Genomic DNA, 288,358 nt, shown 5'->3' with positions numbered 1-288,358 from the left:
ATCTATTCTCAGTGGAAAGAAATGAGGACAATAATAAAACTACACCCTCCTAGAACGAATGCTAAACATAGAGATAGCCGTGACTTTGGTTATGACCATATGATCAGGGTCAGGCCAAGTAGGGTGACCTCAAAGTCTTTGTGGTTGAGACTCAAGAAGAACCAAAATAATGTGTTAAATAGCTGAGTTCTTTTCTTTAAAAAAAAAAAAAAGAGAAATTTCAAATATGTGCCAAGGTAGACAAAATAGTAAAATCAACTGGACTTCAGCAATTATCAGCCTAAGACTAATTTTGACTCATTTATACATCTGCTCTCCTCTCGCTTAGGTTATTTTGAAAAAAATCCAAAATGTTGTATCATTTCATGCATAAATATTTCCCTGAGTTCTTAGACCGTCCCAGTCAGCTGAAAGAATTTGGTTTAATATTTCAGGGACATAATTAATCACACTCATCAATGAAAGACAGATCCTGTCTTCTAGGTGTTTATCACCCACAAAACTTCTCAAGAGTATACTGCACAGAACTTATAAGCATGAGTGCTTTCAAAATGGCAATAGCAAAGCAATTTTATGAAACTGTTACCAGCAGCCGAACGTCTACCCAGAGTCCTGGTGTATTAATTTACTAGGACTAACAAAACAAAGTACCACAGAGTGGATGGTTTAAACAATAGAAATCCATATTCCCACAGCTCTGGAGGCCAGAAGCCTGAGATCAAGGTGTGGGCAGGGCTGGTTTGCCCTGAAGCCTCTCTTCTTGGCGTGTAGACTCCTTCTTCTCCCTGTGTCCTCACATGGTCATCCCTTTGTGGGAGTCTGTGTCCTAATTTCCCCTTTTTTATAAGGACACCAATCATACAGGATTAGCCCACCCCAATGACCTCAGACTTCCTTGAGACTGGACCTGCAACGCCAACTCTTCCCTGGTCTCCAGCCCACCCTGCAGATTTCAGATTTGCCAGCCCCACAATCATGTGAGCCAATTTCTTAACATGAATCTCTCTCTTTATACATGCTGTTGGTTCTGTTTCTCTGGAGAATCCTGATTGATAAAACCTGGAATCAGCATTCTCTCTTTTCTCTTTCACCCCTAGTTGTAAACGAGCCAAGTTCTTTTCTAAGCTTATCTTTTTATTTATTTATTTTTGGTAAAACCTTATTGGACGCAGCTAACAACATCCACTCATGCTATTAACACTCTATCAAAACAGGCAATGGTATCACTACACAACGACAAATGCTGGTTTCCAGCCTCTGTGAAGTTTCCTGCCATATGAGGTGGGGACCACTTTCCCTGCTCACCATTTCTTCTGTGATAGTGTTGCATAAAGACAGCCTCGGTGACTTTCAGCAGCAAGCTCCAGGGCTGCTGGGCACCGTGGCTGCTGGCTCCAGCTTGCAGTTTCCACTCACTTGTTCTCTTTCTGGGCTCAGGAAGCAGCTCCTCTCTGGTCTGTGCAGGTCTCGGGGTGCAAGATAGAGGTGCAAGGCTGGTGGTAACTCATTGCACCAGAGGCCCTTGCTCTGGAAGTGGGCACCATCCCTTCTAACCTGCCATCGCCCAGTGAGGGCCCATGATGTGCTAACTTCCTGAGGTTACCCTGACAAACTACCACAATTGGGGAGCTTACCACAGGAATTTACTCTCCCAGTTCTGGAGGCCAGAAGTCTGAGAGCAAGGTTTCAGCAGGGCCTCACTCCCTCCAGAAACTCTAAGTGTGGGTCTTCCTGCCTCTCTCAGCTCCTGGTGGCTCTAGAAATCCCTTGGCTTGTGGCTGAATCACTCGAGTTTGTGCCACCATTGTCATCTTCTCCTTGTGTGTGTCAGTGCTCCCTCTGCTTCTCTCCTATAAAGAGACATTTAGGGCCCACTGGAATAATCCAGGATAAGCTCCTTCTCTCAAGATCCTTGATTTATTCATATCTTTTCCACACAAGGTAATATTTACAGGTTCTGGGATGAGAAAGAGAATATTTCATTGAGTGGCCAGTTTTTGAGTCACATGTGGCTGCACCCAAGGTCATGGGACAGGGCAGTTCACCCCTGGGAGTGAGGAGTGGGGCACATGATTGGGGAACATTTGCTGAACTCAAACTAACACAAGCAGATTTAGTGCAAGGCAAACCCACCTACTATCATGACCAGAAACTAAAAGAAGGAAAAAGTACATTGATGTCCCTTCTTAAATTTGTGTTGCTAAATGGAGTAATTTGGATGGAAAAAAAAATGCATGTAACCCAGCTGGCTATGCCAAAGAGAAAGACCATATAAGAGTTATGTGGAAGGAACTTCTCTGGTGGCACAGTGGTTAAGAATCCACCTGCCAATGCAGGGCACAGGAGTTCGAGCCCTGGTCCGGGAAGATCCCACATGCCGTAGAGCACCTAAGCCCGTGTGCCACAACTGCGCTCTAGAGCCCGCGAGCCACAACTACTGAAGCCCGCACACCTAGAGCTGGTGCTCCGCAACAAGAGAAGCCACCGCAGTGAGAAACCCGCGCACCGCAACAAAGAGTAACCCCCGCTCGCTGCAACTTGAGAAAACCTGCGCGCAGCAACAGGGACCCAACGCAGCCATAAATAAATAAATAATAAATAAAAAATAAATAAGAGCTAATGTGGAAGAAAGGAATGCCCTTATCATCAGTGGTGACACCAAAACCCACTGCCAGTTCATGTTGGGCAAAACCGCATGGATGGCAGAAAAACTGCCAAAGTTGCAGTGGTTTTCATGAAATAATGCTAATGTATTCTCTCCCTTGAATCATTTCTTATTCACGTGTGGAACAGTCGCCAGAACCACTAGGCAGAGTCAAGTTCATGCTTTTAGAAATATTTCTCCTTTGTTTCTACAATGTCCTCACTGAGACAATCAAAGGCCTGGAAATTATGGAGGACTGCCAGTGATCACAACGACTCTGAAGATCAGTCTATCTCCACAGGATGGACACCTACATAACCACTGAAAGAGAGAACAGTGAACAAGAGAAACAAGATGGCTGAGTCCCAGCTCTCCACACACAGATAGATATCACAGACAAAATAGAAGCAGCATTTACTCCCTTCCCCTACAGCCAACAACGTGTGTGTGCCCAGCTCTTCAGTTCCGACCATAGTACTAATTTTCATGAAAAGCAAAACAAATTATCTATGGCTTGAGCACAAAGAACAAAAACAAAATAGTTGAATTCATGTCTTAAGTCAAAAAAACCCCCAAAATCCAATGTGTGTTTGCTAAGGTCACCAAGTAGTTCTCCAGTTCTCAGAGGACACTGAGTGTCCCACAGATTTAACTCAATTCTAACATCATCTACCTGGAGATAGTGTCAGACCTCACAGATTAAGGACTCAGATAAAAAAAATTAATCAACAGTCAATGTAAGAAAGAAATAGAGAATTTTGTTTGAACCAACCTGAGGATTATAACCCAGAAGACAGTCTCTCGGAAAGGTCTGAGGACTGTGCCACCCATTAGAGGTCAAAGCACAATTATATAAGTTTTTGAGACAAAGTGTTATACGTTAAAGAGTTATACATCAAAGTAATACATTGACACTTCACACAGTTCAACAAGGCAAGTGGTGGGTCATTGTGACCCCTTACAGGATTACGGAAGGAATGTTACCTCCTAAGGTGTTACCTTGCTGGCACCAGGAGGAAATTGTTTTTGTTGCTGTTGTTTGTTTGTTTTGGTGAGTAAGCATTCATGTGTTAAGGGGATCTAGTTAATGTATAATGCAGATGCATAACGCACACTAAAGGGGAGAGAACAGTGGCTCAAATGGCAGAGAAATTTTTATGTTAAGTTTTTCTTGTCCTGTCTCAAAATAATTTTGTTTCATCACTGCCCTCACTTCAGAAGCCAGTCGCAAGTCCAGGATGTCACCTGTGCTTCTCTGACTGACTGGTTATAGAGCAGAGGTTCCAATATCCCTCTTTCGGGGTTTGATTAATTTGCAAGAGCAGCTCACAGGACTCAGAGAAACACCTTATTTACTAGATTACTGGTTTATTATTAAAGGATATAACTCAGAACAGCCAGATGGAAGAGATGCACAGGGCAAGGCATGTGGGAAGAAGCACTGAGCTTCCATACCTTCTCTGGGCACACCACTGTCCCCAAGCCTCCATGTATTTACCAACCTGGAAGCTCTCTGAACTCATCCTCTTGTGTTTTTATGGAGGCTCCAGTACTAGTCATGATTGAGTAACTCCTTGGCCACTGGAAATTGAGTCAACCTCCAGGCCCTCTCCCCTCCTGGAGGTGGGGGTGTGGTGGGGGGACTGAAAATTCCAAACCTCTAATCACTTGCTTGGTTCTACTGGCAACCAGCCCCCATCCTCAACGAGTTTCCAAAAGTCACCTCATTAATGTAACCAAAGACACCTGTATGGTTTTCATCACAGGAAATTCTAAGTATTTTAGGAGCTCTGTGCCAGGAACAGGGGACAAAGACCAAATATTTAATTTCTTATGTCACGATATCACACAAAAGAAATGTTCCTTGATGGATCTGAATTCCTTGATGGATCTGAAATAACTGGCTGCTGTCAGAAAGCAAAGATGCTTTCAACAATATCAGGGGCTACCCTTAAAGACAAAATAGCCGTTTTATTCGAAAAGGTCTCCCCTGGGCCACAGTTGAGAATTTGAGAATCACACAACGATAATAATGGTTAATTAGATTATGTTTAGTTTATAAAAGAAGAAAAGTTAATATATGTAATTACAAGCATACGAAAATTAAAAGACGTAAACAATATTGTGTGGAATTTTTATGGATTTTGGTTAAAGAAGAAAGCCGTTGACATATACGGGTATTTGGTCTTAGGCATATGTCTGTTAGTAACGTTTAGATGTGGACGTGTGTGTATCCCTTTAAGCAAGAAAGAGCGAACAGAAATCTAAGACACGGTCGAGAACAGAGATCGCTTGGGGGCCGAACAGCGGGGAGGCGGAGATAAATGCCCTTGGGGTAGCGCGAGAGGAGAGCAGGCTTTGATGACGGTGCTGAGGGGGTACTTGGGGTGGTCCACTCCAGCGCGCACGGGAACAGCGGCGTCAAGTAAACCGTCACCAGACAAGGGAGAATAGGCCGTAGGCTTTCTGTCTCGGGAATGAGAGACCCTGCGAGAAATCGGTGACATCAAGTGTGCAAAATCCGGAGAGTGTCCGAGATTCTGAGCCCGGGGAAGGATTGGAGAGGCGGGGTTCTCGGGGCGCAGGTCAGTGGCCGCAGCCGGAGGACAAGAGGTTGGATGCGTGACCAATGCCGTCAGCCCGGCGGTCTTTGAACTCACCAACCGGAAAACGTTCCCAAGTGCAAACAAGGGCAGCAAAGGCTTTGCTGTTTCATGTAGCGAGTCCTGACCACAGCACGCAGGAGCCAGAGCCTCCAAACCCACCATCCTCCCCACCGCGGGCACCAGAAGCGGCCAGCGACTGTTCCCAGCACCCTCCACTTCACGCACCGCGGTATCTCTACCCCTCCTCCCGCATACTCTTGCACCCCTGTATCCCCGCCCCCCGTAACCTGCACTCCTGCATCCCCAGCCCCTATAATCCCCTCCTCAGTACCCCGCACCACCCCCGCATCCCCGAGCCCCTATATCACCTCCCCCGTACCCCCGCACCCCTGCATCTCCGCGCCCAGGTAATCCCCGTCCTCCGTCCCGTACCGCCGCTTCCCTGCACCCCCATGCTCCAGTATCCCGCACTCCTTTATCTCTGTACCTCTGCACTTCTGCGCGCCAGTATCCCCGGCACCCTTGCATCCCTGTACCCCTGCACCCTTACCTCTGAACTCGTGCGCACACGCACCTTTTCATCTCCACCGCTCCTCTCCCCGGCCCCGCCCCCCTCCCGCACACACCCCCCCGGAGTCGGCCGAATCTCCCTCTCGCGCTCTGCCCTCCCAGGGCCAGCAGCATGCCATCACCTAGGACCCAAAGACCGAGCCCCGCTGCAATGGCGCCGCTGGAGAGGCTCTGCAGAAACCTGGCACGTGCGCCTCCCTGCCCGGCGCGTCCACTTTGCGCCCAAGGACCCACAGCTCACGCGCCGCATCCTCCGGGAACTGGCCGGAAATGGCGACCCGAGCTCCCCAAAGACATCAAGTCCACGTCCCTTTTTACGTTTCAACAAAAACAGCTCTCTCCCGGGATGGTCTCTGAAGAAGCCGCGGCTTCAAAATCCCTGCGGGAGTGTGACCCTCATCCTTGGGTTCCTAATTTTCTTTTCTTGGTAACTTCCAGCCATCCAAACCCGAAGTCGGCTCAATGACTGTTGTGGAAAAGGACACCCGGCAGCGGGTGGCGCCCAGAGGTGGGATGGCACACTTTCTCCCTGCTCTTTGGCCGTGTGACTTTTGGAGCTCAATTTCATTCTTTCTCTGATAGAGGGAGAATCACTCCTTTGGTTTTCTTTTTTCCTTTCATTCATCATATATTCATTTAGCACCTACTATGTGCCTGGCATAGCTCTGAGAACTTGGGAGTAAAGTGCCTTCCTGGAGTTATATCTAGTTGGGGAGGTGATGACCAGTAGAGGGGAGATAGTGTCATAGAGGTTAACACACTGAGCAGAAATAGAGCACCATTGGCTTGGGGCGTGTTGCCCAGGACAGTGAAGACTTGAGAGGAAACTTGGAAGCCTTCGGAGTGGGAACCCGCTGCTCTGGGGATGGTGGGACGCCTGGGTTTGGAGGGACAGAGACTAGCTGAGGGAAGGAGGAGCTGGCACGGGGAAGGAGGCGTGGTCAGAGGTAAATGGAAGAGCGGCTCCTGCTGTGCCCTGAAAGATTGGGGCTGTTACTTGGAGGGCACCGCGCAGCCGCTGCAGGGCCTGCTAGAAGTGACTGCCTTCAAGGGCTTTGCGCCCCTTGAATTAAGGCCTCTCAGGCCACACATGTGACGTTTTAAAGTGGAATTTCTACAAATAGGAGGGTGATGAGTGTATCACACACAGCGTTCATTCGTCATCAGACTTGGTGTTCAGCACACCTGTATGGGCACTGGCTAGGCTGCTCCATTCATAGTGTGCAGGTGTCCTTGGGAATCAGGCCAGCCACGGTTTTCCTGCCCTCCAGGAGCTCGGCTTGAATGTCACCCCCCAATACCCAGCAGTGAGAGGAAGCAACCGAGCTGTTCCGTGGAAGGTAACCTGTCTGTCTCACCTGCCTGGGGGTAGCCTCCTACAGCTCTCAGGTGGAGGTACTAGAGGACATACCCTCCAAGGTCACTACAGGTCATGGTGCAGAAGGGCTTACAGGCCACATTAGAAAGCTCAAACTACGTGGTTTATTAAATTAATTTAAAACAGGCCACAAGAAGTAAGGGGGAAGAGATGGGGTGAGCTGACAAACATAGGTGTCAGTGAGGAGGAAAGCCGTGCCACCTGATCCTGGGCACACGTGGACATGTGTGTGTCCTGTTCTCCCTGCCACCTAGCCTCCCTGCTGATGGTGAGGTTATGAGGAACAGGGTCCAGGAGACACCAGGGGTCCTGGGCCAATGCATACAGGTGCAGCCACACAGGGACAGGCTCTCCTATGGAAAGTCCCAGCACTGGCTGCTTAAGATCTGTGAAAACTGAGTGCCTCAGGGGTTCTGAATGCTTAGTAGCTATTGTATACTTAGTGATCATGAATCTTTAATGCCTCTTGTATACTTAATGATCACAAATATTTAGTGACCAGATGCCTCACATTTACTTACCTTTGTCTTGGTGTTTCCATCCCATCCATCAATTTGTGGATTAGTGGCATCTTTGCTATGTTGAGTTTTCCAATCCAGGAACACTGTATGTCATTTATTTAGATCATCTTTCATTTCTTTCATCATCATTTTGTAATTTTCAGCAGCAAGTCCTGTACATGTTTTGTTAGATTTATACCTGTGTTTCATTTTTTGGGGAGTGATTTTACATGGCAATGTGTTTTTAATTTTGGTTTTCACATGCTCAGTGTTTATATACAGAAATGAAATTGATCTTTGTGTTGATCTTGCATCCTGAGACTTTACTGAATTCAGCTATCAGTTTTGGGGGTTGTTTGATAGATTTCTTGGGATTTTCTGTGTAGACAATCATGTCATCTGCAAATAGTTTTATTTTTTCTGTTCCAATCTGTATGCCTCATCTTCCTTCCTTCCATTCCTCCCTCCCTCCCCCCTTCTCTATTTCTTTTCTTTCCTTTTGTCTTCTGGTCTTTTCTCTCCTTTCTCTTTCTCTTTCTTCCTTCCTTCCTCCCTCCTCTCTCTCTTTTTCTCTTTCTTTTCTTTCTCGCTTATTGCACCAGCTAGAACTTCCAACATTACACTGCATGAGTGGTTAGGCGGACATCCTTTCCTTGTTCCTGATCTTAGAGGGAAAGCATCTAGTCTTTCACCATTAACTATATTGTTATCTGTCAATACTTTTTCTATGCTTTTTCTGCATCAATGGAGATGATTACATGATTTTTCTCCTCCTCCTTCTTTTTTCCCTACCTGTTGATGTGGCGGATTCCCTTGAGTGACTTTTGGTAGATTTTATTCCCAAGGAGGGAAATTGAATTTTTGAGAATCTCACTTACGCTGTAGTGTTGGTAGCAGGAGATTAGTACAGAGGCAACTGAAGCAGTTCAGGTAAGAAATGATGGTGTACAAGGTTCCTGTGGCTGCTGTAACAAACTACCACAAGCTGAGGTGGGGAGGGGGTGCTAAAACAACAGAAATATTTTTCCTCCCAGTTCTGGAGGCCAGAGGTCCAGGTGTGGGCAGGGCTGTGCTCCCTCTGGAAGAGGCAGAAAGGGGAGGATCCTTCCTGCTTCTTCCAGCTCCTGGCACATCAGGTGCCCCTTGGCTTGTGGCCACTTCACCCCAATCTCTTCCTCTGTAGTCATATGGCCATCTCCTTGTATCTCTGTGTCTTCTCCTCTTCTGTCTCTTGTAAGAATAGTTGTCATTGAATTTAGGGCCCATCCTAATCCAGGATGACCTTCTCATCTCAAGATACTTGATTTAATTACACTTGCAAAGACTTTTTCCAAATAAGGTCACGGTGGCCGGCTCCAGGCCTTAGGACGTGGACGTATCTATTTTGGGGGGGAGGGGGGGAGCAACCTTCAGCCCACTACAGGTGGAATCCAGGACTAGGGTGGTAGCAGCTGACATAGACAGAAAGATCTGTCTTCCTGATGTTTACCAACTTGCTATTGGTCTCCATGTGAGCAACCATGGAAAAGAACAAACGAAAGGCAGATCTGTTGGTGTATTTAGTTTACCTGAGTCGCTGGAGAATGGCAGGACCATCTACCTGACTGGGGAATAATGGGAAGGTGGTAGTGTGGGGTGGGTGTCAGGCTCAGAGTGCAGTCCAGCCATAACGAGTGGGTGGAAATCCCCAGCAGGAGCATTAAACCTGGCACTCTGGGAAGACATCTGCCATTGACAATGTTTGGGCGTCACTGAAGCCCATCTCATCCATGACCTGGATGAGACTGTGAGAAAGAGGAAGGCTCTGGTCAAACCACAGAACCTGTGGTGGATGGCAACATGACCAATTGCCATTCCTAGCATTGAGAGTGGAGGCTACTGGTCCACACATAGGGTCCAGTGGGCCTTGTGATTCGCCGAATCCCAGTTTGGGGCCTGAGCGCAGTGTGCAGGCCAAGCCTCAGGGGTCCTGAGCATTTTTTGTCTTCTTGGGACTGTATAAGGAAGCTTGAATTAGCCATGGGGAGAGATGGTGAGAAGAACCAAAGTGTTCAGATATGCGAGAGAGGCTGCCAGACCAGCACCTTCCCAGGGACAACCCCACCGCCAATGACCCATGACTGATCCACCAACTGACCCCCCAGCTAGCCCCAAATGCCTATGAGCCAGCCTTCAGCATGTTCACTAACTACCAGCTTTCTTGGGGGTCCAGCTCAAACTGCTGGCCTAAAGGCCCTCTAGGACATTTGGGGCTGATCTGCCATCCTGTAGGAGAGAACAGGAAGGACATGACCCAAAGAGGGCTGCAGGTGACCGGGAGTGAGCTGAAGATAAGGCAGTGGGAGATAGAGGTGGCCTGGAGGCTCAAGGGCAATGCTCACAGGAGGAGCTGCTGGGTCCAAAGTTGAGAGGGAGGTGAGAAGCACCAGGACCTGGTGTCCCCAGAGACCTGTGCAGGAAGCAGTAGAACTGAGCTGACCAGAAGGTGGGAGGGAGGGGAATGGGCAGAGAAAACGATGAAGTTTTAGAGCTTTTGCTGGGCATGCATTGGAGAAAATCAAAGCCTTCATGAAGTTTTGTGAGCAACGCATGGAAACAAGACCCTGGCTATGGGTAGGAGAGTCGGGGGGCACTAGGCAGATTCTGATGACCAGGGCTGGGGCAGTTATGTAACAGGGTGACATAGGGGGAGAAGAGCTCAGTTCAGCCCAGATCTGATGGCACTGGGAGCCGGGTGACCCAGTTCTCCAAGTTCTAATCCAGGGTCTGGGGGAGCACAGAAACTCGGGGAGCGGGGAGAAGTCCATTTGCCTTTTCACTTGGGAGATTCGTGAATATGTTGGTGAACATATGGGAACTGATACAGTAGGGAGAAGAGATTAGATGTGCAGCAGGGGCTGGGTGCAGGCCACGCCCAGGAGAGAGGTGTGGTGGGCTGTTTGACTTGGGCCAGGCTAAGCTGAAAATTCCAGAAACTGAGGACTCTTTATCTGCAGTGGGCATGGATGTTTCTGAGGCTTCCTAGGCTGCATTCTTCCTCTGGGATCTCCCACCTCCTTTCTCCATCTTTCACAGGGACATGGGGAATATGACCAAGATAATTCTGGTGAAGGGAATGTGTGACATGTGGCAGTGGGCTGGAGAAAGGGCTTGAAGTTCCATAGAGGCAGGCAGATGGAAAGGCTGTGGCCACCCAAAGGGACACCATGCCCCTCTTCCCACATGGTCTCTAAGGGATGCTACTGTGCAGCCAGGCCAGACCCTGTCCATCCCACACTCCACCTACTGGATAGAATCGATGGGAGACACCCAGTCTCCTCCTCTTCTTTTTAGTGCATATGCATGTATTAGTTTCACATTTCTTTTTAAATCAAGGTGAAATTCACATAAACATAAACCATTCTAAAGTGAGCAATTCAGTGACATTTAGTACATTCACAATCACCTCTTTCTAGCTCTGAAACATTTTCATCACCCTAAAAGTGAACACTCTGTATTCCTCCCTCTACCCACCAGCCACTGGCAACCACTAATCTACTTTCTGTCTCTATGGATTTGCCTGTTACAGATGTTTCATATAAATGGGATCACGCAATATGTGACTTTTTGTGTCTGGCTTCTTTAACTTGGCACAGTGTGTTTTGAGGCTCATCCATGTTGTATGCACCATTCCTTTTTATGGCTGAACAGTATTCCACTATATGGATAGACCACATTTTTGTTTATCCATTCATCTGTTATGGAAATTTGGGCTATTTCCACCTTTGGGATGTTACAAATAATGCTGCTCTGAATGTGACATGGTTGTATGGGTATCTGAGTCCTTGTGTGTATCTGGGGGTGGAATTGCTGGGCCATGTGGTGCTTTCTTCTTTAAGCATGAGTCTGATGAGCTTTCTCTACCAAGGCAGGCAGCTCTGCATACTTTATGTTTCTGAACCTGATAACCCTGAGAGATGATCAGATTTTAGACCAGAAGTACCCAACAGAACTTTCTGTAATGATGGAGACCTTCTATATCTGTTCTGTCCAATGTGGTAGCCGCTAGCCATGTGTGGCTAGGGTGACTGAGAAACTGCACCTTTGTATTTAATTTTAATTAACTGAAAATTAAGTGACAAAAGAAGGACTGACTGCCCCTTAGAGCACCTCCCACCTCACGCTTTTAAAAAATAATTAATTAATTTATTTATTGGCTGCATTGGTCTTCCTTGCTGCCCGCGGGCTTTCTCTAGTTGCAGCAAGCAGGGGCTGCTCCACACTGCGGTGTGCAGGCTTCTCATTGTGGTGGCTTCTCTTGTTGCGGAGCACAGGCTCTAGGTGCACGGGTTTCAGTAGTTGCAGCACGCAGGCTCAGTAGTTGTAGCACAGGGGCTTAGTTGTCTTGTCCCGTGGCATGTGGGATCTTCCTGGACCTGGGCTTGAACCCGTGTCCCCTGCACTGGCAGGCGGATTCTTAACCACTGTGCCACCAGGAAGGTCCTCATGCCTCCATCTTAACACTCCACTTGAGGAATTGAAAATCTGGAGCTCCATAATGATACTTGGAAAACCCAAGCTCCCTGCTCCTGAGAAACCTTTCTTTCTTAAATACCGCGGAAGGGGTTGAAGATACACAATGACCTACATGAATATCAATGCAAAAATCAAATTTAAGCTAGAATTGAAGGCTGTCACTGGAAACATAATGTATACCTCTCCAGAAGGCTCTATAATCTCTTCCATAATTCCTTGCAATTTGTTTCACTGAAATGGGTCCCACTGGGTAATGTGGGTCCTGTTATCTCTACCTACACTGCAGGGGAGTCTGGTGTTTTTTCCATCCACACTGATAGTTCCTATCAATTTTTGGTGCGAATAGTCTCATAGTGCTAGGATATTTTCTAAAGAGTAGCAGATACGTGGTTAGCTCCAGATAGTGTCTAGGGAGCCCTGGTTTGAGTACATCTAATTTTAGTAAGATAACTATTTATTGTATAATATTCCTAAATTATTTTACTGGCCTGTATTTATTGTTATAATAAAAAAATTAATGGCATCACTAAGGATAATGACAGCAGGAATAGACACTTGCTGAGCTCTTACACTGTGCTAGGGATCTTTAAACAAGGGGATTAGTATAGATTGACTCATTTAATCCCTTCACCCCATGAAGTAGGTGCCATTAACATTCTCATTTCTCAGTTGATTTTGCAGGAGCACCTCTGGGATACTACAACCCCTATTTATAACAGAATGTGGAATTCAGGAAGTCATCTTCTGGAATATCCACATATATATTACTTAATCTGGTCCTAACAATGTTCACTTTAAATTTACTATATTCACAAACGTAATTTTCCTCATCAAACTCAAGGTACAAATTATTTTATTGACTTCAGCGATCAGTTTAAGGGGATCTCTAACTTTTGGCCAACCCAAATTTAACAATTTAAATTCTTTAAAATAATTATTCTATTTACCATATTTCCTTTAAAAACTTACACCTACTTTCGAAATATAATTTGACATTTTCAAATGCTGACAAACCCTTCCCAAGACCTTAGAATTCCCAGTACATTATACAATTCTGATCCCATGTTCTCTAAAAATCTAAGTCATGCATTCATACATTTTAAAATGGAAATCATGTTTACCTATCAGAACCTCAAATGCTAAAGTTTCTTTCAAGATTAAACACTTTCAATACCAGATCTACCAGATTTTCCCTGGGATAAAACAACTACGTATTTGGTGTCTAACTCTCAGTGACGACACTTTCCGGAACCAAAGTAGCTTGTGACCGGTAATAACAAAGACACCTTCAGGATGAGTGGGATTGAAACCCCATGAACTTGATGCTGGCAAAACTCAAAACGGCCGCGTGTCAGACGGCATTCCCCGCACAAAATTAACACTGAGCCGCACCCAAATCATGCCTCGGGGTCGGTTTCCCGCGAGCCCTGCCTGGCGCAGATTCGCACAGGAACGCGCTCAAAAGGACACAGCCCTCGACCAGTGCGGCTCTTTTCTAGAATATATGGGTGGCTCTGAAAAGAGCCTTTGGTGTCACGGGGCCCCTGGGGCGCACGGCCGTTTCCGGCCCGCCTCCGCGGCCTCACTTGCCCTTGGCCTTGTGGTGGCTCTCCGTCTTCTTGGGCAGCAACACGGCCTGGATGTTGGGCAGGACGCCGCCCTGCGCGATGGTCACGCGGCCCAACAGCTTGTTGAGCTCTTCGTCGTTGCGGATAGCCAACTGCAGGTGGCGCGGGATAATACGAGTCTTCTTGTTGTCACGCGCCGCGTTACCCGCCAGCTCCAGGATCTCAGCCGTCAGGTACTCCAGCACGGCTGCTAAATACACAGGCGCACCAGCACCCACACGCTCAGAATAGTTACCTTTCCGGAGCAGCCGGTGCACTCGGCCGACAGGAAACTGCAGGCCCGCGCGCGACGAGCGCGACTTCGCTTTCGCGCGCGCCTTGCCTCCCTGTTTGCCTCGGCCGGACATCTCCCAATCAGGCGCGGAGAAAGAAGAAAGCCGAGAAACAGAACCGCAGGCAGCGAAGCCGCAATGCTCAGGGAGTCCTTATATATGGTCTTGAGGTAGTGGAGCCGGAGTCTTCCGATTGGGTAGCGAGAGTGACCAATCAGAAAAGGAAGCCGCCATCCCCTAATTTGCATGCGCCTTTTCCAGTGATGACGTTGAGCTGCGCTTGATCCTATCAGAAACTAGATGCTCTTGATTCCTCATTTGAATACAGGACGTATAAGTTGAGTTGCTGGAGCTGTCTCCTTTTTTTTCTGTTTGGAAAGATCTGCCGTAATGCCTGATCCGTCCAAATCAGCTCCGGCACCCAAGAAGGGTTCTAAGAAGGCCGTCACGAAGGCGCAGAAAAAGGATGGCAAAAAGCGTAAGCGCAGTCGGAAGGAGAGTTATTCCATCTACGTGTACAAGGTGTTAAAGCAGGTGCACCCGGACACCGGTATTTCTTCCAAGGCTATGGGTATCATGAACTCGTTCGTCAACGACATCTTCGAGCGTATTGCTAGCGAGGCCTCTCGTTTGGCGCACTACAACAAGCGGTCTACCATCACGTCCCGGGAGGTGCAGACGGCCGTGCGCCTGCTGTTGCCCGGTGAGCTAGCCAAACACGCTGTGTCCGAAGGTACCAAAGCCGTCACGAAGTATACCAGCTCCAAGTGAGGCACTCCCCGGCTCCCGGGAACCCAAAGGCTCTTTTCAGAGCCACCCACAAGATCGAGAAAGGGTTTCGAACACGTGAAAGGTTGTTATGTAAACGCATCCGATGTGTGCTCCTTAGCGGTTCCTTGGTTACTGGGAGGACGTTCTCGTTCTCCCCGCTCTCTGTAGACGTGTGTGCGCGTGTGTATGGGAGCGGCATGGGAGAATACCTGCTTTTTACAGAGGTCGGGTATGGAATGGCAACCCAAAATATAACAATGTGGGAGGCAATCAGAAACCGGGTGTCCACCCTCGCCTTCGCTCAAGGTTATTGACGCTTCACTAAACAAAGTAGGAACCCTGAACTCAAGTGTCCTTAGTGTGTGGAGAGTGCCATTTCCGGGGCTTGCGGGCATGGACTCCATGTCTAGTTTTGTGTTCGTGTGGTGTGAGCCTGTGGGTGAGGAACGCAGGTCACCTACCCCCAGTGGGACCTCGTGCCAGTCTCTCCACCGCCGTGTCCCTGATGGGTGAACCCGAAGGACGCACTTGGTGAGGCCCTGGGGATTGTCGCGCAGCTCTGGCGGTGGCCCCTGGCGCTGCATCCCCGCCTAGACCAGACACCTTTATCCTAAGGCAATGAACATTTCCGGGAGGATGTTTGCATGTCTGCATCCTTCAACCGCAGGGTATTTGACAACCGAAAGAAAAACGGAAGCGTGGTGGAACGCAGCGCTCCTTGCGCAGGAGCCGGATGTAAAAAAGCCGACTCCTGCTGCAGGTAGCTTTAAGGGGGGTAGGGGGGTAGGGGGGTAGGGGGGTGGGGAGGAGGGCAATTTAAGAGGAAAAACAACGTTTTTCGAAGCAAATGTAGTTTTCCCACTTCAGCCACGTTATTTTGTGACGCACTAGTAACGCATAACTTTCCCTTTTCTTTGAATTCATGGCATTCATTTGCAAAGTGTCATCTTAGTTCAAGGGAAAGCGCTTTGGCATGAAGAGTCTTCACTCTGAAGAAGACATCGCCTACCTTTTTTCTTGCCTTGTTTTTTCTCATTTGTAAGAAGGAGATTTCAAATAATCACTTCCTTGAGCCGTTTTGAGAATTAGATTGAAAACTCGTGTCATCATCTCAGGCAAGGAACCAGACGTTCAGTTAAAGGCTAATAATCGTGCTTTTTGTGAATTATCTCCAAAGGAAGCGGGTTGCATGCCTGGTCCGGCTGGGCGGGCGGAGCTGGGGAGGAAACGTCGCCACCCCCACCGAGTGTCCTCAGCCACGGCTGCTGGAAGCCCATCGCCCCCCACCCCGCCCCATTCCTTTTCCTACGTGGGTCCACTCTAAAAGAATTTCCAAAACCCCACACATTTTAAAGTTGGCGTCCAAAATATTTTATGGCTAGTTCAAATAATTGCAAGGATGCAAATCCCAAGGGTAGGACGTTTTACAAAACAAAATGTTCTCACATCAATCTTTTAAAGGTATCTATTGAAACAGCAATTCGATACCATAACCATAGCAACTCATAAAATACACTATTAAATTACTTGTTAACACTGAGCGATTTTAGATAATTTTTTCACCTTGAACTCATATTTCCATTCAATTTCTGTCTCAGAATTTCATCCTAATGTAAGATATATATATAATATATATAATATTATAATATATATATTATTATATATATATATATATATATATATATATTTTTTTTTTTTTTTTTTTTTTTTTTTGCCGTACGCGGGCCCCTCACTGCTGTGGCCTCTCCCGCTGCGGAGCACAGGCTCCGGACGCACAGGCTCAGCGGCCATGGCTCACGGGCCCAGCTGCTCCGCGGCATGTGGGATCCTCCCGGACCGGGGCACGAACCCGTGTCCCCCTGCATCGGCAGGCTGACTCTCAACCACTGCGCCACCAGAGAAGCCCAAGATATATATTTTTTACACTGTTCTATCTATCTCCTTTCTCTACAAAAAAGGATATTGAAATTTTAAAATACTTGTAGGTGACCAGAAGTCAGTGTTTAAAAATTACCGGCACAGTACACAATTGTTTAAACATAAATAAGTTTTGATAGGTATATGTAAAACCGAAAATAAAACTTAAGTGACACCTGCCTCATTTAAAGAGGTGGATAGTAGTCCCGCCCTCCCTCCCTCTCCCTACTTTCCTTTCCGCCTCAATTAGTCTGTGCATCCATGGGCACATATAGTATTATTATGGGTACAATGATAGCAGTGTGCAGCAGCATTTCTTTTCCTTTGTTCTCTTTTATAGATACGCGTTCTCAAACAGCATTAACAAAAAGAAATACCTCGGAATGGGAGTTTTGTCAGAGCAGTTTAACTCATTTCTTTGCCTTCCTAGCTGTAATACAGAAATTAAACAGCGGGGCTTCCCTGGTGGCACAGTGGTTGGGAATCCGCCTGCCAGTGCTGGGGACGAGGGTTCGGGCCCTGGTCCGGGAGGATCCCACATGCCGCGGAGCAACTCAGCCCGTGCACCACAACTACTGAGCCTGTGCTCTAGAGCCCATGAGCCACAACTACTGAAGCCCACGTGACAGCTGCTGAAGCCCGCGCCTGGAGCCCGCGCTCCACAACTGGAGAGGACACCGCAGGGTGAGGCTCGTGCACCTCAGCGAGGAGTGGCACCCTGCTCACCGCAACAGGAGGGAGACTGCATGCAGCAGCGAAGACCCAACGCAGCCAAAGAATAAATAAGTAAATAGATAAGTAAAATAAATCTATTTAAAAAAATTAAACAGCGATCTGTCATCAACAAGTCCACACCTTTAATTTTCTCAGTAGATATCTGATTCATATTAGAAACTGCAAAATTCAGTCCTCCACTTTGAAATGGGGACCTGCTGACTGGGTCCAAGCCCTCAGCCTCCTACCAAAGTAGATTGGGAGTCAGTATCTTAATGAAAACTTATAGTCACATGAAGGTAGTCTCACAGATTCACGTGATTCTTTACCTTAATGAGCTTAAACCATAGGTCTAATAAATGAAAATTGTCTTCAGCAGAGAATGTGATATATAGTGCTAGCAGTAGGCAAAAGCACTGCTTAGTACCAAAAACAAAAGCAAAATGAAGATTTTACAATAATTTGCAAATACAATTCTTTAAAAAATAAAATTTTCTGCGAATAATGCAAAATATCAATTTCTCAGTACTGTTGACTCCTTTGTCACACAGAATTAGCTTGAAGTTAAAGAAAGCCTGCCTCTATTTGCTGAACAGTCCAGTGGAGGTTGTACACACAGCCTCAGGTGCAGACTGGGCTTGATTTAGCCCTCTCCTAGGAGGGGAATCTGTTGAAGAAGAGGCAAGGTGATACAGAGCCCCTGCTATTGAGATTTTATGATTGAAAAAACTGAGAGAAATTGTATACAGAAACCATGTCTATCATATTGTTACAACAAAGAAATACATGTTCTGTTAAGTTGAAAGTTAAAATAAGGCAGTTAACCAAGTACTTGAGAATACATAGAGAGGCAAGGAGAACTAGGACTCGGCACAATGGAATCATTCTCTGGATCTGAAATAACCAAGGTAAATGCTTAAACTAAGGACCTGGAAGGAACTGGAGGAATTCTGCAGGTATACAATCTGAAATGTATCAAGGAGACTCCTTTTTCATATCAGAAATTTCAAGTCAAATTTATTATTATGGAGTAAAGAAAGTATTTTGGAGGGGAAAAAACTGTCCTTTTAATAAGAAATTACAAATGCAAAACAGTATTTACTGTATAGGAGGTTAAATATTGACTAATGAGTGGCAGGCCCTAGAAATGATGTGTGTGAGTTCCTGAGGGAGGAGTCACACGGCCATTGTCCACCTGAGGGAACACATCTGTGAATCCAAATCTCACCTAGCATTTTGGCTCTTGGAGACTGGGTTGTTCTCTGAACGTGTTCTTCATGGTTTGGGAGTCACCAGCCCTATGAGATTTTTTTTTTTTTTTTTTTTTTTTTTGCGGTACGCGGGCCTCTCACTGTTGTGGCCTCTCCCATTGCGGAGCACAGGCTCTGGACGCGCAGCCTCAGCGGCGATGGCTCACGGGCCCAGCTGCTCCGCGGCGTGTGGGATCTTCCCGGACCGGGGCACGAACCCGTGTCCCCTGCATCGGCAGGCGGACTCCCAACTACTGCGCCACCAGGGAAGCCCACTATGAGATATTTTTTAGAGTGAGAACAGCATGGGCCCAGTAAGGCCTTGCATACCTTAGTTGTTATTAAATGTGTCATGTATTTTGCATATGGTTAACTGAATTTTTTTTAAGTGCTACGTTTGTTTTATTGAAAAGCTTCTTAAAAGGAGCATAAAGGAGAAGTTACAACAGACATCACAGAATGACAAAGGATCATAAAAGATTACTGTGAACAATTATACACCAATAAAATGAAAAACCTAGAAGAAATGGATGAATTTCTAGAAATATACAATCTTCCAAGACTGAGTCAGGAAGAAATAGAAAATATGAATAGACCAATCACCAGGATTGAAACTGGATAAGTAAAAAAACAAACAAAGCCTCCCAACAAACAAAAGCCCAGGACCAGACATTTTCACAGGTGAATTCTACCAAACATTTAGAGAAGAGCTAACACCTATCCTTTTCAAACTATCCCCAAAAATTACAGAGTAAGAAATACTTCTGAACTCATTCTGAGACCAGCAACACCCTGACACTAAAACCAAAGATATCACAACAAAAGAAAATTACAGGCCAATATCACTGATGAACATAGATACAAAAATTCCCAACAAAATATTAACAAACTGAATTCAACAAGACATTAAAAAGATCATACACTATGATCAAGTGGGATTTATCCCAGAAATGAAAGGTTGGTTCAATATCTGCAGATCAATCAATGTGATACACCATATTAACAAACTGAAGAATAAAAATCATATGATCATCTCAATAGATGCAGAAAAAGCTTTTGACAAAATTCAGCATCCATTTATGATAAAAAACTCCCAATAAAGTGTAGGTATAGAGGGAACATACCTCAACAGAATAAAGGCCACAAGCTCACAGCTAACAAACATACTCAGCAGTGAAAAGCTGAAAGCATTTCTTCTAAGATCAGGAACAAGACAAGGATGTCCACTCTCACCTAGCATTGGAAGTCCTAGTGACAGCAATCAGATAAGAAAAACAAATGAAAGGAGTCCAAATTACAAAGGAAGTAGTAAAAATGTCACTGTTTGCAGATGACATGATACTATACATAGAAAATCCTAAAGACACCACTAAAAAAATTACTTGAACTTATCAACGAATTCAGTAAAGTTGCAGGACACAAAATTAATATATAGAAATCTGTTGCATTTCTATACACTAACAACAAACTAGCAGAAAAAGAAATTAAAAGAATCCCATTCACAATTGCCTCAAAAAGAATAAAATACCTGGAATAACTCTAACCAAGGAGGTAAAAGATCTGTACTTGGAAAACTATAAAACACTGATGAAAGAAATTGAAGATGACACAAACATATGGAAAGATATACTGTGTTCATGGATTGGAAGAATTAATATTGTTAAAATGACCAAACTATCCAAGGCAATCTACAGATTCAATGCAATCCCTATCAAAATACCAAACGGCATTTTTTTCACAGGACTAGAATAAATAATTCTAAAATTTGTATAGAAAGTCAAAAGACCCAGAGAATCCAAAGCTCTGTTGAAAAAAAAGAACAAAGCTGGAGGTATCATACTCCCTGACTTCAGTTTATGGTACAAAGCTACAGTAATCAAAAAAGCATGGTACTGGCACAAAAGCAGGCACATAGGTCAATGGAACTGAATGAATAGAGAGCCCAGAAATGAACCCACATTTATATGAGCAATTAATCTATGACAAAAGAGGCAAGAATATGCATTGGGGAAAAGATATCTCACACCATATACTAAAATTCAAAATGGATTAAAGACTTAAATGGATTAAGACCTGACACCATAAAACATCTAGAAGAAAACATAGGTAGTACACTCTTTGACATCAGTCTTAGCAGTATTTTTTTGAATATGTCTCCTCAGGCAAGGGCAACAAAAGCAAAAATAAAGAAATGGGACTACATCAAACTAAAAAGCTTTTGAACAGTTAAGGAAACTATCAACAAAATGAAAAGACTGCCTACTGAATGGAAGAAGATGTTTGTAAACAATATATCTGCAAGGGATTAATATCCAAAGTATACAAAAAATTCATACAACTCAACATAACCCCCCCCAACAACAACAACCCAATTAAAAAATGGGCAGAGGGCTCTAGAGCCCGTAAGCCACAGCTACTGAAGCCCGTGTGCCTAGAGCCTGTGCTCCGCAACAAGAGAAGCCACCGTAATGAGAAGCCCACGCACCGCAATGAAGAGTAGCCCCTGCTCGCCACAACTAGAGAAAGCCCATGTGCAGCAACAAAGACCCAATGCGGCCAAAAATGGAATAAACTAAGTAATTAAAAAAAAAAAAACAAGGTCTTACTGTATAGCACAGGGAACTATATTCAATATCTTGTGATAAACCCATAATGGAAAAGAATATGAAAAAGAATGTATATATGTATATATATGTAAAACTTTGCTGTACAGCAGAAATTAACACAACATTGTAAATCAACTATACTTCAACAAAATAAATTAAAAAGAAAAAAGAAAAAAAAATGGGCAGAGGACCTGAATAGATTGTTTTTCCAAAGAAGACATAAAGATGGCCAACAGGCACATGAAAAGATGCTCAACATCACTAATCATCAGGGATATGCAAATTGAAACGACAATGAGATATCACCTCAAGCTGTCAGAATTGCTATTATCAAAAAGACAACAAATAACAAGTGTTGATGAGGCTGTGGAGAACATGGAACCCTCGTACACTCTTGGTAGGAATATAAATTGGTGCAACCACTATGGAAAACAGAATGGAGTTTCCTCAAAAGATTTTAAAATATCAATAGAACTGCCATGTAATACAGCAATTCCACTTATGAGTATTTAACCGAAGAAAACAAAAACATAAATTCAAAAACACCCTGATTTTCATTTCAGCCTTATTTACAACAGCCACGATATGGAGGCAACCTAAGTGCTCATCAGTGGATGAATGGATAAACAAGATGTGGTTTATATATACAATGGAGTATTAGCCATAAAAAAGAATGAAATCTTACCATTCGCAACAACATGGATGGACCTAGAGGGTATTATGCTAAGTGAAATAAGTCAGACAGAGAAAGACAAATAGTATTTCACTTATATGTGGTATGTAGAAAACAAACCAAATGAACAAACATAACCAAATAGAAACGGAGTCATAGATACAGAGAACAAACAGGTGGTTTCCAGGGGGAAGGAGGGTTGGAGGAGGAGAGAAATAGGTGAGGGAGATTAAGAGGTACAAGCTCTTAGTTACAAAATAAATGAGTCACAGATATGAAATGTACAGCATGGGGAATATAGTCAGTCAATAATTATATAATATGTTTGTATACTGACAGATTACAACTAGATTATCATGGTGATCATTTTCAAATGTTTAGAAATATGGAAGCACTGTGTTGTGTACCAGGAATTAACATAGTGTTGTAGGTCAATTACACTTCAAAAACAAGCAAACATGCTCATAGAAAAACATCAGATTTGTGGTTACCAGAGGCAGGGGTGGGGAGGAGATGGGGAATTGGATGAAGGCAGTCAAAAGGTACAAACGTCCAGTTCCTTAAACTTGTACAATGCTGTATGTCAATTATACCTCAGTAAGACTGAGGAGAAAAAAGCTCTTAAACCGTTTATGAGGCATATGTTAAAAAAGTATACACGTTTTTTCGGATAAAAGAATACCAATCTAGTTTGAAGGATTATAGCTGAGTATGAGGGTCTAGACCAGTACCTGTCTTCCTGCCGTTTTGATATTTCAAACAGGAATAGCGTTAGCGCTTATAAGGAGCTGCTCAAACTCAATGCTGCTTAAATGTTTTGAGCAAAAGCTCACGATGGCCTGCCTTGCAAACGCGGGAAGGACGGCCCCCAAAGTCGCTGCCTAGTCTGTGTTACAACACCCTGAGCCTCATCCAGTGTCATGTCAAGCACACCCCGGCCCGACCCACGAGGGGGTATGGGTGGAGGAAGAGGTTGGCATTAAGCCTTCTTGGAGGTGATCCGTGCCCCTCACTCGCAGGTCTCTCGCCACACGCAGACAGAAAGGCCTGGACTGGGTTCAACGGCTCAAGCGTCAGGGCTATACCCTCTCAGGCTTCTGGCTGGGGCCTAGACGAACACAGCAGGTCTCTTTTTGGTGAATATGCCATTAAGAAAGGAAGCTTAGCTTTAGTTCAGGAGCGCACTCCATCTCTCCCATAATCCCAACTGAACAAGCACTTCACGACCACAACAGGTGGCACGCTCTTTTTCTTTTTTTTTTTTCCGGTACGCAGGCCTCTCACTGTTGTGGCCTCTCCCGTTGTGGAGCACAGGCTCCAAACACGCAGGCTCAGCGGCCATGGCTCACGGGCCCAGCCGCTCCACGGCATGTGGGATCTTCCCGGACCGGGGCACGAACCCGCGTCCCCTGAATCAGCAGGCGGACCCCCAAACACTGCGCCACCAGGGAAGCCCGGCACGCTCTTTTTCTAAGCACAGAGTCGGCGGTGAAAAGAGCCTTTGGTTTCTGGAGCACAGTGGCCCGCCTCACTTGGAGCTGGTGTATTTGCCAGTCTTGATACTTTCTGGCACGGCACGCTGCTCATGGGGCTGCAGCAGGTGTGCAACCCTCTGCGCCTCCCTGGACCTACAAGAGCGCTTGTAGCGCGCCAGGCAGCAGGCCTCGCTGAAGCGTGAGCTGTGAAGTGTCCTTGATCCACGAGTTCATGATACCCATGGCCTTAGAAGAGATATCTGTGTTGGGAAACACCTGCTACAGCACCTTACAGGCGTAGATGGACTTAGCTCTCCTCGCGGCCGCGCTTATTCTTTTGGCAGTCCTAAGCCTCCCTGACTGCCTCCCAGGAGCTCTCCTCGGGCTGCGCCTCTGGCACAAGTGAGGCGGCGGACATCACTATTTATTTTCCCCATATTCAAATGAAGGCTCCAAATCTCTAGAAGCGGATTGGACGGCCCGCCCCTCTCTGCCTGGTCCACAAAGAATGTATGTAAATGGGAGATGCCGGATCTTCTTTCCTATTGGACAATAGCCCAACCAATCCGAAGGCGCGTCTGCTGTGCTCACGGAGTCAGGTTGAGCATTTTTGTTCAAGCCCTTTGTTGTAACGGGAGAGGGGTCTTTTGTTTAGTTGCCGGTCTGGACCTGGGCAAAAAAATAAAGAAGGTAATAAAAACCCGTTTTAATCCCGTGTCTCCATTTTTTCTGGATGGGAGACAAACGCAAGGGGCCATTTCTTCCTTAGCCAAATAGCTAGGGATGGGAAGCTTGTGCTTATTCAGCAGAGGGGTATGGCAGCTTCCAAGTGCCATTCCAAACATTTATTTCCTATCATTCCCCGCCACCCCCCCCCAATGGCCAAGGAGATATTTCCTTTCAGAATTCAAGAGTAAATGCGAACGGTTCTTTCGGAAGTACAGAAAATAGTACTGAAAACACACTAAGGTATACTTACATTGGAAGCAACAGGGCAGATTTTTAACTGGAGGGAGGAAATGAATGAGTTTCAAAGGAAACACTAGTCCTTCATATTGTTGTTATTGTTAATACTGACTAGACAGATCCGTTTGAAGTGACAGCTATATGCTAAGTGTTTGATATGTATGATCTCATGTGGTCTCCTAATAACTCCAAGGGTAAGATACTATTATTGTTCTCTACTTACCCATCAGAACGTAGGTTATGGAACCGTTAAAGGATAAACTGAGGTATATTAAAATTTTAAAGAGTTTGAGCAAAAATCGATTAGAATTGGGCAGCATCCAGTCTAGCTAATAGAAAGGAGCTCAGAGGGGCTGTACAAAATGAAAGACTTTTATAGCCAGAGGGAGCAGGAACAAGGAAAATACACTAGGCAAAAAAGCAGGTGTTACTCCAAGGTTACTTCTCTGAAGGGGATGGCAGGGGTCTATGAGGCCGATTATCTAACTAGTGCTGATCACGCGATTCCTACTGACCCGTTTAAGATGTTATTTCTAGGAAATAAGTCAAGGCTTGGTTTGGTGATGGGGAGCTTAGCATAAGAGACTCCATTTGGGGCCTGTCTTGTTTTTAACTGAAGTCACCAGTCCACAAGTTTACTCCTTATTAAATTAATTCCTGTATACACAAGTATGAATTCACATTTCTCACTTGTTTCAGCACAGGAATACCTGGGGAAGCCCATTAGAAATGCAGACGCTTGGGCTCCACCCCAAATGTATTGAGTCCGAATCAGCATTTTAAACAGATTCCTATGCACATCATAGTTTTTGAAGCAAGGTTGTGGAGTTCATTTACCTGGCAACTTTTTTTTTGTTTTCATCCAGAGCATTATCCAAACAGGCTAGGAAACTTAATGGCACCCACAAAAGGCGAAGTGGCTCACTATGTTCAGAGAAGTTAACAAGGTGCTTTCAAGATACCTACACAGGCATAAGTTTGAAGAAGCCCAAATGGGATCCTATTTGCCTTAGGAGGTTTGAGTGTGAAGAAAGTGGAGGAGAGATGCCACGGGGACACTCTTTAGATAGCCTGTGCTTAGCTCCCTACCTGGGGCTAATAATTCACCTTCTCTGCCGCTCTACTTCCTCATCTATAAAGTGAGGATAGGGCTTCCCTGGTGGTGCAGCGGTTGAGAGTCTGCCTGCTAATGCAGGGGACGCGGGTTCGAGCCCTGGTCTGGGAAGATCCCACATGCCACGGAGCGACTGGACCCGTGAGCCACAACTGCTGAGCCTGTGCATCTGGAGCCTGTGCTCCGCAACAGGAGAGGCCACAACACTGAGAGAGAGAGGCCTGCACACTGCGATGAAGAGTGGACCCCACTCACCACAACTAGAGAAAGCCCTCACACAGAAACAAAGACCCAACACAGCCGAAGATAATAAATAAAATGTGACACCTTTATAAAAAAAAAAAAAAAAAAAAAAGTGAGGATATATCAGTGCCTACCTAATAGGATTGCTGTGAGTGAATGTGTGTCAGGCAGATGGCGAGGTGTGGGCATATATTTAGTGCTCGAGTTCTCCTGGCTCCATTTCACCCTTTCCTTCTCAGAAGAGACCCAGCCACAGCCGGGGCTGCCTCAGCTGAGCTCCCTCTGAGCCATGGGCAGCTCCATCACATAAATATGGAGCATAAGGCTTTCTCTTGCCCACTAGAACATGGACTAAGCTGTCATCGCCAGGGCAAGAGATGTGTCTTTCACTTCTAAATCTCCAAGGTGGAACATAGAACTTGGCACATAGCAGAGATACAATCAGTGTTTGTTGAGTGAATAAGTGTTTGTTGAATGAATAAGCCCTGTGAGCTGAGGCAGTGGCCCCTGCTTGCAAATCTGTCCTCTGAGGTCCATGGGACATCTTGAGATTGTGTGTCCCCTGAGCTGCTTTGGGTATGCTCAGTATTAACTATTTTATCTGTTTACCTTAAAAATATATAGTTGATTTAACAAACGTTTCTAGAGACCTCATTATGATCTAGGTAACCACTTAATGAATACTCAGTTCAATTTAGTGCTCATAACATCCCTTCCACGTATACACTATAATTAACTTCATTTTGCAGATGGGTGGCAAAAGGCAGAAAAAAATACGTCTCAAGTGAAACAGCTGATGAGGTGGGGAACTGGCCCTGGAAATCAGGCCAGTGTTACCAAGCTCTGCACTATCCACACCTAGATATTTTTGGTTTTGGATATTGAATTTCATTTTGAAGAGGGATGTGATGTGTAGGGAAAAATATTATCAAAATCAAGATGCATTGCTCTGTGTTTAAATGTAAGTTTCTAGGGAAAAACACCAGTCAGATATCTTAAAATTTCTACTGCAGTAGAAAGTTGAAAGTACTGCAGATGAAATTTCACTAAATTCCACAATCTCCAAATCAATTTTTTAAAAATAGTCTTTGAATACAAGGCACCTTAATAACAACTGTGTGCTTCTGGATCATTTATTCAAACTGTTTTTGTAACCATTATTTTTTTATACCAGAGACTTAATGACCAATGTATATAAATGATTGGTCTCACCCTGACCCCCAGCACCATTAGAAGAGGTCTGAAGCTTGATCTTGCACAGGAGATACACTCAAAGCAAACATCTCTTTCCTTTTGCCTGTAGATCTAGTTGGCACAGACTTCTCTGACTGCAAGCTGCCTTTTATTCTTAAAACTCAGTTAAGGCTCATTGGTGGTAGTTATTGAAGCTGTTAACACGTTTGTAATGTTATGGAGAAAAGACTTTCCTTCCACCCTCTTGGGTTCAATAGATGGGTCTATGAAGTAAACTGACAACAGGCAGAGTAACAGGAGAAAAGTTATACAGATTTATTCATTTTTACATATTATGTGCATGGGGGCATTGCAGGGGAAAAAAGTGAATACCCCAAAAAGCAATGAGATTTGAGACCTTATATACCATCTTAATAGGAAAAGGGGAGAAGTAGTCATCTTAGAGGAGAGTAAATGATATTAGGAAAGATGACTGGGCCCTTAGGAGACTAGACAGGAGATATGATATCAATAGTTTGTGACAAAGTCTGTCTGGGTGTGGCATTGACTTCTAGTCTCCTCTCCTGTGATGAATCAATCTTCCTCTGCTGATGAAACTCTCAGGAGGGAATTAATGGCAGTTGAATTCATTTTGAAGAAACTGTTTTTAGGCAGATAAGGGGAGTTCAGAGAAAGTTTTTCCCAGCATTTTCTGTTTTTCAAGTGACTTCAGCCCAAAATAATCAATATGCCAAATGCGGCATATTTGGGGGTGGTATGTCCGGAACCCCTTCAGTAGCAAAAGTATTTATCCCAGGCATCTGGCATAGAAAATCTGTGACTTGAGGTTTGAGTAGGATATGATTTGGGTATTTTGCGGAAACAACAGCATGATTTCCAGGGCCTAGAGGAAAATGAAAATGTGGGTGCCTTGTCAAAAAACTATTAAGAGTTTCAAGATGGACTCAACAAAGCACTGAACCAAGCACACAGTGCTGCTCAGGGCTGCTCTAGTGTCAGCCCAGGTCACTGGACCATGAAGCTGTCTCTGGATGGCCCTTGGCCTGCAGGCCATGCAGCAATTTGTATAACCCACAGTCCCCTCACCTCGTCTGGTTGCTGCCAGCCCCTGGAAAGCTGGTCCTTACACTGGGTCCTGGTGAGGTTTCTTGGCTTCCTTTCGGCATAGGAAGGCTTGGAAGAAAACTTGACGTGGGATAGGAAATGAGCATTTCTTCGAAGGGGTTTGGGTAAGAAGTTGTCTTTCCACGTAGGTGCTAAGGTTTGGAAACTGCTATTCTCCCACATAGAGGCTGGTTAATGCCAGGAAATCAGAACCAGAATCTCATGGAATGAATATTTGTGTTCCCCCCGAATTCATATGTTGAATGAGAGCAGAGCCCCCATGAATGGGATTGGTGCCATTATGAAAGAGACAGGAGAGAGCTTTCTTCCCCTCCTCCTCCACCTCCCATTCTCCTCCTCCTGCTTTCCTTCTCCTGCCTCTTCATCTCCCCCTCCCCTTCCTCCTCCCCCACCCCTCCTTCTGCAATGTAGAAGATGGCCCTCACCAGAAACCACCCACACTGGCACCCTGACCTCTCTATTCCCAGCTTTCAGAACTATGAGAACTAAAAGTCTGTTGTTTAAGCTCCCCCAGTCTATGGTATTCTATCATAGTAGCCCGAATGGACAAGGGACAGTCCTCTGGATCAAGAGCAACATTTTGTATTGACAGATGGAATACTATAATGCAGGCTTGAGGTTTTCCAGAAATAAGGAAAGAAAGAGAGAAAGAAAGAAAGAGAAAGAAAGAAAGAAAGGAAGGAAGGAAGGAAGGAAGGGTGAAAAAGTGACTGAAGGAAGAAAAGAGAGGGAAGGAGTGGTGGTGGGGAGGGGAGAGGAAGACAAAGAAAGAACAGAAAAAGAAAGAAAAGCAAAGAAACAGGATCTCCAGCTTAACAATCAGGGACAGACAGTGCTTGCGCATAATAGCCTGGAAGAGTAATTTAAAAAGGGGTTTGGATGATTTTTAAAAACCCCAAAATAAACACCTTTTTTTCCCCTTGTTATTATTTCTAGAGTACAGTGCCTAGATTCCATATATACATTGAATAAATTGTTGCATGCATGATGCCAAAATCTTAGCTCTCTGTGCACTGATGCCAAAAAGAAATATGGAGACAGAGTTTTGGAGGAATGAGAAAAATGGCTTTAATTTTTGCCTGGCAAAGGGGATAACACAGCAGGCTAGCGCCTCAAGAACTGTGCCCCCCTCGCTGGGGAATAGGGAAAGGTTATATAGCCTGGGCCTCATGGTCTGGGGTAGGTGATAAGGCTCAAAGTAATGAAGGTCTTGCATTCCTTTTCTTCTGCAAATTCATGGCCAAAGCTGGCGTCAGGCGTCAGGCAGCAACTGGGTCTGGTGTCCCTGAAGTTATCGGCCCGTAACCTTCTTTCTGAAATGAAGAGTTCTTCAAGGGAGTGTAGGGGGAGAAGAAATGCCAGGTGCAAAGGGGAATTCTTATGGAGTCAGAGAGTCATCAGCTTTGTGAAGGACAAGGCTAGCTACAAGTGTTCATTAGTAGTAACAGCTAAAGAATAACCAAGATTGCTTAGCTCTTTCAGGCCTGTGTATGTTGTTTCCCAGCCTGTTCATTGTTTCCTTACTTTCCTTGTTTATCAGAAAAGTTTCATTTCTATTTTTGCTGCAACAAATTCCCCACTGCTAGTACATTCCCTCCATATTAATGGAGGAAGGGAAACGGGCTTCGTTCTCGTCTGGCTGAGGACAAAACTTCAGTTTTGCTCCATTTGACAAACACCAGCTCTTTGGCCCAGGGGCCCATCTGTTTCCTACTTCATGCATGAAATGAGCGCGTTTTATCATCCTGGATTTTTGTGATGCATGAACGAAGCCATTCTTTTCTCCTAGGGGAACGTGCAGTAAGCTCTCTCCTCATTCAGGCAAGAAGTCAAATCACTTTAAAATTCTCACAAACAAGCATTTCATATCACTGAAACATTGCAATGGCAAACACATAGTTCCCCCCCGCCAATAGAATGTTGATTCTTTCCATATCGGAATTTTAACACTTGCTATATACAGAGCCTGCTGGGAGGGAGGGAGGAATCTGCCTGGAGACAGTACCCCGCAGGTCCAGAAAAGACAACACGGAGGCTTATTGAAGAAGAGTTTTCATTCTTTAGGGTTGAGCGCTGCAGGAAAGTGAGTAGTTGAAATTACAGGGCGTGCCGTGGAGCTCTGCAGAGAAAAAGTAAACCTCACAGAATGCAAGATTGCGAAGAAGGAAAAGACGGTTTAGGCAGCCTTTGTCCTTCAGCACAGCTTCCAGCGGACACCCTGAGGACAAAAGCCCTCCTCCTGCCACCACCGAGGGATGCCCCGCGTGGGCTGGGGATCCCAGTCTCCAATGCCTTGCCCTCCGATGCGCTGGCATCCAGGGCCCTTCCGGCCGCGCGCGCGCAGGACGCAAGATAGGCAGATGCTGGCCCGCATCCTGCGCTAGATAACTGAGTGGTCTTTTCCAAACACTCATGCTGGCCAAATGACTTCTTTGCCCATTTTATTTCAGCAAATTAGAAAAGAGTAGGGGGCAATCTAATCCCAGAGCCAGGTGTGAATGAAGGACAGGCGACCACAACTGCAGAAGTGAGATAGGACCGCGAAACGAAATCTGAGAAGCAGCAATGGACGCACAGCTTGCGGACTATGTCATTTCCATCTCAGCGCCCACGCAGACACACAGAGGCAGGGCACGCTCGCCCATCGGCTTCTGAGCTGAGACAGTCACACCCGGATAGACCGTGGGGACGCAGAAGGCGTGAGAGGCAAGGCTGGGGTCAGTGGGCACAGAAGGCACCCAAGCCCCTCCCCACCGCCAGCTCGAAGCTGCACCGGTACATGGGCGGTTCTAATTGTTTGTTCTTCCAGGGGAATGTCACCCCTCCCCATGCATACACCGTGTTTTTCTCCTACTTCCTATCTAACTACATTAATTAAAAGATCTTAAGGGGTGTTGAAAGTGAATCTAGCAACTTCCAGCAGTATTGAGAAAATACAGAAAACACAGACGAGATTTTACGACAATAATTTTTTTTTATTGCTATATTTTATATTTTTGGTATTTTCAGGAGACCTAGTCTGGACCTGGGAAGGGAGAGCTAGGGTATGGGGGAGGAGGACTGTGGAGCGGGGCGTTGGGGGCTGCAGGGAGAGGTGTCAGGAGGAGGCCAGGAGCTGGGCAGGAGGAGGGATGGGAATGGTGGGTTTTACAGAAAGGAAAGCTGGGCGATGAGGGGTGTAGGGAGGGTTCTGGGAGATGGACGGGGTGGGGGAGAAGGGAAGGTGACTGGGGGATGGGTGGGTAGACGGCCTCACCCCTGACACACACAGGGGACATCCCAGGGCTGGTCTGGGTGGTTTTGTCCAGCCCCTCCCCCCCGACCCCTCCAGCCCCCGCCCAAAAGCAGGAGCATTTCTGTGTTACGAGCGTGTCAGGAAATCACGTTAATATCCAAAGACATGGGTGAAAACATTAAGGCACAAATGTGCATAAAATACAGGAAATTGCAAACTCACACGCCAAATTGAAGGACGCCGCAGAGGTGGTGGAATAATAGAAAGCCTTGGAAAGCTCGAGGAGGCGCCTTAGCCAATAGGTTTGTCGTGAGGGGCGGGCAAGATTGAGTTTGAACCAATCCAGATGAGCCCTTTCGGATAAATACCGGAGGCCGCCGCTCTTTCTGCTCCTGCGCGGGCAGTCCCCAGACTGTAGGCGGGAGCGGGTTCTTCAGGGAAGGTTCCTCTCCACCTGCACAACCCTCCCCCGCATCTGCGTCTTTGCACGGTGTGTGCCGCTTCCCATCCCTTTGCGTCCTGGCACTGCGGCACTCCTACGCCCTTGAGCTCCTCTATCTAGCACCCTTGAAATCCTGTGTCCGCGCGTCCCTGTATCCCGCACCCTTGCACTGCTGCAGCCCCTGAGCCCCAGCGCCCTCCCGCGCGCTACTCTTTCTGTGTCCGGGGAGCCCCGTCGCGCAGGATCCCAAGCGCCAGGACGGCCTGGGTGGGTGGGGGCTCTGCGGTCACCCTCCTGTGCACCATCCCCGCCCGTCGCGCCGGGTCATGCCCAAGGACCCTCATCGCGCGCGCTGCATCCGGGTCCTTGGGCGTGAAATGGAGACACTAGCAAAGCGACTGGCTGTTCTGAGGCCACCCGCGCGCGGTGTCAAGTGACTTGTGGGGGTTTTCCGAGTGCCCTTGGCTCTTCTTTCGTTGTCTTGGCGGGGAGGGGGGCTGTCCAGAATTTTGGGAGGCACGGAGCTTTCCCCACACTTTAGGGGGGAAAGCTGGGGGGTGGGGAGCAGAGTGGGGATGATGGGTTCGAGTTTGGAACTCTTCAGTCACAGGCCTGGATATGGTAATGAGCTCACCACCAGGTCTCCCTTAGAGACTCCTTCGAGTCAGGACCCGAGACCCCTGGCTCATCTTCCTTTGGTGTTGTCTGCAGCCTTAGATTCTGTGTACAGCATCCTTCCCAGACTCCTATGCTGGAACACCAAATAAGTCCTCATACCTAAGCGCAAACTTTCTTTTCTAGAGAAGCAATAACTTCCTGTAATATTTTCCAATGTGGAATGGGCTCGAAAAATGATTTTCCAGGCAGGCTGGGAGTACAGTGTCCAGTGGCTGTGTTGGGTGGTGCCTTTGGTTGGCTACTTTAAACTCCTATTCCAGGTACCCACACCTGCATGGGTTTATCAAAGGGCATATGCTACAACCTGCCTGTCTGTCCCCCTGCTTCTCATTCCACTTCCCTTCCCCAAGTAGAGTAACAACTTTCCATGAATTCTTCCTTATTAGATATACAGGTATTGTTTTTGTGTAATTGTTTCACAATATGTGATTTTGATATGCATAGATTTACCTAGTCTTTCTTAAGGCCTCCCTTCAGATTTTCCGGGAAAGCTCTAAATCTTTTCCATGACTGCATAACTCCTGGCTGCCCAGCATACATTCTATTGAACTCAACCTTTCCCCTGTAGATTGATACTCACTTTATTTACGTGGCTTTGTTTCTCCACAACCAAGAATTGGTTTTGCCTTAGAAGTAAGCAGTTTTAATGCTTTTTGCAACTTCCTCAGATTCTAGAAAGGGGCTGGGTGCTATTGCTCCTGGAAAAATGACAGATAAACTTACTCTTAGCCTCCCTTACAACCCAACATCTGAGCATTGGGATATTACGGAACCTGGTCACATTCTCCTTCTGTGTAAGCCCTGGCTCTGCCCACAGCCACTGATGTCCACCCATAATTAGGAATTTGTCTCCCAGCCATACCCACTGCTGCCTCTTGCTCTTGGCTTTGTCTCACTTTAAAAATACAGCCAATTAAAAAACGTATTACTGTTGTTATTCAGGTATGGTGAGGCCAACAGATCAAGACATGACTGCCATTGAAAAGATAGCTGTTATACTCACAGTTCCCAAGAGGAAGGGCACAACACAACTCACAGGGCCACACTGAGAAACACCAGGGTCTGCTAGGAAGCACGGGGAGTGAGGGGAAAACCTGAGAAAGACCCTTGTTTTTTCTACAGGAAAGACAAGATAAGGTAGGGCAAGCAGACTCAGGATTGCCTGGTTTGAGTAATTTCAGCTGGCTTGGGGCATAGGGCCTGTCCCTAGTTGTGTGGTACCTGCCCTGGGGTGATGCGGGCAGATGGACAGTGGCCTGCCCATGAATGTGAGAGGAGATGCTTAGGGTGTGGGCTCTGGATTGGTGAGCTCACATATGAAAGGCGTGGTGCTCCTTGGTGAATTGTTTCTGATCTCTAGGAAACACTTCCTCCAGTACCCTTTCATTCCCTTCAGAGCCCTGGGAAAGAAACTCCTATTTGCTTGGGTTGGGATGATGGAATAACTTTATATGAGTTGTATACAGTGACTCAAGCCCCTAGAAATATTCTTAATATTGCTTTAAGCTTAGAAATATCATTGGGATATTTGGAATTTTTAAGACATTGAATTATTTAAAAGTTTTGACTAAAATATCTAAAAAAGTTAGCACTATATTTACAATTAAAACATTAAATTGAATCATTAGTTTTTTGGTTTTTTTTTTCCGGTATGTGGGCCTCTCTCTGTTGTGGCCTCTCCCGTTGCGGAGCACAGGCTCCGGAAGCGCAGGCTCAGTGGCCATGGCTCACAGGCCCAGCCGCTCTGCAGCATGTGGGATCTTCCCGGACCGGGGCACGAACCCATATCCCCTGCATCGGCAGGCGGACTCTCAACCACTGCGCCACCAGGGAAACCCAAGTCATTAGTTTTGACATGATTTTTGAGTTGAAAAAGTTAAAACGTTGTCCAAAGTTTGTTTTTAATACTGGAACATTAAAAGAAACTTAACATTTGCTATCTGTAAGTTTAATCATTAATTTTACAAAAGTTATTCCCTTCTCCTGGAGGGTGGAGGTTGTAGCTAGCACGTTCTCCAGGAGCATCCTGGCAGTGATATGGGCTCTGGTCCTGGCTCTGGGTATGGATAGTGGTCTCTCCTCACCTGGGTTATCTCCTGGAGTTGTGAGGTCATCTCCAAGCCCGTCAACTCCCCAGCCTAGCAGGTGACTTCGTAGGCCTTCCAGTGTTCTCTTACTCATCTCCTCTCTTTCTTCCCTTGGCCTCCTGGCTAATATGTGGCTCCGTGTGGTCAGGGCTTGCCCAGAATTTACTGCCTTTCTCTGGCTGGTGCTGGTCCCAGCCCTGAACCGGAGGTTTGATCGCTCCGACCCTTTCCCTGGTCATGGCGACAATCTCAGTGACCAGCATGACACCAACTCTAAGCGTTGGTTGAGGCATTTGGAAGAGAGGGACTCTTGTTTACAAAAGGATTCTGACTCCAATTCCAACGTGGGGTGGAATTGGTTCTCCATACCACCAAGCAATTCTGCAACACCAGCTGGGTGTCTTACAATTCAACTCAATTCTGACACCATCTACCTGGAGATAGCATCAGATCCCACAGATTAAGGGCTCAGTCCTACAAGACTGCTCCCCACCACACACAATTCAAATGCCAGTGACAAGTCCAGTTGTCTTCTGTGCTTCTGTCCCACCGAATCAGAGGTTCCCATGACCCCCTCCTTGGGTTTGATTAATTTGCTAGAGCAGCTCACAGAATGCAGAGAAGCATTTCATTTCCTAGATCACTGGTTTATTATTAGAGGATGTAACTCAGGAACAGCCAGGTGGAAGAGATGCACAGGGCAAGGCCCGGGGAAAGGGCTCCAGCTTCCATGCCCTCTCTGCTTGTGGCACTCTCCCCAAATTTCTACCGGCCCAGAAGCTCCCTGGAACCAGTCCTTCTGTGTGTTTTGGAGCCTCCATTACATAGGCATAATTGATTAAATTATTGGATATTGGCAGCTGATTCAACCTCCAGCCCCTCTTCACTCCCTGGAGGTCAGGGGGTGGTACTGAAAGTTCCAACCCCCTGATTACATGATTGGTTCCCCTGGCAACCGGCTCCCATCCTTAGGGCCTTTCCAAAAGTCACCTCATTAAGAGAACAAATGACACCTTTATTGCTTTTATTATAGGAAATTCCAGTGGTTTCAGGAGCTCTGTACAAGGAGAAGGAGGAAGACCAAATATATATTTCTTATTATAGATCACAATAGCACAGTTTGCTAGGCTCAGATTGATTTTAGTAGAAGCTGAAGGCTGCCAATAGGAGACACCTGCCTGGGGACTCCACCAGAAGGAAGAGCTTGGAGAGAAGATGTGGCATATAACCTGAAGACATTCGGCCATTAGAGCTCTGCTGGATGAGAGCTGGATGGCACAACACCCTTTCAGGAGTGTTGTGGTGTGAATAGCACTCCTGCCAAAATTCATGTTGAAATCCCAGGGTGATAGTGTTAGGAGGTGGGGCCTTTGGGAGGTAATTAGGTCATGAGGGTGGTGCCCTCAGGAATGGGATTACTGCCCTTATAAAAGAGAGCTCCCTTGCCCCTTCTATTATCTGAGGACACAGTGAGAATGGATCCATCAATGAATGAATTCATTGATGAATCATCAACGAATCAGGAAGTGGGCTCTCTCCAGAACCCAAATTTGCAAGCACCTTGACACTGAACTCCCAGCCTCCAGAATTATGAGAAATAAGTGTCTGTTGCTTTTAATCCACCCAGTCTATAGTATGATAGCAACCCGAGTGGACCGAGATGAGGAGCCAAGGAAGGTACCTCCTGCATTTTCAGTTCTATGGTTCAAATTAGTTTCTGTCACTTTTGGTCCTGATGCATCAAGATGAAATGGATTTCACTTCCTAGAAAATTTACTTGTGCCATTTTATTAAAGTATTACACTGGTATTTACTTGAGCTGATGCAAACTGGCCCATTTTTTTCATCCTAGATTTGAGAACCCCGTGAGATAGGCAGTAGTCATTCATTTGACTTATTTTAGTTAAGCAAGAACAGGCTTGAACAATGCAATTGAGATTTTTAAAAATCCAGGAAGAAATTCCAATTTTTATTTATTTATTTTATTTTGGTAAAAAAACACATGAAATTACCCTCTCAAAAGATTTTAAGTGTATAGTACAATATTCAATTATTATTTATATTTTTCTATTTGTACAGTGATTGAGTTACTAATCATACTTCACAGCTCAAGGCTCATTACCATCATTGGTCTGTGTAACGATCATCTCTTGTTTATTTACACATATTCCCGAATATCTTCCCTGTTATGCCCATTTTCCTTGCTTGCCTGCTTTCCAGTGCACTTTTTACAAAAGTCTAATGAAGTACTGGAAATATTTTGAAGGTGTGATATTGTGATGTATAATAAGAAATATATATTTGGTCTTTCTCCCTATTCATAGCACAGAGCTCCTAAAACCCTTGGAATTTCCTAAGTGATGCAAATCATAAAGGTATCTTGATATTCAAAATGAACCTCTGTCGATGACACCAGACTGTGTTAATGAGGTGACTTTTGGAAAGTCCTTGAGGATGGGGGCAGGTTGCCAGGGGAACCAACCTAGTGAGATGGGGTTGGAAGTTTCAGTCCCACCCTGACCTCCCAGGAGGGGAGAGGGGCTAGAGGTTGAATCCATTATCAATGGCCAATGATTTAATGAATCATGACTATGTAATGAAGTCTCCATAAAAACTCAAAAGGATGGGGTTTGGAGAGCTTCCAGGTCAGTGAACACCTGGAGATTTGGAGAGAGTGGTTTGCTCAGAGAGGGCATGAAAGCTCTGTACCCTTTCCCCATATCTTGCCCTATTCACCTCTTCCACCTGGCTGTTCCCAAGTTATATGCTTTTATGATAAACCGGCGATGTAGTAGGTAAAATGTTTCTCTGTATTCTGTGAGCCACTCTAGCAAATTAATGGAACCCAAGGAGGAGGGTATGAAAACCTCTGATCTATAGTCGGTGGCTCGGAAGCATAGATGACAACCTGGACTTGGGGAGGAACTAAAGGTTCTTGACTTTTTGTTTTATGGCTAAACTATTATTTTGCCTTGCTTAACTGTTTTCCTTTGTTTCTGCATTTTCTCATTTCTCTGATTAAATTTGTTCTTTGAAACTCAGGGGAGGACTAGGAGGCTAAAGCTTTTTTTACAAACAAGAGGCAGGGGACACAGGGGTCAGCTGGTGTTTGTCTCTGGGAAGGCCCCGCAGAGTCCTGCTGGGTTTCCTAAATAGAGTTTGGAGACCAGAAGAGGGAGCTCTCATGTGCTGCAATGACAGCAGAGCCCAATAGGAAGAAGAAAGAACGTTCCTCTTTTCTGGCAAGGACTCAGCCAATGAAGACAAGAACTCTTTGTTTACTGTGGCCCTCCCAACTTTCTTTTCCTCTCTATAAAAGTGTTCTCCTTCCCTTGCCATGTGGGGATTTGCATGAGGCTCACCATGGTTGCAGACTCCAAGCTGCAATTCTCTGCTGATCCCGAATAAACTCATCTTTGCTGGAGAAATACTGACAGTCTATTTGTTTCAGCTTAACAGACTTCAACACTTCTTTCCATCTTTTTGCTGGACTCAATTCAATCCCTAACAAATGGTTAGTTCCTCTCCCCAGCCTCCACCCCCATAAATGAGTTTAAAGAAACACTTCCTTTAAGTATGGCTTATTTGGGTCCCACGCATTTTGATGTAGTAACTTCAATATAAATGATTTCTAGGTATTTCTGATATTTCTCATTTTCTACCATGTTTATATCTTAGGATCTAAAAAAAGTATAATTTGAGGTAAAAATGATCATAAATGACAAAGATGGACATTACATTCTGATACAGTGAACACTAGATCAAGTCAACATAATCATCTTAAGCATAAATGCACTTCATATCACTTCAAACTACCAGCTAATTGCAATCCATGTGGAAATGGGTAAATCACCATTGTCAGAGATTTTTAACACCTATCACACACAGACACTGAGAAATCAAATACAAACTAAGCAGTGATATATATTTTTAAATTAATTAATTAATTAATTTTTTGGCTGTGTTGGGTATTTGTTGCTGCAGGCAGGCTTTCTCTAGTTGCAGCAGGAGGGGGCTGATCTTCGTTGTGATACGTGGGCTTCTCATTGCGGTGGCTTCTCTTGTTGCAGAGCATGGGCTCTAGGCACACGGGCTCAGCACTTGTGGCTCGTGGGCTCTAGAGCGCAGGCTCAGTAGTTGTGGCGTATGGGTCTAGTTGCTCTGCAGTATGTGGGATCTTCCTGGACCAGGGCTCGAACCCGTGTCCCCTGCATTCGCAGGTGGATTTTTAACCACTACGTCCTCAGGGAAGCCCACTAAGCAGTGATATTGAAGAGCTCAATAATACAATTAATAACCTCAAGATTTTGGAACTATAACCAGCAAGCAGAGGACCCACTTTCCTTTTGAGCACACAGGGACCATTTGCAAAAATAACCCATCCATTCAGTCATAGAGGAGAGCTCATTAAATTCCAAACTGTTGTGTTCTACATCTGTAGTGTAGTAAAGTATAAATTATTAACCAAATTGTAGTTACAAATTCTGTATATTTGGAAACTAAATAATATATAGCTAGATAATATCTGGGTTAAAAAAGAGATCATATGGGGAATTAAAAATATTTAGATCCTAATAAAAAGAAATACCATCTAAAAGAATATATGTGATAGAGCTTAGCTGTACTTAAGAGTGGATACAGCTTTAAATGTATCAGGAATAAATGCAGGTTTAGAAACAAGTTTTCAAGCATATTATTATGAAAATCTAGAAAAGTCTGGAAAATTATTCTCACAGATAATACCATAATTACAATTTATATTTGCCACTCACTGTTTTTCTTTCAATACGTTTAATTTGTTGGAAACCAACAAATACCCCATCCTGATTTTTTTCCCTCTTCAGTTCTAAAATGAGACAATAATTTTCTTTGAAGCAGAAAAATACAAATGAAAATATGAAAGAGTCCTTATTTAAGGCAGTCTGGTAGTTTTGTGGAGGTACCACTCTGATGTGTGTGGCTTTCAGCCTCTTTATGTCAGACATGGGATGGACTGAACCATCCTGAGCACCAATCTCAGCTTTAACACTCTGTGATTCTTTTTTTTTTTTATTAAAACATGGAAAATTTGGAGGAATATCATTCCAAATCTGACACCAATTCTGATGTTTGTGTTTTTCTCACAGACAGTTAACTCAATTCTGTCACTACCTAACTGAAGATAGCATCAAGTCTCACAGGTTAAGGGCTGAGTTCTACAAGCCTGTCCCCAATTCAGACTCCAATCGGAAGTTCAGGTTGTCACCTGTGCTTCTGACTGACCCCACTATCGATCAGAGGTTTCTTTGACTTCCTCCTTGGGTTTGATTACTTTGCTAGAGCGGTTCACAGAACTCTGAGAAACATGTTACTTACTAATCACCAGTTTATCATAAAAGGATATAACTTGGGAACAGCCAGGTAGAAGAGATTCACAGGGCAAGGTATGGGGAAAAGGCACAGAGCTTCCATGCCCTCTTTGGGCATGCCACTCTCTCCAAATCTCCAGGTGTTCATCGACTGGAAGCTCCCCAAACCCCATCCTTCTGGGTTTTTATGGAGGGTGGGACTAAAACTTCCAACCCTCTCTTACTAGGTTGGTTCCCCTGGCAACCTGCTCCCATCCTCAAGAACTTTCCAAAAGTTACATCATTAACACAAACCCTGATGTCACTGACAGAGGTTCGTTTTGAATATCAAGACAACTTTATGATTCTCATCACTTAGGAAATTCCCAGGGCTTTAGGAGCTCTGTGCTAGGAATAGGGAGGAAGGCCAAATATATATTTCTTATTATACATCACAATATCATAACTATAACGACTTCAAATTTACCTCCTAGTAAGTTGTATTTCTTAGTCCTATTTCTGTCTTTTCTGAGAAAAAAAATTGCTTTCTATTCCTTTTCCACATGCCAGACATGAAATTTCCACAGAGTTCTATCTTCTTAATCTCAACACCCTCAGCTCTTCAATCATTTCTCCTACACACATAGTTGAAGATCTCTTTACCATCCCCTTTTGTTTGGTTTGTGAAAACAGAACTTAAAATGGGTAACTCGAAATGCAATAAAACACACATCAAATCATTAGGTTGATGTACGATTACAACTTCCTGTAATGAAAACTTAAGAGGAGAAAAACTTGTCTCTCTTCTCATCTTAGTTTCATTGGCTGAGGCCCCATAAATTAGACTGACAAAAAAAAAAAAAAAACCAACCCATCAGATCAACAAGAGAAAAATAGTTTATTAATGCATGTGGTGCACATCACGTGGGAGAAATCTCAATGATGAGTAACTCAAAGGATTGGTTAGAACTTGGGCTGATATAGCATCTTACCAACTAAAGCTGTAGAGAAGTGACAAGAGAAAGGAAAAGGGTCTTCGGCTTCCAGGGGTGTCAAGCTATGGGAAGGTAAATATTTGGGGGGAAACCAATGGAAGACAAGTCTTATTAGTGCACGTCCATCTTGGCCCTGACTTTCCATCATCTTCACAGCCAGAAGACTTCCCCAGAGAGGGCACTTATGGCGGTTTTCATTTTTCAGAAGTTTCTGCTTTGAGTCAGTTAAGGAAACTCTGGGAAGGCATCTTTCTGCAACTGTTGATCCTCATTTGCCTCCAGCTCAAAATAATTATGCCAAAGTGACACATTTGGGGATGGTATATTCTGCTACCCTTAGAATCCTTTATTTCTCTTCTAGTGGTCTATTTTTTTGTTAGCTTAAAAAAAAAACTACTTTGTCACACTTATAGAAAATATTCAGATTTTTTCATTGTTACTAATTTAATCTCAAAATTTTATACTAATCTATTTAAAATACAATATTGAGAAATATGGAATATGGTTCAGAATCAGCAAAACTGGGAATTCTGCCCTTTCGTGGTGAGACATTCTCTTATTTAGTTTTTTCTTTTTTTAAATAAAGCTTTGGGGTTTTTTTTTGTTTTTTTAATTAATTAATTAATTAATTAATTTACTTTTGGCTGCGTTGGGTCTTCGTTGCTGCATGACGGCTTCCTCTAGTTGCGGCAAGCAGGGGCTACACTTCCTTGCAGAGCACGGGCTCTAGGCGCGTGGGCTTCAGTAGTTGTGGCACAGGGGCTGTGTAGTTGTGGCTCATGGGCTCTAGAGCACAGGCCCAGTAGTTGTGGCGCACAGGCTTAGTTGCTCCATAGCATGTGGGATCTTCCCGGACCAGGGATTGAACCCATGTCCACTGCATTGGCAGGCGGATTCTTAACCACTGTGCCACCAGGGAAGTCCTTTATTTAGTTCTTTGATGTCTTTGATGTCAGCATCAAGATGCTCAGAGCCTGCCAAGTGTCCTACTGTATCGGTGGTATTTATGAAATGTTATTCTGAGCAATAATTCAGACCATCACCCACTCTTATTCTGCCTCTGACCTGAAAGTGGGAGTCTTCAGTTCTCTGGATGGTTCAAGAAGCAGATGAGGGAGAGACTGTACATCTCTTCTTTGCCCTCTCTTCTCCCATTCCTGGTCTCTCATCTGGAGGGTACAAAGGAAGCTGGAGGGAAAAATGCCAGTTTGACTCTGTCTTGGAAAATGGGAATTCTGCACAACACAATTTTGATTCTGCTGGTCCTAACGAAGGATAGTGTGATACTGTGATGAGACCCTCTGGTCTATAGACATTTGTGATACTATGGTATCACAGGTGATGCTTAGACTTGTGATTGGCAACTGAAGTTGCAGGGGGGCAGTCTTGTAGCACTGAGCCCTTAACCTGTGGGGTTTGATACTATCTCCAGGAGTGTCAAAATTAAGTTAAATTGTAAACACAGAGAATTGCCTGGTGTGGGGAAAAATCCACACATTGGAGTTGGGAGCAGGTCATGGATGGGTTCTAACAATGTTTGCCATTCCTCATTTCCAAAAATCTTTCTTGCACACATCTTCAAATTGATGGCTACTATAATTTGCTGAGTCATTCCCCTATTATTGAACTTTAAGCTTCCCCCCCTCCCAAATAGTGATATGACAAACATTTCTCCAAACCAAACAAAATGACGATTTATTTCCACTTTGGGTTATTTTTATAGAACATATTTTGAGAAAAGGAATTCCAAAAGTTATGAAAAATCTGAAGATTCTTAACACATACTGCTACATTGTCTCCCAGAAGCAGTATCTGCAAAATCAGGGGTTTTTTGGCTGAAACCCAGCAGGAGGCAACTCCCAGGTACAAAAGCCCCTCCATATCCCCCATTCCTTGTTTGTAGAAAAAGGCATTCGTGTCCTAGGCCTTCCCCGAGTTTGGAGGAGCAGACTCAGGCTCTAATTAGGGAAGTGATGGAATGCAGAAACAAAGGAAAAGCATTAAGCAAGAGAGCTTGAAAAATAGTTCAGCAATAAAACAGAGTCCTATTTCCTCCTCAAGGGACATAATAATCTGATGCAAATCCTTGAGTTGTTCTGCAGAAACTAAGACCCCCACCCAGGTGGAGGATGGTGACTACATGCTGACAAGCAGGTAGACCCACGACTGGTTGGAACCAGTGTTGGAACCAGATGTTTAGGATTCCTGAAACATCACCTTGTTATCTCATCACCAGCCAGTCAGAAGAAAGTCCACCAGCTGCTTACCCCAAATGCTGCCTTTAAAAACCTTTCCCTAAAATCCACTGGGGAGTTTGGGCTTTTTGAGCATGAGCTGCCCGTTCTCCTTGCTTGGCACCCTGCATACTTTCCTTCACCACAACTCAGTGTCAGTAGACTGACTGGCTTTGCTGCGACATGGATGAATGGACCCAGGTTTGGTTTAGTAACAAGGTCTGCCAACTTAATAGTGAAAAAATAATGTCTCACTTTATGTTTCTATTTCTTGGTAACTGGTTAGAGTGTATATTTTTTCTCATGTCTATTCAGCATTTGCGTTTTCTCTGTGAGCTGACAAATTCCATGGGGCAGAGGGTATTTTTCCGCTGTAGTTTTCTGTTCCAAATTTTATGAACTCTTTGTATATTTGTGGCTGACATTTTCCTAGTTTGGTTATTTGCCTTTAACGGTTGTGCCTGATTATTTTTCACACTCACTGGATTATCATGGCCTTTGCTCATTGATTTTTTTTTCTTCTTTTTCCCCACTTTTCTCTCCACTGTGTTCCTAGTCTACCCAACAAATCAGCTAGGCTCGGCCTGAAGTGCCTTCCTCCTTCTAACCATTGCTCCACAGAACTAACCTCAGTTTTCCAGTCACAATTCCGACTGCTCATTTAGTGCATTTCAAGTCTATGCCAGTGTAAACAAAGAGAATAAAGAGTGTCACTCATCACCCTGTTATAGAAAGAGGTAAGTTGCAACCCACTACAGTTGCCCACTGACAGTGTGCCCTGAGGGGAATTCAAGATGGGGGGAAAAATGATGAAACATTCTGCACTTTGGACTTACCAGGCCCCCAGACAGTTAAAATGCATATCTAAGGAATAATTTCAATGACCCCATATTCTTGTATCTTCCCATAGATAGAAAAGCACTAAAATCAGTAACTTGAGATATCTGTTCCTTGTGATTAGCAGTAATCTTTTATCAAGATGTATGCTTGACTACAAGTATTTCCCAGCCAAAACAATTCTTATATATACTGGCTCCTCCACTACCTCTTTGGACCAGTCCCTTCATAGGTAAGGAGAGGCTGGGTGGATAAAGACAACCAGCTTGCCTTATCAGTAAACAAAGGATGTTGTGCCACCACAGCCACCCCAACTGTGCACCCTGAGGGGATTCAGAAAGGAGAAAAACAGGGTACTGGCCCTAGATGGTTAAGGTCCCTATCAAAGGAATGATTCCAATAAGTCCAGACTATTGCATCTTCCCATACATAAAAAAAGCACTAAATTCATTAATTTAAGGTATCTGGTTTTCTTTAACAGTAATCTTTTGTTGTTCCAAACCTGGTTTTTGTTGCCAAAACTCCTATATACCTGGCTCCTGAGAGGCTCTCTTCCTGGCTTAGGTCCTTAGCAAGTCTGCCAAATAAAATATAACTCTCAACGTTTAGGTTGTGCACTTTCTTCAGTCAACAGCTATTTCCTGGCTACAGGCCTCAGTAAGGTCCCTGAATAAAACTTAACTTTTACATGTTTTTTGTTAAGTCAACATCAGATTTTAAAAAAAACCCCAAAACCCCCCACAAAACCAAAGAGCAATACCTAGAAAGATTTTGCACTTCTGCGGAATAACAGATTCACTTTAAAAAAATTAAAAGTTGCATTTTTTTTAAAACCACGTGCTTGGTTGTTTAAAACAACAAAAACAAACCACCAGACCGCTCCTTCCCTAAACCTTTTTTGTTTGTCTTTTCTAAAGAAATGCTAACGAATTTCCTGGTATGGGCCTGGAGACTGGTAGCCCTGGGTCTTATCACAAGTCTTCACTCTAAATCAAAGAGTTTCCTCGCCGCTGGATTCCCCGTGCCTGAGGCTCAGGGGAGAACTGGGGACCTAAAGCCTGGGCTCCAGGTAGGACGTTGGCCACCCACGTGGGGTGGCCCTCACAAGACGTGTTCCTCTGAGAGTCCACGCCGGATCTACGCACGCGGGTAAGGCCCACGCGGTTCGGTGCATGCAGAACGATTTCACGTGAGATGGTGCACAGGAGGGGTCCCAGGCAGGCCGTATTCCAGTCCAGTCCCCACCCCGCGGGGGCGTTGCGCCCGGAGGAGGTGCTTGCAGCTCAGGTCCTAGCAGCTTACAAAAAAGACGTTTAAAAATGGACTTTTCAAATAAAACTGTTTCCCTTTCGCACATGAGTCACTTATGGGAGAAGTGACAATCCCTGTAAGATTTCAGCGTGCAAGGACGTGGGTCGGCCCGCGGGCGGGAGACTGAAGCGCGCCACTGTTAGCTGGGCGGGGGTGGAGTGTACATCGCTGCCAGGACCCAGGCGGAGTGTAGCGGCCGGTCAGGACCCGAGAGGCTGGAGTACACCGCTGCCGGGACCTTGCGTGGAGCACACCGCTGCCAGGACCCTGCGTGGTGGAGCACACCCCTGCCAGGACCCTGCGCCGGGCGCCCAGCCATCCCAGTCGCCATTCTTGTCCTTCGTCCCTGCTCTCCATCCTCGTCCGCGCATCCCCGTCCCCGGCTCTCCGGCCGCGCTTTTCCTGCATCCCGGTCCCCGGCTTTCCCCCGTGTCTCCGGCCTCGCCAGCCCAGCCACCTGTGCTCCCCGGTCTGCGTCCCTGTCTGCGCCCTCCTCGAGGGCCCCGCCGCCGCTGCCCTGGCGCTACCCGCGGGCCCAGCCGAGGCCGCCTGCGCCCTGTGCCAGCGCGCGCCCCGCGAGCCGGTGCGCGCCGACTGCGGCCATCGATTCTGCCGGGCGTGCGTGGTGCGATTCTGGGCGGAGGAGGACGGGCCCTTCCCGTGTCCCGAGTGCGCCGACGACTGCTGGCAGCGCGCTGTGGAGCCCGGCCGCCCGCCGCTCAGCCGCCGCCTGCTGGCGCTCGAGGAGGCTGCCGCGGCGCCCGCGCGCGACGGCCCGGCCTCTGAGGCGGCGCTGCAGCTGCTGTGCCGAGCCGACGGGGGCCCGCTGTGCGCCGCTTGCCGCATGGCCGCGGGGCCCGAGCCGCCCGAGTGGGAGCCCCGCTGGAGGAAGGCGCTGCGCGGCAAGGTGCGCGCGGGCGGCGTCCCATGCGCTGCCCTTCCCCGGAGGGCGCCCTGTCCCCCTTCCCATCCCCAGACTGCGCCCTGTCCCCCCTCCGTATTATCCGGATGGCGCCCTGGTCCCCAATCTCCATCTTTTGGACGGTACTCTGACCGCCCCCCCCCATACCCCAGTTGTTGTCCTGTCCCTTTTGCTTCCTCTGTACGGTGCCCAGTACCCTTTCTCCCATCCCTGGACGGTGCCTTGTTCCCCCATTCCCTACCCCCAGAGGTTGCTTCCTCTCTACTCCCCTACCTTCGGAAGGTATCCAGTCCCCCTTTCCCCATCCCTGGACAGTGCCCTTTCTCCCCATCATCCCCTGCTTCCCCCCAGGATGCCCCTGCCGCCTTCTCAGTGTTGTACTGCCCTGCCCCACCCCCCAGGGGCAGACAGTCCTGCTGTGGGCCCCGCCCCCATGCCTTGCCCCTTTTGTGTTACTGCCCTGCCCCTGGCATGACGTCACGCTATGGTAGCCCTGCCCCCACGAGCAAAGTCCCCTCATAGGGGACGGGGCCTGAGGCTAAAGGCCCCTCTGGGGTTCTGTGCATCCCCCTCCCATTCCGTCTTCTCCGGAGTCCCTTAACCTACTTTGTTCTGGAATCTTTATCACTGTGCTTTCAGCCGTTACATGTGGCACTTGATTCTGGGTCAGAACCCGCCATTGGACAGTTTGGTCACAGCTGGGGTCTGGGGATCCCAGGGACCCGCTGTGTGTGTGGGGGGCTCAACTTTATTTCTTAGGGAATAAAGACAGCCAGGCCCCTGGAGTGGAAACAGTGTGGTCCCTGCCCACCAGAGGGGAGAGAGTAGCACGTTTGAGGGTACATGTGTCAGGGGTTGGGTCCTGGGGTCTCCTGGGTAAACAGTGGAGTGTAGCATCCAGGGGCTTGCTTGGGGCTAGAGCATGTGGCCAGGGGACTGGAGTTGATCTTTCCTCCTGGTGAAGGACCCCACCTATCCAGTCAGTGCATGCAGCTGGGCAGGCCCTGGGTGTGGCCATCCTCACCCCAAAGAGCCCACCCTCCATCCCTGCGCTGGGGACAGTAACACTAGGGACCCCAATGGATGGTCTCGTGTACAGTTACCCTGTTGGATTCTTAGCACAAATATTTCAGACTGGAGAGAGCATAGTGGGTCACTAAGACCCCCCTCTCTGGTGCCTGCAGGGTTTTGAGGTGTCTGGTGGGCCAAGACCATGAACTGAGGCTTCTGGACCGTCGGACAGGGGATTCTGGTGGTGCAATGTCCCTCTGGACTGGGCTTAGGTGGGCCCCAGACCTTCAGAAGTGGCCACACACCCCATAACCAGCACCTCTTTCCAGGAGAACAAGGGATCTGTGGAGATCATGAGGAAAGATCTGAACGATGCTCGGGACCTGCATGGCCAGGCTGAGTCCGCCGCTGCTGTGTGGAAGGCAAGTGGGGTGAGGTTGGAGTCCATGTGAAGAAGGAAACGTGGCTGTGTACCCTGACCCTATTTGGCAGGGCCTTGGACCACAGCTGAGCACTGTACAGTCAGACGGTCAGGGGACTCTCCTCCCTTGAGGTGGTCGGTGGTGGGGCGGGGGGAGGGGGTCTCGGGGTAGCCCGAGAACACGGGTATCCTTCCCTGCCACCCACCCATCCTGTAGGGACATGTGATGGACCGGAGGAAGAAGGCCCTGACTGACTACAAGAAGCTTCGGGCCTTCTTTGCCGAGGAGGAGGGGCGCTTCCTGCAGGAAGCAGAGAAAGAGGAAGGGTCCCTGGACGACGAGGATGAGGACCCAGCGGAGAGGTTCGGGTCCCTGCTGCAGGCTGTGTCGGAGCTGGAGCGGAGGCACCGCAACCTGGGCCTCAGTATGCTGCTCCAGGTGGGCACCCTGTCCTGGTGGCCAGGGAAGCGCAGAGGGGGCACAGATTCGAGAATTAGCAAGGTGGTAGCTTACCAAGAGAGAAGCCTTAAGACCGCTGCCTGGCTTCCATCTGGGGCTGAATTTCAGGAATGAGTAATCCAGGAGACTCCAGCTTCCATGTGGGGAGGAACATTTGCAGAGAGGGGGGACTTGCATCCCAATATTGAAGCACTGGGCCCCTGCCCTGTCCTGGGGCTTTACAGGTAGGAGCTGGCTGTGAGGTCAGGAGAGGCAGGGATCCTGGCGAGGATGGTGGTTGCCATGCCCTCATCCTGAATGTCCTCCTTTACACTGTGCCCTGAGGCTTTGCCTAAACCTGGAGATTCTGGGCTCTTTGCAACCCTGAGTCGGAGCCAGGAGCCAGCAGCCTCTGTCTTCCCTCCTCTGAGCTGAGAGGTGTCATTTCACTTCTGGCAATACTGGTTAATCAGCTCCAAGTGGGTGGTGATGTGGGTGAGGAGACGTGTGGGTCTGGTGGGGCTGGGTTCTCTAGTCACCTGGCTTCCAGGATAGAAGCTCCCTCACTCCTTCCCTCTCTTCCCATGCAGTGATGTGCTGCTTGTCCAGGCACCAGGCAGAGGAAGCTCGTTCCATCCCTGGCCTGAAGCAGCTCCTCCGTCCGCCTCCTTCTGGACCCCCCTGTCATCCTTCAAGACACCCCAACCCTGAGTGTCTTCTCCTAGGTGTAGATGTGGGCTGCGGACTCAAAGTGCCCACCTTGAGTTGTTGAAGACAGTGCTCCTCAGCAGAGTGTTTGTGTTCCCTTTTCCTCTAGGTGTTCATGTTTCTAGGCTATAAACATTTCACTGTAGAGATCTGTATTGGGGGTAAGTTAACCTAAGTGTATCCCAACTCCATAAAGTTCTTTTCGCTGCCCCAAGTCTTGTCAGATTTGCCGGGGTCTCCATGAGCTGTGGTCGTCATCTCCAGGAGGCCTGGGCTGTCCAGACCTGACACGTGCCCCATTTAAATGCAGCCTGTAACGGGCTGGACATGCACACCCAGGCCCACAGACCCCAACCCATGCACTGAGCATAGCAGTTAAGGTCAAATTTGGGGTGAGGTCAAGGGAAAGGAGTGTTCAGGGTGCCTGGGTGGGGAGGGCGGGCAGATCAGACCTGTCACCTCTGCTTGCGGTCCTCCAACAGCGTATGTTGCACAAGCCTACACCTCCAGCTTGAGGTCTGTCCACAGAAGCATGAGAACCGTGAGGTCCTCGTGGAGTCTGTGTGTCGGGGGCAGTGCGGATCCTTGCTGGCCGTGTCCTCCAGGCTCTGTCCCTGCTCTGCTTCCGAGGGTGTCTGCTCAGCCGGCTCTCATTTCTCTTCTCCATCTTCCACCCCTTGGATGCCAGTGGTTTCCCAGGAGCCTGCCTTAGCATCACCCTCTATTTGCCCTGTCCGCCTGCCTGTCCCTCACTGACCCAGGAGTTTTTCCTGGGGCAGGAGGAGCAGTCTCAGGCTCAGGCCATCGCCAGGCCTCACCTTGGTGTTTCATTTCCCTGTACCTCTGGCTTCTCTTCATATTTCCTCTGCTGGAAAAATTTAGCAAAACCTCTTCGTAGTAGTGTCATTGTGTAGATTCCTCCAAAAGACAAAACTGCAGCGCAGAGTGACAAGGTCAAGGGGTCCAAGACAGGCGTTAAGGATGGTGATTGGGGCTGTGAGCCGTTCCCAAAAGTGCAGCTTTATGATTGATGGCCCGTTTCTGGACGAAGCCTCTTAGACTTGGGAGTCACTGGCCTTTGGTGCTGCTGGCCTCTTGTGTTTCTGTGAGCTTGGGGGCGGCCTGCCTGGCTGGTAGCCGGCGCTTACAGAGCCCACTAAAGAGGGCTCGCTTCAACCAGCTTGCTTGGCATCCCTCCTCCCATCTATCTTCTCTCCATGCCCTGGCTGGTCTCTGAGGAGGCGCTGTGTCTGTACTGCCTCATGGCAGGGGTCTGTGGGTTGGACTTCTCCCTGATGAGCCCTCCACCTCCTGCTTCTGCCGAGTGAAATTGGGGAGCTGCCCCAGTTTCCCACAGCTGGAGATCCAGCTACCCGCTTTCCTCCTCTGCAGAGATCTGCTGGGAGGCCTGTCCGTTTTGCTCTCAGTTGGCTGCATGGAGACTGATGTGCTACACAGGGCTGGGGTGCAGGCCAGAAAGGTGGTACCCCTCTGGGTGCCCAGTGCTGGGGAGAGATGGGAGGTTCTGATACCAGCATGGAGTTGCTTGCTTTCTGCCGGTATGTGGATAGAATTCTCAGCACATGAGCTGTCTCTCCCTTTCTCTGACATACTCTCTACATAAGAATGACAAGCAGAGGATGGGAAAAGCTGCCTGGTTGTGTATGGGAGAGTGGTGGGTTCATCCTCTTGGCAAGCTGTAGGACCTTGGCCAAGTAACGCTAATAAATAATCCTGCCTCCTCAGATCAGGGGTAACACTAGGGGTGCCTCTGGCCCCCTCCCTGCCTCCAGTTTGAGATGCAGTGGGGACACAGGAGGGAGCTGCTGGCCTGTGTCCAGCAGGCCAGGAATGTCTCCAGCATGGATGGCCTTTGATTCCAGTAAGATTTGGCTTCTCACTTAGCAGCTCATCTGAATGTCCAGTGGTGAAAGTTCTGTGTTGCCTGGTGGGCTGTACAACCAATCCCTGCCATTTCCTCACTGAAGTCAGCTCCCACCCTCTGCTCCCTGCTGACTGGTCACTGTGGGCCCCTGTTCTCTGTGGAATAATGTTCCTCTTCCGGACACCAACGTATTCCATGGCCCCAGGCACACAGATCCTTCTATCAGGGAGGGCTCAGAGGTCACTTCCAGTAGTTGACTAGACAGTACATTGTGTGCTACAATATGACATGGCAATTCCAGCCCTGGGTTGGCGTGCCAAGGGGGATGCCAGCATGGTTCCATGAGGTAATGTGCACAGGACGGCTACTGAATCTTGTCTGCAGCATCAAGAAGCTGGAGGTGACCCAGGTCCCTGTTACTGAGGTAGCAGAAGGGTGGATATGGGGGATACCAGCATGGGGAGCAGTGCAGTAGAACTGTTTCTGCCAACATGACATGGGCACAGGGCTGCCCCAACCTGATTTTCATGTCCAAGAGGTGCAGAGAACTCCAGGGAAGCTGGCCTGCTGACGGCGTCCGTGATGCAGATGTAGCTTTTTCCCAGGGTATGACCTGCTGGGGAGGGTGGGGCAGACCTCACGGCTATGGCCAGTCCTGAGGCTGAGCTCTGTGCAGACCTGTGGATTGATGCCCATTCTCTTGCCGTTGTTGGTAGGATGTCCCCCTAGCGCTGCCCTGCCATGCGGGGGGGGGGGGGTCAAGGAACATAAGAACTACACCCACAGCGGTTTGATGAGAATGCTGCCATTCCTTTTCTGCCACCAGCTGACAGGCTGAGGGCTATCTGGTGTTGGGAATGGTTTTCTCAGGTGAGATGGTTGGGCTTATAAAAATGCCTTCTCTGCTCAACCAAGTGTCCCATGGCCAGAGAACACAGATAGGTGGAGCAGTAGATGTCTGCAGTGCCCAGACCAACGTGGTTCGTACCGAAACTGCAAGGAGCTCCTGCAAATGGTGAAGAGCCAAGAGTGACTGGAGTAACATAACACGGCAGAGGTGTGGACGAGCAAGTGCGTAAGAGGAACCAGAGGGCTCAGAAACCCGGGAGGAGGTGCTCAAGCTCCTTAGTTTTGGGAGCAATCACATGTCCATAAAAGTAATGACTCACACTGTTGGGCTGATGGAGATGGGAACGCTGCCACCATCTGTCCCGTGCACTGCTGCTGGGTTCTGCAGCACTGCTGCCAGGTGTCTTCAGATTTAGGGCATGATGACCCTGGACCCAGTGACCCACTCACAGGTGTTCCTTAGTCCTCTCCAGGCCCACAGGGGGATGCACCCTCGGGCATCCTCGGCACCGTTGTCTTGGGTGTGGGGAAGACAAGCGCCAGTGCCCCTCAACGGGGGAGGTGGAAGGTCAAACGGGGGATGGAGGCTATAGAGTATGCTGAAGCCCAGAGATACAGAGGAGCTTGGCACATAGAGACATAGTGGAGCTTAGCGCACAGAGCTGTGGCACCATGCTGCAAACAAAGTGAAGTATAAAACAGCACGGTTTACCCAAACTTAGTGTGTGCACATAGAACACTTCATGGAAGAATGCTTCAAACTAATAAATGGAACCCATTAGGGTAGTTTCCCACTGGAGTGGGGAATCCTATTGGAGTAGGGAATAGCAACAAACAAAAGGTAAAGAACCAAGGTGACACACAGCACTGTGGGGTGGAAAATGGGAAGGGGAGATTCTTTGGTCATCCTGAGACCACCCTAACTCAGGACGTGACGTTAGGGAAGGAAGTTAGATACCAGGGTACTTCAAGTCACTTTGGGGTTTCTATAGTAGCTAGCTAGTTCTGTAACTAGCTCCCTATCAAATCTGGGTGCCTGGGTGTGTGTGAAAGGAGCCTTAGAAATTTGGGAACGTTAAGGTGGTATGCATGCTGGAAAAAGTTGGAGGCCCCGATATATGACCAAAGAATAATTTTCTTATTTTAATGTGCAAGCACGTTGGTTCGATCTTACAGACTCGGTGGGTGTCTGGCCATCCACCTCATTCACATTTCAGGGGACCTTCCTCCAGATTCTCATTCTGAGACTTCCGGAGGCTGTGCCCTCCCACCTTGGAGTGTCTTCATTTCTTTGTACTTGTTTATCGAGCTCCAGTGATGGCACCTTCGAAGCCCTCTGCCCTGGACCTGTGCGCTTCATTCTCCCTCAGGTGTGGGAGGAGTGGAGTCAACTGTTCTCACCCTGTTCAAAAACGGCCTCAGTGCATACCTAGTGTTTTCTCAAGGGAAGGCTGGTGCCTGGGAGGGGATGAAATGCCACAGACTAGGTAACAGCTGAACTTACTCAGAAAGTGAGGTTCCCACAGGTATCATGCTGGGCAGAGGGAAGCACTCTGGGGGTGCCGCAGAGGCACCCTGACTCCTCTTCAAGTCAGGTGGTACAAAGTTGAGGTGCTTCAATTCCTAATTGAATCTTAGTCAATTTGGAGATGGATAATTTAAATGAGACAAAAATCCTTACGGCTTTTTTTTTTTTTTTTTAAAAGATAACCTTTTGGACTCTAAGGGTTAATTAAACCTTCGTTCCCGAAGAAGGATGTGCTAATGAGCCACTTCTACTAGACAAGTCTTCAAGTATTTGTAAAACTATTTAGAAATGAAAAAATGTGCATTAAACATTGTCATCAATACAATGATCGAGTAAGTCAATCAGTCAGAATTAAACTTTCACAGGCCACGGTAACAGTTAAGGAAGAAAGGAGTCTGCGGAAAAGGCAGCCAAGAGAGGTTGCTCGGGTTGTTTTGTGAAAAACAATAGAGTAGGCAGATTTGAAACGAAGTCAACAGAAAACCGAACACATTGGTCATAGATACAAAGTCTCCTCACGTCTCCTATCTGTCAGTACAAGACTCTCCTTTTGTAAAATTTCTCAATCCCACATCTTGGATCAACCACTGATTTCGTTCAGTGACCGAGAATGGTGTCTCTTCCTCCGCACGAGCAACCTCTCCTGGTTGCTTTTGCCACACACTCCTTTCTTCGTTAATTGTAAAGATTTCATCCTCACGCTTAGGCTGCCGGACACCACTCGTCTGCCTCTGGAGAGCGAGCAGGTCTGCGGGGGCTTCCCCGGCACCTTGACCCGGGGCTAGGCTGAGCTCAGGGCTGACCGCGCCTCTGCGGAGATCTGGCCATCCACGCGTTCCGCCACCTCCCGGGGTCTGGCGCCCACCAGTAAGGCGACATCTTGGGCAAGACCAGCTTGTCGTGGGTTCGGTGTTTCTGCGGCTCCTGGAAGGCCACTCTAGGCCGCAGCCCGGCGGGGCATCTCGCGCTCCCCCTGTCCCGTAGGGGCCACCAGCATCGGAGGAAACCGGAGCGTGAATGGGGATCTGAGGAGTGTGGCCTAGCCAAAACGCCCATTCCACTGCCTTCCAGCCGGCAGAGGCAACCGGGCAGCCCTCGGGCACCCGTAAACAGTATTGTAGACAACGAAGCGCGTACGTGAGCTCACAACGCACAACACCCTGGCTCCCGGGCCACATGCAAATGAAGTGACTTTTCAGGTCTCGTCTGATTGGACAAGCCACAGGGCTGGTAACGGAGGAGCCAGTGGGGCTGCGAAACTGCAGAGCGCCTTCATCCTATTGGTGGTCGCAGCATGCGGCAGTGTACTCCCCGAGTATAAAACCTACCGGCCTACGCTTGACTCAGAGAAGTCTGGTTGTCAAAGCAGGTATGTGCGCGCCACCTGTTGTTGGCCGTCCGCAGCGGCCAGGAGCTCAACAAGCTGCTAGGCCACGAGCCCATCGAGCAGGATAGTGTCCTGCCCAGTATCTAGGCCATCCTGCTGCAACACCAAAGGCTATTTTCAGAGCCACTCACGTAGCCAGGAGAAGAGCTATGATATATCATTTCCTCTTTCTTCTGCCCTTATCCTTTCTTGCCTCTGTGCAACTGAAGTCTGAGAGTCAAGGTTGGTGCACGAGCTGGCAATGGCCCTGGCCCTTAAGTAGGAAAGGTGCCTATCACAATTGGCCACAGCAGGCACCTTGGACCTGGCCATGGAAGCACGTTTTGTGCCTTAGTCCTCTGCGAGAATGCTGTGTGGGGTCGGAGGCACACATGGATATGCTGTATCAGGGATATGGAACAGGTTTCCTGGGGGCCCCGTCTGAGGGATACCTTCTGTGGCCCAGGACCCTCTGATCTGCAGCAGGCACCGAGCACCTGGGCAGAAGTCATCCCTGGGAAAGAGCTTGACTCAATGTGGCCTCCACCCTCCTACTGCTTCACACAGACCTTTACCGTCAATGCTTCTTTTAATGACCCGATCTAGGACATAAAACTTTCTGTTAGCTTGTGACGGGGTTCAGGACACACTACAGCTGAACATGGCGCCTTGGCATATTGAATATCTTAAGCTGAGGAGTTTGAGAAAATGGCAGAAGAAGGAAGGTCACTCTGACCTCCCCCCACCTCCCCCTTCTCCCATAGGCCATAAATCCTCACTTGAGACGTGCCCTCCCAATACCCAGAGGAAAGGAGCATCCTTATCTCCAAAGACAAAGGGACCCTGACAAGAATCTGAACAAACAGGCCTTGCTAAGTTTCCTGCAGTTCACTACACTTACCTCGTCTTCCTTACCTGTCATATTTACCCACAACTATCTACTCTTCATCAAACTCAGCATAAAATACTCAGGTCTAAGGAAAACCTTTCCCTCCTCTTTCACTCACTTGCCTTCTTTTCCCTATCACGTTGTAAATTATACAACTAAGACCCCTAACTAGGTAGAGCTGGTCCTTCAAAGTGGCCATGGCCTGAAGGAAGTATGGCACAAATGACCCCAGAGGTGAGACCTAGTCCAGTCTCCTGGAGTCTTGGCCCAGTACTGCCTGTGGAGTCCATGTGCCCTGTTGGGATGAGGGAGGCAAATCAAGGGGAGAGAAAGGTAAGGCCAGAAAATGTGTGAGCTAACAAGATGGTCTTTTGTGCAGAAGGGCCACAGTTGTTTCTACTAGGATGCAGAAACTGCCGTCCAGGCAACCTTCCTCTGTTCTGCTGATTTCCAGTCCCTGGTCACACAAGTGTCTGAGCTCTTCCAGAATCTTCCCCTCACTTGGGATGTGTGTTGGCTGATTCTGAATTTCTGCAGAGCCTGAGAAGTTTGTAGGTGCCTGTTGCTAGCTTCTTTCCTAGCTAAGAAATCTAGGAACACAAGGCAACTCACCAGCCTGTGCAAATGGAGGCTTTTAAAAAAACAAAAGACATGAAGATTCATGGCAAATTGGTCATCCTGTAAATGTCCCCAAGCTGACCTCTGGAGTACGGGATTGTTGTAATGTTTGTGTGTGTGTGTATGACACCTAATTCACGTAACGTAAAGTTAGCCATTTAAAAGTGAACAAATCAGTGGCATTTAGCACATTCACAATGTTGTGCAACCACCACCTCAATCTAGTTCCAAAACATTTTCATCACCCCAAAAGAAGCAGTCACACCCCACTCCCCTCTCAAGACTGAGATACATGGGAAGGTTGGAACTCAATAACTCTTTCTTTCCTGGAGATGTTCTGAGGAGCTCGAATCACGCAGAAGGGAGAGCACTGGACAGAAAACCCAGAGCTTCCCAGTATGATCCTGAGGGTCTCAGACAGTGATGCTCATTCTGCTCAGCTGTATTCTTAACGGGGAGATTTCAGGCCTCAGCTTATTGCCTTCTTCAACCTGAGCTGTCTGCCCTGTGTCAACTTTGCATGCCTGTCCAGACACAAGTCACTTCCCTGGGAATCTCTTAGGTTTGCGAATAATCCTGGCTCTAGGAAACACTAGGCTGTTCTGAATTCTGGAAATGTCCCGAGTGCAGGAACTTCTGTCCCCATAGAATTTGGGGTGCACCTACCTCCTGGCATGGCATGTGGATGTGCTCACTGATGAAATAAATTCATACTTCGTGGAAGACAAGAGAAATTTAAACATAAAATTTGTTCTCTGCCCCTTTGGGCCTCCTCCGTCCCATTTAGTGTGTATTGTGCACCTGCATTAACCAGACTTTCTTAGAGGATAACATTCCTTCTTAATCTCGTAAGGGGTCATGATGAGCCACTACTTGCTTTGTACCTGCAGATCTGGATTGTGTAAACTGTTAATATGTCATTTGACATATAACCTTTTGTCTCAAAAGCTGTGCTTTGACTGCTAACGGGAAGAACTGTCCTCAGAGCTTTCTGAGAGACTGTTTCTTGGGTTATAATCCTCAGGTTGGCTTGAATAAAGTTGACTATTTTTTCATTAACATCACTATCCTGGAAGCTCTCTGAACCCTCTCTTTTGGGCTTTTATGAAGGCATCATTACATAGGTATGATTGATTAAATCATTGGCCTTTGGTGATTGATTCAACCTCGAGCCCCTCTCCCCTTAGGTCAAGGGTGCAGCTAAAAGTTCCAATCGCATGGTTGGTTCCCCTGGCAACCGGACTCTCTCCTTAGGTGCTTTCCAAAAGTCACCTCATTAAACACCTTTACCCCTGTCATTACAGAAGGTCTCAGGGTTTTAGGAGCTCTGTGCCAAAACCTGAGGGGCAGAGACCAATATATATTTCTTATTATGTCACACTTCTCTTTGCAACTTTAGTGTGCTCTTTTAGGAAAAAAAAATTTTTAAACATAAACAATTCTGCTGCGTCAATTCTATTATGAGTCTGCCCTCCTATAGACACAGTTGGGGCCTGCATCCCTTCTCCCTGGACCCCTAGAATAGGCTCCTGCATCGCTCTCGTGCTCCTTTCTCCATAGGGCCAATAGAGCATCCCACTCCCCACCAGCCCTTCCACAGTCTCCTGATGCTTCAGGAGAACCTTCAAAGGCCTTTCTGGGCCCCCCTCCCAGCACTTTCTCCACCACACCCTCACTCTCCCCACAGTTGCTCAGGGATCCCCAGCTCCAGGTTCTTGCTGTCCTCTCTGCTCTGGGAGTGTCCGCTGCACACACTTCTCTTGCCTCCCCTCAGTCTGGAACTCCTACCTTCCCTCCCTAAGGACCTACAGGCTGATAGGCATTGAGAGTCCGCAGGTCATTCCCTGCCTTGCACTTGGTTTATCCTTTAGAAGCACTCAGCCCTTGGAGGTACCTGAACTTTGCATGCAGTGAAGTTCATTCGTGGACAGACCTGTTCCCCTTGCTGATCTAAGGGACCAGCAGTGGTCTCCCACAGCATCTGGCCATTACTTAGTATACTTGGTTTGGATTAGGAGGGGGCCCAGGCTTTTACACACAGTGGAATGTCATTCGTCTTTGAAAGGAAGGAAATTTTGACACATGCTAGAAGTGAACCTTGAGAACAGTATGTTGAGTTGAATAAGCCAGTCACAAAAGGACAAATACTGTGTAATTCCATGTGTATGAATGAGGTCCCTAGAGCAGTCAAAGTCATAGACACAGAAAGATCCAGGTGCTCAGGGAAGGATGGGAGTCATTTTTAAATGGATGTAGAGTTTCAGTTTGGGAAGATGAAAGTGTTCTGAAGATGGATGGAGTGATGGTTGTACAACAACGTAAATGTACTTAATGCCGCTGAGCTGTATACTTAAAATGGTTATAGTGGTAAATGTTATGTATATTTTATCTCAGTAAAATAAAGGTGGCACAATGCACTTTGCCACAAGACTGGCTTTTCAAGATTCTTCTCCTTGACCCATGTCTTGGGTTTCCCCTGGGAAGCTGATTCTGCAGTCCATGCATGTGGTTCCCCCAGGGACACTGTGGGCACAGCGTGGTGGGGATGGGGATCAGGCTGGAAGCATCCCCATATCTCCTCTGAGCTCTGGGGCTGGGCAGCCCTGTAGAACTGTCCCAAATGGAGGAAGCTACTATAGTCCAGTCCATGCATGAAAAGTTCCTGTAGCATCATCTCATTTCTGTGTTTGAAACATCTTGTTTTCTATTCTATTCCATTTAGAAAACTGTTGATCACTATCCACTAAATGGATTTGAGAAGCCTCTAATGAGCTGTCACCTACATCTGGGAAATTCTGCATGAGGGGAGTGGGTAAGGAGGGACACTTCGGGAGGTCCGGAACACTCAGTCTCATCTCATTCTGTGGTTGGTTTTAATGGCTTATGTGCCAGAAGCAACATGTGGCTCAACAGGACAGGAAGGAGATTGGGAGGGGGCATGTCAGGTAGAGAGATGGTGCTCCCTCAGAGATTGCACGGGAGGATCCTTCCTGACTCTTCCAGCTTCTGATGGCCCCAGTATTCCCAGACTGTGGCCCAGTCACCCTAAACTTTGCTTCTGTCATCAAGTGGCCATCTCCATGTGTCTCCTCTCTTTTCTCATAAGGAAATGACAAGGACACTTGTCACTGGATTCAAGGCCCTCCCTAATCCAGGGCCATCTCATCTCAAGATCCTCATCTAATTATATCTGCAAAGACACTTATTCTAAATAAAGTCATCTTCCCAGACTCATGGATGTGTCATTTTGGGGAGTCACCATTCAACCCACTAAACAGGGTATATTAGCACCAATCCTCTTGGCCATCTTTTGAGGAGGGCATATATACCTAACACCCCCATTTCACAGATGAGGAGACCAAGACAACGCTGACACACACAGCTACTCTGCTCCTGCATGTTTGTTTCTTCTGTTCCTTCCATCTGAAATGCCTTTCCCTGGCTCCTCTGACTTTGTATACACACTGTCCCCAAATCAAGCCTTATGACACTATACCCTTAGTAAATACCGTGGGGACCATGGTTGGATAGAGGAAGCTGATTAACCATGAATAGCAGTCCCCGCCATAAATACTGCAGGCATCAGAGATACCAGGGCTGTGCCCTCCCTGAGGGAGCTTTCTGGACAAAGGGACCTCCAGCCCTGGCTCTGAAACACACCTCACGTTACTGGGATTGCCCTCATTCTCGGAATCATAGGTTCATTGAGGGTGTCCCCAGTCCAGGTTTCATTTTCATAATTCATTCCTTCCTCTGTATTCCACATGTTGGGGGGTGTCAATAAACATTGTTGAGTGAGCAGGTGACCCCACATGCTCATCCTGGCAGGTGATGGCAGCATCTTTCTCCTCACCCCTCAGAGTAGATTTTAACCTTTCAGGTGCATGAGAAGCAGTCTGAGAACTGTTATGGGCTGACTGTGTCCCCCCAAATCCACGTGTTGAAGCCCCAATCCCTAGGACCTCAGAATATGACTACACTTGGATATGGGGCCTTTAAAGCATGATTAAGGTGAAATGAGGTAATATGGGTAGAGGCCCTGATCTACTATGACTCCTGTTCTTATAATAAGAGGAGATTAAGACACTGACACACACAGAGGGACAACTGTTGGAGGACACAGGGAGAAGATGGCCCTCTACAAGCCAAGGAAAGAGGCCTCAGGAGAAACCTGCTTTCCCACACCTTGATCTCAAACTTTCAGCCTCCAGGACTGTGAAATAATAAATGCCTGTTGCTTAAACCATCCAATCTTTAATATGTGTTTTGCAGCCCAAGCTGACTGATATAAGCATTTATTAAAAATGAAAATTCCTGCCCCCTCCCATGGAACTGATCTTGTAGGTCTGTAGTGGGACCCAGGTTCTGAATCGCCTCATGCAGGTCCCCGGAATCCACTCTGAGAAACACTGCATTCCAGCTTCAACTCACAGGGGAAAAGAAGTAATAGGATAAGGTGGTGCTTCTCAGTCTTTATTTCATCTTCGCCCCCCAAGACTTTTTAGACATTATATTTTTTCTAACTGCCCCCATCTCCATGAAATGTTCACACCACAGATACACTGGGTATCTGTTTATGTGCTGGGCCTTTGGAGGGCCACAAACCACTGTGTATCTGATTTCAGCCCCAAGAATCAATTTTTGCCCCCATGGGAGGGATATTGCCCTCACTGAGAATGCATGGAACGGAAGAAGAATTGCCATAATTTTTGCATGAGGAAAGATGAAAACATCTCACCTGTGGGATTGGGAGCTCCATCGCATACCACTTATGCATTTGCAGAAGTACCAGGATGCATTTTGGCATCACATAGAGCAGCATGGCCAGTGGTGGGTGGGTGCTCAGAGCTGAAGTAAATAGATTTGAGGTCGAGTGTTCTGGCTCTAGAGCTAGACTGTCATGAAGCCCAGCTCTCTTGGGTTCTTTATCTGTACAAGCGAGACCCTGATGCTTACATGCAAAGTTGTTGAGAGGTTAGAATGCATGCTGCAAAGGGCTCAGTGTTCCACCTACATACTCCAGGTGGTGGTATTTTCCCCATTCTGGTTTCATCCGAATCAGGAGAGATCCAAGTTTGACTTGGTCTCAGACACTGAGTGTCCTCAGGTGGTGTTTTCATTATATCTGACATGAAACCATTAGATCTGCTTGTTAGGTCATTTGGGGAACCCTAGATTCCATCTGCCTATACAGTAATGGAAACCTGCTTTGGATTTGTGTGACAAGAAATTTGCTTCCTTCTGGCTCACAGGAAGGAGATCAGTGTCTGCTTGGGAAACAGTTCCTCACATCTGCTGTCCATGGGCACAGGAATCCCTTAGGCGGCTGCTCACTCAAGGCCCTCACCATCTTTAAGGACTTGCTGGCAACTGGCCTTAGGTGTCCTGCCTTCTGTGGAGCAAACTAGCCTAATCTGCCTGCAACAAATAGGGCAGGTGCAGCTCAGGGCGACAGCAGAGAGGCCCTTGTGTGTTTGGATGTGAGTGCATCAGCCTGTTCAACTTAACCATGAATAAGGCAGATTTCTCTTGAAATTCCCACTAGATTTTATACACACACACACACACACACACACACATACACATATATATGTATAAAGAGAAAGAATTTATATATATATAATTTACATATGTATATATATATAGAGAGATAATTTACATATATATAGAGAGAATTTATATATATAGAATTTTACATATATATAGAAATTATATATATAAAATTTATATAGAGAGGGAATTTTTAAATATATATACAGGGAATTTATTTATACATGTGCATAGAGAGAATTTATATATATATATATAGAGAGAGAGGAAAAATGTATATATAGAGAGAATTTATATATGTATATATGCATAGAATTTATATATATATAGAGAGAATTTATATAGAGATAATTTACATATAAAATACATATTGAGAATATTATAAAATATTTATATATGTAAATTGAGGTACTGGTCTACATATAAATAAAACGAGAAATATATATAAATATATATATTTATGTATTGTCTTAGTCCACCTGGGCTGCTATAACAAAAATACCACAGACTATGCAGCTTATAAATAAAAGACATTTACTTCTCACAGTTCTGGAGGCTGGTAGTCCAATGTCAACTTGCTGGCAGGTTTGGGTTCTAGAGAGCGACAACTTCCATTGATGGCTGTCTATTTGCTGTGTTCTCATGTGGTGGAGGGGTGACAGAGCTTGGTGAGGTGCTCTTTAATAAGGGCACTAACCCCATTCATGAGGGCTCCACCCCATGACCTAGGCACCTCCCAAAGGTCCCTTCTACAAACACCATCACGCTGGGGGTTAGGATTTCAACATAAGATTTTTAGGGACACACACTGTCTCACAAGATTGCTCCTACTTTAGATGCCATTTACAAATAATAAGGCCCCCACATTACCCACAACTTCTGTCTGTCTTGGCTGTAAATCAGAGGTTCCCATTCAAACCTTTGCTAGAACAGCTTATAGAACTCAGGAAACACTTATATTTACTTTTTTATTATATAATAAAGGATGTGATAAAGGATACAGATGAAGAGGTACATGGGGCAAGGTCCAGCAGGGTCCCAAGAGCAGGAGCTTCTATTCCCATAGAGCTGGAACGTACCACCCTCCCGGTACTTGGATGTGTTCACCAATCCAGAAGCTTCCCAACCTCTACTATTGGGATTTTAATGGAGGCTTTGCCATGTAAGCATGATAGATCATTAACTCCATTTTCAGCCCCTCTCCCCTCTCTGGAGAATGGGGCGTGGGACTGAAAGCTCCAAGTTTCTAATGATGATTTTGTCTTTCTGGTGACCAGCCCCCATCCAGGAGCCCACCCAGAGTAGGCTCATTAGAACAAAAGATACTCCTATCACCCAGGAAATTCCAAGGGATTTAGGAGTTCTGTGTCAGGAACTTGGGTCAAAGACTAAATGTTAGAACAAAAAGTTCTCCTAGCACCTCTATTTACAGGGGTCAGGAATGTGGAGCAAAGACCAATATATATATTTCTTTTTTTAATATAAATTTATTTATTTTATGTATTTATTTATTTTTGGCTGCACTGGGTCTTCTTTGTTGCACGCGGGCTTTCTCTAATTGTGGCAAGTGGGGGCTACGCTTTGTTGCGGTGCACAGGCTTCTCACTGCGGTGGCTTCTCTTGTTGCGGAGCACAGGCTCTAGGCGCACGGGCTTCAGTAGCTGCGGAGAGCGGGTTCAGTAGTTGCAGTGTGGGCTCTAGAGTGCAGGCTCAGTGGTTGTGTCGCACGGGCTTAGTTGCTCCACAGCATGTGAGATCTTCCCGGTTCAGGGATCGAACCCATGTCCCCTGCATTGGCAGGCGGATTCTTAACCACTGCGCCACCAGGGAAGCCCAATATATGTATTTCTTATTATTTTACAGCAGGGAAGAAAGGAAGAGGGAAGGTCCCAGAAACAATGCCATTGAGGGAAAGTCTAGCCTGCTTGTGGATCTCCAGGACAAGCCCCTGAACTTGGCATAAAAATCCTGGAGTGTTGTACCAGGCTGAAGGTTAATGGCTGTAGTGAAAGATGCACAGGCTGGCACTACAAGACAAGGATGGGGAGACATTTTAATTTTATTTGTGTGACTATTGCATGTCACTATGCCAGGGGCTCTCCAGGCCTCGTGGAGCTTAGGATTAGAGCAATGGACAGACACAGAAGCAAGGGCTGGGGACCAACATCAACCAGGCTGTCACAGGTCACCTGAGACCACAGGAGTGGAGGGGGAACGTTGCCCAGGGCCCCTAGAGACAGCGCACTAACACTTTGATTATACATTTCTCAATCAAGCATTTTGGCTGTAAACTGGTTTTTAATTTCCAAATCCCAATGGACTTAAAACCCTGCTCTGATGGCTGAGTGATGTGGACCTGACTGGAAAAGAAAAAAATGACCAAGAGTGTGTGTGTGTGTGTGTGTGTGTGTGTAGAGAGAGAGAGAGACAGAGAGACAGAGAGACAGAGAGACAGAGTTATTTTAAGGAAATGACTCGTTTGATTGTGGGTGTGTTAAGTCTGAAATCTACAGGGTAAACCAGTAGGCTGGAGACCCAGGGACGAGTACAAGTCCAAAGGCCATCTGGAGGCAGAATGCTCTCTTCCCTGGGGAACCTTAGTCTTTGTTCTTAAGGCCTTCAACTGAGTGGATGAAGCCCATCCACATTATGGAGAGTCATCTGCTTTACTCAAAGTCTGCTGATTTAAATGTCAATCATATCTTAAAAAAAATGCCTTCATAGCAAATCTAAACCGGTATTTGACCAAATGTCTGGGCACCATGGCAAATTGACAGATAAAATTAACCATCACAAGGAGTGAAATGTCAGCAGGTCAAAAGGCCTCAGGATTCAGAAAGCTGGGAACAGGTGAGGAGACAAGAAGCTAGACTCCAGGGCTCTTTGTCAAAGCTTCCACTGTTGCCATGCTCCATTGTTTCCTCGTTAAAGTGAAATAGAAAAGTTAAAAGCAATTAATCAATCAATTTTAAAAAAAAAGAAAACAACAAGACTTAGAATCTGAGAGATTCCACACGACAGACTTATTCTGGAGCAGAAGTCCAGACACCGGACTGAATGCGGGCTCTACCATTTGGCTACCAGTCCTTCGAGCATTCCTGGAGGGGGCTGGCCCAAGGAGAGAGGTGCAGGAGCCTCTTCCAGGCTCCCATCTCATGCCCTCAGGTCTACCAGACCCTGCTATGCCTAGCCAGGTGGGGAGGGCCAGATCCTGAGCTGGAATTGTAGTGGTGGTTGGTCAAGCTTCCATGGAGAAGCCCTGAGGTCCACAAGGAATTCTGAATACCTTTGTCCTGGATGTGGCTCTCTGCTTCCCCTACTCTACAAGGACCTGATAGGATCATCCTTGGCTGTGGATTCCTGTCGACATGCACCATGAAACGCAAAGCCTCCCTGGTCTTCACTACAGTCCAGACACCTTCCATCCCAGCCACTGACCCCCATCCCTTCATCTTGAGCCTTACCCCACCTCACTCCAGTGATCTCAACAGGAACCCATCTGCACCCAGTCCCCGCCACACAGGACACCACCCCTTGAACCCTCCACCCACTGGCCACTGTGGACCTGATCTCCAGAGAGAGGTCAGCCCCCCACCCCTGGCCCTGGCCTCTGTGACCCTTAGCCCACTACCCACCATGCTCACCATGCCATCATCCTGGGCATAAGCTTTCAAGCAGAGATTGGGACTGCCCCTGTCCTGGCACAGCTGACCCTGTCTGCCCTCAGACATTTCATTTTATTTATGATATTTTACTTATGAACTTACACATTCAGACCTCCCATTCTCTGGACCAGGGATGCAGGGGAGACCGGGGAGCTGAGATGTGGGTGCTGCACACCTGCAAAGAAGTACAGAAAGACTAAGGGTTGGGGAATGAAGGAAGGTGGGGAGACACATATGCAACCTCCTTGGAGGCCTGGCTCCACTGAACATCCCTGCCCAGGCAGAGGGGACAGCCCTGGTGAGGGGACCTCCCAGTCTGAGACTTAGGTTTACACTGGGGTATTTCGTTCCTTCATCCACGAAGCCTGCCTGATTTGCCAGGGACAACAAGAATGTCAGGCCAGCCTGCAAGATTCAACAAGGGTTAATTAGGCTGATGAGATGACAAGGCAGTGGGGACAAGTGAGGCTTTGTCAGAGCCTTGGGGACCAGGAGCAGCTCCTATTGGGCCAGCCTTAGATCCTATGGAATCCCAAGTCCTCTTCTGCTCTAGATCCTTCTGGCAGACTTTGGGGTCACTTCCTTCAGATGTGTGCCCAGGTGCCATCAGTAAGGCTTTCCATGACCTTCCCACTGAAACTCCTGCCTTCCTTGTTTTCCATCTCCTTCCCTTCTGTGCATTTTCACAGCACTTAACACCACCTGATATTTTACTTATGAACAAACTTAATTCAATTATTGAAGTTCCCATCTATAGGATAAGATCAGGGCTTTATAAAAAATTATTTTTTTTGGCATGTTTTGTTTGCTGCTCTGTCCCTGGTGCCTGCCACATCAAAGAGGCTTAAATGAATAAATGAAATGTCAGAGCCTAAGGTGATATTCACAAAATCCACTTAGTTTATAGATGAGGAAGCAAAGACTCAGAAGGTTGGAAGGCCTTGAAGTCACATACTCAAAGTCAGCTTGGTACTCATATTTGATGAACTCTTAGCTGCCATGATGAAATAGGGAGCTACTGTATATGTGTGGAGGAGAGCCGTTCTTGGTAGGAGACCCAGGCTTCATTTCTTTGGCCACACACAGGGCCTGGAACACAGGCCTTCAAGATTGGGTTCTCTCTGCCCATGGTCCACTCACCCCCTTCCCCTCTCCTCCAAACTTCTAGGTCTTGGTAAAAGTGGGGATAATATTACCAACTTTATTGGGTTGTATGTGAAGCTGCTTTGTAACAATCCGAGTATGATTTTGCATGTTGAGGATTTAGACCAGGCTCCCTTGAGGCATCTAAACATCCAACAGCTAGAACACTAGAGGTTGGAATCCCCACATCTTCTATTTATAGGAGGGACTGGAGATGGAGTGAAAGGCCGAAATATGACAAGAGAAAACCATGAAATTTGTTAGTTTCCTGGCTGAGAAAGACAGGCTACCTGCATATATGGGATTCACACCAAATATGAGCTCACTTTCTGGCACACTGTCAAGAAGTTCATGGACAATACTTAGTGTCAAGGAAAACAAAATTCTCCCAAAACTATGAAATGAGCAAACTGTCGTTTGTAACTTGGTTTGAAGCTTGAGAGGAATCAGAGGCAGCGGCTTGGAAGCCAAACTTGCACCTGTTGGCTTAGCTGCTCCTGTCTATCAGGGGCTCCTGCCTGGTCAGCTGCTCCTGCCTGCAGACAGCCTGCATTCTCCCAAGGCATACTGGGCTGAAAACCAGCAAAGGGTGGGTTGACAGCCTCAGAGGCAATCTGATCATTAACACACACACACACGTTTATTTTGACATTTAGTTACTTTCTTGGTTAAGAGCCAAAATTCCTGGCTTCTCAGAACATCTTGCTCCATATTTCCTCCTAGTAATTGATAAGAACAAGCTATTTTTATCTTGCCTTAGACAACAAAACTGCCATCTTCATCTGATTTGCTGCTTCCTCTTTCTTTTTTCAGTGGGCCACTTTTGTGAACATTGTTTGCCAACTCTATCACCCCTCCATTTCATGCCCTCTCTACACTTCCACACACATTTCAACTTTTCTTTTTGCCTTGCTTGCTTAGCAGTCTCTTTTCCATGGACTAACGGTTGATTTTGCTAATTTAACGTTAGCAAATAGCAGTGCCACACAGTCACAGGAAATGCAGTATTATTTAACGTTACAACTCTTGTCCTGTGGGTGTACAATTTGCATTATGATTATGCCAATAACAATAAAGTAGAAAAATTGGTGCATATTCTACTATGTGTTTGAGAGATCAAGAAATGGTAGGAAGGTAGAAACTTTATCAATTAATATATTTGTTCCAGGGCTCTGCTCTAAGGAACTGGAGAAGGGTTTTTTTTTTTCCTGCCTAGAGATAGGAATAACCATGCAAACTAGGACTCCAACAAACTAAATGGCCAGGAATACCCTGCATTGCTCAGTGAATTGACTTGTTAGTCTTTAAAAGCAGAGAAGTGCTGACATGACCCTTGGCGGCTCGTTGGATTCCTGTACAGGGCATAGAGTGAGACGGGCCAGGAAAGGTCCAAGTGCTCTCTGGTCGTACCTGTCCGGGCTCACTCCAAACAACTGCAGGGGCTCCCTGTTCTTTGCCTGTCAGGGTGTTCAGCATGGTGGGTGAGAAACACAGACGTATAAATGACAATTTGCGTTGCGCTAATCTCACAGTCCAATGGGAGGGTGGGGTGTGAATGGTCGCTCAGCAGAAGGAAGAGTTTGAAAGCACTTACTTCTCCACTGCATGGTCCCCAGGGGAGCGTGGAACTTCCAGTGTTCAGAAGAGGCTGCTGCTTCCTGTCTAGAAATGTCAGGAAAAATTCCAATGGGGAATAAACAGAGCTGTGTGTTGAGAAAAGGGAAAGGCAAGGCAAGGATGTTCCTGGAGTCAGGAACAGCATGGGCACATTCCCTAGTGTTTGTTTCATAAATTATATTAACCCACTCGAATCCACCCTCCAGGCGCCAGGTGAGTCCTACTCCAGCTGTGAATCTCTTGCTAGTAACACAAACCCTCCAATCACCTTCATTCCTGGTGGCCAAGAAATGTCGGCACAACTCACATTTGAAGTGTCATCAAGGTTATGCATTACTGTTTTCCCTACAGTTTCTTCCTGGCTTCTAATCTGGAGCATGGTGGTACCCTCAACTATGTCTGTTAGGAAAGCTTAGTACAAAACAACCGCCATGCCCCCCCCCGACCACCCACTGTTGCTGTCCCCCAGATTTCCTAGGAAGGGTTCATTGTAACCAGGGAAACCACCACCAGGCCAGAGAGATGGCATAGATGCATCCGCAGAGGGAAATGTAACAGTAACTCCTTTTTCTTTCCCATGCTTGGTTACGGTTGGATACAGACAGAGCCAAGCCCAGCCATCCCCCAGCTCACAGGTTGGCCTGCAGGTGGCTTCTCCGCCCCTTCTGCTTGCTGGCAGCTGGAGGAGAAATGACAGCATTTGCTTTGATGGGCCAATAAATCCCATGCCTTGGCTGCTGGGTCTCACATCTTCCTCTCTGCAGAACATATACATCTGACCTAGACAAAGAAGTTTATTTTGAATGGAGTCAGGGTTAGCCCACACCTGGAGTTCTTTCCGGCCTGTATCTGGGGGACAATTGTCCCAATGTCCACAATAAGTTCTGATCATTAGTGACTTTAGTTACTTTTCTTCACTAGCACATCAGTGATTTGTCAGCCCAAGTGATTTGACTTCCCGGATTCAAACCAAGGCACCTAGTTATTGGAATGCAAAATGTGTCATGGTGTTGATACAGTAAGTTACTAACTGGTTCTTTTACTATTTTCTTTCTCACAGAATATAGCTGCTGTATGCATGCCCAACCATATGCATACTCCGCCTGAGTCTTGCACCCTCAGATCCCCTCCTTCACATAGTCACTACATATCATTGACATAGCGCCAAAATCTTCACCAGACCTTTCAGGAGGCTGGATTTCAACAGGACCTTTAAAAAGCCAAATTCCCCTGCTTATATATAAAACCTATCCCAGGCGACTTTTTGTGTGCAAAATTCCTAATTTGAAATGTAAAAATAGCTCTAAACACAGTCCTTGGCTGTGTCTTCTGCTTCTGACTGTTTTGTTTTTCACTGGCTTCACCCACAGTGAACAGTAGCTGGGGTGGCGCCTCCAGTTTTCAGCGACTGTCACGGTGAAGCCAGCCGGCCCAAGACCCCAGTCTCGATTTCCCGGCTTCCGGATCGACAGATTGAATAGGCTGCTTTTGCCTTTGGTGGATAAACATCATTTTCAAATCCCACTTCCACTTTCATAAATTTCATTAAGATTATAAAAATCCTAGATTGATCCAGCCACTGCTAGATCACCACTGCAGCCCTCCCCTGGCCTGTGCATTCACACTGGCAGCCCGCCGTCGGGTCAGAAGCCCCTTAGACGACGCGTGCGGATCGCAGGGGACGCTAGTCCCTAGCAGACAAAGCCTAGATGCAAAAGTAGTCCCGACTTAGCCGAAAATACAAATTAGCCAGCACGAACCGCAGTCTAGGTTCAGTTACGTTATTTTGTGTTGTGAACTGAAGGCGACCTACTCAACTGAGAATGAATTAACTCCCAGAACATAAGCCACTAAACATGCGTACATTTCCAAACCCTAACGTGCTTGTCTTTAAACAAAAAACGTTTTGCTGCAACTCTTATCACGTTAAGCACACCCAGGGTGCTTCAACGCGGGGTTCCTCCTCTCCCCTTGCAGTTTGACCAATGGCGGCCCTGCTATGGATAAGCCCTCAGGTAGACGCTCCAGCCAGGGCAGCCGGCCGGGCAGCCAGGAAAACGTGCTCCCACTGACCAAACGTGGATACAACCTCCGTGTCGGCCACGCGGCCGCCACAGTTCATACTCAAGGGCTGACGTCCGACCGTGTTCGCTGGAGAGTGGCACACCGCGCGACCACTTAGGAACACCCAGGTTTCCTCTAAGATACCACCAACCCACAAAATCAACGCCTACCCCTATACTCCAAACGCGGAAATACTAAAAACCACATACTTACCACCTTACTTTATAAGCAGCCATCGGACCAGATTGAAAACCACAAACTCAAGGTCCAATTTCCTCGCCAAATGCAGTCCTTTAGATTTGGCGCCCTCTTGGTTAACATTATGGACAGTTAGAAAGGAAAATGACGTAAGTCAGTTTCATATTTTAACTTTACATTTCAGTTAAAAAATAAAGTAATACTCTTCTTTCAGTTAGACATCTTTTATTAACTGATTAATTTCTAAAGCTCAGCCAGAGGATGGATTTTGGGGAAGAGGTCAGCAAGTGACACATCCTGCCTTCCTTATAGGCGCACCTGGCCCGATGAAGGCCAACACTTTTTTTTTTTTTTTTTTTTCAGCTGTGGTGAGCTCTTCGTTTTTAAGAAAGGGAGAGCCAAATGCCATTACCTCGTTCAAAGCTTGCCTGCAATGATTGACTTCCACAAAAGTGGTTGAGACATAGAAAGACACCATAAACATCTTCTATCTTGTTGAAGAAGAAAAAAAAAGGCTTATTTAGGGTCTTAAGAATTGCAATTTGGGAGACACAGATTTGGTAAAACCAAAAGACTGTTCTGGGGAAGAGAAAGTCAGGGGCTTATAAAGACAAAAGTCACAGATTGTTAAAGTTGCTTGACAAGAGCAAGTCAGGATGTATTTGTCCCTAAGGAATCATGAGTTATTTTAGGGTAAGGGTCTGATGAGTACCTTGAGTTTCTGGTAGATGTTCTGGATGCCTTTGTTAGGACAATAAGTGGTCAAAAGATCAGATTCTATCCAGGTTGAGATGTGCATAAGTCATACTTCCTCAGTGGATTCCTGGCTCTATTTTAGAGAGCTGTCTTAGTGATACTCCATTTTGATCTTCCTTCCACAGTCTCCTGAAGAAGTTGACAAGAAATCTTTTTGGTAGAATGCTGCCTGGGGCAAGGAGCTCACATCCTCACAAATCAGCCCTTTCATCATTAGGTGGTTCCACAAGTTAGAAAGGTCTTCCCTGTCTGTCTTAGGTCCCAGATACTCACCCATTCCACCAAGAGAAGAATTGCACATTGTCAATTCAAAGTGTCGGGTGCTCTTTCAACCTTGTCACTTAGATGAGCTCATTTCACCCTCTCAACAACTCTACAGAACACACGATTGCTGATTATAACTCTTACAGATGAGGAATCTAAAGCACATAAGAGATTAAAGATTTATCCCAAGCCACAAAATTTATAAACGACTCCTGGGCAGTCTGGCTTCAGGCAATCTTCCTAGTCTGCATTGGGTGAATACTCAGGCAATGGGAGGACTTGTGGCTGGATCTGTATCCGAGTGCCAATTACAGTGTTTGTCTGCCTTTCTCCCAGTCAGACCATCTGGGTTTGTTTTCCTCCTTTGGGTCAAAAGCAAAAGTGACAGTCCTAACCAGTGTCAGTTAAACATGAGAAGATGTGTCAGTTTTAATTATGAAGATGCATCTAGCATTGGGAATCGTGCAGGTAAAGAAAAGCCTTACCTTCTTGGGATGTTTGTGTCCCAGATAGGGACCCAAAAGACAATTTTAGATGTATTGTAAAAATGTAAAAGAAAACTTGCACTCAATTAGTTAAACAGGCAAGGAAAACTTAATTCAAGACTATTGTAGTAGGTGAGAGGGATCGAACCCGACACTGAATATAAGTGGGGGGTTACAGCCAACAGGTGGGTGGGGTGAGGGAGACAATGGAAAATTACTAAGAGGACCTTGGTTAGGGATCAAAGGTAGGGGGATTATTGATAAACTGGCTTAGCTGAATTCTTGCTAAAAATGGACTGGCAGGCCAAGGACATGGTCTAGTTGAGAACAGGGCTCAGAGGATCCTGACTAAAGTTTGGTTTCCTCAAAAGAGACAGCTCAGGTTGGGCTATCCCTGACTGTAGAGATTCAAAACAAGAATTTTTCACGAGGTCAGACATACAGGTCATATACTTGGTGAAGCTGGCACTCAGGCCAGTGTCAGAAGATCCCCTCAGGTCGGCCTCACACAGATCACTTGCTTGCAAGGACCAGTGATCCAAGCTGGGTCTCACATCTTCCTGCTTACGGGTCTGACCTAGAGAAAGATTATTGATCCCTCAGGCACGTGACAGGGGTCTGTGGGTCTGACCTGAGGGCCTACTCTGACACTGGCCTGTGCACCAACCCTGCCAAGCATGTTACCATCATGCCCCAGGACCCCCAGCTAGGGATCCACAGCCATGGGGAGCAAGCCTTATTTTGATACTCCTGTTTCACCATCCACAAAGCTCTTTACAGAAGAAAAAGAGCTGTGAAAATGGAGACGTCTTCTTAGTTCTGCAGGTCATCATCCACAGAGCAGGAGTTGTTAATAGTTGTCACCACACAGAGCCCTTGCTCATTCTTGGCTCTGTCCTATGTCATTTACTGTGTCTATTCAGTTGTCTTCCTCTGTGTTCATTTTATAGAATGAGGGAGTGGAAGTGCTGCTTCTTTCTCTTTGGAGAATGTGTGCCACATGAGGTTTCTCCAGAGAAATAGAACCAATAGGACATGTGTAGTTATAGATATCTACACCTACAACTACATCTACATCTATATGAGATTTATTTTAAGGAAGTGGTTCATGAGATTATGGAAGCTTGGTGAGTCCAAAGTCTGAAGAAGAAGGCTTGCCAGTTGGAGACTCAGGAAGGAGTTGCAGTTCGAGTCCAAAGATCTTGTGTTGTAGAATCAGGAAGAGCTGACACTGTGCATGGATTCTGAAGACAGTCTGCTGGAGAATTCTCCCTTTCTTGGAGGAAGTCAACCTTTATATTCTATTCAGGACTTCAACTGATTGGACAAGTCCTACTTGCACTGGGGAGAGTAATCTGCTTTACTCAAAGTTTACTGATTCGATTGTTAATCTCATCTAAAAGCACCTTCACAGAAACATCCAAAATGATATTGGACCAAATATCTGAGCACCGTGCCCAGACAAGTTAACAACTAAAATTAACCATCACACATGCTATAAAGATACAGTTTCTGGTTCCCTGGTGGTGCAATGGTTAAGAATCTGCCTGCCAATGCAGGGAACATGGGTTCAATCCCTGACCCGGGAAGATCCCACATGCCGTGGAGCAACTAAGCCCGTGCACTACAACTACTGAGCCTGCTCTCTAGAGCCCACGAGCCACAACTACTGAGCCCGCATGCCACAACTACTGAAGCCTGTGCACCTAGAGCCCGTGCTCTGCAACAAGAAAAGCCACGACAATGAGAAGCCTGCGCACCACAACGAAGAGTAGCCCCCACTCGCCGCAACTAGAGGAAGTCCGTGCACAGCAACGAAGACCCAACACAGCTAAAAATAAAAACAAAACAAACAAACAAAAGATACAGTTTCCTAAAGCACAGCTGTTCAATGTGTGGCAACTTCCCCTTCACTCCCTCTTGGCTCAGCATCCCTCAGGCACCATCTCATTTGGGGAAATTTTGATCCCGCTGTAATGTAATACCCTTTTGAATTTCCTGTCCTTGATTTAGCCCTCATCCAATTAATCCACACAGCAGAGAAGGGATTTTCAAAAATGCAAGTCTTATGGAATGAAGTTTGTTTCTTTGGCATACAGTGTCCCCTGTCCTTTCCCTACAGCCTGTCTCTGAGGCTGTCCAACTGGTTTGATCTCTGGCCACATTTGGGATGTGCGTGCCTCCCTTTCATGCCCCCACACCTGATTCACATGCTGCCTTTTTTACATAGATGGCCCAACGTTTGCTTGTCAGAATGACATATTACTAAACCTCCCTGCTGTGGTCTGAATGTTTGTGTCTCCCCAAAACACATATGTTGCAACCTTAACACCCAAGGTGATGATGTTAGGAGTGGGGTCTTTGAGAGGTGACTAGATCATGAGGGCAGAGTCCTCATGAATGGGATTAGTGCCATTATAATAAAGGGTCTAGAGAGATCCCTTGTAGCTTCCACCATGTGAAGACACAGTGAAAAGTCAACTATCTGCATCTCAGAAGAGAGTCCTCACCAGAACCCAACCATGCTGAACTTCCAGCCTCCAAAACTGTGAGAAATGAAAAATGAATGTCTGTTGTTTATAAGCTATGCAGGCTGTAGTTTTTTTTATTATAGCAACCTGAATGGACTAAGACTATTCCCCCAGTTTTAGCTCAAAATCTCTGACTCAGTCAGGCCTTCCTTCACGGCCCCAATCAGACTTGGATGTCCTTCTGTTACTGTTAGTACTTCATACACTTCCAGGAAGCTGTGGTGTTCTTTGCTCTGTATCTCTGTTGGAAGAGATCACCCTTTTGTCCTCAAACACCCAGCACCTACAATATGACAGGCTTGGTCTGGGTGTTGGATGTTCAAAGATGAAGAAGAAAGAACAGGTTGTCCCAACCCCCAAGGCTGTCCTGAAATAAAGGACAAGGTTGACAAAGTGATTATTAGAACACATTTTTTGTGTGCAGCAGCAGGGGGTATGTGACAGGATATCATGGGGACAGAGAAGTACTGCTCTGTTCCAGGTGGGGAAGAGGGTCCAGGAACACTCTCTGCAATAGAAAGTCCCTGTTCTAGAGAGAACCAGGTGAGCAAAGGTGGGGGATTATGGCTACCAGGTGGAGTCATGCGGGCTCCCGTCCATCTGTGTGATGGACCCTTTGGCATTGAGATGAAGCCCATAGACCCCTTTCCAAAAAAGTGCCTAAAGTGCTTAAAGGCATTTAAGTGCCTAAAATAAAATACATGATATTTTAAGAGAAACCAGTTGCACTGAGGTACATTCTCACCAGCAATACATTGTCAAAGCTTTTGTAATATCATAATATATGGGCTTTTGGTTAACTCATTAAACAACAAGGTGATACATTTAATATATAGGCAATTTAAAATTCATATTTTAAAAGACTGTGAAGACAGTTGCTGCTTAGTTTGAAGAAGAACATTAAGCTGTGTGTGGGAAGGTCATTTTGGCAATCCATGCTCATGTCATGTTGGCTATCCATCATGTTCATATTTTGATTTGATGGTTACAAATGTTGAACCAGTAGCAGTAAGAATTCTGTCCTGAGATTGAGGAGTTTATCTCTGACTCCATCAACATCATCAGTACTGTGTGATAAAGAAAAGCATGGCAGGTTCATGGCACAATGTTGATGCCGTCAAGACAGAAATAACTTTTCAGAGTCCTGAGGTGTTTCCAAGTATTTACAAAACTCTGTTTTCAAATATGTGGACAAAGAACTTTGTAGATGGGGGACATCAGACAGCATAGACTTGCCATGCAATTGAGAACATGGAACTTCACATCTGGTGGGCACAGCTCTGCCCTGGCTGGCCTGCTGTGTTGCATGTGCTCCCAAAGACAGAAAGACTCAGTCATGGGCAGTGAATTTCAGGCCTGACTGTCACCATGATTTGCAGCAGAAATATGTGTGAATGATATTTTTAGATACCAGTAGGAACTATATTTTAAATCATGAATGAAAATGTCTATGGTTTCTGTGGGTGACAAAGTCACAGGTATTGCTAACCTTATTGCAGTTTGTTGCTGACAACCGTAACCAAAGAAATGCTAGATTTTATTACAGGTTAGTGAACTTGAAAAGTTTACTTTTTTTCTCCTCAAGTTCATCGACCCATGGAATTGAGAGCCCTGCAGTGAATTGTGATGAAGGAAGTGGCTGCGGATGTGCCCAGAGCTGCAAGGAAGGTTCTTAGGGCCAGGGACCTTAACTCCTTTGTGGTCAATGACATGTGATTGAATCATGTCAGTGAGGAAGTTGTGTCTCAGATTTGTGTTTTAGATTCTGTGGAAGGTGGATTTGAAGGGGATAAAGCCAGGGTCAGGGAGGTGATCAGGGAGACTTTAAGAAGTTCAGCTGAGAAAAGATAGGACTTGAACTGGGGTAGTAACAGAGGAAGGAGAATTTGAATATGTAATTTATGCATTTAAACAGTATGTTTACATGTGTCTATATTGATTTATAAGTTGTGCATTTAATATTTATATATACCCATATACTTTGGAGATAAAGTGAGTGGGGTTGGTTGTTTACTTGATGTTGTAAATGAATGAAGGACAGAAATGTGGCAAGAGTGACTTCATCCTTTTTAGCTTGAGTGACTAGGTGGGTGGTGATGACCCCAAATAGAAGATACAAAATGATGCAATTGATTTGAGGCATGTTGGGCTTGGTGAAGGAACCTATCATATACTCCAAAAGTAAAAACATATCAGATGATGCAGAAATGATTGAACAAAGTAAACAATGGGTAGAATGAAATTGCATAGAAGAATCCATAGGTTAAGAAAAGTGTAAGCCAGGTGGCAAAATAGATAATGCATGAACAGGATGTGGAGAAGGCTGGCAATTGAGAGTAATAAGGAGCTGAACATGGAAAGCAGAAAAACAGAATGTCATGGGCCTCAAAGAAATAGAGTTCCCTGCCCAGGCATATATGTTGGGTTATTTCATGGGGATGGGAGCCATACTGGAGTTTGGAATGAGGGGGACACCGTTGCCATATGATGGTCATGGATAGACACACAGGGCATGAGAAAAGAGAAGCCACATCCTTATGATTTGCAAAATTTTAACTCACATTTCCCCTGAGTATCAGATTTTCCCTTGTTTTTTTTTTTTTTTTTTTTTTTTTGCGATACGCGGGCCTGTCAATGCTGTGGCCTCTCCCGTTGCGGAGCACAGGCTCTGGACACACAGGTTCAGCGGCCACGGCTCACGGGCTCAGCCGCTCCGCGGCATGTGGGATCTTCCCGGACCGGGGTACGAACCCGTGTCCCCTGCATCGGCAGGCGGACTCTCAACCACTGCGCCACCAGGGAAGCCCCATGAGTATCAGATTTATATACCCAATAGATGGGGATGTCACCCCCTTGGGTGATCTTAAAGTCATAATAATTTGTAGTGATTGAATTCTTACTATGTTTCATGCACAGTTTTACTCAGATTATCTTATTTGATCCTACAACTGCCCAATAAGCAATTTCTAATTTTTCTTTCCTTTTTATGGATGAAGGTGCTAAGGCTCAGAGAGGTTCCATCACTTGTCCAGTATCACACAGTTAGTTACTAAGGCAGTTGACCTTAGAGGCTGCTCCATTGACCACCATAATCAAAATGTCGCCAATAGACCTCCTCATCCTTCCTTTTTTTTCCTGTCATGAATGTCACCACCAGATCTGACTCTCCCTTCTCAGCTGACTGTATGAGCTTTTTAGTAATTCTGCCAAGATGTGTGTTCTTCAAGCACTGTCCTTCATTTCACTGTTCAAGAAACTAAAAGGCTCTTTGTTGCATGAGACCATGTTTCCCATGGGAAGATTCTGAGAAAACCAGGTTCAGGAGATATTTATTAGGTATTACATGAAGAAAGGATCCTGTGGTCAAATACATTCCACCCCTGAGCTTTACTGAGGTATAACTGATATACAAAAACTGCACATAATTAATGTATACGATTTGGTGAGTTTGGACATATGCCTACACCCATGAAGCCATCACCACAGTCAAGGTAATAGACATATCCATCACAACCAAAAGTTTCCTACTGTCCCTTTGTTGTGTGTGTGTGTTTAAAATTGTGGTAAGAACAAATACCATGAGATCTACACTCTTAATAGATTTTAAGGTGCACAGTTAAGTATATTGTTTGTACTGTTAATGGTAGGCACTATGTTGGACGGCAGATTTCCGGAATTACTCATCTTCTGTAACTGAAACTTTATAGCTATTGAAGAGCAACTTCCCGTTTCCCTGTCCCCCATCACCTCATAGCCATCATTCTATTGTTTACTGCTATATGTTTGACTGTTTTAGATGTCTCATATAAGAAGGATCATGGAATATTTGTCCTTCCATGTTTGGCTTATTTCACTTAGCATAATGTCCTCCAGGTCCATCCATATTGCCACAAATGGCAGGATTTCCTTTTTTTTTGTGGTACGCGGGCCTCTCACTGCTGTGGCCTCTCCCGTTGCGGAGCACAGGCTCCGGATGCGCAGGCTCAGCGGCCATGGCTCACGGGCCCAGCCGCTCCGCGGCATGTGGGATCTTCCCGGACCGGGGCACGAACCCGTGTCCCCTGCATCGGCAGGCGGACTCCCAACCACTGCGCCACCAGGGAAGCCCTTCCTTCTTTTTAAAGGCTGATAAAACAACTCAGTAGCGGGTTTCCCTGGTGGCACAGTGGTTGAGAGTCCGCCTGCCGATGCAGGGGACACGGGTTTGTGCCCCGGTCCTGGAGGATCCCACATGCCACGGAGCGGCTGGGCCCGTGAGCCATGGCCGTTGGGCCTGCATGTCTGGAGCCTATGCTCTGCAACAGGAGAGGCCACAACAGTGAGAGGCCCGCGTACCGCAAAAAAAAAAAAAAAAAAAAAAGTGTGTGAGGGAACTGAATAGATATTTTTCCAAAGACATAAAAATGGCCTACAGGTATATGAAAAGGAATACAGCATTGGTAATCATCAGAGAAATGCAAATCAAAACCACAATGAGGAATCCTCTCATACCTGTTAGAATAACTATCATAGAAAGACAAGAGATAACAAGTGCTAGTGAAGGTGTGAAAAAAAGGGAACCCATGTGTACTGTTGGTGGGGTTATAAATTAGTGCAGCTAGTATGGAAACCAGTATAGAGGTTCCTCAAAATATTAAAAATAGAACTGCCATGTCATCCAGAAATTCCACTTCTGAGAATATATCCTAAGGAAATGAAAACACTATGTTGGAGAGAGATTTGTATCCCCATGTTCATAACAGCCTTATTTACAATAGTCAAGACATGGAGACCACATGTCTGTCAGTGGGTGAATGAATAAAGAAGTGGTGTATATATTTACAAAGGCCTGTCCCTGTCTTCATCCACATTCTGCCTGACACAAAGTGGTGATGGATGCTGTAGATTTCAGTTGTTGCTGAATTCAAGGAAGCGTACCACAACCCCTGCCTCTCCACTGGCTGCAATTGTTTTTTTTTATCAGCACGACCCACCTGGGGGATCCCATGCCAGATGCAGTTAACTGGGTTCCCAGGGGTGAAAGGGAGGAGGTGCAAACCTGGAGAAGTGTCTGGGTGCTTAAGTGGGACTCTTCACCCTGGCACCTGACCTGCTGGGGAGTGTCCAGCTGGGCTTACTTCTTTTGGCCTCTGCCTACCCACCCAACCCCCCTCCCTGATCTTTCCATTGGGGGAGGTCTGCCATTCTCCCCTTTTTGACTCAAATCCCTACACTACTAGGAGGGGCAGAATGCCAAGCTATCCACCTGCAGCCAGGAATGGCCCCTGCCATGGTCATCTCAAGCACCCAACCAGCATCTGCCCAAAAGTCAAATTCTAGCCTGATGGTCACTTTCTGTAAAGACTCCTGCAAGTTAAAACAGGTCTGGACATGAGTTTGCTCGTCTACAGAATGGCTGTTGTTATTGACTGAATTGTGGTCCCTCAAATTCATATGTCGGAGTTCCAACCCCCAAGACCTCAGAGTGTGACTCTATTTGGAGACAGGGTCTTTAAAGAGGTGATTAAGTTGGAATAAGGTCATTGGCGTAGGCCTTGAACTTGCACGACTGATGTCCTTATAAGAAGAGGAGATTAGGACACAGACACATAAAAGGTTGACCATATGAAGACATAGAGACAAGATGGTCATCTACAGGCCAAGGAGAGAGGCCTCAGGAGAAGCCAGCTGTGCCTACACCTTGACCTTAGAGTTCTAGTCTCCAGGACTGTGAGAGAATAAATGTCTGTTGTTTAAACTGCCCAGTCTGTGGTATTTGTTATGGAGCCTGAGCTGACTGACACAGCAGTCATGATAGTTCTTACCTGAGAGCAGAGTAGGTGTGTTGTACATGTGAGTATAATATACAAAACTGGCAATGGCAGGTCTTGTGTTTGCCATCACCATCCCTCCACTATTAATTGTTTCAAACACTTATCAGAGGCCTGATGACCAGCATCTTTCCTGCTCTGACCGCCTCATGCTCACAGCTGACCCAGAAGATGTGAGTCTTCACTTTCATGCATGCTTTATGCATGGAGAAACTGAGGCATAAGGAGAGTGCACGAGTTGCCCAAGCTTAAGAGCAAGAAGCTGGAGAATCCCAGGTCTGAGTTGAAGCTTTCTCTATTCCCCCCTTCCAGTGAGCTGGCTCCTCCACCGAGCCTCAGTACACATACTCACCTCCTTTCATATGTTATGTGGGCTTTCACTACCGTTGTCACCATTTTACTGAGGTGTGACTGACTACAGTAAACTGCACATTTGAAATACACTTTCTGACAACATACGTATATACCTGTGAAACTGTCACCACAGTTAAGATACTGAAGGTATTTACCATTCTCAAGTTTCTTCTTGCCCCTTCATTATCCCTCCCTTTAGACTCCCTACGACGTGTGTGTTTTCCAAAACCACCAAGCAATTAACTCAATTCCTACACTATCTACTTGGAGGTAGTATCAGACCTCACAGGTTAAGGGCTCAGTCCTAAAAGACTGCCCCCTAACTTCAGGTGCCAATTGCAAGTCTAGATTGTCACCTGTGCTTCTCACCAGTGGGCTGTAGATCAGAGGTTCCCACGAACCCCTCCTTGGGTTTGATTAATTTGCTAGAGTGGCTCACAGAACTCAGAGAAACATTTTACTTAGTAGATTACTAGTTTATTGTTAAAGGATGTAACTCAGGAACAGCCAGATGGAAGAGATGCATAGGGCGTGGTTTGTGGGAAGAGGCATGGAGCTCCCATGCCCTCTCCAGGCCTGCCACTCTCCCCAAATCTCCACACTTTCACTGACCTGGAAGCTCTTCAAACCCAGTACTTTTGGGTTTTTATGGAGGCTTTATTACATAGGTATGGTTGATTAAGTCACAGGCCTTTGGTGAGTGATTCACCCTCCAGTCTCTCTCTGGAAATCAGGGGGTGGGACTGAGAGTTCCAACTGTCTAATCATGGGTTGTTTCCTCTGGCAACCAGCCCACATCCTTAGGGGTTTTCCAAAAGTCATCTCATTAACATAAACTCAAGTGTGGGGTTGGCAGGGACTTGTTGCCAGCAACAAAATACACCTTTATGGCCCTCATTACGACAATTCCAAGGATTTTAGGAGCTCTGTGTGAGGAATGAGGATGAAGACTGAATATATATTTATTAGCAACCACAATGTCACCCCCTGCCCCCCAATCTCCAGGCCTCCCTAAGGAATAACTGATCTGCTTTTTCCCCCCATATTGATTAGTTTGCATTTTCTAAATTTCTTTATAAATAAAATCCTTCTGTGCATACAAGTTTTAGTCGGCTTTCTTTTACTCAGATGATTGCTCCAAGATTCATCCATGTTGCAGCGTCTATCAGAAGTTTAATGCCTTTTACTGCTATTGTGGATACCAAGGTTTGTTTATCCATTCACCTGTGGACAGACATTTGGGTTGTTTCCAAGTGTTAGGCTATTACAAATATAGCTGCTATAAATGTTTGTGAGTCTTTGTGTATACCTATGCTTTCCTTTCTCTAGGATGAATTCCAAAGGAGTGGAATGCCTGGGATTTCTGTTAGGCATATGTTTAACTTTTAAAGAAACTATCAGTGTTTTCAAAAGTGGTTGAAACATTTTACATTCTGACCTGCAGTGTATGAGTGTTCTGGTAACTTCACATCTTGCCACCACTGGTAGGGCCTGTCTTCTACATTTTAGGCATTCTAATAGTGGTGGCATGTTGCTGCATTGTGGTTTTCATTTCCACTTCCTGAATAACTAACCATGAGTCTCTTGTCATGTGCCTCTTTGTCTCATATTTGGAGTGTGTCTGTTTAAATCTTTTGCTAATTTAAAAAATTGGGTGTTTGTTTTCTTATAGAGTTTTGAATGTTCTATACTTTATAGTTCTAGGCTTGACATTAGTTTTATGATATGTTTTGAGTTAAATTTTGCATGTGATGTGAATTATAGATTCAAAGTTTGGGAGGATATATTTTATCCAATTATTCCAGCACATTTTCCTGGGAGGACTATCCTTTCTCCTATGTCAAGGATCAGTTGACTATATATATGTGGGTCTATTTCTAGATTCTCTATTCTATTCCATTGATTTTTAAGGTTATCTATATACCAATATCATACTTTCTTGATTATTATAGCTTTATAATAAATTTTGGAGTCAGATAAATTTGGACCTCCTTTTATAAGTTGTTTTGTGTGTTCTAAGTCCTTTTCATTTCTGTATGAATTTAGAATCAGCTTGTCAGCTTCCAGACAAAAAGCTTGAAAAGGTTTTGATGGGATTGCATTGAAATTATAGGTCAATTTAGGGAGAAGATTTTTGGTCCATGAATAAGATGTATCTCTTTATCTATTTAGGTTCTCTTCAATTTTTCTCAGCAATGTTTGTGTTAGTTTTTAATGTCCAAGTCTTAACACATCTTTTTATTCTTATGTATTTAACATTTTTTTGATACTGTTGTAAGCGGTATGTTTTTTTAAATGTCAATTTACGGTTGTTTCCTAGCTTACAAAAACACAATTGGGAATTCCCTGGCAGTCCAGTGATTGGGGCTCTGTGCTTTCATTGCTGAGGACAAGGGTTCTGTCCCTAGTTGGGGAACTAAGAGCCCACAAGCCATGTGGCATGGCCAAAAAAAATACAATTGATTTTAAAAATTTTGATCTTCTTTCCTACAATCTTTCTGACTCATTTATTAGTTCAAGTAGCTTTTTTGTATATTCTGTTGGCTTTTCTGCATAGACCATCATATCATTTGCAAATAAAGACAGTTTTACTTCTTTTCCTACCTGGATGACTTCTGTTTCTTTTTCTTTTCTTGTTTCACTGGCTAGTACCTCCAACACAACACTGAATGTAAGTGGTGAGAACAGACATCTTTGTCTTGTATCTGATATTTGAGAAAAAATATTCAGTCTTTCAGCACTAGATGTGATAAGAGCCGTAGGTTTTTCATAGATATCCTTTATCAGGTGAAGTAAATTTTCTTCTAGCCTGCTGAGAGTTTTATTGGGAATAATGATGGATTATGTAAAAAAAAATTGTGTTTGAGATGACTCTACGGTTTTCCTTTTTCTTTTCGTTTCTTTTCCTCCCATCTGTTAATGTGATGAATTATTGATTTTGAAGTTAAGCCAGCCTTCTATTCCCAGAAGAGATCTCACTGGGTATGATGTATTTTAATTTTTATACATTATTGGATATAACATGCTGATATATTATTAAGAATGTTTTCAACTATGTGTGTTGGGGGTATTGGTCTGTAGTTTTCTTTTCTGATTATATCTTTGTTTTCTTTTTGTATCAGAGTAATGCTGGCCTCATAGAATAAATTGGCAGGCATTGTCTCTTCTTCAACTGTCACAAAGAATTTGTGCAGAATTGGTATTATTTTCTCCTTAAACGTTTGGTAGAATTGACAGGGAAGCCACTTGGGGCTGAGTTTTCTTTGTGGGAAAGTTTTTAATTACAAATTCAGTTTATTTAATGAATGAATACGTTTATCTATTCACTTTATCTATACATTTTTGAACTGAGTTTGGGTAGTTGATTTTTTTAATATACAAAAGTCTATTATAATATTCTATTATTAACTTTTTAATATCTATATCTGTTTCTTTCTTGATGTCATCGCTCTTACTCTTTTTTCTTTTAACATCTTTAGTGGAGTATAGTTGCTTTACAATCGTGTGTTAGTTTCTGCTTTATAACAAAGGGAATCAGTTATACATATACATATGTTCCCATATCTCTTCCCTCTTGCATCTCCCTCCCTCCCACCCTCCCTATCCCACCCCTCTAGGTGGTCACAAAGCACCGAGCTGATCTCTCTGTGCCATGCGGCTGCTTCCCACTAGCTATGTATTTTATGTGTGGTAGTGTATATATGTCCATGCCACTCTCTCACTTTATCCCAGTTTACCCTTCCCCCTCCCCATATCCTCAAGTCCATTCTCTAGTAGGTCTGTGTCTTTATTCCCGTCTTACCTCTAGGTTCTTCATGACATTTTTTTCTTAGATTCCATATATATGTGTTAGCATATGGTATTTGTCTTTCTCTTTCTGACTTACTTCACTCTGTATGACAGACTCTAGGTCCATCCACCTCACTACAAATAACTCAATTTCATTTCTTTTTCTGGCTGAGTAATATTCCATTGAATATATGTGCCACATTTTCTTTATCCATTCATCCGATTATGGACACTTAGGTTGCTTCCATGTCCTGGCTATTCTAAACAGAGCTGCAATGAACATTTTGGTACATGACTCTTTTTGAATTATGGTTTTCTCAGGGTATATGCCCAGTAGTGGGATTGCTGGGTCATATGGTAGTTCTATTTGTAGATTTTTAAGGAACCTCCATACTGTTCTCCATAGTGACTGTACCAATTCACATTCCCAGCAGCAGTGCAAGAGTGTTCCCTTTTCTCTACACCCTCTCCATCATTTATTGTTTCTAGATTTTTTTTTAATTTTGATTTTTTAAATTAGTTTCTGCTTTATAACAAAGTGAATCAGTCATACATATACATCTGTTCCCACATCCCTTCCCTCTTGCGTCTCTCTCCCTCCCACCCTCCCTATCCCACCCCTCCAGGCGGTCACAAAGCACCGAGCTGATCTCCCTGTGCTATGCGACTGCTTCCCACTATCTATCTACCTTACGTTTGGTAGTGTATATATGTCCATGCCTCTCTTTCGCTTTGTCACAGCTTAACCTTCCCCCTCCCCATATCCTCAAGTCCATTCTCTAGTAGGTCTGTGTCTTTATTCCTGTTTTATCCCTAGGTTCTTCATGACATTTTTTTTCTTAAATTCCATATATATGTGTTAGCATACGGTATTTGTCTTTCTCTTTCTGACTTACTCCACTCTGTATGACAGACTCTAGGTCTATCCACCTCATTACAAAGAGCTCAGTTTCGTTTCTTTTTATGGCTGAGTAATATTCCATTGTATATATGTGCCACATCTTCTTTATCCATTCATCCGATGATGGACACTTAGGTTGTTTCCATCTCTGGGCTATTGTGAATAGAGCTGCAATGAACATTTAGGTACATGTCTCTTTTTGAATTATGGTTTTCTCAGGGTATATGCCCAGTAGTGGGATTGCTGGGTCATATGGTAGTTCTATTTGTAGTTTTTTAAGGAACCTCCATACTGTTCTCCATAGTGGCTGTACCAATTCACATTCCCAGCAGCAGTGCAAGAGTGTTCCCTTTTCTCCACACCCTCTCCAGCATTTATTGTTTCTAGATTTTTTGATGATGGCTATTCTGACTGGTGTGAGATGATATCTCATTGTAGTTTTGATTTACATTTCTCTAATGATTAAGGATGTTGAACATTCTTTCATGTGTCTCTTGGCAATCTGTATATCTTCTTTGGAGAAATGTCTATTTAGGTCTTCTGCCCATTGTTGGATTGGGTTGTTTGTTTTTTTGTTATTGAGCTTCATGAGCTGCTTGTAAATTTTGGAGATTAATCCTTTGTCAGTTGCTTCATTTGCAAATACTTTCTCCCATTCTGAGGGATGTCTTTTGGTCTTGTTTATGGTTTCCTTTGCTGTGGAAAAGCTTTGAAGTTTCATTAGGTCCCATGTGTTTATTTTTGTTTTTATTTCCATTTCTCTAGGAGGTGGGTCCAAAAGGATCTTGCTGTGATTTATGTCATAGAGTGTTCTGCCTATGTTTTCCTCTAAGAGTTTGATAGTTTCTGGCCTTATATTTAGGTCTTTAATCCATTTTGAGCTTATTTTTGTGTATGGTGTTAGGGAGTGCTCTAATCTCATACTTTTACATGTCCCTGTCCAGTTTTCCCAGCACCACTTATTGAAGAGGCTGTCCTTTCTCCACTGTACATTTCTGCCTCCTTTATCAAAGATAAGGTGACCATATGTGTGTGGGTTTATCTCTGGGCTTTCTATCCTGTTTCATTGATCTATATTTCTGTTTTTGTACCAGTACCATACTGTCTTGATTACTGTACCTTTGTAGTGTAGTCTGAAGTCAGGGAGCCTGATTCCTGCAGCTCCGTTTTTTGTTCTCAAGATTGCTTTGGCTATTCGGGGTCTTTTGTGTTTCCAAACAAATTTTGAAATTTTTTGTTCTAGTTCTGTGAAAAATGCCAGTGGTAGTTTGATAGGGATTGCATTGAATCTGTAGATTGCTTTGGGTAGTAGAGTCATTTTCACAATGTTGACTCTTCCAGTCCAATAACATGGTATATCTCTCCATCTATTTGTATCATCCTTAATTTCTTTCATCAGTGTCTTATAATTTTCTGCATACAGGTCTTTTGTCTCCTTAGGTAGGTTTATTCCTAGATATTTTATTCTTTTTGTTGCAGTGGTAAATGGGAGTGTTTTCTTGATTTCACTTTCAGATTTTTCACGATTAGTGTATAGGAATGTCAGAGATTTCTGTGCATTAATTTTGTATCCTGCTACTTTACCAAATTCATTGATTAGCTCTAGTAGTTTTCTGGTAGCATCTTTAGGATTATCAATGTATAGTATCATGTCATCTGCAAACAGTGACAATTTTACTTCTTCTTTTCCGATTTGGATTCCTTTTATTTCCTTTTCTTCTCTGATTGCTGTGGCTAAAACTTCCAAAACTATGGTGAATAAGAGTGGTGAGAGTGGGCAACCTTGTCTTGTTCCTGATCTTAGTGGAAGTGGTTTCAGCTTTTCACCACTGAGGACGATGTTGGCTGTGGGTTTGTCATATATGGCCTTTATTATGTTGAGGAAAGTTCCCTCTATGCCTACTTTCTGGAGGGTTTTTATCATAAATGGTGTTAAATTTTGTCAAAAGCTTTCTCTGCATCTATTGAGATGATCATATGGTTTTTCTCTTCAATTTGTTAATATGGTGTATCACATTGATTGATTTGCGTATATTGAAGAATCCTTGTATTCCTGGGATAAACCCCACTTGATCATGGTGTGTGATCCTTTTAATATGCTGTTGGATTCTGTTTGCTAGAATTTTGTTGAGGATTTTTGCATCTATGTTCATCAGTGATATTGGCCTGTAGTTTTCTTTCTTTGTGACATCCTTGTCTGGTTTTGGTATCAGGGTGATGGTGGCCTCGTAGAATGAGTTTGGAAGTGTTCCTCCCTCTGCTATATTTTGTAAGAGTTTGAGAAGGATAGGTGTTAGCTCTTCTCTAAATGTTTGATAGAGTTCGCCTGTGAAGCCATCTGGTCCTGGGCTTTTGTTTGTTGGAAGATTTTTAATCACAGTTTCAATTTCAGTGCTTGTGATTGTTCTGTTCATATTTTCTGTTTATTCCTGATTCAGTCTTGGCAGTTTGTGCATTTCTAAGAATTTGTCCATTTCTTCCAGGTTGTCCATTTTATTGGCATAGAGTTGCTTGTAGTAATCTCTCATGATCTTTTGTATTTCTGCAGTGTCAGTTGTTACTTCTCCTTTTTCATTTCTAATTCTATTCATTTGAGTCTTCTCCTTTATTTCTTGATGAGTCTGGCTAATTTTTAAATCAATTTTCTTTATCTTCTCAAAGAACCAGCTCTTAATTTTATTGATCTTTGCTATTGTTTCCTTCATTTCTTTTTCATTTCTTTCTGATCTGATCTTTATGATTTCTTTCCTTCTGCTAACTTTGGGGGTTTTTTGTTCTTCTTTCTCTAATTGCTTTAGGTGCAAGGTTAGGTTGTTTATTCGAGATGTTTCCTGTTTCTTAAGGTAGGATTGTATTGCTATAAACTTCCCTCTTAGAACTGCTTTTGCTGCATCCCATAGGTTTTGGGTCTTCGTGTCTCCACTGTCATTTGTTTCTAGGTATTTTTTAATTTTCTCTTTGATTTCTTCAGTGATCACTTTGTTATTAAGTACTGTATTGTTTAGCTTCCATGTGTTTGTATTTCTTACAGATCTTTTCCTGTAATTGATATCTAGTCTCATAGCATTGTGGTCGGAAAAGATACTTGATACAATTTCAATTTTCTTAAATGTACCAAGGCTTGATTTGTGTCCCAAGATATGATCTATCCTGGAGAATGCTCCATGAGCACTTGAGAAGAATGTGTATTCTGTTGTTTTTGGATGGAATGTCCTATAAATATCAATTAAGTCCATCTTGTTTAATGTATCATTTAAAGCTTGTGTTTCCTTATTTATTTTCATTTTGGATGATCTGTCCATTGGTGAAATTGGGATGTTAAAATCCCCTACTATGAATGTGTTACTGTCGATTTCCTCTTTTATGGCTGTTAGTATTTGTCTTATGTATGGAGGTGCTCCTATGTTGGGTGCATAAATATTTACAATTGTTATACCTTCTTCTTGGATTGATCCCTTGAGCATTATGTAGTGTCCTCCTTTGTCTCTTCTAATAGTCTTTATTTTAAAGTGTATTTTGTGTGATACGAGAATAGCTACTCCAGCTTTCTTTTGGTTTCCATTTGCATGGAATATCTTTTTCCATCCCCTCACTTTCAGTCTGTATGTGTCTCTAGGTCTGTAGTGGGCCTCTTGTAGACAGCATATATATGGGTCTTGTTTTTGTATCCATTCATCCAATCTGTGTCTTTTGTTGGGAGCATTTAATCCATTTACATTTAAGGTAATTATTGATATGTATGTTCCTATTCCCATTTTCTTGTTTTGGGTTTGTTATTGTAGGTCTTTTCCTTCTCTTGTGTTTCTTGCCTAGAGAAGATCCTTTAGCATTTGTTGTAATGCTGGTTTGGTGGTGCTGAGCTCTGTCAGCTTTTGCTTGTCTGTAAAGGTTTTAATTTCTCCATCAAATCTGAATGAGATCCTTGCTGGGCAGAGTAATCTTGGTTGTAGGTTTTTCCCTTTCATCACTTTAAATATGTCCTGCCAGTCCCTTCTGGCTTGCAGATTTTTTGCTGAAAGTTCAGCTGTTAACCTTATGGGGATACACTCATGTGTTATTTGTTGTTTTTCCCTTGCTGCTTTTAATGTGTTTTCTTTGTATTTAATTTTTGACAGTTTGATGAATATGTGTGTTGGCATGTTTCTCCTTGGATTTATCCTGTATGGGACTCTCCGTGCTTCCTGGACTTGATTAACTATTTCCTTTCCCATATTAGGGAAGTTTTCAACTATAATCTCTTCAAATATTTTCTCAGTCCCTTTCTTTTTCTCTTCTTCTTCTGGAACCCCTATAATTCGAATGTTGGTGCATTTAATGTTGTCCCAGAGGTCTCTGAGGCTATATTCAGTTGTTTTCATTCTTTTTTCTTTATTCTGCTCTGCAGCAGTTATTTCCACTATTTTATCTTCCAGGTTACTTATCCGTTCTTCTGCCTCAGTTATTCTGCTATTGATCCCTTCTAGAGTATTTTTAATTTCATTTACTGTGTTGTTCATCATTGCTTGTTTCATTTTTAGTTCTTCTAGGTCCTTGTTAAATGTTTCTTGCATTTTCTCTATTCTATTTCCAAGATTTTGGATCACCTTTACTATCATTATTCTGAATTCTTTTCAGGTAGACTACCTATTTCCTCTTCATTTGTTAGGTCTGGTGGGTTTTTATCTTGCTCCTTCATCTGCTGTGTGTTTTTCTGTCTTCTCATTTTGCTTATCTTACTGTGTTTGGGGTCTCCTTTTACTGGCTGCAGGTTCGTAGTTCCCGTTGTTTTTGGTGTCTGTCCCCAGTGGCTAAAATTGGTTCAGCGTGTTGTGTAGGCTTCCTGGTGGAGGGGACTAGTGCCTGTGTTCTGTTGGATGAGGCTGGATCTTATCTTTCTGGTGGGCAGGTCCACGTCTGGTCTTGTGTTTTGGGGTGTCTGTGGACTTATTATGATTTTAGGCAGCCTCTCTGCTAATGGGTGGAGTTGTGTTCCTTTCTTGGTAGTTGTTTGGCATAGGGTGTCCAGCACTGTAGCTTGTTGGTTGTTGAGTGAAGCTGGGTGTTGGTGTTGAGATGGAGATCTCTGGGAGATTTTCACCGTTTGATATTATGTGGAGCTGGGAGGTCTCTTCTAGAGCAGTGTCCTGAAGTTGGCTCTCCCACCTCAGAGGCAAAGCACTGACTCCTGGCTGCAGCACCAATTGCCTTTCATCCACACGGCTCAGAATAAAAGGGAGAAAATTAGAAAGAAAGAAAGAAAGAAGAAAGAAAGAAAGAAAGAAAGAGGATAAAATAAAGTAAGATAAAATAAAATAAAGTTATTAAAATAAAAAAATTATTAAGAAAAAAAATTTTTTAAGTAAAAAAAAACCGGACGGATAGAACCCTAGGACAAATGGTGAAAACAAAGCTATACAGACAAAAATCTCCCACAGAAGCATACACATACACACTCACAAAAAGAGGAAAAGGGGAAAAAATAATAAATCTTGCTCCCAAAGTCCCCCTCCTCAATTTGGGATGATTTGTTGTCTATTCAGGTATTCCACAGATGCAGGGTACAGCAAGTTGACTGTAGAGATTTAATCCGCTGCTCCTGAGGCTGCTGGGAGAGATTCCCCTTTCTCTTCTTTGTTCGCACAGCTCCCGGGGTTCAGCTTTGGATTTGGCCCCGCCTCTGCGTGTAGGTCACCTGAGGGCGTCTGTTCTTCTCTCAGACAGGACGGGGTTAAAGGAGCCGCTGATTCGGGGGCTCCGGCTCACTCAGGCGGGGGCGAGGGAGGGGTACGGAGTGTGGGGCGAGCCTGCGGCGGCAGAGGCGGGCATGACGTTGCACCAGCTTGAGGTGCGCCGTGCGCTCTCCCGGGGAAGTTGTCCCTGGATCCCGCGACCCTGGCAGTGACGGGCTGCACAGGCTCCCCGGAAGGGAGGTGTGGAGAGTGACCTGCGCTCGCACACAGACCTCTTGGTGGCGGCAGCAGCAGCCTTAGCGTCTCATGCCCGTCTCTGGAGCTCCTTTAAGCAGCACTCTTAATCTCCTCTCCAGAAATCTTTTTTTCTGGATAACTTTGATAACTGAGGTATTACAGTTTCTTCCAGCGGTCACATCTTTGTAGAGTTAATTACTAACTCATATTCATGGGAGATAGGAATAAATTTGAGATTCTATTTTAAAATTCAGTTTCATATTTTAAATGTTCTAAGTAAATAAGAACTTATAACAATATTCCTTCTATTATTTTGGGTAAAATTTTCTTGAATGATTAGAAAACAACCATTTGCAATACTTTGGAGCAGAACATGCTCCTTCGTTATCAATAATCCTCTAAAGACTGTTTAACTGCTCTTTGCACAAAATCTCAAAATTTAATTTGTTTGTTCAAACCATCACAAATCTCATGGCTAATAAGGAGGTGAACAAGAGCAGAAAGTGTTCACCGTGAGGGTCTGCTCCTGGCTCTAAGAACACGGTTATCTGAGGAGCTTGAGCAGTCTGACACCTTCTAATGGCTTCATAAAGGAGAGAGCTCATGTTTTTCTTTGAAACGTATCCCTGTTAGGAAGGAGAATGCAGGAGACAAAGCATAATCATAAGTTACACATACTCTATTTGCCTGCAAATTGAGAACTTAAACAGGTGGTATGCAAAGAAAGTCATCTATGCTCTATCTCCTTTATTAGTGGTCAGGGAGCAATTACCCTAAAGCAAGCATTTTTAGGGTTCCCAATGACCGTGGGCATGGATGGTCACCAAGAACTGTGTTGTTCTGCATAACAGTTTTGTCTGTTTCCCTTCAAGAGACCTAGATAACTCAATATCTTGAGATTATAAATATCCTAGTGAGAAAGCATCTTGCTTCCTGCTATACCTTCTGCTCAACCCAGTCTCTGAATTTGTCCCAAAGATCTCTCCTATTTCTCATTTTTACTCCCCATGGAACTTGAATATTTCACAGAGGCTCTTTTGCAGGACCTAAAGTCTAATTGGCCAAGAATGTCACTTGGCTGGGGGAGACCTTCAAGATGGTGGAGGAGTAAGACATGAAGATCACCTTCCTCCCCACAAATACATCAGAAATACAACTACATGTGGAACAACTCCTACAGAACACCTACAGAACGCTGGCAGAAGACCTCAGACTTCCCAAAAGGCAAGAAACTCCCCACATACCTGGGTAGGGCAAAAGAAAAAAGAAAAAACAGAGACAAAAAAGAGGGACCGGACCTGCCCCTTTGGCAGGGAGCTGTGAAGGAGGAAAAGTTTCCCCACACTAGGAAGCCCCTTCACTGGCAGAGACGGGGGGGTGGGGGTGGAGGGGAAGCTTTGGAGCCATGGAGGAGAGCGCAGCAACAGGGGTGCAGAGGGCAAAGCAGAGAGATTCCTGCACAGAGGATCGGTGCCAACCAGCACTCACCAGTCTGAGAGGCTTGTCTGCTCACTCACCGGTACAGGTGGGGGCTGGGAGCTGAGGCTCGGGCTTCAGAGGTCAGATCCCAAGGGAGAGGACCGGGTTTGGCTGCGTGAACACAGCCTGAAGGGGGCTAGTGCACCACAGCTAGCCAGGAGGGTGTCCAGGAAAATGCTTGGAACTGCCTAAGAGGCAAAAGACCGTTGTTTCAGGGTGCGAGAGAAGAGGGGATTGAGAGCACCACCTAAACGAGCTCCAGAGACAGGCACGAGCCGCGGCTATCAGCGCAGACACCAAGATGGTCATGAAACACTAAGGCTGCTGCTGCAGCCACCAAGAAGCCTGTGTGCAAGCACAGGTCACTATCCACACCTCCCCTCCCGGAAGCCTGTGCAGCCCGCCACTGCCAGGGTACCGTGATCCAGGGACAACTTCCCCAGGAGAACACATGGTGCATCTCAGGCTGTTGAAATGTCATGCTGGCCTCTGCCACCCCAGGCTCGTCCCGCATTCCATACCCCTCCCAACCCCCACTCCTGCGCCTGAGTGAGCCAGAGCCTCCTAGTCAGCTGCTACTTTAACCTGTACTGTCTGGGCGGGAACAGATGTCCTCAGGCGACCTACATACAGAGGCGGGGGCCAATCCAAAGCTGAGCCCCAGGAGCTGTGTGAACAAAGAAGAGAAAGGGAAATTTCTCCCAGCAGTCTCAGGAGCAGCAGATTAAAACTCCACAATCAACTTGATGAACGCTGCTTCTTCGGAATACCTGACTAGACAATGAATCATACCAAAATTGAGGCAGTGAACTTTGAGAGCAACTGTAGACGTGGGGTTTACTGTATGCGACTGACTGGTTTCTAGTTTTAGGTTTTTCTTAGTTTAGTAATTAGAGTTTATTATCATTGGTAGATAATGTTTATTGATTTGGTTGCTCTCTTCCTTTTTTTATATATAAATATATATATTTGTTCTTTTTTCTCTTTTTGTAAGAGTGTATGTGTATGCATGCTTCTTTGTGTGATTTTGTCTGTATAGCTTTGTTTTTACCATTTGTCCGAGGGTTCTGTCTATCCATTTTTGTTTTTGTTTTTGTTTTTTAATATAATTTTTAACACTTCTGATCATTGGTGGATTTGATTTTTGGTGTGGTTGCTCTCTTCTTTCCTTCTTTTTTTAATTACTTTTAAATTTTTTTATTTTCAATAATTTAAAAAATTTTCTATTTTAATAACTTTATTTCTTTTTATTTTATTAATTTATTTCTTTTTTTCTCCCTTTTCTTCTGAGCCGTGTGGCTGACAGGGTCTTGGTGCTCTGGCTGGGTGTCAGGCCTGTGCCTCTGAGGTGGGAGAGACGAGTTCAGGACATTGGTTTGCCAGAGACCTCTCAGCTCCATGTAATATCAAACAGCGAAAGCTCTCCCAGAGACCTCTATCTCTACACTAAGACCCAACTCCACTCAACAACCAGCAAGCTACAGTACTGGACACCCTATGCCAAACAACTAGCAAGACAGGAACACAACCCCACCCCTTAGCAAAGAGGCTGCCTAAAATAATAATACAGTCGCAGACACCCCAAAATACACCACCAGATGCAGTCCTGCCCAACAGAAAGAAAATATACAGCCCACCAACCAGAACACAGGCACCAGTTCCCTCCACCAGGAAGCCAACACAAGCCACTGAACCAATCTCACCCCCTGGGGGCAGACACCAAAAACAATGGGAACTACAAACCTGTAGCCTGCAAAAAGGAGACCCCAAACACAGTAAGTTAAACAAAATGAGAAAACAGAGAAATATGCAGCAGATGAAGGAGCAAGGTAAAAACCCACCAGACCAAACAAATGAAGAGGAAATAGGCAGTCTACCTGAAAAAGAATTCAGAGTAATGATAGTAAAAATGATCCAAAACATTGGAAATAGAATGGAGAAAATACAAGAAATGTTTAACAACGACCTGGAAGAGCAAAAGAGTAAACAAACAATGATGAACAACACAATAAAAGAAATTTAAAATTCTCTAGATGGAATCAATAGCAGAATAACTGAGGCAGAAGAACAGATAAGTGACCTGGAGGATAAACTAGTAGAAATAATGACCACAGAAAAGAATAAAGAAAAAATAATGAAAAGAATTGAGTACAGTCTGGGAGACCTCTGGGACAACATTAAAGGCAACAACATTTGGATTATAGGGGTCCCAGAAGAAGAAGAGAAAAAGAAAGGGTCTGAGAAAATATTTGAAGAGATTATAGTTGAAAACTTCCCTAATATGGGAAAGGAAATAGTTATTCAAGTCCAGGAAGTGCAGAGTCCCATACAGGATAAATCCAAGGAGAAACACGCCAACACACATATTCATCAAACCATCAAAGATTAAATACAAAGAAAAAATATTAAAAGCAGCAAGGGAAAAGCAACACATAACATACAACGGAATCTCCATAAGGTTAACAGCCGATCTTTCAGCAGAAACTCTGCAAGCCAGAAGGGAGTGGCAGGACATATTTAAAGTGATGAAAGGGAAAAACCTACAACCAAGATTACTCTACCCAGCAAGGATCTCATTCAGATTCGATGGAGAAATTAAAACCTTTACAGACAAGCAAAAGCTGAGAGAGTTCAGCACCACCAAAACAGCTTTACAACAAATGCTAATGGAAACTCTCTAGGCAGGGAACACAAGAGAAGGAAAAGACCTACAATAACAAACCTAAAACAATGAAGAAAATGTTAATGGGAGCATACATATCGATAATTACCTTAAATGTAAATGGATTCAATGCTCCAACCAAAAGACATAGACTGGCAGAATGGATACAAAAACAAGACCTGTACATGTGCTGTCTACAAAAGACCCAATTCAGACCTAGGGAGACATACAGACTGAAAGTGAGAGAATGGAAAAAGATATTCCATGCAAATGGAAATCAAAAGAAAGCTGGAGTAGCAATTCTCATATCAGAAAAAATAGACTTTAAAATAAAGACTACTACAAGATACAAAGAAGGACACTACATAATGATCAAGGGATCAATCCAAGAAGAAGATATAAAAATTGTAAATATTTATGCACCCAAGAGAGGACCACCTCAATACATAAGGCAAATGCTAAGAGCCATAAAAGGGGAAATCGACAGTAACACAATATAGTAGTGACTTTAACACCCCACTTTCACCAATAGACAGATCATCCAAAATGAAAATAAATAAGGAAACATAAGCTTTAAATGACACATTAAACAAGATGGACTTAATTGATATTTATAGGACGTTCCATCCAAAAAAACAGAATACACTATCTTCTCAAGTGCTCATGGAACATTCTCCAGGATAGATCATATCCAGGGCCACAAATCAAGCCTTAGTAAATGTAAGAAAATTGAAATTGTATCAAGTATCTATTCTGACCACAATGCTATAAGACTAGATATCAATTACAGAAAAAGAAAACCATAAAAAATACAAACACATGGAGGCTAAACAATACACTACTAAGTAACCTAGAGATCACTGAAGAAATCAAAGAGGAAATCAAAAAATACATAGAAACAAATGACAATCAAAACATGATGACCCCAAACCTATGGGATTCAGCAAAAGCAGTTCTGAGAGGGAAGTTCATAGCAATACAATCCTACCTCAAGAAACAAGAAGCATCTCAAATAATCAACCTAACCTTACACCTAAAGCAATTAGAGAAAGAAGGACCAAAAAAACCCAGAGTTAGCAGAAGGAAGTAAATCATAAAGATCAGGTCAGAAATAAACGAAAAAGAAATGAAGGCAACAGTTGCAAAGACCAATAAAAGTAAAAGCTGGTTCCTTGAGAAGATAAACAAAATTGATAAACCATTAGCCAGACTCATCAAGAAAAAAAGGGAGAAGACTCAGATCAACAGAATTAGAAATGAAAAAGGAGAAGTAACAACTGACACTGCAGAAATACAAAGTATCATGAGAGATTACTACAAGCAACTCTATGCCAATAAAATGGACAACCTGGAAGAAACGGACAAATTCTTGGAAAAGTACAACCTTCAGAGACTGAACCAAGAAGAAACAGAAAATATAAACAGACCAATCACAAGGACTGAAAATGAAACTCTGATAAAAAAAATCTTCCAACAAACAAAGGCCCAGGACCAGATGGCTTCACAGGCGAATTCTATCAAGCATTTAGAAAAGAGCTAACACCTATCCTTCTCAAACTCTTCCAACATATAGCAGAGGGAGGAACACTCCCAAACTCATTCTACAAGGCCACCACCACCCTGATACCAAAACCAGACAAAGATGTCACAAAAAAAGAAAACTACAGGCCAATATCACTGATGAACATAGATGCCAAAATCCTCAACAAAATACTAGCAAACAGAATCCAACAGCACATTAAAAGGATCATACACCATGATCAGGTGGGGTTTATCCCAGGAATGCAAGGATTCTTCAATATATGCAAATCAATGAATGTGATACACCATATTAACAACTTGAAGGAGAAAAACCATATGATCATCTCAATGATAAAAAAAGCTTTTGACAATATTCAACACCCATTTATGACAAAAACCCTACAGAAAGTAGGCACAGAGCGAACCTAAATCAACAAAATAAAGGCCACATATGAAAAACCCACAGCCAACATTGTTCTCAATGGTGAAAAACTGAAACCATTTCCTCTAAGATCAGGGACAAGACAAGATTGCCCACTCTCACCACTATTATTCAACATAGTTTTGGAAGTTTTAGCCACAGCAATCAGAGAAGAAAAAGAAATAAAATGCATCCAAATTGGAAAAGAAGTAAAACTGTCACTGTTTGCAGATGACATGATACTGTACATAGAGAATCTTAAAGATGATACCAGAAAACTACTAAAGCTAATCAATGAATTTGGTAAAGTAGCAGGATAGAAAATTAATGCACAGAAATCCCTTGCATTCCTATACACTAGTGATGAAAAATCTGAAAGAGAAATTAAGGAAACCCTCCCATTTACCATTGCAAGAAAAAGAATGAAATACCTAGGAATAAAGCTACCTACAGAGACAAAAGACCTGTATGCAGAAAACTGTAAGACACTGATGAAAGAAATTAAAGATGATACAAACAGATGGAGAGATGTACCATATTCTTGGGTTGGAAGAATCAACATTGTGAAAATGACTCTACTACCCAAAGCAATCTACAGATTCAATGCAATCCCTATCAAACTACCAATGGCATTTTTCACAGAACTAAAACAAAATTTTCACAAAAAATTTTGTATGGAAACACAAAAGACCCTGAGTAGCCAAAGCAATCTTGAGAAAGAAAAACGGAGCCAGAGGAATCAGGCTCCTGGACTTCAGACTGTACAACAAAGCTACAGTAACCAAGACAGTATGGTACTGACACAGAAATAGAAATATAGATCAATGGAACAGGATAGAAAGCCCAGAGATAAACCCATACACATATGGTCACATTATCTTTGATAAAGGAGGCAAGAATATACAATGGAGAAAAGACAGCCTCTTTAATAATGGTGCTCAGAAAACTGGACAGCCTCATGTAAAAGAATGAAAATAAAACACTTCCTCACACCATACACAAAAATAAACTCAAAATGGATTAAAGACCTAAATGTCAGGGCAGAGACTATAAAACTCTTAGAGGAAAACATAGGCAGAACACTCTATGACATACATCACAGCAAGATCCTTTTTGACCCACCTCAAAGAGAAATGGAAATAAAAACAAAAATAAACAAATGGGACCTAATGAAACTTAAAAGCTTTTGCACATCAAAGGAAACCATAAACAAGAGGAAAACACAGCCCTCAGAATGGGAGAAAATATTTGCAAATGAAGCAACTGACAAAGGATTAATCTCCAAAATTTATAAGCAGCTCATGCAGCTCAATGTCCAAAAAACAAAAAACCCAATCCAAAAATGGGCAGAAGACCTAAATAGACATTTCTCCAAAGAAGATATACAGATTGCCAACAAACACATGAAAGGATGCTCAACATCATTAATCATTAGAGAAATGCAAATCAAAACTACAATGAGGTATCACCTCACACCATTCAGAATGGCCATCATCAAAAAATCTAGAAACAATAAATGATGGAGAGCGTGTGGAGAATAGGGAATCCTCTTGCACTGTTGGTGGGAATGTAAATTGGTACAGGCACTATGGAGAACAGTATGAGGTTCTTAATTAACTAAAAATAGAGCTAACATACGACCCAGCAATCCCACTACTGGGTATGTACCCTGAGAAAACCATAATTCAAAAAAAGAAATGTACCAAAATGTTCATTGCAGTACCATTTACAATAGACAGGACATGGAAGCAACCTAAGTGTCCATCGACAGATGAATAGATAAAGAAGCCGTGCCACATATATACAATGGAATATTCCTCAGCCATAAAAAGAAACAAAATTGAGTTATTTGTAGTGACGTGGATGGACCTAGAATGTGTCATACAGAGAGAAGTAAGTCAGAAGGAGAAAAACAAATACCGTATGCTAACACATATATATGGATTCTAAAAATAAAAAAGAAATGGTCTGACGAACCTAGGGGCAGGACAGGAATAAAGATGCAGATGTAGAGAATGGACTTGAGGTTACAGGGAGGGGGATGGGTAAGCTGGGATGAAGTGAGAGAGTGGCATTGACATATATACAGTACCAAATGTAAAATAGATTGCTAGTGGGAAGCAGCAGCATCACACAGGGAGATCAGCTCGGTGCTTTGTGACCACCTAGAGGGGTGGGATAGGGAGGGTGGGAGGGAGATGCAAGAGGGATGATATATAGGGATATATATGTACATATAGCTGATTTATTTTGTTATACAGCAGAAACTAACACAACAATATTAAGCAATTATACTCCAATAAATATGTTTTTTTAAAAAAGGTGTACAGATAAGAAAAAATAAAGTGGTCCTCATCGCAAATGACTTGATTGTCTATGTAGAAAATGTGAAGAAATCCACAAAAAGGAAATTTTGTGGCATTTTCTCACCCTTGCCTCTTCCCCTTTCTGGCACAGGACAGCTCAATCAAGTGGAACCTGCTCTATTCCCAGCTCCTCTCTTTGGATTAAAAAGAAAACACTGGAAATGACTTGCAACATTCTCGCTTGTCTGGGGGCTGCCTGAGGGATTGGTTTCTGTCTATACTGACTTGAAGTACTGATGGAAACGGTGGCATAGTTTGGATACCTGGTTGGAGGCTGATGAAAGAAGTAGTTGGCACTGTGGTGCCTTAGAGCTGCAAGAAGTCTATAGTTACATGTGTGCCTTGGGGCAAGAGAGTATAGGCAGAGGAGCACAAGAGAAATGCTACGATTCTGAGAAGACACAGGGGAGAAAATATTAGGTAATCAAAGGCATTTAAAAGCAACTGTATTTACCAGGAACTGGAACAAAAGCAAACAGCAACCCCAGAAAAGGTTTAAAAGCACCTAGCCTCTACGCCAAGCTGATAAGTAAAGGTCTACCCTTTTATGAAGCCTGTCCATAAAGACTTGGAGAGGTGACTATTTTTACATGCCCAAATCTCAAAAAAAGGATCACAAAGCACACAAAGAAAAGGGAAACATAGCCCATTCAAGGAAACAAAATTAATCTCCAGAAACTGACTCTAAAGAAACATAGGTCTCTGAGTTACTAGATAAAGAATTTAAACCAACTGTCTTAAAGATGTTCAATGAGTTAAAAGAGAACACAGATAGTTGACTAAACAAAGTCAGGAAAATGATGCATGAACAAAATGAGAATACCAACAAAGAGACAGAAATTATAAAAAAGAATGTAACAGAAATTCTGGAAGTAAAGAAAATAATAAATTATTTGAAAAAATTTACTAGAGGGGTTCAACTGCATACTTGAGCAGGCAGAAGAGAGAATCAGTAAAGTTAAAGACAGATCATTTAAAATTATCTAATCAGGAGCAAAAAGGGAGGAAACAAGAGCAAAGAACGTGAACAGAGCCCAAGGAACTTGTAGGACACCATCAGGTAGACTAACATTCACACTACTGGAGTTCCAAAAAAGAAGAGAGAGAGAAACAAGCGGACATTATTTGAAGAAATAGCAACTGAAAACAGGCAAAATTTGAGGAAAGAAATAGACATACAAATTCAAAAAGTTCAACAAATCCAATCTAAGATAAATCCACAGAAACTCATACCAAGACACGTTATAATCAAACTTTCAAATGTCAAATACAAAAAGAGAGTCTTGATAGCAGTAAAAGAAAAGCTACCCATCAGGGAAAGGGAGTCTTTATAAGATTATAGGCAGATTTCTCAGCAGAAACTTTGCAGTCCAGAAAGCAGTGGTATGATATATTCAAAGTGTTGAAACACAAAATACAGTATCCCGAAAAATGTCAGTCAAAAATGCAGAACTTTTGACATTTCCAGATAAACAAAGGCTGATGGCATTTATTACCACTAGACCTGCCCTACAAGAATGCTAAAGGAAGTCCTTCAAGTTAAAATTAAAGGACACTAGACAGTAACTTGAAGCCATACAAAAGTAATGAGTTATGTGGTAAAGATAATAAGGACAAATATTAAAATCTGTATTATCGTAATTCTAGTTCATAACTCCACTTTAAATTCTTTTATAGGATCTAAAAGATAAATATAAAAATAATTATACATTTATCTTAATGGGTACAATATATAGAGATATAATTTGTGAAATCAATATCATAAAATGGGGGTGGAACTCTAAAGGTATAGATTTCTTGTATGTTATTTAAATTAAGTTGTTAGCAGCTTAAAATAGATGCTATAACTTTAAACTGTTTTATGTAATCCCAATGACAAGTATAAATAAAATATTCTTAGAATATACAAAAAATAAATGAGAAGGGAATCACTTCTCATTTTTTCACAATTTTTATAGTGAATTTTTTTCACTATAAAAATTAATGAAACACAAAGAAAGGAAGAAAGAGAGGAAATAAGGGACAAAAAACTACAATACAAATAACAGAAATATTATAATACAATACCAGAAATACTACAATACAATACCAGAAAACAAATAGCAAAATGTCAATAATAAGTCCTCTCTATCATTAATTACTTTAAATGAAAATGGGTTACACTTCTCAGTAAAAAGACATAGATCAACTGAATGGATACAACAACTGGATTTGACTCTTGCTGTAAACAGGAGACTCACTTTAGATCTACGAATGTACAGAAGTTAAAAGTTAAAGGATGGAAAAGGATGGTCCATCAAGTACTAACCAAAAAAGAGCAAGGGTGGCTATACTAATAACAGACAAAATAGAATTTAATTCAAAAACCTTCACAAGAGACAAAGAACATCATATAATGAAGAAAAACTTAATTCACCAAGATGTAAGAATTGTAAATGTACATACACCAAACAGCAGAAATTCTAAGTATATGAAGCAAACACTGACGTAATTGAAGGGAGAAATAGGCAAATCTACAACAGTAGTAGAAAACTTTAATACCGCAGTTTCAATAATGGATAGCCAGACAAAAGCTCAATAAGGAAATAGTAAGCATGAATGATACTGTAGATCAACTGCACATAACAGATATATATAGAATACTCCACACAACAGGAGTAGAATACACTTATTTCTCATATGCACATGGAAAATTCTCCAGGATAGATCACATGTTAGGTTATAAAAACAGTCTTAAAATTTTTTAAAGATTGAAATCATGCAAAGTATCTTTTCCAATCACAAAGGAATAAAATTAGAAATCAATAGTAGAAGAAAGAGAAAAACTGGAAAATCCACAGATATATGGAAATTGAACAAAACATTCTTAAACAACAAATGGGTCAAAAAAGGAATCAAAAGTGAAATGAGAAAATATCTTGAGACAAATGAAAATGTAAATGCAACATACCAAAACATATGGAATGCAGCAAAAGCAGTGCCAAGGGGGAGGTTTATAGGTGTAAACATTTATACTAAAAAAGAATGAAGCTCTCAGATCAACAACCTATATTTTCTCCTTAAAGTATTAGAAAATGAAGATCAAACTAAACCTCAAGCTAGAAGAAGGGAGGAAATAAGATCAAAAATCAATGAGATAGAGAATATAAAAACAATAGAAAAAAATGAATAAAGACTTTTTTTTAAAAAAAAGATAAAATTGACAAACCCTAAGATAGACTAAGAAAATAAAGAGTGAAGACAAAAAATCAGAAATGAAGAGGGGACATTACAAATGATACCAAAGAAATCAAAAGGATTATAAGATAACTACAAACAATTGTACAAAACAAACTTGATGATCTAGAAAAATAGATAAATTCCTAGAAACACACAACCTACTGAATCATGAAGAACTAGAAAATCTGATCAGACCTGTAACTAGTAAGGAGATTGAATTAGTAATCAAAAACCTCTGAAGGAAGAAAAAAAACAAAAACAGAACCACATGGCTTCACTGGTGAATGCTAGCAAACATTTAAAGAAGGATTAAAACAAATTCTCCATGAACTTCCAAAAAATGAAGAGGAGAGAACACTCTCAAACTTATTCTATGAGGCCAGCATTAACTTGATATAAAAGGCAGACAAAAGCACCACAAGAGAGCTACAGACCAATATCCCTGATGAATACTGATGCAATAATCCACAGCAAGATACTAGCAAACTGAATTCAACAGTACATTAAAAGGATTATACACTAGACCAAGTGGGACTCATTCCTGGAATGAAAGGATGGTTTAACATTCACAAATTGATCCATCTCTAAATTAAAATAATGTAGGGAGGAAAAACATGTGATCATCTTAATGCAGAAAAACCATTTGACGAAATTCAACACCTTTTCATGATAAGAAAAAAAAGTCCAACAACAAAGTAGGAATAGAAGGAAACTACCTCAACATAGTAACAGTGATATATGAAAAACCCACAGTGAACATCATACTCAATGATAAAAGACTGCAAGTTTTTCCCTCTAAGATCAGGAACAAGACAAGGATTCCCACTTTCACCACTTCTATTCAACATGGTACTAGAAGCTCTAGCCAGAGCAATTAGGTAAGCAAAATAAATAAAATTAATCCAAATTGGAAAGAAAGAAATAAAATTATCTGTTTGCAAATGATAAGATCTTATATGTAAGGAACCCTAAAGATTCCACAAAAAGATCTGTTAGAGCTAATACACGAATTCAGCAAAGTAGCAGGATACAAAATCAACATACAACAATCTGTTGCATTTCTATAGAGTAACAATGAACAATCTGAAAAGAAAATTATGGAAGCATTCAGTTTACAGTGGCATCAAAAAGAATAAAATAATTAGGAATAAACTTTATCAAGCAGGTGAAAGACTGTACAATGAAAACTAAAAAAACCTTGTTGAAATAAAGAAGACATAAATAACTGGAAACATATCCGATGTTCATTGACTGAAAGATCTAATATTTTTAAAATGTCAATAATGCCCAAAGCACTCGACAGATTTGATTCAATCAAATCTCTATCAGTATCCCAATGACATTTTTTTTTTGCAGAAAATAAGAAAACCTATCCTAAAATCCAATGGCAGTTAAAGGACCCCAATAGGTAAAGCAATCTTGAAAAAGAACAAAGCTAGAGGATTCACACTTCCTGGTTTCAACACTTACTGAAAATCTACAGTAAGCAGAACAGTGTAGTACTGGCATAAAGACAGACACATACACCAATGGATTAAAATAGAGAGCCCAGAAATAGACTCTTGCATATATAGTCAAATGATTTTTGACAAGGGTGCCAAGACCATTCAATGGGGAAAGGACAGTCTTTCCAACAAATGATACTGGGAAAACTGGATGTCCTCATGCAAAAGAATGAAGTTGGACCCTTACTGAACACCATATACAAAAGTTAACTCAAAATGGACCTAAGACCTAAGTCTAAGACCTAAAACTATAAAACTCTTAGGAGAAAACAGTTAGGGTGAAATCTTCTTGTCATTGAACTTGGTAATTATTTATTCACTATGGTACAAAAGCTGTAAGCAACAAAAAACAATATAGACAAACTGGACTTTAGGTAAATCTTTAAAAATTTGTGTATCAAATGATAATATCAACAAAGTAAGTTGGCAATCCACAGAATGGAAGAGAATATTTGCAAATCATACATCTAAAGAATTAATATCCAAAATATAAAAAAAAATTCCTAAAACTCAACAACAACACAAACCACGTGATTCAAATATGGGCAAAGGAGTTGAATAGATTATTTCTCCAAAGAAGATATACCAATGGCCAATAAATTCATGAAAAGGTGCTCAGTATCACTGATCACTAGGGAAATGCAAATCAAAACTACGATGAGATACTACCTCACACCTATTAGAATGGCCTACTATAAAAAAAAAAAAAAACCAGAAAACAGCAGATGTTGATGAGGATGTAGAGAAGCTGAAAAGCTTCTGTGCTGTTGGAGGGAAAGTAAAGTGATACAACAAATGTGGAAAACCCTAGGGAGTTCCCTCAAAAAATTAAAAATGTAATTACCATATGACCCAGGAGTTCCACTTCTGGGTATATAATCAAAAGGATTGAAAGCAGGGTCTAGAAGAGATAAATGTACACCATGTTCATAGCAGCAGCATTCACACTAGCTAAAACATGGAAGCAACCCAAGTGTACATCAATGGATAAGTGAAATGTGGTCTATACATACAATGGAGTATTATTCAGCCTTCAAAAGGAAGGAAATTCTGCCATATGCTATGACATAGATGGATCTTGAGGACATTATCTAAGTGAATAAGCCAGTCACCAAAGGACAAATACTGTATGATTCCACTTATATGAGATACCTAGAGTAGTCAAATTCATAGAGACAGAAAGTAGAATGGTGGGTGCCGGGGGCTGAGGAGAGGGGTGAATGGCGAGTTAGTGTTTAATGGATATAAAATTTCGGTTTTATGAGATGAAAAGAGTTCTGGGGATGAATGGTGGTGATGGTTGCAATCATTATGAATATATAACTACTGAACTGTACTCTTAAAACACTTAAGATGATAAATGTATTACTACAAAAATAAAATTGAAGAAAAAAATTATCTATCAAGCCATGAAACAACTGGAGGAGCCTTAAATTATTACTAAGTGAATGAAGCCAATCTGAAAAGTCTATATACCGTATGATTCCAACCATATGACATTCTGGAATAGGCAAAACTATGGAGATAGTTAAAAAGAAAAAGAAAAACAAGAATCCTTTCAGTGGTTGCCAGGGGTTAAGAGAGAGGGAGGGATGAATAGGTGGAGCACAGAGGATAGGAGAGTGGTGTGGGGCTGTTGATGGGCCAGCGGTGGAGCCACGTGGTGGGCGTGGGGGGGTGGGAGGAATGCGGATGGCAAGAGCTAAGGGAGAAGCCTCTCTGCTAACAGCAGAACCCTACCAGCCCAAGAGAGCACAGAGCCTGCGCCCACCTTGGCTCCCTTCCCACCTCCATTCCTGCCTTGCCAGGTGAACCAATGAGGGGACGGAGTGGGGTCAGCTGCTGACGTGGCAATGTAAGGTCACAGTGCCCAGGACCCAGGCGGTTGGGCTTAAGAATTGGTTGAGTGGCCATGTTTACCGAGTCTGCAGAAGGTCAGTGTGTGTGTGTGTGGGAGCTGGGTGGGGAGGCAGTTCACTTTTGGAGATGTTCGGTTTTTAGATGAAGTGTTTTGTGTTCAAGTAAGATCTAAGGGGTGGATGTCCAGTGTGCGGACACCGTTGTCTGGAGGTGGGGAAAGCAAGGAGGGCTGGATTCACCAGCATGTCTCCGTCACCACGTCCATGAGACTCGCTGAGAACTAAGAGGGTAGTGTCTGCTGTCCACACGCTCCAGCTTGAGCTCCTCCCCCATCCCAGGAATGGTGCTGTGGTGGAACAAGTCGGAATCCTTGATACGTGCCCACAATCAGGTTTGCCCGGCAAACTACCTGGGCTTGTGTCCATGTCTGATGCAGCACTGACACGGTTAGTAGAAACGCACACACCTGCAAGAGTATGGAGCTGCCTCCACACTGAACTGGTTCAGAGGGCTCTAGTGCTAAGGAAGTCTTTGCGGGCACACAGCCGGGACCCTCCCCCAAACACCAGGAAGGTGGCAGGGCCCTCATCCCCTCCCCCAAACAAAATAATGAAACAGAGAGCGCCTCATCCACTTCTGCTTTTTATTGACGTGTGCATGCATATGAAGGGAGTCCTGAAAGACTGAGAGGTGCGGTCCCGCAGGGTCAGGCGTTCAGCGCACCTGGGCCAGGTTGTGTTTTTTGTACAGCAGCGCCCGCCTCTTCTCGCGCTCTTTCACGAAGGCGCGCAGACTTGCGGTGGGGAAGGTCACGGCCGCAGGCTGGGAGCTGGCGGGGCCCTCCTCGGTCAGCCACGGGCACTGCAGGCAGCTGGACGCGCATGGGCGGCCCCTGGAGCGCGTGGGAGGGTGGTGTTAGCTGTGCTCCCGCCCACGACGGGGCAGGGCAGGTCATAGGGGGATGGGCCAGGCAGGGTAGGTGGGGGTGCCTACCAGGGGTGCGCGCACAGCGTGCTTCGGAGGAAGGCCACAGCGCCCCCGGACAGCCCCGCGTAGCAGCGGCTCAGCTGGATGAGACCCTTGCGCAGGCCTTTCTGCAGGTCTCGCATTCCCTCGCTGCTCACCGGGTACTCAGCGCTCAACCTGAGTGGGTGGGGGTCAAGTGACTGAGGTCACCCTCAATGGATGGGAGTCACAGGGACCTGGGGTCACCCTCAGTGTACCCCAGGCCTGCCCTTCCAGCCAGCCCTCCCAGTCCACAGGGCACGTGGAGACTTACATAATGAAGGCCGTGACACCTATGGCCCAGATGTCGGTCTGCGCGAGGGCACCCTGGCCCTCTAGGAGCTCCGGAGCTGGGGACGGCATGGGTGGGGGTCACAGGTGAGGGGCTGGGTGTTTGCAGCGGAGCAGGCAGGGAGACAGGGCTGGGGGAAGGGCTTGCTCCTGGCACACCCCTCCCCCAGATCAGGCTTGGTGTCTGCACCCTGCGCACCCATGGTCTCCACGTAGTCCTTGAACCTCTCCGAGGGCAGGACCCTCTCCTGGGCGGAGCTCTGGGCGTTTCCAAAGTCGATGACCTTGAGCAGGTTGTACTCTGTGACAATCATGTTCTCGGACCTGAGGTCTAGATGCAGGATACCCTGGGCGTGCAGGTACTGGGCAGCACTTAGCATCTGCCACAGATAATCCTTCACCTCTGATTCTGAGTAGGAGGACCTGGGGGCAGAGAGCCAGTTAGGGGGCCTGTGGGAGGGGCACCCAGGCTTTGTCCACAGCCGAGGGGCCACAGGGAAGCACCAGACTTCCCTGCTGGGCTTAGGAAGGAAGGCCCAGCTCTGCTGAGCCACCCTGGTTGGCTGGCCGGTGCAGGCGGGGCCAGGAGGTGGGCCGGAGGTGGACCACAGTGCTGGCGGCCAGGTCCTGAGCCCTGAATCCAGGCCAGGCCCCGCCCTCTCACCTCTGGGCCAGACAAGGGAGCAGCTCAGGCCCAGAGCACAGCTCCAAGATGAGGACCAGGTGTCGGGGGCTGAGGTAGGCAGCCTGCAGCTGTGCCAGGTGGGGGTGGCGCAAGCCCTTGAGGGTCTCGTATTCCCGCAGCACGGCAGTCCTGTCCTCAGGGTGGCAGGGCACGATCTTGGCAGCCAGCACACGTCCACTGGCCTTCTCCCGGCACTGCCGCACCACGCTGAAGCGGCCCCTAGGGAGGAAGCACAGGCCAGGCTGGTGAGGAGCCAGCCCGCCCGGTGGCCCAGGCCGGACCCCAATCTCAGAGAAGCAAGCCCGGGGGGAGGTCCAGGAGGGGGTGGCAGATGCGCTGAGGCAAATGTAGGTGGAAGTGATCAGAGGGGAGAGAGGATGGGGCTGGGGTGGGAGCATGAAGAGCTAGTGGGGCCATGACGCTGCCACGCGCCCTCCCCGGAGGGCCCGCACCTTTGGATCTGTGTCTGGAAGGCGAAGGTCTGCACGCTGGGGAGCGGCTGGGCTGGCCCTGAGGCACCGCTCTCCTCTTCAGAGGCTGTGGGAGGGGGAAGCCGATTACTGGCAGAGGGCACCCCTGCAGCCCCATCTCCCTCAGCCTTTTCTCCCATCACCCCTTCCAAGGCAACCTGACAGGGGGGCCCCCTTTGAACCCCCGAGCACTCTGACCTCTCATTCCTCAGGCCATTTGTGGGTGGGGGGCCTAGCAGGCAGAACCAACCATCCCCAGTGAGCGTGTGACTCACTGAAGTGGCAGGGTGCATTCCGTAGAGCCCTGCAGAGCGGCTCACCCAGGTGGCTGGGCCCTCCCAGGAGGACCTGCTCCGAGGGGCTGCTGTAGGGGCCCACGCCCGCCTTGCTGACACAGGCCGTCCGGAAGGCGTACATCCCGCCCCGAGAAAGCTTGCCGGTGCGGTAGCAGCAGTCGAAGATGTCCGAGGCCAGTGTGCTCCAGCTGCCGCCTGGGCCACACGGGAGCGGGTGAGAGGCAGCCCGAAGGCCTTCCCACTCCACGTCAGGGTGGAGAGGCCCGCGCAGGCCACCCAGGGGCGCAGAGCAGCCAGGCGCTTCCCCACAGTCCCCCCACAGCGACCCTGGGGCCCCCCAGGACGTGAGGATTCAGGAGTGGCCCCATACCTTCCAAGCTGCACTGCACGATATAGGTCACAGGGCCATATGACTCCACAGGCTTCCAGACCAGCAGCACCCCATCCGCATACACCTCCCCGATGTCCGGGCGTGGGGAGGAAGAGGGGCGCTCTGCACAGCCCACAGACAGCAATCTGAGGCGGGCTCCCAGGGGCTCTCTTAAGGAAGCTCTGAGCCCCAGCCAGCCCTGCGTCATCCGCCTGCACCCTGCTGCCAGGCCCCTGAGCCCACCCTCACTTGGTCCAGTGCATTCAGAGGTCCCTTCCAATGCTGAGTAGCAGGAGGGGCTCAGTGCCTCTCCTCCGAGGGGCCTCAGGAGGTGTCTGCCCTACCCAACCCCGCCAGGCTCCCCTCCCACAGGTGCCCGCCCAGGAGCCCCATGGAATGGCCCTTGCTCACAGCCCACCACCAATCCCAGCCTCTAGTCAGAGGGGCCTCTACTTTGCTGGGCTGTGGTGCAGGGCATGTGGGGGTTTGCCCCCTCTGGGGACCAGGTCAGAGGTCTGAGAGCTAGGCCTGCAGCCTGTCTTGGCTCCCCCAGAAACACACCCCAGCGCTGTGTTTTGAGAGCATGGTTTGACCATAATAGAGATACAAAATGGGAAGCCGCCTCTTCCTGCATTTGCTGGAGAGACAGGGAGGGAGGTACCGTGGGAAATGCAAACCCAAAGAGGTGTCAGGGAGAGGGCCTGGCCAGCTGTGTCACCCTGCCTCCTGCATCCCCTCCCGGGAGTCCCAGTCTGCCGAGCCGGCTACTGCCTTCTGTGACCCCTCCAGGTCCTGGTAGTGCCAGGAGGTGGATGCCTGGGTGGTGAGCATCACATTCCTTGGGCCCTGCTCGGCCTACGTACCTGCCTTCCGGAGAATGGCTGTGGTGGCCGCCGTCCCCAGCGCATTGCGCACACTGCACGTGTACACGCCCAGGTCCTCGGCAGTCACCACCAGGATGGTCAGAAGCTGGAAGTTCTTGAGCGTGGAGGAGATGAGGAGGCGGCTGCTGCTCTCAAGAAGAGCCCCATCTGCAGCAGGATAGAGTGGACCTCGAGAGAAGCTTCCAACAGGCACCCTGCCTCATGGTCACACCCAGGGCCCACACCCTCTCTGAGCCTCAGTTTCCCTCTGTACAATGAGAGTAATGCCCTAAAGGAGCACCCCCCTGCCTCCCTGCCCCTCAGCCTCAGGAGAGCTCTTTACCTTTACTCCAGGTGGCCTGTGCAACTGGCTGGGCCGACACCTGGCAGGCCAGAGTCACAGATTGGCCCAGGACCACCATCTCATCCGAGAGCTCCCTTAGGAACGATGGTGCTGGGGAAGGGAGGTGAGGTGAGCTTTCAGAGGTGACCCTAAGCCTGAGAGGAAGGCCTGGACCCCGCCGTGGGGATACAGATGAGCCCCACCCCCAACCGGCTCATCTCCAACACCAGCGCCTACTCCAGGAAGGCTCCCAGGACTGCAGGGCCGTGACTGCTGGGGCGCCAGAGTCCCCCTGTGTACTCAAGCCCCCATGGGTGTGAGCTTTCCCCCGCCCTGCACTGTCTTGGCAGGGTTCCCTTTCCCCACAGTAAGGTCCCTTGGGCTGCAGTGGGGGCCCAGCCCCTGGGCAGTGTACCCACCTCGGTCCCTGCTCTTCAGGCCTGATAGGCGGAAGGAAGCTAGGCCTGCCTTCTTCCTGGGGGGGCCCTCCTTCTCCAGACCTGCAGTAAGGAAGTGGCCATGAGAGGTCACACGTTAGGGGCCTGGCTCCTCCGGGAGCATGGGAGGAAGGCTCTGGGGACCCTTGTGGCCAACTGTGGGATTCCCATGTGGCAGAAAAGCCCAGATCCCAGGGAGTCTTATTGAAAAGGAGCTACATCTGATGCAGAGGGCACCACCTTCCCTACCCCATCAGCATCAGCCCATCCTAGGCAGGGCCACCACGGGCAAGTAAGGGCAGCAGCTCAAGGGGCCACAGGGGCCTGGGGAGGCGTGGCTGAGGGCTCTGGGGTCAGGGAGGGCCCAGAGGTCAGGGGTCAGGGAGGGCTGGTCTGGTTCCTACTTCCGCAGGGGTGTAACTGCAGTTGAATTACAACTGGGCCTCACATGCACATGGGGAGGGAAGCTGCAAAGGTGACCTTGAAAACAAGCCACTGTGTCCCGGGAGGTGTGGGCAGCACCGGGACAGGGGAGGGGAGCATAAGATGGAGGGCTTCCTGCGTCACTCAGGTGAGCTCCTGAGCTGTCCTTTTGGACAAGGAGCCCCAAGGTGCAGAGTGGGGAACATGGATGTGCCCAGTCCTGGGGCAGGGTGGGGGTAGTAACCTTCAGGCCTGCCCCTCAGGAGGCGGGAGATGTGGGCCACCGAGGCCCTCACTCTCTGGCGTAGCCCCAGCTCTGTGGGCTCCTCCAGCAGTGATTGCCTCCCGGGGAAGTGGAAGAGACTGCTGGAAGGGGGTGAAAACTTGCGCTTCCTGCCATCAGCAGCCTTCCCGAGCAGGGCCTCCATGTCCTCTGGCTCCTCTGTGATCTCCAGGCTTGCTGGCGGGCCCGGAATGCCCGGCCAGGGCCATGTGGCCTCTGGGAGCTCAGCCAGCTCCTCCCCAGCCTCAGACTCAGGGGAGGGTGGCAGCTCTGGCTCCACAGGCTTGGGGACCTTCTTGAAGATCATGAACTCAAATGGGAGGTATTTGATGTCGTACAGGTCAGACAAATTGAGGTAGGCAGGATCCACTTCCGAGATGTCCAGAGACACAGTGTCAGCCGCTTCCAGGTCCCTGGACAGGTCCCGGATCTGTACGAGCGACACCTGAGAGTCCCCACTTAAGTCTTCCCGTGAGCTCACCTCCTGGGAGGCCCTTGGGAGGGCCCTGCCACCCTCAGGTAGAGGCACTGTGCTGGCCTGGGGTGGTGGGCTCTCGGCCCCTGCCTCCTCCTCCTCTTCCGAGGACTGAGAGGCGGCCCAGGACATTCTGGCCCACAGGGGCCCCTGACCCAGCATGCCACCGGCATCCCCACCAAAGGCAAAGGTGCCGTAGCCCACCACACCCGCGTAGCCCCCATGGCCTCCCAGAGAGAACTTCCGTGTGGTCGCCAGCTCCTGAGGCTGCTGTGGGCTGGGCGAAGACTGGGACAGGCCTTCAGTGTCCAGGGAGGGGCCGGGCTCCATGCCTATATGGGAGGCTGGCTCTGGGGGTTTGGGTGGATCAGGCCTCCCAGCAAGAGGGGTGTCCTTCGGTCCTCTCTGAGAGTCTGACTGGGGGCTTGCTTGGGCTGGGGAGAGGGAGGCCTGTGGCTTTCCTGAGAAGAAAGGGCTCGGGGATGTCAAGAGCGGCTCTGTGCAGTGCCCTGGAGGGAAGGAGCCAGGAGGTTGTGGTGCCAAAGCAGCAGGAGTGCCGCAGTCCTGGGGGGCAGGACTCCTCTGGGGTTGAAAGGAAGGGGCAGCCTGCCCCCCACAGCTGTTCTGGAATGATCCCTCTTGCTGAGCGGAGCACGCATCACCACCGGTGGACGGAGGTAGTCTCAGCCCCTGCAGGGGCCCCTCTGGATGCTCCTTCTCCCTGGCACGTGCATCTCCTCCAGGCATGCTCTCTCCGTGGGCGCCCTGAAGGCTCGAGGGGCCCAGAGCGGAATGCTGCCCCTTGCTGCAGGCCTTGGCAGAGGGGCTGGCTGTGTTCAGCCAGTCAAGGTCCAGGGAGCGGCTGAAGCCAGAGGCCTCCTGGGTGCTTGCACTGGGCATCCGCAGGGCGGTCTCAAAGGAGGGTGCTTCGGCCATCAGGGTGGCCTGCTCCTCCCTGGCAGCCTCCTCCTCCAGCGCACGGTGCTCCAACAGTGGCTCTCGAAGGCCGGGCAGGATGCCCGAGAAGTAGCCACCCTTGAGAAGGTGCCACCGCCGGGCGGGGTGCCGTCTGCTGCCTGCGGACAGGCCCCCTAGCTCTGGGCCCTCGCCCACCTGCTGGTAGAACAGGCTTCGGATGACACTCTGCCGGGGCACACAGCCCAGGGCCGCTGGTGGCTGTGCACCCTGGGGCGATGCAGGCAGAGGCGAGGCTGCGGCGGGTGGGCAGGCCTCGGCCTCCTCAGGCAGGCTGGCAGAAGGCCGCAGGAAGCCCCGGGGGTGCAGCAGCGGGGAGTGGGTCACCGGGGAGGGGGGCAGCGACTTAGCCCGGGCGAACGGTGCCAGCTCGCTGTCGGAGGAGGAAGAGCTGCTGGAGGAGGCACTGGCATCACCACGCAGGTGCCGGGCCACCCCGAGGGATGGGCTGTTGGGCGGGCCCTGGAGCAGCTCCGGGATGGAACGCATCACCAGGATGGACCTGTAGCTCATCAGGGAGCGCTGGGGATTTGGAGGACAGGGAGTCGTCAGCTGGCTGCCCACTGCCTTCCCAGCACTCGGTGGGCCCAGATGGGTGCTCAGGAAATGGTGGGCATTAAAAGACGAGGGCCCAGGGCTCTGCCAGTGTGTCCCCGTCTTGGCAGGGATGTTGCATGGTGCCCCACCTCACCCCGGTGTCTCAGGTAGCAAAGACCTGAAATGAAGGATGCCCAGCCCCACCTCCCTGCTCTCCCAGGCCCAGAAGCGGCACACACACCCAGCCAGCCCTCTGGGCCTCATCCCCTCTCTGGCCTCCCACTCCCTCCGCGCCCCACCCCCTCACCCCCTCCACAGGGCAGCACAGCTCACCTGCCAGCGGCTGCGGGCCAGGAGGAACTTCAGCTGCTTGGTGTTGATGAAGTGGGCCTCCTCCGCAGGCACAGACTTCTGGGGGAGCCCAGGCGAGAGAGGCACGTTGCGGGGAGACCCTGGTGCACCCTGTGGCCCAGGCAGGCCCCCATTCCTCTTGGCCTCAGTTTCCCTCCCCGTGAGCCAGGCCAGCCCGCGTTCAGCCTACTCACCAGGAACCAAGGGTGGGCAAGGCACTTGGTGGCACTGGGCCGGGCCCTGTGGGGAGAGGAAGGCCGGGATCAGTCCAAGTGGTCCCTGGGGCAAGCGTGAGGCCCTCAGGCAGAGGGAAGGGCGCATGTACTCACTCCACAGCCTTCTGCAGAGCAGCCTTGATAAAGTCCTGGGCCTCCTCACTGAGGTGGGTGGCCATGGGGCTACTCCAGGACACCCGCCCTTCCAGGACATTCAGAAGGGTTGCTCGGTCACTCTCACCAGCAAATGGGGATGAGCAGGTCAGGCTGAAAGCAGAGACATGACTAGCCTTCAGGTGTGACCTGAATTTCTGGGTCCATGGGAGGCAGGTTGCCGGGACAGGGAGTGCTGGGTCTCACGGGGATGGTGGTGGCTGGGGGCTCCCAGCCCTGACTGGAGATGCCTCTGAACACCACTGTCATCCAGCCCTGAGAATCCCAGCATATGTCTCAGATTTGCCCAGAGATCCAGGCTCAGCTTGGAGCTGGGATCCAGGCTCAGCCTGGAGTGGGTATCTGGTCCCAGGCTGGGGTGAGAATCCAGGCTTGGTCTGGGGTAGGGATCCAGGCTCAGCCTGGGGCAGAGATCAGGGGTCAGTCTGGAGGGGGCACCTGGCCTTAGCCGGGGGTGGAGGGATCAGGGCTCCACCTGTAGAGGAAATCCAGGCTCAGTCTACACCACCAGTGTCCTCAGGGCAGCAATAACTGTTATAAGGGGCTCTGGACAAATTACCTATACCCTTTAGGGAAACAGCTCAGTGCCCTGCCCCGTGACCCAGCAGAGCTCCTCTGTGACAGGGTGTGTGTGAAAAGCACTTGGCAGAAACCCCTTATCGGAGTTGGCTGACTGCATGTTCCCAAGATAGTTGCCCCTTAGGTCTCGGGTCTCTGATCTGAGGAGCAGCCAGCAGTTCAACAGCTTCCCGTGAGCCTGCTGAGGAGGGGTCTGGGCCGGCTTTGGAGGAGACAGCTGACAGGAGCAGGGGTCTGCTCACCTGAGGTAGGAGATGACACCCATGGCCCTGCAGGAAAAAAACCACCGCCGTGAGTCACCCCAGACATGGCCTGGCGAGGAGGAGGAGGAGGCGGCAGAGAGCGGGTGCCCCCCACTCACCAGATGTCGGAGGCCTCGCTCACAGGGGTCTGCTCGATGATCTCAGGGGCCACAAACTCAGGGGAGCCGTACTTGCTGTACTGTGGCTCTGCTGGGGTGATTTTTTGGGCAAAGCCAAAATCGCAGATTTTAATGTCTTCCCGAGCAGGATGCACCATCAGGATGTTGGGGGGCTGTCAGACAGAGTCGGGAGTGGGTGAGGCCGTACCCTAAGGAAGTGACTCCCAGGGCTGCTGGGCCTGGGGAGGACACTCAAGGGTTTTTGAGGGGCTGCCCCACAATGATGGTGAGGCCAGCATGGGGTAGTGGGCAGCCTTGAGGACAGGTTTCAGTGCCACTTGGGGACAGCTTCTGTTCCGTCAGACCTGCACCCCACCTGAAGGGGCCGTCATAATGTAGTGAGCTCCCTGTCCCCAGAGGTGAGGAAATCCTCACAGGGAATTTGGATGTGTTGGGCCTGCACCCTCTCAGCCTATAGGCTCCAGGTTCCCACCTGCCCCTCACTGGGCTCTGGGGGCACCAGGGAGCCGCATACCTTTATGTCCAGGTGGAGGATCCCTTGGCCATGCAGGTAGTGCAGCCCCTCCACCAGCTGCTGGATGTAGACCTTGACCTGCAGCAAAGGCTGGTGCTCAGGTGAGACAGCCAGCCGCGAGAACCCCTTCTGCTTACCTCCCTGCCTGCTCCCACCTACATTGCCTCCAGTTCCCTCCAGACCTGAGCCTGGGACGGTGGTCCCGCAGGGCAGGTTACATGCAAAGCCTCACGGACCCCTGTAGCTGGGGGATTCTTCTGAGCCCCAAGGCGGGGCAGGTTTGGGTGTGTGGAGCAGCCTGTGCAAAGCAAGAGGCGACGGGAGAGCAGGCGAGGCCTGGCCAACTAGTTCAGTGCAGTCTGGGGTGGGGACGAAGCGAGCCCAGGGCACGGGAGGGCTCTGAAAGCCCGACAGGAGCTGCAACACCCTGTGAGGCCCTGACATACCCTAGAAGGTCTCTGAGGTGGGGAGTACTATGCTGGGGCTAGTCTGAGGGACAGGTGGTCTGGGCAGGGGAAGCAGGAGGCCTGGCCAGGCATGCAGGCTGCCCTGAAGCTGGGTGGGCAGCCCAGGCAGCACAGTCACCTCGGCCTCTGTCACCACACTCTTCTTGAACAGGCGGTCCAGCAGTTCCTCCGACGAGCACCTGGGACTCTGTCAAGGAAAGCTCTAGGGTCTGGAACCCTCATAGCCTCACACCACCTGGGGAGAGTCTTATCTCGGGGCAGGGGGGGAGCTATTCTAGGGAGGCTGGTGCTTGCAGTTGAGGAGGATGGGAGGGACAAGATGCCCCAAGTAGAGGGGCTGAGGCCAGTGGGCAGCAGCAGAGTGGGAGTGGAGGTATCCTCTCCCCTCTGCACAGAGCCCACGTGTCCCCCCCTCCCCCCGCAGGGGACGCTGACTGGGGAGCTGGGGGTGTGGTGAGCACACACGACATTCAGAGACCCTCAGCTGGGCCACGCGTGGCAGATGGATCCGGTAGGGTGTGTGCCCCTCCTTGGAGCACGGGTAGGCATCCGAAGCAGCGTCAGCGCTTGGGGCCCGCAGAAGCCAGGTAAGAAGTCCGAACTTCCTGCTGGAAAGGCAGCGTGGACAGCGGGAGGAGCCCACAGGGGCACGTCTTGGACCTTCTGGACGCAGCCCTGCCCAAAGTCCTGGCCCAGAGGCCTGGGAGCTATGAGATCTATGCAGTGTTCGGGGGCGGGGAGGGGGTTGGTCACAAAGCATCGAAACGCCAGCGTTACCGGCTGCCCCCATGAGGCAGGCAGGGCTGGGATCACCAAAACCACAGGCCCCACGCAGCCCTCCGGACCCCTGTGTGTCTGGGGCACATCCCCCTCCTCCCACCACCTTGCACCCTTGGGGTGAGACAGGATACAGCTCCAGGATGAGGATCAGGGTCTTTCGGGTCTCAAACTGGTCCAGCAGTGCAGTGACCAGCGGGTGGCTCAGCCCTGCTAGGATGTCCCGCTCCCGATAAGCCTGGAAACGTGTTCTGCTCCGCAGGGGAATGAACTTGGCGGCGCAGGACATCTGGTTGCCCTTGTGCTGCACTCTCTTCACGAAGCCGAACACACCCCTGGGAGGAGGGGACAGCGCGTTGGGGGTGGGGTTCCTGGGGGACGGGGTTTGGAAGGGGGCAAAGCTCCTGAGAAGGGAGGCTCCAGGAGAGCAGGGGCTGGGGGAGAGGGTACTGGAGGGGGCGGAATTCCCGGCAGGTGTGGGGCAGCAGGTACTCTGCGGGCGGGGGCTCCGGAAAGAGGTAGGGTTCACAGGAGGCAGGGGCTCCAGAAGGTGAGGGCTGGAGGAGGCAGGTACTCGGTGGAGGTGGGGTTCCGGGGGGCAGGGTGGGCTTCTGCTAGTGCTGAAGTGGGGATTGTAGGGGTGCAGGGGAGGGGAGGGCTGGGAGCTCCTGGATGGAAGCTCTGGGGTAGGAACTCCAGGAGACTGAGGATGAGGGTCTTAGGGGATGGGGGTCCAGCAGGTGAGGCTCCTGGGGCTGGGATAGGGGGCGGGCAATACCTTCCAATTTCCTCCTTGACCTCGTAGAAGGAATGCAGTTTCCTCCTAGAGCTTTGCTCACTGTCTCCTGTAGCCAGGGAGGGGGAAGCTGTAGGTGTGAGCAAAGATGACCACCCTGTCTCTCTGTCCCCCAACTTTATAGTGCCCGAGCCTGTGGGAGCTCACAGGACCCCCATACCCACAGCCCCGCACGCCTGCATGGAGCCAAGACAGGCCTGGGAAGGGGTCCCCCACTCACCCCCATGGACCAGCAGCTCTGCCTTGCATAGCACCTGGCCACCAGCGTTGTGAGCCAGGCATGTGTAGACACCAGCGTCATGCTGGGCCACATCCCTTAGTACCAGGGAGTATGTGGTCCCTTCCTGCTGCTGGCTGAGCCGGGGGCCATCCACCAGCTGGACACCGTCCTGGAGACACAGGAGGGCAGAGAGGCCATCAGCCCACCATGGGTGACCCCAGCACCACGACCCAGCATGACCTTCAGTGAGTGCTGTGTCCAGTCCAGTGGGGTTTCACACACTCCCCCTCCCGCAGGCAGGCCCCCAACCCTGGCCTGTCCCTACCTTATACCAGGTCACCGTGGGCTGCGGGTTGCCCTCAATGACAGCCTGGAATTGCGTCACGCCGCCCCTCTGGGCCTGCACATCCTCAATGGTGACCTGCATGGATGGGGGCCCTGCGGGTAGGGGAGGGAGCCGTTGGGAAGGAGCCTGGCGCTGTCCCACCACAGCCTGTCCTGTGTTGAAATCTTTGATCCCCAGCCTACATTCACAGAGACCCAGACCCAGGTGGGCTGGCAGTAACCCCAGGTGTGTCCTGGTACCCTAGGTGGGCAGAGAGGCCCCGAGATATACCCCAGGGTGAAAGACCCCACCTGCCTCCCAAGCGAAGGTGACCCCACACTGACTCCCCCCAGGCCCCTGATGGTCCGGAAGTGCTTCCTTCAGTCTAACCCCTGTCTCTCCTGCTTCAGCCTCGGCTCTCTGAGGGCAGGCCGCACAGAATATGCTAACTCTGAGTGGGGAAAAGGTCACTGCTGCCTGCATCTCCCCTCCCAGTGATGCCTTCTGAGGGGACACAGGGAGAGGGGCAGCAGGGTCCCTGGCCACAGTAAGGCTGGGACATGCCAGGTGGCTTTGCAGGCCCCTCCATGCAAATGTCCCCCCTTGCCCAGGGCATGGCGGGTACACGTGTAAACTGCCGGGCCCCCACCTACTTGTGGCATACGTGTCGCTGGCCTGGTACACATATGTCCTGTGCTGGGTCTCTGTGAACACGTGGCTGTGGATGTCCCAGAGCTCTGTTGCACCTGCCCTGGGGCAGGCAGCGCCCTCCATCCTGGGGCCATGGAGTGGAGTTAGCTGTCGGCCCCACCCTTCCACTTTTGGGGTATGGGAGGCGGAGCTTCGAGATAAGATGGGGGCTGCAGCAGACTCTTTGGGAGGGGATGTACAGACAGGGGCCCCAGCCCTGGGTGAGAAGGGAGCTCCCCCAACTCCCCTTGCTCCAGGGGTGTCCTCTCCTCCCTGCCCCACCCTCGGGCTTAGGGTGGGGCTGGTATGGAGAGTGCAGGGGTGCTGTGATTCCACCCCTTACTCTCCTGTCCCTGGGCCCGACCCTGCCCCCAGGATGTCCCCTCATCCCCCAGCCAGCTGGGGAAGTTACCGGATGGGCACCACGCGTTCCTGGACCTCAGCGTGTGCCCGAGAGTTCTGCTCCAGGCCCTCGTGGGAGAGAGGTTGCGGCACCTTCCGGGGCTCGCCTGGTGGGAGGCAAGGGGCCCAGTGAGACGGAGCCTGGGATAGGGCGGGAGACAACCCCTCATGACTTGCCTCTGCATCGACCTCCAGGGCCCAGAGGAGGGGAGGACAGCCAGAGCAGGGGCTCCAAGAGCACAGGGTCCGTGACCGCAGACCTAGAGCTCCAGCCATGAAAGTGCACTTCAGCCCCCTGGGCTGGGGGGAGGGGCCCCATAGCACATTCCCAGGGGTCTGGTCTGCCTGGGGCACTGCTCATTTACTGTTCCTTCCTGTTCCCCTCCTCCTCCTAGTCTCCCTCCTTCTCCTCCCCCTCCCCTCCCCCTCCTCTCCCCCCTCCCCTTCTCTCCCTCCTCCCCTAATCTCTCCCCTCCTCCTCTCACTCTCTGTCCCTCCTTCCTCCTCACCTTCCCAGGAGCACAGGGTACCCAAGCAGTCCCCTGAGGGCTGACCACAGGAGGCCTCTGGCTCCTGGGACAGACATGCTCAGGGTGGGAAGGACCTCCCAGAACCCATCCACCCCTCTAGTTTCACAGGCTGAGTGAGGGGTGGGCCTTGTCCAGGGTCCCCAACATGTGGAGCCATCAGAATGTTGGGGTTCCCCAGGCTCTGCTAGTTCACCCCCATGGGTTGGGCACCCAAATTAACCAAGGTTGGTGTCAGAACGGAGGGGAGGTAAGGGGTGGGGGGTGGTCCTGGAAGCCCGTGGTACTTTGCCTTCAGCCTGCTGCCAGGCCTCACCGGATGCATCCCCAGCCTCCACTCCTGGAGGATTCTGGCCGGCCTCCTGGAGTTCAGGTGGCCCCCCAGGTCTGGGGCCAGGGCTGGTATGCTCCCCTGTGGTGGGTCCCGGAGCCTCAGGGCACATCAGTGTCCTCTGGATGGATGTGCTCTCCCGGTCCACTTGCCCCAGGGCACCTGGGGGTGGGATGGCAGCATCTGTAGGAAAGGCAGGTCCACGCAGAGGAGTAAGGGTTGGCCTGAGCCCGGGGAGTGGGATACTGCCCAGATGAGCCCACCCCAGGCCACCCTCCCACCTTCCTGCTCCAGCCACACATTGGGTGCAGGAAGGGCCGAAGGTGGAGGCCCCTGAGAGAAGAAGGGATCCAGAGACTGTGCCAGGGGAGATGACACTCTAGGCGGCAAGCTCAGGACTGGTCCACCCACAGGGTGTTACACACAGGCCCTCACCAGAATGTCAGTTCCTATGGGGGCAGCTGGGCCTGGACTCCCACCCATCACTCTGGGCGGCCCCTCAGTCTCAGCTAGTCTCATCCCTTCATCCTGGGGCTGGCCTTACTCTGTAGCCCACTCTGGATCCTAGGGTACTGGGTCACCCAGGCTCAAGTGGACCCAGCCCCACAGTCTAGGGAAGCTAGGGACAGCCAGATGCCAAATTAGGAGCCATGAACTCCTCAGAGGGTAGGCTTCATTCCTGCCCTCCCAGGGCAGCCCCTGTCCTCCACCCAGCAGCTTTCTCCCTTCCACCTGCAGCCTGGCCTGACCCAGACCATTACACTCTCACCTGGTCCCTGCCCCGGGAACCTTCAGACCCTCCTTTGTCTTGGCTTCCTGCCCTCAGCCTTCAGTGCAGCTCCCTCCTCCACCTGGCTGCCAGCCCCTGTGTGGCCATTCAGAGATGCCCACCACTCCATTTCTAGAAGGTCCCCCTTTATGGAGCTCTCCACTGCCCCAGAGCCTCCCTCCTGTTGATCTTCTGTATCCTAGGGCCCACCAGGCTGAAGAGGCAACTGGGCAGGCTGCCATCTGTTTGCCCTCTATTGCGTTGGGGCAACCATCGTGTCCTTCCCCACTCCAAGGAGGTCATCAGGACCCCTGACACATCACACCCCCATGTCTGTCCTGACAAAGGACCCAGCTGCACAGGAGGCCCCCGGCAGGAACAACCACTATGCGCTGCCCCAGCCACACTGTGTGCACCTGTCACCAGCCCCTTAGCCCACGTGTGAGCAAGCTGGACAGGTGAACTATCGCGTCTCCACCCAGGATCCCCAGGACTAGTCAGGACCCACAGGTTGATGCTGAGTGTCCACCCAGGGCTGTCAATGGAAAGGGCCTGGGCTGTCCACTGGTTGGTCTCCAGGGCCAGGCCAGGAGGGCCCCTGCCCCCCGAGTCATCGGAGTCACCAGGTGGATAAGCAAAAAACAGCAGAGCAAAGACAGTGTAAGGAACCAGTTTATTAGCATCATCAGGGTCGACTGACGGGGGCTGCTTCCCACACAGAGACCCTGGTCCACCCTGTAGAAAAGGCCTAGGAGGGTCTGTAGAGCTGGGCCCCACACAGGCCTCCTGGAGGCCAAGAAAAAACGTTCACGGGTAAGATGTGGCTTGGGGGAAGCCCCCTATCGGGAGGGAGGCTGGAACCCCCAGCCTGGGTGAGAGGCAGGGCCGTGCCAGGCCTGGCCACTGGGACAGGGGCCTAAGCTGGGGCAGACAGGGCCCACGTGGCAGCCACTGCCTCATGAACGGAGCAGGAAAGATGCCCAAGTGCCTCCCCTGTGTCTGGAGCCCCCGAACCCAGAGCTGCAGTCTGCGAATCACTCCGGCCAGTGCTCTCAGAGCACCTTCGGTATACTCTGAGATCACAGATGTGTGCAATGTCCTCAGCTGAAGACCAAGTCCTGTGAGGTAGGAAGCACCCAGGGAGGAAGGGGAGGGAGGTGTCCTGAGTTGTCGGAGAGCCAGGGCAGGGTCAGAGCACACGTGTCCGGGGGGTGCCAGCTCTGGGACTCTCTCCTGAGTTGAAAACCCAGGGCAGCTGTGAGGTGAGCTGATGCTGGTGCCAGGCAGGGTCCTAGGCCCCAAAGCCACTTGCCTCTGTCTGCTGCCCCATGCAACCGTGGCAGCTTAGTCAGGGGTGTCCCAGCCCCAAGAGTCTCTCGTCTCGATCCTAGCCACCCAGCCCCTGATGGTCCTGGCCTCAGCCCTGGGAGGGGCTAGGGTCCACGTCCCCATCCGGGCAAATGTGCAGGGTGACAGTCTCCCCCACTGTCCCAAAGCTGACCGTCTGGGTGGAAACCTCCGTTTTGAAGCTGCTCTGGCCACTGTCCACAGAGTGCTGAACCTGAGTGCAGAAGGACGGCTTCCGGGACATGGTACCTCCAGCCCGGGCCTCCTGGAAGCAGAAGGAGATGCCCCTGGGGCCAAGGTCCTGCGGCCCTGATGGAAACGCCTCCCGGGAGCTGGGCATGCGTGTGAAGAAGCCAGGGGAGGTTCGGGAACCTGGAGGGAGCCCCACATTGAGCAGGACGGGCTGCCCCACGGTGGGCTCGCTGATCTCTCTCTGAAGCACTGAGATTTCACAGGGCGGGTCATCAGAAGCACCGGGCATGGGGCCGCTGCAGCCAAAGGTCTCCCCTTCCTGGGGCACATAATCCTCCAGGTCAGCCAGTGTGAGTGCACGGCCGTTGTGTGTGAGGATCTTGGGGTCCCGGCCCTGAAGGCCATCGGCACTCAGGGGCTCTTCTATCTGGTAGGTACCTCCTTCCTCCGTCTCCTCCAGGGGGGGCTCCTCTTCAGCAGCCCAGGGAGGGGAAAGCTCAGGGGTCTCTGGCCCCGTTTCCACATGGAAGACTAGGGGCTCGCCAGCACTGACCATGGCTGGGGGCTCCTGGGTCAAGAGCTTGTTGTTGGAGTTGTTTGTATTGGGGTCTCCTCCAGGCATCCTGCCAGGCAGTGTGGAGAGAAACCCCTCCGAGCTGCCAGGCACCTCTCTGGCCAGAGACGCGCCCGTCGAGCCAGTCTTCTTCACCCGAACTTCAATGGTCTCCTCGACCTCCACCCATTTGGGCTGGGGCCCAGTGTCCCCAGGCAGGGCTGACATGTGGGCCTCGGGCTCCGTCACGTACAGAGTGGGCACAGTGGGCCTCCAGCCTGGCTCTGCCTTGGGCCTGCAGGACTGGCTGGCTCCTGGCGAGTGCAGCGGCTCAGGGGCCAACAGGCCTGGCTTGGGCAGGCTGGCAGGGTGATAGGAGCGGGAGGGAGACTTGCCGGGGGACTGGCGTCGGCCACGGGGGCTCTTCACCACAGTGGTAATCGTCTCCTCTCTGTGGGGAGAGGGCCGAGAGGAGATAGGCACAGAGACCCACAGCCTCACCCAGCGCCCTTGCCATCAGCACATTCGGGGGCCAGCGAGAGAGATCAGGTTAACGTACAAGCAAGCAAGTGGTGAAATTGCATAAACTAACTCCTACACATGGGCTTGAGCCCGATCTCCAGATCCCCATCCAGAGAACCAAAGAAACAAAGCACAGAGTCTCATCTGGCCAACCTCAGGCTCTAGTGTACAGATCTCAAGATGAGGGTGGAGGCATCAGGGGAGGCCCATGCTATATCACGCAGGTACCTCCAAACCCCGGACTGGTTTGTAACGTCATGTGTCAATCTCCCCTCCTTGTTTATGGCTGTCTCACTTTGGAGACACCAGCCCCCCTTACAGAGCTAAGGAAGGGGTGCAAGCCACACAGCCCTCCTTGTTGATCGCATCAGTGCTTTGTGCTTTGTAACATGGTAGGAGGGTGGTGGGGGTTAGAGGGGCTCTCAGACGGCAGGTGCCTCAGTGATCCTCGGTTAGGGACAGGCTGGGCAGCTGATGCTGCGGGCGCAGGAGGAATGTCAGAGTCTTGACCTGTGGCCTGTGCTCATGGCCTCCAGATCTGGGGATGTGAGGCCCGGCAAGGACACCTGGCTCTAGGCATGGCTTGGCCAGTCATGGGCTGTTGACCTCAGACAAGTCTGCCTCCCTCCTGGGCTCCATTTCCCAAAACAGGAGGGGGATGGGAGGGGAAGAAGAGATAGAACTCAAGTCCATTTGCACGTGAGTGTGCATGGGGCGCCGGCCAGGGACCTTGCAGCAATTCTGGGAGATGGGTCTGACCTCCTTTTACAGGTGCAGACAAGGCTGAAAAGGGCTCGAAACTTGCCCAGAGCCAAGAGTCAGAAGCCCACCGGTCAGCCCAGGCCTTCCTATGCCAACCAGTACGCCTGGCCTTGCCAGGTGCTGAGGGTGCAAGGAGTTAATAGGCAGGGAGCAGGAACATATTCAGTAACACACAGCTCTCCTGGGCCCCAGGACCTGCATCTCCTCTCGGGCTCAGGCAGAGGGACCTGGCATGCTTATGGTGACAACTCAGTGCTGTCACCAGCTGCCTGCAATGACTAGGACTTTGTCTCTTGTTCAGCTTTGCTTTTGTCTAACTCACAGCTCCATACAGGAGCAGTTACTCCCAGGCATGGGCCCAGAGATGTGTGGCCACACCTTGGGGTACATAGCAAGTACAGATCCTGCCTCCTCCGGCCCTCACCTGGTAAAGGGGAAATGCCATGCCCCCTTAACTGATGGGGAAGCTGAGGCGTGGAGACGTGGCCTACTCAGGGCCACAGGCTTGCCTTCCTGCTTCACGCAAGGCTCAGTGGCACTAGGCTCGTCCCTGGGTCAGAGACTGCCCAGACCTGGGCAAGGCCCCATCTGCTGGCCTCACACTGCCTGATTTGTGAGCCAAGACAGTGAGTCCAGTGGAACTGGACAGCTGGATCACTCCCCCTAAATGCACCCCCATGCTCGGCTCACTGCTGCCCCCACGAGGGCATGTAGGCACCCTGCTCTGACGCTACTGGCACAGCACCTGAGGCTGCCAGGTGGCAGGGGTCTCTCTCCCGTTTCCTTCTGGTGCCCCTTGGCTCCCTAGAGCCCCTCATTGGGCCGCAGGCGCAATGTGTGGAGTGCCCTTGCTGGGATGCTGCGCCAGACAGTTGCCCCTCTCCATTCCTCAAGACGAAGGGGTACCCTCTTCCTTGCAGGGTGAGGGTTGCTACCTCCCTAAGACTGGAATAGACTGGACTTCAGGATGCCTTGGGAGTTACCTAGTCCAGCCTCCCATAAGCACGAGGACACCCTAATGCCTCCTCAGTGGGGCTGCCTGGCCCCATCTCTGCTCCTTCATTTTGTCTTCCGTAACGTAAATAACAATGCTCCCCTCATAGATGAAATGGAGAGGTGACCTGTGTAAAGCTCTGGCATGGTTGCATACCTCCAGGGATGGGACTGACTTCTGCCCCAGGCAGACCCATCTACTGTGAGGTGACAATCTGCTTTGGGGGAGAAGGGAGAAAGTCACGGAAGGGTTAACCCAGGAGCTTATCAAGATGGGATTCTCCAGCAGTATCACCACCTGCAGGCACCTATAGGAGGTCTTATGCCGATGGGGAATTAAGAGGTTCCCCATCCTGGAGCCTCCCAGTGCCCTGGCTTTAGGAAGTCATAGTCTTTCTTCCTCCTGGATTTTACAAGCTCTTCCACCCATCTACTTCACACATCTCCTACTGGAAGTCCTTTCAGATTATCCAGGTCAAAACCAATCCTGCCTTCTGTGGGTTCACCTAGCTCTGGACCTCTTGTATTATTTAATTATCAACAACATGCGTGGCTTCTCCTCAGCCTTGAAGGCACTGAAGGACGGAGAATGGGACAGTGGGTGTGGCACTGGGGAAATAAGTTCTCAGCTGGCTTCCAATTGTGAGCCACCCTCAGCAAGCCTCCTCTCTTCCCTGAGCCTCAGTGTCCCCATCTTCCTAGTGTGAGGGCTGAGTTTGGAGACCTCTAAGGGCCCTAGAGCTGTGCTGTTCACTATGGTTATGCTATTTTAATTAAATTCAAATTGTTGAAAATCGAATAAATTTAAAAATCTAGTTCTTCAGTCACACTAGACAAATAGCCACATGCGGCTAGTAGCTGCTGTAGTGGGCTGTGTAAATATAGATTATTTCCATCATCACAGAAAGTTCCATTGGACAATGCCCTAGGGTATCCTAGGGTAGCATTCTGCGTCTAGTACACTGGGGGAAGCAGCTTTCAGTCCCTGCTCCCCCCTAACTGGCATGATTCTGGGTCCAAGCCCTGGATGAGCCACTCTGACATACACAGAGTAAGTCTACCCTGCTGCGGCAACGGGGCCATGAAAAGGGTACTTAGACCCTGGAAGAGACAACTTTGAAGTGTGAAGGTAGCCAAGGGCCCGGGGGAGGTGAATGCCCTAGGAGTATCTGCAAGGTGCTGGCAGTCTGCGTGGTGAACAAAGGCCATGTGGGCAAGCAGTCAGACAAGCAAGGGGCCAAGCTACACAGGCAAGGTTCAGGGAGGTTAGTGGGCATGCAGGGAGCACTGCAGTCAGAAGGAAGGTTAGGAACACTCCTGCACTTACATGATGACGGTTTTCTTGGGGACTTTAGTCTCCTGCTCAGTGACTACAAAGAAAACAGTCGGAATAACGAGGGTTACAGATCAGCCGGTGTTTGGGGGCTGAGCTATCTGAGTGGCATGGCAGTGTAGTAACCTGCTCAGCTTAGGGCACTGGATCCAAACCCTGCCTGACTGTGTGCCCCTGGTAGGAATGTCTCAGCTTAGAGTTCCAGGTCCCTCATCTTTGAAATGGAGGTGACAATGCCTGCCTTGAGTGGCTAGGGAATGAGGAGTTGTGATAAGTGTGTCCCACGTGAGGGAAGAATCCCTCTTGAGGGGTTCTTGCAGGAGCTTCAAGGAGAGTAAGGGCTCTGCCTAGGCTGCCCACACAGAAATCCAAGCTTTTCCTTCAGCCCGTGTGCCCAGGGAGCCCTGTGAATTTGTCAGGCCTAAAGTTCCACTTTTCATAGACACCGAGGCCTAGAGTGGGAAAAGGAATGGCCTGTGGCTGATAGCCAAACTGGGACTGGGATGGCTGGTGCCTATTTCACAAAAAAAATCTAAAGACCAAAGGGCGTCTCTCCAGGGCAGAATGACTCCGGAGTCCTAGAGGTAGCACATGAGTTCTGTGGCATGAGACCACAGAAGTCCCTCTGGGAGTGACCTGAGGCTGCCTGAGCAGGGTCCTGAGCTCTGAGTGAGCAGGGAAACCTAGGTCTTCCCATAGGAGCACCCCACAAATTCAATTGTCTCTTGACTTTCCTAGCTTTCCTCCTTGCTGGAGCCAGCAGGATACGGCCTGTGGTTCCCATTTTGCTGATAGGGGACCCACGTCCCAGGGACAGGGGGGACCCATTGGGGACCTGGCAGCAACTACTCCCCACCATCTCGAAGCCTCTTCCTCTGTAGCTTTTGGACAGGGTGAGGCTTGGCACAGAGATGCCTCTCCCAGCCTTGTCCAGCTGGATAGCAGGCAGCCGACCAGCTACCAGCACCCATACATCTCCACAGTCCCTCTCGCCATCCTGTGGGGAAAATTGAGGGGGAGGCTCAGAAAAGTCAAGTGGCATGGTCTAGGGCACACAGCCTCCTAGTCCCTGGTCAATGGGATTTTCTGCTCTGTTGCAGTGCCACATAGAAAAAGAACTTCCCTTAGATGACTGTGAGTATTTTAACCTTGGCTCCAGTTAGATGAACGTGAATCAAATGTACTATAGCTGTGTCTGTATGGCACTCGGGAGCCACATTTACTGTGTGTTTGTGTGTGTGCATATGTGTGTCCATGCTAATGTGTGTGTCTGCATGCACACGTGTGTGTGCCTGTATGTGCTTGTGCAAGCTGCCTCCTAGAGAGAGGCGAGTACTGGAAGAGAGAATGGGATCCAGCCAAAATATCCTGTGTGTTTAGACTTAGTTGGGCCCAGAGAGCACCAACTTGTTGTGGTCTGTAGGCCAAGCAGTGAGAGATCCAGCAGGCTCCTTGCCTCATCCTCCCTGACAGGGGCCTCATTCTGTTGCTTTTGGGGGTGGTGGCTAGGGCACCTGTGGGCTGCTACATTCCTGGCACCTTTGTTCCTGACCTAACCTGCCACCAGGTGGGCTCTGGGCTCCAGTGAGTATTGGTTGTGGAAGGGGTGCAGCTGTGCAAAGTGCGGCTCCTGGCCCTGCGCAGTGTCACAAGCGAAAGGGCAGCGCCCCACCCCACAGGGCCAGCCAGGGCCCGTTCTGGCTGCAGAACCACCGGGTTAATGATGAAGCGGCAGGATAGGGTTAGGAAGCAGGAGGCAGCGGGCTCCAATTCCAGGGTCTGTGAAGACTGGCCTCTCCTCATGAGGCACGAAGGCCATTTCCGGCACAGGTGGGCCGCCCGTCCTCCACACCTGTGTCCACGGGACCTTGACAGAGACCCATCATGACAATGAAGTAAATAGCTCTGTAGGACGTGCTTGTCACCAGTCGAGAGGGCGTGCTGAGGTGCGTGCTGAGCCCTGCTCTGTCCGACGTAAGATGACACAGGGCAGGATAGAGGTGCCGGCAGATGCCATGGGGCCCTCCGATGGGAACCGGCTTGACCAGTGCCCATTGGGGCTTGAGGAACAGGATCCCTGCCCACGAGGGAAGGAAGACACCCTAGAGGGTGTCAAAGGCCCCAAGGCTGAGCTCCTGGCGCCAGGTGGCCGACTCTGTGAGGGTCCAGACAGACAGCAGCCCCTGCACGTTGGGCCCTGGGAGGGATTGATCCAGTGGCTCAAGGCATCAGAGAAGCCAACTTTCAGGACTTGGGAGGACGCCTATCTCCCAGCCCATCCTACTGTGAGAGCTGCAGCCCCACCAGCTTTTTTGGTGCAGCTTCTGCGTGCGTGCTCCCGAGGATGGGAGGCTCACCATCTGTCCTGGCAGCCCCTTCCAGGTGAGGCAGTTCAGACTGGGAGAAACTCTCCCTGGGGCTGCTGCCTGCCCTGGGCCATCTCCGGGCTGGGCCCAGCTGGGACCCTGGAGCCAAGCGTGCGTGGAGGAGTGAGGCATCTTGCCACCTTTCACCTCCTGCCCAGGAGCACGCTGCTCCCTAATGAGGCCCATTCTGCAGCCCAGACCCCTCGCAGCCTGGCCCAGGCCAGGTCAGGGAGGCCAAGCCACGGCATTCTCTCTTTTCCTCAGCCAGCCCCACCCAGTGTGGAAGGATCAGGCCCCTGACACCTGTCCCCTCTCCCAGGAGCCAAGTTGGGACCCAGCAGCCTGCTTACGTGGAGCCGTCCCCCTTACCATCCCTGCCACCCATCCTATGATACCCTCCGACCACTGCCTGGCAGGCTGCTCAGGACCCGGGTCTGGCCTTTATATGCACTTGTTATTCCCCCAGGGATGGCGAGCAGGGCTTAGGGCGCCCCCTCCACCCCTTCGGACTGCCCCTCCAGCCTTCCCCAGGCTCTGGGTTCACAGCCCACCCTCCTCCGGCCCACAGACTTGCGGCTCCAGTCAGGAACTGGCAACCGGTGCTTTTGCCCCTCAACCTCTGAATCCCCTCCTCCGTCCTGCTTCCCCTCATCCAGGAAGTGTGCTCTGATTAGAGGCGCTGATGGTTTCACCCCACCTGGCGCTGCCCAGGCATATGGCGGGTCCAGCCCAGGCCGAGACCAGCAGAGGAAGAGCTCACCTTCCACGGCAGCGAGCTGCTCCACGTGGTGCTGTTCTCGGGCCTGCAGCGCCGGGCTCTGCATGAACAGCTCCGCGCCGCCCCGTTTGGAGCCCAGCCGGTTCACCAACTGCAGGGCAGACAGCAGAGGCTCACTTAGAGCCCGTGGCTCCCCAGGGGGCCTGGGCAATCTCTGTGAGGCCGTGCAGGCCAGCTGTAGCATGGGGGGCCCACCACGCTGTTCCTAGAGCTGCAGAGCCTGACCACAGGGAAAAGGGTACCAGGCGAGCCACTGTGTCCCCAGCACTGACCAGGAGCTTCCTGTGATGGTGGGGACACTGTCTGCTCTGTCCAGTGTAGTGGCCATGTGGATTCTGAGTACTTGAAATAGAAGTGAATCTTCACTTAAAGTTAACTTTAACTGATTTAAATTTAAATCACTGTGTGTGGACAATAGTGACCGAAATGGACAGCACAGGTCCAGAGCTGACATGGGTCCATTTTTTCCCTGAGAGTTGCCGTGGGGAGCAGGCCCCACACTTCCCCCATGAAGGCTGCCGGCAGCAGCAGCAGCTAGCAGCCAGGAAGAACCACAGCCAGCACACACCTTCCCCAGACCATTGCCAGTGCCCATGGGCCACGAGGACTGAGGGGGCTCCACCCAGGGCCCGCCTCCTCAGTCCCTGTCTTCTCAACATGGACAGTGGGTGACAGTGGCCTGGTGTCCCCTCTCTCATTGTGGTCAGGAATGGTGGTAGCCAGGCAGGATCCCCAAGACAGGTCCCCTCAGCCCCCTCCCCCTGGGTCCACCCTCCTCACCTCACACTCATAGAGGCCCAGGTCTTCCTTGCCAGCTGCCCGGATCTCCAGCACCAGCAGGCCGCTGCGGGGCTCACTCAGGGTCTGGTATTTGTCCCCAGGGGTCAGCAGGGCCCCATCCTTGTACCACCTAAAGCCAACCCCGGGGGTGGTCAGGTGGGGCCTCCCCAGGTCCCCCATGCTCAGGCCCCTCCCCTCACCCACCCCGCAGACCCAGATGTCCTCACAGAGGACACCCCTCACATCCCTCTTGGCTGCCACCCGCCCAACACCCTGTGTCCTCCTCGCTGCGGCTAGAGCTGTGTTCAGGACATGCTGTAGCCCCATCACGCCCACTTCTCATCGGAAAGGCTGAGGTTCTGTGTCCAGCCTACCCCAACCCAGCGAACAGGCTGCCCACCCTCATGTTTCAGGCAGGCAGGATGGCCCCAGGGCAGGCCCACCTGCCCACCTCCACCCTGGCCCCAAGCTGCCTGGCCCACCTGATCTGAGGGTGTGGGACACCTTCGATGGTGCAGGTGATCTGGGCATTTTCTCCTTCCACAAAGGGCACTGCCCGGACCTTGTTCACAAACCGAGGCGGGACTGCAGGGTCCAGGGAATGTGGGGAGAGGGGAGAGAGAGAGATTGAGAGATGGAGAAAGAGACAGAGACACAGAGAGAAAGAGATAGACAGACAGAGAGAGACACAGAAACAGAGAGATGCAGACAGAGGAACAGAGATACAGGGAGACAAAAAGACAGAGAGAGACAGAGACAGAAAGAGAGAGACACAGACATGGAAACAGAAATACAGAGAAAGAAACAAAGAAGAGATGGAGGCAGAGAGATGGACAGACAGACACCCACCCCCTGCCAGCTCCATCCAGAGATGGACAGACAGAGACACAGAGAGACAGAGAGAGACAGAAACAGAGAGAGACACCATGATGGAGCAGGACCCCGCCCCGACCAGCGAGTCCCCTGACCTCAGTGAGATGTTCACACCCACCGCCTGCCGGCTCCATCCACAGGCCCGTGCCCGCCCCCATGAGGGCTGATACCCTTCCAATGCCCAGAGGGTGGGGCCTGGGCACTCACACTCTGGCCTTCCCCCCAGGGCTCACCTTGCACCAAGATCTTGCCCAAGGTGCCGGCATTGCCAGCAGCGCTGGCCGCAAAGCACATGTACTGGCCAGAGTGGGCACCAGTCAGGTTGTCCAGGATGAGGGCACACGAGCCATCCGGGTCTTCAATGAGGATGCGATGAGGGTCCACCTCCACTGGCTTCCCATCTGGAAAGGAGAGGAGGGCCGTCACAGAGGGAGCCCCATCGGGGACAAGAGGCTGGGCCTGCCTGGGGGTCACAGTCACAGGGTTTGATGGAGGAGGCTGCCCCTGTAACACAAGAGCCAGTGTGGGTTCCCTGCCAGGTGTCTAGCCGGCCACGCTGACCTGGAGCCCTGGATGGAGACGTGGCACACCGCCCCCCGTCTACTTCCCCAGACCTCATTGGGCACAGTGTAGCCTCTTAAAGGCAGGCTCTTAGCTGGAGGCAGGGGCCGGGCTGGGGGGCCCAAACCCAAGGAGAGGACATCTCCTTCTGATAACCAGACCCTCAATCACCTCGCCAATGATTCTGCAACTGTCCAGGGGCCTCCAAGGTACTGACCCCACCTAGTAGATATACTCGGACACCACCCATTTCTTTAATCACCCTCATCCAAATGCCCATCTAACATGTCCAGCTGTAACACATTTCTTATCTGGGAGAGGGATGGTGAGATGTGCTTCTTTCACTACTAAGAATTCTTTCCTCCATAAATATGTAAAATTTCATAGATGAACACTTTCCAATAGCTCTGTACTTTCTGAACAAGGTTGTTTAGGTTATAACAGTTCATAAGCAGCATCTTGACTTCTGATTCACAGGGAACCTTAAGAAACAGTTTAAAAATATATCCCCCCAAAAGCCTTCAGCTGCCACCTCTTTTCTCTGTGTCCCTGTATGATAATTCCAGGAAAGAGCTGTTCTAACTCTCTGTCTCCAGGTGCTTCCCTTTCCATCCTTTCTCAAACCCACACCTCTTGGCTTTCACCTCGCACACAAAACAGCCCTTGACAAGGCTACTGGTGACACTGTCAATCTGTGGCCAAATCTCAGTCTTCATTGCTATCAGAAGACGATTCTCCATGGACTTCTGGCATTCCTGCACAGTCAGGTCCTCTGGGCAAAGGCCTACCGCCAGCACTGACATCCCAGGAGCCATCCGGGGCAGCAGAGACAAGCCCTCACCTTCCTTCCCTATGAGACATTTGTTTGTCTTCCAGGGCCATAAGTCACTTCTCGCTCTGGAGGGAAGGAAGGGAAGATGAGCCAGTAGCCCCAGAAAAGCTCGGCATCTCCTAAAACTTGGGGGTTCTCTCTTGTGGTACAACCCACTGCATGAAGCTGACATCTGGTCCCTGGATGTGGAGATCAAGGCATGGGCAGCCCATGCTGCTTTTGCTGTGAGAAACAGCCTTTGTCTCCGACCTGGGCTCTTGTGTGTTTTGTTTGTATCTGGCTGGCAGGCTGGCTTGCTGGCTTGCAAGCCAAGAAACATCTCAGACCCTTCACAGTTTCTGATCTGCAATTTTGGCAGCAAGGGGGGGATACCTGTCAGAGACACAGCATCCCCAAAGAGAAAGAAAGTGGCCCATGGACCAGTTAACAGAACATGAGGGAGGTCCATGGGAATCAGTGGTGAACATACTGACCACACTTCATGGTTAGCTGGGCAGGAAACAGCTATTTGCTGTGAATGGAGAGAAACTGCACAGGTGGCTGCAATCTGAGCACTGAGAAGTGGGTTCAAAGACAGACACTTGGATAGTGCCTTGGTTGATGTACTCTTTCCTTGCAGCGGGGACATTGCTGGTTCAGCCTCAGGTCAGCCCCACTTCCCAACAAATATTAGAACCCATGCTGAGTCCCAGGAAGGTTCCATTCCCTTCTTACCCCAGTCACAGAAACACACACCTACACTGGGTCCACCAATCCTGATGGGCAGAATGCAGGCAGGAGCAGGGCTAGAACTCAGGGATGAGAGGCATGGGCACCAAACACGTGCAGCATTCTTTTAGAGTTAACAGTAAAGGACCTCAGTGTTTGCTGTGAACCCTGGCTCGGGACAACCCCCTGATATAGACAGACCTCTATGGGGAACCTTCAATAGCTGGCACATGGGCTTGTGGCACCTGGATGTTGTCTAGAATGCTGGTGACACACTGGAGAAGGTGATCCGAAGAGATGTAGGTGCTTCCTGACAGGTGGCCCTGCATCCTTGGAAAACTCACTCAGCCCTTATGGGAAGACCCAGAAAGAGGATGGGAGATGTTACCATGGCTCTGGGCCAGTGGAAACCCCTGCTAAGTGGACCCCATCCAAAAGGTCGCCACCATGCAAGTTAAACCCCTGCCAGTCAAGAGGCACAGAGCCCCTAAGAACAATGTGATGTGGTTTTTAAGTCAAGCGGTCCCTGAAGCTAAAACAGATGGGATCGGTAGTGACAATCTTGCTGCCCCGTTTAGGGCTTTGAGTGAGTCCAAAACACTGGATATTACTGAGTTATGGAAGTGTGTCTTGTTCCATCCCTGGCCCCTTCCTCATCCTCCACCTTCACCTCTGTTTAAGAGAAAAATAACCAGAAGTGGGTCTTTGTCTCCCTGTGCCCAGAGGGACCAGAGGCCCTACATGCCCATCTGATATGCCAGGCACCTCAGGCAGGGTTCTAAGTTCTCCAACTTAGATTTTGATGGCTCTGCTGGACACAGGCATCTGATTCCACTGATGGGATGTGAGCAAGGTTCCCAGAGAGCAGGAAAAGTAATGTCACCTTGGGGTCAAGTCAGGGTGCTGTGACTGTGGCTTCTACCTCTGGACCCTGATGTTTGCTGTTCGGAATTCCCTGCTCCACACAAGGTTGGGGACAACCTACACTTGGATAGGTGGCTATAGAGCATGTAACCAGGTCCAGCCCAGCAAACTGTCACTTCCCAAGATTGCCAACAGAACCCCAGGAGGAGAAAGGAAGTTCCAGGCCTCCTGGGTGATGTGAAAGGAGCCAAGCTAAGGAGAGAGGCCGAGTCCAAAGTCAACAGCCAGAGAGAGAGTGGTGGCTGGCAGGAGACTGTCACCAGCCCAGTCCAGTCACTGGTCCTGTGGCTCCAGCTGGCTTGGACAGGGTGGCTGTAATAGGGTCTGCTGTGTAGGCTAACAGCTCCCGGTGGGAGTCCTGGGCATTGCAGTCACCTGCTTTTCCTTCCTGCTGGCATGCAAGGACCAAGACCAGAGGTCCCTGCATTCGCACGGGCATGATCTCTAATACACATCGCTGGTGCTCTCTGCTCCCTGCTGGCTGCCCCCCTGGGCGGGGGTGTGGATCAGGACTTGGCCCCCTCCCCCGACACTCAAGCTTCCGCCAAATGAATGACATTTTGCTGGCTGGTGAGTCTGATTTCTCCTGCCAGAGGCTACTTTTCCTGGCAGAGGTTATGTGCTCACTGACCTTGAGATGTTGTGAACGCCCTGGCTCTGTGGTTTGACACTAAACAGGCTATAGACAGGTGGGTTGAAGACACCCTTCCTTGGGTCCATGAACCATGGAGGCAAAGTGAGGCCACTGATAGGGCTCCCACCAGGGTTCCTGCGTGGAGCCGTTGCATTGCACGTGGCACTGAGTTCCAGTGCATGCCAGACAGGGGACTGCCAAGAGAGAGGCTCTGAGATGAGGGGGGTGCACATCACTTGGGGTGGACCCCCCCATCTGCCAGATGGGTGCCTCTCAGGGCCATCTGTGGTGTTTCCAACTGTGATGCTGCTTTAGGTCGGTGAACGGCCAGCTCTGGCCACACCACATGGCTGTGTACGCTGCCTGGACCACCTGCAGTTTGAGAACCTGTGACGTCTCTCACAGAAGCTGCCCAGCATGAATTGACCGTCTGACTGTCCCTTGCTTCCTCTACTCACTGGACACAGCTGTCCTCAGAGGGATCAAAGCCTGCAGGCTGCTCACAGTGTAATGGTCAAGATGAAAGGGACAGTGGATTGTCTGGATACAGTTGGGAACCTGGGATCCCACTGACTGTTCCTGGGCATGGTGCATCCCTCATTCCCCTCAGACGCAGCCCGGCGGGCACACTTTCCTGGGGGCAGCCCAGCTGAAAGGTGGCAGCTGAGAGGCTCATTCTTACTTCTAAATAACTGTTATGGAATGGCTTTGTCTCTCTGGACCCATCGTCACAGGTGCAAGTTTTGGGTGTGAGAAGGGATGGCAGGGAAATGGAGCTGCACTACATATGAGTTCTGTGAGGCAGCTGGGAAGGGAGCGCCACAGACCCCAGGACCCCACAGACTCCAGGACGATCCCCAGGCTGCTGCGGGGGACCAGCTGCTGCTCCACTGACTCTGGCCTGAAGCTCTGACAGTGGGACTGGGACGGCCCCTCTTTCATGTCCCAGCAAAATGCCCCTGCATGTCTTCTCCAGCCCCATTCTTAGCCATTCGTGGGTGAACAAATGCCCCAGCTGGTTGTGAACAAGCAGGACAGGAGGACTGACTTCCCTGGGACAGCCCCTCCAAAACCAGTACGGGACTCGGCTACTGGGACTGAACTAGGGATTCAGGATTTACCTGCCAGCCCGGAGGAGACCTACCTGCCAGCCAGGTGAGGCCTCATAAGAGTATCTTGGTTTACCTGGGAACCTGGACCACGCCAGATGGTCTATGTCACACTGTGATTTAGGGTGGGGGCTTTAGGCCATACTGCATCAGCTTGACCTCAGAGGGGCCAGAGATTGAGGTCAGCCATGCAGGTAGTCAGCCTACGTGAATGCCCCAACAGAAACCCTGGACCACAAGGCTCAACAAGTGAGTGTCCCTGGTTGGCCACACTCCGTGTGATGGCACACATCTGTACTGACAGAGCAGGCATGTCCACACAACTCCACGGGGGGGACATCTGGACCATACCTGGATCCCCAGCTGGACCCCGCCCCATGTGCCTCTTCCCTTTTACTGCAGTAAACCAGAACCCTGAGTGGAACTGCTCTGCTGAGTTCTGTGAGTCCTAGTGAATCCCTGAACCTGAAGGTGGTTATGGGACCCCCAACCTTGCAGTTGGTGTCCAGTGAGAATGGTCCTGGGCTCCTGAACTCGGTGTTCCTGGGGACCCCCAAACTTTGCAGCTCCCATCACACACAGAGTCAAGTCTGAGACCCACACGGCAGCCCTCGAGGCCCAGCATTCCCCAGCCTCACTCCCCACTGCACCTGCCTCAGCGCCTCCCCCTCCCCTCTCCTCCTGGAGCCTCACGGCCTATCTGGAGTTCCTCCACCATGTCTGCATGATGGCTACTCTCTGCCTTATTTCTCTGGCTGGTCACAAATATGACACATTTGTCTATGTGCTTGTCACCTGTCTCCTCCCCTAGAAGGTCAGCCTCCTTGGACAAGGTTGACCTGTCTGTTCACTGCACCTTCCCTGCACCTGGAATGGTACCTGGGCACTCAGCACAAACATATCAAATGAGAGAGCCAATGAGTGAGATTCGGTGGTGGGCAGAGTCACTGCGTCAGAAACACGATGCATACCTAAGCAGCCTCCGCCTCTGTCCCCCCTCACCCACCTGTGCACACTGGCCAGCCTGTCTTTGATTCAGGAGCAGGAAACGGGAACAGGAGGCCTGTCTCTTGTGTCCAGCCCCTCAGCCAGACCCCACCCTGGATCCCTGGTCCCCTGCCCAGCCTGAGTCCCTCTGGGCAGCTCTTGCTTGTTGCAAGATCAGTATCCACTGGCCCCCAAAGGCCTACCTTTGTACCAGCTCACAATGGGCTTGGGTGTGCCCGTCACACGGCAGGCTAGTTTGACTGTCTCGCCCAGCTCAGCCGTGCAGTCGGCCAGCTCCTCTTCGAAATCCGGGGGGCCTGGGGATACATACACAGGGTCTGGAGCACTTACCCATCCCCTCAGGTGCACACCTGGCAGGGCCAGAGCCCCATGACCAGGGATGTGGTTGCAACAGACACCACCCCTCGTGAGCCTGTATCCATAGTACCACACTAGGGCCTGGATGGGCATTAGGGCGAGCGACACAGGTTGGCTGTATACTGGGGAGTGGTAGGGACTGGGGAAAAAGAGGGCATGTTGAAATGGGATCCTCTCTCCTGTTCTAAGCGAGGAAGCAAAACCAAGACTTCTGGGCCCTTCCCATCCCTAACATAGTCTGGGCACCTGCTTTGTGCTGGAAAACCCCGAGTGAACCTCGAGGCTCCCCTCAATTCTGGGCAGGGCCAGCCCTACACTCTGACTAAGGGCTCCCGAGAGGCTGGGCTAACCAAGGGTAGAGAGAGCCCCTTGCCCCAGAATCGAGCCCCTTCCCTTGTGCCTGCCCAGGTAGGGGCAGGGCGCCAGGGCTCAGGACCCGCCCACCTGGGTGCCCGCAAGCCAGACAGCCAGGCTGAAAGGTTCAGCCTCCCATCCAGCCTCGCCTCACGAGCCCAGGCACTCACGCCACACGGGCAGGGCCAGGCGCTGCTGGATGCCACAGATCTCCTTCACCCAGGAGTTCTTGGTGATGACCGTCCGCGCCTGCAGCAGGTACTTGCGTACTGAGTCCTCCCGCTCATGCCAGACCTCGAAGGCACGGTCATCGCCCTCCACCTTGTCGTTCAGGTCGATGCTGCTCAGCTGTCGGGGGAGGACACAGGCTGAGTGCCTGGATGCAGGCTGGGCCATGGTCACCCAGGACAGGGCCGCAGGACCGGCCCCCAGCCTCCACCTGCCCGCACGTCCTGCATGGCCTCCCTCTGCCCACCCAGGCTCCGCTGGCACCCTGCAAACCTTCATCATGTTCCGGAAGACGTAGCTGAAGGTGTCAGTGCGTGAGTCCCGCCTGGTCTTGCAGACCACCAGGTGGTGGCGGAACAGGAAGACGTGCCGGTGGTGGCCCTTCCACGGCATCCGCGCGCCCGGTGTCCCCTCCCACACGATGAAGTGGCCCTGGGAGAGTGGTGAGCCTGTGGTCAGCCAGGCCCAGCCTGGAGTCCAGCCCTCCACTGAACCCCCAGCCCCAGACCTGGCGGATGGGCTCGCCTAGAGCCTCCAGGGTGCCCGGGTAGTCCTCGATGAGCGACACGTGCAGCTGGTTGTCGGCGCGCTGCGGCAGGGCCGACACCACCGCGTAGGCCTGCTCCAGCAGCACACACTGCTGTCCGTTCCGCGCCTTGTTGCGGATCAGCCCCTGGGGGAGACTGCAGGTCAGGGCGAGACCTGGGGTGGCGGGGCACGGGGGTGGCCCCGCAGCCCCTGGCTGGCCCTGCCTACCTTGAGGAGGGCCTGGTACTGCTGGATCCGCTCCACCGGCTGCTCCAGGAAGTGCTGCAGGGACGGCGGGGGTGGCTGCAAAGGATCTGCGGCTGACAGCACCTCCTCAGTGTATTTCTGTGGAAACCGCAGGGCTGGGTTCAGGGCGGGGGGGCACAGCCTCCAGATGGCTTATGTCCCCAGAGCCCCAGAGCTGGTGGATCGGGGTCCCCCACACAGACCCTCCTCCCCAGGTGGGCCCCACCACTGCCCCAGGTGATGGCTGGTGTCATTGTCTAACAGGTGAGCAGAGCTTGGGGTTGGCGGGGGGGACCCTGCCTGCTTTTCTAAGCTAGGGGCCAGGGGGCCTGGGCAGGCTGAAGTGGGGCCTGAGCAGGGTCAGGGAAGATGATCTAAGAGCTGAAGCCAGCATCAAGCCTGGCGAGTGGAGGCAGGGCTGACGGGCAGAGGGGCACCTTGTAGAACTCCTGCACGGCCGTGCTGACCATCACCGACTCAGCCTGCACTCGGCCCACCAGGAACTCCAGATACTTCTCAAAGTCTGCCTGGTTCTTGATGAAGCACATGGCCACGTCGTCATCCGTGTCGCAGCTATGCAGCTCCTGTGAGAAGCTGCCATGGAGGGGAACAGTGGTCAGGTGAGGGCTGACATCAGGACCCTCACCCACGTCCCACAACCCAGCCCCAAACCCTCAGGTTTGGGAAGAAACAGGCTCCTGCCCAGGGCCGGGTTCCTGTGGATGACAGTGAGCATTCTGGGTTGTGAGGGACATGCATATACGGTATTTCAGGGCGTGCACTTATGTGCAGGTGTGCAACCACGTAAGGGAGTACGTGTCTGTGGGTGTACATGTATTCATGTGTGTGCCATGTACATGTATGCCCACATGTGAAAGGCTGTGTGTGTGCAGGTATGCACATGTACTTGTGTGTGCCCATGTACACGTGTGCACACATTTCTGGGGTATGTCTGTGTACTTGGGTTGCAGTGGGTAGGTGTGTCACAGGCACTTCCGGGGATAAGCCAGGTGCACGTGCCTGCGTTCCTGGGGACGTGTGACAGGAGTGTGGTGCACCAGTGGGTGAACCAAGTCATCAAAGGCTCTGTCTCTTTCCGACTCCTGCCCACTCTCCTGAGGTACAGCCCTGTCGGTACACGCATGTGCGTGTGAGCATCCACGTGTGTATGCACATGTGTGGTGTGTGTCCACGTGTGTAGGCATGTGTCTTGTGCATGTATGACTTGTATGTGCACACATGTATCTACACATGTGAACAGTGTGTCCAAGTGTGTGTCTAAGCATGTGCGTGTATACATGCATGTACACACAGACTGGGGAATAGCCTTGAGGCCCACCCTGCATGCTCACCTGCTGTGGAAGTGGCTGATGTCCTGCACATTTCGGAAGATGACAGCCTTCTGGCTGGCCACGGCCGTGGGCACATGGGGGCAGTGGTCCAGGTACTGCATGTGGTGGTTCTGCAGGAACTGCAGCTTGCCCACAAAGGCCTGCTCCGAGCTCAGCAGCTCCTGGATGATGGAGCTGGGTGGGGAGACAGCCATGAGGGGAAGACCCAGGAGCTCAGCTGCTGAACCGGGCACTTCCAAGTCACATGCATCCTGCTGCCCACTTTCAGAATGGGCCTGGCAAGCTGGTGGAGGGAGGGCACCCTCACACACCAGGCAGCCCCACCACACGAAGTTTCCAGGCAAGGTCCCGCCGGCTAGAGGCCAGCCCCAAGGGACTTGGGTGTAATTAGCATCTTGGAGGCCCCCCACAGGAACCCAACTTCCCACAGCTCCTGCCCGGTGGCCCCTCACCTCAGCCTTGTCTTGTACTCATCCTCCGATACAGCCTCCCCGGGGAACTCAGGGGCCTCAGCTGGCCCCCACTCAGGTGACAGCTGGTGAGAGACAGAAGAGGGTCATAGACAGCCTGAGCACTAGCCTGTCCTTCCAGGGTGAGGCTCCCACCTTCATGGGGAAGGGGGGTACAACCCCAGGACCACCCTTCCAGCCATCCAGGTACCTTGAGCCGCCTGTCCAGGTAGGCAGGAGACACCCAGCCTTGCCGAGAGAGGCTGGACTTGGTGGGTTTGGTACGCACAAGCCAGCGCAGCGGGTGCGCTGAGTCCAGCACCTCCACATACTGGCCCTCTCGCAGCAAGATGGCATCCTGCTCAGCCCCCAGGGGCAGGTAGTCAGCCGTGACCACATAGATGTCAAAGATCTGGGGGGGAAGTCACTGAGTCAGACCCGGAGAGGAGCCAGTGAGCCTCCCAAGGCCCCAGGCTACAAGGCCTTTGGAATTAAGTGCAGAAGAAGCAGCCATCCTGAGATTCCACGAAGCTCTAGAACAGGCCCAACCCATCTCTACTGATGGAAATCCTACCGGGAGTGCCAGGTGGCCCACCCCAAAGGGACAAGGAGGAACCTCTGGGGTGCTGGGGGTGTCCTGGGTCGCAGTGGTGATGTTGACCACTCACGTAGTGTGTGCCCCACACCTCCTCTGCCCCAGCTCCCCCAGCCCCCGACACCAACTCCACCTTCACCCTGCCCCCGACACTCTCATACCCCCTTGCCCACCCTGCCCCACCCCTTGCCTGCCCATGCACCTCTCCCCGGCAGTCTCCATCCTCGGACTCTGAGGATGACTCCTGGACACTGGAAGAGGGGCGTGACCGGCCATGCCGGGGGGACGCGGACGGCGTCTTGCCCTCCTCATCGCTGTCACCTCCAGGTACCTGCAGCGTGGCTGGGGGACACAGGGCACATGATGCCTTCGAAGGGCCTGCCCCCCATGCCGCCCTCCCATGGGTCTACAGGGCGTTCAGGTGAGGAGGGGCCCCAGTCCTGGGCACTCAGTCACGGCCACCCCTGGACCTCGCTCCATCACCAGCTACCCTTACCCTGTGTGATCTTGGCTGACACCATCTCTGTGATCTGTGAAGTGAGCTTCTTCAGGAACTCCTCTGTGCCCACCTCGGCCAAGGACAGGTGGCCATAGGCCTCTGCTGCCGGGAGCTCTCCTGGGGGCCAGACCCTAGCTCAGCCAGCCATGTGCTCCACATATGTGCCCGAACACCCACCTCCAGGCCCATCCTGGGCTTGGGGGTCAGAGTAGCCAAGGGACGCACAGACTTGGGCCAGAGCTGCCAGAAGCAGGGAAGGCTGACCACGACTAGGGGTCTCTTTGGCTCAAGGGCAACTGAGCCAAGGTGTGACTTAGGGGACCCCAAACTCAGGGATGACAGTGGGGGCAGCAGGTGGCTGTGGGGAGAGCAGGCAGTCAGGGGACAGCAGGTAGCCAGCATGGTTGCAAGGTGGTGGGCAAGGGCAGCTAAGGGCAAAGCTGGGTAAATGGTTAGGCTGGGGTTGGAGCTTGGAGCTGTGGGGTCCCCAGTGGGGTTTGTGCCACCTCCATTCCTGTTGGCCACTTGGCCGCTGGTCTGGGAAGGGGCTCAGAAGGGACGGAGATCACAAGGACCTCAGCCAGGCAGTATAATATGAGGGCAGGTCCTGGACACTGAAGGCAGGGGGCAGGACCCCAAATTGTGGCCCAAGGGCTGGGGGGCCAGACCCCTGGCAGCTGTGGTTTGATGGCTTCAGGTTGACCTTGATGGAAATGGAATCTTTTGCAGGTGTGAGGGGCTGGGAGCAGTTGCCGGGGTTACGGGGGAATGAGGGCGGCTTGGGATGGGGGCAGCACAGGGAAGGGAGGGCTGGGTAAATTAACAAAGCAGGTCAGTGGAGAAGTGATTCCAAAGGTGGGCAATGGGTACATGGGGTGCACGGCTCCCTCTTCTCGACTTCTGTGAAGACTCAGTATTCTCCATAAAACAATTTTTTTAAATATGCTAAGGTGCTGGGGCCCTGTGCAGGTGGCCAGGAAGCGGCTGGACATGTCAGGGGGCAGGCACACTTAGAGGCTGGGAGTAGGGGGACCCAGCTTGGGGGCAGGGGGAGAATCCCAGACAAAGTGGGGGCCCTGCCGGCAGCATATCCAGCACCCGCCTCCCCGAACTGCCCTCATGCCAGCCCTGACTCAGCAGCTGCCTGCTCCTAGGCATCCATACAGCCCCCGGACATGAGCTCTAAGCTAAGGGCTGGCCCAGCCCAGGGGCCCCCGTGAGCTTCCACATCCTCGAGGGTCAGAAATGGCCCGGAGACCAACCAAAGCTCAGAATTAGGCCCATAAGAGGGCAGGGAGGCCCAGCCCAGAGCTTGGCAAGCAGGTGTTCCTAGGGCCACACGGTCCTGGGGCTTGTCAGCTGGGCAGCCTCCTCCACACCCCCTGTCCCCCACCCCACACAGATGTGTGCCCACCCAGCCCGTACCTTTCCTCTGCCCAGCGAGGTCAGTGAAGCCTGAAGGTTCCGACATCTGTTCAGAAACAACTTGGGTCCTAAAGGGGGAGGAGGTATCCTGAAGGGCCTGACAGAAAAGAGGGTCTGGGGGCAGTGGGCCTTGATGCCACAGTCGGGGCCCTGGGGAAGTCCTCTCTTTACAATGGGGACCCAAGCCACATGGCCCAAGAGGGCCAGAGCTGGGCTGGGATCTGTGATGGGGCTCCCTCCACAGCAGCAGCACTGCCCCCCGCCAGGGCCAGGACCCCACTCTCCCAGGACCTGCACTCCCGGGGCCCACACTCCCGGGACCTCACTCCTGGCCCCTCTGGCTCTTGAGCAGCCCCTCACTCACCCCTGCAGGAAGGTGGAGATGAGGACCTCCTTCACCCCGGCCTGCTCCTCCGCTGCCCCAGCCTCCTTAGGTACTGTCAGGAGAGCAGGGTGAGCGACCAGGATGACACCTCATACCCTCGAGCTCTGATTCTGATCAGGAGCCCTGCCAGGGATGCCTGGACCACTCCCCCCAGGGTCATCTGGAGTCCTGTCATCTGGAGCCCTGAGGAAGACTGTGCCCAGTGTCCCAACTTGGCCCACAGTCATGCCACCACTGGTAGGGACGGGAATGGGGTCTGCACTTGACTCACCCACCCTGGGAAGAGCTGAGAGGGACCCAGGAAGAAACCACTCAGGACGGCAGGGGGCTTCTAGGAGGGTCTCAGCTAGCTGAGCGGAACCCACAGGGTAGGGGGTAGGAGCTGGCCCATGAGCTCTGAGGCTGCACACTACCCACACTGCCCCTCTCCCACTCCTGGCTGGGTCACCCATGCCCACTCACAGCCAGAGACGTGCAAGCTTGCGGAACAGAGGGCCTGGCCAGCAGTGTTTGTGGCGATGCAGGTGTAGGTGCCCTGGTGCTGTTGGTCCACATCCAGAAGGACCAGGCTGTGCTGCTGGGCAGAGCTGGCCACTGTGTAGCCCGGCGTGTGGCGGCCGATCCACAGCACACCCTGCTCAGCCTCCTCCCGCAGCCAATGCACAGCTGGGGGCGGGTCTCCTGCAGGCAGGAGTATATGGTGGACAGTCTCCCCACACCAGGAGGGTGGCTCTGGGAGGCAGGGGTCACATCTGAGCCTCCCTAGGAGGGTCCTGAGTGGGGGCAGGGAGGGGACCTCCCTGGGGCTCCCCTGAGTGGGACAGGGAGGCAGGACATCTCACCTTCAACCTTCACTGAGAAGGTGATGCTGGAGCCCTTCTTGACCTTCTTGGAGGTGAACTTCTCCAGGAATCGGGGTGGTACCAGATGTTGGTGTACATCTGGAGAGACATGGGGCGGTTGGTGGTAAACAATGCAGAGCCCCAATTCCACGTGGTCGTCCCCCTCATGCACCCTCACTGAACCTGTCCCCAGGGCCCACCCCACCCTCCCTCCCTCTGCCCTCTGGAGTCGGCTCACCGAATGCTGGCTTCTCTTCTGGTTCACTGGGGCCTGAAGAAAGCACAGAAGTCAGATGTACAGCACCAAGGTGCCCCCTCCCCTGAGTGGGCCTGCCTAGCAGGGTGTGAGTCCCGAAGGTGGCCCCGCCCACTCCTACACACAGCTCCTTTCCTAAACCTGGCCATGTAGACATGGAATTAACACTCGGTCCTCACGGACCAGATGGAATGTTACCCATGCCCGCCCAGGAGTCTGGGGCGTTGCTCTGAAACTAACTCGGGGATGCTTGTGCTCAAAACGCCACACTGAAGCAATGCCGCAGGCAGTGTTGGGTCCCTAGACCAGGGAAGATTTGAGCAAGACTTGGAATCACCTTGAAGTGCTCAGAACTTTGGAAAATAAGGAAGTTCAGACCTCTACTCCCCAAATTACTACCCGCCTCTTCCTCTGCAGTCTACAGAGGGCCCCATGCTTGCCTGGGCCTACTCCACCAGCTAGCTACCCTGTTTGCTGGTCAGTTTTCATGGGCCCCACACCCTCTAAGGGCCCATGTTCTCTGGGAGCCAGCTTCTGGCCACCTGTGACTTCTGCACACTGGGCCAGTGACCACTGGGCACTAGCTCCCAGGCTTGCCACAGCATGGTTTATAGGTGGACATCAAACTGGGTGTGGACACCAAGCTCTGCTGCATCCCTAAGCACCCACCTCGGACCAGCAGCCGAGCAGACGAATAAGCAGCACCCACGGTGTTGCTGATGTAGGCCGAGTACTGGCCAGCATCCTCGCTGGTGACTGAGATAATCTCCAGGGTATGCAGTGTCTTCCTGTCCTCCATGCAGATGTGTGCAGATGCAGTCAGGGGCTGCCCATCTTTGAACCAATACAGTCGAGGAGTGGGGTAGCCTGGGGCCACAGGGGGAGTGGTTAGCGCAGGGCCACAGCCCAGTGGGCACCATGCCCTCCAGAGGCCCGCAGAGACCCCTGGGTGATCTAACCCTAACCCTCCCTCTGGTGGGAGGCAGCTCCTTTCCCTTCATCCCTCTCCCCCTTACCTTTCACCTTGAGCTGGAACTTGGCCAGACGCGTGCCGGGGGCCACCTGGAGGTCTTTCAGGTCCTCCACGACCTGCGGCAGCTGCCCCTCCTCTGAGGTAGACTCCATGCCCTCCTGCTCCCAGCTGGCAGGGAGAACCAAGAAGGGGCGGATGTGAGATGGACCAGTGAGGGGTCCAGGACAGGAGGGGACCAGGGTCAAGCGTGGAGGGCTTCTGAGGTCTCCTCTTTCCTGGACAGAGACTGCCGTGGCCTAGTTGAAGCCTCCAGGATTTGGATACTGTCAGTCCAAGCCAGCATTGCCACCCCCCGCAAAGGGCCCAGGACCACCCCTGCATGGCCCTCTACCTGGACAGGTAGCCTTGGGCGCTGAAATAGGATGAGGTTTCCGTGGCATCCACAGCAGTGTCGTAGTCGGTGCTGGTCACTGAGGATGAAGGGTGGAGCTGAGGCGAGGCCTGCACCCCATCTGCCCGGGGAACGGGCCCCACCCCAGAGGCTACCTGATTCTCACTGCGCAGCCATTCCTGGGAGTCACTCACACTTCTGAGTCAGAAGGCATGGGGGACACAGCTACCCTGTGGCCCCTCCTTGTCCCCAGGCTGTTACCAGCCCATGTTTCCGGGCCTATAACTAACTACAAGACCCAACAAATTATAAATACTGGGCTTCATAAATAGCAGACAGTGGCAACGACAGCATCTTCCAGTTCCAGCCAACTAAGGAACAAGGATAATTCAGGCCTCAAAACCGTCAGCTGGGACTTCAACTTCTAGCCACAATGGAGAAGAGGGGCTGGATTTACCTTCTGCTAAGGTCTGAATGTTGTGTCCCCCCAAAATTCATATGCTGAAGTCCTAACCCCCAACATGACGGTCTTTGAAGATGGGATCTCTTTGAGGTGATCAGGCTTAGATGAGGTCATGAGGGTGGAGCCTAATGAATGGGATTAGTGCCCTTATAAGAAGAGACCCCTTGCCCCTTCCCCCGTGTGAGAACACAGTGAGAGGATGGCCATCTGCAGTTCAGAAGAGCGCTCTCACCAGCACCCAACCATGCTGGCACCCTGATTTCAGACTTCCAGTCTCCACAACTTTAAGCAATAAATTTCTGTTATTTAAGCTGCACAGTCTATGGTACTTTGTTATAACAGCCTGAACTAAGACACTGGCCCCCTGAAACAACCAAAGGGAAACAAACACAATACAGAAAACAATGGTTGTGATGTTCTGATTTATAATAAGAAATATATGTTTGGTCTTCCTCCTGTTCCTGACTCAGAGCTCCTAAACCCTTGGAATTTCCTAAGTGAGGAGAGGCACAAAGGTGGGGTTTTTTATGTTAATGAAGTGATTTTCCAAAAGCCCCTAAGGATGGGGGCTGGTTGCCAGGGTAAGCAACCACGTGACTAGAAGGTTGGGACCCCCTGATGTCCAGGGAGGGGAGAGGGGCTGGAGATTGAGTTCAATCCTAGGAATAAACCTACCTAAGGAGGCAAAAGACCTGTACACCAAAAACTATAAGATGCTGATAAAGAAATCAAAGACGACACAAACAGATGGAGAGATATACCATGTTCTTGGACTGGAAGAATCAATATTGTCAAAATAACTATACTACCCAAAGCAATCTACAGATTCAATGCAATCCTTATCAAATTATCAATGGCACTTTTCACAGTAGAACAAAAATTTTACAACTTGTATGGAAACACAAAAGACCTTGAATAGCAAAAGCAAACTTGAGAAAAGAAAAAAAAACGGAGCTTGAGGAATCAGGTTCCCTGACTTCAGACTATACTACAGGGCTATGGTAGTCAAGACAGTATGGTACTAGTGCAAACACAGAAATATAAATCAATGGTACAGGAGAGAAAGCCCAGAGATAAACCCACGCACCTATGGTCAACTAATCTATGACAAAGGAGGCCAGAATATACAATGGAGCAAAGACAGCCTCTTCAATAAATGGTGCTGGGAAAACTGGGCAGCTACACGTAAAAGAGTGAAATTAGAACACTCCCTAACACCATACACAAAAATAAACTCAAAATGGATTAAAGACCTAAATGTAGGGCCAGACACTATAAGACTCTTAGAGGAAAACATAGGCAGAACACTCTTTGACATAAATCACAGCAAGATCTTTTTTGACCCATCTCCTAGAGTAACAAAAATAAAAACAAAAATAAACAAATGGGACCTAATGAAACTTAAAAGCTTTTGCACAGCAAAGGAAACCATAAATAAGTTGAAAAGACAACACTCAGAAAGGGAGAAAATATTTGCAAATGAAGCAACTGACAAAGGAATAATCCCCAAAATATATAAACAGCTCATGCAGCTCAATATCAAAAAAACAAACAACTCAATCAAAAAATGGGCAGAAGACCCAAATAGACATTTCACCAAAGAAGACATACAGATGGCCAAGAGGCACGTGAAAAGATGCTCAACATCACTAATCATTAGAGAAATGCAAATCAAAACTACAATGAGGTATCACCTCATACCTGTCAGAATGGCCTGTATCACAAAATCTACAAACAATAAATGCTGGAGAGGGTGTGGAGAAAAGGGAACCCTCCTACAATTTTGGTGGGAATGTAAATTGATACAGCCACTATGGAGAACAGTATGGAGGTTCCTTAAAAAACTAAAAATAGAACTATCATGTGACCCAGCAATCCCACTACTGGACATATACCCTGAGAAAACCATAATTCAAAAAGACACATGCACCCCAATGTTCATTTGCAGAACTATTTACAATAGCCAGGACATGGAAACAACCTAAATGTCCATCAACAGAGGAGTGGATAAAGAAGATGTGGTACATATGTACAATGGAATATTACTCAGCCATAAACAGGAACGAAATTGGGTCATTTGTAGACACATGGATGGACCTAGAGACTGTCCTACAGAGTGAAGTAAGCCAGAAAGAGAAAAACAAATATCGTATATAACACATATATGTGGAATCTGAAAAAACTGTATAGATGATCTTATTTACAAAGCAGAAATAGAGACACAGACGTAGAGAACAAACCTATGGACACCAAGGGAGAAAGGGAGAGTGGGATGAATTGGGAGATTGGGATTGACATATACACGCTACTGATACTATGTGTAAAATAGATAACTAAGGAGAACCTACTGTATAGCTCAGGGAACCCTATGCAGTGCTCTGTGGTGACCTAAATGGGAAGGAAACCCAAAAAAGAGGGGATATGTGTATATGTATAGCTGATTCACTTTGCTGTACAGTAGAAACTAACACAACACTGTAAAGCAACTATACTCCAATAAAAAAATTTTTTTTAATCACCAGTGGTCAGTGATTTAATCAGTTGTGCCTGTGTAATGAAGTCTCCCTAAAAACCCAAAGGGATAGGGTTCAGAGAGCTTCCCGGCTGGTAAACACATGGACACTGGGGAAGAGTGGCATGCCTGGCCCTGCCCCTTCCCACGTGCCTTGCCTATACGTCTCTTCCATCTGGCTGCTCCTGAGTTATACCCTTTTATAATAAAGCGCTGATCTAGTAAGTGAAATGTTTCTCTGAGTTCTGTGAGCCACTTTAGCAAATTATTAAAACCCAAGGACGGGGGCCATTGGAACCTTTAATTTATAGCATGTTGGCCAGAAGCACAGGTGACAACCTGGACTTGCAGCTGATATTTGAAGTGGTGGGGGAGGCAGCCTTGTGGGACTGAGCCCTTAACCTATGGGACCTGATGCTATTTCCAGGTGGATGGTGTCAGAATTGAGCTGAACTGTAGGCTGGTGTCTCAGAGAATTTCTTTTTGTGGGAAAAAAAAAACGCCCACACATTGGAATTGGGTACAGAATCCTCAGAATGGTTAAGAGGAAGGAAGGACAGTGATGTACTAGAGATAGGAAACAACGGTGAGCCCTATAATCGCCCCAGCTTCCTGACTTAAGTTTACACGAAAAGGAAACTGAGGCAGAGCCAGGCAGACCCTGAGTTGAGGAGACAGAGGTGATGTCCTGAGAGACAAAGGCAGCCTATGCCCATGGAACAGAAAACCAGAGAAGAGGAAGCTGCACAGAGAGAGGGCCCCCTCCCTCGAGGATGCCACAGAGCACTGATTGGCACATGCACACAGGAAAGAGCCATCTGAAAGGACTAGAGGACGTAGCACCAGAGGAGCACAAGGGCTGGAATAATGTCTGTTTACAGTCAGATTAGAAACTTTCTTAATTCACAGGGCATCAGGTTGAGTACTCAGGAACACTGTCACTTCAGCAGATGAAGATGATCAGCTTTGGACTGAGCACTGCCTTGGCCCCACATAACAAATCACACAAGCCAGACCCAAAAGGATCAAGGTGCTTCCAAGTAACACACTGTATTGCTCAAGAAGACCTGCAGAAACACAAAATATCCAGCTCCCAACAGGGTTAAATTCACACTGTCAGGCATTCAGCCAAGAATGTCCAACATGCAAGGAGGTAGGAAACATACAACCTATAATGTGTAGAATAATCAATTGTCAAAACCAAGTCAGATTTGACACAGATGTTAGAACTGGGAGATAAGGACATTAGCACAGGTATTAGAACTGTATTCCATGTGTTCGAAAAGTTAAGATGAGATATAGAACATATAAAAACGACTCAAGTAGAACTTCTAGAGATAAACAATGCAATGGATGGGATTGATAGCAGATTAGATACTACAAAAGAATAGTGAACATAAAAGCACAGCAATAGAAACTATGAAAAATGAAATGCATAAAGAAGAATTTTATTAATAAAAATGGAAAAGGATTATTAGTAAGCTGTAGTACAACTTCAAGTGGCTCTAACTTAAGTTCCCAAATGAAGGGGGAAAGAAAAAATATTTGAAGAAATAATGCCTCCCCCAAATTTCAAACTTAATGAAAACTATTAACACAAAATTCCAAGAAGCTCAATTAACTGCACAAGGAACATAAATAAAGACAATTGCACCAAAGACTATGATCAAATTACTCAAAACCAATGACAAAAAAAAAATCTTAAAAAGTATCCAGAGATCATGTTTGCAGAAATTGACAAGCTGATCCTAAAATTCATAAGAAAATGCAAGAGACTCAGGATGGTCAAAAAATCTTGAACAAGAACCAAGTTGGCAGACTCACAGTTAAAAATTTCATAACAATATTATACACGGCTACAATAGTCAAAAGGGTGTATTAATGGCATAATGACAGACATCTGGATGAATGGAATAGAATTGCGAGTCAGAAATAAACCTACACATTTAATAGAATTTCGTTTCTGACAAGAGTTCCAAGACAATTTTATGAGGGAAAATAGTTTTTTCAACAAATAGTGGTGGGGCAACTGGATTTCCACAGGAAAAAAATGAATTGGGGCCCTTACCTCATACCATATACAAATATGAACTCAAAATGTACCAAAGACCTAAATATGAGAGAAGAAAGCATAAGTGTAAATCTTTATAACTTTGGATTAGACAGTGGTTTCTTAGACGTGACAAGTAAAGCATGAGAAACCAAAGAAAAAGTAGATAAGCTATACTCCATCAAAATTTAAAACTTTTTGCATCAAAGAACAATCAAGAAAGTGACAAGACAACCCACAGAATGGGAGATAAGATTTGAAAATCGTATATCTGAGACAACTAGGGCACGTGCCGGATGCTGGTGGGGGACCCCAATGCCCAAGGAGACAGGAAGAACCCCCAAGCAAACCGGCAGGACATGAGGGGACTGAGGGGGAGGAGAAGTGGAGGCTGGACAGGACCAGTGCCCCTGAGGGGTGGCTGGGGGGGGAGGGGTTCCCATGCCTGGAGGGACCCATGGGGGCTTGGATCAGAGGGGAGCGGGCCCAGCGTTTCCCCTGCCCAGTTGGGTGGGAAGTCTGTCCAGCTCTCAGGCCAGGTCCTATGCCCTCAGAGGTCCCCTCCAGGCCAGGTGGGTCCTGGGGATGTAGGAGGGAGGCCTGGGAGATCAGAAGAGGAAGGGGGAGGGGCCCTCTGGGACCAGACGAGCAGGAAAGGAGCAGAAGGCATTTGCCCCATCCACTCGAACCAAGGAAGCCTGCTGGGCTCCAAGGTGGGATTCCCCACCCTCTGAGACCAGAGGCGGGAGACACGCCTGGGCCCCTTCTGTTCTGTTGAGCCTAAGCCCCACACCCCACACCCCCCAGGGCCTTTTCCAGCCCTCTGGTTCCTAGGCATAGGTCCCAACCACCGCCTAAACCTCGACCCTGCTTAGGCCCTGCCCTCCATAGCCAAGGCCTTTTCCACCTTTTTTTTTTTTCTCCTCCTCTTTTTTACTACTGTGATTCTGTTTTACCTTCCAGTTACTGTTTCATCTATATTTTTATTTTTATATTTTTTCTAACATATCTGTTAGTTTCCTAGTCTAATTTTATTTTTTACTTCGTTATTGTTCTTTTTTTTTTTTTTTTTTTTGCCGTCCTGTGTGGCTTGCAGGATCTTGGGTTCATAAGCTGGGGGTTGGGCTGAAGCTCCTGTGGTGGGAGGTCTGAGTATGAACCACTGGACTAACAGAGGAACTCAGACTCCAGGGAATATGCATCAGAGTGAGGTCTCCTGGAGGTCCTCCTCTCAGCACCAAGACCCAGCTCTACCCAACAGCCTACAGACTTCAGTGTTGGAAGCCTGAGGCCAAAAAACCAGTAAGGCAGGAACACAATCCCTCTCACAAAATTAAAAAAAAAAAAAGAGATAGCAAGAAAAATATGTCATGGATGAAGGAGCAAGGTAAAACCCTGCAAGACCAAATAAATGAAGAGGAAATAGGGAATCTACCTGAAAAAGAATTCAGAGTAATGATAGTAAAGATGAACAAGAATCTCGGAAACAGAATGGAGCCACGGATTGAGAAAATACAAGAAATGTTTAACAATGATCTAGAAGAACTAAAGAACAAACAAACAGGTGAACAACACAATACCTGAAATGAAAAATACACTAGAAGGAATCAATAACAGAATAACTGAGGCAGAAGAAGGAATAAGTGAGCTGGATGACAGAATGGTGGAAATAACTGCCGAGGAGCAGAATAAAGAAAAAAGAATGAAAAGAACTGAAGACAATCTCAGAGACCTCTGGGACAACACTAAATGCATCAACATTTGAATTACAGGGGTCCCAGAAGAAGAAGAGAAAAAGAAGGGGACTGAGAAAATATTTGAAGAGATTATAGTTGAAAACTTCCCTAATATGGGAAAGGAAATAGTCACCCAAGTCCAGGAAGCACAGAGAGTCCCATACAAAATAAACCCTAGGAGAAACACACCAAGACATATATTAATCAAACTAACAAAAAGTAAATTCAAAGAAAAAATATTAAAAGGGAAAAACAAAAAATAACATACAAAGGAAGCCCCATAAGGTTAACAGGTGATTTTTCAGCAGAAACCCTACAGGCCAGAAGGCAGTGGCAGGGTATACTTAAAGTGATGAAAGAGAAAAACCTATAACCAAGATTACTCTATCCATCAAGGATCTCATTCAGATTCAACAGAGAAATCAAAAGCTTTTCAGACAAGCAAAAGCTAAAAGAATTCAGCACCACCAAATCAGCTTTACAACAAAAGTGAAAGAAACTTCTCTAGGCAGGAAACACAAGAGAAGAAAAAGACCCACAAAAACAAACCCAAAACAATTAAGAAAATGATAATAGGAACATACATATGGATAATAACCTAGAATGTAAATGGATTATATGCCCCAACCAAAAGACACAGACTGGCTGAATGGATACAAAAACAAGACCCATATATATGCTGTCTACAAGAGACCCACTTCAGACCTAGGGACACATACAGACTGAAAGTGAAGGGATCAAAAAAGATATTCCATGCAAATGTAAATCAAAAGAAAGCTGGAGTAGCAATACTCATATCAGATAAAATAGACTTTAAAATAAAGACTGTTATAAGAGATAAGGAAGGGGCTTCCCTGGTGGCGCAGTGGTTGAGAGTCCACCTGCCGATGCAGGGGACACGGGTTCGTGCCCTGGTCTGGGAAGATCCCACATGCCGCGGAGCGGCTGAGCCCGTGAGCCATGGCCGCTGAGCCTGTGTGTCCGGAGCCTGTGCTCGGCAATGGGAGAGGCCACAGCAGTGAGAGGCCCGCGTACCGCAAAAAAAATAAAATAAAATAAAAAAATAAAGAGAGATAAGGAAGGAAACTACATAATGATCAAGGGATCAAGCCAAGAAGATGATATAACAATTGTAAATGTTTATGCACCCAACATAGGAGCACCTCCATACATAAGGCAAATACTAACAACCATGAAAGGGGAAATCGACAGTAACACAATTTTAGTAGGGGGCTTTAACACCTCACTTACACCAATGGACAGATCATCCAAACAGAAAATAAATAAGGAAACACAAGCTTTAACTGACACAGTAGACCAGATAGATTTAATTGATATTTATAGAACATTCCACCCAAAAGTGGCAGAATACACTTTCTCCTCAAGGGCACATGGAACATTCTCCAGGATAGATCACATCTTGGATCACAAATCAAGCCTTGGAAAATTTAAGAAAATTGAAATCATATCAAGCATCTTTTCTGACCACAACGTTATGAGATTGAAAATCAATTACAGGAAAAAATTGTAAAAACCACAAATACATGGAGGCTAAACAGTGCACTACTAAATAACCAAGAGATCACTGAAGAAATCAAAGAAGAAATAAAAAAATACATAGAAACAAATGGCAACAAAAATACAACCACCCAAAACCTATTGGATGCAGCAAAAGCAGTTCAAGAGGGAAGTTTATGGCAATTCAATCTCACCTCAAGAAACAAGAAAAATCTTGAATAAACAATCTAACCCTAACCTAAAGCAACTAGAGAAGGAAGAACAAAGAAAACCCAAAGTCAGTAGAAGGAAAGAAATCACAAAGATCAGAGCAGAAATAAATGAAATAGAAATGAAGAAAACAATAGCAAAGATCAATAAAACTAAAAGCTGCTTCTTTGAGAAGATAAACAAAATTGATAAACCCTTAGCCAGACTCATCAAGAAAAAAAGGGAGAGGACACAAATCAATAAAATTAGAAATGAAAAAGGAGAAATCACAACTGACACCGCAGAAATACAAAGGATTATAGGAGACTATTACAAACAACTATATGCCAATAAAATGGACAACCACGAAGAAATGGACAAATTCTTGGAAAGGTACAATTTTCCATGACTGAACCGGGAAGAATTAGAAAATATAAACAGACCTATCACAAGTAATGAAATTGAAACTGTGATTAAAAATCTTCCAACAAACAAAAGCCCAGGACGAGATGGCTTCACAGGCGAATTCTACCATACATTTAGAGAGGAGCTAACACTGATCCTTCTCAAACTCTTCCAAAAAATTGCAGAAGGAGGAACACTCTCAAATTCATTGTACAAAGCCACCATCACCCTGATATCAAAACCAGAAAAAGATATCACAAAAAAAGAAAATTATAGACCAGTATCACTGATGAACATAGGTGCAAAAATCCTGAACAAAATACTAGCAAACAGCATCCAACAACATATTAAAAGGATCATACACCATGATCAAGTGGGATATATCCCAGGGATGCAAGGATTCTTCAATATATGCAAATCAATGTGATACACCATATTAACAAATTAAGGAATAAATACCATATGATCATCTCAATAGATGCAGAAAAAGCTTTTGACAAAATCCCACACCCATTTATAATAAAAACTCTCCAGAAAATGGGCATAGAGGGAACCTACCTCAACATAATAAAGGCCATATATGACAAACCCACAGCAAACATCGTACTCAATGGTGAAAAACTGAAAGCATTTCCACTAAGATCAGGAACAAGACAAGGATGTCCACTCTCACCACTTGTATTCAACATAGTTTTGGAAGTCCTAGCCACAGCAATCAGAGAAGACAAATAAATAAAAGGGATACAAATTGGAAAAGAAAAAGTAAAATTGTCACTGCAGATGGCATGATATTACACATAGAGAATCCTAAAGCTGCCACCAGAAAACTACTAGAACTAATCAATAAATTTGGTAAAGTAGCAGGATATAAAATTAATGCACAGAAATCTCTGGCATTCCTATACAATAACATCAAAAAATCAGAAAGAGAAGTTAAGGAAACAATCCCACTTACCATCACAACAAAAAGAATAAAATACCTAGGAATAAACCTACCTAAGGAGGAAAAAGACTTGTTCTCAGAAAACTATAAAACACTGATGAAAGAAATCAAAGATGACATAAACAGATGGAGAAATATACCATGTTCTTGGATTGGAAGAATCAATATTGTCAAAATTTGTCAATATTGTCAAAATACTACCCAAAGCAATCTACAGATTCAATGCAATCCCTATCAAACTACTTACCAATAGCATTCTTCATAGAATTAGAACAAAAAATTTTACAATTCGTATGGAAACACAAAAGATCCCGAATAGCCAAAGCAATCTTGAGAAAGAAAAACAGAGTTGGAGGAATCAGGGTCCTTGACTTCAAACTATACCACAAAGCTACAGTAATCAAGGCAGTATTGTACTGGCACAAAAACCGAAATATAGATCAGTGGTACAGGAGAGAAAGCCCAGAGATAAAGCCACACACATATGGTCACCTAATTTATGATAAAGGAGGCAAGAATATACAATGAGAAAAGACAGCCTCTTCAATAAGTGGTGCTGGGAAAACCGGACAGCTACATGTAAAAGAATGAAATTAGAACACTCCCTAACACCATACACAAAAATAAACTCCAAATGGATTAAAGACCTAAAAGTAAGACAAGACACTATAAAACTCTTAGAGGAAAACATAGGAAAAACACTCTCTGACATAAACCACAGCAAGATCTTTTTTGACCCACCTCCTAGAGTAATGGAAATAAAAACAAAAATAAACAAATGGGACCTAATTAAACTTAAAAGCTTTTGCACAGCAAAGGAAACCATAAACAAGATGAAAAGGCAACCCTCAGAATGGGAGAAAATATTTGCAAGTGAAACAATGGACAAAGGATTAATCTCCAAAATAGACAAACAGCTCATGGAGCTCAATATCAAAAAACCAAATAATTCAATTAAAAAATGGGCAGAAGACCTAAATAGACATTTCACCAAAGAAACACACAGATGGCCAAGAGGCACGTGAAAAGATGCTCAACATCACTAATTATTAGAGAAACGCAAATCAAAAATACAATGAGGTATCACCTCACACCAGTCAGAATGGCCATTACCAAAAAGTCTACAAACAATAAATGCTGGAGAGGGCGTGGAGAAAAGGGAACCCTCTTGCAGTGTTGGTGGGAATGTAAGTTGTTACAGCCACTATGGAGAACATTATGGAGGTTCCTTAAAAAACTAAAAATAGAACTACCACATGACCCAGCAATCCCACTATTGGGCATATACCCTGAGAAAACCATAAATCAAAAAGAATCATGTACCACAATGTTCACTGCAGCTCTATTTACAGTAGCCACGACATGGAAACAACCTAAATGTCCATCGACAGATGAATGGATAAAGAAGATGTAGCACATATATACAATGGAATATTACTCAGCCATAAAAAATGAAATTGAATTATTTGTAGTGAGGTGGATGGACCTAGAGTCTGTCTTACAGAGTGAAGTAAGTCAGAGAGAGAAAAACAAATACCATGTGCTAATACATATATGGAATCTAAAAAAGAAAATAATGGTACTGATGAACCTAGGGGCAGGACAGGAATAAAGATGAAGACATAGAGAATGGACTTGAGGACATGGAGCGGGGAGAGCAAAGCTGGGGTGAAGTGAGAGTAGCATCGACATCTATACACTACCGAACGTAAAACAGTTAGCTAGTGGGAAGCAGCAGCATAGCACAGGGAGATCAGCTTGGTGCTTTGCAATGACCTAGAGGGGTGGGATAGCGAGGGTAGGAGGGAGACTCACGAAGGAGGGGGGTTATGGGGATATATGTATGCATATGGCTGATTCACTTTGTTGTAAACATAAACTAACACAGTATTGTGAAGCAACTGTACTCCAATAAATATCTATTACAAAAAAAAGGAAAGAAAAAGAAAATCATATACCTCATAAGGATCTATCGATAGTACCCAGAATATACAAAAAGCTCTTACAACTCAAAATTTAAAAAACAAAGAATCTAATTTTCAAATGGACAAAGGATTTCTCCAAAAAAAGATACACAAATGGCCAATAAGCACATGAAAAGATGCTCAATATCATTAGTCAGTAGGGAAACGCAAATCAAAACCACAATGAGATACCACTTCACATCCATTAGGACGGCTATAATTGAAAAGATGAACAAAAACAAGTGCTGGCAAAGATGTAGGGAAATTGGAACCTTTGTACACTGCTGACAGAAATGTAAAATGGTGCAGCCGCTGTGTAAAAGTTTGTCGGTTCTTCTAAAAGTTAAACATAGAGTTTACCACCTGATCCAGCAATTCCACTCCTAGGTATAGATCCAAGAGAAATGAAAACGTATGTCCACACAAAAACTTGCACATGAATGTTCATAGCAGTATTATTCATAGTAGCCATAAACCAATGGATAAACATCATCCAATGAATGGATAAATCGTCCATATACAGTGAAATATTTTTCAGACATAAAAAGGAATGGAGCACTGATATTTATTACATGGATAGACCTTGGAAACAAGCTCAGTAGGGCTTCCCTGGTGGCGCAGTGGTTGAGAGTCCGCCTGCCGATGTAGGGGACACGGGCTCGTGCCCCGGTCCGGGAGGATCCCACATGCCACGGAGTGGCTGGGCCCGTGAGCCATGGCCGCTGAGCCTGTGTGTCCGGAGCCTGTGCTCCGCAACGGGAGAGGCCACAACAGTGAGAGGCCCGTGTACCTCAAAAAACAAAACAAAACAAAACAAAAAACAAAAAACAAGCTCAGTAATAGAAACCAGACATAAAAAGCCACATATTGTATAATTCCATTTACATGGAAAATTCAGAATAGGCAAACCCACACAGACAGAAAACAGATTAGTGGTTGCCAGGGGCTGGGGGAGGGGGAATGGGGAATGACAGTCAACAGGTATGGGGTTTCTTTCTGGGATGATGAAAATGTTCTGGAATTAGATGGTAGCATAACCTTGTGAATATATTAAAAACCACTGAATTATACATTTTTAAATGGTGAATTTTATGGTGTGCAAATATCTAAAAACTTTTAAATCCCAATAGAAAAGATAAGTTATGTACAGAGAAACAAAGATAAGAACGACATCATATTTCTCATTGGAAAGAATGCAAGCTAATAGATGGTGGAGCAACATCTTTAAAGTATGGAAAGTAAAAACTGTCCTAGCAAAAATATCCTAAAGAAAAGCAAAATAAAGACATTTTTCAGATATACCCACACTACAAAAATTGCTAAAAGATGTCCTTCAGGCAAAAAGAAAGTGTTACGAGATAGAAATCTAGACCTACATAGCAAAATAAAGAGCTTGGAAATGGAACTACTTAGGTAAATATAGAAAATCTCGTCTTATTTAAGATAATAGACTTGTTGTTATCCTTAATAGTTTTATTTTCCTTTTTGTTGAGAAAATTATAGATTCTCATGCTGTTCTAAGAGATAATACAGAGATCCCATTTACTCTTCACCCAGTTTCCAGTGATGTTAACTTGTCTCATAGCTATAAAAGGTGACATTGCTATGATCTCTCGATCTTGTTCAGATTTCACAAGTTTCACATGAACTCCATTGAGTATATGTGTGTTTGTTTAACTTTATGCAATAAAATGAAATTTTATCATAATTGTTGCACATGTTAATAATTTGTTCCTTTTCTTTGCCAAGTAGTATTCCATAGAATAGCCATACCACAGTTTAACAGTTGGGTCATTACCAGTTTTTGGCTATTGGGAATAAAGCTGCTATGAGTATTTGGGCACAGGTTTTATTATGAATTTGAGTTTTTATTTCTCTGGGATAAATGCCAAAAAAGACAATTGTTATATCATACAGTAGCTACAGAGTTTTGTGAGCAACTGCAAACTGTTTTTCAGAGTGGCTGCACCACTTTACACTCTCACCAGCAATGCATGAGAGACCCCATCAGGGAAATGGAAATAAAGACAGGCACGTCTTCCATGTGCTTACTTGCCTTCTGTATCTTCTCTCCCTTGAAATGTATGGAAAGGTCTTTTGCTCCTCTTCTAAGTGGATTTTTAAAAAATTTTTATTGTTTAATTTTGAGCTTTCCTTTACATATTTTTTAGTCCTTTATAAGATATGTGATTTGCAGGTATTTTCTCCCAGCCCATAGCTTTTCATCCTCAACACCTGGTCTTTCTCAGAGCAAAAGGTTTTAACTCTGAGGAGGTCCAGTTTACCAATTTTTCCTTTTATGGGTCAAGTCTAAGCAGTCTTTTCCTAGGTCTAGGTCCTGAGGATCTCCTCCTACTTTTTTCTAAAAGTTTTATAGCTTCATATTTTACATTTAAGTATTTAATCCATTTTGAGCTAATTTTCACATAAGGTCAAAGTTCATATTTTTGCCTACGAGTGTCCAAATTACTCCAGCGTCATTTGAAATTCCATCCTTGAATCTGAAATTCTATCCTTGCTCCATTTAATTGCTTTTGCATTTTTGTCAAAAATCAGATGGATATATTTGTACTGAAGCTGTCTAGGGCCTGCCAGGAATCAGGGACAAAGACCAAATATATATTTCTTATTGTGCCACAGTGCCGTTAACCACCCACTGCGCCCATGGGGCACCTCCAAACCTTTCCAGGTTCCTCCCCAGCCCAGCCACCTCTCAAGGGGGCTCCAAGAGAACACTCCATCCTCCACAAGACATTCCAGCCCCAAATCCTGCCTGGCCTGAGGTCAACGGTCTCCAGCACTGCCTCTCCCAGCCAGGATCCCACCCTGACCCATCAAACCCGACCGTGCACTCACGGTCCACGCGGAGCTCCGCTTTGGTAGAGGACACACCCACGCTGTTCTCAGCCAGGCAGCGGTAGACACCCATGTCTGCTGGCACCACAGCTGTGATGATGAGCTGGTGGCCGCCCTGCTGGTCCTCACTGATCATGTAGTGGTCATCCTCCTCCAGCACCCTCCCGTCCTTGAACCAGCGCACATTGGGCACGGGCTGGCCTGTCACCACACAGTCAAAGCTCACGGGGTACCCATCCAGCACCTCCTGATTCTGTAGCTCCGTCAGGAACACCGGGGCTGGGAGGGACGGGCAGGACATACGACACGTTAGCCTCAGGCTCCCCCAAGTTGCCCCAGCTGCCAGCGGTTCGATGTGAATGATCTGCACGGCACCCATTCACATGAGTGCTCACAGAATGGGCGGCTAAACAGAATTCTGTCTCTGCCAGCTGAGCTCTTCCCTCCTCCCCATGCTCTAGAAGAATCCTCTCTTCGTTAGCCTGGTTCCCGAGCTAGAGAGATTCCCGAGGTTCCCGATTCCTGGTTCCCGAGGCCAGAGAGATAGCAGACAGGACATGGGGAAGAAAGGGGAGTAAAGGGAAGACCTCGGTTGGTTGTCTGGGGTCGGAAGCGTGCAAGTACTGCAGAATTAAAGAGGAGGAAGGACGCTGTGCGTTATTCATGACGCCTCCTTTGCTGTTCCCAGGGAGAGGCAAGTACACAGTGAAATGACTCTTTAATTAACTTTAGTTGCTGGAGTGGGAAATGGGGTTCAGGCTGGACTAGGTAGAACCCCACCTTTTATACAGATTATATCTGAAACCCTCGCGGGGGAAACAATAACCCTAAAGTCTAGGATGTCAGTATTCCCGAATCCATTTCACAGAACAGAACTCTGAGGCTCCAAGAGGCTAACCAGTAGCAGGCAGAGCTGGGATTTCAGCTGAGCTCTGTCTAACCCCAACGTCAGGGCTCCTCCCAGCTCAGTGGGCTGCATCTGCGAACAGCCAGAAGCTAAAGCCCCTTGAGCTAAACCTCCTTGAGTTTTCAGCTGACCCTGGTCACCGCTGCTGCCTTCGCTCTTCCTCTCCCCTCACCCCTGACCCAGGCAGCTTGCAGACTCACCTGCCTCTGTGGCCAGTACTGGCTCTGGAGGCGCTGCAGGGGTGGGGGCCACCTTGCGAATGCGCATCTCCACCCCATGCAGCCCCTGCTCTGACAGGCTGATGTCCACTCCGCCGTCCAGCGTGCCAAACATGTCCCGGAACCAGGTGGCTGCCCGGCGGGCCTCGGCAAGCGTCTCGAAGCGGATGCAGATGGACTGTTCATCTTCGCGGTACGTCTGCCAGTCCCCAGGCTCCTCGGGCTCTGCCTTGCCCTTGTCAGCGCTCAAGATCTCCTCTTCTGAAACCTCTGCCGGGCCCTTGGTGCGGAAGAGGCGGTGCAGCCGCCGGGCGGCCCGGCGGAGGTTGTCATCCAGCTCACTCCCAGAGGAACTCTCGGTCTCACTCTCTGTCCCACTGACCACCACACAGGCACTGTGGGCCACACGGCCAAACTTGTTGCTCACCTCACAGGCATAGTGGCCAGCGTCGGCCCGGCCCAGGCTAGTGACCAGCAGAGAGCAGGTGCCATCCCCAAGCTGGTCAATGTGGTGGTGCCGGCCATCAGTCAGCTGCACACCGTCCTTCAGCCAGTGGGCACGCACGTCTGTCTTGCTGGACACGACACACTCCAGATGCAGGACATCTCCCACCCGTGCCACGGTGTCCCCAAACGTGCGGCAGAACACAGGCCCCTCCTGCTGCTGCACCTCCTTCCGGACCTTATAGCCCTTGAAGGCAGCCTGGATCTTCACTGCTGCCTTGTCCATGGATAGGTCACCCAAGTCCCCAATGCTCAGGTCTCCTGGTGGTGGGGGTACTGAAGCTGGCTCCTCCTGCTGCTTTTGTGGCTTCCCAGAAGGGGCTGCTGGGGCCTCAACCTGTGTGCACAGATAGGGTGGGGCACCTGAGGCCCGGGACAGGGCAAGGATTGTGTAGGGACACACACAGGGAAGGGGGAAGCAGGGCCCAGGTCTCCTGCCCCAGCTCCATGCCTTGCTCCAGCAGGCCTGCTGCCTGCTACCTGCTGTCAACTGCACTACCCTCACTGAGGCCGAATGCCTGATGGCTTCTGTGGCTCCCAAAAAGCAAGCTCACCCTCCCTAAAACTGCTTTCACCAGAGCAGGACAGAGTTGTGACGAATACCAAGGAGAGAGAGGTTCCAGCTCTTCAGAAAAGAAGTTTTAACAGCCAGGTGGATGGATCGATGGATGGGTAGATGGATGACCAACAGATGGGCAGATGGTGGGTGGGCGGAAGAATGGATAAACAGATGGTGGATGGACCGACGGACAACAGTGGATAGATGATGTGTGGATGAATGACAGAGTGGCAAAGATCTAAGAGACCCAGGCCTGTCCTTGTAGGTCAAGTTGGAGGCTCACCTTGCTGGCCAGTGGTGAGGCACTGGCCCTCCCAGCCTTCTTGAGGTAGGTAACCAGGGAAGGAGTGCCCGCACGGGACTCGTCGTCAGAGCTGGTGTGTGAGAGGTCAGCCTCGCCAGTGCGTGCCAGCTCGTCAGCCGTGGAAGAGTCCTCAGAGAGGTCAGGAGCCTCCTGCTCTACCGCCTGCCGCAGGCTCTGCAGGCGCCCGTCCTCCTCAGGCAGCTCGCTGATGGAGTCCAGCGTAGGCTCTCGGCTCATGCGGCGCTTCCGGGCCAGGGCCTCCCACAGGAGATGCAGGTCGCCTTCCTGGGCCGCCTCAGGGGGCAGGCTGGGCTGTGTGGGGACCTCATCCCCAGATTCTGGGGTCAGCACCACTGAGGAGGGCAGGAAACGGGTCAGTCAGGCAGGGACAGAGCCATCACCCCAGGCCGGCCTTAGCTACTGACCACGGTTCCCCTTATAGGCCTCTGCTGCCTGCCTGGGCCCCCAAGAGTTCTGATGCACCACGTGAACAAGGTTTTAGAGGCTCTGAATGGCCCTCTCTAGGCCTCAGCATCCCCTGATCAAGCCAGACCTCAGTCTTCCTCCTGCCCAGGAGGGAATGACCACAGGGAACACCAGGCCAGGTTCAGTGCAGGTGCAGGGGAGCTCAGAGTGCAGGGGGCTCAGAGTGCAGGGATCCAAGGCTTTAAAGAACCAGCAGTGGGCACCAAGGGCTGCACTGGCCAGGATCCCACTCAGAGAGCGATGTAACCTCAGATGCCAGTGATGTGGGTTCTGACAGGAGGCTGAGCCACACCGATCTGTGCATCTCCCCACCCCGGGCGTCAGTCTTTCTTGGTGTGAGGTAGTGTCCTCAAGAGGACCGCCTGCAGTTCCCCGAGGGAGAACCAGTGAGCAAGAGGGCTGGCCCACTCCATATCCCAGGGCTCCTCCCTCCCCTGGGCACGCTGGGCCCTGGGAGACATACCCTGGAAGGCAGCAGCTGCCACAGAGACGGGGTCCCGTGCAGGGGCGCAGCGATACTCGCCCTGGTCCTCCGCTGAGAAGTCCCGAATCAACAGCGTCTGCCGCTGACCCCGGCAGAGAAGCTGGAAGCGCCCACTGGGCTGGATGCGCTCCGTTCCCTTCAGCCAGATGACCTCACCAGCCTCGGCCACCTCACACTCCAGACACAAGTCTTCCCCAGCTGCCACCTGCTGGCTCTCAGGGGCAGGGGGTGCAGGCGTGGGCTCCTGGGGCTCTGCTGGGAGCAGTGATCAGGAACAGGAGGGGTGCATCAGTAAGGACGCGGCAGGGACCCCCAGCTTAGAGAGGCCTTGAGGGCTCCAGGCTGGACCCCAACCCTCATAAACCAGGACCAAGGCAGCAACTCACCAAGCCTCACTGTCTGGGGCAGGTACACAGGCTCCCCAGCGCCTGCCGTGCCCACTGCGGCCACACGGAAGCGGTAGGTCTCGCCGGGGGCCAGGCCATCCACCAGGCACTCGGGCCCGGGCACCAGCTCGTGGCACAGCTGCCACTCTCCTGTGGTCGCTGCCTTCATCTCTACCTGATAGCCACAGAGACCGCCTCCGCCGTCACTCGTGGGGGCCACCCAAGACAGTGTCACGGAGCTGCCACTGCGCCCCACCACCTCGGCGTCCTCTGGGGGGTCGGGGAGGCCTGCGGGGGCGGGCAGGAGGCACAAGGTCAGTGCAGTGGCTGGCAGTCGGCACCCGCAGCCCCGCCCACCCTGGGGTCTGCTGGTGGGGCACAGTGTGGTCCACCCCTCAGAGTCCTGTGACCAGCTGTGCTCCACAGCCCGGCCTTTCTGAGGGGGCGAGGAAGGTGCATTTGAGTCACAGGAAGACTGTGTGCCCAGAGGCCACCCAGCGTGGGGGGCCATGGAGAGCCCCCGGCAGCCTCTGAAGCTGAAACCTCCTGTCCCCCGACCTGTCTCCCCAAGAGCCCTGGACCCGAGCTGCAGCAGGCAGACCCAAGCTACCCACCCAGCACAGTGAGCCTCGCAGAGGCCACGGCATCACGGGCGGCGAAGGTGACCTCGCCAGCGTGGTGCAGCCGGGCCCGGTGCAGCAGCAGGGTGTGGTGGCTGCCGTCGGCGGTGACTGTCCAGTCTGCATCGTCAGGCTGCACCGAGGCTCCGTTTATGTACCAGGTCGCCTCACCCACCGGCACTGTCTCGCTGAGCGTGCAGCTGAAGCTGGCCTGCCCCCCGGCCAGCACGGCTACGTCCTGGGGTGCCTCCAAGACCTCCAAGCGCCAGCCTGCGGGGCGGGGTGGCAGTGTGAGCTCAGGGGCCAAGGGGTGGCCTGGGGTGGGGGCGGCTCGGAGACACCCATGCCACCCCCTCCCGTCACCCCCGAGAAGAGGAGGGCACCAGCCTCAGGTGGGAGTGGCCTCAGAGATCAACGTCCCCAAGGCTACCACCCCATGCTCCTGTGGGCAAGTCTCAGAAATCGATGCCCTTCCCAGAGGCCCCAGCTTCCCCCCACCCCCACCCCCGCACTCCACCCCTGACCAAGCAGCTGGGTACCCAGTGGGAGGAGTCTCCGAGACCCACGCCCCCCTGGTTCCCCAGCCCTGGCCTACTACCCACAGCCAAATATCCAGTGAGAGGGGTCTCAGTAACCTATGTCCCCTCCTAGGACCCCACCCCCCTCGCACCCCACAGTGTGATATCTCGTGGGAGGGTTCCAAAAGGCTCATGCCTCCTGCATCCCTGGCCTCAGCCCCTCCCCCTGCACCCAAGCAGTGAGGTATCCGGTATCTGGTGGGAGAGGTTGAAGAGTCCCAAGTTCCCACACAGTGGCCCTAGCCCACCCACCCCCGCCCCCTGCAGCATGTGGTATTTGGTAGGATGGGTCTGAGAGACTCACACACAGCCTGTGGTCCCAGCTCCACCCCCAGCATCCCTGCAGTGGGTGATCCCGTGGGAGGGGTCTCAGCAGCCGCCCTACATCCCCACCCTCCCACACTCTTGCAGTGGGGTATCAGTGGGAGGGGTCACAGAGAACCACCCTCCCCCTTGGACCCAGCCCACCCTTCCGACCCCACAACTCTAACCCCGGACTGTGAGGAATGCAGATGTCACCACGTCCCCCACCAGGAAGGTCACCCGGCAGCTGTCTCGAGGCCGCAGGTTTTTGAGCAGCAGCAGGTGCCGCAGGCCGTTCTCAAAGTAAACCACCTCGGCGTTCTCAGAGGTGCGCACCGGCTCGTCATCCAGCAGCCAGGTGTGGGCGGCCACCTCCGGCTGGGACAAGAGGCACTCGAACAGCGCCTCACCGCCCTCAGGCACCTCCACGTTTTCCAGGCCTCTCACCACAGTGTTCTTGGCTGCAGAAAAAAGGTGGCTCAGGGCATTCTCAGGGCTCCTCCAGCCCAGCACCCCCAAGAGTCACGTGGAAGAGCCCCCCTCAGGACAAAGGGCCTAAGAGAATGCAGCCAGGTGGAGGGCGTCTGGGTGTCCACCTGAAGTAGCCACACAGGGACCTCCTGAGGATGGGCCCTGCCCAGCCCCATGCTATCACCAGACCTGTGGCTGGGAAGGAGGGTCCTCCCCACCTCACACATAAGAAGCCTCACGAATGTTCACAGACTGAAAATTCACTGGCGGCCACGGTCGGGCTCAAACCCAGACGGAGGTTTATGCCTCTCAGCTTTGCTGCAGCATGGGGCTCTGGAAAAGTGTTCCATTCCTTTCCTCCCCCAGCCAGACTGGCAGACCTGTTGGGCTGCTCCCCTCACTCACTCAGACCAGACAGACCTCTGCCCTAATTTTCAGCCTGACCTAATTCTCTTGTACATACAGCCCAGGGGTCAGTAATAAGCAGCTATGCATTTTTCATGGAAGCCATGATGTCAGGACTGGGCATGCCAGGCCCCAGATCCAGCTCAATGCCTGGTCCCCAAGGGCTTGCCACCTCCAAGAGCCAATTCCCATGACAGGCCACCTGGACCCAAGGTGATCCAGTGGGCTTCAAAGTCCACGGGGGTTTCCTGAATGAGGTGGATCTCTGAGGATGGGTAGGGGAGGTGTCCAGGCAAGGGAAGAAATAAGAGGGGACACCATGATGGGACTGAAGAGGGGTTCGTGGCGGGGGAAAGCAGGGACCCAGGCCAGTGGGGTGAAGGACGTAAAACGAGGTGGGGGGCGATAGGCAGGGGTGAAGTCAGGCAGGAAAGGAGCACCACATCACCCAAGGCTGTACAGGATGCTGGGGAGGTCTGACCTTGACCCACATGACAGCAAGGAGCCACTGCGGTCACCGAGGGGGTGGCAGCCTGGCTGAAGCGCCAGGCCCACAGCCCCAGCTGCTGTCTGGGATATGCACCCCGAATGGAACCAGCACAAAGACCTGATGCTCCCTCCTAGCTCATCCACAGAGTCCACACACCCCTCAGGCAGGGGTGTCCACTCTGGACAGGGGTCCCCAAGGAGTTAAGAGGGGAGGGCATCTCAGAGCAGAGGACCCACGGGGCCCATCCACATCCCTCTCCTTGCCACCCTCCTGGCCCTGGTCTGCTCACATCACAGACCAGACTCCCCCCATAACCCTGGCTCCTTTCTTCCCCAGGTCAGAACTGACGGAACCAACAGGGACCTAGGAGTGCGTCCCACATCTCCACTGTGCTTGGATGGCTGAGACCAGCCCCATCAGGGCTGCAGCTGTTCTTGGCCGCGATGAGATGGGTCGGGGGCAGGGAGAAGGCTGGGCCTGCAATCAGCGCTGGAATTCACCCTCCTTAGCTCCTATCCAAGGATCAAGGCTGCTTTATTTCTATAAAATCCCAGATATGAAAGCAGCAGTGGTGAGCCCCTGAGGCCTCCCTCCTGCCATCTCCTGCTTCTCTGCATTTGGTTCTCTCCTCCCTGCCTGAGGCCTGAAGGCTCTGCCCCAGATGTCCACAGGCCCCCACCCCCGCTGCCTCCTTCAGGCCCAGGTTCACACTGCAGCCCCTCCCCACAGCTCTTCTCACATTTTCCTTCAGCTCCCACAGGAATGTCACCCCTGAAGGGAGAGAGTTTTGTCTGTTCACTGCTGTGCCCCCAGGGGCCAAAAAAAAAAAGTGTTTAAAAACTTAAGTTATTGAACTAGTGTGTGAATGGGGTCTGAGTGACCTCAGGCGGCCAGTGGCCCAGACCAGGTCCCACCTGCTCTTCCCAGCTTGGATGGCCCCCTGACAACTGCCAGCTCACTCACCACTGGGAACGTTTCAGGTTTTCCCAAATAGAAAGTGGCTTCAGCCAAATGGCACCTCCGCCCCTGCAGAGCTGCAGCCCATCGTCTCCCCTCCTTGGCCCCCCATAGGCTATCCTGGCTATGTTGCAGATAGGGAAGTGGGGCTCAGGGCATCCTCTGAGCGACCCGCCCGGGAAGGGGCACAGCTGGGGTCTGAACTCAGTGTTCGTGGAGCGCAGCCAGTGGCTCTCCTCCGCTCTGGGCCACAGCCCCGTCTATGGCCACACAGGCCCCAGGCCTGCCCACCCACCCGCTTGCCTGGAGGCTGCCTCCCTGCCTGCCTCTACCTCCACCCCTCCCCCCGACAGGGTGTTCTGGATACAGATTCTTCAAGCAGCCTCTGCCCTTGTGTGTTCTAGCTGTGCCGTCCTGTCAGGCTGCCTGGGGAGAAGGGGTCTGGGTGGGTAGGCTCAGAGCCTAAGATCTGCTTACTGGGATCCCATCTTTCTAGCACGCTGTCACTGCCTGCCACTTCACCATTATGGCTCCATGTGAGCAGCACCATAGCTGTGCTGGGCCTGGGGCTGCCCGCCAGGCGGCCTCACCTTGCACTTGCAGAAGGGCCACCACGCGGGTGCCCGCGGCCTCACAAGTATAGATGCCGCTGTCGCAGGGCAAGGCCGGCCTGAAGGACAGCCTGGCCACGGTCCAGTCCTGCTCTATGATGACACGGCGCCCATCAGCGCACACTTCCTGCTCGTCCATCGTCCACGTGGCCTGCACGGGCCGTGAGTACTGGCAGAGGAGTTCAGCCGGGCCACCCTCCTCCACTGCCAGGTCCTGCATGGCACTGACCACTTCCACTGTGGGATCTGTCGGCCGACAGGCCAGGCACGCGTCAGCTGGAGCAGCGTGACTGCGGCCCACCCACCCTCTGCAGTCAGCATCAGCGACTCAGAGGCAAGCAAAAGCAGGGCTGTGGTAGAAGGGGGACCCACCCCGGTGACCCAGGGCCCTCCACATGGGGCAAACCTTGCCCCCATACACCCCTGCCCACAGCAGACTGTTGGTTCAGTCTCCATCCACTGGGCCTCTCTTAGCCACTGTTTCCCCTGAGTCCCTCACTTCCTCTAGCCCAGGGTGCAAGTTGCCCCAGTAGGACACAACAACCACTCCTGAAAGACCTTGGGCCCGTTCGGGCTCCACAGCTCCGATGGGCACTTGGCACCCCCAGCCCGACTTATCCCTTCTCCAGGGGCCTTGTCGCCCACCCCCTCAGGGCTCCCATCCCATCTCCATCTGTTGAAATCCTATCAACAAAAGGTTTGCCGCTCTGACCTGGGCAAATGTCCACATTTATTCTGCAGGAGCACGGAGGAGGCCAGTTGACAAATATGCCAGTCGAAGCCACGCTGGGCTGCTGTGCCAGAAGTGCCCAGTGCCCCCACTGGGAGGGGGGCTGAGGGGGTTCCCTGGAAGCCCACTACCCTCCCCAAGGACTAGCTCTTTCCCAGTAAGGGCGCAAGACCCTAACCAAGCCAACAGCACAGGAAGCAGCTACAAGCAAGGACAGTGCAGGCCATGCCCGGGGCTTGGAAAGCTGCCTTCACCTCCAGGCTGCTCTCTGGGTATGTGACTGAGGGAGGGGCAACCGCAGAGTGGTGGCCAGGTGGGCAGCTGTGCCCAGGGCCCTATAAGCAGGTGGGAATGGGGTCGGCCTCCAGTTTCACTGCTGAGTCCGGCCTTCTTTCTCATCCCCCAGGTGGGACTGCAGCCTGCCCACAGTGCCCACTCATGGTACACACGGAGAGATGCCCAGTCTGCGTGCTGGAGGCCAGTCCCTGAACTCCCACCCTGGGAGCCCGCAGGAAGCGTGCAGGGGCAGCAGGGGCAGAAGCTCCAGCATAGGGCAGGATTCCATCGGCTGGTACCTTTGACCAACAACTTGGCCCTGGAGACCAAGGGCCCTGCCCGGAAGGTGATGGTGCCTGAGTCAGCGACCCCCAGGCCTGAGAGCGTGAGAGAGTGGAAGGTCCCATCACGCATGGAGATGGCACTCTGGGGGCCGTCCTGCAGCAGGGTCCCATCCAGCCACCAGTGGGCCTCCGGCCCACCCGCACGGGACACCTCACAGGAGAACGTGGCCACCTCCCCCGCAAAGACGTCCACGTTCTGTAAGCCACGTACCAGGCACGGTGCTGCCTCTGTGCAAGAGGGTGAAAGGAGGGGAGCTGGGGGTACCCTGGGTCTGTGGGGCCACCCTGAGGTCCACCACGCTGGAGACAGCCTGGGGCTGGGGTCTAGAAATCTACCCAGGCAAGCTGGCACCCCCGCTCACAGAATGAGACATGAAGACCACCCATAGCCTGTGGAAAGCCAGCTCAGCCCCCCTGCACCTCACAGCCCCCTTCAGAACATGTTCGGTTTCATCAAAGGAGACCAATGACCTGCATCTCACCCTTTTCAGAAGGCAGAATTGGCAAGCCCCAAGTCCCATGGCTGCCATTTTTATGGGGTTCGGTGTGGGATAGAGAAGAGAGGTCATAGGGTCCACCTCTCTGAGAGGGAGGGCGTCTGCTCAGGAAGTGAGCCTTCCTTCCTGGGGTTGTGGAAGCAGATGCTTCTCCCATCCCCAGAAGGCCATTTGTCCAGATGTCCCCTAAGGTCCTTTTGGCCCTAAGGCTCTGGTGCCCTAATGCAAAATGGCAATTTCCCCGACCTGTCACACAGCAGGGCGTGAGCCCAGGGGGTTTCCCAGATGCCTACTCTGTGCCTGCACACCCGCCCCAGCCAGGCTCTCCCTCAGAAGCCCTCCACGTCTCTCCTAGGCATGCACCATCAACTCTCCAGTCCCGGGCCCACACCAGCCCCTCCATGTTTTCCCAAGAGTGCACATCTAACTGTATCCCCAAACCTGCTCCACCAGCTCCCCATTCCCATCTTCAGCACAGTTCCCAAGCTTCCCTGTACCCCACCAACCACCCATCTGCACAAGCTCATGCTCATGGCTCTCTGCCTGAAGCCACAGCTGCTGTCTGTACATGAGCCAGTTCACCCCAACTGGGGACACCGGGTTGAGAGGGGCCAAGGCACTTCCTTCAGTGGGATCTGCAAGACCAGACCCAGCTCCATGCTGCCTCTCACAGACACCCACTCTGATGAATACATGAGGCCCTTCCTGGCCTGAGTCTGCTCAAGACACACAGGATACTGCCCCTTCCCATCATTCAACTTGAGGACACTGCACTCTGGAGGCTTTCCCAGCCTCACAGGCCACATGAAGACTCGGGGTGGGGACACCTGGGACTCAGGACACACTGTCTCCATGTACAACTCCCCCAGCAGATTGGGGACTCCCTGAGGGGAGAGCTGCAAATGGCCCCTCTCGAGGTAGATAGTAAATATATGATGGATAGACAGTGGATGGATGAGTGGATGGATGGTGGATGGATGGACAGATAATGGATAAATGATGGCTGGCTGGATGGCTGAATGGTAGATGGATAAACGGATGGCTGGGTGGATGAATGGGTAGATGGTGGACAGATGGATGGACGGGTGGACATAGGGATGGATGGTAGTAGAATGATGGTTAGATGGATGGATGGATGATTGATGGTGGATAGATGGTGGACAGATGGGTAGATGCTAGATGCATGGGGAGATGGTGGATGGATGGATGGATAGATGGATGAATTAATGATGGATAGATGGTGGATGGATAAATGTATTGATGGTAGATAATTGTGGGTGGATGGATGGATAGACGATGGATGGTGGATGAATGGATGGATGCTGGATAAATGGATGGACAGATGGATCGAAGGATGGATGGAGTAGAGGGGTGGATGGATGGATGCATGCATGCATAGATGGATGGGTAAATGGTGGATGGGTTGATGGCCAGTGGATGGTAGATGGACGGGACCAGTATGAGAACCAGGAGTAGGACAGCAAGGGAGGGTCTCTCATGGCCAGGTATCCAGAGATGACTAACTCTGGGGACAAGGTATAACAAGTTGAAGGTCCTTAAGTCCTACTTGCATGTCTGGGCTCAGGTACACTATGCCCCAAACCACTCACGTGTCACAGGCGTGCTACTGTATCAACATCTGGGAGCCTGTCAGGTATGCAGGTATGTGTAAATGTGGACAGGAGCACACAAACCTGCGTCACAAGGAGTAGCTATATGGAGGGTACAAGTCCAGAAGGCCCTGCCTCCATCTCAGGGCCCAAGTCCCCAGCAGCCAGACTCCCCATCTCCCTCCTACACACAGCACTGATCCCACACAAGAACCCAACATACACCAGAATTTCTCAGGCTGACCTTCACTAGCCCACCTCCAGTGGCTTTAGTGGTCAAGAGTGGAAAACTGTCACCCCACAGCAAGATCACTGCTGGAAGGCTCAGGTTTCTGGCCTTACCACCTGCCAACAGTTCCTTGAGTAGGGAAACATGGACACCTACAAGCAGGAAGGCTGGGTGTAGGAGGGGGCTGCCCACCTGTGACCTTCAGCTGGGCCTCTGAGCGACATGAGCCCACTTGAAAACTGATGGTTCCAGCATCTTCAGGGGTCACCTGTGGAAGCAGAGATGGGGGCATCAGCCCAGCAGTGCCATTTCAACCACCTCTACTTTGCAAGTCCCCAGCCCACTTCCACTGGAGTTGAAACCTTCCCTCTCTCCCACCCCTGGGTGGTGGGAAGGCCCCTGGATGCATTGCGGGGCACAGGCAGGTCTGGGGAACGCCACCTTGTGCAGAGTGAGCAAGTGGAGTGTGCCATGCTCCACCGTGATGTCGTTCATCTCGTTGGCCTGCAGGGGCACCCCTCCCAGGGCCCAGTGGGCCTCCTGGTCCAGGCTCCTTGACAGTCGGCACTGGAAGTGGGCGTCCTGGCCCTCGCTGAGCTGCACATCCTTCAAGGGCTCCAGGATGGTCACCTCAGGGGCTGCGTGGATTGGGGGTGGGGTAGAGGCATGACATCAGCCTCCGTGTCTGGGATGCCCCTCCCCCACTGTCAGTAGCACCTCCCAGTGCCCAGGGTCCGCCCCCAGCACCCCTGCCCCAATCCCCGAAGACAAGCACACTGGGCACCACTGTACCCCAACATCTTGGGTCACCCCAGAAGCACTCATTCATCACCAGTTCCCCACGCTCAAAGGTAGGAAAACTTGTCATCTATCACTGTCCCTTGACAGGGCTTGGCCCAAGGAGGACCTGGATGTTCTGGCCCCAAGCGCAGGGAGCAGTGAGGCCCAGCTCCTGCTACCTGTGACGGTGAGTTGGGCAGAGGATGTGTGGAGGCCCACGTGGAAGGAGACAGTGCCCGCATCCTCGGGAGTCACGCTCTTCAGCCTGAGTGTATGGGTGCGGCCACCCCGCACGGCCACTTCTGTCACCTCACTGCTCTGCAGTGGCAGGCCCTGGAGGCGCCACTCCACATCCACGGCCTCAGCCCGTGACACTTCACAGCTGAACTCTGCTTCCCCGTCAGCCTGCACCTCGGTGTCAACCAGACCCCGCACAATGGTCACCTCAGGCTCTGGAGTGTGGGCAAAGGGGGCCTTTACCAGCCAAGTCAGAGCACCTGGGCCAAGCTCCCATGCCCCCCGCCCCAACTCACCTCCAGGAAGCCCTCCCAGGCACTCTCATGCTCTTCTCCTGCCACACAGCCTCTATCTGCCCCATGTGAGATTCATCACCCAGTTTACTCACAACACAGCTCCCTACCACGACACTGAGCTACTGGGGACAGAGTTTGGGCTGGGGGCACCTCTGTTTGGAGGAATTGGGGGGTGGGTGGGCTGCTTTTGTTCCTTCCCCCCCTCCCCTGTGGCCAGCCCTGCCTTGGCTGGGACATCAGGGAGGCAAGACCTTCCGGACAGACAGGCAGGAGCTCACAGAGGGTGGCCCAGGCCAGGCTGCCCCACCTGCTGGCAGGGCCGGGAGGCAGGGCAGTGTTCAGGGGCTACGGTTTCCTCACCATCGACGCTCTTTTCTAGGGGCACCAGCGCCAGAGTGGTGCAGAGAAAGCTTGTAACCCCAGGGGTCTTAGAGCCACCCCAGAACAGCACCCAGCAAGAGGGGGTACCGGGGTGGGCCAGGTGTGCCCCCAGGGCAGCTGTGTGGGGAGTGGGTGTGGCAGGGAGGGCTCACCTTTGACTCTGAGAGAGGCCAAGGTCTTCTGGCCGCCCACCACGCAGGTGTACTCGCCCGAGTCCTCAGCCCCAAGTCCGTGGATCAGCAGCTCACACGTGGCTCCCTTGCGTCGCATCTCATACTTGGGACTCCCTTGCAGTTCCATGCCCTCCTTGAGCCACAGCACGGGGGCCCCAGGCTCTGAGTCATTCAGCTGGCAGCACAGCCGGGCCACACCACCCGCCTCCTGCTCTGCACTCTGCAGCTCCGTCTTAAACGTGGGCCTAGGGGCTGGGGGGCCAGGGAGGGGCTCTTAGGGCTGCGACTCAAGGCGCCTGCCAGCTCCATGGGGGCTGAGGGGCCCAGGGAGGGCAGGGGCCCTGGAAAGCTCACCGCGGACAGAGAGGCTGGCAGTACTCTGTGCATGGCCTGTGTCGCAGGTGTAGTCGCCGGCATCCTCCTGCTCAGCGCCGTGCACCAGCAGCTCAGCGGCTGTGCCCTCCAGCACCATCTGGTACTTGGCACAGGGGAAGAGCTGCAGGGAGCCCTTGCGCCATTCCACGCTGGCGCCTGCCCGGCTCAGCTCACAGCGCAGGTGTGCCGTTGCACCCTCGTCTACCTCCTGGGCCTGCAGCTCCCGAAGGAACCTCCCGGGTGCAACTACAGGGGTGAGGGAGAATATGAGGGCAGGTGCAGGAGCAGCTATGAGGGCAGGGGGGCCCAAAGGCGTGCAGCTAAGGCGGAGAGGTAGCGGGGGGAAGAGCTTCAGGCCAGGTCTGCCCCGCGTTGCACGTGCGAGCCCATGTCACCTCCAGGGTGGAGGTGCGGCCCTGACAATCCCCCACAGTACGTGGGGCCGGCCTCGGGGCCCACCTGTGACGGTGAGGGTGGCGCTGGTGGTCTGGGAGCCGCAGGTGCAGGTGTATTCTCCAGCGTCCTCCCGGCGCAAGTCCCGAAGCACCAGCTCCGCCATGTGGCCCCGCTGCTGTGGCTCCCAGCGCTCATCAGCCTGCAGCTCCAGGCCACACTTACTCCAGACCACAGCGGCGCTAGGCTCAGACAGCTCACACCGCAGGCTGGCTGAGGTGCCCTCCTCAGCATGCAGGCTCTGCAGTGGCTTCCTGAACACCACCTGTGGGGCTGTGGGGTGGGGGTCAGGGGGTGAAGGGGAGAGAGAAGGTCAGCCCCAAGGCTGGTGCCCAGACACCCAGCCAGGAGACTGGCACCCCAAAACCCAGTCAGACCCACCCAGGGCCTAGGCCAGGTGTGGCCCATGGCTTCACCCCAGCTGCCTGACCTGCCCAAAGCACCCAGTGCCACGGGATCCTGGAGGCTGGAGGTAGAAATGGAGTCATGGGCCTGGGTCCACTCTAAGGGGAAGGACGGACTGAACTGGGGTTTATGAGAGGAGCTCTGGATCTGACCCAGGCTATTCTCATGCTGATCTCCACCCAGGAAGCCCACAGACAGGCCTGTATCCCTCCAGGTCATCAAGGTGGGGGCAGGGGGATCTCCTTGGACCCCTAGGGCGGGGCCATGACCATCAGATCCTAACTAGAGGCTTTGGACTATAAGGAGAAAGTTGACTGCATTATGACGGGTGGAGGGAGGGGAATAAGGGGGGAGTTCTTTCTCTACGGTGAGCTTAAGCCATGTGAGGTCATTTGGCTGGAGATCAGTACGCAGACACAAGGACACTGAACAAAGCTCTAACAGGGCAGCACAGGGTGACATAAAGAAACTGCACATGGCACAGAGGAGGAAAGCACTCATGGGGAGCCAGTGTGGGCACAAGAGACAAGGGCACAAGTACAGGCTCCCAAGTAAGCCCACAGGGCCATCTTTACCCTTAATGGTCAGCGTGGCAGAGGTCCTCTCCTGCCCGCACACACATGAGTACTCCCCGGCATCCTCCACGGTCAGGCCACGGATCTCCAGCTCACACATGGCCCCATCCTGCCTCAGGCTCACTCTGTCCCCGGCTCTGAGGGTCTCGGGCCCCTTCCTCCACTCCACAGGGGCTGCCTTGTTCAGCTCACAGCACAGCGTGACCATGGCCCCTTCTGTGGCCTCTTCCTTCCTCAGACCCATTGTGAACTTGGCAGGCAGGCCTGGAGATGGTCAGAAACACACACTATCATGCTCTCTGAACACGCAGAATAAACAGGACGTGGATAGTTCATAGAAGATATAAAACCCAACTGGACACAGACCACCTGCTGCAAGTGCCCAGTACACACTGTGGACTGTGACATTTAAAGGTCCAACCTGTACATGTGCCACACAGCAGACAGGGACCATGACAGGGACAACAAAAGAATTATGGAAGGAAAAGGATAGTGAGAGAGCAGGTAGAAAAGGAAACTGAGAGCAGAGAGGTAATGGGCAGCCACCAAATGCCAGTCCACGTGGTCACATGTGGTCTTTACCCCTGATGGTGAGCGTGGCTGATGTCCTCTCCTGCCCGCACACACACGAGTACTCCCCAGCATCCTCCACAGTCAGGCCACGGATCTCCAGCTCACACATGGCTCCGTCCTGCCTCAGGCTCACTCTGTCCCTGGTTCCCAGGGTCTCGGGCCCCTTCCTCCACTCCACGGGGGCTGCCTTGTTCAGCTCACAGTGCAGCGTGACCGTGGTCCCTTCCATGGCCTCTTCCTTCCTCAGACCTTTTGTGAACTTGGCAGGCAGGCCTGGAGATGGTCGGAAACACACAAACACTATCACGCTCTCTGAACACACGGAAGAATCAGGACATGCACAGTACAGAGGACACAAAACCCCACTGGACACTGACCACCTGTTGGGTGTGCCCAGTACACACTGTGAACTGTGACATTTAAAGGTCCAACCTGTACATGTGCCACACAGCAGACAGGGACCATGACAGGGACAATAAAATAATTGTGGAAAAATAGATAGCTAGTGGGAAGCAGCTGCATAGCACAGAGAGATCAGCTCGGTGCTTTGTGCCCACCTAGAGGGGTGGGATAGGGAGGGTGGGAGGGAGACATAAGAGGGAGGGGATATGGGAACTTAGGTATATGTATAACTGATTCACTTTGGTATAAAGTAGAAATTAACACACCATTTTAAAGCTACTACACTCCAATAAAGATGTTAAAAAAAACAAAAACAAAGGGGGACTTTGAAAAAAAACCCAAAAAACCACAGGGAATTTGAAAAAAAAAGAATTATGGAAGGAAAAGGAACAGGATAGTGAGAGAGCAGGGTAGAAAAGGAAACTGAGAGCACAGAGGTGATGGGCAGACACCAAATGCCAGTCCACGTGGTCACATGTGGTCTTTACCCCTGACGGTGAGAGTGGCTGATGTCCTCTCCTGCCCGCACACACACGAGTACTCCCCAGCATCCTCCACGGTCAGGCCACGGATCTCCAGCTCACACACGGTTCCATCCTGCCTCAGGCTCACTCTGTCTCCAGCTCTGAGGGTCTCAGGTCCCTTCCTCCACTCCACAGGGGCTGCCTTGCTCAGCTCGCAGTGCAGTGTGGCCGTGGCCCTTTCTGTGGCCTCTTCCTTCCTCAGACCCTTTGTGAACTTGGTGGGAAGGGCTGGGAAAATCAGGAAGACACAAACACTACAACACTCTCTAAAGGCACAGATTAGACACGACATGGACATCACAGAGAAGACACAAAACGCAACTGGACACGGGCAATGTGCTGGGTGTGCCAAGCACACGCTGTGGACTGGGGCTTCCCTCGGCCCAGTCCCTTCAATGTGTGGCTGTGACACTTTCCGCAGACTCCTCAGGCCACATGTTTGTATTAATCTGCTGGGCAGGGCTGGAGAGGGTTGGACGGTGTGGGGATCATCAGATTCTCTGGAGATTATTGGGGGACAGCACATGCCTGGATGGAGTAAAAGACACAGACTCCAACAGGAAACGGGACAGAACGTGCAGTGACACGAGGGGTGGAAAGCAGCTCAGATGCTGGTTGCTCGTGGTTCGCACAATAGCCCAGAAGGAGGAAGGAATTCCGTGGGGTTACGGGAAGAGAGTGGCACTGAATCGAGGAGGGCAGGGAGGATAAGTGCAGGGGGATGCCATGAAGTCAATAATTGGACAACAAAACACAGCTCTGCTTGGCCACACGGGTCTTTACCCCTGACGGTGAGTGTGGATGAAGTTTTCTCCTGACCACACACACACGAGTACTCCCCGGCATCTGCCACAACCAGGCCACGGATCTCCAGCTCACACAGGGCCCCGTCCTGCCTCAGGCTCACTCTGTCCCTGGTTCCCAGGGTCTCGGGCCCCTTCCTCCACTCCACGGGGGCTGCCTTGTTCAGCTCACAGCGCAGCATGGCCGTGGTCCCTTCCATGGCCTCTTCCTTCCTCAGACCTTTTGTGAACTTGGCAGGCAGGCCTGGAGATGGTCGGAAACACACAAACACTATCACGCTCTCTGAACACACGGAAGAATCAGGACATGCACAGTACAGAGGACACAAAACCCCACTGGACACTGACCACCTGCTGGGTGTGCCCAGTACACACTGTGGACTGTGACATTTAAAGGTCCAACCTGTACATGTGCCACACAGCAGACAGGGACCATGACAGGGACAACAAAAGAATTATGGAAGGAAAAGGATAGTGAGAGAGCAGGTAGAAAAGGAAACTGAGAGCAGAGAGGTGATCGGCAGCCACCAAGTGCCAGTCCACGTGGTCACATGTGGTCTTTACCCCTGACGGTGAGCGTGGCTGATGTCCTCTCCTGCCCGCACACACACGAGTACTCCCCAGCATCCTCCACGGTCAGGCCACGGATTTCCAGCTCACACACGGCTCCATCCTGCCTCAGGCTCACTCTGTCTCCAGCTCTGAGGGTCTCAGGCCCCTTCCTCCACTCCACGGGGGCTGCCTTGTTCAGCTCACAGAGCAGCGTGGCCGTGGTCCCTTCTGTGGCCTCTTCCTTCCTCAGACCCTTTGTGAACTTGGTGGGAAGGGCTGGGAAAATCAGGAAGACACAAACACTATAACACTCTCTAAAGGCACAGATTAGACAGGACATGGACATCACAGAGAAGACAGAAAACACACTGGACACAGATCCCCTGCTGGGTGTGCCCAGACACACTGTGGACTGTGACATTTAAAGGTCCAACCTGTACATGTGCCACACAACAGACAGGGACCATGACAGGGACAATAAAAGAATTATGGAAAAATAGCTAGCTAGTGGGAAGCAGCAGCATAGCACAGGGAGATCAGCTCGGTGCTTTGTGCCCACCTAGAGGGGTGGGATAGGGAGGGTGGGAGGGAGGGAGACGCAAGAGGGAGGGGATATGGAAACTTATGTATATGTATAACTGATTCACTTTGGTATATAGCAGAAACTAACACACCATTGTAAAGCTATTATACACCAATAAAGATGTTAAAAAAAACAAAAACAAAGGGGGACTTTGAAAAAAAAACAAAAAACCAAGGGAATTTGAAAACAAAAAAGAATTATGGAAGGAAAAGGAACAGGATAGTGAGAAAGCAGGGTAGAAAAGGAAACTGAGAGCACAGAGGTAATGGGCAGACACCAAATGCCAGTCCACGTGGTCACATGTGGTCTTTACCCCTGACGGTGAGAGTGGCTGATGTCCTCTCCTGCCCGCACACACACGAGTACTCCCCAGCATCCTCCACGGTCAGGCCACAGATCTCCAGCTCACACACAGCTCCATCCTGCCTCAGGCTCACTCTGTCTCCAGCTCTGAGGGTCTCAGGCCCCTTCCTCCACTCCACAGGGGCTGCCTTGCTCAGCTCGCAGTGCAGTGTGGCCGTGGCCCCTTCTGTGGCCTCTTCCTTCCTCAGACCCTTTGTGAACTTGGTGGGAAGGGCTGGGAAAATCAGGAAGACACAAACACTACAACACTCTCTAAAGGCACAGATTAGACACGACATGGACATCACAGGGAAGACACAAAACACAACTGGACACGGGCAATGTGCTGGGTGTACCAAGCACACGCTGTGGACTGGGGCTTCCCTCAGCCCAGTCCCTTCAATGTGTGGCTGTGACACCTTCCGCAGACTCCTCAGGCCACATGTTTGTATGAATCTGCTGGGCAGGGCTGGAGAGGGTTGGATGGTGTGGGGAACATCAGATTCTCTGGAGATTATTGGGGGACAGCACATGCCTGGATGGAGTAAAAGACACAGACTCCAACAGGAAACGGGACAGAACGTGCAGTGACACGAGGGGTGGAAAGCAGCTCAGATGCTGGTTGCTCGTGGTTCGCACAATAGCCCAGAAAGAGGAAGGAATTCCGTGGGGTTACGGGAAGAGAGTGGCACTGAATGAGGAGGGCAGGGAGGATAAGTGCAGGGGGATGCCATGAAGTCAATAATTGGACAACAAAACACAGCTTTGCTTGGCCACATGGGTCTTTACCCCTGACAGTGAGTGTGGATGAAGTTTTCTCCTGACCACACACACACGAGTACTCCCCAGCATCTTCCACAACTAGGTCACGGATCTCCAGCTCACACACGGCTCCGTCCTGCCTCAGGCTCACTCTGTCCCTGGTTCCCAGGGTCTCGGGCCCCTTCCTCCACTCCACGGGGGCTGCCTTGTTCAGCTCACAGCGCAGCATGGCCGTGGTCCCTTCCATGGCCTCTTCCTTTCTCAGACCCTTTGTGAACTTGGCAGGCAGGCCTGGAGATGGTCGGAAACACACACTATCACACTCTCTGAACACCCAGAAGAATCAGGATGTGCACAGTACAGAGGACACAAAACCCAACTGGACACCGACCACCTGCTGGGTGTGCCCAGTACACACTGTCGATTGTGACATTTAAAGGTCCAACCTGTACATGTGCCACACAGCAGACAGGGACCGTGACAGGGACAACAAAAGAATTATGGAAGGAAAAGGATAGTGAGACAACAAAGTAGAAAAGGAAACAGAGCAGAGAGGTGATGGGCAGCCACCAAATGCCAGTCCACGTTGTCACATGTGGTCTTTACCCCTGACGGTGAGCGTGGCTGATGTCCTCTCCTGACCGCACACACACGAGTACTCCCCAGCATCCTCCACGGTCAGGCCACGGATCTCCAGCTCACACACGGCTCCATCCTGCCTCAGGCTCACTCTGTCTCCAGCTCTGAGGGTCTCAGGTCCCTTCCTCCACTCCACAGGGGCTTCCTTGCTCAATTCACAGTGCAGCGTGGCCGTGGTCCCTTCCGTGGCCTCCTTGCTACTCAATCTTCTTATGAACTCAGTAGGCAGAGCTGAGGATGATCAGACAGACACAGACATCAGAGTCGTGGGAGAACTTCAAAGGCAGCACACGACAGGACAAAGGAAAAGACACAAACTACTACAGGAAAATAGGACAGAAGCTTCAGTGACACAAGGGTGGAACATAGTTTAGATGCTGGTTTCTCGTGGTTCACACAACAGCCCAGGATGGGGAAGGAATTCCGTGGAGTTATGGGAAGAGGGTGGCACTGAAGTGAGGAGGGTAGTTGGGATAAGTGCAAGGGGATGCCATGAAGTCAATAAGTGGACAACAAAACACAGCTCTGCTTGGCCACACGGGTCTTTACCCCTGACAGTGAGTGTGGATGAAGTTTTCTCCTGACCACACACACACGAGTACTCCCCGGCATCTTCCACAACTAGGTCACGGATCTCCAGCTCACACACGGCTCCGTCCTGCCTCAGGCTCACTCTGTCCCCGGGCCTCAGGGTCTCGGGCCCCTTCCTCCACTCCACAGGGGCTGCCTTGCTCAGCTCACAGTGCAGCATGGCCGTGGCCCCTTCTGTGGCCTCCTCCTTCCTCAGACCCTTTGTGAATTTGGCAGGCAGGCCTGGAGATGGTCAGAAACACACAAACACTATCACGCTCTCTGAACACATAGAAGAAACAGGACGTGGATAGTTCATAGAAGGTACAAAACATAACTGGACATGGACCACCTGCTGGGTGTGCCCAGTACACACTGTGGACTGTGATATTTAAAGGTCCAACCTGTACATGTGCCATACAACAGACAAGGACCATGACAGGGACAACAAAAGAATTATGGAAGGAAAAGGATAGTGAGAGAGCAGGGTAGAAAAGGAAACTGAGAGCAGAGAGGCGATGGGCAGCCACTAAATGCCAGTCCACGTGGTCACATGTGGTCTTTACCCCTGACGGTGAGCGTGGCTGATGTCCTTTCCTGCCCGCACACACACGAGTACTCCCCAGCATCCTCCACGGTCAGGCCACGGATCTCCAGCTCACACGCAGCTCCGTCTTGCCTCAGGCTCACTCTGTCCCCAGGTCTCAGGGTCTCAGGCCCCTTCCTCCACTCCACAGTGGCTTCCTTGCTCAGCTCACAGTGCAGCATGGCTGTGGCCCCTTCTGTGGCCTCCTGGCTTCGCAGTCTTCCTATGAACTCAGCAGGTAGGGCTGGGCAGGGTCAGATGAACACAGAACATCAGAGTCTCAGGAGAACTTTGGAGACATGACAGGACAGAGGAAAAAACAGACTCCAACAGGACAACAGGACAGAACCTGCAGTGACACGAGGGGTGGGAAGTAGCTCAGAGCTGGTTTCTCATGGTTCACACAACAGCCCAGGAAGGAGGAAGGAATTCCATGGAGTTATAGGAAGAGGGTGACATTGAGACAAGGAGGGTGGATGGGATGAGTGCATGGGGAAACCAGGAAGTCAATAATTGGACACCAAAACACAGCTCTGCTGGCCACATGGGTCTTTACCCCTGACGGTGAGCATGGCTGAGGTTTTCTCCTGCCCACATACGCATGAGTACTCCCCGGCATCTGCCACAACCAGGCCACGGATCTCCAGCTCACACACGGCTCCGTCCTGCCTCAGGCTCACTCTGTCCCCGGGTCTCAGGGTCTCGGGCCCCTTCCTCCACTCCACAGGGGCTGCCTTGCTCAGCTCACAGTGCAGTGTGGCCGTGGCCCCTTCTGTGGCCTCCTTGGTCTTCAGATCTTGGATGAACCGAGCAGGCAGGGCTGCAGAGGGTTAGATGGACAGAAACCATCAACCCCTCAAAAGGACTGGGTGTATGACCGGAACATTCAGGATGAGAACAGAAGCAGCAAGGGTGGAGGACATGGGAAGAGGCAGACCAATGCATACATGAGAGTGTGATCATCTTGCCTCTTGCCCAGTGAGGTGCAGGGTGGCAGGGGACTGGTTCCATCCAGGCCTCTTGTCTTCTCAGAGCACATCTGTCCTACCTATACCCATTTATACTGTCTAAGTGCTGACCTCGTCTGCACCCAGAGTACAAACCAGGCTCCTCCAGCTCACACATGCAACAATGCAATGTACATCTCTCCTGGGAGAACCTTCAGAAGGCACCTTCCAGTCATGACATCAAGTGCCCCACGGACATCCCTCAGTTGTGCTCCCCACCGCAGGTAGAGTGTCAATCCAGCACTGCCCACATCTGGGCTCACTGCATGCCTTCCCTGCCCACACCAGGCCCCACCTCATCCACCTCGCACGTTCCTTCCCTTACCCCACTGGACTCGCACTCTCCTAGCTCAGATCTCCTAGACCCTAATGGATTCTAGCTGTGGCCTTCTAACCACGCCCCAAGCCCTCCAACCTGCAGTCTTCTCCTCCATCCCAACTCCAGGAAGAGTGTGAGCTTCACAAGTTAGAGCTGACCAGAGCCCACCCTGGTTACAACCTGTTGTGGGCTGAATCATGTCCCTCAGAAATCATATGTTGGAGCCCTAACCCCCAGGACCACAGAATGGAGATGTATTGGGGGATGTGGCCTTTAAAGGGGTGACTGAGAAAAAAGGAAGTCACTGGGGTGGAACCTAACCCAACATGACTGGTGTCCTTGTAAGGAAAGGATATTAGGACACAGATACACACACAGAGGGATGACCATGTGAGGACATGGAGAGAAGATGGCCATCTACAAGGCAAGGAGAGAGGTCTCGAGGGAAACCAGCCCTGCCCACACCTTGATCTCGGACTTCCAACTCCTAGGACTGGGAGGAAAAAATTTTCTGATGTTTAAAGCCACTGTTATGTTGTTAAGCCATTCAGATTTTGGTACCAGGAGTGGGTCGCTACTGTAACAAATACCTAAAATTATGGAAGTGGCCTTGGAACTGGGTGACGGGTCGCAACTGGAAGAGTTCTGAGGTGCATGTTAGATAAATCTAGATTGTCTTGAGGAGATTATGGGTAGAAATATGGATGCTAAAGATGCTTCTGGTGAGGCCTCAGATGGAAATGAGAAATGTGTTATTGGAAACTGGAGGAAACGCAATCCTTTAATAAAGCAGCAAAGAATTTGGCTGAAACGTGTCCCAGAGTTTTGTGGAAGGTAGAACTTACAAGTGAACTTGGATATTTAGCTGAGGCAACTCGTAAGCTAAGCATTGAAGACACAGACTGATTGCTCCTTGTTGCTTATGGTAAAATGTGAGAGAAAACTGAGTTATGTCAAAGAAGGAAGTATTTAAGCAAAGGGAAACCAAAAGTTGAGGATTTGGAAATTTTTCAGCCCACTGAAATTGCAAAAAAATGAGAATGCCTGTTCTAGAGAGAATACCAAGGGTGTGGCTGGAAAATCATTCAGTAAAGAGATTATGAGTGTGAGTCCTGGATCCAATCAGCCACCTCAGCAAAGCCAGGACTAGAGATAGAATTATCCAGGAAGGCTGTGTGGAAGGCTCTTGTCTGAAAGCTTGGACTCCTGTGAATTGTAAAGGAGACCAACAAGGCTTTTGAGAATTTTATATCAGCAGAAACACTGCCAGCCATGACTTAATCAGACACAGAAGGGACAAAATGATGGAAGCTGGGATTTCTATAGGATGGGTCAATACAGCTATCTGGCTGGGAACATGTGCTATCCTTCAAAGTTGGGAAGAATAAGCCCAATGGCAATTCAGAGGTCAGCAGGGATGCCACTGCATCCATGGTCCCAGAGGGCCACGCCACCTCTGTCCAGGGCCAAGGGGGTGAGGTCACCACTCTGGTGGGCCCAGAAGACAGAGCATTAAGCCAGAGGATCATTCTCCAGCCTTCAAATCTAACAGAATCTGTCCTAGTAGACGCTGGGTTTCTGTGAAACCAGTGGCCTCTTCCTTCTTTCCTATCTTTCTCTTTTGCAGTGGGAATATCTATCCCACGCCTGTTCCACTGAAGTGTTTTGGAAACGTGTAACTTGTCTGATTTCATAGGTTCACAGCTGGAGAGGAATTTTGCCTCAGGATGAATCATAACTCTAGTCTCCCACATACTTGATTTAGATGAGATTTAGATTAGATTTTTGACTTAGCTTGACACTGGAATGGGTTAAAACTTTTGGGTTTGGGGGATGGGGTAAATGTACTCTGCATGTGAAAAGAACATGCATTTTGGGAGACAAGATGACAGAATATTATGGACTGAATCATGTCTCCCCTCAAATTCATATGTTGAAGCCTTAACCCCCAGGAACTCAGAATGTGAATTTATTTGGAAATAAGGTCTTTATAGAGGTAATGAAGGATAGAATGGGGTCACAGGTGGGGGGGGCACTAATTCAATCTGTCTTATAAGTGTCCTTATAAGAAGAGGAGATTAGAACACAGGAACACACAGAGGATGCCCAGGTGAGGATAAAGGGAGAATACAGCTGTTTACAAGACAAGCAAAGAAGCCTCAAAAGAAACCAACCCTGCAGACACGTTGGTCTTGGACTTTCAGCCTCCAGGACTGTGAAACAATACATGTGTTGTAAGTCACCTAAATGTGGTATTTGTTATACAGCCCAAGCTTTCTGAGACAGAGGTCTTCAGAGGCTCCACACAATCTCCAAGGTCAATCAAATGCTGTTACCACACACAGGAGGGCCTGGCCTGTCTGGCCACCTGCTCCCTGAGCCCTTCAATGCTGCACCTCAGTCTTCCTGTGCACATGCGTCACTAACATGAATGACTCCACTCCATACCTGAGGTCGAGACCCCATGCGTACCCACAGCCCCAGCCACATGCCAGTGGCCCAGAGCAACTCTGCTGGACCATGATGCCTCCTTGGGGGTGTCCCCACACCACCTGCCCCTTGGGTCTGAACCCGCGGGGTCTAGACAGGGCTGGCCAGAGCGTTGTGTGAGATGGATCAGACAGACGGTGACTGTAACCCTGAGACGACAGTGACATTGGGAGAGCACAGAACAGGTGGCAGCGCGAAGTCATTCAGGTGGCCACATGCAGTCTTTACCCCTGATGGCCAGTGTGGCTGATGTCCTCTCCTGCCTGCACACACACGAGTACTCCCCGGCATCTGCCACAACCAGGCCATGGATCTGCAGCTCACACACGGCTCCGTCCTGCTTCAGGCTCACTCTGTCCCCAGGTTTGAGGGTCTCAGGCCCCTTCCTCCACTCCACAGGGGCTGCCTTGCTCAGCTCACAGCGCAGGGTGGCTGTAGCCCCTTCCATGGCCTCTTCATTCTTCAGACGCTTTGTGAACTTGGCAGGCAGGGCTGGTCAGAAAGACACACACACAATCACACTCTGTGAGCACACACAAAAGGCAGGATGCGAACAACACAGAGGAAACACAAAACCCAAGCACACATGGGCCATGTGCTGGGTGTGCCGAGGGCACACTGTGGTTGGTGGCTTCCCTCAGCCCAGCCCCTTCTGTGGACTCCTCAGGCCTAATACTTTGTGTTAACCTAGCAGGCAGGGCTGAGAAGGGTCAGAATGACATGGAGACTATCGGGTTCTCTGGAGAAGTTTGGGGGCAGAACGTGACAGGATGGAGGAAAAGACACAGACTCCAACAGGACAACAGGACAGTACCAGTGGTGACATGAGGGGTGGGAAGTGGCCTAATGGCTGGTTTCTTCTGGTTCATACAACAGCCCAGGAAGGTGGAAGGAATTCCACTGCCTTATGGAAAAAGGGTGGCACCGAGACAGGGAGAGAACGTGGAATGAATGCAGATGGATGCAATGAACTCAATAACTGGACACCAAAACATGGCTCTGCTTGATCACACGTGGTCTTTACCCCTGACAGTGAGCATGGCCAAGGTCCTCTCCTGCCCACATACACACAAGTGCTCCCCAGTATCCATCATAGCCAGGCCATGATCTCCAGCTCCCAACGGCCCCACCCTGCCTCAGGCTCCCTCTATTTCCATCTCAGAGGGTCTCGGGGCCCTTCCTCCAATCCACAGGGGCCATCTTGTTCAGCTCACAGCACAGTATGTCCATGGTCCCTTCTGTGGCCTCTTCATTCCCCAGACCCTTTGTGAACTTGGCAGGCAGGGCTGAGGAAAGCTAAGAAGTCACTGAGAATATCAGACTCTCTCAGGGGACTCTGTGTCCAGAACACCACAAAAACCACACAAATTGCAAAAGAGCACAGTATGAACAAGTGAACAAATGCACAGATGGTGATGGAGGCAAATGCCCCAGAGGGAACAGAGAACACAAAGCACTGGACATGACATCTACTGGACAAGGACACAGGAGCCATGAGACAGCTGGGGGAATCCAGTTGAAAAGATACAGAAAGCCACAGGATCCAACGGGGGTGGGGGTGACATGGAAACAAGTCCATTTGGCCTCACGTGGTCTTTACCCCTGACGGTGAGCATGGCTGAGGTTTTCTCCTGCCCACACACGCAGAAGTACTCCCCGGCATCTGCCACAACCAGGCCACTGATCTCCAGCTCACACACGGCTCCGTCCTGCCTCAGGCTCACTCTGTCCCCGGGCCTCAGGGTCTCGGGCCCCTTCCTCCACTCCACAGAGGCTGCCTTGCTCAGCTCACAGTGCAGCGTGGCCGTGGCCCCTTCTGTGGCCTCCTCCTTCCTCAGACCCTTTGTGAACTTGGCAGGCAGGCCTGGAGATGGTCGGAAACACACAAACACTATCACGCTCTCTGAACACGCAGAAAAAACAGGACGTGGATAGTTCATAGAAGATACAAAACCTAATTGGAAATGGACCACCTGCTGGGTGTGCCCAGTACACACTGTGGACTGTGACATTTAAAGGTCCAACCGGTACATGTGACACACAACAGACAAGGATCATGACAGGGACAATACAAGAATTACGGAAGGAAAAGGATAGTGAGACAGCAAAGTAGAAAAGGAAACTGAGAGCAGAGAGGTGATGGGCAGCCACCAAATGTCAGTCCACGTGGTCACATGTGGTCTTTACCCCTGACGGTGAGCGTGGCTGATGTCCTCTCCTGCCCGCACACACACGAGTACTCCCCAGCATCCTCCACGGTCAGGCCACGGATCTCCAGTTCACACACGGTTCCATCCTGCCTCAGGCTCACTCTGTCCCCGGCTCTGAGGATCTCGGGCCCCTTCCTCCACTCCACGGGGGCCGTCTTGCTCAGCTCGCAGCGCAATGTGGCCGTGGTCCCTTCTGTGGCCTCCTCCTTCCTCAGACCCTTTGTGAACTTGGCGGGCAGGGCTGGGCAGGGTCAGAGTGACACAGAAAACATCAGACTCTCTGGAGAATTTGAGGGGATCAGGATGTGGACACTTGACAATAAAACACTCACACTTTGGAGCAAATCAGGAACAAAAGCTTGGACTCACAGACACATGGGTAGGTGGCAGTGCGTGGGGGTAGAGGACAGACTAGGCTGAGCCCATCTACATACAAACCAGCAAGGAAATGGAAGCCTCAGTGAGGACCTCGTGACATGCACAGACACATAGAAATGGCCACAGTGCCCACAGGACGGATGGAAAGGGACAGGAATCAGAAGCGATGTCCTCTCAGCATCTTCCACGGCCCATCCTGCCTCAGAGTGTATCTGATGCCAGATTCAAGGGCCCAGACCCCTTCCCCCACTCTATATGCCAGGCTGCCCAGCTTACACCACACCATGGCTGTGGCCCCCTCCAGGCCTCACTGCTTAGCAATTTTATGGTCTTGAGGGATATAGCTGGGGACGGAGACACAAAGAGAGCTACCTAAACTTTCCCACGAGTTTGCACCAGCACTCCCCGCTTGTCTACTCCTGCTGCTGCTGGGGCCAGAGCCCCGGCATGACTGGGACTGAACAGGACTGACAGAGCTGGCAACACCACAGCTAGAAGGGAAGCCGAAGTCACCCTCCTCCTGGCCTGTCGTCCCGGGGTAGGTGTCCTTGGGACCTGCGTACTCTTAAAAGCAGCTCTCTTGGGCTGCGTGCAGCTGGTCAACTTGGGTCCTCCGCTCCTTGGCCACTGGTGGTGCCTCGTGCAATGCAAGTTGCTCTTGACTGTGAAATAGGCCTCCAGGCCCACATCCCCTGTGGTCTCCTGGTGGGTCCGAACAGTGTGAGTGCCCAGTGTCTCTGCGCTGGAGACGCTGCACTCCATTCACGAAGTTCAAGGTGGCATGGCCTGGCCTCTCCCCAAAGATCTGAGTGTCTGTGCAAATGACGGCCCTGCCCAGCCTCCAGAATCCTCTTCAGTGTCCACCTTGTCTTGTGAGCGTGGCCCATCACGGCCCAGGATGTGAGGCCTCTGTGCACCTGCTGAGCTGTCCTTCCTTCTGTGCTGAGATGCCCCCGTACCCCATCATCAATGCTGCTCACAGGACCCTCTCAGGACATGGTGGGTGGCCTTATCCTCCATCCCATCTGCTACCCCCACAGGAAGTGACCAGGCCCTCACTAGGGCAGGCCCCTGAGGACCTGGACCCCCGGCACAGGGAGCTGACCTATCGCCAGGCCATGAGCCACACCACAGCCAAGCCCCATCTTGAGTCCTCATCTCGGAGGGTCTCAGGCGCCTTCCACCACTGCATCGGGCTGCCTTGCTCAGCTCACAGCACAGCGTGAATGTGGACAGGGCCCCTCCCATGGCCTGCTCACGCTTCATGACTTTTGTGAATTGGCTGGTCAGGGCTGGGGAAGGTCAGACGGACATGTAGACTGATGGACTCTGGAGCCTGCAGACAAGGAATGGGCCACAGACACCATGCTGGCCACACAAGCACCCGTTGGAAGGGGGGCCCTGAGGGGACACCAGGCAGAATGCCCACAGTCGGCTGCTCTGATGCAAGGGGACTCCCACTACCCCGCTTCAAGGATATCCACCCAACTGGCCGTCATCCACCCCACAAAGGAAGTGACCCTATTGGCCCCTAAACCCATGGGACAGCCCTCCGGCTCTAGTTGACTGTGCCCCACCCTCAAACTGTGACCTCTCATCCCGTGTCCCAGCCACAGGTCGCCACGCCATGCCTGACGGACCCCCTTCTGTGGCAGTTGCCTAGAGCCAGCTTACCTGCCACAGATGCCAGACAGGGGGCCCAACGCCAGCACGGGTGTCCGCCTGCCTTTCCTGACTCTGGCTCGGCTCCTCTCTGCAGCTCTTCCCGACCCTCCTTCCTCTCCTTCCACAGTCAAGCCCTGTCCACACCCACCTCACCTCCACTTTACCCTCCACACCCACCTCACCTCCACCCTATCCCTATACCCAGCCTCACCTCTCCTAACCACCAGGCGCTGGAGAACAGAACCTAGGACCTCCCAACATGGCTCTCCCATGGCCCAGAATGCATGTCCCAGCTTCCACCTCTTAACACTCCATTCGACATCCCACCCTCGAGGGCCACGCTTTGCTCGACTTCCTAGCTTCTCTCTTGGCATGCCCCCTCAAGAGGACCATACTTCCACTCTTGTACTGTGTGGCTGCCCTCCTTCTCTCCCTCAGGCATGAGCCCCTGAGAGCAGGGAGGACCATATTCTCTGCTCTTTGTCTGAGATGGGCCTCACAGAAGCAGGTGCTGGGAGACTCATGCTGCAGGAATGCAGGAGATGCACACAGAAGCGAAAGACTGTACACAGACAGGGCAGGGCTCAAGGACGTGATCAAGCCCTCAGACACGAAGCCACTGCTCCACGTGGCCACACACAGTCTTTACCCCTGACGGTGAGCATGGCTGAGGTTTTCTCCTGCCCACACACGCAGAAGTACTCCCCGGCATCTGCCACAACCAGGCCACTGATCTCCAGCTCACACGTGGCTCCGTCCTGCCTCAGGCTCACTCTGTCCCCGGGCCTCAGGGTCTCGGGCCCCTTCCTCCACTCCACAGGGGCTGCCTTGCTCAGCTCACAGCGCAGCGTGGCCGTGGCCCCTTCTGTGGCCTCCTCCTTCCTCAGACCCTTTGTGAACTTGGCAGGCAGGCCTGGAGAAGGTCGGAAACACACAAACACTATCACGCTCTCTGAACACGCAGAAGAAACAGGACGTGCATAGTTCACAGAAGATATAAAACCTAACTGGACACGGACCACCTGCTGGGTGTGCCCAGTACACACTGTGGACTGTGACATTTAAAGGTCCAACCTGTACATGTGCCACACAACAGACAAGGACCATGACAGGGACAATACAAGAATTACGGAAGGAAAAGGATAGTGAGACAGCAAAGTAGAAAAGGAAACTGAGAGCAGAGAGGTGATGGGCAGCCACCAAATGTCAGTCCACGTGGTCACATGTGGTCTTTACCCCTGACGGTGAGTGTGGCTGATGTCCTCTCTTGCCCGCACACACACGAGTACTCCCCAGCATCCTCCACGGTCAGGCCACGGATCTCCAGTTCACACAAGGTTCCATCCTGCCTCAGGCTCACTCTGTCCCCGGCTCTGAGGATCTCGGGTCCCTTCCTCCACTCCACGGGGGCCGTCTTGCTCAGCTCGCAGCGCAATGTGGCCGTGGTCCCTTCTGTGGCCTCCTCCTTCCTCAGACCCTTTGTGAACTTGGCGGGCAGGGCTGGGCAGGGTCAGAGTGACACAGAAAACATCAGACTCTCTGGAGAATTTGAGGGGATCAGGATGTGGACACTTGACAATAAAACACTCACACTTTGGAGCAAATCAGGAACAAAAGCTTGGACTCACAGACACATGGGTAGGTGGCAGTGCGTGGGGGTAGAGGACAGACTAGGCTGAGCCCATCTCCATACAAACCAGCAAGGAAATGGAAGCCTCAGTGAGGACCTCGTGACATGCACAGACACATAGAAATGGCCACAGTGCCCACAGGACGGATGGAAAGGGACAGGAATCAGAAGCGATGTCCTCTCAGCATCTTCCACGGCCCATCCTGCCTCAGAGTGTATCTGATGCCAGATTCAAGGGCCCAGACCCCTTCCCCCACTCTATATGCCAGGCTGCCCAGCTTACACCACACCATGGCTGTGGCCCCCTCCAGGCCTCACTGCTTAGCAATTTTATGGTCTTGAGGGATATAGCTGGGGACGGAGACACAAAGAGAGCTACCTAAACTTTCCCACGAGTTTGCACCAGCACTCCCCGCTTGTCTACTCCTGCTGCTGCTGGGGCCAGAGCCCCGGCATGACTGGGACTGAACAGGACTGACAGAGCTGGCAACACCACAGCTAGAAGGGAAGCCGAAGTCACCCTCCTCCTGGCCTGTCGTCCCGGGGTAGGTGTCCTTGGGACCTGCGTACTCTTAAAAGCAGCTCTCTTGGGCTGCGTGCAGCTGGTCAACTTGGGTCCTCCGCTCCTTGGCCACTGGTGGTGCCTCGTGCAATGCAAGTTGCTCTTGACTGTGAAATAGGCCTCCAGGCCCACATCCCCTGTGGTCTCCTGGTGGGTCCGAACAGTGTGAGTGCCCAGTGTCTCTGCGCTGGAGACGCTGCACTCCATTCACGAAGTTCAAGGTGGCATGGCCTGGCCTCTCCCCAAAGATCTGAGTGTCTGTGCAAATGACGGCCCTGCCCAGCCTCCAGAATCCTCTTCAGTGTCCACCTTGTCTTGTGAGCATGGCCCAACACGGCCCAGGATGTGAGGCCTCTGTGCACCTGCTGAGCTGTCCTTCCTTCTGTGCTGAGATGCCCCCGTACCCCATCATCAATGCTGCTCACAGGACCCTCTCAGGACATGGTGGGTGGCCTTATCCTCCATCCCATCTGCTACCCCCACAGGAAGTGACCAGGCCCTCACTAGGGCAGGCCCCTGAGGACCTGGACCCCCGGCACAGGGAGCTGACCTATCGCCAGGCCATGAGCCACACCACAGCCAAGCCCCATCTTGCGTCCTCATCTCGGAGGGTCTCAGGAGCCTTCCACCACTGCATCGGGCTGCCTTGCTCAGCTCACAGCACAGCGTGAATGTGGACATGGCCCCTCCCATGGCCTGCTCACGCTTCATGACTTTTGTGAATTGGCTGGTCAGGGCTGGGGAAGGTCAGACGGACACGTAGACTGATGGACTCTGGAGCCTGCAGACAAGGAATGGGCCACAGACACCATGCTGGCCACACAAGCACCCGTTGGAAGGGGGGCCCTGAGGGGACACCAGGCAGAATGCCCACAGTCGGCTGCTCTGATGCAAGGGGACTCCCACTACCCCGCTTCAAGGATAACCACACAGCTGGCCATCATCCACCCCACAAAGAAGGGGCCCTATTGGCCCCTAAACCCACGGGACAGCCCTCCTGCTCTAGTTGACTGTGCCCCACCCTCAAACTGTGACCTCTCAGCCCATGTCCCAGCCACAGGTCGCCACGCCATGCCTGATGGACCCCCTTTTGTGTCAGTTGCCTAGAGCCAGCTTACCTGCCACAGATGCCAGACAGGGGGCCCAACGCCAGCACGGGTGTCCGCCTGCCTTTCCTGACTCTGGCTCGGCTCCTCTCTGCAGCTCTTCCCGACCCTCCTTCCTCTCCTTCCACAGTCAAGCCCTGTCCACACCCACCTCACCTCCACTTTACCCTCCACACCCACCTCACCTCCACCCTATCCCTATACCCAGCCTCACCTCTCCTAACCACCAGGCGCTGGAGAACAGAACCTAGGACCTCCCAACATGGCTCTCCCATGGCCCAGCATGCATGTCCCAGCTTCCACCTCTTGACACCCCATTCGACATCCCACCCTCGAGGGCCACGCTTTGCTCGACTTCCTAGCTTCTCTCTTGGCATGCCCCCTCAAGAGGACCATACTTCCACTCTTGTACTGTGTGGCTGCCCTCCTTCTCTCCCTCAGGCATGAGCCCCTGAGAGCAGGGAGGACCATATTCTCTGCTCTTTATCTGAGATGGGCCTCACAGAAGCAGGTGCTGGGAGACTCATGCTGCAGGAATGCAGGAGATGCACACAGAAGCGAAAGACTGTACACAGACAGGGCAGGGCTCAAGGACGTGATCAAGCCCTCAGACACGAAGCCACTGCTCCACGTGGCCACACACAGTCTTTACCCCTGACCGTCAGCCTGGCCACTGTTCTCTCCTGCCCGCACACACACGAGTACTCCCCGGCATCTGCCACAACGAGGCCACGGATCTCCAGCTCACACGCGGCTCCGTCCTGCCTCAGGCTCACTCTGTCCCCGGGCCTCAGGGTCTCGGGCCCCTTCCTCCACTCCACAGGGGCTGCCTTGCTCAGCTCACAGCGCAGCGTGGCCGAGGCCCCTTCTGTGGCCTCCTCCTTCCTCAGACCCTTTGTGAACTTGGCAGGCAGGCCTGGAGATGGTCGGAAACACACAAACACTATCACGCTCTCTGAACACGCAGAAGAAACAGGACATGGATAGTTCATAGAAGATATAAAACCTAACTGGACACGGACCACCTGCTGGGTGTGCCCAGTACACACTGTGGACTGTGACATTTAAAGGTCCAACCTGTACATGTGCCACACAACAGACAAGGACCATGACAGGGACAATACAAGAATTATGGAAGGAAAAGGATAGTGAGAGAGCAGGGTAGAAAAGGAAACTGAGAGCAGAGAGGTGATGGGCAGCCACCAAATGCCAGTCCACGTGGTCACATGTGGTCTTTACCCCTGACGGTGAGCGTGGCTGATGTCCTCTCCTGACCGCACACACACGAGTACTCCCCAGCATCCTCCACGGTCAGGCCACGGATCTCCAGCTCACACACGGCTCCATCCTGCCTCAGGCTCACTCTGTCTCCAGCTGTGAGGGTCTCAGGCCCCTTCCTCCACTCCACAGGGGCTGCCTTGCTCAGCTCGCAGTGCAGCGTGGCCGTGGTCCCTTCCGTGGCCTCCTTGCTTCTCAGTCTTCCTATGAACTCAGCAGGTAGGGCTGCAACAAGGTCCGATGGACACAAGACATCATCTTCATCCCCCCACAAAGGTTGAAAGGGGTTGTATGGAGCCGCATAGGGTCACATGGGCAGAGTGGGTAATTATACTCACCCTGTACGGTGAGCCTGGCCGATGTCATCTGGTCCCTGAAGCAGCAGGAGTACTGCCCGCTGTCCTGAGGCCTCAGGTCCCGGATGAGCAGTTCCAGCATGGTACCCTCCTGCCGCAGGCTGTACTTGCCTCCAGGCTGCACAACCTCATCCCCACGACGCCACTCCACGGGCATGGCCACCGATGACAGGATGCAGTGCAGTGTGGTAGCACCACCCTCCAGCACCTCCACGTCCTTCAGCCCCTCTTGGAACCGCACTGGCTGAGCTGTGGACAGGCATGAGCTCAGCTCAGCCCTCCCCCCGCTGCCTCCTACAGGGGTCTCCCCTGTGGTCAAGCATGGCTGAGAGCAGCAGCTGCAGGGTGCAGGCAGGCCCACCTCACTGTCTACATTGGGGGCTAGTGACGGTGACCTCAAGACCTCTGCCTCTCCAGGAGGGTGAGCCAAACAGCAGGAAACAGAGAAGGGTGGAGTGTAATGGGCTACATTGTGTCCTCCAAATTCATCTGTTGAAGCCCTAACCCTCAGGACCCAGAATGGGGCCATATTTGGAGATGGGGGTCTTTAAAGAGAAGACTGAGGTAAAATTACGTCACTAGGGTGGGTCTTAATCCCACAGTATTGGTGTCCTTACAAGAAAAGGAGATTAGGACACAGACACACACAGAGGGATGACTGTGAAGATACAGGGAGAAGACAGCTATCTACACGCCAAGGAGAAAGGCCTCAGGAGAAGCCAGGCCTGCCAACACCTTGATCTCAGACTTCTAGTCTCCAGAACTGGGAGACAATAAACCGGGAGACATGTTTTTTTATGCTACCCAGTCGGTGGTATTTGTTACCCGGACCCGAGCCGACTGAGACAGATGGAGATGAGCCAAGCCAGGAGAAGGGAGACACGGTGACGTCAGAACACAAAACAAAGTCAGGAATGAAGTAAAAAAAATATTGCTGGTCAGAAGACCAAGAGAGGGTGAGGGATGCTATCAGGACCATCAGAGACCCAGAGACGGGCAGCAGGGAGCAGAGTGAGATGGATGAACTGCTGGAAAGATCCAGGTGGACAGGAGGAGCCTCAGAACAGCCCCCCACCACACACACACAGAGGACAGAGACAGAGAGGGTCAGATAGAGTCCTGGAGTCCCCTTTGCCCTTAGCCAGACAAGAAACAGGGGTGCCCAGAGTGCAGCTGGAGGCTGCCCAGCACCCCCCTCCAGGGGCTCACCATGGATCCTGACAATGGAGCTGCTCCAGGCACCCCCAGCCTCACACTTGTAGAGCCCACCATCCTGAAGGGTGGTGTCAGTGATGACCAGTTGGGCTCGGCGGCCCTCATAGCTCAGATGGCACCGAGCCGATGGCCGCAGGGCCTTCCCGTCCTTGGTCCAGCACACAGTGTTGTCTAAAGCAGCAGTCTCACAGACCAGGGTCAGCTCTTCCCCCTCCATGACTGTGGCATCTGTGAGCTCCTGGGAGAAAACACCTGGCTTCTCTGAAGACAGAGAGGGATGTATAAGACACTTGGGGGCTTCTGCAGGAAAAGTCCCAGGTCTCACTGCAGACCAGGCAACACTCTTGGTCAGTGTCCACCTGCCCCCCTCAGTCTGGGCTGCAGACAGGGCTGCTGGGGGAACAGGACAGGCTCTGTGTGGCTCCACACACCAGAGGGGTGGGCCCAGCCTCTACACTGACCTTGAGTTCACCTCTGCATACCATGTGCAACAATGCAACTTGAAATAGGGCCACTGAGCCTCCCAAGCCCCGCTCCCTGGGATCCAAGGCCCCAGCCCATGGGAAGTCCATGGTGCCTTCTCTGTGAGCCCCAGGGCCTCACCCAGCATGTGGCCAAGCCACTGTCTTGAGGTTGCATGCTTAGTCACACGGCACTGGGCACTGGGCATGCAGCCTACCTGTGACCTGCAAGGAAGCTGAGGTCCGCTGGTCGCCTGCCTCAAAATGGATGGTGCCTGAGTCCTTGATGGCCAGCTGCCGCAGGGTAAGCACATGGTAGCCACCTGGCTGGACCTCGATCTCATTGAGTTCGTTGGCAGACAGTGGGGTTTTGTCCAAGAACCAGTGGACGGGCTTGTAGTCGGCAGGGGAGATACGGCAGCAGAAGGTGGCCGAGGAGCCCTCCTGCACCTCCAAGTCCTCCAGATCCTCTGTGATGAGCACTTTCTGGCCTGCAGGGACACAAACGGGCATGTCAGGGACCCTCTGGTCAGCTGCCAAGGGAAACAGGGTGCTCCCCAAGACCTGGGGTGGGCTCACAACAGAGATCGAGCAAATGACTCTAACGGGCTCCGAATGACAAAACATAAAACAGTAAGTGGGTCTGAGCTGAGCTGTCCAAGTATTTGTTTTAGATCCACCAGTAAGCCCCAATCCACCTCTGGGGTCCTTCTGCAGAGCACACAAGGTGACCCACAGCAAGGCCCCTCCATCAAGCTGTGCTCCCTAACCTGTCTAGGCCGGTTATGCCTGTCACAGAAATCACTTAACGCGATTAAATTTTGTATTAACAGAAGAAACGAGCGTGAAAAAAGACGCATGGCTATGATAACATTTAAATCGAATGCATTGGAGGACTGACAATGTGAATCTCTAGAAAAAAATTTTTTGCTTTTGTCTTAGGTATGGTCAAAGCTTGGGAAGAAGTCATAAATAGAGAGATAGAATGGCCTCCAGATTCCTTCTGCATTCACAGGTGTCTTGAAGCTACTGCACACCAGAAAGCACAGATGGCACATCAGGAAGGCGATGTGCACAAGAAGAGCTAAGGAATTCTGATTCGTGAACTGATACGCAAAGAAAAGGCTCTGGCTGACACTATTAGACTGGTACAAGTCTGTGGGTTTTAAATTTTTTTAAAGACCATATGTTGTTATTATGGGACACTCTGACTTTTTTAAAGTATGAACATCTACTGGGTTGGCCAAAAAGTTCATTCGGGTTTTTCGTAGCGTCTTACGGAAAAACCTGAAGGAAAATTTTGCCCAACCCAGTACTTTACTAGATAGTGGTGCTTCTACTGAACTAACAAAATGTTTTCACTGAGCTCAGTGGATTCACTGTATTTCACTGAAAAAGAGAAAAAAATCAAGAGTGAGGCTTCTTTGTTATTCTTTTGGGGTTTTTTCTGTGGAGAGACCCCCAGGAAGGACCTCCAGCTGACTTCACCCTGGACACCGGCCCTGGGGTCTGGAGGGCTGGGCTCAACCCTGCCCTGATGCCTACTTGTCCTACAACCCTGAACCAGCCAACAACCCCGAGTAAAGGCCCAGCTTCCCTATCTGTGAAGTGGGAGAATGATAACCCTCACCCTGCCTGCCAGGTGAAAACTGCTGCTCAAACCTGAAAACTTCCCCGAGCGAGTCTCCTTTCACAGGAGCAGAGGCGGTACATCTGCATGTAAGTACATGCAGAGCTCATGCAGGGGCACACGCTGGAAGGTTTCCAGAAACATTCATCCAGCAAATGAATGCACAAATAAATGAGGGCTGCTGACTCATTTACACAAGGCCCAGCTGGGAAGGCCAGAGACAAGACCACCCACGACAACTCCCCTTGGAGATGGGGAAACCAAGGCTGGGTTTGTCTAGGGCCAGGCAGAGCTCTGATCTCTGCCCATCTCCAAGTCTACTTTAAACAAAGCATACACCTGAGCACACCATGGGCCTTGAAATATAGTGTGCAAATGAGAGCAACAGCACGGTGACTGGGCCTAACCTTTCACCAGGAGCCGAGCCTGGGACTGGGCCTGGCCGATGTCACAGGTGTAAGTGTCAGTGTCCGCCTTCTCCAGGGCGCTGATGGTGAGCCTCAAGGTCAGGCCCTCCTGGCTGGGAGCATGCTTCTCCGAGGCTTGCAGCTCTGTGAGGCCCTTGCGCCAGGTCACTGAGGCCGCGGGGCGCTCCGTCTTGCAGGAGAACACAGCTGTGCCCTTCTCCTCCACCTGCAGGTCAGCCAGCTCCTCCGTGAACTGGTTTGGCTTTTCTGGGAAAGAATGGATGGGAGGGAGAGGCCTGTGCAGACCCCACGTAGGCCCTCAGGACAGGAAATCACTCCCATCACAGGTGGTTCTCCTGGTCCACCCACAGAACCTCAGGGACCTGAGCGAGCCCCTTCCCTGCTGGGCGCCCCTCCGCTCCTGCCTGGGAAGAGAAGCCACAGGGGCTGTGCCAGGGTCTCTCATGGGGGTTACCTTCCACTCGGAGGCTGGCTGTGCTTTTGGAAGACTCCGTCTCACACGTGTACTCGCCAGAATCTTTGAGTGAGGCTGCATGGATGACCAGCATGGCTCGAGTGCCTTCGATGAGAAGCTCATACTTCTGACTCTTGCGAATGGCTTTCCCGTCCTTCAGCCAGCACACTGGGGTCCCCTCCCGTGACAGCTCACACCTCAGCACCACATCCTCACCCAGCATGGCCCGCTGGTCTTCCAGTGGCTTCATAATGTTAGCTGGCCTCTCTGAAAAGAACAGAGATGGTGGCCCAAGAGGCATGGCCACAGCTCTACCCACGGCCACAGCCTTAGCCATGCCTGGGGTGAGGGCAAAGCAGGCATTCAGGAACCTTCAGGCTCTGAAGGTTGAGACCACAGAACCTACAGCTCCAAAACTTCCAACTCTGGAACCTCAGACCCAGGGGCCTCAGAGCCCTGGAATACCATGAAGGACCCCGGGAGGGAGAAATATTAGAAGCACAGAATCTCATGTTCTCGGCACTGTTCAGAGTCCTGTGACTCAAAGCATAGCCATGGGCCAGTGCTGACTATGGGCTGAGCTTCACCCACTGGCACCAAGTACTCATGCTGGAAGTAGGAGCTCAGAAATGCCAATGGCCATTTCACTGGCTTCACGAGTCATGCACCCTGGGAGCTACCACAGCAGTCAAATCACAGACTGAAGATCAGAAACCCTGCTTCTGCCCAAAGGCTCCAGAACCTCATCCTAGAAAGTAAGCCCCCTGGATGACCAGAAGCCCCCAGTACTCTGACAGATGCCTCCAGGTGCCAACCAGGGGCTGGGGAGACAGTCCCCAGATGCACCCCCTTCCAGCTTCCAAGCCCAAGGCCCCTGCTCCAGGCTGCCTGGGGAGGGCCCAGGCTCAGCAGCTCCCAAACCAGCCCCTGGAGACAGACCCCCGACCTGCCCCACCCAGTCAGTTCCCACTGCCACCATCACCCACCTCTGATGATGAGCGAGGCCTTGGAGGTGAGGCCCCGCACAGAGAAGACCACCTCCCCAGCGTCACTTGGCAGAGCATCTCGGACAGCCAGTGTATACTTGCGGCCCTGGCGTGTGGCCCAGAAGCGGCCAGAGCTGCCCACCGTTTTCCCACCAACTATCCATACGGCAACATCGCTAGTGTTCTCATGGGACAGGACGCACTCAAAGCTGCAGCTCTCACCCTCCATCACCTCCACTGTCTTCAGCCTCTTGGTGATGCCCACGTGCAGGTCTGTGGGCCAGAGGAGACAGCCGTCACGCCAGCCAGGCCCACGGAAGCCTGCGCCTCGAGACAGGCACCGACAAGCCTGTAGCAGCCCCGGTCCACACCCCAGGAGGGGCAAGACCAGCCAGAGAGCCTGCATTCCCACCCCACCCCCAACCCCACTCCCAGAGGGCCTGATGCCTCTCTCAGCACAGGTCCTCTTGGTCTCCAGCTGTCCACACCTTGGTATTTGGATGGCTGATAGCTATGCGTTATGACCAGGGCGGCCGCCTTCGCATTTGCTATGGAACAATGTGGAGAGAATAAGCACCACACACAGTTGTCACCAGCTTATATGCTCCAGAAGAAGAACAGGCGCCCAAAATGAAGAGGCAATCCAGCTCTAGGACAAGCTCACCACACCGCCCTCCCTTTCCCGTCCCTTTCCTGTCTCATTAAACACTGGCCAGACCCTCAGGGACCAGCCACGGGATCACAGGGCAGCAGGCCTGCCATGCATACAAGAGAGAGCAGGACTACGGGGGTGGAGCCAGGACAGTGATGCACACAGGACGTCAGGCATCCACCCTATAGTTGGGGAACCAGGCCCAGATTGGCAGGAGCATGTGAAAAGCATGTGGCCTGCCCACAGCCACCTTCACCAGGCTGTGCCATGGCCTGGGAGCCCTACTGGGGCACCCCCTGCCTGACATCTCGGGTTCTCCCACTCGCCCACTCCAGGAGGCTCTCCTGACCGCCCCTCTGTGGCCCCTGTGCCTGCCCGTACACATCCCCTGGTGCAGAGTGCATGTTTCCAGCCTCTGTAGAATCCTTTACACCTTGGGACTCTATCAAGCAGGGCCAGTCTAGTCTCCCAAGCTTTTCTCCGTTGCCCATCATCCCTGGCCCACCTGCTTGCACCCGGGCCTCCTAAGACCCTGTCAAGCCCGCTCCTTCAGGAGCCTGCCCTGACCTCTCCAGACTCAGCAGAGCAGCCCCTGGTCTCGGAGAGTGTGTGGGCCCTCCAGGCGGAGGCACCCCCATGCCCAGAGCCACACCCCCAGTGCCCTGGCCCCGCCATCTGGAGCCGGCTGCAGCACGCACCGTGCACGCTGACACGGGCACGGGTCTCATCAGTGCCCACGTCGCAGGTGTACAGGCCAGCATCGTCCTTGCTCAGGTTGTGCACCACGAGTCCCCGAGTGCCCGCTGTGCACAGGAATTCATACTTGTCACTGGGGCCCAAGTCCATGCCATCCTTTCGCCATACCACACGAGCCTGGTGGTCAGAGACCTCGCAACGTAAGGCCAGCGTGCCCCGCTCCTCCACAGACACGTCGTCCAACGCCTTCAGGAACACCACCGGCTTCCCTGAAGGGAAGGTGTGGGCGACTGAGGGGACGAGCTCTCACCTCTGGCCCTCGGGATGCCAGGTGCACATCCCAGGGGTCCCCAGAGACCCCACAAGAACACCTCACCTTTGACCTCCAGGCGGGCCGAGGCCATAACCTTGGGCGAGGAGGCGCATACAGTGCCTGTGTCAGCCCGTCGGACCTGTTTCAGCACGAGCGTGTGGCGGCGGCCCTCATGGGTAATCTTGTGGAAGCTGTCGTTATACAGTGGCGTCCCATTGAGCGACCACTCCACCTCCTCGTCCTCGTGGGACAGCTCGCAGGAGAAGCAGGCACAGCCCTCCTCCGTGACCTCCAAGTCCTGCAGTGGCTGCGTCACCGTCACCTCCCGCACTGCCAGGAGCACACCAGGCAGCTCAGCACGACCGCCATCACCGCCTCCCCTAGAGACCCTCTGGCGGCCCTGTGCCCCCTCGCTATGTACCTTCCACAGTCACCTCAGCGCTGCTCTGGGCACTGCCGGCATGGCACCTGTAGACACCAGCATCTGCGGGTGTGAGCCGCAGGATGCACAGCTCTGCCATGTGGCCCTCCAGCCTCATCTTGAACTTGTCAGATGGCACCAGGGGTGTCTCCTCCTTGTACCACTGCACGGTCTTGGGGGGTGGCTTGAAGTCACAGGACAGGACTACTGACTGCAGCTCGCGCCCCACCTTGGGCTCTAGTGGCCGCGTGAGCACGATGGGAATATCTGTGGCGTACGGAAAGAGGGAAGCACTGGGTGAAGCGGGCCAGACCACGAGGCCATGACACCTGCCCCTGCCCTGCCCCCTCTCCACCTGCAGCCAACCCGCCAGGCAGCGCACTTTCACCTGAGACGACCAGGCAGGCGGTGGAGCGTGATTTGCCAATGGTGAAGTGCACCGGCCCTGTCATGGTGGAGCAGGTACGCCGCAGCGTCAGCCGGTGCACTGTACCCTCCTGTTCCATTCCCACGTCAGCCCCTGCCTGCAGCACCGTCTTCCCCAGGAGCCACTTAGGCGGCCGCACTGAGGGGATGGAGGTCTCACACTCGAACAAGGCAGGGGCAGGCTGCATCACCGTCACATCTTGCAGGCCCCGCACGATAGTGATGGATTGCTCTGTGGGCAAGTGGCTAGTCACTGGGGCAGTCCCGGGGGAGGATCACCAGCCACCCCCTCCTGCAGGGTTGGTGTTACTTCCTGGGAACAAACCCTCTCAGGCGTGCTCACTTCCTCCCTGGGGTGACCCAACGCGCCCAGTCAGGTCCTTCTCAGACCTGGCCACCTCTAAGTGCCACAGGCTGTAACACCTCCCCTGGCAGAAAAAAGGAACAGCCGCCCACCCAGCCCTGCCCGAACCTTCCACAAAGAACTGGGCACTGGTCTTAACATCGCCAGCGTCACAGGTATAAGTGTCCTCGTCCTCAGGCTGGACGGCGTTGATGACTAGCTGGCGGTAGAGGCCGTCACTGACCATCTCATACTTGGCCCCAGGCTGCAGTTCCACGCTGCCCTTGAACCACCGCACCTGGGCACTGGCCCTTGACATCTGGCACTCGAGCACACCACGGTGCTTCTCTATTGCGATCTTGTCCCGCAGCGGGCGTAGGATGGATACTGGCAGCTCTGTGGGTACACCCAGCAGGGTCAGGGCAGGTGCACAGTGATCCCGAACACCCAGGGCTGGGTGCTGTGGCTGTGCATCTTCCAACCAGCTGGACTGGGACATCATGCTCAGGCTAAACAGCCTATGCCGGCCCGCCCACCAGAGCCAGCAGATAGCTAGGCTGAGTGTTGCCCTCGGGCTAGGCTGGGACTTGCTGCTCACATGTGACCACAAGGACAGTGGGCACACACCCACACTCGCTATCATCCAGTGGGCCTCATCATGCGCATGCCTGCCCCACGCGCCCCCCGCCACCCGTCCTCTCGCCACACAGCCTCACCCTCATCCTGAACACCCCCGAATCCCTTGCACCCTGCCCTCACCTTATGCATCCAAATGCCCCACACCACTGCCCCCTACCTGTTTCTAGACCTTTTCTCCCTCGTGCCCCGCAGCCACTTTGACTGTCATCAAGGCCGCCAGGTAAAGCCTTGTGTGCTTACTTCCTGCCGGGGCCTCACACCTTTTCTCTCCAGCACTTGCTACAACCCCGGGAAGGAGAATTCATTGGTGCCTCGTTTTAAACAAAGAAGGAGACCCCAAGGCTGCCTCCCCTGGACCACCTTCTTCCTGCCAAGGAGGGAATATCCCCTTTCCCTCCTCCTGGATCACTGCTGTCCTCATTCCAGGAGGGACCCCAGGACAGGGACAGCTGGCCTTTCAGCCCTGTAAGACTCAGTACACGAGCTCGTTCACACACACGCTGGCCAGCCCATGCCCTGCCCTGAGCGGCCATTACCTTTGACTCGGAGCTGGGCTCGTGATTCTGCACGTTGTGCTACAAATTTGATTTCCCCTGCATCTTCCACCAGGACCCTCCGATAGATGAGAGTGTATGTCCTTCCTGGGAACAAAGGCCACTCAGCACTAAAGGGAGGGGTGGCCTGGGGGCGGGAAGGAGGAGAAGCCCTGCTGAAGCCCACCCACTGTCCCCGCCTCACCTTTCTGGCGGATCCGCACATTGTCACTGGGCCGAAGCTTGCTGCCCCCCCGGAACCACTGGGCAGGCACCTCATCGTGGGAGACCTCGCAGGAGAAGGTGGCCCCCTCCCTCTCCATCACTTCCACATCCTCCAGAGGCCTCACGATCTGGACGTCTCGGTCTGGGGCAAGAAGCAGGCCCTGCTACGTCCTGACACGCAGAGCTATCTGACTGCTACCCCCGACCCCAGCTTGCTGAGGGAGTACAGGATGGGTGGCGCAGTGAGGGGCCAGGAGGTTCCTGCACCCACCCCCCAGCCCTCACCTTGCACCTTCAGGGAGGCAGAACTCTGAGCGTCGTGGGCATCGCACACATACACGCCCTGGTCCCCAAGCTCACACCGGTGAATGATGAGACTCCTGCAGGCCCCCTGGGCCACCATGCCCACTGCCTTGCTCACCTGCAGCTCCACACCGTCCTGTGGAGGAATGAGGCCAGGTCAAGTGCTGGAACTGCCCAGCAGAGTGGTCCCATTCCCGCCCACCCATGGGGAGAGGTAAGAGGGGTCAGAGGAGTCCAAGTTCCCAGGCACCTTCCACCAGCGCACATCCACGTTGGGGCGTGAGAGCTCACAGTCCAGGACCACCTTGTCCTTTTCCGTAGCCACCATGTCCTGCAGGGGGCGGCTGAACTTCACAGGCAGCTCTGGAAAGACAGGAGGGGATTGGTGAGAAGCAGGGCCTCTGGGTGGGGACAGGGCCTGAGCTGGTTGGAATCACTCAGCTGGTTAAAGGAATGAGCCCCCCTCCTCCAGGATTCCATATCCCTGCCCATAGCTGCCTCCCTGGGCCACCTTGGGGACAGGGGCAGGTGCGCTGGAGTGAGTCCCGCCCCACCTATGTCCACCTACCAGTGACCACCAGCTGCGCAGATGTGTGCACACCCTCCGCCCTGAAGGAAACCAGGCCACTGTCCTGCCTCTGCAGCCCAGACAGCGTAAGGGTATGGGTGGGGCCGTGCACCACCAGCTGGCACGTGGGTCCCGGCTGGAGCCGAAGGCCATCTCGAGTCCAGCTGCCCTCCACATCAGCATGGGACAGCTCTACGTCCATTGTGGCTGTGCCCTGCTCCTGTACCTCCACTGTCTGCAGGCCCCGCACAAGCCGGACCTGGCGCACTATGGGACAAAGAAGAAGGATGAGCCACTGCAGCAAGACCCTGGCCCTCGGTCCAGCCCCCATCACTTCCCCAGGGAGCCTCAAGGTGCTCTGGAAGGGGAGGCCTGCCCTCTCCTTTACTCCCTTCCCCACCTCCCTGGCCCCTGCAAGTGGAGGTCCGCCCCTTCCTCTCTCTTTCCCTTTTCCCCCTTTTCCAGGGCCCCGCCCCCAGGGGGAGATTCCCTACCCTCCCCAGCTCCTCGATGCCCAACCCCTAGGCCAAGCCCCCTAAGCCGCTCACTTTCCACGGTCAGCTTGGCCTGCGTCTTATCATCCGCTGTCTCGCAGCCATAGAAACCACGGTCAGCGAAACCCACACTGCGGAGAACCAAGCGGTGACTTGAGCCCTCGGCGTGGATCTCCACATTCTCTCCTGCCACCAGGGCCGCGGCGTTGCGCGTCCACTTGACCTCCGGCCATGGCCGCGTCAGCTCCACCTCCATGGTCACCGAGCTCCGCTCCTCCACAGTCTGTGGCTCCAGCTTTTTTTTGAACAACACTGGGGCCTCTGGAGTCACAGGAGAGGGAGGTCATTACAGCCACTGCCACTCTCAGGAAAGCAAGGCAGAGGGACCCTGCCCCAACCCCCAGCCAGCAGAGCTGCCCTCCGCCACATTCTGACTCCAAGCTAGGCAAGGCCTTGGCCATACTCAGGGCCCAGCTGCACACATGCACAGGCACAATTTTATGGAAGGAAACCACACTTCAGGGGGGCTTCTCCTTTCCCAGTCCCCCTCCCACCTCCTGTTCCCCTGCTCTGAACAACTCCTGCAATCCCCCACCAGGGCCTGGAACTCCTAAGTGTGGCCGGTGACCAGGAGCATTGGGACACAGGGAGCCACTGAGACAGGCAGGCTCTGAGCTCCGAGACCAGCTGCACCACAGTCTCTGCTTTAACTAGGCCCTGGATGCGTCACATTAAGGAAGAGAAACGCTAGAGTGAATCTCCCAGTCTCGGGCTGTGCCATGATCTCCCAGAAGTGCATCTGCCCGCATTACTCCCTTACTCAAGAACCTGAGATGGCTTGGCTCCCACTTACCCTCAGGCAATGTTCTGGCCCTCCCCCATGCGATCTGGCTTCAGCGAGCAAAGCGCACCCCCATCATCTGCATCTGCTTGCACTGGCTGCCAACTCCAGTCTCTCCCACCTTGCCATCCTTTGGGCTCAGCAAGGATCGTCTCCTCTAGGAAGACTCCCTGGAGTGTCTGAGCCTCCACCCGCTCCCCGACCAGGTGTGCACTACAGGAGTTTACCATCTCCCCTTTAGAGCAGGTGCCTGGCCCCTCGGTCTGACCCTACTCTTCTCTCTGCAGCTGACAAAGCCTGTGTCCTCAGAAGTCAGCCAGATGAGCTGGATACAGGCCAGCAGCAGGATGCTACCTTGGGGCCAGCCCACTAGGAGGCGCCTGCTGAGAGGAGCCGGTGCGCCCTTCCTGCTGTCCCACACACGCACCTCGGACCCGGAGGGCAGCCACGGTCTTGATGCCCTCAGCCTCCGCGGTGATCTGGCCGGCATCCTCCAGGGCCAGGCCCGAGATAGTCAGGCTGTGGCTGGCACCCTTCTGCGATATGAGAAACTTCTCGCTGGACTGCAGCTTGACGCCATCCCGGAACCACGTCACCGCCACATCGCTGGGAGTCACCATGCACTGGAAGGTGGCCTCGCAGCTCTCCTCCGCGACCACCGCGCTCAGCCCAGACGTGAACTTGACCACGCGGGGGACTGCGGACAAGAGCTCCACTTGAGAGGCGGGCAGGAGGGGCAGGGGCCCCCACCTAGCAGATGCCGCGGAAGTACACCCATTCGGGAAGCAGCCCCGGAATGCTCCGCCAAGCCACCCGCCCACCTGGGCAGCCCAGCCCCTGCGCCCGGCATCCACATACCGCTCACGGTGAGCATGGCGCTGGTGTGGTCATCGCGGCTCTCGCACACGTACTCCCCCGCATCCTCTGCCCGCAGGCCTGACACAGTGAGCGAGCGCCGAAGGCCCGCAGCCGCCATCTGGAAGCGTTTGCCGGCCCGGAGTTGCGTGCTCCCGCGGCGCCACACCACCTGGGCCTGCGCCGGGCTCAGCTCGCAGACCAGCTTCACTGTGCCCCCCAGCTCTCCGCTCACGGGCTCCAGGGGACAGCAGAACTTGGCAGCCACCTCTGGGGGAGGGGAGGGTAGGCGACGTCAGCCTGGTGGGGCTTGGGCCATAGGACCAGCTCTGAGCCGCCCGGTCGTGTGCCCTGAGCCTCACCCAGTCTCCACTCCAGGATGCTGCAAACAAGGGGTTCCCAGAGGACCTCCCCGTGGCCCCACTCACCTTGCACCTGCACCGGGAAGTCCTGCTCCTCCGCGCCCTGGCGGCAGCAGTAGACGGCACTGTCCAGGGTCTGCGCGCCACGCACAGTCAGGGTGTGGGTGTCCCCCAGGCTGGCCGTCTCGTGCCTCTTGCTGCGGCGAATCTCCACACCGTCCTTGAGCCACGTCACCGCGGCCACAGAGGGTGTGGCCAGCGTGGCTGTCAGGACGATGTCCTCATGTTCCCTGACCACCAGAAGTTCCCTGCGTCTGGGTCTCTCCAGGGTCGGGGGCTCAAGTTCCGGCTCTGGGGGGCGGGGCGGGGGGTGACCAACAAGCATTAGAGGGGAGACCCTCGCATCCTGTCCCCCGTCCAGGCCACATGGCGGGAGAAGACTTGAAATGAAGCTGCCCGGGCTGTCCAGCTCTCCACTGATGCCTCTCTGCTGAGCAAGCCAGACAGTGAATGCAACAGGGCCACACTCTGCCTGCCAGGCACCATCCAGGCTCTCAGGGGCAGTGCAGGGCAGCCAGGAGGGACCACCTGGGGCCACAAGCTCTGTCCCACCAAGAGCTGAGAGTCTAGGATCCCTGCCCCCATCCGCAAGGGAAGATGGGCCCCATGAGCAGCTAATGCAGGGAAAGTAAGGCACACAGTGACCCTGACACAGCCTGGGGGCTGGGCCAAAATTCCAGAAGAGCAGTGGGGAGCAGGGCCAGGAAGGGAGGCAGAGGAGGACGGTCTCAGTAGAAGAACCCCCATGCGGAGTGGAGAGACCAGGCAAAGACTGCCTGAGAGCCTCCAGCAGCCAAGCAGGGGGCAAAGCCAAGGCAGAGAAGGGGGAAGGAGAAGGCCCTGGGAGGGGACCCAAGAGCGTCTCTGTGAGGGCTGACCCGGGGGAGCACCTGGAAGGACCACACTGGCTGCTGGATTGGGGGCAAGGGCCACAGCTGGGGACAGGGACAGTGTCAGCCACCTCAGGACACTGAAACCCAGTGATGTCATCGGCAGCCAGGAGGGGCAGGAGGGACGGGAGCAGGCAACAAACCAGCTTGGCTCAGGCCCAGGACAGGATGGGCATCTGAGCAGAGGCCGACACAATGGGCTGACCTCAATGCAGCTGTACGGTCAGGGCCTCCAGACTCAATGGGGGCAGGGGCATCCAAGGCCAGAAGCTCCTCAGAGCAGGACTGGGCTCCACAGCTGCCCAGGAAGACTTAATATGGGAATAGTGCCCCTTGCCAACGACAGACAAAGAATGGCTATTTCAGCAGACGACAGGCCTTAGCAGCCTGCAGATGACTGAGAAAGCCTGTGCCAGGTTTCATGCTGGGAGAGGTGGGGATGTGATGGAGATATGCAGGGACCTGGGGAAGCAGATGCCAAGAGCGTCCAGGACCAGGGGCTGTGGCAAGCATCCCGCAACTCAAGGATCTTCCCAGTGGACAGAGCCCTGGGGCTGACTGCATCAGAGGAGAGCCCAGCACAGGCCCAACACACACGTCCCCCACCCTGCTGGAGATGTGCTCATTTCCCCCAATTTGTCAGGTGCTCAGCCTCTACACCAAACCCTGGCACCCACCTGTGACATCCAGGTGGAAGGAGACCCTCTGGCCCCCGGCCTCGCAGCTGTACTCCCCGGCGTCTGACTTGCCCGCCTGCTGCACCACCAGCCTCCGGGTGCAGCCCTTGGCCTCCACATGCACTTTTGAGCTCGAACTCAGCTTCTTCCCGTTCTTGTACCACGTCGCCTCCGTCTGGGCCTGGGCCACCTCGCAGCTCAGTGTGGCACTGGCCCCCACCACAGCCTGCACTTCACTGCGCACCGGCTGCTCCATGGCAAACACCACCATAGGCTCTGGGGACAAGGAGGGATGCAGAGTCAAAAACACCATCTCAGTCAAGAAGGCAGCACTAGGGAAAGAAGGCCTGGACAGATGGGCAGGGGGACTGGAAACTTCTCCAGGCTCTGTGCTAGTTGCACAAGTCCCCGCGATTTATCTATACATCCTACCGCTGATCTGTGCATGTTGGTCCAAGTGGGGACTTTGTGAAAGATTTCTTCCATGCACCTATTCCTCTAGGAAAGGAACTGTGGGATCAGGAGGCATGGACACCTCAACCTTCCTAGAGGATGCAGAGTCTTTCCCACATGATTGAACAGAGAACGTTCCCACCCACAGCGCAGGAGAGTTCCTGAGGCTCCACGCTGTTGTCAACTGTTGGCAATCTGGTAGTTGTACTTCCTGAGCTCTCTGTTGCATGGTCCTGATGAGTTACAAAGTGGAGCACCATTTCTGACCTTTTTGGCTCTTGGTGTTTGCCCTTCTGTAGTGTCATCGCAAGGCTTTTGCCCATTTGGCAGTAGCACTGTCTGTCTTTTCCTTATTCATTTTCAGGAGCTCTTTATATATTTATGTTAGCACTTTGAGAATTATGGGTGTGTAAATAACTTCTCCATCTTTGTCACTTGTTTTTTCATCTCTTATGTGTCTTCTGTTGATATAGTTCTTAGTTTTAATACGGGCAAGTATGTCAATTTGTCCTTTGTGATCAATGCATTTATATCCTATGTAAGAAATCTTTTATTACCCTCAGGTCATTAAATAATCTATATTAGCTGCTAAGAGCTTGCTTTATCTTTCACATTGGAGTCTCTAACCCACCTGGAGTTGGCGTTTGTGTGTGCTGTGAGGGAGACGTCCATTTTTATTATAGAGGAATAGATATAAAAATAGAGATATATGTATACAGTTACATGGTATTAGCACAGTTTATGAAAAGACCACCCTTTCTCTATACCACGCACTAGTACTACAGAGTTAAAAAACAGAAAAGGGATGGGGGAGTCTGGTTATGTGCGGGGCTGTTTCAGAGCTCACTGTTCTGTTCCTTTGTTCTGTGGATTTATCCCTGCATTGAAACCCAGTTGTCTTCACTACTGTAGCTTTATAATAAGTTTGGTATCTTGCAGATGAAATGCTCTCACTTTATGAGTGCTTCGGTTCCACTTGACTCTTGGAATCAACTAGTCAAATTTGACACACCCACAGAAGAACTTTTCTTTGGGTTTTGATCAGGAGTGGACATCTGTGTGCCTTCCATGCATATCCCACCATTCATTTAGCACTGTCTCCCTAAAGTATTTAATAATATCCTCCTCAGGAGCCTTAACCATATTTTATTAGACATGGAATTAGAAGCAGGATACTTCTGATGCTATTATAATTGTCTTAGAATATCCTTTTCTGACTCTCTGTTGCTAGGACATCAACATAGAAGTGTTTTCTGTGCATTTTGTATGTGGCAATCCTCCTTAACTTTCTTACTAACTCTAAACATTCTTCCTCTTCTACCTTCTGCGTTAATAATCTTATCATCTGTGAAGTCCGCTTTTGCTTTATCTAAATTTTATTGCTTTATATTCCTCCTTATAGGCTGTACAGTGTTGGACACAAGTTCTGATAGTGAAGCCACTTGAAATGTTCCAGTTAAAAAGAAAAGCTTTCAAGGTTTCCCTATAAGTGTGATGTTTGCTGTTGTTTTCTTTGGCACCCTGTATCAAATTAAGAAACTATCCTTTTATTACTAGTTTATTAAGAAGTTTATTGATATGAATATATGCTACTACATTTCATAAAACTCTTATTCTGAATATGATGTAACAAATTTATCAAGCACTTTTATTCTGCATTCTTCTAGGTAAAAACATGCCTTTTCTCTTTTATCTTCTTAACGTTATAGATTGCATTGATTTTTCTGATGTTCTGATGCTGAACCACCCTTGCATTCCTGGATTAAGATCTGAGTGTATTGTGCTTTTCATGTATTGCTCCACTCACTTTGCCAATACTTTGTATAGGATTTTGATATTGACATCCATAAAAGATTGGCCTGTAATTTCAATTCTTTATACTTTCTTTGTCAGATTTTGGTATCTATGCTAGCTACATAAAATGAGTTAAAGAGCATATATATATATATATATACACACACACACATATCCATATATATCCATATATATGTATATTTCCATATATACATATATATATGTATATCCCTTTTCCATTCTCTTAAAGAATCTCGATGAATATGGAATAATTTCTTTCCAGAATATTTTATATAAATTGCCAGTAGAGCCACTGAGCTCAATCTTGTTCTATGAGAAGATTCTTTTATTATGTTTCCATTTAGTTAAAAGGTTATTAGACTGTTCAAGTTGTTAATTTCTTCTTGTGTAGGTTTTGGTATAGTTTTCTAAGAATTGGCCACTATTTCAAAACTTTTCAAATTTACTTGTGTGAAATAATATCGTGTTTTATTATAATAATGTCAAATGATTCATAGTGGGTTTCTTGGTATCTATATACACCTATGAATCATTAGACACTAATACGATATCCAACTGTTATGTGGTGGCACTTAGGAGTCAATGCAGGACCACAGCCCGCCTCTATTTGAGGTTAACCTCTCTTAACAAAAGGAAACTAAAGTTAGTTCGCAGATATCTCTGTGAACCAGCCCAGAAGGTACAGACACACACAAGAGTCATTAGGAAATGATATAAAATAAATACCGCTTTACCAGTCAGTGGCTGCTACTATCATACCTCATCTTTAACAAAGCATGCTGGTGTAAGAAAAGCTCCTTACTACTCTCCATTTCTAAATTTATACATCAAATTCCAAAGGAAACACTGAGACAGAATATACTAACTGAAAGACAAAAGCAAACCAAAATTTGCTTTCAGATGAATGTGCCATATCTCAGAGGTGCATATCAAAGGCACATATCTACCAACCCTCTTCTCTTGGTTTACTTTGCACAGACATTGCAACAGAACAGGAACCTATATTTTGCAACATTTGGGTACATACATAACTTCTACAACCATGTGCAAGGAGGGAAGAGTGTCCCAAAACAACTAAAACTTTGCTGATCCAAAACTCAGATTTGAGGTAATGCCAAGTATGATTAGGTGCCTGAAACGTCCCCTCATCAGGTTCAAAGAAATACAAAGGTCTCCGATTACGGCGAATCCGCATATGGTGCTGGGTGAGGGAACCTGGATGCTGCTAGAACATCCAAAAGTACATTCACATATCCTGAGGTGACAGACATCTGGTCTACTTGAGACCCCAAGGGCAAGGTGGAGCCAGGGTGCTGGACACCAAAGATCACCTGGAACATTACAACATGGAGACACCACTCATGGTGCACAAGAGGGGACCCTCTTCCTTCCATACACACCCTTCCCATCCAGTGTCCCTGGGATCAGGCACAAGCATGAAAGTGGGAGGTGGGCAGATGGGAGATGTAAAGAGATTAAATGTGCCGGAAAGGCCACTGGGTCTGTCACGGCTCTAAGCCGGTCGCATCGTCTCTATAAAGGGCTAATTTAGCATCCCTCCCAAATAACTGACCTGTGACATCCAGGTGGAAGGAGACCCTCTGGCCTCCGGCCTCGCAGCTGTACTCCCCGGCGTCTGCCTTGCCCGCCTGCTGCACCACCAGCCGCCGCCCTCGGCCCGTGGCCTCCACGCGCACTTTCGAGCTCGAACTCAGCTTCTTTCCATCCTTGTACCACGTCACCTCCGTCTGGGCCTGGGCCACCTCGCAGCTCAGCGTGGCACTGGCCCCCGCCACAGCCTGCACTTCACTGCGTGCCGGCTGCTCTTTGGCAAACACCACCACGGGCTCTGGGGGAAGGGAGGGATACACGGGTCAAAGATACCATGTAAGTCAAGATGCAGCACTGTGGAAAGAACGACTAAACAGGAAGGCAGGAGGCTTCTCCAGGCTGTGCACCAGCTGTGTGAGCCAGAGAAGCTCCACCACCTTCTCAGCAACAAGTGACACCATTTCTTTCTTTCTTTTTTTTTTTTTTTTTGCGATACGCGGGCCTCTCACTGTTGTGGTCTCTCCCGTTGCGGAGCACAGGCTCCGGACGCGCAGGCCCAGCGGCCATGGCTCACGGGCCCAGCCGCTCCGCGGCATGTGGGATCCTCCCGAACTGGGGCACGAACCCGTGTCCCCTGCATCGGCAGGCGGACTCTCAACCACTGCGCCACCAGGGAAGCCCCGACACAATTTATTTCTACATTCTCCTGATCTATGTAGGCTGTTCCAGTGAGAAGCTGGGGAAGACTTCTCCCCTGCACAAATCCTCTAGGAGAGGAACCATAGAGTCATGCATTCCTCAGCCTCCCTAGATGAGGCCAGAGTCTTTCCCATACAATTGTGCAGGGCATGTTCTCATCTGCAGTGAATGAGAGTTCCTGAGGCTCCATCCTCTTGCCTATTCTCAGCATTGTCAACTGTTGGCAACCTGGTGGGAGTGAAGTTCCACCATCTGTGGCTGTCTATTGCATTATGGTCCTGATGATTCACAAAGTGAAGAATCTTTATGAATTTTTGTTCATCCTGTGGTTTACTCTTCTGTGGTGTCACTGTTCAAGCTTTCCACAATTTTCAAAATTAGCATTGTCTGTCTTTTCCATATTCATTTAGGAGCTCTTTACATAAATAAATGCTATAGAGTGTTGATGCTTATGTGTGTTTATCCTCCCCATTTTTGTGCTCTATCTTTTCATTCCTTTATGATGTTTCTGGTGAAATTAAGTTATTTAATTAAGTCTGTTACAGGCAAATATATCCATTTGATATCAATTTGTCCTTTGTGGTTTCTGCATTTATGTTCTGTTTAAAAATCCTTTATTATCCTGAGGTCATTAAATAACCTCTATTATCTGATAAAAGCTTGTTTTACCTTTCACACAGAGGTCTCTAACCTGCCTGGAGTTGGTTTTTTGTGTGCTAGGAGGTAGATTCCAGTGTTATTTTATTTTTCCATATAGTTAATGGTCTTAGTACCATTTATGAAAAGACCCTCCTTTCTCTCCACCTCAGCGTGAACTCACCATTCCATTCCCTTGGGCTATTTATCTATCTCTGCACTGAGACCCACTTGTCCAAACTGCTGTAACTTAAAATAAAAGTCTTGATTTAGGTTAGAGCAAATGTCCTCATTCTGTTCTTTGACTGGCTTTTGCAATCAACTTGTCAATATTCTCACACCCAAAAGACCTATTATTTGGGGTTTAATGGGAATTGAACACTTCTAGGTCTTCCATAGATTCATATCCATTTATTTGTATCTTTTTGCCTGCCTCTCTACAATGTCTAATCATTTCTCCCACAAAGTGTCTCAAGATCCTTTCTTAGACTTGGAACTGGTAAAATGACACATCTAATGTTATTGCAACTCTTTGAAAATTTCATTTTCCAGCTTCTTGATTCTGGTATATAGATATAGAACCGTTTTCTGTATATTATTTTTGTATGCGGTAACGTTTCGCAACTCTCTTACTAAGTGTAGTAATTAATGTTTCTATATTTTCTAAACTGATAATCATATCATCTGTGTGTTCCAATTTCCCTCCTTACTGTGCTATAAATGTAGCATTACAGTGGTGAAAATTGGTTTCCTTGTCTTGTTCCCTACTTCAAAGGCAATGCTTTCAAGGTTTCACTTTATGTGTGATGTTAGCTACTTTTCTCTATACTACCAATTATTAAATGAAAGAAGAACATTTTATTTATACTTTGGTAAGAATTTTATGGCAGGAATTGATGCTAAAATTTATCAAGTATTTCTCCTGGATATATGATGTTATATTTCACTGAGTATATTTAATCTCCATTTATTGGGGAAATAGTATCATTTTTATTTTCTTGACATCAATCTTTCTATACATTTTCTACTGTTCCTTGTGTTAGATAAACCTTGCACTCCTGCAATAGGACTGTTCTCAGAGTGTATTTTCCTCTTGATAACCTGTTGAATTCAGTTTGCTACTATTTTGTTGAAGATATTAGGCTTGATATCATCAATAGATTAAACTGTGTTTCTTCTTCATATTTACCTTGTCAGATTTTGGTATCAATGATACGTTCTACATATAAAATGAATTAGAGAATGTACTCCATTTTTCAATACTACAGAAGAATCTGTATGAACATGGAATAATTGCATTCCAGAATACTAAGCACAATTTAACAGTAGAGTCAGTGGGCTTACATTTCTGCTGTGAGATTATTTATATGGTTCCATTTATTTAAAAAACTACCAGCTGGCAGAAAAAGCTTTTGACAAAATTCAACACTCATTTATAATAAAAACCCTCCAGAAAGTAGGCATAGAGGGAACTTTCCTCAACATAATAAAGGCTATATATGACAAAGCCACAGCCAACATCATTCTCAATGGTGAAAAACTGAAACCATTTCCTCTAAGATCAGGGACAAGACAAGGTTGCCCACTCCACCACTATTATTCAGCATAGTTATGGAAGTTTTAGCCACAGCAATCAGAGAAGAAAAAGAAATAAAAGAAATCCAAATCAGAAAAGAAGAAGTAAAGCTGTCACTGTTTGCAGATGACATGATACTATACACAGAGAATCCTAAAGATGCTACCAGAAAACTACTAGAGCTAATCAATGACTTTGGTAAAGTAGCAGGATACAAAATTAATGCACAGAAATCTCTTGCATTCCTGTATACTAATGATGAAAAGTCTGAAAGAGAAATTAAGGAAACACTCGCATTTACCACTGCAACAAAAAGAATAAAATACCTAGCAATAAACCTACCTAAGGAGACAAAAGACCTGTATGCAGAAAACTATAAGACACTGATGAAAGAAATTAAAGATGATACAAACAGATGGATAGATAGACCATGTTCCTGGACTGGAAGAATCAACATTGAGAAAATGACTATACTGCCCAAAGCAATCTACAGATACAATGCAATCCCTATCAAACTACCAATGGCATTTTTCACAGAACTAGAACAAAAAATTTCACAATTTGTATAGAAACATAAAAGACCCCGAATAGCCAAAGCAATCTTGAGAAAGAAAAACGGAATTGGAGGAATCAGGCTCCTGGACTTCAGACTATACTACAAAGCTACAGTAATCAAGACAGTATGGTACTGACACAAAAACAGAAATATAGATCAATGGAACAGGGTAGAAAGCACAGAGATAAACCGTGCACATATGGTCACCTTATCTTTGTTAAAAGAGGCAAGAATACACAATGGAGAAAAAACAGCCTCTTCAATAAGTGGTGCTGCAAAAGCTGGACAGGTACATATAAAAGTATGAAATTAGAACACTCCCTAACACCATACACAAAAATAAACTCCAAATGGATTAAAGACCTAAATGTAAGGTCAGACACTATAAAACTCTTAGAGGAAAACATAGGCAGAACACTCTATAACATAAATCACAACAAGATCTTTTTTGACCCACCTCCTAGAGAAATGGAAATAAAAACAAAAATAAACAAACGGAACCTAATGAAACTTAGAAGCTTTTGCAAAGCAAAGGAAACCATAAACAAGATGAAAACACAACCCTCAGCATGGGAGAAAATATTTGCAAATGAAGCAACTGACAAAGGATTAAGCTCCAAAATTTACAAGCAGCTCATGCAGCTCAATATCAAAACAACAACCAAATCCAAAAATGGGCAGAAGACCTAAATAGATATTTCTCCAAAGAAGATATACAGATTGCCAACAAACACATGAAAGGATGCTCAACATCACTAATCATTAGAGAAATGCAAATCACAACTACAATGAGGTATCTCCTCACACCAGTCAGAATGGCCATCATCAAAAAATCTACAAAAAATGAATGCTGGAGAGGGTGTGGAGAAAAGAGAATCCTCTTGCACTGTTGGTGGGAATGTAAATTGATACAGCCACTATGGAGAACAGTATGGAGGTTCCTTAAAAAACTAAGAATAGAACTACCATATGACCCAGCAATCCCACTACTGGGTATATACCCTGAGAAAACCATAAATCAAAAAGAGTCATGTACTACAATGTTCATTGCAGCTCTATTTACAATAAACAGGACATGGAGACAACCTAAGTGTCCATCGATGGATGAATGGATAAAGAAGATGTGGCACATATATACAATGGAATATTCCTCAGCCATAAAAAGAAACGAAACTGAGTTTTTTGTAGTGAGGTGGATGGACCTGGAGTCTGTCATAGAGAGTGAAGTAGTCAGAAAGAGAAAAACAAATACCATATGCTAACACATATATATGCAATCTAAAAAAAAAAAAGGTTCTGAAGAACCTAGGGGCAGGACAGGAATAAAGACGCAGACATAGAGAATGGTCTTGAGGACATGGGGAGGGAGAAGGGTAAGCTGGGACGAAGTGAGAGAGTGGCATGGTCATATATACATTATCAGATGTAAAATAGATAGCCAGTGGGAAGCAGCCACATAGCACAGGGAGATCAGCTCGGTGCTTTGTGACCACCTAGAGTGGTGGGATAGGGAGGGTGGGAGGGAAACGCAAGAGGGAGGAGATATGGGGATATATGTATATGTATAGCTGATTCACTTTGTTATAAAGCAGAAACTAACACACCACTGTAAAGCAATTATACTCCAATAAAGATGTTAGAAAAAAAAGATTATCGACTGTACAACTTGTCTATTTTCCATTGTGTGAGTTTTGTCATAGTTTTCTAGGAATTGATCAACTTGTAATCCTCTGTTCTTTGTGAATTTTGTACACACATTGCAACAAAATATGGATCTGTATTTTGCTACATCTGTGTTCAGAGAGCTTACTTATCAATGTGAAAATTGCTGTCCCAGGACACCTGAAACTTTATAACACAAAATTCAGTCATGAAATAATTCCAAGTATTATTGTGTGGCCAACATTTTCCCTTATTCTGCTTCAATGAATTGAAACATCTCTTATTAACAGGAACCCTCAAGTGTTCTTGGTAAGGATCTAGATGGTCTGCCACAAAAACCCCAGTGGACAGGTATCTTGTCTACCTCAGCCCTATGCAACAGGTAGACCCAGGGTGACCGACACCAAAGACCACCAATGGAGTCTGAACAAGCTAGGAAAATGTGACTAAGGATTATTACATGGAAAACAACCCATGATATAAAAGAACTGCCTCTCTCCCTCCAGGATACACCCAACAATCCATGTTTCCATTAACTTAGATGTAGAAATGTTTTCTGCATATTGACTTCTTTAAACAGTAATCCTACTCAAGAATTGTACACAGTCTAAAAATTATTTTTGGGGTTCTCTGAATTGATAATCGCATCATCAGCATATTCCAAATTTAGATTCATGAAGACTTTTGCCAGTGATTTTATGATCCTTCCTACTTGACTCAGTGGTTAGAGTGGCCTATGTGTACTGTCACTCACATCAGGGTTTCCAGATACCCATTAACTGGGATGTTGCTGTTGCTGCTATTTTATATGTATTTTATAATATAAAAAAAGAACACTTCTGTACAATTTGCTAAGAATATTATGGAAGGAACTGATGCTCCATTTTATCAAATTTTTACCTAGATATAGGATGTTTAAATTTAATCAACCATTTGATTCTGTGCTTATAGAGATGATCACATTTTTTGCATTCGATCTCTTAATGTCAAGCCTTATATCTATTAACGTTGACAACATTCAACCCAAGGTGCATCCTGGAATATGACTTTCATAACTGATCTCTACGCCCAGCATACATGACTGAATTCCTTTTACTAACATTTAATTTATGATTCGGGCTTTGATAATCACAGTAGATACGTCTGGAACTTCACTCATTCTTCCTGCCTTTCTTCTGTGGTTCTGGTATCTAAGTTATATTCTTTGCATAAAGGAAGTTATGGAGTGCATCTCCTTCTTCTGTCTCTAAGACCAACTCCACGAGCATGGAATAATAGTTTTTCAGGATATTTTGTAGAGTGTACCAGAGAACTACGAGATAGTTCTTGACAATATTTTTCACTATTCTTCATGCTGATTGACAAGTCATACAACTCTTTGAGATTTCTATATCTTCTTGTGTCAGTTTTCATACAGTTGGCCAGGATTTAGTCAAATTTCACAACTTTTCAAAGCTTTTATTTTAAACCACTTTTTAATATTCTCCGAATGCCATTTTTACAGAAATGCCTGGTGGGATCTACGGTATCTATACACTCCCGTATATCATCCTATGCTCCCACGGTCTCAAACACTTATGGGTTGGCACCTAGGAGTCAATGTGGAATGGCAGCCCCCCAGCCACTCAGCATTAAGACTCTCTTCACACAAGATGAGTAACCTGATTTCTTAGACTGCCCATTCTTCCAGCCACGAGGCAGAGACACTCACTAACCTTTAGAAAATGCAAGGAAATAAAGAGTGCTTTGCCCATCAGAGTCTGCTGCTAGTACACTAACTCCTCATTAGCAAAGCAGACTGATGGGGCAGTAGCGACTTTTTCCTTTCCCTTCCTAAAGTCATCAATATAATGCCACGGGGAATACGGACCCGCAGAATCCAAACAGTTGGAAGACAAAGGTAAATCCTGTTGCATTTAAGAAGATCACCCTAAATAGCACAGGTGACTCTGTTCGAATCTTCCTTTCTTTCACCCTTTGCAAGATCGTGGCAACAAACTTGGGCCTATCTTCTGCTACCTACAGGCAACTGGAGCTTCCGTATACAGGAAATTGAATGAAGGGCGTCCCAGAAACCTCAAATCTGATCATCCAGTGTTCACTCCTAAGATAATTCCAAGCGGGACTGGGTGGCCAACATCTCCACTACTCTGCAATCAACGAAATTGAAACCCCATCTGGCAACACGAGACCCAGCATGAGCCATGTGTTAGCTGTCAGGAAAGACGTACCATGGGAGGAAAGTGACATATCCCCAGGCCTGCCTGAGACCCCACGCATCAGGGAGAGCCAGGGTCCCGACACCAGGAACAAAGGGAAGGTTCTGGGCAGGTGCTAAGACACTGTGACTGGGCCTTACTGCATGGAAACATGTGGATACCAAAGGCCCCTCTTCCTTCCACGCCCACCCTCTCCATCCATTCTCCCCTGGGCAAAAATGGCTATAAACGTGGGACATGGAAGACTGGGAGGCCACAGGCGCGTGAACACCCGTCTGTGGAGGTCGCAAGATAGTCCCTTCATCACCTCCAAATAGGCTAGCTTAGTATCCTCCTCCAGGACTGACCTGTGACATCCAGGTGGAAGGAGACCCTCTGGCCCCCGGCCTCGCAGCTGTACTCCCCGGCGTCTGACTTGCCCGCCTGCTGCACCACCAGCCGCCGCCCTCGGCCCGTGGCCTCCATGCGCACTTTCGAGCTCGAACTCAGCTTCTTTCCATCCTTGTACCACGTCACCTCCGTCTGGGCCTGGGCCACCTCGCAGCTCAGCGTGGCACTGGCCCCCGCCACGGCCTGCACTTCACTGCGTGCCGGCTGCTCCTTGGCAAACATCACCTTGGGCTCTGGGGACACGGAGGGATACACGGGTCAAAGACACCATCTCAGTCAACAAAGCAGCCCTGGGCAAAGGAGACCTGAGTGGGGAGCCATGGGCCAGGCGGGTGCGAGGCTTGCGGAGGTGGGGCGGGGGCCAAGCTGGAGACTTCTCCAGGCTCTGCACCAGCCGTGTGCCCTGAAGAAGTCCCCCTGTCTTTCACAGCGACAAGAAACACAAGTGATTCATTCTCCCCCAGGTGCCCGTGAGCTGGTCCAGGGGGTGAGGGTGGGGAGGGTGCACCTTTGGAAGAGACTTCTCCCCTGCTCATGGCATCTGCAGGTTCACACGCAAGTGTTCCCAAACCTTCCCAGATGGAGCCACAGTGTTCTCCATACACCTAAGCAGAGAACTTTGTACCGGCAGTCCATGGAAATCACTGAGGCTCGCTGCCCTGGCCTACACTTAGTATGGTCAACTTGTGGCAATCTAGGGGGAGTGCTGACACCTCCCCGAGACTTTCTTTTCCATTACCTGAGGAATAAAGAAGCTGAGCACCTTTCCCCGTATGACTGGGGTCCCCATTACTCTTTTGTTCTTCCTGGTGACACTATTCAAATTTTTGCCCACTCACCAATAGTAGGCTCTCTCTTCTCTCCATTCATTTCTAGGCATTCTTTATGCATTGAAATACGAGAGAAGGACAGATTGCTAGCTTTCAAGGTTATTCCCAACTGTGGGACTCGCATTTTCACGGTGTGATCGAGTCCTATGATGAATCAGTGTTTTTCCCTTCAATAGTGTCACTAATGTCCATTTCAGCCCTTTGAGTTTGGAGCATTTGTGTTCCATTTAAGAAATCTTCCTTACCTTCGGTCTTTAAAGAAACCATGGCATCACCGGACTGTTTTTTGCTTTGTACCTTTTAAAACTGAGGTTTCTAACCCACCACGAGTCTACTTTTGTGTGTGGTGTGAATTGTCAGTACAGTTTAATATTTCCCTATGGGTAAGTGGTCCAAGCACTATTTATGAAGACAACATACTTCCTTGGCTTCTCAAAGAGACAGCACAGTAACAGACGAAATTGCGGCACAGGGGACGGGGCTGGGATGGGGGCAGAGGGGAGATTTGTCCGTGGTGCCCCAGGCAACCACTGCTGCAAGGAGCTTTTGCTGAACTCACTACTACGTTCCTCTGATGTAGTAAATATCGCCGCACTGGGATACCCTTATCTTGAAAACCGTATAGCCTCACAATAATTCTTGACAAGGCTCACAGGAAGGGCTCCCACCACGCTTCTGCAAACAAATAGCATAGTGGCTGCACCTTGCCTTTGGAATCTCCCTGCTATTCTACCATCCGACCACCCGAAACGCAGATTTGGTTCGATTTTCATTCTTAATCAACATCTTTGATTTTTCTCCTCAGATTACTGTCCATCGATGGAAACCTCTGACTCTCTCTCAAGAATGTGTACAACTTTCCCCACATAGTCTCGTAGCAACTTCCATCAGACCTGGAGTTAGACACATGATCCAATTGTGCCATTTTAACTCTTTCACAAAACTTTCACTTTCCAAGCGTTTCTCGCCAGGACTTAGCTGTGGAAATGTCTTCTGCGTGTTCATTCTCTTACACCCCAATCTTACTCAACAATCGTACACAGCCTAATAATTTATCCATCGGATTTTCTGAGTGGATAATCACGTCACCAGCAAATTCTACCTTGAGTTTTCTAAACCCTTTGCCACTGATTTTATGCTCCTCCTGTCTTCACTCAGTGGCTACAGAGGCCCACGTGTATTCTCCCTCACATCAAAGATGTCCAGGGACACGTTAAGTGGGATGCCGCTCTGGTTGTTGCTGCTGTTGTTTTTGGAGAAATTTTATTTTAACGTTACAAAAAGAACACTTTTATACAGTATGATAAGAATTATATGGCAGGAACTGGTGCTCAGTTTTATCATACTATTTGCCTGGACTTGGGACGATCCAATTTCATCAACCATTTGATTCTCTACTCTTTCAGGGGACCATATCCTTGTGCATTCAGTGTCCTAATGCCAAGCTTTACATGTATTAACATTGCCAACATTCACGCCAACGTGCAATCCTGAACTATGACTCTCATCACTGATCTCCACCCCGTGGATGCATGGCTGAATGCCTTTTGCTAACATTTCATTTATGATTTTCACTGTGATATTCACAATATATACGTCTGGAATTTCATTCATCCTTCCTGCCTTTCTTCTGCGATTCTGGTATCCATCGATGTTATTTTCTGAACTTAAACAGACTTATGGAGCGCATCTCCTTCTTGTGTCTCTAAGACCATCTCCACAAGCATGGAATAACAGTTTTCCAGGATATTTTGTAGGCTCTACCAGAGAGCTACAAGGTAGTTCTTGGGGAGATTTTTCATTATTGGTCCCACTGATTGACAAGTCATAAAACTCTTTGAATTTTCTGCATCTTCTTGGGTCAGTTTTCATGCTGTTTTCCAGGATTTAGTCAAACTTCACAACTTTTCAATGCTTTTGTCTTACAACACTCTCTAATATTCTCCGAATGCCACATTTTACAGAAATGCCTGGTGGGATCTGGGATATCTATACACACCCATTACTCATCCTATGGTCGCATGGTCTCAAACAGCTATGGGTTGGCACCTAGGAGTCAACGTGGAATGGCAGACCACCCCTACTCAGCATTAACACTCTCTTCACAGAAGACGAGTAACCTGATTTCTTAGACTGCCCTATGTTCCAGCCACGAGGCAGAGACACTCACTAACCTTTAGAAAATGCAAGGAAATGAAAAGTGCTTTGCCAGTCAGAGTCTGCTGCTAGTACACTAACTCCTCATTAGCAAAGCAGACTGATGGGGCAGTAGCAACTTTTTCCTTTCCCTTCCTAAAGTCATCAGTATAACGCCACGGGGAATACTGACCTGCATCATCCAAACAGTTTGAAGACAAAGGCAAAATCCTATTGCATTTAAGAAGATCACCCTAAATAGCACAGGAGATTCTGTTCCAATCCTCCTTTCTTCTTCCCTTTGCAGGATCGTGACAACAAACTTGGGCCTATCTTCTGCTACCAACAGGCAACTGGAGCTTCGCTATCTAGGAAATTGAATGAACGGCATCCCAGAAACCTCAAACCTGATCATCCAGTGTTCACTCCTAAGATAATTCCAAGCGGGACTGGGTGGCCAACATCTCCACTACTCTGCGATCAACGAAATTGAAACCCCATCTGGCAACACGAGACCCAGCATGAGCCATGTGTTAGCTGTCAGGAAAGACGTACCATGGGAGGAAAGTGACATATCCCCAGGCCTGCCTGAGACCCCACGCATCAGGGAGAGCCAGGGTCCCGACACCAGGAACAAAGGGAAGGTTCTGGGCAGGTGCTAAGACACTGTGACTGGGCCTTACTGCATGGAAACATGTGGATACCAAAGGCCCCTCTTCCTTCCACGCCCACCCTCTCCATCCATTCTCCCCCGGGCAAAAATGGCTATAAACGTGGGACATGGAAGACTGGGAGGCCACAGGCACGTGAACACCCGTCTGTGGAGGTCGCAAGATAGTCCCTTCATCACCTCCAAATAGGCTAGCTTAGTATCCTCCTCCAGGACTGACCTGTGACATCCAGGTGGAAGGAGACCCTCTGGCCCCCGGCCTCGCAGCTGTACTCCCCGGCGTCTGACTTGCCCGCCTGCTGCACCACCAGCCGCCGCCCTCGGCCCGTGGCCTCCATGCGCACTTTCGAGCTCGAACTCAGCTTCTTTCCATCCTTGTACCACGTCACCTCCGTCTGGGCCTGGGCCACCTCGCAGCTCAGCGTGGCACTGGCCCCCGCCACGGCCTGCACTTCACTGCGTGCCGGCTGCTCCTTGGCAAACATCACCTTGGGCTCTGGGGACACGGAGGGATACACGGGTCAAAGACACCATCTCAGTCAACAAAGCAGCCCTGGGCAAAGGAGACCTGAGTGGGGAGCCATGGGCCAGGCGGGTGCGAGGCTTGCGGAGGTGGGGCGGGGGCCAAGCTGGAGACTTCTCCAGGCTCTGCACCAGCCGTGTGCCCTGAAGAAGTCCCCCTGTCTTTCACAGCGACAAGAAACACAAGTGATTCATTCTCCCCCAGGTGCCCGTGAGCTGGTCCAGGGGGTGAGGGTGGGGAGGGTGCACTTTTGGAAGAGACTTCTCCCCTGCTCATGGCATCTGCAGGTTCACACGCAAGTGTTCCCAAACCTTCCCAGATGGAGCCACAGTGTTCTCCATACACCTAAGCAGAGAACTTTGTACCGGCAGTCCATGGAAATCACTGAGGCTCGCTGCCCTGGCCTACACTTAGTATGGTCAACTTGTGGCGATCTAGGGGGAGTGCTGACACCTCCCCGTGACTTTCTTTTCCATTGTCTGAGGGATAAAGAAGCTGAGCACCTTTCCCCGTATGACTGGGGTCCCCATTACTCTTTTGTTCTTCCTGGTGACACTATTCAAATTTTTGCCCACTCACCAATAGTAGGCTCTCTCTTCTCTCCATTCATTTCTAGGCATTCTTTATGCATTGAAATACGAGAGAAGGACAGATTGCTAGCTTTCAAGGTTATTCCCAACTGTGGGACTCGCATTTTCACGGTGTGATCGAGTCCTATGATGAATCAGTGTTTTTCCCTTCAATAGTGTCACTAATGTCCATTTCAGCCCTTTGAGTTTGGAGCATTTGTGTTCCATTTAAGAAATCTTCCTTACCTTCGGTCTTTAAAGAAACCATGGCATCACCGGACTGTTTTTTGCTTTGTACCTTTTAAAACTGAGGTTTCTAACCCACCACGAGTCTACTTTTGTGTGTGGTGTGAATTGTCAGTACAGTTTAATATTTCCCTATGGGTAAGTGGTCCAAGCACTATTTATGAAGACAACATACTTCCTTGGCTTCTCAAAGAGACAGCACAGTAACAGACGAAATTGCGGCACAGGGGACGGGGCTGGGATGGGGGCAGAGGGGAGATTTGTCCGTGGTGCCCCAGGCAACCACTGCTGCAAGGAGCTTTTGCTGAACTCACTACTACGTTCCTCTGATGTAGTAAATATCGCCGCACTGGGATACCCTTATCTTGAAAACCGTATAGCCTCACAATAATTCTTGACAAGGCTCACAGAAAGGGCTCCCACCACGCTTCTGCAAACAAATAGCATAGTGGCTGCACCTTGCCTTTGGAATCTCCCTGCTATTCTACCATCCGACCACCCGAAACGCAGATTTGGTTCGATTTTCATTCTTAATCAACATCTTTGATTTTTCTCCTCAGATTACTGTCCATCGATGGAAACCTCTGACTCTCTCTCAAGAATGTGTACAACTTTCCCCACATAGTCTCGTAGCAACTTCCATCAGACCTGGAGTTAGACACATGATCCAATTGTGCCATTTTAACTCTTTCACAAAACTTTCACTTTCCAAGCGTTTCTCGCCAGGACTTAGCTGTGGAAATGTCTTCTGCGTGTTCATTCTCTTACACCCCAATCTTACTCAACAATCGTACACAGCCTAATAATTTATCCATCGGATTTTCTGAGTGGATAATCACGTCACCAGCAAATTCTACCTTGAGTTTTCTAAACCCTTTGCCACTGATTTTATGCTCCTCCTGTCTTCACTCAGTGGCTACAGAGGCCCACGTGTATTCTCCCTCACATCAAAGATGTCCAGGGACACGTTAAGTGGGATGCCGCTCTGGTTGTTGCTGCTGTTGTTTTTGGAGAAATTTTATTTTAACGTTACAAAAAGAACACTTTTATACAGTATGATAAGAATTATATGGCAGGAACTGGTGCTCAGTTTTATCATACTATTTGCCTGGACTTGGGACGATCCAATTTCATCAACCATTTGATTCTCTACTCTTTCAGGGGACCATATCCTTGTGCATTCAGTGTCCTAATGCCAAGCTTTACATGTATTAACATTGCCAACATTCACGCCAACGTGCAATCCTGAACTATGACTCTCATCACTGATCTCCACCCCGTGGATGCATGGCTGAATGCCTTTTGCTAACATTTCATTTATGATTTTCACTGTGATATTCACAATATATACGTCTGGAATTTCATTCATCCTTCCTGCCTTTCTTCTGCGATTCTGGTATCCATCGATGTTATTTTCTGAACTTAAACAGACTTATGGAGCGCATCTCCTTCTTGTGTCTCTAAGACCATCTCCACAAGCATGGAATAACAGTTTTCCAGGATATTTTGTAGGCTCTACCAGAGAGCTACAAGGTAGTTCTTGGGGAGATTTTTCATTATTGGTCCCACTGATTGACAAGTCATAAAACTCTTTGAATTTTCTGCATCTTCTTGGGTCAGTTTTCATGCTGTTTTCCAGGATTTAGTCAAACTTCACAACTTTTCAATGCTTTTGTCTTACAACACTCTCTAATATTCTCCGAATGCCACATTTTACAGAAATGCCTGGTGGGATCTGGGATATCTATACACACCCATTACTCATCCTATGGTCGCATGGTCTCAAACAGCTATGGGTTGGCACCTAGGAGTCAACGTGGAATGGCAGACCACCCCTACTCAGCATTAACACTCTCTTCACAGAAGACGAGTAACCTGATTTCTTAGACTGCCCTATGTTCCAGCCACGAGGCAGAGACACTCACTAACCTTTAGAAAATGCAAGGAAATGAAAAGTGCTTTGCCAGTCAGAGTCTGCTGCTAGTACACTAACTCCTCATTAGCAAAGCAGACTGATGGGGCAGTAGCAACTTTTTCCTTTCCCTTCCTAAAGTCATCAGTATAACGCCACGGGGAATACTGACCTGCATCATCCAAACAGTTTGAAGACAAAGGCAAAATCCTATTGCATTTAAGAAGATCACCCTAAATAGCACAGGAGATTCTGTTCCAATCCTCCTTTCTTCTTCCCTTTGCAGGATCGTGACAACAAACTTGGGCCTATCTTCTGCTACCAACAGGCAACTGGAGCTTCGCTATCTAGGAAATTGAATGAACGGCATCCCAGAAACCTCAAACCTGATCATCCAGTGTTCACTCCTAAGATAATTCCAAGCGGGACTGGGTGGCCAACATCTCCACTACTCTGCGATCAACGAAATTGAAACCCCATCTGGCAACACGAGACCCAGCATGAGCCATGTGTTAGCTGTCAGGAAAGACGTACCATGGGAGGAAAGTGACATATCCCCAGGCCTGCCTGAGACCCCACGCATCAGGGAGAGCCAGGGTCCCGACACCAGGAACAAAGGGAAGGTTCTGGGCAGGTGCTAAGACACTGTGACTGGGCCTTACTGCATGGAAACATGTGGATACCAAAGGCCCCTCTTCCTTCCACGCCCACCCTCTCCATCCATTCTCCCCCGGGCAAAAATGGCTATAAACGTGGGACATGGAAGACTGGGAGGCCACAGGCGCGTGAACACCCGTCTGTGGAGGTCGCAAGATAGTCCCTTCATCACCTCCAAATAGGCTAGCTTAGTATCCTCCTCCAGGACTGACCTGTGACATCCAGGTGGAAGGAGACCCTCTGGCCCCCGGCCTCGCAGCTGTACTCCCCGGCGTCTGACTTGCCCGCCTGCTGCACCACCAGCCGCCGCCCTCGGCCCGTGGCCTCCATGCGCACTTTCGAGCTCGAACTCAGCTTCTTTCCATCCTTGTACCACGTCACCTCCGTCTGGGCCTGGGCCACCTCGCAGCTCAGCGTGGCACTGGCCCCCGCCACGGCCTGCACTTCACTGCGTGCCGGCTGCTCCTTGGCAAACATCACCTTGGGCTCTGGGGACACGGAGGGATACACGGGTCAAAGACACCATCTCAGTCAACAAAGCAGCCCTGGGCAAAGGAGACCTGAGTGGGGAGCCATGGGCCAGGCGGGTGCGAGGCTTGCGGAGGTGGGGCGGGGGCCAAGCTGGAGACTTCTCCAGGCTCTGCACCAGCCGTGTGCCCTGAAGAAGTCCCCCTGTCTTTCACAGCGACAAGAAACACAAGTGATTCATTCTCCCCCAGGTGCCCGTGAGCTGGTCCAGGGGGTGAGGGTGGGGAGGGTGCACTTTTGGAAGAGACTTCTCCCCTGCTCATGGCATCTGCAGGTTCACACGCAAGTGTTCCCAAACCTTCCCAGATGGAGCCACAGTGTTCTCCATACACCTAAGCAGAGAACTTTGTACCGGCAGTCCATGGAAATCACTGAGGCTCGCTGCCCTGGCCTACACTTAGTATGGTCAACTTGTGGCGATCTAGGGGGAGTGCTGACACCTCCCCGTGACTTTCTTTTCCATTGTCTGAGGGATAAAGAAGCTGAGCACCTTTCCCCGTATGACTGGGGTCCCCATTACTCTTTTGTTCTTCCTGGTGACACTATTCAAATTTTTGCCCACTCACCAATAGTAGGCTCTCTCTTCTCTCCATTCATTTCTAGGCATTCTTTATGCATTGAAATACGAGAGAAGGACAGATTGCTAGCTTTCAAGGTTATTCCCAACTGTGGGACTCGCATTTTCACGGTGTGATCGAGTCCTATGATGAATCAGTGTTTTTCCCTTCAATAGTGTCACTAATGTCCATTTCAGCCCTTTGAGTTTGGAGCATTTGTGTTCCATTTAAGAAATCTTCCTTACCTTCGGTCTTTAAAGAAACCATGGCATCACCGGACTGTTTTTTGCTTTGTACCTTTTAAAACTGAGGTTTCTAACCCACCACGAGTCTACTTTTGTGTGTGGTGTGAATTGTCAGTACAGTTTAATATTTCCCTATGGGTAAGTGGTCCAAGCACTATTTATGAAGACAACATACTTCCTTGGCTTCTCAAAGAGACAGCACAGTAACAGACGAAATTGCGGCACAGGGGACGGGGCTGGGATGGGGGCAGAGGGGAGATTTGTCCGTGGTGCCCCAGGCAACCACTGCTGCAAGGAGCTTTTGCTGAACTCACTACTACGTTCCTCTGATGTAGTAAATATCGCCGCACTGGGATACCCTTATCTTGAAAACCGTATAGCCTCACAATAATTCTTGACAAGGCTCACAGAAAGGGCTCCCACCACGCTTCTGCAAACAAATAGCATAGTGGCTGCACCTTGCCTTTGGAATCTCCCTGCTATTCTACCATCCGACCACCCGAAACGCAGATTTGGTTCGATTTTCATTCTTAATCAACATCTTTGATTTTTCTCCTCAGATTACTGTCCATCGATGGAAACCTCTGACTCTCTCTCAAGAATGTGTACAACTTTCCCCACATAGTCTCGTAGCAACTTCCATCAGACCTGGAGTTAGACACATGATCCAATTGTGCCATTTTAACTCTTTCACAAAACTTTCACTTTCCAAGCGTTTCTCGCCAGGACTTAGCTGTGGAAATGTCTTCTGCGTGTTCATTCTCTTACACCCCAATCTTACTCAACAATCGTACACAGCCTAATAATTTATCCATCGGATTTTCTGAGTGGATAATCACGTCACCAGCAAATTCTACCTTGAGTTTTCTAAACCCTTTGCCACTGATTTTATGCTCCTCCTGTCTTCACTCAGTGGCTACAGAGGCCCACGTGTATTCTCCCTCACATCAAAGATGTCCAGGGACACGTTAAGTGGGATGCCGCTCTGGTTGTTGCTGCTGTTGTTTTTGGAGAAATTTTATTTTAACGTTACAAAAAGAACACTTTTATACAGTATGATAAGAATTATATGGCAGGAACTGGTGCTCAGTTTTATCATACTATTTGCCTGGACTTGGGACGATCCAATTTCATCAACCATTTGATTCTCTACTCTTTCAGGGGACCATATCCTTGTGCATTCAGTGTCCTAATGCCAAGCTTTACATGTATTAACATTGCCAACATTCACGCCAACGTGCAATCCTGAACTATGACTCTCATCACTGATCTCCACCCCGTGGATGCATGGCTGAATGCCTTTTGCTAACATTTCATTTATGATTTTCACTGTGATATTCACAATATATACGTCTGGAATTTCATTCATCCTTCCTGCCTTTCTTCTGCGATTCTGGTATCCATCGATGTTATTTTCTGAACTTAAACAGACTTATGGAGCGCATCTCCTTCTTGTGTCTCTAAGACCATCTCCACAAGCATGGAATAACAGTTTTCCAGGATATTTTGTAGGCTCTACCAGAGAGCTACAAGGTAGTTCTTGGGGAGATTTTTCATTATTGGTCCCACTGATTGACAAGTCATAAAACTCTTTGAATTTTCTGCATCTTCTTGGGTCAGTTTTCATGCTGTTTTCCAGGATTTAGTCAAACTTCACAACTTTTCAATGCTTTTGTCTTACAACACTCTCTAATATTCTCCGAATGCCACATTTTACAGAAATGCCTGGTGGGATCTGGGATATCTATACACACCCATTACTCATCCTATGGTCGCATGGTCTCAAACAGCTATGGGTTGGCACCTAGGAGTCAACGTGGAATGGCAGACCACCCCTACTCAGCATTAACACTCTCTTCACAGAAGACGAGTAACCTGATTTCTTAGACTGCCCTATGTTCCAGCCACGAGGCAGAGACACTCACTAACCTTTAGAAAATGCAAGGAAATGAAAAGTGCTTTGCCAGTCAGAGTCTGCTGCTAGTACACTAACTCCTCATTAGCAAAGCAGACTGATGGGGCAGTAGCAACTTTTTCCTTTCCCTTCCTAAAGTCATCAGTATAACGCCACGGGGAATACTGACCTGCATCATCCAAACAGTTTGAAGACAAAGGCAAAATCCTATTGCATTTAAGAAGATCACCCTAAATAGCACAGGAGATTCTGTTCCAATCCTCCTTTCTTCTTCCCTTTGCAGGATCGTGACAACAAACTTGGGCCTATCTTCTGCTACCAACAGGCAACTGGAGCTTCGCTATCTAGGAAATTGAATGAACGGCATCCCAGAAACCTCAAACCTGATCATCCAGTGTTCACTCCTAAGATAATTCCAAGCGGGACTGGGTGGCCAACATCTCCACTACTCTGCGATCAACGAAATTGAAACCCCATCTGGCAACACGAGACCCAGCATGAGCCATGTGTTAGCTGTCAGGAAAGACGTACCATGGGAGGAAAGTGACATATCCCCAGGCCTGCCTGAGACCCCACGCATCAGGGAGAGCCAGGGTCCCGACACCAGGAACAAAGGGAAGGTTCTGGGCAGGTGCTAAGACACTGTGACTGGGCCTTACTGCATGGAAACATGTGGATACCAAAGGCCCCTCTTCCTTCCACGCCCACCCTCTCCATCCATTCTCCCCCGGGCAAAAATGGCTATAAACGTGGGACATGGAAGACTGGGAGGCCACAGGCGCGTGAACACCCGTCTGTGGAGGTCGCAAGATAGTCCCCTCATCACCTCCAAATAGGCTAGCTTAGTATCCTCCTCCAGGACTGACCTGTGACATCCAGGTGGAAGGAGACCCTCTGGCCCCCGGCCTCGCAGCTGTACTCCCCGGCGTCTGACTTGCCCGCCTGCTGCACCACCAGCCGCCGCCCTCGGCCCGTGGCCTCCACACGCACTTTCGAGCTCGAACTCAGCTTCTTTCCATCCTTGTACCACGTCACCTCCGTCTGGGCCTGGGCCACCTCGCAGCTCAGCGTGGCACTGGCCCCCGCCACGGCCTGCACTTCACTGCGTGCCGGCTGCTCCTTGGCAAACACCTCCTTGGGCTCTGGGGATAGGGAGGGATACACGGGTCAAAGACACCATCTCAGTCAACAAAGCAGCCCTGGGCAAAGAGACCTGAGTGGGGAGCCATGGGCCAGGCGGGTGCGAGGCTTGCGGAGGTGGGGCGGGGGCCAAGCTGGAGACTTCCCCAGGCTCTGCACCAGCCGTGTGCCCTGCAGAAGTCCCCTTGCCTTTCTCAGCGACAAGTAACCCAAGTGATGCATAATCCCTCGGGTCCGCATGAGCAGGTCCGCGGGGTGGGGTGGTAAGAGTTGGGTGCACTTTTGGAAGAGACTTCTCCCATCCTCATGGCATCTGTGGGTTCACACGCAAGTGTTCCCAAACCTTCCCAGATGGAGCCACAGTGTTCTCCATACGCCTAAGCAGGGAACTTTGTACCGACAGTCCATGGAAATCACTGAGGCTCGCTGCCCTGGCCTACACTTAGTATGGTCAACTTGTGGCGATCTAGGGGGAGTGCTGACACCTCCCCGTGACTTTCTTTTCCATTGTCTGAGGAATAAAGAAGCTGAGCACCTCTTCCCATATGACTGGGATCCCCATTACTCTTTTGTTCTTCCTGGTGACACTATTCAAACTTCTGCCCACTACACATAGTAGGCTCTCTCTTCTCTCCATTCATTTCTAGGCATTCTTTATGCATTGAAATATGAGAGAAGGACAGATTGCTAGCTTTCAAGGTTATTCCCAACTGTGGGACTCACATTTTCACGGTGTGATCGAGTCCTCTGATGAATCAAGATTTTACCTTCAATAGTATTACCAATGTCCATTTCAGCCCTTTGAGTTTGGAGCATTTGTGTTCTATTTAAGAAATCTTCCCTTACCTTCGGTCTTTAAAGAATCCACTGTATCACCGGCCTGTTTTTTGGTTTGTACCTTTTAACACAGAGCTTTCTAACCCACCAAGAGTGTACTTTTGTGTGTGGTGTGAATTGTCAGGACACTTTAATATTTCCCTATGGGTAAGTGGTCCAAGCACTATTTATGAAGACAACATACGTCCACGGCTTCTCGAACAGACAGAACAGTATCAGATGAAATTGTGGTGGTGGGGAGGGGGCTAGGAGGGGGGCGGAGGGGGGATATGTCCGTGGTGGTGAAGGAAACCACTGCTGCAAGGAGGTCTTTCTGACCTCACTACTACGTTCCTCTGATGCAGTAAATATCACCGCACTGGGATCCCCTTATCTTGAAAACTATATAGCCTCACGATAATTCTTCACAAGGCTCACAGGAAGTGCTCCCACCACGCTTCTGCAAACAAATAGCATAGTGGCTGCACCTTGCCTTTGGAATCTCCCTGCTATTCTACCATCCGACCACCTGAAATGCAGATTTGGTTCGATTTTCCTTCTTAATCAACATCTTTCTTTTTTTCTCCTCAGATTACTGTCCATCGATGGAAACCTCTGACTCTCTCAAAAATGTGTCCTAATTTCCCCACATAGTCTCGTAACAACTTTTTTCAGACCTGGAAGTAGAAACATGATACAATTGTGCCATTTTTACTCTTTCACAAAAGTTTCACTTTCCAAGCGTTTCTCGCCAGGAGTTAGCTGTGGAAATGTCTTCTGCGTGTTCATTCTCTTACACCCCAATCTTACTCAACAATCGTACACAGCCTAATAATTTTTTCATCGGATTGTCTGAGTGGATAATCACATCACCAGCAAATTCTACCTTGAGTTTTTCTAAACCCTTTGCCACTGATTTTATGCTCCTCCTGTCTTCACTCAGTGGCTACAGAGGCCCACGTGTATTCTCCCTCACATCAAAGATGTCCAGGGACACGTTAAGGGGGATGCCGCTCTGGTTGTTGCTGCTGTTGTTTTTGGAGAAATTTTATTTTAATGTTACAAAAAGAACACTTTTATACAGTATGATAAGGGTTTTATGGCAGGAACTGGTGCTCAGTTTTATCATACTATTTGCCTGGATTTGGGACGATCAAATTTCATCAACCATTTGATTCTCTACTCGTTCAGAGGACCACAGCCTTTTTCATTCAATCTCTTAAAGCCAAGCTGTATATCTATTAACATTGTCAACATTCAGGCCAACGTGCAATCCTGAACTATGACTCTCATCACTGATCTCCACCACGTGGATGCATGGCTGAATGCCTTTTGCTAACATTTCATTTATGATTTTCGCTGTGATATTCACAATATATACGTCTGGAATTTCATTCATCCTTCCTGCCTTTCTTCTGCGATTCTGGTATCCTTCGATGTTATTTTCTGAACTTAAACAGACTTATGGAGTGCATCTCCTTCTTGTGTCTCTAAGACCATCTCCACAAGCATGGAATAACAGTTTTCCAGGATATTTTGTAGACTCTACCAGAGAGCTACGAGGTAGTTCTTGGGGAGATTTTTCATTATTGGTCCCACTGATTGACAAGTCATACAACTCTTTGAATTTTCTGCATCTTCTTGGGTCAGTTTTCATGCTGTTTTCCAGGATTTAGTCAAACTTCACAACTTTTCAAAGCTTTTATCTTACAACACTCTCTAATATTCTCCGAATGCCACATTTTACAGAAATGCCTGGTGGGATCTGGGATATCTATACACACCCATAAATCATCCTATGCTCGCACGGTCTCAGACAGTGATGGGTTGGCACCTAGGAGTCAATGTGGAATGGCATCCCACCCCTACTCAGCATTAAGACTCTCTTCACAGAGGACGAGTAACCTGATTTCTTAGACTGCCCTATGTTCCAGCCACGAGGCAGAGACACTCACTAACCTTTAGGAAAATGCAACGAAATAAAGAGTGCTTTGCCCATCAGAGTCTGCTGCTAGTACACTAACTCCTCATTAGCAAAGCAGACTGATGGGGCAGTAGCGACTTTTTCCTTTCCCTTCCTAAAGTCATCAATATAACGCCACGGCAAATACGGACCCACAGCATCCCGTTGGAAGACAAAGGCAAATCCTATTGCATTTAAGAAGATCACCCTAAATAGCACAGGTGACTCTGTTCCAATCCTCCTTTCTTTCTCCCTTTGCAAGATCGGACAACAAAACTTGGCCTATCTTCTGCTACCTAAAGGCAACCGGAGCTTCCGTATTCAGGAAATTGAATGAAGGGCGTCCCAGAAGCCTCAAATCTGATCATCCAGTGTTCACTCCTAAGATAATTCCAAGAGGGACTGGGTGGCCAACATCTCCACTAATCCACGATCAATGAAATTGAAACCCCATCTGGCAACACGAGACCCGCCATGAGCCATGTGTTATGTGTCAGCAAAGACGTACCATGGGAGGAAATTCACGTATCCCCAGGCCTACCTCAGACCCCACGCACCAGGGAGAACCAGGGTCCCGATACCACGAACAACAGGAAGGCTCTGGGCAGGTGCTAAGACACTGTGACTGGGCCTTACCGCATGGAAACAGGTGGATACAAATGGCCCCTCTTCCTTCCACATCCACCCTCTCCATCCATCTTCCCTTGGGCAAAAATGGCTATAAACGTGACACGTGGAAGACTGGGAGGCTACAGGTGATTGAACACCCGTTTGTGGAGGCCGCGAGACAGTCCCCTCATCACCTCCATATAGGCTAGCTTAGTATCCTCCTCCAGGACTGACCTGTGACATCCAGGTGGAAGGAGACCCTCTGGCCCCCAGCCTCGCAGCTGTACTCCCCGGCGTCTGCCTTGCCCGCCTGCTGCACCACCAGCCGCCGCCCTCGGCCCGTGGCCTCCACACGCACTTTCGAGCTCGAACTCAGCTTCTTTCCATCCTTGTACCATGTCACCTCCGTCTGGGCCTGGGCCACCTCACAGCTCAGCGTGGCACTGGCCCCCGCCACGGCCTGCACTTCACTGTGTGCCGGCTGCTCCTTGGCAAACACCTCCTTGGGCTCTGGGGATAGGGAGGGATACACGGGTCAAAGACACCATCTCAGTCAGCAAAGCAGCCTCGGGCAAAGAGACCTGAGTGGGGAGCCGTGGGCCAGGCGGGTTCGAGGGTTGTGGAGGTGGGGCGGGGGCCAAGCTGGAGACTTCTCCAGGCTCTGCACCAGCCGTGTGCCCTGAAGAAGTCCCCCTGCCTTTCTCAGCGACAAGTAACCCAAGTGATGCATAATCCCTTTGGTCCACGTGAGCAGGTCTGCAGGGTGGGCGGGTGGGGGATGTTGCACTTTTGGAGGAGACTTCTCCCTTGCTCATGGCATCTTTGGGGTCACACGCAAGTGTTCCCAAACCTTCCCAGATGGGGCCACAGTCTTCTCCATACGGCTAAGCAGAGAACATTGCACCTGTAATCCATGGAAATCACTGAGGCTCGCTGCCCTGGCCTACACTTAGTATGGTCAACTTGTGGCAATCTGGGGGGAGTGCTGACACCTCCCCGAGACTTTCTTTTCCATTGTCTGAGGAATAAAGAAGCTGAGCACCTTTCCCCGTATGACTGGGGTCCCCATTACTCTTTTGTCCTTCCTGGTGACACTATTCAAATTTTTGCCCACTCACCCATAGTAGGCTCTCTCTTCTCTCCATTCATTTCTAGGCATTCTTTATGCATTGAAATACGAGAGAAGGACAGATTGCTAGCTTTCAAGGTTATTCCCAACTGTGGGACTCAGATTTTCACTGTGTGATCAAGTTCTCCGATGAATCAAAATTTTTCCCTTCAATCGTTTCAGCGATGTCCATTTCAGCCCTTTCAGTTTAGAGCATTTGTGTTCTATTTAGAGATGTTTCCTTACCTAAGTCTTTAAAGAAACCACGGTATCATCGGTGGGTTTTTTTGTTTTTACGTTTACACTGGGTTTCCACCCCACCACGTGTTCACTTTTCTGTGTTGTGGGAATTGCTGGTACCATTTAATTCTTTTGTATTGTTCCGTGGTACAAGCATCTGGTGGGGATACTCTGATAAACTTCCTCTTTGCTCAATTCTTCTAGGACAGAAACTGTGGTGTCATTATGGGTGCATTCCTCGTCCTTCGTAGATGAGACCAGTGTCTTTTCCCGCAGGCACGTGCAGGGCATGTTCTCATCTGCAGTGAATGAGATTTGCTGAAGTTGTACCCTCCCCTACTCTCACTGTCAGCAGTCTGGTGGGAGTGAAATGTACCTCCTCTGGCACTCTTTTGCATTTTTTCTGATGATTCAAAGTAAAGACCCATTTCTGATGTTTTTGGTCATCGGTGTTTGCACTTCTGTGGTGTCACTGTTCAACGTTTTTGCCCTATTTTCAATAGCACTGTCTGACATTTGTAATTTCACTTTAAGGACGTTTTTATACATACGAATGCTAGGTACTGACAAGTGTGTGTGTTCTAAATGTCTTCCACATCTGTGTGGTTTGCCTTTTCAGTACTTTATGCTATCTTCTGATGAATCTATCAATACATATTTAGTTTTAAGGTAGTCAAATATGTCAATTTTTTTTCATTATGGTTAGTGCACTTGTATTTTAAGAAGTCATTCTTTGGGACTTCCCTGGGGGCATAGTGGTTAAGAATCCACCTGCCAATGCAGGGGACACAGGTTTGAGCCCTGGTCCAGGATGATGCCACATGTCACAGAGCAACTAAGCCTGTGCACCACAACTGCTGAGCCTTCTCTCTAGAGCCCGTGAGCCACAACTACTGAGCCTGCGAGCCACAACTACTGAAGTCTGCGCACCTAGAGCCCATGCTAAACAACAAGAGAAGCCATCACAGTGAGAAGCCCACGTACCACTGTGAAGAGTAGCCCCAGCTCACCGCAACTAGAGAAAGCCTGCATGGAGCAACAAAGCCAAAAATAATAAATAAAAATTCTTTAAATTATTTATTAAAACAAAGAGAGAAATCATTCTTTAGTCTGAGGTAATTAAAACCATCTATGTTATCATCTAAGAGTTTTATGATTTTCCCTTCTATTCTGTGGTGTTTAACCCAAAATGAGTTGACCATGGGGGATATGAATTACTGGCCTAATCGTGTTTCTATATGGTTAAATGGTTTAAGTGCCATTTATTAAAGCCATATTGTCTCTACTTCTTGCATGATTCCACATTTTTTTTAAAAAAAGGAGCAGAAGAACGTGGGCATCCATTTATGTGCAGATTTGTGTCGGAGATCACTATTCTGGTCCTTTGGTCTGTGTATCTATCCTTGCAACGAGACACTATTGTATTCATTACTGTAGCTTTATAACAATCTTGATATTGGTATAGCAAATAAGTCACTTTTTGCTCTTCTTCAAGAGTGTATTGACTGTACATGGTCTTAGCAATTTACTTCTGAATTTCCAAAATCCCCACTAAACAAACATTTGTTTGGATTTTAATTGGTATTGAATATTTTTTATTCTTCCCTGGATTTCTACCCAACTATTTAGAACTTCTTGACTGTCTCTCAAAACATTTTTAATAATTCCCCCGTGCACACAGAGCCTCTCACCACCCTTCATTAGACTTGCAATTAGAAAGTGATTCTTTTGATGCTATTGCAACTCTTTTAAAAATTTCATTTTCCAGATGTTTGTTGCTACTATGTAGCCATAGAAGTGTTTTCTTCATACTGATTTTTTTTACATGGTAATCATTCTCAACTATCTTATTACGTCTCATAATTTATCCTTTGGATTAATCATATTATCCATGAGTTCAATTTTTGTTTCTTCACACGTTTATGTCTTTTACTTTCTTTTCCTCCTATCTCTGTTTTACAATGTTGGTTAAAAGCAGTAACAGTTGGCTTCCTTGTCTGGTTCCCTATCTCACAAACTTTCAAACTTTCACTTTTTTGTGTGCAATTAGCTGGTTTGTCTGCAGCATCATTTATCAGATTAAGAACTGTTTTATTTATAATTCGTTAAGAATTTTATATCATGAATTGATGCCAACTTTATTAAACTTTTCTTCTGTGTTTATAATGCCAAATCTTACCAAATATTTTATTCTGCATGTCATGAACAGATTGCTTTGCTAATGTTTCTAGTGTGTGAACAACCTTGCATTTCTGGACTATGACTTTTATCACAGTGCATTACCAATTTTCCTCTTAATATATTGTTTAATTTACTTTGATAATATTTTGTTTCAGATATTGGCCTTGATATCCATAATAGGTTGGTCTGTAATTTTAATTCTTTCCATTTTTTTGTCAGATATTTGTATCAATGTTATGCTATCTACATGAAACAAATCAGAGACTGTTTATCTCCTTTTTCTATTCTCTAGAAGAATATACATGAACATGGAGTTTCTTTCCAAAGTATTTCATATAATTTACCAGTGGAACTACTGGGCTTAGATCTTTCTGTATGAGAAGATTTATCATTATGGTTCCAATTATTTAAAAGATTACAGGACTACTTGAGTTGTTGGATGTTTCTTGTGTCACTTTTTATATAGTTTTCTAAGAATCTGATCAATTTGTCAAACCTTTCACATTTATTGCCATGAAAAAATATTGTCATATTCTTCTAAAATACCATTCTTAAAAGATACATACATGTTGGTATAGGAGAAGGTACTATTCCTCTCCAAGTCTAAATCTATACATCAGACTCCATGGGGAATTCTGACATAGAATGTTCTAACAGAAAACAAAAGGAAATCAGTATTTGCTTTGAAAAGAGAATTCCAGACTTCACATGTGCATATCTCAGGCACATATCAACCAACCCTCTGGTCTCTGTTTACTTTGCACACATATTGCAAGAAAAATAGATCTAGATTTTGTTACATGTAGATGCACAGATAACTTCTATATCCATGTGCAAGGAAGAAAGAGTGTTCAGAACACCTAAAACTTTGATAATCCATAGTTCGTCTTGAGATAAATCCAAGTATGACTGTGTGGCAGAAATTTCCCCTTGTCCTGGCTTAATGAAATTCAAACATCTCTCCCTAGTGTGAACCAACATGCGTTGCTAGGTGACGGCGTCTAGGAGCTGTCAGGACATCCAGGAGGAGCAAATTCAGATACCCACAGTTAAAAGACATCTGGTCTACCTCAAACCCCAAGTGCAAGACAGAACCAGAGTCCCAGACACCAAGGAATACCAAGAAGGTTCTGGGCAGATGCTGGGAACTGAAGACTGTGCATTACTGTGTGGAAACACCACTCAGGGTTTATAGGAATACCATTATCCCTTCTGTTCACAGCCTGCCCATCCAGCCTCCCTTGGTCCAGCCATGGGTATGAAAATGGGAGGTGGGAGGACGGAAGGCTAAAAGAGATGAAGTCTAGTGGGAAGATCATCGGGTCTGTTGGGGGATGCAAGCCAGTCCCATCACCTCCACACAAGGCTAAGTTACTACCTCCAAGGACTGACCTGTGACATCCAGGTGGAAGGAGACCTTCTGGCCCCTGGCCTCGCAGCTGTACTCCCCAGCGTCTGCCTTGCCCACCTGCTGCATCACCAGCCTCCGGGTGCAGCCCTTGGCCTCCACATGCACTTTTGAGCTCGAATTCAGCTTCTTCCTGTTCTTGTACCACATCACCTCCGTCTGGGCCTGGGCCACCTCGCAGCTCAGTGTGGTGCTGGCCCCCACCACAGCCTGTACCTCTTTATGTGCTGGCTGCCCCTTGATAAACACCGCAGAGGACTCTGGGCACAGAAAGGGATACACAGTGTCAGAGACACAAAGCTGGTACCAGCCTGTGAGACCAAAACTTAAGAGTTCAGTAAATTTTCTCCTTGGAGCCAGTGATGCCTCGTGCCCAGGAAGGTGTATAGTTGTGTTTACAAACATATATCTCAAGTGTACATTTTGGTGATGTTCTGACTCAAGGTCAATTCCTAAGGCTGGAGGAAAGTGGCCAAAGTTATTCTATCATCTGTCACAGCTAGTTCATTGTCTTTCCCATGTGACAGTCACCTCTGGCAGGCAGGTTGGGTTGTGTGCACTTGTATCCCCTATATGTATAAATACATATAGGATCTCAGAGAGTTCATGCTGTAGATGCAGTCATTCATTCATTCATTCATTCAATCACTGATGCAACTAATGTCAATGGAGAGCCCATTATCTGCAGGCACTATGGTGGTAGCTGGGAATGCTACACCATAGCTGGAAACGTAACACATTCTCTGTTCTTACAGATCTTACCTTCTACTGAAGAAAAACAAACAAGCATATAAACATGACAATGATGTAATGCTACGGTGAATGCTGTGATGAAATAAGACAGAGTGACGTGCTAGAGAGAAGGGACTTACTGGTGACTTAGATTTGGTGGTCAGAGAAAATCTTGCTAAGGAGTAATGTTTAGGTGAAGTGCTAAATGATAAAAGGGAGGCAGCTTTGATGAAAGCTGAGGGGAGTCATTCTAACAGAGATGAGAGCTAGGGCCAGGGCTCTCCTAGAAGGATAGATGTGAAGTCAGTGATGAAGGTAAAAGGGAACTGCACTTTTGGAACCACACTGGGCATCTGATTTTTCTCCTCTGGACACTGCTGCTCCTTAGTACAGCATGACACTAAAAGGCATAGGGCTGCTACTCTGAAACAGGAAAACTGGTCATGCTATTACACCTTGTGTGAGCAGAGAGATGAAGTTAGAGACTGAGGAGCCAAGGCTGCAGGAAAAAGAGATCTTGTAGAATTGAGCCCCACACTCAGCCACATTCCCCTCAAGATGTTTGATGAGCTCCACAACTGCATGGCCCAGGAGACTACAAAGCCAAGCAGAAAACCTCTGAAAACTATAGCAGACTTTTTAGCACCTTGCATTACCAGAGAGACAAAGATTAGAGTTGAGTGTCTGCCTGAAAAGAGACCCCCATCCATACCCCAAGTCTCTGTAGAAATCCTTGGAGGACTATGCCCAGGAATGGGGGCAAACCAGAGATAGATGACCCTGATCAAAACTGCAATGCAGCCTTGAGTCAGTGTAGTCCTTGAATAGACTGAAGTTCTTAGTTGTTCTCTCCCTCCCTAGCAAAGGAAATACTGATGCTCTGTCTGAAGTAAGATAACATCATCTATATTCAAAAAGTTTTCTCAAACAATGTCTGACAGTCAACTGAAAATTCACTGGCATGCCAAGGACAAGAGTGAATAGAAATCCAAAAAAAAAAAGCAATATCAGATGATCAGACCAGGATATAACCATGATAATATTTCTTTAATATGAAAGAAAAGAAAATATATCAAATACAAAAATTTTACTGCAGAGTCTAGACTCTATAAGAAATTAAACAAATGGAAATTATGAAACTGGAAAATACGATAACTGAAAGTAAACACACTATATATGGGTTTGACAACAGATTAGATATAGAAGAATAGAAAATTAGTGGATTGGAAGACAGATCTAAAGAAAATATCCAGACTAAAACAGAGGGAGAAAAAGAATTAAGAGGTGGAGAGAAAGAGAAATACTTATGAGACATGTGAGAAACCACACTCTACGGTTGAGGAAAGACAAAAATCCACAGACTCAAAATGCTCTGCAACCCTAACCAGGATGAATACAAAGAAAATCACACCTAGGTTCATCAATGTAAACTGCTGAAAATCAAAATCAAAAACAATACCTTAAAAACAACAGGAAAAGAAAAAATGACCCTTGAGGGAACATAATATATATGACAGTTGATATTCCAAAAAAATACATGGAATCTGGAAGACAGTGGAATAGTCTCTTAAAAAAATTTTTTTAATATGGGCAGGGGATTGTTAAACTGTAATTTGATAACCAGAGAAAATAGCCCTCAGAATATTGGGCCTAAATCCTGGCTCTGTAATTCTCTGGCTATGTGAACTTTGGCAAGTTATGGAATTTCCTTGTGCCTTATCTTTTTTTTTTTTTTTTTTTTTCTTTTTGCGGTATGCGGGCCTCTCACTGTTGTGGCCTCTCCCGTTGCGGAGCACAGGCTCCGGATGCGCAGGCCCAGCGGCCATGGCTCACGGGCCCAGCCGCTCCGCGGCATATGGGATCCTCCCAGACCGGGGCACGAACCCGCATCCCCTGCATCGGCAGGCGGACTCTCAACCACTGCGCCACCAGGGAGGCCCATTTTGTGCCTTATCTTAAAACGGGAATAATCAGAATTCCTCTTCCTGGGGTGCTTGTGAAGTTTATACAAGTAAAAAGACAAGAAGCACTTCATAAAATCTGGCCCTTGGCATGTAATTAATACCCACTAGCTGCTATGTGGTAAGTTTTGTGAGAAAACACACTTTTAGGTGACATGACCACACACGCCTACTCCCTAATAATTAAGCTGAGGAACATAAGAAGGAACTCAAGGAACCCACCTGGGATGTCGAGGTGGAAGGAGACCTTCCAGCCCCTGGCCTCTCAGCTGTACTCCCCCAGCATCTACCTTGCCTACCTGCTGCGCCACCAGCCTCGGGGTGCAGCCCTTCCTTGGCCTCCACACACACTTTTGAGCTTGAACTCAGTTTCTTTCCCTCCTTGAACCACATTACCTCTGTCTGGGCCTGGGCTACCTCACAGCTTAGCATGGTGTTCGCCCCCACCTCAGCCTGCACTCCCCTGCATGCTGGATGCTCCTTGGCAACTATCAGTGTGGCCTCTGGGGACAGGGAGGATGACAAGACAATCAAATTTCTAGAATTGGATGAGGGCCCACCTTCTGGATCTCAAAACCATGATGCCTTGGCCACAAGCCGGTCCTATTCCTAGCTTTCTCAACACAGAGAACTTCACACTCAGAAGATGTACAAAGCAGGGAACAGGTTAGTTCTCAGAATCTGAAGGCTCCCAGTTCAATAATTTTCACATTGGTATATGTTACAATTCAGGCTCTGGCATCTACTTAGCACCTGTGATCTCATAATTACCCTAACAAAGAGAGACATAATTTGTGGCTGGCATATCATAGCATTGGTATTTTCAGGGAGAATTTCTTATACCATGTCACCAAGAACAGGCAATACCCCTGAGTCACAGGAACACTAATATGTTAATGCAGTCTATAACTTCTAGCAGGCCAGTCACCATTGGTGCAATCAAATCCTTGGCCTTGGGAATCAGATGCTGCTTTTTATTAACTTACTGTATTTGCTTGACATCACATTACTCTAGAACAGGCGTCCCCAATCCCTGGGTCACAAACTAGTACCAGTCCACAGCCTGTTAGGAACTGGGCCTCACAGCAGGAGGTGAGCAGTGGGTGAGCAAGTGAAGCGTCATCTGCTGCTCCCCATTGCTTCCCATTGCTCCTCATCACTCACATTACCACCTGAACCATCCCGCCATTCCTTGCATTACCGCCTGAACCATTGCTTGCATTACCACCTGAACCATCCCCCACATAGCTTGCATTACTGCTTGAACCATCCCCCCTCCCTGGCCCATGGAAAAATTGTCTTCCACAGAACTGGTCCCTGGTGCAAAAAAGGTTGGGGACCACTGCTCTAGAACCCATTCTACTACTCTAGACTTGATTTTCTTCTTTATAAAGTATATTCATTGGTAATTCTTTCAGTGAGATTTTATGAATGATAAATTCTCTCCATTTACTCTCTGAAAATGACTATATTTCACCTTAACTTTTGAATGATAGTTTAGCTGGATACAGAATTCTAGATCAACAGTTATTTTCCCTCAGTGCTTTGGAGACTATACCATCTTTTCTGTGCTCTTCATTGCTGTTGAAAAATCTACAGGAAGAATAACTATCATCCCATTAATCTTTTTTCCCTTTGGAAGTTAAGATCTCCTCTTGGTTTTTGGCCTTCTGGAATTCACTAGCTGTGACTTTTTTTTTTTTTTTTTTACAATTGCCATTATTTCTTATGTATCTTGAAGTTTAGGATTCATGTCTTTTACCATTTCTAAAATTTCTCCACATTATTTCTTTCATTATTTCATCTTCCTCATTATTCTAGTATCTCCTAGAAGTCCTTTTAGACATACGTGTGGCCTTATACTTCTCTTCTCTATGTCTGTCATTATCTCTTATTTTTTACCTCTTTGTGATTCATCCTGAGTAATTTTCTCAAATCTATCTTCCAATTCAATAATTCTATCTTCAGCTATGTCTAATTTGCTGTTTATCCCTCCGCTGAATTGTTATTACAAAAGTTGTGTTTCTTATTCAAGAAGTTTCATTTACTTCTTTAAATCTGCCTGTTCTTTTTCCTAGTATTTCACTTTTCTTACATTTTCTAGTCTTCCATACATCTCTTTAATCATTTTAAGTAGACTTATTTGACATACTCTTTCAGATTGCTTTTCTATCATCTGAAGTTCCTGGGTGGAACTTCTGATCTTCTAATCTTGCTCTTGTTTGTAAGTTCCAACTCTCATTTATATTGGATCATTCTTCTGGTACTTAGATAATTCCTTTTATTTCTTATATGACTTAAAATACAAATGCATAAACAATAATTATAAAACTATAAAGTTAACGGACACACTATGTATAAAGACATAACTTGTGACATTAACAACTTTCAATTTGGGGCACAACCTGTAAAGAAGCAGAGTTTTTCTATTGAAAATAAGATGATATAATTTCAAACTTGATTATTACAAAGTTAGATGTTAATGACAATCCCCGGGGTAATCACTAAGAAAAAATGAATGTACATATACATAAAGAAATGAGAAAGTAACAAAAATGGCACACTAGAAAAAATAAATTAATCATAAATGACAATAATGGAGAAAATAATGGCAAAAAGATATGACATATAAGAAACAAAGAGTAAAATAGCAGAAGGAAACACTTCTTTATAAGAATTAACTTAATACAAAATGAATTGTTAAAATGCTGTCTACAGGAGATTCACTTTAGATCCAAAGATACAAATAGGTTGAAAGTGAAAAGATACTCCATACAAATAGCAATCAATAGAGACCTGAGGTGGCTATACTAATGTCAAACAAAAGGAAAAAAAATATTACAAGACATTATATTTAATATATACAGATATAGATTAAGGATGTTATATATTGATTAAAAGGGTCAATTCATCAAGAAGATATCACAACTATAAATATAAGCACAACTAACAGGAGGGCTCCAAAATATATGAAATGAAAACTAAAAGATTAAAGGGAGAAATAGACAGTTCTCCAAGAATAGTCAGAGACTTCAGTACCCTACTTTCAATAATGGATAGAACAACCAGACAGATCAATAAGGAAATAGGACATGAATAACACTGTACAAGAAACTAGACCTAACTGACTTACAGAGGACACTCCACCCAACAGCAACAGAAGACACATTTTACTCAAGCACATATGGAACATCCTCTAACACAGACCACATGTTAGGCCATAAAACAAGTCTCAATAAATCTAAAAAGACTGAAAGCATACAAAGAATCTTTTTGACTATGATGGAATGAAACTAGACAGCAATACTAGAAAGAAAACTGGAAAATTCACAAGTATGTCAAAATTAAACAACACACTCAAAGGAGAATTACAAGGAAAATTAGAAAATATTTTGAGATAAATGAAAATGAAAACACAGCATACCAAAACTTATGAGGTACAGTGAAAGCAGTGTTCAGTTTCCTGCCATCCATAGCTATAAGTTATAGGCCTACCTTAAAAAGAAGATCACAAATCAATAACCTAATTTCATACCTTAAGAAACAAGAAAAAGATTAAGTTAAACCCAAAGTTAGAAGAATGAAGAAAATAAAGATTAGAGCATAGATAAGTGAAATGGAGAATACAAAGGCAATAGAAAGAATCAAGGAAACCAAAAGGTGGTTCTTTGAAAAGATCAACAAAATTGACAAAATATTATCTAGACTGACCAAGAAAAAAGAAGGCTCAAATTATTAAAATCAGGGGAAAAAACCTGGGGACATCAATAAAGACCTTACAAAAATAAAAAGGAATAAAAGAGAATACTATGAACTAGATAACCTAGATGAAATGGAGAAATTCCTAGAAACACATAAACTATCAAAACTAACACAACAATAAATGGAAAAAAATCTGAATAGACCTATAACAAGTAAAGAGATTTAATCAGTAATCAAAAACAAAATGAGAGGCATCCAGACTGGAAATGAAGTAAAACTACCTGCAGATGACATGATTTGTATATAGAAAATCCTAAGGCATCCACAAAAGAACAAATAGAGTGAGTAAATGAATTCAGAGAAGCTGCAGGATACTAGACCAATATACAAAAATCAATTCTATTTCCATACATTAGGAATGAACAATTTTTAAATGAAATTAACAAAACAATTCCATTTACAGTAGCATCAAAAAGAATAAAATACTTAGCAACAAACTTAACAAAATAAGCTCAATTCCTGCACACTAAAAACATAATTGAAAGAAATTTAAAAGACCAAAATAAATAGAAAGTCATCTCATATTGTGGATTAGGAGACTAACACTGTTAAGATGGCAAAGGGGACTTCCCTGGTGGTCCAGTGGTTAAGACTCTGTGCTTCCACCACAGGGGGCACGGGTGTGATCCCTGGTCAGGGAACTAAGATCCTGCGTGCCACACGGCGCAACCAAAAAAATAAAATTAAAAAAGAAATCTGATACCAGTCATTTGGGTACATCCCTGGTGGTGCAGTAGTTAAGAATCTGCCTGCCAATGCAGGGGACATGGGTTCAATCCCTGGTCCGGGAAGATCCCACATGCACGGAGCAACTAAGCCCATGCGCCAGAACTACTGAAGCCTGCATGCCTAGAGCCTGTGCTCCGCAACAAGAGAAGCCACTGCAGTGAGAAGCCTGTGCACCCCAACAAAGGGTAGCCACCGCTCGCCACAACTAGAGAAAGCCCATGTGCAGCAACAAACACCCAACGCAGCCAAAAATAAATAAATAAAAATAAATAAAATTTTAAAATAAAATAAAAAGATGGCAATATTCCCCAAATTGACCTACACATTTTGATGCAATCCCAATCAAAATACCAGCTGCCTTTTTTGCAAAACTTAAAAAGATGACCCTAAAATTCATGTGGAAATGCAGGATCATCTCATCTTGTGATCCTTTCCTTGATGTTGTCTGCAAAGACCCCATTTCCAGTTAAGGCCACATTCTGAGTTTCCAGACAGACTTCAGGGGGACACGACACTGATGACCTGCCTAAGGTCACCTGTCTCCTAAGAGGCAGGAGTGAGGTCTGACCCTGTCCACTCTGATCCCTCCACAGCCTGCCTCAAAGTCAGTGTCCAAAACCAGGGCACAGCCACCCTGGTGTGGACATGGGCCAGCGTCGCAGGACAGATCCCTCAGCAGAACCAGGCCAGCCACACCACCACACGCCCACCTCTACCACCCTCAATGTTCCACTGCTGAAGCTGGAAGATTAGGGACTCACTTTCCCAGGTGCCTGAGCAAGGTATGGCCATCGGACCCACACAGTACAGGGAGGCATAGGGAAAATCTGCTGTGGGCTCCTCAGAGAGCATCTGTTCTCTGAATAGAAGAACGAGCAGGTGACACCCTGTGTTAAGTAGGACTGCCCCAAGATCCCTGCACCACAGTATGCGTGCACCTTCTCCAAGCTATTCCACCAAACATTAATCCAGGCGCTGCTGTGAAGGGATTCTGCAGAAGGAATGTAGGTCCCAGATCAGTTGACTATGAGTTCATTAACAAGGAGATTATCCTGGTTGGGCCTGACCTAACCAGGTGAGACCTTAGAAGGGAGGGGTTTCTTCCTGGCCAAAGAGATTCGAAGCATAAGAGTGAATGGACATGAGGGGCCATGTGGCAAAGGACCTAAGAGCAGCCCCTGGCTGCCAGCCAGCCAGGAAATAGCCTTAGACCCAGAACCACACACAAGGAAATGAATTCTGCCAGCAACTTGGATAAGCTTGGAAAAGGATCCTGAGAGAACTCAGCCAGATGGCACACGGATTCCAGCCCTTGAGACCCCGAAAAGAGAATCCAGAATCCACATCTTGAATTCTGATCTATAGAACTGTGAACTAACAGATGGGCATTATTTTAAGCCACTGAGTTTGTGATAATTTACTGCACAGCAGTGAAAAGGAAAAAAACAAACACACACACAATCCTTACATGTTCTTCCCACCTTGAACATGATGGCTGGAGCTATGGAAGCCATCTTGTGACCATGAGGCAATAAGCATTAGAAAGATCTTTATCTTATGCTCAAGAAAGCAAAGATCTAGACAGATAGAGCCTGTGTCCTTGGGGTAGATTGTTAAAAATTGTCCCCAATTAACCAGGGGACTCCTCATCAACAGTGAGGTCTACTTCTCCAACTCCTTGGAACTAGGCTGGCCTTATGTCTGGCTTTGTGCAATAAAACACGCAGAATGTAATATTCTGGGACTGGTGAAAACAAACCTTAACAAACCCTGTAGCATCTCCTAATCCCTAAAGGGAACCCAGCCAGAATATGAAGGAGCTCAGGCTACCCACATGGAGAAAGAGGCTTTGAGAATGAGATGTCACAAGGAAAGCATAGCCCCAGAGGACAGAACAGCATGGTCCCAGACAGGAATGACCCCAGACAACATCACTAGAAGAGAGAGGCCTGCCATCACAGCCAGCCCCCTGACTGGGACATCAGACACACAAATGAGGCCAGACTGGATCCTCCTGTCCCAGTCAACACCATATGGAGCAGAGATGAGCCACCCACGCTGAGCACTGCTTGAATTCCTGCCCAGATTGTTCCATTGGACCACTAAGTTCTGGGGTTATTTGTATAACTGATACAGGCCTGATGAGTCAGCTGAGCACTGCCGTCCCCCACACTGAAAACAGGCCTGGTTCCTCCAGGCCTGTTCCTATGAAATGGTCAAATGTCTGCTTCATCAACTGACCTGTGACACCCAGGCGGAAGGAGACCTTCTGCCCCTGGCCTCACAGCTGTACTCCCCAGCGTCCCTATTCCCCACCTGCTGCACCACCAGCTGCCGGGTGCAGCCCTTGGCCTCCATGCACACTTTTGAGCTCACACTCAGCTTCTTCCCATCCTTGTACCATGTCACCTCCGTCTGGGCCTGGGCCACCTCGCAGCTCAGTGTGGCACTGGCCCCCACCACAGCCTGCACTTCACTGCGTGCCGGCTGCTCCTTGGTAAACATCGCTGAGGGCTCTGGAGACAGGGAGGGATACACAGCAGAGGCTCTGCCAAGGTGAGGTCTCCCAAGTCCTGGAGCCATGACAGAGCTTTGCTCTAGACCCCAGGCAGCCTCGGATCCCCCCCATGAAGATCCTTTGTGATCAGGTGCTGCACACGGAACCCTCCATGGGCACAGGTGGTCCAGGTACCCCAACCCCTCCTGGATGTGTCGGGAAGCAGCCTCAGAGCTCCATGATGGGCAGCCCAGACCCAGTGCCTGTGCTCAGATGGAAGGAGGCATGGGCGGCATGGCAGAGACCCTTCTGAGGGCCAAGATGGGGCAGAACTGGACTTGGAGAATCTGCCAAGAGACCTCAATGGCTTCTAGAAAGAGCCAGGGCCTCAGATTCACCAAGATCCAAATCTAACCTTCCAAGGACACTTCCAGCACTTTCTAGGTCTTCTCTGCCTCATTCCCTCATCTTTAAAAAGAGGACAAGGGCTTTAACTTTCCTTCTTAGCTTTTATTTTCCAGGCCTGCATTTTTCACCTATATATATATATTAGTTTCATGGGTCGTTTCTTCACCCATATTCAGAAGTAACTGCTCCTACCCCCAAGTATTCTCAGAAGAAATGAAGGGAGAGACAGCTTGGCCTTGCAAGCGCTGCACAGCTGGATGCAGCCAGACCTGCTCTCCACACACCAAGCCTGGGGGGCAGTGCACTAACCACAGACACGCGACCGGAAGTCCACAGAGTCCTCGCCCACTTGGCACAAGTAGGTGCCCTCATCCTGCATGGTGACTGAGGTAGCCACCAGCCGGTGCCGTGTGCCCATGTCCTCCTGTGAGAAGCACTGGCAGGAGTGACCGAGCTCCACGCCATCCCTGTACCCGTGTACACACAGGTGGGCCTCTGAAGTTTTGTATTCAAAGTGGTCTGAGCCCCCGGCCATGGCATCCACACAGCCACCAGCCATGTCCTTGTGCAAAAAAGGATGTGAGGCCTACAAGGGCACATGGGCAGGTCAGGGGGCCGACAGAGCCCTAACCACACACGTGCCCAGGCAGCTAGCAGAGGAAGGTGCTCGGGGCTTCAGGATCATGGGAGACACTGGCCCTCGCCCAAACCTAGGCCCCTTCAGAGACAGGGCCAGCCTCAGCTGCTGACTTTCAACCACCCAAGTGCCACCCACTCATAGGAAGCTCCTCCCCTACTGAGCAGAGTCCCTGACCCCTACCCTCCCAACGGGGTTGGCAGGGTCCCTGGTTCCCCACCCTACCCTCAGGGGTCACCTGAGCCTGCCCTGACCCCCTACCCTCCTCACAAGGTCAGCAGAGCTGCCCAGACTCCTGCCCTCCCCACATGGTCACCTGACTCCATCCCATCCCCCCACTGTCTCCATAGCATGGGCTGAGCACCGCACACACACCCCTGCCCTCCCCACAGGGTCACCTGAGCCTATCGGACTCCCCACCCTCCTCAGGGGGTTGGCAGAGCCCCTGATCCCCCACCGTCCCCACAGGGACAGAGAACAGCGGCTCCTGCTACCCAGGTCCCCCAGAGCCTATCCAGAGATGGGGGACAGAATGCACGGCGCTGGCCACGGTGGCGGCCCAGGGAGGACACGAACACACACACTGGAGTCACCTTGCACCAGTAGTTGGTAGGCGATCCGGTCCGCGTGGCTGACACACTCACACGGGCCTGCGTCTTCTCGCTTCACGTCCCCTACTAGCAGTGCCCGCTGCCCGGCTGACGCCTGCACCTCGTATTTGGGGCCTGGAGACAGTGCGCGTCCGTCCTTGAGCCACGTCACAGCTGCAGCCTGGTCCGATAACTCGGCCAGGAGCTGGGCCTCCTCGTGCAGCCGGGCCAGCGCCTCCCGTGCTGCCACTGCTGCCGCCGGACACCTGGTCGTCAGGGCTGCTGGAAGTCACAGACAGGTGGACAGTGGGGTGTGGGTGAAGGGGGAAGTGGACGGGGGGAGTGGAACGAGGCAGAGCGAACAGAGGGGAAGAGCCAGATATGGTGGAGGGGAGGCAGAGGGGCAAGAAAGGCAGAGACAGGACAAGAAGTGGCGCAGGAGAAGGAATCAGCAGAGAGGGAGGAGGGGGGAAGGGGGGCATACAGACAGAGAACTGAAGCTTGGCACCATCGGGGACACTTGAGCCCCTCTTCCGCTCACACCCGGTGACCTTGCACACCCCACCGCCTGGCCCCACTTCACCAAGCAGCCCGCCTGCCCCAGGAGCAACGACGCATCTTCCGAGCCCTGAGAGCCCAGGGACCCCATCCCGCCCCCACTCCTGGAGGAAATGGGGCTCAGAGGGGCCCCAGGGTCATGGGACGGGGTCCCCCTACCTCGGACCTCCATGCGGATGCTGCTCTCGATACCACTGGCCACGAACTTGAGCTCGGCCCCGTGCAGGCTGACAGGCACCAAGCGAATGGTGAGAGTGTGCCGGGTGCCGTCACAGTGTATCACATACTCGCTGCTGGCCTTCAGGGCCTGCCCGTCCAGGAACCACTCCCCTGCTGAGGCCGCAGTGAGGTCCACGGCGAAGGTCACCTCGCCGCCTTCCACAGCCTCTACCGCCTTCAGAGGTGTTTTCACAGCCAGCTGGGGGGCTGTGGGATGGGGGCTTCAGGAAGGAGCTGGGCCCCTGCCCTCCTCTCCTCCAATGCCTGGGCCCCAATAACCCCTGCTCTAGGAAGTCCACTGGGCAAGCGCATGGAGACCACGAGCAAAAGTCAGATGCAGGGTGGAGTGAGGACAAGTTACAGCCACCGGAGATCCCCTTCAGATCCCACAAACCCAGTGTGGTGGGGCAGCTGTGTAGCCCAGTGCCCTGGGGCTGGTGGATACAGATAGGTTCCTGGGAGGGCTTGAGTCCTGTCTTGGGGTCCCCTGGCCTTCCCACAAAGAAGTCTTCAAGAGCATCAGGAGCCTGGGCCCACCCCCCTACCGTAAAGAGGACCCATGAGTCACTCTGGCCTCTCCAAGGCTGGGCCACACTCTGGGTCTGGGTGATTCAGGGGCAGATGGCCCTACGGGTTGTTACCAGGGTGCCAGGGAGAACGGAACCTTCCACACTTACCCAGGTGTACAGTTCCCGGGAACTCGAGGTAGGGGCTCTGGCCAAAGCTGTTCACAGCTGACACCCTGAACTGGAATTCCCCCTCCTCGGCCACACCAGCCACAGTCAGCTCAGGCATAGCCACCCACTCGTCTTCATGGCACCGGCTCCAGGGGTAGGTGCCCACTCTCTTCTTCTCCACCAAGTAGCCATCGATAGCAACAGGGCGGTCCCCATGGGGTGGTGGGGACCAGCCAAGGGTCACGGAGCTCTCTGTCCTGGCCTTCACTACAGGGGCCTCAGGAGCACACAGGAGTGGCCTTCTGGGGGCTGAGGAGAGCACGGGCCCACGTCACCAACTGGGAGCCCCCTCCCCAAGCCCTGGGTCCAAGGTCACAGTAGGATAAAGGGGTTGTCACAGAATTCCCAGCCCTCCCCGGGGGCACTGCCCTTGTGGCCTGAAATAGCCTCAGCCCAAGGGGACTGCCAGCCCAAGAGGACGCTGTGAGCCCATAACCCCAGTCTCAGCTCTGTGGCCATTTCTGTTTGCAGTGGAAGGTGTGCCCGGGCCTCAGAGGCCCCCCTGAGCTGTCCACGTGGCCTGGAAAGGAACTCTTTCCAGTCCTCAGCCTTGACCCCATCTATGCATTGGGATCTTGGGCTGGATGACGGCTGAGGCAAGGCACAATGACCCTTCCAAGGGTGCTGAGACCCACGTGCAGGGTCCCTGTCCCCAGCAAAGGGCTGACCCTGGGGGAGCCAATCTCAACACCAAAGGCCACAGAAAGAGGACACACCCACAATGTCACCCCCTACACGCCGTGCTTCTAGAACAACCTGCACTTTCTAATCTGGTTCACAGGGTGGGGGGCCACCAGGACTCCTACTTTGCAGGTGCCTACTGTGACCACAGTGGAGGAGGGTGTCAAACAAACCATGAGCCCCAGAGAACCAGAGCTACAACCTAGGCATTCCCTGCCCCGCACGGCGCTCCCCGCAACCGGCGACAACTCAGAGCAGGGCCCAGTGGAGTGTGGGCAGTGTACCCTCTGTGTGACAGGTACTCCCTAGGCCCTTACCTGACACGCAGAACTGGGTGGACGTCCGGCAGCCCCCAGCCACAAAGGCCACCTCACCGGCATCGTCCAGGCTGCACTGGGAGACTGTCAGCGTGTGGCACGTGCCTTCGTCAGTAATGGCCACTCGGCCCCCGGCCACCACCTCCTGCTGGTTCCACAGCCAGTGGATGGGGCCCTCTGGCTTGGCCAGCTCCACACAGAACACGGCCGTGTCTCCCACTCGCCCAGCTGTCTTCCTCGGGAGCTTTCGAAGGAGGTTGCCTGCGGTAGACAGAGGAGCAGCGGGGAAGGGGAGGGGTAAGGGCTGCAGCTGGTCAGAGACCCCTGTAAGCCCGTCCCGCCCCTACCTCCTTCCCGCCCCTGTCCCCCGAGTGCCCACCCCGCCCCTCCCTGACGCACCCCTCGTGCCAGGGTCCTGCCCGCCCCACCCGCCCACTACCTATGCCGCTTGCCCAGCTCCTGTGAGACCGGGTCCCTGCCCAGTCTCTGGGCCCCCTGCCCGCCCACCTTGCACAGCCAGCTCGGCCACCGTGCGACTGCCCTCTGCCGTCTCGCAGATGTACACAGCATCGTCATCGGAGGTGACGTTGAGCACGGTCAGCCGGCGCTCAGCGCCTGCCTCCTCGATGAGGTACTTGGCACCGGCCCACAGCCGTGTCTCCTCCTTATACCACGCGGTCTCCGTGGGCGGCAGCGGCACCTCACACTGGAACGTGGCCGACGCTTTCTCTGGCACCTCCAGGTCCTGCAGCCGCTTTCTGAAGGGCACCTTGGGCTCTGCGGAAAAAGAGCTCAGGTGAGTGGGGCGAGGAGAGGGAAGGGGGCAGGCAGGAGGGGTGACGGAGGGGGCGGTCAGGGGGCGAGGAGGAGGGTGAGAGGAAGGGGGGGCAGGGTAAGGGACGTGTAAGGCTGGGGTGGGGGCAGGGAGCCAGGACAGGGGTTGGAGGGGCTTTGGGGGCAGAGGGTGGTGGGTGGGAGGGCAGAGGAGAGGGAAGAGAACTTAAAGGAAAGAGCCCCCCCAAAAGTATAAGGAGAAGAGTCTGGAAGAGAAAAGGGGAAATGAGGCAGGTGAAGCCACAGCAAGCGGCCCCACTGAGCAGGCCCCTGAGCTGGTCCTGGACAGGCAGCATGGGTTGGCTTCACACAGCAGTGAGGCCACTGGACAAGTACTGGCCTGCGAAATTGCTCAACTCCAGGAGCGCACTTCTGTGCGAAAAACGAGGAAACTGAGGCACGCACACGAAGGTTGAAGCGCCCTGCTGGAGATCCTACAGCTGGTAAAAAGTGGAGGTGGGACTCCAACCACTTCAAGAGGCTGGTCTTAGGAAACAAGAGTAAACAGCCCTCCAGCAATTCTGATGGTGTTGCCTACAGCTGCCCCGGTGCCCTGGGGGAGCCCCCAGACCTGGACACGAGCCTGCAAACTGACCCAGAACCACCTTCCAGCTGTACCCTGGTGCTACAGCCCCAGCCTGAGGCCTCTGACAGCACAAGGCTTGTCCTTGCTCCTGCCCTCCTTCCAGCTCTGCCAGGGAGACCCCCTTAGCCTCCTGTAGGAGGGGTGGAGAGCCTGGGTCACCCTCAGCCTGGAGAGAGCAGGCTCAGCCACTGGGCACCCTGACCATCTCCCAGAGGGAGGGGGTGTTAGTGACAAAGTACTTTGTTGTATACTCGTGTTACTCTCACAGAGACAATGGAACAGAACAGCAAGAGCTGCCAAGACCTCCAACCACGGATTCCTCTGCCAGACAGGCACAGGGTGAGGAGATGGCAGCAGGAGCCGCCGCTGGAAGGAGAAGACAGGAGGCCTGGGCAGGAGCCTCTGCCTGTGCTCACTGCGCACAGTGACCTTGTGCCCGGCGCCAGGAGCTCACCTCGCACGACGACTAGCACGGAGCTGTAGGTCTGGCCCACGAGGTTGGACGCCGTGCAAGTATAGAGGCCACAGTCTGACTGCTTGCAGAAGAGGATCTTGAGCACGAAGTTCTCCTGCGCGTCCTCGTACACCACATGTCGCCGGCCCTCGGCCACCTGCTGCCCATCCTTCTTCCACACGATCTCAGGCTTGGGCTCACCCGTCACGAAGCAGCTGAGGCGCGCGTGCTTGCCCTCAGTCACCGTGCAGGTGCGCGTGCAGGCGCTGCGCGGCGAGGCCGGGGCGCCCTCCGTGCGCATGGCATCGCGCCGCAGCTGCAGGTGCGCCAGGAGCATGGCTGTGGAGGCCCCGGGTGGGCCGTCTGTGTCTGCTTCCGTGTCCACTGAAAGCCCGGCGGCGGCGCTAGCGGCGCCCAGCGGATTCTCCGCGTGCACCGTGTAAGTGCCGCTGTCGCGCGGCCGCGCAGCCAGGATGCGCAGCGCGCTCGCCTCGCCACTCGCCTCCACGCGCACTCGGGGAGCGTCCGGCGCGCCCAGGCGCCGCCCATCCTTGGCCCAGCTCACAGACATCGGCGGCGAACCGCGCACGCGGCAGCGGAAGGTGGCGTCGGCTCCCTCGCGCACGCGGATGGATGTGGGCCGCAGCAGAAAGTGGGGTGCCTGCTCGGCGCACGCTGCCTCGGCATCCACCTGCAGGCCGACCGCCGCGAATGCTTCGCCGATGGCGTTGCGCGCACGGCATACATACTGCCCGCTGTCGCCCAGCGCCAGGTCCAAGATGGTGAGGCGGTACAGGTCGCCGTCCTGGGCCAGGCGGAAGCGAGTGCCCGCCTCCACCTGCTGCAGGTCCTTCTCCCAGCTGACCTGCGGCGTGGGGTTGCCCACGATCTGGCAGCTCAGCGTGGCGTCTTTGCCCACCGACACCACGAAGGCCTTGGGCCGGGTTAGGAAGCGAGGTGCACCGCTGAACGAGAAGTGATCCATGGTGGTGGGGGTGGGGGGAGGCGGGGAAACCTGCGAGTGGGGTGAGGGGGAAGGGCGGAGTGGGGATGAGACCCTGATGTACTCAGAGCCCCCCGCCTTTTCCCCACGTGGCCACTTCACCCGTCCTGGAAAATCCAGCTTAATCCAGGGTAAAGCCCTCCACACGGCCCCTCTTCCCCACCCGGGTGCCGTCTCCCCGGACACACCCCATCCATGCAGGTAGCATCACCAGATGGTATGGTGGTCCAGAAGTGCCGATTTGCCTCTTTCTGGCCCCACCCCCACCCCGCAAATGGGCTCTTTTTCATCGGCAGGAGCATCCCCTCCCTCTAGTCCCAGCGCCAGGCCTCTGCCCCAACTCAAGGTCCAGCTGAGCACCTGTCCCAAAACACCACACCAGCGCCAAGCTTGCCCTCCTCCCTGTGCGGCATGTGCCACGCTGTACCTCATCACAAAGACCTTCCTTCCCTGTCCCTCCTGGGCCACTCCAACTGCCAGCAGGTGTCCAGTCCCCTCCCCACACACTGTTGCTTCCTAGAGTCTGAAACTCCAACCTACCTAGTCTCCCCCAGTCACAGAGAGGCCACTCTCTGCACTCTGACAGGGCCTGGCTGTGGAAACTCACAGTAAGTGCCCACTACTGGCCTGTGCCCTCTCTCTAAGGTACACCAGAGGTCACAGGTTCTTCACCCCAGCAGACTCTCGTCTGAGCCCTCTGCTTGGCATGCCCCCTTTGTTCCCCATCCTCCCACCTCGGTGACTTTCCCCACCCAAGCGTTTGGGCTCCACTGCTGGCTGTGTGCACAGCTGCCTAGCCCTCCTCACTGGGCATTCCACAACAGAGAGCCCTGTACACAGGGCCTGGCCCGCCTGAAGCTGTCCTGGGCCGGGTCACATTTCACCTCTCCTGGGATCCCCCCACCTCCTCTGGACCCCTGAGAGTGTGTGCTCATCAATGAGCAAAAAAATGGAAATCCTGCAGCTTGGGGGCTGTGGGCTCCTCCAGCACACAGGGCTGCCCACGCCCCCTTGCCCTGAGTGCCTGCCTCCTTCCCCGGGGAATTGGAATGGGGAGGGTCAGAGGCAGTCAGTCAATGGTGTGTCTGTGGAGGACAATCAGAGAATCCCCCAGAAAGAGCCAAGGAGTTCCAGGCTGAGAATGGGCAGCCGGCTAGCCAGGCCCAACTGGGGCTCCTGCAGGTAACGCAGTCACTCTGCAGATCTTAGCTGAGGCTCCACTGGCTGTGGCTCTGCCGACTGGACACCTTGCAGGGATGGGGCTGGCACCATCAATGCCAAAAGCCCCAGGCTGACTCTGGCCTCTGCCCACTCCAGGTTGGGCACCACTGGCCTCCAACACAGGTGAGTGAGGTGAAACTGGGCTTTGCCTACACAGGGGCTTCTGTAAAGAGATCCAGCACAAATGGACCCCACTGGGCCCTGGGCTGTCCCCAAGTGCCTTAACTCTCTTCACCCCAAGAGCCGGGCCATCAGCATGGGCTGCCCACCATGGGACAAATGGGGCAATGTCCCCAGGCCCTCCAGCTCCCCATCCTGTGATTTAGGACCTAATCCCCTTAATCCCCCTCAAGGAGGTGAGCTGGGACCATCCTGCTGACTCACTGTGCAGTCAGCACCGCTGCCCCGCCCCCAGCTCCCCCATGGCCTGGCTGGGCTCTTGGCCTGGGAAGGACCTGGACAGGTGGCCACCCGCCTCCATGGACACCCTCCTGGGCCTCAGTGCCCCTCTGTGGAAAGCTTACTTTGACGCCAGTTCCCCAGGGCCCTGAGTTCTGGGCCCTTCCCAGCACACCACCGCCTCCTGAATTACACAGTAGCTCTGTGGGTTCCCCAAGGCAGGACATGGCATCCTCCCCCTGCCACACCCAGAGCAGCTGTGGGAGACAACTGCTCTGAGCTCATAAGCGAGTATATGCAGGGGGCAGGGGGCCAATTCCACAGCTGGCAGCCTCTGGGGGCCAGGAGGACAGGGATGGGGAGGGAGGTCTCATCTCTGCACATGCTCAGGGGGAGCCAGCTCTCAGCAGGTGCAGAAGGGTGGGAAGAGACCCCAAGAACCTCTAAAGCCACCGGGGATGCATTCCCTGTCTAGGGCCTATATGCCCCACCCTCACTGCAGCAGATCCATGGAGGTCTAAGGGGGCTCACCCAGACGAGACACCCCTTGACACCCCATACCAGGCAGGCATCCCCACTGGGCAGCAGGGCCAAGGCACCCCAAGGTATGCCCCAGGACTCTGGAGCTGCCTTCATCCAAACTGAGTGTGGGGTGGTGAACACCAAAGGCCCCTCTGGGCACAGGGTTACCTGCAGTGTCCTCCTCCTCCCCCTGCCATGTTGGGGGCTGGGGCTACTGGAGCTGCAGCCACAAGGGAAGAACAGGAGTTTCAGGAGAAGAGGCTGGGCCAGGACCTCAACCCCAGCTTCTCAAGGAAGCCCCTTTCTCTCACAGATGTCCCCCTGGGAAGGCAGTTCCCTTAGCCCCTTAGGGTCTCCTTAGCCCCGTGGAGGCCCCAGCTTGGCACTGGCAGGATCTTCACTCTGAAGCCAAGACCCTCCCCCCTTTGCAAGCCTGCCAGGGAGCCTTGTGGCTGACCCATGCCACACCCACAGCCCCTCCACCCTTGCTTTGCCAGAACTTGGGGTCCTTGTGGGTCTTGGGTCATTTTCCAGATGAGTCCAGAGTGGGAAGTGGCTCACAGCCACATAGCAGAACCTTGGGCGGCCCCCTCCCAGAAGCCCTGTCCCCCCAGCTTGCCCCCAACCCTGTGGCCCCCACACCCTTCCAGAAAAAATTTCAAAGGGAAGCTCTCATAGTCTGTGCCTTCTCCTGAGACCCCTGGGCCTTCCAGCTTCCTGAACTCCAGGGGAAATTCTTTCCTGGAGTCAGGTGTCACTGGCCCTCTGGCTGTCCCCTCCGCTGAGCCAACAGGCCCAAAATAGCCCCAGCTGTCAGCGGGCATCCATCTCAACAGAGCTGGGGGCAGGGCCAGCCAGACCCTCAGGGCACTGGGCAAAGGAGGAGGTGGGTGCTTCTGACGCCCCCCTCCTCCCCCAGCTGCTCCCTCCCCACATGAGGGTCTGGCTCAGCTCACCAATGGGGCAGGGGCTGGAATCCATGGCCCCAACCCCAGGAGCAGCACCGCCTGGCTGAAACCCTACCCCAGGTCCCTCCAAACCCCAGAGCCGTGACCTTCAGCAGAGCCATCCTCAGGGGCACTGGATGGCCCCCCACCCCGCCTGCTCTCTGCCTCCTCACCTGTCTCTACCAGGGGCACTGGACAGCACCCAGGCAAGGCGCTCAGATGCTGGGGCAGGGGCTGCTGGGTCTCACCTCCCTCTGAGGGCCCAGGACCGACAAAGCTCCCACCCAGCAGCCCGCACTCCTGCCGGTCCTCAAACTGGACAGGGACGGAGGGACAGGCGGGTGCTATCAGCTGAAGGAGCCTGGGCCCGCCCCCACCCCGCCCCCACCACCGCCAGCCCGCCCAGCCCAGCTCCAAAATAGCCTGGGTGTCACTGCCGCAGATTTGGTTTCACCCCTGGCCCCAGGGAGGCAAAGGGCAGAGGCTCGGGGCGGCTGGGGGAGGAGGAGGCCTGTGTGTTCCAGTAATAGTGCGGGTGGGGCAGGAGCCCCAACTCGTGAGGACCCCTGCTCAGACCAGCATCCTGGAGCACCCAGGACCATCCCCCAGAGGGGAACAGAACCACCCCGAGATGACCAGTCACCTGAGAGTCCTGCAGCCTCTTGGTAGGGGCAAGCAGCTAGGAGCCCAGCACAGGTGCCCAAGGGTCGGCGCCCCTCTACCCTAACCACACACGCGACCGGGGTGGGTTCTTTATACCTGGTCACTCCAGGCAGCACCTGGCCTGGCGGGGTGTCCATGGCATCTTTACATGGGAGTGCGGGTCCCTGACACCCCATCCTGAGACCTTCACTTCCCAGGGACTAGGGACCCAGCCCCAAGGGGTAGGCAGGCAGGACAGGGGCAGGTGGTGTGGGTGGCACATGATGCTTCACGCCCCAGGATGGCTGCCCCCCCATCCCCATGACTCCGGCGCTGGGACAAGGGTGAATGGGATGCTAGGCCCACCAAGGAGAGGAGGGGGGCTTCGCTTAGCAGGGGCCTAATGGGGAGCCAGAGAAGACCATCTGGTAGGAGTCCTGGGGCCTCTCTTGGGAAGTGGCTGACCCACCAGGGTTAGGCGGTGGGGGAGCTGCTCTCTGCACAACATCACCCCCCACTCCTGAGCCAGCACCAGGGCATTATGTTCCTGCCCGGTCCCCGCAGCCTGGGGGCTGAGCCACATCCTCACCCCATCTATGCCCTCTACACCCAGGCCCGTATCCAGTGGGAAAACCCAGGCTCTGAGCACAGACTACCTGAAGTCTCAGTCAGCTCGGGCCACCAAAACAAAGACCACAGACGGGGGGACTTAAACACAGACATTTATTTTAGAGTTCTAGGGGCTGCCAGTTCGACATGAAGGTATTGGCAGGTTCCATGTCGGCTAACAGACTTTCTTTCTGGTAAACAGATGGCACATTCTCTCTGTGCCCCAACTTGGTGGAGAGAGTGAGCTCTGACATCTCTTCCTCTTCTCATAAGGGCAATAATCCCATCATGGGGGCCAAACCCATGACTTCATCCAAGCCCATTCATCATCCCCTCCATCCCCCTCCCTGTCCTGTGGTCCACCTCCATGCCTCAGCTGCTCTTAGGACCAGCCCGACTCCACTCTGCTTGCAGACAGATCCCTGGTCACCAGCTACAGCCAATGGACCTACACATCACTGTGCACTTGAAAGATGTCAGCTCTCCTGGGTGTTCTTCATCTCTGCAGAGAAGGTGCCTAGTGCCCAACTGATGTATTTTTCAACAATCCACATACTTGCTGCACCCCATGGAAACTGCACTGTCCACCCTCATCATCCTTGGCAGGGAGAGTGGATAACATCACCCACCAGGTCATCTTGGACTATGAGTCACCCACCTGTCAATCTGGGGGATCACAGGCTTCAAGGGTCCTGGGCCCTATCTATCTTCTCTACCTGGCCTGAGACCCTTGTGCTAACATTCCCATGAGTAGAGTAAATGCAAAACCAAGTGGGTCCCCCAGGGTGTCTCAAATGTTATCATGTACAAGTCCTGTGTGATCATGTCAAAAGTCTGTGGTTCCAGTGCAATTGTGAAGATGAAGTTGTATATTCTGGGGGGAAAGAGGGTTTTATTTCCCTTCTGAATGTTTTAAATGCTTGACCAGCTTGTGAATAACACAGAGGAAGGAAATGCAAACTCCCATATGGAAAACAAACACACAATAACACTTGGCAGTGTTTCATATCAAAAGTTTATTGGATCTTCCCCAAAATGGTGTTTTTTTAAAATTTTACTGCAGAGAGACCTGAGGTTCAGAGAAGTTAGAATGCTTTGATTATGTTTATACAAATGACAGTGCTTAACCAAGTTTCTCCTGAGAATAACTGACAAACAGCCTGTAAGACCAGGGAGATGTAACAACTCAATGTATCACCACAGCCTGCATAACATCCTGGAACAAAAAGGGGACATTAGGGCTTCCCTGGTGGCGCAGTGGTTGAGAGTCCACCTGCCGATGCAGGGAACATGGGTTCGTGCCCCAGTCCGGGAAGATCCCACATGCCGCAGAGCAGCTGGGCCCGTGAGCCATGGCCGCTGAGCCTGCGCGTCCGGAGCCTGTGCTCCGCAAGGGGAGAGGCCACAACAGTGAGAGGCCCGCGTACCGCCAAAAAAAAGGGGGGGGGGACATTAATGGGAAAGCTGGTGAAATCCAAATAAAGTCTGGAGTTTGGTTTTGAAAAAATGTGTAAATGGTTAAAAATTCCTTGGCGGGGGGCTGGGGGCGGGGTGCAAAAGCAGAAAGTTTGAAGAGAGATGACCAGGTGAAAATTCTGCACGTATGTAGGTAGATAAGGGTATTTAAATCAAACTGTTGCTTTTAGTGGAGAAACTTTGGAAAGAACTTAATGCCCACCTATATTATAATGGATAAAGAAATGATTGTGTCATTGGGCAATGTGTGCTACACATCAGTTTAAAAAATGAACTGGAATTGTATCCACAGGGCTAACTCTAAAAAACGTAATGCCAGTAAATAAATTAAGTAATCAAATGAAAAAAAAACCAATCCAAAGTCAGGAGCTCGCATTTCCCCGAGCCTATGTTGGTTCCTGGTGTGCCCACCACCTCCCTTTGGCCACAAGAGGCTAAACCTGCAGCTGGAAGCTGAGGGAGGGGGAGGAGGGGCAGGTGGAGGGTCAGAGAGGAGCTGAGGCCAGAGCTAAGCAGGGGAGAAGAATGTGCCAGGAACACAAGGGAGGGAGGCCCTGCCAGGCAGGACAGCCTAGGTGAGGATCGCAGGACCTGCAGAGACCTCCCGGGGCCTTCGCCTGTCCACAGGACCTTTGGGACCCTGAGCTCAGAAGTGCAGACCCCGGAAACAGCTCCAGGATGTCCTCCCCATGGCAGGACTAGAAAGGGGCCCGGGGTTGAGGGGCCAGGAGGAAGAGGGGAACCCAAGGGATATCCTGGGCTGACTGCTGACCACCAGCTATGCAGACCGGCAGCAGGAGAGGCTAGCGACCGGGCCTGGCTCTGCACAGGTGATAGCCTCGCTCATCAGGTGGAAGTGGGGGGCACCAATAAGAGGGAGCTGGCTCTGGGCATACTGGGCTGGACAGGCCTCTGGGAGAAGGCGTCGTGGGCCCCCGGGGACAAGGAGAGCTGGCACTGTGAGAGGCAAGGCCAGAGCTCCAGGGGCACTCACATCCAGAGGAGAGAGACCAAAGGGGTGAGAGGCTTATCAGCACCCCACTTGTCTTCCCATCCACATGGTGGACTGTCTCCTTTTGGATCTGAGTGCACACCCCATGCCAAGGCTGGAATTGTCCTGGTCCCCACCTGGGGACCTCGTTCCAGGATGTGTGCCAGTCACCTCCAGGCCTGAGCTTAGTGTCCCTGCCAGGACCACAGTGAGCCCCAAGATAGGGTACTGCTTTCTCCAGTCCAAGGACCCCAACTGCCCAGGGGCCAGGCCCATGGCAAGGCGGCTACAAAACCCAAGAGACAAGACAAGTGCCATTGAAAGGAGGTTATCGCAAAATTGCACCGTGTGCGGTGCAAGAGATGGTGAGGCCCAAACTTGGTTTCAAGAAAATGCTACACAAGAGACCACAGTTATTTGGAAGGTGAAGCACGTGATTTCCTCAGCAACAGCCACAAAAGTTTGTCTCAGTGATTTGATAGCTTTCCAAGATGTTAGGAGAACTGACAGCAAAGAAAACAATAAAATGAATCATGCTTGACATCATGGTCGGTGTAGGTAAGACTGGCTTTTAGTGGAGAAGCCTCGAGAATCACCAGGGAGTAAATACGTGCCCAGGGCAGGAACGGAGCCCACCATCACCCACGTTCCAAGTTCAGAAACCACAAAAGGACTGAGAAAAACATCCAGAAAACTCTTGGAAAATTGATAACTGTGTTTATCGCTAGAAGTGGGGGAGTTTTAACTTGACGTACTTGTATATTATTTAAAACTGGACACCAAGCAAGACAAAGAAGTGAAAGACAGGGCTTCCCTGGCAGTCTAGTGGTTAAGACTCTGCACTTCCACAGCAGGGGGCAGGGCTCGATCCCTGGTCGGGGAACTAAGACCCCACATGCTGTGCAGTGTGGCAAAAAAAAAAAAGAAGTGAAAGACAAAAATGAGTTCCAGGAAACTGAGTGGCTGTGGGAGCTCCCTGGGTGCGGGTCTCCTCACCCACCCCTTCCTGACAGCCCCCCAACAAAGGTGACCCAAGAGTGAAGCAGAGTGGACACTCCACCAAGACCACGTAAGAGACAGAGTCCAGCTGTCCCAGGGGGTGGGAAATGCAGATTCTAAATAAAGCTTTCTGTAAAGTGACGCTGCAGTGTTTTAATGGAAACACCAGCTTTCATTTCAACTAGCTTTAATACAGATATCCCACTTCAAAGTAAACTTTCTCCAGTAATATTTCAGGATCAAAATAAAATCTATTTGGAGCAAATAAAGTTGATTCCGCCCCCAGTAAAGTACTGACAATAGACACCAGACACGATAGATCGATAGTAAAGGCTTGATAGACATATAGTAAAGTATCGACGATAGATACTTCAAAAACTAAAATCATTTCCCTTATGTAAACAACCTAATTCAGTTTTTGAAAATAGAACCTTATTCACAATGTTATTAATGTGTCCTAAACTGCACCATAAAGATAAGAAGATCTCTGTCTTTTTCTGTATGTTGCCCTGGTCTGCTCCTCTCTGTAGTAATACACATCAGACTACTTTGTAACATTCATACAACAACAATAAAATGTTATTACGGTGGAAAAGATCTCTGATTCCAATCCTCTCATTCTCCTAAACATAGTTCAAAACTGGGTTATCCTTTTTGTTTCCATTTCAAGACCGAAGTTTGGAGCCTCCTCATTTTTATTTTTGGACACCAATTTTTTTAAAAAAAAATCATCCATTACAAACTTAGGCTGATTAATGCCAGAATTAAGAAATCTAAAGGAAATTCTACTTTCTCAAACAAAGTAAATTGTTTGGAAAATTACCAAATGAAATACAAGCTCACTTCTGTCACTGTAAGATTGAATTGTAGGTGTTTGTAACAATGAAGGCTCCATGCCCATCAGGCAAAACAGAGGCCACATCGTTCAAATGCTTACATCCGGTCTACATCTGGGTACTTCTGGACGAGGTTTAGAAGAAAAATGACACAATGCAGGGGTTATTCTGTGGTCCGAATTCTGCAAAGCTTTTATATGAAATGAAAGACAGGGACAGATGTGGAACAGACACTCAAAGGCAGAGGCGCTGGGGACCCTTATGCACCAGGACAGACCCTCCTTAAGGAAGTGCACCTTGATTTTGTATCTGCTTCTCAGGTGCAGGCTATAAGCTCTTTTGCCCCACCAAGGCAATTAACACACATCTCTCAACACCAGTTATATACTGTCTTAGCTGAAGACATTGGCAAAGGCCTTTTAAAATCACACATATTTTCTGAATACAGTCTTATATGTTTATCTCTAGCATATCACAAGTGTGCAGGAAGAGTGTTGGCTTAATTTTAAAATCCTACCTGAGCCAAACCCAAAGAAAGCAAAGTCACAGCCTCAGCCTCCCTCCTAAGATAGTCTGGTGGCCTCATGAGTGGAGAAAGGGGCCTTCACCTGCAGGGGGGCCTGACCTTCAGTCTCACCCCAAAGGCTGTCCCTCCCATGGGGAGTCAGCTGTGCCCTCTCCCATTCAAACAGGTGTGTGTTTGGGACGAGCAATTTAGTGCCTTTCTTCATTGGCAACCCAGGCAGGAACAAATTTAGAGATCCTTTTATTCCAGAAGGAATCTGAGAGGGCTCTGAGCCCACAGTGCAGACCTAACGGACTCTCAGAGGGGGCTGGTTTTAGACTAAATGTTGTTCCATCAATTAGGGGCAGCACAGCATGACACTGGGAGATAAACCAGCTGCCACAGACTAAATATTTGTGTCCCCCCAAAATTCATATGTTGAAATCTAACCCCCAGTGTGTTGATATTAGGAGGTGAGGCTTTGGGGAGGTGATTAGGTTATGAGGGTGGAGCCCTCAGGAATGCGATTAGTGTCCTTATGAAAGAGACCCCAGAGAGCTCCCTTGCCCCTTCCACCACAGGAGGACATAGTAAGAGGTTGACCGCCTATAAACCAGGAAGCAAGCTCTCACGAGACACCAAAACTGCCAGGACTTTGATCTCAGACTTCCAGCCTCCAGAACTGTGAGAAATATATGTCTGTTGTTTATAAGCCACCCAGGCTATGGTATTTGGCTATAGCAACCCAAAATAAGACACCAACTACAGAAGCAGTTATTGGAAAGGCGACACCTGCATGCTCAAAATTGTAGTTTTCACATCCTCATGACGAAGAATTTCATAAAAAGATTTTTAATGGATTAAACAACTTTAATTTGGTAGACTCAGAGGCAATTGCTGAATCTTACTGAGAACCAAGTCTGCACACCACCAAGCCTCATCAGAGAGTTCACGGTCAGGTACTGGGCAGCTGGGTAGCTAAAACAGTTCAGGGTCTGTGGCATAATGCGAAATATATATCTGGTCTTTGTCCCTGGATCCTGACACTGAGCTCCTATAGCCCTTGGAATTTCCCAGGTGATAGGACTGTCTTTTGTTCTAGTGAGGTGACTCTTGGTGGGCTCCTGGATGGTTCCTGGATGGAGGCTGGTCACCAGAAAAATCAAGCTATGATTAGAAGCTTGAAATCTTCAACCCCATTCCACCCCCATTCTCCAGAGAAGAAAGAGAGGCTGGAAATGGAGTTAATAATTGATCACGCCTCCTTTGATCTCCTTTATTATATAATAAACCGGTAAAAATACATAAGTGTTTCCTGAGTTCTGTGAACCATTCTAGCAAATGACTGAACCTGAGAAGGGGTTTGTGGGAACCCTGATGTATAGCCAGTAGGTCAGAAGTGTGGGTGGCTCTGGACTTGCGATTGGCATCTGAAAGAGGGGTGGCCTTGTGGGACTCAGCCCTTAACCTGTGGGGTCTGACTATCTCCAGGTAGTTAGTGTCAGAATTGAGTCAAATTGTTGGACACCCAGCTCGTATCCACTGAGAATGGGAGAATGGGTTGTAGTTGTTGGAAAACACCCCTGGATCCATCTACTTCTAAAATCTTAAGGGGCATTGTAATAGTAACAAGAAAACTTTACTGAGGATGCACTTATTTAACACATGTGAAAAAATAATACCATAAAGTTACACGTATTGATCATGTTACTTGCACACCCACAGCCATCCTTTATATCCATTTAAAAATTCAAGTTAGTATTTCAAGCTTTGATGCTGTTAACATCTGATAAAATGCTTCATACAATGGAATATTGTAAATGTTGAACATTTGAAATAGTTTTTTGCTTGCAAAATATTAGTCACCTGCAGAAATTACCTAGTGCGAAAAGGCTCTACCTCTCCCTGGGACCTCATGTCTCTGGAAGAATTCTCCTTGTGCCCTTTAAAAGATTTTGTAACCAAGACTAAAGAACCATCACATATTTTTGCAAATAATGCTGGGAGGTGCATCGGCATCCACAGCTATGTTGAATGTCCATCCAATGTTGGAATGAGGCTGGTATTTCTCCAAAACAAGTCTACAAAGCCTTGTGGGGCTTCATAGAGAGAAGGCTCCTTTGTCATCTCCCATTTCTTACCCCATGATATTCACATCAATGCAAAACAATCCAATCGTCAGGTGGCTGGGGTTTTAAGCCTCTTCCAACACCTTCAGGTTTGAGAACCACAGGCATCAGCCTTAGTTCAGAAACAAGGTTGAGATGGTCCACTTCTCAGATAGCAGCATGACAAGCTCTGCAGACCCACTCCACAGCAAAACACGTATAACTGGTGAACACTAATAATAATAATAATAATAAAATTATAATCTCAGAAAATTGTCCTCAGCGCACACAGCAAAAGAAGAGATGTTGATTCAAGAAAATCTACTAAAAATTGGTAAGAATGATAAGAGTCTGAGGTGATTTACCCAAACGCCCCCCCAGCTCTGCTTGATAGAACTCCACCTGGGGTGGGTATGGCCAAGAAGATGGGGGTCCCTCTCCCTTCAGCTCCTGATCAGGGGGTATGGCATCTTACCAAGGGGGCAGGCCATCAGCATTTCTCATTCCCTCCAGCTCCAAAGCTGAAGCAGCTAAATTCCTGGTGAGTGTGGCTGAGAGTTTGGGGGCACCCTTTCTCTATGCAGTGCCTACTCACTGAATGGAGGCATGGTAGATGAACATTATGGGGGTCCTGATTATCCCTACCCCAAATCACTCATAGAGCAGAGGTTCCACACCAGGAGAAGCAAATCAATAAGACCAGAGGCTGCCGCTGACAAGAGCATTGGCTCAGAGATTCTTCCCAGAGGAAAGGCAGTTCACAGAGGGCTGCAAAGCTTTCCACAAAGGAACTGACCTCATTTGAAACAGAGTTCAGGAATGTTCAAGCCTCAGGGTGCTCTTGAAAACAGTAGCTCCTCTTAATTAAGAGAAAAAAGCTAAACCAAGCCAGTTCACCAGAGAGAACCATAGAAAGAGATAGCTAAGAAGAACCTCCTGGGGTAAGAACAAACCTCAGAGACTGGCCTTAAAACTGAACACTAGCCAGAAGACTGTGCAGCAGTTTACGGGCATTGTTGAAAACAGCAGACCAGTCAGCCAGCGATTAGTGGAGCCCAACAGCTGGGTGTGATATCAACTGAAACAGCTTAATGGAGGGATCAGGAAAGAGATAGTCAGAGAGCCCTCTGAAAATCCCTGCATCCCAGGGCGACTTTGCTTATGCTTAAATTGCACCCTCTGAGGAGTGACACCAAAGGCTTCACACTGCCGGGGAAATAGACTCACTAAAAGAGGCTAGCTGTATCACTAAGCAAATAAATAGGCAAACAGCTGCAAAAACAAGCCCAGAGAAAAAGTAGGGGAATCAGTATCCATAGTTACCAAAATATATTACCTAAAATATCTGGCTTTCAACGAAAAAGTTATGAGATATGCAAAGAACAGCAAAGTGACCCATACGCAGGGAAAAAAAACAGACAACAGAAACTGTGAGAGGGACCAGATGTTGTACTTAACAAACAAAGTTTCACAGCAGCTATCATAACTATTCAAAGAACTTAAGGAAGCCATGCTGAAAGAAGTAAAGGAAAGTTTCATGATGATGTCTCATTAAATAGAGAACAGCAGTAAAAAGATAGAAATTATAAAATGAAACACACACTAGAGGGGTCCAATGGTAGATGTCAATGACAAAAGAAAGAATCCATGAACCTGAAGATAGGGACTGATTGAGATCATGCAAGATGAAGAAAAATAGACAATCTTAGAGAAATGTGGGACACCATTAAGTGCACTAATATATGCACAATAAAAACAACTCACCACACACAAGAGAAGCCCAATATGATTTACAGCTTATTTCTCATCAGAAACCGTGACTGCTACAAGGCAGTGGAGATAGGTAGCAAAGAGCGGACTTCCTGGGTAAATCATTCTCTGCCGCCAAAACAGCGTATCAAACAAAACAGGATCTTAAAAAATGCCAAGTCAGAACATTAAAGTAAATACAACATGCTTGAAATTATGTTACTATTATTCAAATTAGTAACTATCATTAAAATTGATTTCAAATCCTGGGCAACACTTTAGGCCACCTGCTGGGGGAATTGTAATGCTATTGGTTAAATTCTAGAAATTCTCTCATCAGTCCTGGAGGTGTTTTCACAGTGTTCAAGAGGAATTCAGTTGTGATGACTAACTTGGGTGAAAGTCCAAAAATGATCCTGTAATTTGAGAGTTTCAGGAAGCAACACTGATATAAGAATTTAAACAATTTAGGGACTTCCCTGGTGGTGCAGTGGTTAAATCCACGTGCCAATGCAGGGGACAGGGGTTCAAGACCTGGTCCAGGAAGATCCCACATGCTGAGGAGCAACTAAGCCCACACACCACAACTACAAAGCCTGTGCTCTAGAGCCCGCGAGCCACAACTACTGAAGCCCACGTGCCTAAAGCCCATGCTCTGCAACAAGAGAAGCCACTGCAATGAGAAGCCCGCACACTGCAACGAAGAGTAGACCCCGCTCGCTGCAACTACAGAAAGCCCACGCACAGCAACAGAGACCCAACACAGACAATAAATAAATAAATATAAAAAATAAATTTATTTTTTTAAAAAAGAATTTAAACAATTTAAAGTAACACAAGGATTTTAATAATATATCCTGTATCCACTAAAATAAATGCCAGGGAATGTATATGAAAAACATTTTTTTGGCCCAAAAGTATTTGCCAAACCTTTGAAAAGGCTTGTGGAAGATCTTTTTGACGTGTCCAAGGAAAATGAACTTCTGGGTGCCCTTGTACTGGTGTCAGCAGTACAGTTGTGAGCTCTCCCTCCCCCTCTCATGGTTTAAAATTAGAGCCCATGGGGCCTGGGAGTCACCATGGAACTGCCTCCTGCCCCCAACAGCTGCCTTCCCTCCCTGCAAATGCTAATATTAGGGCTGCACAAATTCCTAGAGTAGAAATTAAGGGCCACAATTAACTGGGTGACTTAACTTGGCAATCTTGCCCTTTTATCATGGTTAGAAACTGGACCTTTTCACAGCCATGGCTTTGCTACAAAGTCACTCAGTTTCTTCAGCTCAACCCCCGTATCTTTGGCCTCTCCAAAGAGCTTCAAGACTCCAACTTATTTTCTCCTGGGCATTACATTCTGGGCATCAGTTCATACAACATCCTTGTCATCTCGGCCACATCCAGGGCTGTGCTGGACATGCTCTGGACAAAGTCATTTCTAGGACATACCACAAAGCTGTTCCAGGGCCTCCATGTGGTCACTGTTGGACCTTCAATGGCCAGAGCCAAGGATAGCACATATAAAAGGGTCACAAGAACAGAGAAAGCTGTCCAAGCAAGAAACAGACCCTATTTTTCTAACCACTGACTCTTGGATGTGAGAGCTCAATCAGGAAGCTGTAGTAATCAAGACAAGACAGTGGCTCAAGAATAGAATAGAAGAAAAGAGAAGAATAGAGAGCCTGGAAACGCCTGCACACATTCAGACACTGAGATGTCCCTACAGAGGACTGGGAAGAATTTTCTAGACAACCAGCTCTCCTCTGAAAAAAATGAAAGCGAGATCACTACTTTGCACCTATCATGGGATGAATGGTATCCCCAGAAAAAGATATGTCAAAGTCCTTACCCCCAGAATCTGTGCATGGGAGCTATTTAGAGGTAGAGCCTTTGCAGATGCAATCAAATCAAGAAGTCATTAGGATGGGCCCCAATGCAATAACTAGTATCCTTACAAGGGGAAATGTAGACACAGGGGCAAATATGAGCTGAGGGAAGATGATGTAGGAACACAAAGGAAGAAGCCCTTGTGAAGACAAAGGCAGAGATTGTAGTGATACAGTCACAAGTCCAGACCTCCTGGGGCACCAGGAGTTGAAAGAGGCAGAAAGGATCCTTCCCTAGAGCCTCTGGAGGGAGACTGACCCACTGACGCTTTGATTTTGTACTTCTGTAGGAGAATAAATTTCTGGTATTTTAAAGCCACCCAATTTGTGGTAATTTATTATAGCAGCCCTAGGAAAGTAATATAGTGTCGTACACAAAATTCAAGCGGATTAAACGTGGAATTACCATATGACCCTTTAATTCCATTCCTAGGTATGCACTCAAGAAGACTGAAGCATGTCCACACAAAAACTTTCAGAGCAACTATTCACGACAGCCAAAAAGTGGGAAAAACCCAAATGTCCATTAACTGATTAACTGATGAATGGATAAACAAAATGTGCTCTATCCTTACAACTGAATATTATTCAGTCGTAAAAAGGAATAAAATACTGAAACATGTATAATGTGGATTAATTTTGAAAACATTATGCTCAGTTAGAGAAGGCAGACACAAAAGGCCATATACTATATGATTCCTTCATATGAAATGTTCAGAACAGGCAAATCTAGAGACAGAAAGTGGATTAGTGGTTACCAGGGTCTGGGGGAGAAGAATGGGGAGTGACTGCTTAATGGGTATAGAGTTTCCTTTTGAGGTGATGAAAATGTTTTGAATCTACATAAAGGTGACGGTTGTACAACATTGTGAATGTACTAAATGCCTCTAAATTGTATACTTTAAAATGGCTAACTTTATGTTATACGAATCTTACTTCAATTAAAAACAATCAAGCTGAAATGAATTCAAAAACCTGACTAAAAGTCTCCACCCCAGCTCCACCACGTTGGGCCTTGTGGGTTGTGTGCCGCTGCTTCAGCCTCTGAGGGCCTCCGGGGACTCAGCCCTTCAGCGCCGCTACCCCAAGCCCAGCTCTTACTGTGGGCCGCTTCGGCAGCACTCCAGCCTGCCAGAGACTATGCTGCTCAAACTTATCCATCGCCAAAGGCAGGAGCCGCCACTGGGCGTGTCGTGGCGGTCATCGGTGCAGTGGTGGACGCCCAATTTGATGAGGGGCTGCCACCCATCCTAAATGTCCTAGAAGTGCAAGGCAGGGAAACCAGGCTGGTTTTGGAGGTGGCCCAGCATTTGGGTGAGAACACGGTAAGGACCATTGCCATGGATGGTACAGAAGGTTTGGTTAGAGGTCAGAAAGTCCTGGATTCGGGTGCACCAGTCAAAATTCTTGTTGGCCCTGAGACCTTGTGTAGAATCATGAACACCACTGGAGAACCTATTGATGAAGGAGGTCCCATCGAAACCAAACAATTTGCTGCTGTTCATGCTGAGGCTCCTGAATTCATGGAGAGGAGCGCTGAGCAGGAAGTTCTCACTACTGGTGTCAAGGTTGGGGATCTGCTGCCTCCCTGTGCCCAGGGTGGCAAAATCGGGCTCTTTGGTGGTGCTGGAGTTGGCAAGACAGTACTGATCATGGAGTTAATCAACAATGTTGCAAAAGCCCATGGTGGTTGCTCTGTGTTTGCTGGTGTTGGTAAGAGGGCCCATGAGGGCAATGACTTATACCATGAAATGACTGAGTCTGGTGTTATCGACTTAAAAAATGTTACCTGCAAGGTCGTGCTGGTGGATGGTCAAATGAATGAACCGCCTGGTGCTCGGGCCCGGGTAGCTCTGACTGGACTGATTGTAGCTGAATACTTCAGAGACCAAGAAGGTCAAGATGTATTGCTGCTTATTGATAACATCTTTTGCTTCACCCAGGCTGGCTCAGAGGTGTCTGCTTTATTGGGCAGAATCCCTTCTGCAGAGGGTTATCAGCCTACCCTGGCCACTGACATGGGTACCATGCAGGAAAGAATCACCACCACCAAAAAGGGATCTATCCCCTCTGTACAGGCTATCTACGTGCCTGCTGATGACTTGACTGACCCTGCCCCTGCCACTACCTTTGCCCATTTGGATACTACCACTGTGCTGTCCCGTGCTATTGCTGAACTGGGCAGATATCTAGCTGTGGATTCTCTGGACTCCACCTCTCACATCATGGATCCCAACATTGTTGGCAATGAGCATTATGATGTTGCCTGTGGGGTGCAAAAGATCCTACAGGGCAACAAATCCCTCCAGGACATCATTGCCATCCTGGGTATGGATGAACTTTCTGAGGAAGACAAGTTAACTGTGTCCCATGCATGGAAAATACAGTGTTTCTTGTCTCAGCCATTCCAGGTGGCTGAGGTCTTTACCAGTCATATGGGGAAGCTGGTACCCCTGAAGAAGGCCATCAAAGGATTCCAGCAGATTTTGGCAGGTGAATATGACCATCTCCCAGAACAGGACTTCTATATGGTGGAACCCATTGAAGGAGCTGTGGCAAAAGCTGATAAGCTGGCTGAGGAGCACTCGTGAGGAGGTCCTTTTGGCAAACTAAACACTCATCCTCTGTGCTGTCCCTCTCCTTGCCCCTAATCCAAAAATCAGCTTCCTTGGTAAGCCACATGAGAGCCTAGACTGAAGACATTGTGTTCCGTCTGAAGAGAATTTAAGGTTTACAATAAAATGTACATCCCTCAAAAAAAAAAAAAAAAAAAAAAAAGAACCAACACATGAGAATTCCTTGGCAGTCCAGTGGTTAAGACTTGGCGCTTTCACTGCTGGGGCCTGGGTTTGATCCCTGGTCAGGGTGTTAAGATCCCGCAAGCCGTGTGGCACAGCCAAAAAAAAAAAAAAAACACAAAGTTTTTGAAGAAAATTGAGAACATATATATGCAAAAATTTCTTGAACAAAACATAAGACAACAGACACCCTAAAAGGATTATTTTTATTATAAAATAATTATTTTGACTACATTCAAATTAATCATGGGGAATTCCCTGGCAATCTAGTGGTTAGGACTCCACACTTTCACTGCAGTGGCCTGGGTTCAATCCTTGATCAGGGAACTAAGATCCTGCAAGCCGTGCAGCGTGGCCAAAATAATAACAATAAAATAAAATTCATGATGGCTGCCCAAAAGAAGATACCAAAAACAAACTTCAGAAAGGATGCCTGCCACATGTGTGATTTGCAGGAATTCTTACACATGTGCGTTACAGTACAGATACAAGGATGTTCAAGGTGGTACATGGCAGCAAAGTATTGTCAGCAAACTCAATTGCCAGGGGGGAGAATCAAATAAGTTGCAGGACATACCTGGCGAACGCAGGATGCAGTCATAGAAAGAATGCAAGAGGTCCTCACCCACTGACATGGGAAGACACCAGTATCAGGGTTCTCTAGAGAGACAAAACCAATACGCACATATATATGCATCTGAGTTGGCAAACTGGAGACCCAGGGGAGCCGATATTCCAGTCCAAGTCCAAGGACAGAAGACTGATGTCCAGCTCAAATAGTCAGACAAGAAAAGTTGCCTCTTCCTCCACCTGTTTGTTCTAGTCAGGCCTTCAAATGGTTGGATGAGGCCCACCCACACTGGGGAGGGCCATTTGCTTTATACAGTCCACCAATTCAAGGTTAACCTCATCCAGAAACACCCTCACAGACACTCCCAGAATCATGTTGGGCCAAATGTTTGGGCTCCCTGTGGCCTACTCAAGTTGACACATGAAATTAGCCTTCACAACACATGTACCCAGTACAGAAATGTGAGTTGCAGGACATAGAGGACACAAGTCCATTTAAGCTTGGAAAATTACAACACAAAACACTGTGTGTGGGCACAAACATACAAATAAATCTATGTCTGTAAGTGCACAGAACTGTCTGAAAGTGAGCACAGATGGCTAAGTATGGAGACTTTCGGGAGGGTGGGAGGGAGGACACAGGCTTTTCACTCTATGTGCTTCTGTGCCATTAACTTGTATTCAACAGGCACGCGTTCCATTTACAGTTAAAAAATAACAACAAGGTAAGTTTTAAAAGAGGAAAACAAAGCCAATGGGCTTTGCTCATGGAACTCCACAAGGGAGATCTTTCAGGAGATGCAGCCCTGGGCAGAGGGAGCCAAGCGTGACAAGGGGGGCCTGAACAGCAGAATCCTGGAGAACTCAGTCAGGAAGAGATGCTAGGAGGGCCAAAGCCGGGAGAAGACCCAGAGCTGCCTAAATTGGTGTTTTGTGTCCTAACTCTGAGCAGTGTGGACAGCATGCAGCCTGGCTCATGAGAACAAAGAAAACCTGTAACAACAGGAGAAGCAGCAGCACCCCAAGTGTGCTGTGCAGGAGGCCGAGCCTGAGCAGGGCTGGGGTGAGGGGTAGGGTAAGAGCCATGGCCAGGCCAAGGTGAGGGCCACAATGAGGGCCAAGGTGAGGGCTAAGGTGAGGGCCACAGTGATGGCCAAGGCGAGGGCTATGATGAAGATCAAGGTGAAAGACAACTGATAGCTATGGTGAGGGTCACCAGGAAGGCCAAGGTGAAGGCCACAAGGCTGGTCCATCTGGGCTGATGGCAGAAGTAGCCTCATTGCAGTAGTGAGTGCTAGGCCTGGGGTTCAGGCATTCCCCTTCACCCTGCACTTTTCAACCTGCCTTCAGAGTTCTTTCTTTCAATGAAGTCTTAATCAGAGCTCAAATATAAAAAGCTTATCAGAGTAGAAATTTTTATAGTGCCGTGGTTCTCATAGTGTGGTCCCACCAACTTGTGGGTCCCTGAAGCCCTTTCAAGACACCTAGCAGTACAGACAGTTTCATGTTGCCTCTTTCACTCTCACTCTCTCACCAGTGTGGCATTGTCCCAAGGCTGTAGGACTCCAGAGCAGAGAATTCAGCTGTCCTGTATGAAGCTGGGTATTAGAGAGATTTGCACACTAATAAATGCCACTCTTGTCTCTACATTTTGTTTTTTGTTGGTTTTAGAAAATACAGGGTTTTTTCCATTAAAAATATGTTATTTATATTAACATATAATGGGCTTATTATTATTTTAAATGAATTAATAAACATTTAAAATTTTCTCAGTTTTGATATCAATAGATTTATCACACAGGAACTAAAGCTCTTTAAGGTCGGTGAGAAAGTTTTTAGGAGTTAAAATAATTCTGAGGCTGAAAAGCTCCCAGGAAATCCCTGATTGGTGCAGGACATAAGTCTAAAGCAGCAGCACTAAACAAGAAAGAACAAAATGGTTTTGAGCAACAGAGGTCAAGACTCACAGTTCATAAACTAATGGCTGTGGTGCGAGTGGTAGAAATAGACCCAGAGTTAACATATGTATGTGTGTGTATACATGCACACATGCATATACGTATTCTGGCCAAACAGAAAAGATTTGGGGGATGAATAAGAACAAGAAAAATCTAAATAATGCTTTTCATTAGAAACAAACCTAAAACATAAGGATATTAAAAAGTTCAAAGAAAAAGAACAGAAAAATACAGAAAAGGCACATATTACCCAAAAGAAAATTGATGCAGCTATATTACCAGCAAACAAAATTGGCTTTGTGGGAAAATAGTAACTAAAGTTCAGAGGTCATCTGAAAAGGTTCAATTTAGCAGGCAGCCATAAACTTCAAAGGAAAGGCATAACACAGTTGATGTCCTCTGACCAGAATGTTAAAATTCAGCAAAAACAAAACAAAGACAAACTCCATTAATTTAGATATCATTTCTAAATAACTCAAGGGCTAAAAAAAATTGCAGTGGAAACTTTTAAATATTTAGAACTAAAACGTATCAAAAACATGGCCTGTCAAACCAATGGGATACTGTTGAGAAAGAAACAGCCTTAACAACTTAGAGTAGAAGAAAAGAAAGGCCAAAATCTAAAAGTTAATCATCTAATTTCAGAAGCTAGGAAAAGAATAATCAAACCAACACAGAGAACATACAAGGAATGAAAGAATAATGATAAGAACAGAAATTAATGAATAAAGAGTAAAGAGAAACCAGAGAGGATAAATAAAACTACATGTTGCTTCCTTGACAAACCTTTGTCAAGACTGACCAAGAAAAGGAGATGGCACAAATAGCCCATATTAGGAATGAAACGATGGTAGAATTACAAACACTGCACAGATTGAAAAGATAAGAAGATTCAAACTATATTACAAAGCTATAGTAATTGAAACAGCAATGGTACTGGCATTAAAAAAAAAAAAAGACATATAGACCAGTGGAACAGAATCAAGAGCCCAGAAGTAAACTCTCACATCTGCAGTCAACTAATCTTTGACAAGAGCATCAAAAACACACAATAGAGAAAGGGCAGTTTCTTCAATAAATGTGGTTGAGAAAACTGGACATCCACATGCAAAAGAATGAAAAGGAACCACTATCTTACATCATACAAAATAATTACCACAAAATGGATTAAAGGCATAAATGTAAGACCTGAAACCAAAAAACTCCTAGAAGAAAGCATAGGAAAATTTCTCCTTGGTCTTAGGAAGGATTTTTTGAGTGACAACTAAAGCACAAACAACAAAAGCAAAAACAAACAAGTGGGACAATATCAAACTAGAAAGTGCTGTATAGCAAAGGAAACAATCAACAAATTGAAAAGACAACCTACAGAATGGGAGAAAATATTTATAAACCATATATCTGATAAGGGGTTAATATCCAAAATATATAATGAATTCACAACTCAATAGCAAAACACTACAAACAATCTGATTAAAAACTGGCAAAGGACTTGAAGACATGTTTCCAAAGAAGACATACCGATGGCCAACAGGTACATGAAAAGATGCTCAGCATCACTAATCATCACAAAAATATGAATCAAAACCACGAGATATCACCTCACACCTGTTAGAATGGCTACCATCTAACTACAAGAGATAACAACTATTGGTGAGGATGTGGAGAAAAGGGAACCCCTATGCACTGTTTATCAGAATGTAAATTGGTGCAGCACTGTAGAAAACAGTAGGGTGGACCCTCAAAAATTAAAAATAGAACTACCATATGATCCAGCACTTGACTACTGGGTATTTATCCAAAGGAAACAAAATTGATATCTCAAAGAGATATCTGCACCTCCATGTTCATTGCAGCATTATTCACAATAGCCAGGACATGGAAATGACCCAAGAGTCTACCGACTGATGAATGGATAAATAAATTTGGTATGTATATACAATGAAATACTATTCAGCCAAAAAGAAAGAAGGAAATCTCGCCATTTGTGACAAAATGAATGAAGCTGGAGGGTATCATGATACGTGAAATAAGTCAGAAAGAGAAAGACAAATATTGTATGGTATCACTTATATGTGGAATCTTAAAAAAAAATTTTTTTTAAGTTGAGCTCATAGTAACAGAGAATAGAATGATGGTTGGTAGGCATTGTGGGGATGGAGGAAAAGGGGAGATATTGGTTAAAGTGTACAAATGTTCAGTTATAAGATGTTTTTTAATGTACAGCATGATTTTTTTTAAAAAATAGGATATTTTCCAAAACTTATTGGATTGTATACTTTAAATGGATGCAGTTTATTATATATCAACTATACCTTATTATAGATTATTTTTTAAAGCAGTATAATATTATGAACAATGTTATTACAACAATTTGAAAACTTAGATGTTATGGACAAATTCCTAGAAAACACAATCATCATTTCAATTCATATCCCTCCAAAAATCAATAAACTTTAACAAACAGTCATGATTTTTTTAAAAACTTAGCAAACTATGACTTCCAGTTATAAGAACTATCTTAACCTGAAAAGGGACATCTACCAAAAAAATCTCAGCAACAATCAGACCAAGTGGTAAAATCACAATGGCATCTCTCTTAAGATAAAAAAATGGGGTGTGGTACCACATCTCTACCCAACTCAATCCATCATAGAAAGACATGGAAAAAGGTAGAGGTGTAGGGATTGCAAGAAAGAAACAAAATTCTCGTTCACCTCAGATTATATGATTGTCTACAGAAAAAGCCCCAAACCACTTACAGAAAAGACTCATTTGCAAATTTATTTCTATACATCTGTGAACAAAAATTTACATAAATGCAGTTTCACAAGGATAACATTTGCAACACTATCAAAATTATTTTTAACAACACATGAATAAATTTAACGAAAGATATATAAGAACTTTAGGAAAATTATACAACTGTTGTGAAAGACATCAAAGTAGGCCTAAACAAATGGAGAGACACATGATGTTCATGGATTTGAAAATTCAATAACACTAAGATGGCAGTTTCCCCAACTTGACCTACAAATTTAATGCAATGTTGAGCAAAATGCTATTGTGTGTGTGTGTGCACAAGTGTGTGTGAACAGATTGTAAACAATCTGACTCTAAAATTCACATAAATAATCAAAGAATAGCCAAGATGCTAGTAAAGTTGCAGGATGCAAAATTAACATACAGAAATGTGTTGTATTTCTATATACTAATAACAAACTATCTGAAAGAGAAATTAAGAACACAATTCCATGTACAACTGAACCAAAAAGAAAAAAATACCTGGAAATAAATTTAACCCACAAAGTGAAAGATCTGTACACTGAAAACAATAACACACTGATGAAAAAAAAATTGAAGAAGACACAAATAAATGGAAAGATAGTCCATGCTCACGGGTTGGATAAAATAATATTATTAAAATATCCATACCCAAAGCAATCTATAGATTCAATGCAATCCCTATTTTTTTTTAAATCCAATGGAGTTTTTCACAGAAACAGAACAAACAGTCTTAAAATTTGTATGGAACCCAAAAGACACCAAATAGCCAAAGCAATCTTTGAGAAAGAAGATCAAAGCTGGAGGCATCACACTCCCTGATTTCAAACTATAGTAAAAGCTATAGTAATCAAAACAGTAGGATAAAGTCATAAAAACAGACACATAGATCAATGGAACTGTGTAGAGAGCCCAGGAATAATTAATTTCTGACAAAGGAGCTGAGAATATACATGGGGAAAGGACAGTCTCTTTAGTAAATGGTGTTAGGAAAACTGGACATGCAAAAGAATAAAACTGGACCAGTCTTACACCATATGCAGAAATTTACTCAAAATGGATTAAAGACATAAATATAAGACCTGAAACTCTTAGAATAAGACATAGGCAGTAAGCTCCTTGACACTGGATTTAGCAATGATTTTTTGGATTTGACACCAAAAACAAAGGCAACAAAAGCAAGAATAGACAAGTGGACCAACATTGAACTAAAAAGCTTCTGCACAGCAAAGGAAACCATCAACAAAATGAAAAGGCAATCTACTGATTGGGAGAAAATATTTGTAAAGCATATATCTGATAAGGGGTTAATATCCAAAATATATAAAGAACTCATACAATTCAATGGCAAAAACAAACAATCCAATTTAAAAGTGATCAGAGGATCTAAATAGACATTTTTCCAAAGAAGACAGACAGACGACCAAAAAAAAAACACATGAAAAAATGCTCAACATCACTAATCATTAGGGAAATACAATTCAAAACTACAGTGAGATAAGATATCACTTCTCACCTGTTAGAATGGCAATTATCAAAAAGACAAGAAATAACAAGTATTGGCAAAGATGTGGTGAAAAGAGAATCCTTGTGCACTGTTGGTAAGAATGTAAATTTGTGCAATTGCTGTGGAAAACAGCATAGATATTCCTCAAAACAATTAAAAATAGAACTACCATATGATCCAGCAATTCCACTTCTGGGTATTTATCTAAAGAAAATGAAAACTCTAACTCAAATATATATATGCACCCTCATGTTCACTGCAGCATTATTCACAATAGCCAAGGTATGGAAACAACCTAAGTGTCCATCAACTGATGAATAGATAAAGAAAATGTGGTATTTATATGCAGTGGAATATTATTCAGCCATAAAAAGAAAGAAATTTTACTGTTTGCAACAACATGGATAGACCCTGAGAGCATTATACTAAGTGAGATAAGTCAGGCAGAGAAAGACAAATACTGCATGATCTCACTTATATGTGGAATCTAACTTAAAAAAAAAAAAGCTCATAGATACAGAGAACAGACTGGGAGTTGCCAGAGGGGGGGCAGTGAAATAGGTGAAGGGAGTCAAATTGTACAAACATCCAGTTATAAAATAAATAAGTCATGGGGCTATAATGTACACCATGTGACTATAGTTAATAATACTGTATTGCATATTTAAAAGTTGCTAAGGAGGGACTTCCCTGGTGGCACAGTGGTTAAGAATCTGCCTGCCAATGCAGGGGACATGGGTTCGAGCCCTGGTCCGGGAAGATTCCACATGCCACAGAACAACTAAGCCAGTGAGCCACATCTACTGAACCTGTGCTCTAGAGCCCACAAGCCACAGCTACTGAGCCCACATGCCTGGAGCCCGTGCTCTGCAACAAGAGAAGCCACAGCAATGAGAAGCCCACACACTGCAACAAAGAGTAGCCCCCACTCACTGCAACTAGAGAAAGCCCACATGCAGCAAAGAAGACCCAATGCAGCCAAACATTAATTCATTAATTAATTAATTTTAAAATTTTTTAATAAATAAATAGAATTATCTGCTTTAAAAAAGTTGCTAAGGAGGTAGATCTTGAAAGTTCTCATTACAAGAAAAACTCTGTTAACTATATATGGTGATGGATGTTAACTAGATTGTTGTAGTAATAATTTCACAATATATAAAAATATTGAATCAGTATATTGTACAGCAAAAACTAATATAATTTTGTATGTCAATTATACATTAATTAAAAAAAATAGCCAACATGCTATCTCAAGGTCTTGGCTTGCTATAGAGACATATAAGTTCTAAGAATTAACCTCAAGATGCAGTAACTAAGACAACATGGTACTAGTACAGGGATGGACAGATAGAACACTAGAAAATGTGGAGCAGAATGAAAAACCCAGAGACAGACCCACATAGGTAGACCTGTGGGGGTGACCAAGAACACTGTGGGTCAGTGGGAAAAGATGGATTGTTTGGTGAGCAGGGTTGGGACCACTGGTTACATAAACAGGAAAATATTAAAGTTAACCTCCACCTTACACCACACATCAACACCAATGCCAGGTAGATTAAAACCTAAGTGTGAAAAGTACAACAGCAGAAGTTTTAGAATCTGGCATAGGACAGCAATTTCATGACCTCAGAGTGGTGGGAATTTTTAAAGCAAGGTACGAAAAGCATGCACCCTAAAAAAAAATTGAGAAAAGTTAACTGTGTTAAAATTTAAAGCTTCTATCCTAAAAAGACATTTAAAAAGTGAGAATGTTCTGTATATGTCTATTAGGTTCATTTGTCCTAAGGTTCAAATCCAATGTTTCCTTGTTAATTTTCTGTCTGGATGATCTATCCATTGTTGAAAGTGTTGTTGTTATTATTATTATTATTATTATACAATTATGGTAATGTCCATTTCTCCCTTCAGATCTGTTAGGATTTGCTTAATATATTTAGGTGCTCTGATGTTGGGTGTGCATATATTTATGATTGTATATATTCTTGATGAATTGACCACATTATCATTATAAAATGACCATCTTTGTCTCATTACCATTTTGGTTTAAAGTTTATCTTATCTGATATAAGTATAGCTACCTGCTTTCATTTGGCTTCCATGGAGTATCTTTTCTGACCCCTTCACTTTCAGTCTGTGTGTGTGTGTGTCCTTACATCTAAAGTGAGTGTCTTATAGGCAGCATATAGTTGGGTCTCTTTTATATTCATTCAGCCACTCTATGACTTTTGATTAGAGAATTTAATCTATTTACATTTAAAGTTTGTATTGATAGGTAAGGACTTATTGATGCCATCTTAATCGTTTTCTGACTGTTTGTAGTTTCCTTGTTCCTTTCTTCCTATCTTATAGTAGTATGCTTAGATTCCTTTTTATTTATCTTTTGTGAATCAACTGTAGGTTTTGCTTTGTGGTTACAACAAAGCTTATATAAAACATCTTTTAGATATAACAGTCTATTTTAAGTTGATAACAACATAACTTCATCCACATATAAAAGCTCTACCCTTTACTCCCCACGCCACATTTTTTTCTTGGTGTCACAATTTACTTTTTTTAATATTGTGTATCCATCAACAAATTGTTATAGCTATATCTATTTTTTAACATTTCTGTCCTTTAACCTTTATTCTAGAGTTAAGTTGTTAACACAACACATTACAGCATTAGTGTATCCTAAATATGACTATATGCTTACTTTCACCAACGTGTTTTACATTTTCATGTGTGCATGTTACAAATTAGAGGGAAAAAAAGAAAAAGAAAAAAAGGTTAGAGATGAGTCCCAAACTGAGAGAAAATATCTGCAAGGCATACACATAACTCTTATAAAATCTAGGAGAAGACAAAGGCCGCCAGAGACAATGAACAAAGGATTGAGACACTGTACAGAAAAGAAACAATTGTGGTTGACTAGCAGAGGATGATGCACAATACCATTTCCAATTGGAGTATTAAATCAAATTGAAGAAACACTGATTCCGATCTGTCAGCCCCCAACCCAGAACTCCCTTGTGGTAGGATGAACCTACCCTATGGACCCAAATTTTCCTGCATGCACTCCAGCACAGCACTTGTGATGGGCTGCAGGAACAAAAACATATATTGTTGGGACCTCCCTCGTGGTCCAGTGGTAAACAATCTGCCTTCCAATGCAGGGGACGCGGGTTCGATCCCTGGTCAGGGAGCTAAGAGCCCACATGCCGTGGGGCAACTAAGCCCATGTGCCACAACTACTGAGCTCGCACACCTCAACTAGAGAGCCCACATGCTGCAACTACAGAGCCCACGCACTCTGGAGCCCACACACCACAACTAGAGAGAGAAAAGAAACCTGCACGCCACAACTAGAGAGAAGCCTGTGCAATGCAACAAAGAGCCCATGCACCCCAACAAAAGATACCAAGATCCTGCATACCACAACTACAACCCAACGTAGCCAAAATAAAAAATAAAAAAAATAAACATATACTGTCTTTCTCTAAGTACAGTTTCTAAACACTCCCCCTAAACTCCCCACAGTGGTAAGATCATAGACCCAGTGCCTGGCTATGTGTCCCCACCTGGGGGGTCAGCAGGCCCATTCTGGGCTGATCATTTCTACCTCTCCTATGGAGGTGATGAAGGTTACATGGAATGCTGTCTAGGATTGTGTTGAAACCTTAATTCCCATATTTACACACCTGTGTTCATAGTAGCATTATTCACAATAGCCAAAAGTTGGAAGCAACCCACATGTCCATCCATGGATGAATGGATAAACAAATTGTGGTCCATCCATACAATGGAACGTTATTGAGCCTTAAAAAGGAAGGAAAGGACTTCCCTGGTGGTGCAGTGGTTGAGAGTCTGCCTGCTGATGAAGGGGACACAGGTTCGTGCCCCGGTCCGGGAAGATCCCACATGCCGCGGAGCAGCTATGCCCGTGAGCCATGGCCGCTGAGTCTGCGCTCCGCAACGGGAGAGGCCACAACAGTGAGAGGCCCGTGTACCACAAAAAATAAAAATTAAAAAAAAAGGAAAGGAGAGATAGTAAAATCTCTCTCAGACCTTGCCCTCCAGCTGGGGCCCACTCCCTGCCTGGCTGGAGAGAGCTCCATTCAAAGACCTGGATGGAAAAACAGGCCCCCTTTCCCCAGAGTCCCTACATTGTCAACGGAGTGAGCTTTCTTCCCTCTTGGTCATTCCCACCTGGGCTATGTCTTGTGCGTATCAACACCACCTCCCTCCGCCCCCAATAAAGTCCTTTGAGATCCCGTGCAATGGCTCTTTCTGGTCCCTGTCTCAGCTCTCTGGAGGGTCAAAAGAGGAGAGAGGGAAATGGAGTAGGGGAGATGGAGTGAGGGGAAACCAGCTCAAGAGGAAGGCCAGGGGAGGGGCTAACAGCCCCTCAGCCCCTCCTTTGCACCAGGTACATCAGCTAGATCACACGTGCATGTGTCTGTATTATCACTCCATTTTACAACTAAGGAAAAAAAAAAAAAAAAAAAGGAAGGAAATTCTGACACGTGCTACAACATGGAAGACCATGAAGACATTATGCTAAGTCAAATAAGCCAGTTACAAAAGGACAAATACTGAATGATTCCACTTACATGAGTGACTTACAGGAGTCAAATTCATAGAGACAGAAAGTAGAAGGGTAGGTACTACAGGCTGGGGGGAATAGAGAGTTATTGTTTAACATGGACAGGTTTCAGTTTGGGAAGATGAAAAAGTTCTGCAGATGGATGGTGGTGAAGTTTACACAACAATGTAAATGTGGTTGACACTGGAATCTACACTTAAAAATGGTTTAAATGTTAATTCTTACGTTATATATATTTTACCACAATTTTTAAGTAAAAGGTTTTTTTTAAACTGAATTGCCATTTTTCATTGATTCCTAGAACAACTTCTTCCTGCTTTTCCAGCCTCCCTCTCCCACTGTCATCCCCCTACCACCACTTCCCCATCCCCACCCTTGCCCACCCAACCTGAAGGGATCCTACCTACTTGAGAGCTGACTCACAACTGGGTCCACTCTCGACTGTTCCAGGGGCTGGAAAACACCACTGAACCCTGCCCCTGCCCCTCCTCTCCTGCCCGCATCCCCCCCAACGCTCACCCCCCAATCC

The 288,358-nt window shown here is 49.1% G+C and overlaps 7 protein-coding genes across 7 annotated transcripts; 3 read left to right on the top strand and 4 right to left on the bottom strand.

The window, feature by feature from the left end:
• Positions 1–12,999: 12,999 nt before the first annotated feature.
• H2AC25 (H2A clustered histone 25) lies at positions 13,000–14,270 on the bottom strand. The gene is given in 2 exon segments (XM_082623672.1): positions 13,000–13,817; positions 13,820–14,270. Coding segments are annotated over 2 exon segments (576 nt in total). The 5' UTR covers positions 14,189–14,270; the 3' UTR covers positions 13,000–13,610.
• Positions 14,271–14,293: 23 nt separating this feature from the next.
• On the top strand, positions 14,294–14,941 carry H2BC26 (H2B clustered histone 26). The gene has a single exon (XM_082623673.1). It carries the CDS (start codon positions 14,504–14,506, stop codon positions 14,882–14,884), a length of 381 nt encoding a protein of 126 aa, XP_082479799.1. The 5' UTR covers positions 14,294–14,503; the 3' UTR covers positions 14,885–14,941.
• A 28,401-nt stretch (positions 14,942–43,342) lies between these two features.
• RNF187 (ring finger protein 187) lies at positions 43,343–49,018 on the top strand (the record flags this gene model as incomplete). The annotated part of the gene is made up of 5 exons (XM_082621771.1): positions 43,343–43,360; positions 45,501–46,214; positions 47,570–47,671; positions 47,879–48,100; positions 48,691–49,018. The coding sequence occupies 5 exons, from the start codon at positions 43,343–43,345 to the stop codon at positions 48,691–48,693; spliced, it is 1,059 nt and encodes a 352-aa protein (XP_082477897.1). The 3' UTR covers positions 48,694–49,018.
• A 57,664-nt stretch (positions 49,019–106,682) lies between these two features.
• On the bottom strand, positions 106,683–120,731 carry LOC309804456 (obscurin-like; the record flags this gene model as incomplete). Its single annotated transcript, XM_082621770.1, has 28 exons — positions 106,683–106,901; positions 107,003–107,152; positions 107,289–107,364; positions 107,505–107,728; positions 107,970–108,209; positions 108,443–108,527; positions 108,781–108,951; positions 109,127–109,249; positions 109,990–110,157; positions 110,333–110,443; positions 110,752–110,832; positions 111,437–113,447; positions 113,796–113,873; positions 114,008–114,053; positions 114,143–114,295; positions 115,024–115,050; positions 115,143–115,315; positions 115,678–115,755; positions 116,263–116,323; positions 117,056–117,256; positions 117,700–117,766; positions 117,938–118,106; positions 118,263–118,375; positions 118,916–119,037; positions 119,365–119,461; positions 120,198–120,395; positions 120,494–120,545; positions 120,648–120,731. The coding sequence occupies 28 exons, from the start codon at positions 120,729–120,731 to the stop codon at positions 106,724–106,726; spliced, it is 5,337 nt and encodes a 1,778-aa protein (XP_082477896.1). The 3' UTR covers positions 106,683–106,723.
• Positions 120,732–122,124: 1,393 nt separating this feature from the next.
• Positions 122,125–258,740, bottom strand: OBSCN (obscurin, cytoskeletal calmodulin and titin-interacting RhoGEF). Its single transcript, XM_082621777.1, has 80 exons — positions 257,738–258,740; positions 256,371–256,640; positions 255,864–256,124; positions 254,806–255,114; positions 254,069–254,335; positions 253,344–253,633; positions 252,434–252,698; positions 251,536–251,735; positions 242,020–242,095; positions 237,333–237,608; positions 233,437–233,712; positions 229,538–229,813; positions 225,639–225,914; positions 221,740–222,015; positions 214,067–214,342; positions 210,226–210,501; positions 208,665–208,949; positions 208,240–208,506; positions 207,809–208,078; positions 206,595–206,861; positions 206,047–206,313; positions 205,729–205,841; positions 205,461–205,614; positions 204,954–205,058; positions 203,908–204,174; positions 203,398–203,667; positions 203,010–203,276; positions 202,652–202,918; positions 202,278–202,544; positions 200,928–201,200; positions 199,942–200,208; positions 199,467–199,733; positions 197,648–197,920; positions 196,963–197,229; positions 195,736–196,002; positions 182,956–182,996; positions 180,167–180,389; positions 179,283–179,546; positions 178,699–178,962; positions 177,880–178,143; positions 176,999–177,262; positions 176,417–176,680; positions 175,443–175,709; positions 174,963–175,229; positions 174,588–174,860; positions 173,701–173,973; positions 173,183–173,379; positions 172,934–173,009; positions 166,310–166,582; positions 165,235–165,510; positions 164,621–164,908; positions 164,214–164,489; positions 163,244–163,617; positions 161,880–162,738; positions 160,773–161,051; positions 146,137–146,215; positions 145,789–145,913; positions 145,442–145,639; positions 144,755–144,787; positions 144,517–144,615; positions 144,137–144,355; positions 143,654–143,726; positions 143,290–143,357; positions 141,862–141,981; positions 141,568–141,707; positions 140,982–141,182; positions 140,774–140,856; positions 140,322–140,495; positions 139,407–139,563; positions 138,952–139,068; positions 138,704–138,868; positions 138,469–138,627; positions 138,138–138,315; positions 137,439–137,552; positions 131,714–131,881; positions 131,090–131,192; positions 130,608–130,737; positions 129,810–129,918; positions 126,678–126,720; positions 122,125–123,524 (listed from the first exon to the last, which is right to left on the bottom strand). The coding sequence occupies exons 1-80, from the start codon at positions 258,720–258,722 to the stop codon at positions 122,399–122,401; spliced, it is 19,278 nt and encodes a 6,425-aa protein (XP_082477903.1). The 5' UTR covers positions 258,723–258,740; the 3' UTR covers positions 122,125–122,398.
• On the bottom strand, positions 183,259–195,700 carry LOC309804393 (obscurin-like; the record flags this gene model as incomplete). The annotated part of the gene is made up of 9 exons (XM_082621742.1): positions 183,259–183,572; positions 186,797–187,060; positions 188,169–188,432; positions 188,756–189,019; positions 191,471–191,734; positions 192,058–192,321; positions 194,772–195,035; positions 195,359–195,622; positions 195,670–195,700. The coding sequence occupies 9 exons, from the start codon at positions 195,698–195,700 to the stop codon at positions 183,259–183,261; spliced, it is 2,193 nt and encodes a 730-aa protein (XP_082477868.1).
• Positions 258,741–274,888: 16,148 nt separating the features above from the next.
• On the top strand, positions 274,889–276,253 carry LOC309804883 (ATP synthase subunit beta, mitochondrial-like). Its single transcript, XM_082622575.1, has one exon. It carries the CDS (start codon positions 274,965–274,967, stop codon positions 276,213–276,215), a length of 1,251 nt encoding a protein of 416 aa, XP_082478701.1. The 5' UTR covers positions 274,889–274,964; the 3' UTR covers positions 276,216–276,253.
• Positions 276,254–288,358: the final 12,105 nt, after the last annotated feature.

Source organism: Mesoplodon mirus (assembly GCF_964341445.2).
Source record: "Mesoplodon mirus genome assembly, chromosome: 5".
Classification (NCBI taxonomy): Eukaryota; Metazoa; Chordata; class Mammalia; order Artiodactyla; family Ziphiidae; genus Mesoplodon; species Mesoplodon mirus.
The sequence above is the reverse complement of the archived record's forward strand: the minus strand, read 5'-3'. Positions and strand labels throughout refer to the sequence as shown.

Excerpts from the sequence above, each read along its gene's own strand:
- LOC309804883 (XM_082622575.1), top strand. The coding sequence starts at position 274,965 with ATGGATGGTACAGAAGGTTTGGTTAGAGGTCAGAAAGTCCTGGATTCG.
- H2BC26 (XM_082623673.1), top strand. The coding sequence starts at position 14,504 with ATGCCTGATCCGTCCAAATCAGCTCCGGCACCCAAGAAGGGTTCTAAG.
- OBSCN (XM_082621777.1), bottom strand. The coding sequence starts at position 258,722 with ATGGATCACTTCTCGTTCAGCGGTGCACCTCGCTTCCTAACCCGGCCC. Across the intron at positions 206,862-207,808 it reads GGCTGCCCTCCGGGTCCGAG|AGGCCCCAGTGTTGTTCAAA; the intron begins GTGCGTGTGTGG and ends CTGTGACTCCAG. Across the intron at positions 141,183-141,567 it reads ATGGAGACTGCCGGGGAGAG|ATCTTTGACATCTATGTGGT; the intron begins GTGCATGGGCAG and ends CTTCCCCCCCAG.